A 288358-nucleotide genomic window follows, 5' to 3' on the forward strand; every position below is an offset into this window, starting at 1 on the left:
TTACAAATAAAAAATATGTGCACAGTCCCCTGAACTGTGAACGTTTGAACCATGTCCCTCTGAACATTTCTGTACCAAAATCAGGACAATCAATAGAACAATGAACATGGTGGACAATATTAAAAATCCAAAATATTTGTTAAATAATAGCACAGGTCCTGAGGAAAAATGGCAAACTTCTTAAGTGACCTGCAGTGTAATTAAATATCTTGCTAAATTACAGGCTGACCTCCAGGCATTTAATTTCAGCAGCTCGGTTTTGTTTAGTCCTGATTTAACCTGAGAGTTGAAAGGGAGGTTTGTATTGGAGAATTGATGTCTGTGATCCTGCAATCAGATCTGGATGTGAGGAAAATTGATTTATTCCCCTGCCAGCATGGATATTAGTGCAGGACTGGAGCCTAAATCGCTGGAATGTAACAGCCCAGAAGGTGCAAATTTATTCTCAATTAAATCTCTTGGTAAAGCCCTGCAAGACCAAATTTATTACAGAATTATTGAAAATATAACTTTGGTGAAGAAGCTGCAATGTTGAGCAAATACAATCACTTGTAGGAAAAATGTGAATATTACATTTTAGTACTAATCAAGCAAAGCACACAACTTTAATTGGCATTTTTGTGGAAATCTTTAACTGAAGTCAGGCTTCTTTTTGCAGTAATTTTAATGTAAGATGCTTAATTTTGATATTTGGTGAAGAACACAGAATCAGAAAAGTTTTCCAAGAAGTCAGGGAAATTATTCAGATCTCTGACATTACCTGGGAATAACTTTGACACATTCAACTTCATCAGAAAGGTGAGCCCTGTGCTGATCATTTTGTGTTAATTAAAAGAGAGTTTGATCTTTGGGAGAAATGGGTTTTATGCAGTTTTCTCATGAAGGCAGTTGTGCATTTCCAAGAATAAAAGGCAATTAATAAATGATTACCAACATAAATTGGTGTATTTGGGGAATCTGGACACCTCATTTATAGTTCTGAATAATACCTGATATTAAACCAAAAAACCACAGACACTGATAGCAGGCAGAGCTTCTCCAGAGAAATCCCTGGAAAAGCTTTTAAGGAGCAGAAGGAGAAGGAAGCAGCTGGTCACAAAGCTCAGCAAAGCCTCAAAATATTCCTGTGAAGTCCAAAAGAGGAGCTCAGCTACTCCAGGGTTACACAGTGGAGCAGGGAGCTTTGAGGACTGATATTACTCCCTGTTTTCTCCAAGGTTTCCTTCCACCCTCTGGAAGAGGAGCTGACTGACTTGGTTACTTATTTTAGTTTAGAAAACCTAATTTAGGAAATTCCCTGGTGCATGCAAGGCCTTGGGTTAATAATAAAAATAATAACAACAGAATGTTTTCCCAGTCTAAAGTTCTGAGGTTTTGAGTCAAACCTTGTAATAAAAATCTGAACTTTTTAGTCAAAGCTTGTAATAAAATTCTGAGCTTTTTGGTCAAAGCTTGTGATAAAATTCTGAACTTTTTGGTCAAATCTTGTGATAAAATTCTGAACTTTTTATTCAAAGCTTATCATAAAATTCTGAACTTTTAAATCAAATCTTGTCTAAAATTCTGAACTTTTCAGTCAAAGCTTGTCTAAAATTCTGACCTTTTTGGTCAAAGCTTGTCTAAAATTCTGACCTTTTTGGTCAAAGCTTGCAATAAAATTCAGAAATTTTTGTCAAAGCTTGTCATAAAATTCTGACCTTTTTGGTCAAAGCTTGTCTAAAATTCTGTACTTTTTAGTTAAAGCTTGTAATAAAATTCTGAAAATTCTAGAGCTTGTAAAAAATTCTGAACTTTTTAATAAAAGCTTGCCTAAAATTATGAACTTTTTGGTCAAAGCTTGTCTAAGATTCTGAACTTTTTAGTTAAGGCTTGTAATAAAATACTGAACTTTTTAGTCAAAGCTTGTAATAAAATTCTGAAACTTTTAGTCAAAGCTTGTAATAAAATTCTGAAACTTTTAGTCAAAGATTGTAATAAAATTCTGAAACTTTTAGTCAAAGCTTGTAATTAAAGGCTGAACTTGTTGGTCAAATCTTGACATGATTAAGTTCAAGTTACAATATTACAGAAAACCTCCAGCAGCTCCACAGCTCTAAATTAATTCTGTGCCAACATGGGCAGGAGCTGGTCTTGAATCAGGGACTGGTTTTGCCTGTTCTGCTTTAGATTCCCTTGCATGGTGAGGCTTTGATTCACTTTTCTCATTTCCTCATGAACTTTTCCAGGGCAGGGGAACCTCAGAAATCAAGAAAAGCTGGCTGTGGAGCTGAGTGCACTCACGGCAGAGCAGGATTTGAAGCACAAATCCTCCCTTCCTGCCTGAGCAAAGGTTTCAGCGAGCTCTGAGCAAGCTGGGGGCTCAGCAGGGCACCTGGGCTAACCCAGGAAAGTGAATTCCAGAGCTGAGAGCTCCCCTGGGGATTGTTTTCTCTCTTTGATGTGCCCAGGCAGGTATTGGCACTTCTGCACAAGATAAATCCCCCAGAGGAGCAGTGTGAGGGGTCAGGTGAGAGCACTGGAGATTTGTTCCTCTCTGTGCAGGGCAGGATGTGGCAGCAGCACGAGGTGGGTGTGAAAAATGTGTATTTTTTGATTGGCTTTTTGCAAATATTACAATGAATATTTTATGTGTTCTGTTACAAAGTTATGCTGTTTTCATTTTCTTAAGTGGTGTGTTAAATCTAGTTTTAGGGTGTAACATAAGGTTAAAATAGAAACTAGGCTATGTAGGATACTTTTATTCAGAGCGAGGAATGAGGAACTCCCACTGAGATAGCAGCCAGAGCACACCTGAATCTTTCAGAGAAAGAGAATTTATTGCTCCATTATCAGAAGAAACGAACTTCTTTGTGCCTTGCTGAGCCGTCAGGATTGAGAGGGAGAAGCTGACCCTGCCCAGACAGAATCCTGTGTGTGAATGGAATTGATGCACCATGGATGAGGTGTGTGAATGTGCAACAGGCTGTTGCTTTTAAGGGTTAATCCTCTGTTAACGTGGGTCCTTTTTGGGCTGATTTTGCCCAGAAAGAGGTACCCAGACTGTCCATAACTCTTTGTTAATATTGTCTCATATTGTTCTAATCCCAATTGTCCAAATTTTCATCACTCTCATTATATTACTATTTTTATAACCATTTTATTCCTATTAAACTTTTAAAATTCTACCAACAAGTGATTGGCGTTTTTCACAGAAATCAAGAAAAGCTGGCTGTGGAGCTGAGTGCACTCGTGGCAGAGCAGGATTTGTAGCACAAATCCTCCCTTCCTGCCTGAGCAAAGGTTTCACAGAGCTCTGAGCAAGCTGGGGGCTCAGCAGGGCACCTGGGCTAACCCAGGAAAGGGAATTCCAGAGCTGAGAGCTCCCCTGGGGATTGTTTTCTCTCTTTGATGTGCCCAGGCAGGTGTTGGCCCTTCTGCACAAGATAAATCCCCCAGAGGAGCAGTGTGAGGGGTCAGGTGAGAGCACTGGAGATTTGTTCCTCTCTGTGCAGGGCAGGATGTGGCAGCAGCACGAGGTGGGTGTTGCTGAGGCTTGAGATGAAGAATTGTTTAAAATATTTGGCCTCACAACTGAAAATGCAATCTGTTTGTGCCGTGAGTTGTGGAAATATTGTGTCCCATCCCTGGAGGAGTTCAAGGCCAGAATCACAGAATCCTCAGGGCTGGAAGAGCCCTTTAGGGTCATCCAGCCCCAGCAGCATCACCCCAAACCCTGTCCCCAAGGCCACATCCAGACTGCTCTGGGACATTTCCAGGGACTCCAAACCTCCCTGGGCAGCCCAGCCCAAGGCCTGACCCCTCTGCCAGGGAAAAAACATTTCTTAAATGCGAAAAACGCCAGTCACTGGTTTTTAAAATTTTAAAAGTTTAGTAATAATAAAATGGTTATAAAAAGAGCAATATAATTAGAGTAATAATAATTTGAACAATTGGGATTGGGACAATATGAGATAATAATAAAAAAAAAGAGTTACAGACAGTCTGGGTACCTCTTTCTGGGTAGCATAAGCCCAAAAAGGACCCACGTTAAAAGAGGATTAACCCTTAAAAGCAACAGCCTGTTGCATATTCACACACCTCATCCATGATGCATCAATTCCATTCACACACAGGATTCTGTCTGGGCAGGGTCAGCTTCTCCCTCTCAATCCTGATGGCATCTTCAGGGCTGAGCAAGGCAGGAAGAAGTTCGTTTCATCTGATAATGGGGCAATAAATTCTCTTTCTCTGAAAGATTCAGGTGTCCTGTGGCTGCTATCTTGGTGTGAGTGCTTTCTTTTAAAAAGTATCCTACATGGCACAGTTTCTATTTTAACAATTTTTATAACCTAAAACTAGATTTAACACACTACTTAAGAGAATTAATACAGCATCACTTTCTAACACAACACATGTAATATTCATTTCAATATTTGTGAAAAGCCAATCATAAACCAGGCATTTTTCACACTGAACATCCCCTGGCACAACTGAAAACCATTTCCTCTCCTCCTTTCCCTGGAAATGTGAGAGCAGAGCCACTTTGTTCCTTGTTTATCTACAGAGCCAGCATGCTACTGCTGGAGATACACTTAGGGATACAATTGTTATTTTAAAATACCCAGTGCACTGAATTTCCAAGTGCAGGACAAGACCTTGAGTCCAGAATAATAAAACAAAAGGTTGTGGCTTCCTGCCCAACTCGTTCAGGAAACAAGTGTCACATATCTGTCCATGTAGGTGTTGGCTTCTTTCTTGTAGCCTTGCATTTTGCATCTTTTTTAAATCTTCTCTTTTCCCTCACACACCAAGTATCTGCTAGGATCAGACTGATCCACACCTTCCTTTCCCAGAGCTGTTGTTCTGATTCCTTTCCCTGGAAAATACAGAAAATATTTGATAACTTTAGTGCATAGATATATTGGAGGAGTTAAGGATAACTCATGTGAAAAACACCAATCACTTTTTTAAAAATTGTAAAGGTTTAATAGTAATAAAATGGTTTTAAAAATAGTAATACAATTAGAGTAATATTAATTTGGACAATTTGAATTAGGACAATATGAGACAATAGAAACAAAGAGTTATGGACAGTCCAGGTACCTCTTCTGGGCAAAATAAGCCCAAAAAAGGACCCAAGTTAACAGAGGATTAACCCTTAAAAACAATAACTTGTTGCATATGGATGCATCTCATCCATGATGCATAAATTCCATCCAAACACAGGATTCTGTCTGGGCAGGGTCAGCTTCTTCCTCTGAAACCTAGCAGCACCTTTGAGGGGGGAAGAAGTTCGTTTCTCCTGATAAGAGGGCAATAAACTCTTTTTCTCTGAAAGGTTCAGGTCCCTGTGGCTGCTGTCTCACTGCAAGTATTTTCTTTAAAAGAGGTATCCTACATAGCATCGTTTCTATTTTAACCTTTTTTATAACCAAAAACTATATTGAACACACTACTGAAGAGAATTAATACAGCATTACTTCCTAACACAAAACATACAATATTCACTTTAATATTTGTGAAAAGCCAATCATAAAACACCCAATTTTCACACTTGCTGTCTGTTGTGTATTCTGGAGGAGCAATTTGTGTCTGCAGCACCCAGGGCAGGTGCAAATCCTGCAGCTGGATTCCCTGCCAGGCTGTTCCTCACTCTGATGTCAGTGTTCAGCCCTTTCTCATTTGAACTGGATTTAAGTGCACTCCTGGCTGCAGTGAAATGCAGCCACTCGTGGCTTTGGGGGCGACAGGAATGGGAACTGCAGACAGGTGTCTTCTCCTGGTCCTGGGTGGGACACAAAAGGGAACACTGTGCCTTAGGGTACCATCAGTCTGGGAATAAGGTCAGGTAGAAGTGCCATGTCATTTCTGAGGAAGATGAGATCCTTTTGTGAAAAATGGGTCTTTTATGCTTGGCTTTTGGCAAATATTCAAATGAGTATTCTATGTGTCATGTTAGAAAGTTATGCTGTATTAATTCTTTTGAGTAGTGTGTTAAACATAGTTTTAGGGTATAACATAAGGTTGGAGTGGAGGCTATGCACTGTGGGATAATTTATTTCTAAAGGACTCACAGTGAGATAGCAGCCACAGGACACCGGAATCTTTCAGAGAAAGAGAATTTATTGCCCTCTGATCAGAAGAAATGAACTTCTTCCTGCCTCGCTCATCCCTGGAGACGCCGTCAGGATTAAGAGGAAGGAGCTGACCCTGCCCAGACATAATCCTGTGTGTGAATGGAATTTATGCATCATGGATGAGGTGTGTGAATGTACAACAGGCTGTTGCTTTTAAGGGTTAATCCTCTGTTAACGTGGATCCTTTTTCAGGCTTATTTTGCCCAGAAGAGGTACCTGGACTGTCCATAACTCTGATTCTATTGTCTCATATTTTCCAAATTATTGTTACTCATTATATTACTATTTTTAAAACCATTTTATTACTATTCAATTTTTAAAATTTAAAACAAAACCAAGTGATTGGCGTTTTTCACACTTTCCTCTTGTCCATCAGGATAGTTTGAGCTTTGGAGAAGCAGAAAATTTACCCTGGACTCCATCACAACTGGTGGGAGAAGCAGGTGAGGGGGGGAATTCTGCCCCTGTGCCCCCTCAGGTGATTTCCCACCTGCAGAGCTGCCCCAGCCCTGGCCCAGCCCTGGAGGAGCTGGAGCTGCTGCAGAGAGCCCAGAGGAGGCTCCAGGATGGGCAGAGGGCTGGAGCAGCTCTGCTGGGAGGCAAGGCTGGCACAGCTGGCATTGCTCACCTGCACAGGAGAAGCTTTGGGCTGAGCTCAGGGTGGCCTTGCAGGGCCTGGAGGAGCCCCAGGAAAGCTGGAGAGAGACAATTCCCAGGGGATGCAGGGACAGCACCCAGGGAATGGCTTCCAACTGAAAATTTATAAGTTTAGGCGGGATATTAGGAAAAAATCCTTCCCTGGCAGGGTGGTCAGGCCCTGGCCCAGGTGAAGCTGTGGCTGCCCCTGGATCCCTGGCAGTGCCCAAGGCCAGGTTGGACACTGGTGCTTGGAGCAGCCTGGCACAGTGGGAGGTGTCCCTGCCATGGCAGGGGGTGGAGCTGGATGAGCTTTAAGTCCCTTTCCACCGAAATCATTCTGCCATTCCCGGAGAAGTCGAGTCGTGGCGCCGGCGACTAGAACACCTCGCCTGCTCCTCCTCCTCTTCCTCCTCGAGAGCACGCCTACATCTAACCCACGCCCCGAGCTGCTCTGAACAATTTTGAGCGTTCTTTATTGCTTTTCACACCTCCTTCCACCGCAGCACTGCGCGTTCCCCTCAGCCTGAGGGACAGGCAGCGCTGAGGGGAGGAGGGGAGAGACGCGGCGCTGCGAAGGGGGCGGGGCGCCGCGCGCGCCAGCCCCCGCCAGCCAATCAGCGCCGTGACCGCCACTCCCCCCCTCCCCTGACGCACGGCGCTGCCATTGGCCGGGGCGGGCGGTGGTGGGCGTGGCCGCGCGCCCGCCATGCTGATCACGCTGTGCTACCTGTACCTGTGGGCGCGCTGGGGGCCGCGCTCGGCCGCGCTCGTCCGCAGCACCGTGCGGAGGCTGCACCGCTCCCGCTGCTCCTTCACCTTCTGCGCCCGCCAGCCGCACCCCGAGGAGCGCGTCTGCCTCCGCATCGGTGGCAAGGTGTTCTGCACCGGCGAGGCGCAGGTAGAGCCGCGGGGATGCGCGGGGCTGCGCGGCGGTTGCCGCGGTAACGGCGATGCGGCGGGGGGCGCGGTTGCCGCGGTAACGGGGATGAGCATCCCGACCCCGCGGAGCGCCGGGGATGCGGTTGTGGTTTGGTTGGTTCTGGGGATTGGTGGCTGGGCAGGGGTTTGGGATCGGGAAAAACAACGCGCGGAGGGAATTCCCACGTGGTGTCAGAGCCGGGGGAAGGAGGAGGGGACAGCCAGGTGGTCGCTTTGGTGGGAAATGTTAGCTCAGATGTGGTTTCCTCTCCTCGCTGCTTGCCGGAGCTTGTTGGAGTAGGAAACGGGCTGAGAGACGCTCTGTATGCTATAAATGTGTATTTGTGTGTGTGTGTGTGTGTAAATATATATCGGAAATAGGAAATATAAATAGGAAATACATATATAAAGGAGTGTGTATATATATATATATATATATATATATATATATATATATATAGGAAGTGTATATATATAGGAATGGGAAATGGGCTGAGGGATGCTCTGTATGCTACAAATGTGTATTGGTATGTATATATATAAGAAATAGGAAATATATATAGAGGAATTTATATATATAGGAAATAGGAAAAATATAGGAATGTCTCTCTCTATATATATATATATAGGAATGTCTATATATATATAAGAAATAGGCTGAGGGATGCTGTGTGTGCTGCAAATGTGTATTTGTATGTATGTGTATATATATACATGTATGAAATACAAAAAATATATATATAGGAATTTAGATAGGAAATAGGAAAATATATATATAGAGGACTGTGTGTATCTATATATAGGAAATGTATATATATAGGAATAGGAAATGGGCTGAGGGATGATCTGTGTGCTACAAATGTGTATTTATATGTATATATATAAGAAATAGGAAATATATATAGAGGAATTTATATATATATATAGGAAATAGGAAATATATATATATGAATTTATATATATAGGAATATATATATATATGAATGTATAGAGAGAGAGAGAGAGAGGAAATATATATATGGGAATAGGAAATGGGCTGAGGATGCTCTGTGTGCTACAAATGTGTATTTGTATGTCTATATATATGTGTATATATATAGGAAATGGGAAATATATATATATAGGAAATACGAAAAATATACATATAGGAATGTATATATATATATATATGTATGTGTGTGTGTGTGTGTATATATATATATATATATATATATATATACACACACACATATATATATAGGTTCTAGGAAAGCCTGGCTGGGAAAGCTTGAAAGAATTTCACAAAATCACAGAACGGTTTGGGTTGGAAGGGACCTTAAAGATCATCCTGTTCCAGCCCCCTGCCATGGGCTCCGTGCTCTGTCCAAGCTGACCTTGGACACTTCCAGCAGCCCCAGCTTGTCTGGGCACCCTGTGCCAGGACCTGCCCTCCCTCCCAGGGAAGATTTCCCTCTCAGTATCCCATCCAAACCTGCTCACTTTCAGTTTAAGGACATTCCCTCTTGTCCTGTCCCTAGGAAAAGCTTCTTTCCATTTTAGCAACATACTTGGAGAACATGTAAGGCTTTAGTCTAAAAATATGTGCCGTGTTTGTGCCTTCAGGATTCGTGTCAGGGCTTTAAAACATTGCTGGATCTGCCCTGGAGTGTGAACTGCAGAGAGCTGGCTGCTCCTCCCCATACAAAGTGTTGTTCTTAGTGAGGAAAATGAGGTGGAAAATGAAAATCACCAGTGAGCAGGGCTGGGGGAGGCTGTGGCAGCCCATGAGGGTGGAAAATCCCTGTGCCTGAACCAGCTCCACTTGGCACTGCTGGAAGCAAAACTGAAAGCGAGTTTGCTGGACTCTCAGGATTAGCAGTGGGACTGGCACTGCCCCCAGCTAGTCTGAATTATTTAAATGAATGGAGGATTTCTCTGAATTTGGCACTAAATGCCAGAATTGGGCTGGGTGAGGGTCTTCTTGATGAGTGCTTTTTGCTGCTGGTGATGTGTGAGAGGTTGGGGGCTGTTTCAGTTGTTGCAGGCATTGCTGGGAAGGGATTTATGGAGCCTGTCAGTGCCTGAGTGCTCTTCAGGAAGCAGAGAAGCTTTTTGTAAGTTCACTGGGTGAAAAGAACATTTGCAGTGAGGGAGAGCAAGATTAGAAATGCTGATGGGGTTGGTTCTATTTAAAACTAGGGTTTTTTGCTATTTAGTGAACAGATTATTTCACACTCAAGAGCCATGGTGGCAGTCTCAGAATCTTTCACAGCCGAGTGAAATACCTAATTCACATTCCAATAAAGCCCTCAAAACCAAAACAAAGCTGTGTTTAGAGGGGTTCTGCCTCTCTTGCCCTGGATTATTGTTCTGTGAAGAGGATTTCAGCTGATTTCTGCTCTTTGCTCCACTCCTGCTCATTTCTGAAACAGCTTCTCCTCAGCCCTTGCACAGCCAGCACATTTTTTTCTGTCTGCAGTGCTGTTCATGCAGACTGATTTTCTAATCTGCTCGGTTTATTGGTGTTTATTGGGAGCTGGGAAGCCCTCTGGGGAACTGCAGCTTGGCATGAAGTTTGGCACGGACTCAGGGCTGTTATTCAGTGTATTTTTGTCTCTTTAAAATATGTGGTGACAGCATTTGCCTCTGAGAATCCCTGGGGTAGGTCTCACACTTCAGTGTGAGAGCTCTGGCTCTGCATCACTGGGGAGCTCTTTTACATCCTCTCTGAAGAGATAAAAGGTTAATTCAGATTTTTTTTTTGGCTTCTGGGCAGCCAGCAGAGCTCCTTTGCTCTCTCAGTAGCTTGGACTGTGATCAGTAGCTTGCTTAAGACACTACAAGTCATAAATTATAACCTGTAAAGGGATTTTTTTGGTTTGATCTTTAGCCAGGTGGGATGTTTAAGGTGCTTTAAAGCTTCCTGAGCTCAGTTCACTTTCCTGTGGGAGAAATCAGTGTTTGTTTGTGCACCTCCTGTGCTCACCAGGGTGGCTGGGTCACTGAGCTGTCCCCTCAGTGTTGTCATTTGAGGGGAGCAGGGATGGACACATTTACTGCTGGAATTCAGAGCCACAGGGGAATTGTCTCCTGCTGCCAACGGAGTTGCTGTAGGTGTGTGCTCCTGGTGTGGCAGGAGGGAAATGGGGGAAATAGTGAAGGTAAGAGGATTTTTAGGAGCTTGACAAACAAGACAAGACTGCCAAGATGTGTTCTTTGAGCTTTATGGCATCAATCTATTACATAATTAAGACAATTAAAAGATAACAACTCGCTTCTTACTGACAGCAACCAAAAAATTTCTGTTATAGAACATTTTCAGAACTTCTTAACCAATAACATATTGCTAAAGCTCACAGGTAATTATTCTAGCTAATCACTAAAACCACACCTACTTCAAACAATACTTATTTATATACTTCCTATTAACAATACACAATTATTAAACTTAAAAGCTTCTGCCTTACTAAACATGTTTTTCTACAGTCCTAAAATCCATCTTAACCAAACCTGAAACTCAAACTGAGTTGAGTTGTCTCAATTGTTTCATGTTTTGAGTTCTCTCATTGTTTCATGTCCTTGCTTACTGTACTATTGTAACTTTTCTGCTTTCAGACTTTACAACCACAGCTAGCTCTGAGTTCTCTGCTCTTTCTGTTTCTAAAGCCTCCTTTCACAACTTTCTAAAAATCTTCTTACCTTTACTGTTTCCCACAGAAAAACAGTTGTTTCTAATGTTTGCCATTTTTAAATTTATCAGACAAATGAAGTTCAATGCAAAATCCATGTAAAAATTCGAAATTGATGGAATATTTTCCTGAGAAGCTGTGAGGTGTCTCAAATGTGTTTTTTGATCTGCTGATTCCAGGTTTTGAGCTTTATTTGATCTTGCTGAGGGCAAGAGAGGGAAACTTTTGTGATTTAATGAAGAAAACTTTGGTGCAGTGATCTGCTGAGTGGTGGACAGAACAACTGATGGAAAAACTGATTCTGAATGAATGATTTCTTTCTATTTTATGAGTTTCATAGTGAATGAGGAATTTTGATGCAGAGGCACGAGGATTCAAAGTTCAGTGTGGAGGGGAGAGGAGGATCAGGGGAATGAGGGATGCTGCCAGGGGCAAATGTCCCCCAAGGGTCACAGTGCCAGGGGCTCAGGGGTTTTGTGTTCCACCCTCTCTTCCTGTAAAGCTGAGAGCTGGAGTTTGGGTTGGCTTAAAAACGTGGCTTGTCACTTTCAGTTTTACTTTTAGTGTTCCTTTGTAAAGTTCCTGAGAACTTTATCCCTTCCTTTGTCTCCTGGGGAAAGTGAAATAATCATCACCCCTCCTGTAAGGCTGGAGGGTCAGATTTGAATTTAAGCTGGGCATAATTTAAAAAGGAACTCTTAAATCAGCTGCTTCCTGCACAGACTTATTCTCCTTTCCTATTTCTTTCAGTTCCTTGATGATTTAAACAGGTGGAGTGGGCTTCTGGTTTCTCCCTTTCCTCCCCCTGAGGAGCTGCTGCCAGCAGAGCACATTGCTTTTGTGACAGAGAGCATTGCTGCTCACACAGAGGAGCTGCAGAAAGCACCTGACTCTGCCAAGGAGGTGAGAAAATCTCCTTGTTTCTTGCACAGAAAGGGGTACAAATGTGCAATATTCTTGCTCAGAAAGAGGTACAGATATCTAATATTCTTGCTCAGAAAGGGGGACAGATATCCAGTATTCTTGCATAGAAAGGGGTACAGATATCCAATATTCTTGCATGGAAAGGGGGACAGATATCCAATATTCTTGCATAGAAAGGGGTACAGATATTCAATATTCTTGCACAAAAAGGGGTACAGATATTCAATATTCTTGAATAGAAAGGGGGACAGATATTCAATATTCTTGCATAGAAAGGGGGACAGATATCCAGTATTCTTGGTACAGATATTCAATATTCTTGGTACAGATACTCAGTATTCTTGGTACAGATATTCCATATTCTTGCACAGAAAGGGGGACAGATATCCAATATTCTTGCATAGAAAGGAGTACAGATGTTCAATATTCTTGTACAGAAAGGGGTACAGATGTTTAATATTCTTGCATAGAAAGGGGTACAGATATTCAATATTCTTGGTACAGATACTCAATATTCTTGGTACAGGTATTCAATATTCTTGCACAGAAAGGGGGACAGATATTCAATATTTTTGCATAGAAAGGAGGTATATATATTCAATATTCTTGCACAGAAGGGGGTACAGATATATTAAATATTATTGGTAGAGAAAGGAGCACAGATATTCAATATTCTTGGTACAGATATTCCATATTCTTGCACAGAAAAAGGTACAGATGTTCAATATTCCTGCATAGAAAGGGGTACAGATACTCAATATTTTTGCATAGAAGGGAGTTACACATATTCAATATTCTTGCATAGAAAAGAGGTACAGATATTCAATATTCTTGCATAGAAAGGAGGTACAGATGTTTAATATTCTTGCATAGAAAGGGGTACAAATATTCAATATTCTTGGTCCAGATATTCAATATTCTTACATAGAAAGGGGAACAGATGTTCAATATTCTTACATAGAAAGGGGGACAGGTATTCAATATTCTTGCATAGGAAGGGGGACAAATGTGCAATATTTTTGCATAGAAAGGGGTACAGATACTCAATATTTTTGCATAGAAAGGAGTTACACATATTCAATATTCTTGCATAGAAAAGAGGTACAGATATTCAATATTCTTTCATAGAAAGGAGGTACAGATGTTTAATATTCTTGCATAGAAAGGGGGTACAGATATTCAATATTCTTGCACAGAAAGGGGTACAGATATTCAATATTCTTGCATAGAAAGGGGTACAGATATTCAATATTCTTGGTACAGATGTTCAATATTCTTGCACAGAAAGGAGTACAGATATCCAATATTCTTGGTACAGATATCCAATGTTCTTGGTACAGAAAGGGGTACAGATATTCAATATTTTTGCATAGAAAGGGGTACAGATATTCTATATTCTTGGTCCAGATATTCAATATTCTTGCATAGAAAAGAGTACAGATATCCAATATTCTTGCACAGAAAGGGGTACAGATATCCAATATTCTTGGTTCAGATATTCAATATTCTTGCATAGAAAAGAGTACAGATATTCAATATTCTTCCACAGAAAGGGGTACAGATATCCAATATTCTTGGTACAGTTGTTCAATATTCTTGCATAGAAAGGGGTACAGATGGGTTGTGATGTTAAGGGGAATAAAAAGGGAATTGCTTCATTCAGATCAGTGTGAATAATTTTGTGTTTCTAACAGACCCAGAAACTTTTTGTTGAGATTTTCAGTAGCGTTTTTCTCTGGCTGTGGGTGGGAATTGCCCCCCTGCTCTGGAGCCAGGCTGGGAGAAGTTGGGATTGTTCAGCCTGGAGAAGAAAAGGCTCCAGGGAGAGCTCAGAGCCTAAAGGGGCTCCAGGAGAGCAGCTCTGGGCAAGGAATGGAGTGACAGGAGACAGGGAGTTATTGTATTTGTGGGGTGCCCCGTGGCAGGGAGGGATGATGAATCTGACTCCATGTTCTCAGCAGGCTAATTTATTATTTTATTACTCTATATTATATTAAAGAATGCTGTACTAAACTATACTAAAGAATACAGAAAGGACACTTAACAGAAGGCTAAAAAGACAATAATGGAAACTGGTGACTCTCTCCAGAGCCCTGACACAGCCTGGCCCTGATTGGCCAAAGAGTGAAAACAGCTCCCAGCAGAATGCAGTGGAACAATCACCTGTGGGTGAACAATCTCCAAACACATTCCACATCAGCACAGCACAGGAGAAGCAAATGAGATCAGGATTGTTTTCCTTTTTCTCTGAGGCTTCTCAGCTTCCCAGGAGAAAAATCCTGGGCATAGGGATTGTTCAGAGAATGTGAATGTGACAGGGAATGGTTTCCCACTGGGAAAGGGGAGATTTGGGTGGGATATTGGGAAGGAATTCCTGGCTGGGAGGGTGGGCAGGGGCTGGGATGGAATTCCCAGAGCAGCTGTGGAGCCCCTGGATCCCTGGCAGTGCCCAAGGCCAGGCTGGACACTGGGGCTGGGAGCAGCCTGGGACAGTGGGAAATCCTTCTCCTGCTCTTGTTCAGCTCCCTTTAGGCCCTGGAAGGCTCTGGGAGAGGAGGGATGGATCTCAATGCCCCCAGGGAAGAGGAGGAAATGGAAGATGTCCATGTTAGGATGTGTCTGGAGGCTGTAATAAAACATCTGGGCTGCTGCTGAAATCCCAGAACTCTCCATGATCCCAGGCTGGGATCACCCCTGGGGCCAGGGATAAGTGTGGGAAATGGATTTGTAGGGAATTTTGAAAGCAGCATTAAAAGGGCTTAATTTCATTTGAAACCTTAATTTTAATTTAAACCCTCAAGTCAACATTTCTTCTCTCAGAGTTGACATGCAGGTGTGTCCTGTGGGAACCTTCTGTCCAACTTCCAAGGATTCTCTACAAATCCACTTCCCACAGAGAAGGGGCTGTCCTGGCTGTCCCCAAAGGGCCACCTGTCACCCTGATTTCCTGGAATCAGGAAATTTCAGGCTCCTCCCTGGGGTTCCAGGAGATCCCATCCACAGGTGCTCATGGCCTGGCTGCTCCCTGTGTGAGAATCTAAGAGAATCTTTTAGTCTTCAAGTTGTTGTTTGTTTTTTGTCTTATCAGAAGTTCTACACACTGTCGACACTAGACTTAGCACACAAAGAGAAGGCAGAAAAAAGTCACAAAGTGTACAGTTTCAAGGTCTTTTAAAGCTATTTCATCTACTTAACTCTTAAAATGTACTTTATTTCTACTTTTCTACCCATGACTAATTATTTGTCTGCCACACAACATCTGTGTTACAGCTCTCCCTGACTAATCACTCTATTCCAACACAGTAGAAAGTAAAGCAGATAAAGAAGAAAAAGATCAAACAACACCCAAAATCCTCTATTTTGTCTTCTATCTACCTCCATACTAAACCCCCAAAACTCTAAATTTTCACCCTGTGATAAACTGTACAACTGTCTATTTCACACACTCATAAATTCTAATTCATCCCAAAGGCTTCAAAACCCTCTCCATGAGCAAAAGCCAAAACCAGTGCTCTCCTAAGAATCAAGAGTTGTTAAACAAAGAAATATTCCCCATATCCACAATTCCAGCAAGGATCCAGTGTCCTCCAGGTCACCTCTTCCAGGAGCTGATCCTGCTGGAGGGACCAGGGGGAGCAGAGGAGAAGTGGATTTCTCTGGGAATGGGCTCAGCTCCAGCTTTGGGGCTGCAGTCAGAATTTGGGAGCCTTCATCCCCTGCCCGTTCTAGAGCTCAGGGGGGATGTCCACAAGTGCTGCCTCAGGAATCCTGAGCTCCATGAAGCTTGGTGGGACCTTTGCTGCTGAAATCTCCTGGTTCTGGTTGCACTGGGCCCAGGTTTCCTTGGGGAAAACCTGCAGCAGCTGCTTTGGGAATGGTTTTATTGCCTTTGGCAGGGGGAATCCATCCAGGTGGGCTCTGCTTCTGCAGCTAAATGAGCTGTGCCCTCCTTCTTGTACACCTGGGCCAGCTCAGGTGGAAGATTTTTATTTTATTTTTAATTTTTGTAGCAGAAAGATCCACAAAAACACCTGCACTGAAGCTCTAGTTATCTATTCTTTTGGGTTTATTGGGGTGTTTTAATCTTCTTGGGTTTCCTTTCATTTTCCTTAGGATGGAAAATTTTGCATTCTTTTGTGGACACTACTAATTAATTTGATTTAGAAAGCTCAGAAGTGATAGACCAGGCAAAAAATCAAAACTAAAGAGGAAAAGGACTGCTTTTTTAAAAATTTTTATTTTGTTTATTGTTCTTCTGTGTGAACACAGTAAAGTGCTCCTAATTTTGGTACCTCTGGCTGTCACCCTAGCCAGGGGCTGTGGATGGAACACGTTGCTCTTGGGGGAATTCCTGGCCAAAAAAGCCATTTTTTTTGTAGGACTATCAGTGATCTGTGACTGGTGAGAATGAGGGGGACTCAGAAAAGAGGAGTTTGAATAATGTCTCATCTCTTGCTGAGAGCTGCCCTTTCATCCTTTATTCTGAGAGAATTCTGATTTGGAATTGCCATCCAGATTTAGATTTGGATAGCAGGAAAGCTGGAGAATATTCCCTGAGGGGTTTTGCTCTGCTCTGAGCCAATGTCTGATTTCAGGGTCAGGGGTTTTGGCAAGAGCTTTGCTTTCTGAGCTGCTTCTTTGGGTTCCCTTTGTTTGCACTGTGCAGCAGTAATTAAATTTTACATCTGAGATTTCCCTTGGTGCCACAGAAGAAGGATCAAGAGCATGAACAGATCTTCCTGGCAGCCTCCAGGTGTGGGTGTTACCTGTGCCTGTCCCTTGGGTAGGAAAGGATATTTAAATCCTCTGGAAATCCTTCACCCTCCACCATGGGCAGTCCCATTGAGGCTGGGACACCTCTGGTGTCACAGAGCTGGGGTTTCAGCCCCAGGGTGGTAAAACCCCACACACTCTGCTCCCCTTTTCCTCTGGGAAAGGGATTTTTTTTTCACTCAGGACTAGCAGAAATCATGGATCAGAAGATACCCAGCCAGGTTTCTTCTTAGATATCCAAATACCAGAAATACAAATATGGATTGAGAGCCCACCTGCAGAGCTGCCCCAGCCCTGGAGGAGCTGGAGCTGCTGCAGAGAGCCCAGAGGAGGCTCCAGGATGGGCAGAGGGCTGGAGCAGCTCTGCTGGGAGGAAAGGCTGGCACAGCTGGCATTGCTCACCTGCACAGGAGAAGCTTTGGGCTGAGCTCAGGGTGGCCTTGCAGGGCCTGAAGGAGCCCCAGGAAAGCTGGAGAGAGACAATTCCCAGGGGATGCAGGGACAGCACCCAGGGAATGGCTCCCAGTGCCAGAGGGCAGGGCTGGGTGGGATCTTGGCAATGAGGAATTGTTCCCTGGCAGGGTGGGCAGGGCTGGGATGGAATTCCATCCCTGGATCCCTGGCAGTGCCCAAGGCCAGGTTGGACACTGGGGCTGGAGCAGCCTGGCACAGTGGGAGGTGTCCCTGCCTGTGGCATTTCAGAGTTGCAGCCTTGAAACTCTTCATCCAACCCCTCTGAGGATCTGCTTTAATCCCACCTGCCCTTTCCATATTTTTCCATTCCTACTGACAATCCCTCCTGGTGAAAAATTCAACTCACCTTCCAGCTTACCTAGAAACCCTAGGATTCAGTTTCTAATTTGTATTTTTGTTTCTACTTCTGAGCAGATTTGCTGATGTAACTCCCAGAAAAATAATTTATTGCTGATTCCTTCCCAGGAAACCTGGAGAGAAACAATTTCCAGGGGATGCAGGGACAGCACACAGGGAATGGCTTCCAACTGAAAAATTACAGGTTTAGATCAGATATTAATAAAAATTTTCTCCCTGGCAGGGTGGGCAGGGGCTGGGATGGAATTCCCAGAGCAGCTGGGGCTGCCCCTGGATCCCTGGCAGTGCCCAAGGCCAGGTTGGAGCAGCCTGGCCCAGTGGGAGGTGTCCCTGCCATGGCAGAGTTTGGGACTGGGATGATTTTTAAGGTTCCTCCAACCCAAACCACTCTGAGACTGGATGGTCTCGCTTGGGTTTGCTGATTTCTCACCAGAAACTGTCTCTGAGAGTGACTTAGACAAGAGACAGAACCATTGGGGTGGTTTGTTCTGTCCTCTTGTTCCCTTAGGAAACACCACAAGATCAAAAGCTGCAGCTGGATTCCCTTGGGTGCTGTGTAAAGCATTTAATTGCAGTGAATAAAAAGGTAAATTTAGCTGATGGTCTGATTATGAACAAGTGGAATAACTGACAGCTCTCCTCCAGTTTGTGCATCCAAAATAAGGTTTTTTTTCTTCCTTCAGTCAGTGTTTTGCATCTGCTGTGTGGGGGTGCAAAGCTGAACCTCATGGAAGTGTCCCCGTGCTGCAGCTGCTCTGAGGGAGTTGCACTTTGTCCCCCCATGTTTTGGAACATGGCAAAGGCTGATTTTTTTTTTTTTTTTAGGTCATGAAGGCAGGTTTCTAAAAATTCTTTCATGGGAGAACAAGTGGTTTGTGAATCCAGTTGTGTCTCCTGCTTGTGCAATGTTTCTTTCCTGGAAAAAGGAATTGTTGGTGTCGATAAACATTTTGTACCCTGGGGTTTAGTTAATGTTCTGATAATTTTTATTAAAATTAGGAGTTTAAGATTTGCAACCTATGAGATTTCAGGCCTGTGAGATTTCCCCACATTTGGTTTCCCACTGAGCTTCTCAAGTGGCTGAAGAGTTTTTGAGTTTCTCGTACCAAATTGCACCATCACACCTGTTGAAAGCAGAATGCTAACTGTGGTCATTAATTAACTTATTAATTTATGATACAATTAATTTTTAAAATAGATCTGCCCACTTTTACCACTGCTGCATGTAAATGTCCCTTCTGCAGAGCTTAACTTTAATTTTTCACCCAGTCTCCCTGCAGCCTTGGTTCCAAATGCACTCAGAACTGACTTGGGGAGAAGAATTCCCTGGGAATGGCAAAGGAAGAATTTCATTTCTTTAATTTTTCACCCAGTCTCCCTGCAGCTTTGGTTCCAAATGCACTCAGAACTGACTTGGGGATGAAGAATTCCCTGGGAATGGCAAAGGAAGAATTTCATTTCATTGCCTGCACGAGCCTGTGGATGCACCTTGGAGCTGAACCCTTGTAGTTTAATTTTGTTCTTTTTCTCAGCATTCTTGCCTGGAGTTTCTGCTGAAAGAAACAAACCCAAACAGAATTTTTCTTACAGCTCTGCTTGCCATTTTGTTGCTTGGAACTTTTAGAGCCTTGTTCTTTGGGAATGATTCCTCTGTGCTCCCAGTTTGCTCCCAACACTTGCTGTGGATGTTTTTCTCTTTTTCTCTTCCTCAATCTTTGCTGCCTAAAGCCACCCCCCTCAGTAAATTCAATTCCCCTGCAGTTCCTCTTGCAGATTGTTGCTCCTTGAGGATTTCCCCACCACTTTCCCAACTGAAAGCCATCCATATGCTCTGTTCTAGATTGTCAAGTGGTCAGACTTTTGTTCACCCTTGGCCTATAAACCTGGTGAACCTTTTCAGTTAATTGCTGAAGCCAGTGTAGATAATTTCAGTAGCCTTGGAATAGCCTTCCTGGAAGACAGGCTGCAGATGGAGAACGGGATGGTGCCCCACAGGATTGTTTGTAAGTACCCTCCTGATCCTTTTTCATACCACAGCATTCCTGAGTTATGCTTATTTTAGGATTTTGGGCATAGTTCTTTATACCTACCTGAAAAATTTGCCTTTTTTTTTTTTTTTTTTTTGGCAGTGTTTTCTTCCTGTTGGGATTCCAGGTTGATCCCTCTGTAGCTCTGCCTTAATTTTGGAATGGTTTGGGGTGGAAGGAGCCTTAAAAATCATCCATTCCCAGCCCCTGTTGTGAGCTGGGACCCTTCCACTATCCCAGGGTGCTCCAAAGTTAGAAAATACTTTCTTTAAATCTTGTCAGATTATCAAATCTATTTTTAAAAATCCAAGGCTGAAAGTTTTTAGGAAATATTCTCTTTTTTTTCGTATTTGAAATTGAAGTGTATTCAAAGCTGAACATGGATTGAGGACAATTTGGGCTGGGATTTTTTAGTTTTTTTTAATGGGGTTTGTGTTTGCTTTGCTGTTTTTTTAATGTAGCTCACAGTGCACAGGCAGAAATAAAGGAATGACAAAATCAACAACATTTAGCTGAAGTGCAAGAGGACAGGAATATTTTCCCAGCAGAATCTGATGGGAAATTCTGTCTCTCTTGGGGCTTTTCTGCATAAATATTGCCCCAAGGAAGGATGGAAGCTGAGACTGTCCCAGTCAGTCCCTTTTTAAAATGTTTTCTGCCTCCTTTTCCTTCCAGTGCTCCAGAACAGGCTGGGGGATGCTCTGGATGGAATAACAGAGGTTGGAAGCTCTGAAATTCCCTTGGGATATCAAAAAAAAAAAGAAATCTTGCTTCATGTTTCTGCTCCACAGGGGATGTAGTTTCATAATAAGGAAAGGGATTGAAGTTGGATCAACAAAATTTTGTTCATCGAGTTTCTCCCTGGATTAAAAGGATAATAAATTGATTTGGTTGTGTGTGAGTGGGGAAAGATTCAGTGAAATGTTCAGGTTTTGCCTTGAAACCCTCCCTTGTGATGAGTGTTTTTCCTCTCCTCTTTGCTCTGCACATTTCTTGCTGGCAATAATCATCTGGGCTCTTCTCTTCTCGCTTGGTTTGCTCTGAATTTCTGTCATTTCAGGGGAAAAGGGGAATTTTTAACAGTTCTTCTAATTTTCTTGTTTTCCCTTGGATTCTTAGCTCCCAGATCTTGCTGTGGGTGTGTCTCTCTGCTTTTCTGCACACTGAAATCTGTTCAAATGTCTTTTTACTCCCTTTTCTCATGCCAAACCTTTATCTGCAGCCTTCAGCAGTGCATGGGACGTGGTTCAATATCTGTCTTACCCAATACCATCACTTTATTAGCTTATTTCAAAACAGTTTATTTCAAAACAGCAGCAATTTTAAACCCTGCCCTCCTTAGAAGAGCAGTATTTTTCCAGAGGTATTTTCTTTTCTTCATTTTGTCTTTAGATTTATGGTATGAGTGCAAATCTCTGTTGTCCTGGGGGGGAAATAAGATTTGTTGTGTCAAATAAGTGAAATTCTTGCTGTTACAGGGCATTTGTACTGAAATTGAATTCTGCTGTTAATGATATTTATCCCAACCCTTTTAATCTCATCATTTGAACCCTTTTTTGGTATCTTTGCCTTTTGCAGCTGTCCATTTAGAGGAATCTGCTCTGAAGGAGTTGGCAAAGGAGGCGCCGGCGGGAGAGAGAAGCGCAGACATGGATGCAGTAACTCCTGCTGGGAAATCAGGATTAGAACGAGCTGAGGAGGACAAATCCAAGCATGAGGGAACAGGAGGTGGGGAGCACCACCACTTGCACCTTTCCAGCTGCCACGAGTGCCTGCAGCTGGAGAACAGCACCATCGAGTCGGTGAAATTCGCCTCCGCAGAAAACATCCCCGAGCTGCCCGAGGACTGCAGCAGCAGCAGCAGGGAGGAGAAGGAGCAGCAAGGTCTGCAAAAAGGAGTCCAAAGGATAAACCTGGCTGGGAAACCCCCGAATATCTTGATTTACCTGGGCTCTGAGGCTGCCCAAGGGAGGTTGGAGCTGGTGAAGTCCGTGCTCAGGGAGTGCATCGATGCCGAGAGCTACACCTTGTACCAGCTGCACCAGGAGCGGGTGCTCAGAGAGCCCTGGGTGGAAAACTCCCTGCTGCTGCTCATTGCCACAGAGGAGCCCATCCCCGAGGGCATCCACAGGCAGTTCATGAAATTCCTCTCCAAAGGGGGGAAGATTCTTGGCCTTTCTTCGTCCTTCACCTTTGGGGGAGTGCAGATAAAGCACAGAAACAAACTGAGGAGGGCGGTGCACGAGCTGGTGGTGTGGAAAAAGGACAGCACCGAGGTGAAGCTGAACCTGCTGGTCAGTGGCTGTGTTTTTGAGGAAGGGCTGAAGGGAGATGGCAGCAGAGTGAAGGTGTTGAGTCGACTGAACAACGCTGCCAAGGATGCAGTGATGGTGCACCTGACTCACGGCAGCAGTGGAGGAGAAGCCATCCTTGTCCAGGTACTGTCAGCAGGGGGATTCATTTCCTCGTGGCTGCTCGGTGTGCAATCCTAAAAAAATTGTTCCCATTGTGTGTTTTTGGGGGTTCCTGTCAAGGGGAGGTGTGCAGTCATGGAATGCTTTGGGTTGGGAGGGAATTGAAACATCGTTTTATTCCACCCCTGCCATGGCAGGGACACCTCCCACTGTGCCAGGCTGCTCCAGCCCCAGTGTCCAACCTGGCCTTGGGCACTGCCAGGGATCCAGGGATGGAATTCCATCCCAGCCCTGCCCACCCTGCCAGGGAACAATTCCTCATTGCCAAGATCCCACCCAGCCCTGCCCTCTGGCACTGGGAGCCATTCCCTGGGTGCTGTCCCTGCATCCCCTGGGAATTGTCTCTCTCCAGCTTTCCTGGGGCTCCTCCAGGCCCTGCAAGGCCACCCTGAGCTCAGCCCAAAGCTTCTCCTGTGCAGGTGAGCAATGCCAGCTGTGCCAGCCTTTCCTCCCAGCAGAGGAATATCCTAAAACTCACCCAGTGCCACCCCTGCCATGGCAGGGACACCTCCCACTGTCCCAGAGAGCTCCAACCTGGCCTTGGGCACTGCCAGGGATCCAGGGGCAGCCCCAGCTGCTCTGGGAATTCCATCCCACCCAAATCTGCCCTTTCCCAGAGGGGGCCATTCCCAGGATGTCCTGGGAGTGCAGGGTGGGTTTCTCTTGGTGCTAAAGAAGGGCAATGTCACTGCTGGAAGCAGGAATGTCTCTCATTGCTCCATGGGGATCTCTCCAAGGGGTGCCAGAGGGTGGTGCCAGACCTCCCAGGGGTGCCCAGTGACAGCACAGGGAGCTCTGGCCCCAAACCAAAGCCCAGAAAGTTCCACCTCCATTCCAGGAGGAATTTCCTGCCCTGGAGCAGCTGCCCAGGGAGGTGATGGAGTCTCCCTTTCTGGGGACATTCCCAAGCCACCTGGACACTTCTCTGTGTCACCTGCTCCAGGTGACCCTGCCTTGGCAGGGGGTTGGACTGCATCACCTGCAGAGGTCCCTTCCAACCCCAGTTATTCTGGGATTTTGTCACATTCCTTTTTTGTCTGTTCCCTTTCTGCCTGCTGGAGGTGGTGCAGGAATACAGCTTGAGCAGATTTTGGGGGGTTGGGAAATAAATCCCACAAAATCCTTACAAAAGGAGGAATTGTGGCAAAGTAAGAAGTGCAGAATAAACTTTGCTGGAAACTTTTTATTTCCTGAATCATTATTCAGGCTTTAAAGGTTTAAATGTTTAATATTCTGCACCTATCAAATAGCTCAGAGAATCTGGGGAGTGGAATTGGGGTAGTCTAGGGTGAGCCAAAATCATTAATTCCACTTAAAAATAATATCCCAGGAAGTAGGTGCTTCTCCAGTGTCATGGTGTTGTGATCTCTGGTTAAAAAACCACCAAAACAGCCAAAGAAAACCCTCAAAAAAAACCAACCAAACAAGCAAAAAAAAAACCCCAAGAAATGAAACAGATGAGTTCAAGTGTTCATAATATTTTTTTCTTCATTTTACCTTCTGGATAATGGGTGAGGAAGCTTCCATGGGAAGGCAAATGTTGGTCACTGATGATTGAAATATTCCCTGCTAAAGTTTTGAGTTTTGATAAGTTTGGAGAATAAATCATTGAGAAAAGCAGAGCAAGATTTGTTTTCCAAGATGAAATTAAGGAATATAAAACTGAATCAACTTTATGAAAGGTTCTATTTTTTACCAATATTTTAGGTCTGGAGCTTTCTCAGGAGCCCAGAGCACTGAAATTGAGCTGCTCAGGGATCAGGTAGCAAGAGTCTTGTGGAAGTTACAGAGCTCAGAAATATTCAGGGGGTTCTTAGAAGTGTTTTTGTCTTTTATCAGCTTAAATCTGCTGGATTTTTGGGAACTCTGTTAGACATTGGAGGATATTTATTGTTTTTTTTTTTTTTTTTGGAGGCACCCAGAAAATGGATTTGATTCTGTCCCTGCCAGTTCTGCTTTGCTGCACCCTTTAAATTGATCCTCCTGCTGTAGTAAAACTTAATACTCCAGAGGTTTTCCCCAGGAAAAAGAGAAGGGCATCAGAGCACAACTTCAAAAATCAGATTAAAAGGATCAGTGTGACATTTTATAATTCCAAATGACTTCCAGTCTGGATTTGAAAAGCCTTTATTGTTTGCAGGCAGTGACATCAGCCAGGAAATATTCTGGTACCTTTGTTTCCCTTTTTTCTGCACTCCTCTGGTGGGTGGGTGTGTCCTGCCCCCTATTTAATGTGTTTTTTTTTTTACAATTATGGAGTGGTTTGGGTTGGAAAGGATCTTAAAATTATCTCATCCCAGCCCTGCCATGGCAGGGACACCTCCCACTGTCTCAAGTGCTCCAGCCCCAGTGTCCAGCCTGGCCTTGGGCACTGCCAGGGATCCAGGGGCAGCCCCACTCATTAATTTCCCTGAATTTCAATGAAAATATGTAAAACACAAAGAACATCATGAATTTTTTGCAAAATGGAAGAAATGAACAAAAATAAGATCTTTATTTCACAGTAGGAAATGAATCTGCAGAGAGTACAAGTGTGAATTCTTTGGGGTTTTTTTGCCATGGTCAGGATGAAATGTGTGAGAGGGAATTTCTTGTTGGACTCAGCTGTTTATCAGTTCTTGTCTCTGTCAGTCTCACAAACCCTGAGCTCTGCAGCACTTCACTCCAACACACTAAAAATGGAGCCCCATCTCTCTCTCCAAGGCCTTTGAAGGATAAACTGTCCAGTTAAGAAATGACACCTCAATTATTTTCCCTTTTAACCCAACGCCCAACCACCCGTGCCACAATGGGGACTTTTTTATCCAATGGCACAAAACCACCCAAACCCATGGAGAAGGAGGAGAAGGAGAAGGAAAATAAAGAGAAGGAGAAGGAGAAGGAGGAGGAGAAGGAGAAGAAGAAGGAGCAGCCTCCACCCTAAACCTCCACCTTGCTTTCTATCTCTGACTGCATTCTAAACCCTTCAGCTCTGAGTTTCCCACCCTGGGATATCACACACTTCTATCCAAACCCCACCCCCACAATCCCAGTTCTGTCATTCCATTCTGGAAGCTTCTCCAGGCCCTCAGGTCACTGCAGTGTTCTCTGGGGGTCAGTGCCTGGCTGCACAGAAAGTCTGGAATTCTCAATAACCAAGGTTCCAACATCCCAGGGCTTTGAAATATCTTGGAAAAATCAGAAAAAAAGAGCAAAAAAAGAGTCCATGAAGGATTTTTTTTCCTCTTGCATTTAATTTCAGCTTCTAAGCATCTGCTCCAGCCATGAGGAGTGATTTTCTAGCAGGTGACAAAGTAACTTTTTTAGACAGAAGAGTTTCTTTATCTGCACTGATTTCCACTACATTCATGTGACTCGCTTGAGTTCCCCGTGCCTTGTACAAGTTCTAGAAAGCTCTTTCAATTTTAATATCATTTTGATGGAATTTCAGTTTTAATGGAATTTCAGTTGTAATTGAATTACAATTTTGATGGAATTTCAGTTGTAATTGAATTTCAGTTTTTATGGAATTTCAGTTTTTATGCCATTTTAATTGCAATGGAATTCTGTCCATGTCCAAAGCAGAAAATGACCAACCTTGCTGTTGGTTCTGGCAGACCTGGAAAGCAGAAAGTTAAATATCAGTGGGTAAATACAAGTTGGATCAACTCCAGAAGAAGTTTATGAAGAAGGGAAATTTTAGGTAGGTTTTAGAGGAAATTGTGGTGTATTGATGATTGTGATCCCTGAGTTGGAAACTGATTTTCTTTTTTTTATCCATCCTGCCAGGCCCATTTGGAGCTGGACAGCAATTCCATGGATGTGCAGACTGAAGAGGATTTTAATTTGCTCAAGATGAGCAATTGCAAGAGATATGAAGTTCTCAGGGAGATCCTGACCTGCCTTGGGCTGAGCTGTGAGCAGAGTGCCATTCCTGAGTTAACTCCCATCTATCTGCTCTCTCCAGATGAGGTAAGCTGGGATTCACCCTGCCAGGGAAATTCAGTGTTCTCTTAAAGCCTGGTGGTTTTCTTTGGACAATTTTCAACAGCTGTTTCAGGTAAACAAAAAGTTTAATCTTTAATCCATCACTGTGTTGTTTCCTGCTAAAAGGAGTTCTGAATTTACCCACAGGGAAATTGTGCAGGGTTAATTTTATTATATTTCTCTTAAGAACTTTTTCATGCTGTCCCTTTTGAAGGCTGTAGTGAGCTACAGACAGAACTGCTCTGAAAGACGGGATTGAATTTTGTTTTTTAAATAGAAAATCAAGATAAAAAATTAACCTCTTGATGTTAAGATAAAAAAATAGAAGATTAAGATAAATCAAGATAAAAAATTAATCTCTTGATGTTAAGATAAAAAATTAAAAGATTAAGATAAATCAAGATAAAAAATTAACCTCTTGATGTTAAGATAAAAATTTAAAAGATTAAGATAAATCAAGATAAAAAATTCTGCACAGGCTGGCAGCAGAAGAGGAGCTGGGAATGGTGAGGAGCAGAGTGAGGGGATGGGGAGGGGCTGATGGCCCAGGAGATCCATCCCTGATTGCTGAGGATGTTGTGATATTTCTGGGCATGTTTGTAATTCAGATGTCAGCTCTCAGAGCTGCTCTCCTCCCTGTGAGACACTGCTCTGAACAGTTGTCAGGAATGTAGAAAACAGGGATTTCCACTTGGTTTTCTTTAAAATACAATTTCAAACCCCTGTGTGGATGGATTCTCCATTTGTGTGGCAGTGTGGAAACAAAACTAAAACCCATTCCACCTTTTTGGCTCGTATTTAATGTGCTCCAGACTCAAGACTTGTTTATTGAACTCTTCCTATTTTTGTTCTCCTCTTCCTCTGTTTTTTTTTTTCATTATTGTTTCTATCCAATACCTTTGGACTCCTCAAACATGTAATAAATTAAAATTCAGCTAATTTCTATCCAAACTTGCCATCTAGTGGCATAATCCAGGGTTGCAGACCATCATTTTTAACTGTATATTCTGTAGTTAAAGTTTATACCACAATAAGGTTTCAAAATTTAAATCGTAAATTCTATTCATAAATTATTTTATTCCTAAACTTTATTAATTTTTAAGTGGTTTCATGTGATTTTAATTGGTTTATTTGCATATTTTAATGGCAGCTTTGCTGTGTGCAGTCATTGTTTTAATGTCTTTCCCTTTAGCCTTGATATAACTCCAGAATCTTGTGTAAAATGAAATTGCAGCTTGTGACAACAGCAGTTCCTGATGAAGAGAGAGCACATTAAAATAAGTAATGAATGTCTTAGAGTTCAGCTTTCTCACAAATTACTTATTTTCCCCCATCCATCCTATTCTCTATAGGCCCCTTGCTTTCCCAGAGAGCCAGGAGGTACCAAAAATGTGAATTATTGGAGGAAATCCTTCATTTTATTGCCAGCAAATGATTTTGGGCTGATTTCTTGGACTTCCCTGTAATAAAAATGCCACAATTAGTTAATTAATGATCAAGGTTCTATTAACAGATCTAAAAATAATGAGAAATAATTTTATATAGCTGAGACTTGGCAGCTCAGGAATGATTCCTCATCCCCAAAGTGGAGTTTCTGTTAAAAACCTGCTGGTTCCCCTCCCCTGCTCACATTTTCTAATTTGTTTTGGGAACCCCAAGTTCCTTTTGCTTCTGAGGAAAAAATAACAATTGGGTTTGCTCTGCATTTTTTACTCCATTAAGAAAAAATCAAACTGAGGGGTTTTTTTTGGGTAATTTTAAAATTTTTTCAGCTCTAAGTGCTGCTTTGGGGAGCTCTTCAATTTCCAGCAGAGCTGGAAATTCTGTGAGATTCCCTTGGTGCCTCTTCCATTTTTGATCAGAACTTTACCTGACCTGTTTCCTGCTACCTTTTGGGCATCAGATAACATTCTAAACTTTATGCTGTGAACAGACAGCCTCTCCTGACTTTGCCTTTGCTGAAAATTCCTGGAAAATCTGTTTTTTTCTGCATCACGGTTGAGATGCTGTTAATAATCCCATCAAACCCATGCTGCTGATTGACAGAAATGGGATTATTAAGAATTTCAGATCTTCCTCTCCACTCTGTGGGTCTTTGTGCCTTTTGCAGTGGAATTTGAAGCTGTTCCTGAAGGATGGATTTGAAACTTTTTTACTTTTCCTCCTCAGAATTCCCATTTTGAAGTTTTAATTTCCAATGCACAGACCTTAAAACCACAGTCCTGCTGCATGGATTAAAAAAAGCCAACAAAACACGAGCAGAACTGGAATTGTAATATATGTAAAATATAAAATTGTAATATATATATAAATATAAAATTATAATATTTTAAATTCAGCTGCAAGCTCTGCTGTCTGAATGGATGGTCATGTCCATTTTTAAGGATTTTAGATCTCAGCAGGGAGGATTCTGCTACAGCAACAACAACTGAAGAACAATTAAAGGAAGAACCATTAAAATGCTGGTTAAAAGCTTAATTAAATCTACTCAACTTGATGCTGAGTGTAATTTTAGAGGTCAGTATTGACAGCAAAACCCAGCATCTTCCTTTTTTCTGCTTTTCTTGCTGGGCTGCAGAGCAAATGGAGAGGGAAATTCAGTGTCCTGTGGGGAGGGGGACTCCAGTGTCTGGCACCCACATGTTCAGTGGCAGCTCCAACCACAGAAATCTGATTTTTTCTGCAGCTTTGCCCTTAAACTCTGAAATATTTGCTCTTTCAGCCATCTCCAAGGATAATTTTTCAGACATAAATGGCAGGATTGTGTTTTATTGCAGGGGGTTTCAGAGTGGGTTTCAAACCAAGGATTTACTCCTTGAAGAATGAGATTTGTCCCAGTGGTGATTATTCCCTTTAGGAATTGTTTCACCCACACATTTGCTCATCTGAAAACTTGAGTAAGAACCCCTCAGGCTGAAATTTATTTTTTTTTCTGTGTATTTGAGTAATTCAGTAGCTGGGGCAGAGTCAGCTCAGAGCAGATTTCCCTGTCCTGGTTCTGGGGTGGCACAGTCTGCTTTTAAATTCCAGGTCCATTATGTCAGCCAAGAAAATGTGGAGTTACTTTATCCTGAATAAATCTTCCTTTGAGGATGGGAAACTCGAACTCTCAGCTAACTCTGTAATGAACCCTGATTTCAGGCTACATTTGGAGACAATTGTTTCTGAAATATCTCCATGCATATTCATGGGTGTTGGAGGACTTGAGATTCAACTTCAGGGTTTTTTTTTTTAAATTTCCAGTGCTAAAATCAGGGGTGGTTACACTGAAACTCCAGAGTTTTTATTACTATCCATTTTTTTTGTTTATAAGTGAACCAAAAATGTGTAATCTCCAAAATGGGAGATTTGCTTGTTTTCTCTTCTCAAAGCAAGAGCATCATCCCTGCCTTACAGACAGTAGAACAAAAACCAAGAGCTCTTTGGAATGATTTATTCCAGAAAGGAAACTTGCTCATTTCTCTGGCTCAGAAGTCAAATAAGAGCTGAGAAAAATACTAAATGACCAACAGACAGTGAGAGACTTGAATAAATCACTGATAAATCACTTTTTTTTCATGTATTATGTGTATTATTTGAAATGAGCAAAAACCTTTGTACTTGAAGGCTTTTCCCAGTTTATTTCTTGGCTAGAAATGAAAAGATCTTTCAAGGCAAAGTAGCAGAAAAAATTACATAAAGCAGTGTAAAAGCATCTGTACAAATAAAAATGGGTTTTTGCTGAAGCACATTACTGGGTTTGGGGAATGGATTTAATGGATCTGTAAAAGTTCCCCCAAGGACTGATAGCTGTGCTGTCAATTAAAAATATTTGGAATTTGACTCCATGGATTTAGGGCTTCTTTCCATATTAAATGCAGAGGAACTGGTTGGGCTGCAAGGCTCTGAGTTGCCTGTGTGTGCAGGGAGGGTGGCTTTGCACTTGCTGGTTTTGTGTTCTTCCCTCTCCCCTCCTCAAATTCACTTCTGTTTCTTCACAACAAAAACCTGCAAACCCAGAAGGGCCACACAAATCATAAAGCAAACTTTTTTCAGTGTTGGCATTCATGGGAAGTGTCAGTGTCTGGATTCTAATCCCAATTCCTGCTGTGTGCTGGGGTTGGAGTTTGGTTCTGAAGGGAATTGTTCTCCAGGAATGTGGTTTGGTCAGTCTGTGTGCCTCATTGGTTTCCTCTTTTTGCTTCATTAGGACTCAGAATGATGAAATAGTGCAGGGACTGTGTCCAAATCCAACAGTTCAGAGCTGCTCTGCTCTGGTTTGTGTATCTCAGTGACCTCTCCTCTTGTACCCAAGTGAACGTGTGTAACACTTGTCACACAGTCCCATGGTGGAAGAAATCCTGTGTGTTTTAGCATCTTTTAATTCTTTCTCCCCAGTCTTCCATTACTCTGCACACTTTTATTGCTGTGGTTTCCTCACAGACCTGCTGGTTCTTGGCTGAGATGTGGAAACTTTGGGGTTGCAGTTATTTGGTAGAGGGAAAAACTTAAATTAGGCTGAGTTTGTGGAGCAGGTTTTGCAGCAGTCCTGATGCCTCAGGTTTGAGTTTTTCTATTTTTCATGTTCTGTGCTGCTTTAGTGTGTGGGTCTGGGCTTCATATTATGGGATGGAGAGCTCTGTGCACAGAGCAGGGAGACAAAACAATTCCTGCTCCAGCTGGGCACCAAGGACAAATGAGCCAAATCTCAGCCCAGGAGCACAAACCCCGTGGGCTGGAGAGAGAAAAACAAGCAGGGTGGGAGTGCCTGGGCTAAAGCTGGGCTGGGACAATGAACTGCAAGGTGCAAATGGAGCAGAGCTGATCCCAGGGAGAGACCCCGTGCCCGGCCGTGCATTTTGGGGCCATTTTGGGTCATCTTGGGGGCAGCCCTGGCTGGGCTCTGGTGCTGCCCAGGGTGGGTCCATGGAGGAGATCCTTGGAATCAATCCCTGCTTTATTCTTTAGCTCTGCCCAGCCTCTGCTCTGGCTCAGCCTGCACAAGGCATCAGGGCAGGATGCTTTTCACAGGTACTTCTGTGCCAAGGCAGCCCTGACAGAGGCACAGAATCCCAGAATCATCAAGGTGGGAAGGGCCCCCCAGGATCACCCAGTGCCACCCCAGCCCCACCAGCAGCACCCCAAACCCTGTCCCCAAGGGCCACATCCAGACTGCTCTGGGACAATTCCAGTGACTCCAAACCTCCCTGGGCAGCTCAGCCCAAGGCCTGACCACTCTGCCAGGGACATTTTCTGTCCCAGTCTCCAACCTGAGCCTGCCCTGGTGCCATCTGAGGCCATTTCCTCTCCTCCTTTCCCTGCCCCTCCTGGCAGGAGCTGTGCAGAGCAGTGAGGTCCACCCTGCTCCTCCTTTGCTCCAGGCTCAGCCCCTTCCCTGCTCCCTCAGCCTCTCCTGATCAGACTGATGTTCCAGCCCCTTCCCAGCTCTGTTCCCTGCCCTGGACACGCTCCAGCCCCTCCAGGCTCTGTTTGAGGTTTCCTTGTCTTGGGCACTGAGGGACATAAAATTAACACCTTGCCTTGAAAAATTGTTTTGTTCTCAGACAAAAACAATCCTTTTGCCTGTGCCCAGGGGAGAGAATAGAGCTGGGAAGGGCCTGGAAAACCTGTCCTGTGAGGAGGGGCTGAGGGAGCAGGGAAGGGGCTGAGCCTGGAGAAAAGGGGGCTCAGGGGGGACCTCATTGCTCTGCACAGCTCCTGCCAGGAGGGGCAGGGAAAGGAGGAGAGGAAATGGCCTCAGATGGCACCAGGGGAGGCTCAGGTTGGAGACTGGGAAAGAAAATGTCCCTGGCAGAGTGGTCAGGCCTTGGGCTGAGCTGCCCAGGGAGGTTTGGAGTCCCTGGAATTGTCCCAGAGCAGTCTGGATGTGGCCTTGGGGACAAGGTTTGGGATGATGCTGGTGGGGCTGGGGTGGCACTGGGTGGTCCTGATGTTCTCTTCCCACCTTGATAATTCCATGAAATCAGGAGTAGTAACAGGCACTGCGGGTGGAAGGCATGGAGAAGAAGATGATGAGGACCAATGGCACAGTCACAGGAAAAATTTTCAAGAAAATTTTCTTGGCTCTTTGTTCAGAGGCAGCTTTTTCAAGCACCCCTATAGTGCAACGTGGCTGTGAAACTGTAAAAGGCTTTTTAGTGATTTGTGAAACAAAAATTCAACTGGTCAACTGAGAGATTGTTTATCCTGGTGAGAAAGAGGATTTGAGTGGCAAATGAGCTTTGTTTGTGCTGCCTCCTGTAAATGTGGCTTTGAGGTGAAGGAGGATAGGTCAGATGGGATCTTGGCAATGAGGAATTGTTCCCTGGCAGGGTGGGCAGGGCTGGGATGGAATTCCCAGAGCAGCTGGGGCTGCCCCTGGATCCCTGGCAGTGCCCAAGGCCAGGTTGGACACTGGGGCTGGGAGCACCTGGGACAGTGGGAGGTGTCCCTGCCATGGCAGGGGTGGGATGAGATGATCTTTGAGGTCCCTTCCAACCCAAACCCCTCAGTGATTCCATGATTCCATGAGTGATCCAGGTCCAAGACTGGCTGATGTCATTTATCAGCCCAAGAACCTGAACACTTCAAGTTATTGGGTGTCAAACTCTCCTCACCAAAATACCAATCCAGGCTTTGGGGTGAGGGATAATGAGCAGGGGCCACGAGTAGAGGGAAGTTCTGGATTCCACATCCCTGGAAGCATCTGAGGCCAGGCTGGACACTGGGGCTGGAGCAGCCTGGGACAGTGGGAGGTGTCCCTGCCATGGCAGGGGTGGCACTGGATGGGCTTTGAGGTCCCTCCCAGCCCAATCCATTCTGGAATTCTCTAATTATTTGAAGGCTGGATTACCCCCTAATTTGTTCACTCCCTAAACTTTCCTCAGCCTTTTCCCTGGAGCTGTTTCCAAGGGAGCCCAGTTGTGCTGCAGTGTTCCCAGGGCACTCCCCAGTCCTGAGCAGGGTCCCTGCCCAGCTGAGCCACCTTGGGGTTGTCACTCTGTCCAAATCACAGGAATTTCTGCTGCTCCCCAAGCTGGGTGCAGCTGAGCCCTTCCCTCCATCTCCTGCAGCCAGGGGAATGTGTTTGCCAGCAGGGGACACTTCTGAGCTGGATTTCAAGGGGAAAACCAGGGGAGGGATGGAAAGCATTTTCTGCCCAGTGTGTTGTATATAGATTTACATGAAAATATCTTTGCATGTTTGCAGCAAATGCCCTGTGTAATATTTCCTCAGTGTGAAAGCAGCCTTTGAAATTCCACAGGAGTCGATGGCATCTAGTGTCAGAATACAGTAAAACATTTCCAATAAAGAAATGTCAGAATACAGTAAAACATTTCCAATTAAGAAATGTCAGAATACAGTAAAACATTTCCAATTAAGAAATCTTGATGGGAGGTGAAGGGAATTCCAAATGTGGAGCCAAGTAATTCCAGGTGGTGCTTGAAGACACCTTTTCCTTTTCTGCTGTTTATCTGCAGGGAATATTGGCCATGTATTTAGGGGAGAGGGAAAGGAAAATCTGGCAAGCATTGCCTTTATTTTACACTTGTCTACTTCAGATTTTGTTTTCCTTCTTGCAGGATGGCAGCAAACATGCTGTTCCTGTTAAACAAGCACGAAGCACTTTTGTAGGCACATAATAATGAGCAGCATTCTTCCTCTGCATTATGGTTTGTAAACAACTTTTGGGCCGTGTATTGGTTCAATAAATGTTTTTGAGGATCATTTGGAAAATGCAGGAAGCTTTGAGGAGTGAAAGCAAGTCTGCTGTTTATAGCACTCTCCATAAAAAGGGGCTTTATGCTGCTGTGAGAACTAAAAGTTAATGCCTTTTGTACCGAGTAGCATTTAATCTTCCTGTGCAGCTAACTCTGATGTGAAATTATGATGTGCTGGCCTCTGACCAAAGTGCCACTCATGGAATTGGATTCTCTCATGTTTCAAGGCTGGCTTCCAGTCAGTGTGCATGATACTTCACAACCACTTTCTTCAGCAGGCATGTTCCTTCTGTACTGGAGAGAATGGAAAATTTCATTATCCCCCCAGAATGGCTTATGTAATATATATTTGAAACATTTGTGATCTCAGTCTGCTGCTGACTTCTCACTCTTGGGATGGCAGAGAGCAGCAGCAGGCCTGAGCATTTCTAGAGTGCTGAGGCTGACTTTTCTTAGTTTCAGTTTTATCTCAGGGTTTGGGATGGGGTTCTAAATTTAAAAAGCCAACCCCTCAGCGGCAGATGGATCCAAATTCGGGTGTCCCATTCTGCCTTGCTGGGAGGGCTGCAGTTCAAGTGGCTGGCTGTGGGTTTTGTTTCAGCCCTCCCCAGGAAGCCTTGGCTGCCCTGGAGCAGATGGGGGATTTTGGAGGGCAGGAATCCCTGCCCTGTGACAAACACCCCGCGCTTGGCACCGCTCTGACCTCACTGCCGAGGAGCTGACAAAAGTGGAGGATTTCCAAACATAAAAAAAAAAACCCCTCAAGATTCCCTGATGTCCATGGGGCCTGCAGCTAATTTATGGAAGTGAGACTGGGAGAATGAGAGCAGGCTTGGCATCAGCTGGAGCCTGGCAAGGCCTCTCGAGTTAGCATTGCTCAGAAATGACGCCTCCTTCCCACAATGGGAAATTGTTGTAGGGCTTCTCTGACAGTCCCACTAGGGCTCCTTTTGTGGCTTCACTTCTAAGCACCTTATGGCCAGAATGTATATTTAATTAACATGCAATTTAATTAAAGGGGCAAGTTGGACAAATAGAGGGATAAATAAATGTACAGAACCAGGAGGAAATAGAAGCGTCCTGTTAAATCTCTGTTCAAAACAGAAAGAACTGCAAACTTCAGCTGCTTTGGGAGCACTGCACTGGCAGCATCCAGGTCTTCTGAATTTGTATTTTATTCCTTTAAGCAAAAACCTGCAATATTCAGGTTTTCTGAATTTGTATTTTATTCCTTTGAAATGCTGCATTGGCAGCATTCAGGTCTTCCGAATTTGTATTTTATTCCTTTAAATAAAAGCCTGCAATGTTCAGGTCTTCTGAATTTGTATTTTATTCCTTTAAAACACTGCACTGGCAGCATTCAGGTCTTCTGAATTTGTATTTTATTCCTTTCAAACACTGCATTTGAATCATTCAAGTCTTCTGAATTTGTATTTTATTCCTTTGAATAAAAACCTGCAATATTCAGGTCTTCTGAATTTGTATTTTATTCCTTTCAAACACTGCACTGGCAGCATTCAGGTCTTCTGACTTTGTATTTTACTCCTTTAAATAAAAACCTGCAATATTCAGGTCTTCTGAATTTGTATTTTATTCCTTTCAAACACTTCATTGGCAGCATTCAGGTCTTCTGAATTTGTATTTTATTCCTTTAAAACACTGCACTGGCAGCATTCAGGTCTTCTGAATTTGTATTTTATTCCTTTCAAACACTGCATTTGAATCATTCAAGTCTTCTGAATTTGTATTTTATTCCTTTAAATAAAATCTTGCAACATTCAGGTTTTCTGAATTTGTTTTTTATTCCTTTGAATAAAAACCTGCAATATTCAGGCCTTCTGAATTTGTATTTTACTCCTTTGAGACATTGCATTGGCAGCATTCAGGTCTTCTGAATTTGTGTTTTATTCCTTTAAGCAAAAACCTGCAATATTCAGGTCTTCTGAATTTGTATTTTATTCCTTTCAAACACTGCATTGGCAGCATTCAGGTCTTCTGAATTTGTATTTTATTCCTTTGAATAAAAACCTGCAATATTCAGGTTTTCTGAATTTGTATTTGATTTCTTTCAAATACTGCACTTGCAGCATTCAGGTCTTCTGAATTTGTATTTTATTCCTTTCAAACACTGCATTTGTAACATTCAGGTCTTCTGAATTTGTATTTTTCTCCTTTGACAATGCAGTTGTCCAGTAATGTGCAGAAGAAAACCCTTGTTCTACAACACAGAGTTTATTATTGAATTTTATCAAGCTGGATTTATTCTGGAGAATTAAGATGGGAGTTTGGTTGGAGTTTCTGGTTTAAAACACCGTGCTGTTCTCAGAATTGGTCACTGGGCAAGGACTCCAAAACAATCCCTTGTCAGCTGTGACTTGTGCCAGCAGTTGGTGGGGAAGGGGCTGCCTCAGAGGTTGCTGTGTTCATCCTCTGGCAGTTCCTCTCCAGCCAGGATTTCTGACATGTTGGGGAAATCTGGAAATTCCAGGTGCAGGGCCAGTGGAATTTGCCATGTGCCTGTCTGCCTGACACGATGCAGTTCTTCGGGTGAAGAGCTGATTAAAGAGCAGCTGTTAGCTGAAATCACAGAGTTTGCTGTAGTTCCTCCTCTGTTTTTTTGGGGTTGCAGTGGGTGTTCCCAGCCAGAGAACGTTTCACTCTAATAAACTCACTTGCACTGGTGACCTGGATGACAAAGGATTTACAGGAAAATCGAGGCAAGGCTTTCTCAGAAGGAGAAGAAAAACAATCAGAATCCATCTTGTGCTGGCTGTTTTCATGGTACTTGTATTTTAGTTCTGCCAGGAAAAGTATCCTGGGTAAAAGTCCATCACTGTGTTTTCCAGGGAGGGCATGCAGAGCTGTTCTTCACAGGATGAGGTGATTTAATTACAGGAATTGCAGCTGGTCACTGTTTTATCTCTGCCAGCATTTCCTAGAGGATCCACAGCAGGGGTGGAGTTTGGTCCTGCACCTGTATAATTCCATAATTCTATATACAGTCTTGTGTGTGTGTGTGCTAATATGTTTAAAATTAGGAAATTATTTGAATCTGTGTATAATTTTATTGTATTTGTCACATTGGCCACCTCAAGTTTCAGAAATTATCTCCTTTCTTTACCCATTTCTTACTAAACACACAAAATAATAAAAGTGAGTCAAGTGCCAGAGGAGACCTGAGAGCTCCAGCCCTGAGAAAAGTTGGGATCAGAGCTCTCCATGGAGTGTGTAAATCAGAGCATGCTCCTTGACTGATGAGGATCAGAACTTTTTTTTTTTTTTTTTTTTTTGGAGAGAAAAAATGCAGGAGGAAGAGCTGGTGGATCTGGTTTGATAGCAGATGAAAAAGCAGAGGCTGTGTGGGAGGAGGAGAGAGGGGAATGGGGCAACAGCTGAAGAGCAGAGGTAAGGAGTAAGGCTTGAACAGGGAGAAAATAACTTTATTGCTGCATTTTCTAGCATTCCCTGCAGCTGCTGGTTGTTCTGTTCATGTCCCATCATTTTAGCTGTAAAAGTGGTGCTGCTTTGGGCTGATGGTCTCACTAAAATGTGGGATGAGGTTGGATTTTTACAGCTTGTTTTGTTGGGAATCACTGTCCTGCTCTAGTGGGGGTTGTTTCTCAAGCCTGTACTAAATTGTACTGCTGGATTTCTCTAAGAAATGTGTCAAGAACTGCTTCAGAAAACGTTTCAAAATATACTTCTACATTTGTAAAAGAAGCCAATAAATGTAGAATGAAAATAACAGTAAAAGCCAGGCAATAGCAGGGTCAGCATCAAGGAGATTTTAACGAGGAAAGGAATATTTTCTTCAGTTTGAGGGTGTTAATTGCAATAAATGTGTGATTTTTGCATGTGATGAGAACTTAAATTTGGAGTTTGGATCATTTAGAAACAAATCTTTTGAAGTGGGGTCACAGATTGCTGAGTCTCAAAACATTTGCTGGACAAACAACCCACTTGTAAATTTTTAGTCAGTTTTTTTTTTTTCCTTTGAATACAGATTTAGTTACAGAATTCCAGGCCTTAACAACTTCAGACAGAGAAACAAAATAAAACTAAACCCATTTCCATTGCTGAGAGCAAGAAAGAGAGATTGTGGATATATGTGGATATTAATTTGGATTATTGAACCATTCACTTATGGCTCTTTTTTTAGGGATTGTTTTTTGATGTTACACTTGGAACAAAGAAATTAATCCCAATTTCTTTTGTAATTTAGCATTCAGCTGATGAACAGGTCGTAACAGAAGTACAAACAGTTACATTGGTCTCATTATGAAAATAATTTCAAGGAAGAGCAGCATTCAGCTGGAGAGAGTGTCTCATGTTGAGCTGTGCCTGGATGTTCCCTGCTTGTGGAATAAAGTCAAGTTTTAGGAATTAAAAACCATCTTAAGATCCTCAGGAGTTTTAAAAACTTCTTTTGTGGGAGCATGTCTCAGCATTTCCATGGAGCCAGAATTGGTGCAAATCAGTTCCAGGAGGTATTTCTGAAACTCTTCTGCAAGATAAGGAACAATAATTTCTGTTTTGATGCACGACTGTCAAGATCTAAATAAAAAATTGCATCTGGCATGTTTTGACTTTAGAACTTATTACATGGAGTGAGCAATTACCCCTGCATTTTTCTGGTCTGGAAGACATTTCTTCTTTCCAGGCTGGAATTATTTGGTTTAGGACTAGTGAGTGTACCACAGCTCCCTGTCAGGAGCTGTTGTCTGCTTTTTTTCCATTTTTAAACTGTGTTTTAGGTGTTGGGATCTCAGTACAAAATTATTTGCTGATGGAAAAGAAAATACAAGAGCTGAAAACAAATGGTAATTCTTATTTTTTTGCTTCCTTGGAGAGAGGGGCACTTTCCCAAAGTTACCATGAGCAGTATGAGCTGCAAATTAAAACCAAGATTTGAATTTCCAAGGTTTTTGTTAGAAACACCAGGAAACATTTTTAACTGTCCTTCTGCCTTTAGAATATTTCTGTCATTATTTTAAATGAATGAACTTGGGAGCTTTTTGCAATTGTGGGAGGTTTTTCCTTCTTTTCCTGTTTTAGCCTCTTTTTTCCTCTTGGTTTAGCATCTTTTCCATTTTCTTCCATATTGATATTGATAACACATATTGGTATTAACAGATATTGACAATAAATCATTTTGATGCTAAAAGATCTGTGAGAGGGTGTTGGATTTGGTGTTTCAGTCCAGTGGTATTTCTGAATATCCAGAAAAGTTGAGTTTGCTTTTGCTATCTCTGCAGCACTTCTGGAGGTGGAAGTGATCTTTCCTCCAAATATTTCCAAGGCTTTTTCTGCCCTCCACAATCCACTCTGTTTAATTAACAGCCCAGGATAAGCAGATTGGACATTTTGGAACTGCATTTACTTTATTAGAATTATTGCTGCCCTTATTGCTCCAGAGAGAAAAAATTCTCCATCTGTTCAAGGACATTTTTTCCTCTCAGAAGCATTTGATGATTTGCTGGTATTGGATCATTTTGCTGGTAGAATTTCACTTTTCACAGCCACTGTCCCAATCCTCATTTTTTCTTTTTTCACTGGTTTGGCAAACTGAAAGCACATATCAGGCTTTAAACTCAAAATTAAATAATCATTGTTTTGCTCACAGTTGCCTGTTTCCCCAGCAGTTATGTTCAAAAACTAAAAAACTGTCCTTATTAAACCAAGGATAAATTAATTAATCACTAAATATCTGTATTGATGTGGATTTTGTCTGGTTTGAGTGCATTAGTTTGTGTGCAGCTATGCTGGCAGTGCATTTTAAACTCCTTTTTTTTTGCGTTTTAGTGCTGATTAAAGTTATCTCTGAAACTTCTTCCTTGAGGACAATTCTTTTTTAGAAGTTACCCCTTCAATTTGGGACTATTTATTAGAGTGATTTCCTACAAAGTTGTATTTAATCAGTTAAAAGTTTATTTTTGGAGTGGATTTGTGGTAGAATTAAAATTTTTAGATCCTTTTGTGACACAAAAAAGAAAAACAGCCAAGATCAGGACTGGAACAAAAACCTTTCTGAAGTGGAGAGCCTGGGCAGAATGAAGTGAAGCAAATCCTTGCCTGGATTAATACAAAATTTTAGGGTGAAAAATCATCTTTTTCAGGTGTGCAAGTCAGATGAGTGCTAAAAAACAGAAGTGAGAGACGTTTGCAGGCTCTGTGGTTTGGTTTTGGTCAGTTTTGAGTTCTCTGTGGGCTGGGTTGCACTTTGGATTAATTCCTCTTTGCAGAGTGGAGCGCAGATACCTGGGGACTTCTGCTCGGAAAATAACCCAGGAAAACCCCAAATCCTGCAGAACAGAGACTGTGCCATGCTCAGAAAGGCTCCTCCCTGCCTCTCTCTGGGTCTGCAGGACAATTCTCAGCCCTGCCTCAGCTTGCCTCTGGCTCTGTCTGATTCTTTGAGTGAATTTCCCCAAAATCCTGAATTTCGGCGCTGAGCTTTCCCGTGGGACCTGGAGATCCAAAAGTGACCTTGTGCAGTAGGAGCTCGTGGTGGGTTGGACTTGAGGCAAACCTTGCTTTGTTCCATTAAATTGGACCTTCATTTGTAAGATTTAAATGAGTTTTATGTCCAGCTTTAAAGGAGGAATTAAACTTGGGGCGTTTCTCTCCCCGTGTCTCCCTGAAATGCTTTCAGCTCCCTGTGGAGGTTCTGGAGCTCCTTCTTGGATCCTTAAATCCAAGGTGCAGCCCAGGATTGGTTCTCCCTGAGTTTCCTCTGGGGGAAGGATTTTACTCCTTTTGCTCTGAACAAGGTTCAGCCCCAGCAGGAGAAAGTGTTACACCTGAAAAAGGAGAAAAAAATGAAAAACCACGTGGCTGGGAGAGCTGTAAATGGAATTTGTGTCATCCTTTCTCACAGCTGAGCATTGTGTGAACACTGTGTTTAAATATTGCCTTTTCAACCATGTTTTGTAAGAAAAAAAAAATAAATTTCTGATAAACTGGGCATTAGTGAGGCTTCTTTCCAGGATTAAATATTTGCTGTGTATGTATACAGTGTAGTTTTGAAGCATGAAGCTTCAATGATACTCTGCTAAATGAAAAGCAGATTTACTTTCTAAATTATTTTTATTTTCATTTTGCTTTACTTTAAAAAAAAAATCCCATGCTGTCATGGTAATTTTTTAAAAATATCTTTGATTAGCAAAGAGATCTTAAATGAAAATTAATTAGTGGTGGCTTGATACTGGGTTTTGGAGCAGGAAAACAGACCAAGCATATTCCTGTCATTTTAGTGTAAAATTCCCAAGAATTTCTTCCTTTCCATGAGGTTCTTTTTGGAATTTGGAGATCACTTTGGGAACCTGACTGTGTTTTAGGAGGGAATATAAATTCCACAGTCCATGCTGAACATCAGCCCTGCAGTGTTGGGGCTGTGCTGGAATCCCCGAGTTGTGGTACTTGAAAAAAATTTTTTTTTACTTTCTTTTTTTATTTTACTTAAAAAAAAAAAATCCCATGCTGTCATGTTTATCTTTAAAAAATATCTTTGATTAGCAAAGAGATCTTAAATGAAAATTAGTTAATGGTAGCTGAATAGTGGGTTTTGTCTTTGGAGCTTGAAAACAGACCAAACGTATTCTTGCCACTTTAGTGTAACATTCCCAAGAAATACTTCCTTTCCAAGATGTTCCTTTTGGAATTTGGAGACCACTCTGAGAACCTGACTGTGTTTTAGGAGGGAATATAAAGTCCATGGTCCCTGCTGACATCAGCCCTGCAGTGTTGGGGCTGTGCTGGAATCCCCGAGCTGTAGTATCTTTATTAATTTTTTATTTTACTTTCTTTTTTTTTTTTTTTTACTTTAAAAAGAATAATCCCATGCTGTCATGTTAATTTTTAAAAAATATCTTTGATTAGCAAAGAGATCTTAAATGAAAATTAGTTAATGATATCTTAATTCTGGGTTTTGTCTTTGGAGCTTGAAAACAGACCAAGCGTATTCTTGCCACTTTAGTGTAACATTCCCAAGAAATTCTTCCTTTCCAAGAAGTTCTTTTTGGAATTTGGAGACCTCTCTGGGAACCTGACTGTGTTTTAGAAAGGATTATAAATTCCACAGACCATGCTGAACATCAGCCCTGCAGTGTTGGGCCGTGCTGGAATCCCTGAGCTGTGGTATTTTTATTAATTATTTTTTGTACTTCCTTTTTTTTCTACTTTAAAAAAATAACCCTACACTGCCATGTTTATTTTTAAAAAATATCTTTGATTAGCAAAGAGATTTAAAATGAAAATTAGTGGTAGCTTAATACTGGGTTTTGTGTTTGGAGCAGGATAGCAGACCAAGCGTATTCTTGCCATTAAAGTGAAATTCTCAATAAATTCTTCATTTCCAAGAAGTTCCTTTTGGAATTTGGAGACCACTCTGCCAAGCTGGCTGATTTCGGAGGGAATATAAAATCCATGGTCCATTTCTGCACGTGGTGAGAACTTTAATTTGGAGTTTAGATCATTTAGAAGCTGAACTGTTTTGAAGTGGGGTCACGGATTGCTGGGTCTGAAAACATTTCCCGTGCAGTTTTGGGGCTCTGATGGAATCCCCGAGTTATGGTGCTTTTTAAAAATTGTTTTTTGCTTTCCTCTACGTAAAAAAAAAATAATCTCATGCTGTCATGTCAATTTTTTAATACCTTTGATTAGCAAAGAGATTTAAAATGAAAGTTAGTGGTAGCTTAATTCTGGGTTTTGTCTTTAGAGCAGGATAAGAGACCAAGCGTATTCTTGCCATTAAAGTGAAATTCTCAATAAATTCTTCATTTCCAAGAAGTTCCTTTTGGAATTTGGAGACGACTCTGCCAAGCTGGCTGTTTTAGGAGGGAATATAAAATCCATGGTCCATTTCTGTACCTGGTGAGAACTTAAATTTGGAGTTTAGATCATTTAGAAGCTGAACTCTTTTGAAGTGGAGTCATGGATTGCTGGGTCTGAAAACATTTCCCCTGCAGTTTTGGGGCTGTGCTGGAATCCCCGAGTTGTGGTACTTGAAAAAAATTTTTTTTACTTTCTTTTTTTATTTTACTTAAAAAAAAAAAAAAATCCCATGCTGTCATGTTTATCTTTAAAAAATATCTTTGATTAGCAAAGAGATCTTAAATGAAAATTAGTTAATGATAGCTTAATTCTGGGTTTTGTCTTTGGAGCTTGAAAACAGACCAAGCGTATTCTTGCCACTTTAGTGTAACATTCCCAAGAAATTCTTCCTTTCCAAGATGTTCCTTTTGGAATTTGGAGACCACTCTGGGAACCTGACTGTGTTTTAGAAAGGAATATAAATTCCACAGTCCATGCTGAACATCAGCCCTGCAGTGTTGGGGCCGTGCTGGAATCCCCGAGCTGTGGTATTTTTATTAATTTTTTTTTTTGCTTCCTTTTTTTTCTAATTTTAAAAATTAACCCTACACTCTCATGTTTATTTTTAAAAAATATCATTGATTAGCAAAGAGATTGAAAATTAGTGGTAGATTAATACTGGGTTTTGTGTTTGGAGCAGGATAAAAGACCAAGCGTATTCTTGCCATTAAAGTGAAATTCTCAATAAATTCTTCATTTCTTAGATGTTTTTTTTGGAATTTGGAGACCACTCTGCCAAGCTGGCTGTTTTAGGAGGGAATATAAAATCCATGGTCCGTTTCTGCTCGTGGTGAGAACTTAAATTTGGAGTTTAGATCATTTAGAAGCTGAACTGTTTTGAAGTGGGAGTCATGGATTGCTGGGTCTGAAAACATTTCCCCTGCAGTTTTGGGGCTCTGCTGGAATCCCCGAGTTATGGTGCTTTTTAAAAATTGTTTTTTGCTTTCCTCTACGTAAAAAAAAATAATCTCATGCTGTCATGTCAATTTTTTAATACCTTTGATTAGCAAAGAGATTTAAAATGAAAGTTAGTGGTAGCTTAATTCTGGGTTTTGTCTTTAGAGCAGGATAAGAGACCAAGCGTATTCTTGCCATTAAAGTGAAATTCTCAATAAATTCTTCATTTCCAAGAAGTTCCTTTTGGAATTTGGAGACGACTCTGCCAAGCTGGCTGTTTTAGGAGGGAATATAAAATCCATGGTCCATTTCTGCACCTGGTGAGAACTTAAATTTGGAGTTTAGATCATTTAGAAGCTGAACTGTTTTGAAGTGGGAGTCATGGATTGCTGGGTCTGAAAACATTTCCCCTGCAGTTTTGGGGCTGTGCTGGAATCCCCGAGTTATGATATTTTTTAAAAATTGTTTTTTACTTTCTTATACTTTAAAAAAATAATCCCATGCTGTCATGTTAATTTTTGTAAAATATCTTTGATTAGCAAAGAGATCTTAAATGAAACTTAGTGGTAGATTAAGAGTGGGTTTTGTCTTTGGAGCTTGAAAACAAACCAAGGGTATTCTTGCCATTTTAGTGTAAAATTCCCAAGAAATTGTTCCTTTCCAAGATGTTTTTGGGAAACCACTCTGCCAACCTGACTGTTGTATAAAGGAATATAAAACCCACGGTCCATGCTGAACATCAGCCCTGCAGTTTTGGGGCTGTGCTGGGCTCCTTGAGCTGTGATACTTTTATTAATGTTTTTTTTTTTACTTTCTTTATTTTCTGCTTTAAGAAAATAATCCCATGCTGTCATGTTAATTTTTTTAAATAACTTTGGTTAGCAAAGAGATTTTAAATTCAGGGTAGCTTAATACTGGGTTTTGTCTTTGAGCAGAACACACCAAGTGTATTCTTGCTGTTGTAGCATAAAATTCCCAAGAAATTCTTCCTTTCCAAGAAGTTTCTTTTTGGAATTTGGAGACCACTCTGGGAACCTGACTGTGTTTTAGGAGGGAATATAAAATCCACAGTCCATGCTGAACATCAGCCCTGCAGTGTTGGGGCCGTGCTGGAATCCCCGAGTTGTGGTACTTGAAAAATTTTTTTTTTACTTTCTTTTTTAATTTTACTTAAAAAAAAAAATCCCATGCTGTCATATTGATTTTTGTAAAATATCTTTGATTTCCAGAGAGATCTTAAATGAAAATTAGTGGTAGATTAAGAGTGGGTTTTGTCTTTGGAGCTTGATAACAGACCAAGCCATTAAAGTGTATCCTTGCCATTAAAGTGTATCATTCCCAAGAAATTCTTCCTTTCCAAGAAGTTTCTTTTTGGAATTTGGAGACCACTCTGGGAACCTGACTGTGTTTTAGGAGGGAATATAAAATCCACAGTCCATGCTGAACATCAGCCCTGCAGTGTTGGGGCCGTGCTGGAATCCCTGAGTTGTGGTACTTTAAAAAAATTTTTTTTACTTTCTTTTTTATTTTACTTAAAAAAAAAAAAAATCCCATGTTGTCGTGTTGTTTTTTTATAAAATATCTTTGATTAGCAAAGAGATCTTAAATGAAAATTAGTGGTAGCTTAATACTGGGTTTTGGAGCAGTATGACACACCAAGCGTATTCTTGCCGTTGTAGCGTAAAATTCCCAAGAAATTCTTCCTTTCCAAGAAGTTCCTTTTGGAATTTGGAGACCACTCTGGGAACCTGCCTGTTTTAGAAAGGAATATAAAATCCACAGTCCATGCTGACATCAGCCCTGCAGTTTTGGGGCCATGCTGGAATCCCCGAGTTGTGGTACTTTAAAAATTTTTTTTTTACTTTCTTTTTTTATTTTACTTTAAAAAAAAAAATAATCCCATGCTGTCATGTTGTTTTTTGTAAAATATCTTTGATTTCCAGAGAGATCTTAAATGAAAATTAGTGGTAGCTTAATACTGGGTTTTGGAGCAGTATGACACACCAAGCGTATTCTTGCCGTTGTAGCGTAAAATTCCCAAGAAATTCTTCCTTTCCAAGAAATTCCTTTTGGAATTTGGAGACCACTCTGGGAACCTGACTGTTTCAGAAAGGAATATAAAACCCACAGTCCATGCTGAACATCAGCCCTGCAGTTTTGGGGCTGTGCTGGAATCCCTGAACCATGGTACTTTTATCAATGTTTTTTTAACTTTATTTATTTTCTACTTCAAGAAAATAATCCCATGCTGTCATGTTAGTTTTTTTTAAATATCTTTGATTAGCAAAGAGATTTTAAATGACAATTAGTGGTAGCTTAATAGTGGGTTTGGTCTTTGGAGCAGAGCACACCAAGCGTATTCATGTCATTTTAGTATAAAATTCCCAAGAAATTCCTCCTTTCCAAGATCTTTTTGGGAAACCACTCTGCCAACCTGACTGTTTCAGGAGGGAGTATAAAACCCACGGTCCATGCTGACATCAGCCCTGCAGTGTTGGGGCTGTGCTGGAATCCCTGAGCCGTGGTCCATGTGAAAATGCCTCGTGGTTTCACCTTAACATTTCCCAGACATTTCTGCAGCTCCCAAACCCCTCCCGTGTGACTCAGTGGGGAGGGTTTTTTTCCCTGAAAAAAGGCAAAAATGAGGTCCAGCTGAAAGCTTGTGGGAGTTTCAAGCATGTTTACAGTGCTAAGAGGAGAATCTTTGGCTGCTGTGCTGCTGTTTCATATTCATGAACACTAAATTCATTCACATTTGATGTGTGTAACCCTGCTGAAAGGCAAAATAAACCTGCTGGAAAACCCTCAGCTAAGAATTGGGTATTATCAGGGAGAAGAAAAAATATTTGCTTAGGTTTTATTTACTTTAATCATTCTACTGCTAATTCCAAATTTTGTTGTTAGTTCAAAAAAAAATAAAAAAAGGTTTGGTACCAAATAAAAATAGTATTATATGCTGGCTGTTGAAGAGAGCCAGTTTTAGCTGCTGAATATATTGCTTCTAATTTATTGCCCTATTAGCTGAGAACAAAATTCTTCTGTATTTTTTTTCCCCTTAGTCCATACAGAATACTTTTGAGGGTAATTTAATATATATGTGTACAGCATTTGGGGTTAGATTTATATCTTAATTTATGCTTCCAAACATGACTTGGATTATATCATTTAAAAAAGAAAAATCAACCCACTTTAATATGCATCATGCTCAGAATTTTGTGCAAAATTGGAATGTCTTTTCCTTTCTGCCTGGGCTTATTTTTAGCCCAGTTGCACATAGGTTTAATTTACTGTAGACTTTTCCTTCAGCAAAATAACAATTTTATTCCAAAGTAGGTGTCACGAGGAATTAAACGCCCGACCCGTAACTTCTCACAGCTTTTTTCTGGGAGGATAAATCATCACCTGGCAGAAATGTGATTGATCAGCCTGTTGGTGAAGTGTTTGGTGGTGATGTTGTGTCAAAGGTGGACCTTGTTCCTCTGCTCCTTTCCCCTCCAGCACAGATTTATGGGCTGGGGCACCAGCGTGTCCCAGTTCCTGCTGTGGGAGCAGTTCCCTTCTCAGAGCTGCTCGTGCACTCTGCAATCTCTGAGACACAAAGCTGCTGCTAAATGAGGTTTTGCCCTGTGATTTTTAGTGTCCTGTGCTTTAAAATAAGATTTGATCATTTACTGACACTAAGCCTGAACTTGGATTTTGGGGTGATGCATCAATGGTGCATTTGTGATAGATTAGAGAAGTCCTTCTTTTATTGTTGTATGGGCATGTGGGGCTGACTTAGCACTAATAAAACATTTTAGAGTATTTTAACACAACTCCCTTTTGCTCTTTTTTCGCCATGAGGAGACACAGCCTGAGCTGTAAATTCTGCTTTTAGCAGAAACCTCGAGCAGGCCTCGAAAGCAGCCACGAGAAACAAGCTCAGTGTCCTGAACCCCAGCTCCATCAAATTGAGGAATTTTTGTTTCAGTGGACTCTTGGCCTTTCAGATGGAGTATGGTTCCCTTCCCAATGTCATGGGCTTTTTTTTCCACAAGCATGGACAGCCCCAGGATTTTTTTTAGGTTTTTTTTGGTTTTTTTTACAGCTTTGCTTTCAGTTCTGGATGACGTTTAGCCTTTGACCCAGGCACTTTCTCACAATAAACAGTTTGTTGATGAGAGCAGCTGCTGGGAAGATTGTTTCCAGACTGTTCTGCTGCAGCTGAGGAAGGAGAGGAAGCAAAATCTGGGATGCACCTTACAGCCTCCTCCTCGTTCCTCCTCTCAGAGCTGCTTTGTGCTGAGCCAACCTCCAGCACCTCTTCCCATCCTTCTCCTGGCACCCCAGTTCCCAGCTGGAACTCTCTCCTAGAGCCAGGGCAGATGCAGACAAATCAAACTTGCTGTGAGGACCACAATTAATTTCCTTATGTATTATTTTTAACCCATTTACCTATTTCCATACTTCTGGCATCCCAGTTCCCAAGTGGAACTCTCTGCTTAAGCCAGGGCAGATGCAGATAAATCAAACTTGCTGTGAGGACCACAATTAATTTCCTTATGTATTATTTTTAATTTATTTACCTATTCCCATCCTTCTCCTGGCACCCCAGTTCCCAGCTGGAACTCTCTCCTAAAGCCAGGGCAGATGCAGACAAATCAAACTTGCTGTAAAGACCACAATTAATTTCCTTATGTATTATTTTTAATTTATTTACCTATTTCCATCCTTTTGGCACCCCAGTTCCCAAGTGGAACTCTCTGCTAAAGCCAGGAGAGGTCCAGATAAAACAAACTTGGTGTGAAGACCTAAATAATTTCCTTATGTATTATTTTTAACCCATTTAGCTCTTCCCATCCTTCTCCTGGCACCCCAGTTCCCAGCTGGAGCACTCTCCTAAAGCCAGGGCAGATGCAGACAAATCAAACTTGCTGTGAGGACCACAATTAATTTCCTTATGTATTATTTTTAACCCATTTACCTATTTCCATACTTCTGGCATCCCAGTTCCCAAGTGGAACTCTCTGCTTAAGCCAGGGGAGATGCAGATAAATCAAACTTGCTGTGAAGACCTAAATAATTTCCTTATGTATTATTTTTAACCCATTTAGCTCTTCCCATCCTTCTCCTGGCACCCCAGTTCCCAGCTGGAGCACTCTCCTAAAGCCAGGGCAGATGCAGATAAACTTGCTGTGAGGACCACAATTAATTTCCTTATGTATTATTTTTAATTTATTTACCTATTCCCATCCTTCTGGCATCCCAGTTCCCAACTGAAACTGTTTTCTAAAGCCAGGAGAAGTCCAGATAAAACAAACTTGCTGTGAAGACCATAATTAATTTATTTATGTATTGATTTTAACCTCTTTACCTCTTCCCATCCTTCTCCTGGCACCCCAGTTCCCAGCTGGAACTCTCCTAAAGCCAGGGCAGATGCAGATAAATCAAACTTACTGTAAAGACCATAACTAATTTATTTATGTATTATTTTTAACCTACTTACCTATTCCCATCCTTCCTTATGGATAATTTTTAACCTATTGTATGGATTATTTTTAACCTTGTGTATTATTTCCTTATGTACTGTTTTTAATGTAATGTATTATTTTAAATGTATTATTTATGTATTATTTTTAACCCATTTACCTCTTCCCATCCTTCTCCTGGCATCCCAATTCCCAGGTGGAACTCTGCTAAAGCCAGGGCAGATGCAGAGAAAACAAACTTACTGTGAAGACCATAATTAATTTATTTATGTATTATTTTTAACCTCTTTACCTATTCCCATCCTTCTGGCACCCCAGTTCCCAAGTGGAGCACTCTCCTAAAGCCAGGAGAGGTGCAGACAAAACAAACTTGATGTGAAAACCATAAACAATTTCCTTATGTATTATTTTTAACCCATTTACCTATTCCCATCCTTCTCCTGGCATCCCAATTCCCAAGTGAAATTCTCTGCTAGAGCCAGAGGAGATGCAGACAAAACAAACTTGATGTGAAAACCATAAACAATTTCCTTATGTATTATTTTTAACCCATTTACCTATTCCCATCCTTCTCCTGGCATCCCAATTCCCAAGTGAAATTCTCTGCTAGAGCCAGAGGAGATGCAGACAAAACAACCTTGCTGTGAAAACCATAATTAATTTCCTTATGACTTTTAATCTGTTTACTCTCATTTTTCACTATTTTTCTCTACCCAAAGTACCATCCTGACCTATTTTTCACCAGCCAGTGAATCCTGCCCTGGGCCCTGCTGCCTGTTTCCCAGGATGGGCTGCTGGATAAATGGATTTTCTGCCTACACACAGTGCTTTTTAAAGCTACATTTAATTTTGGATTGAGCTTTAGGCAGGGATTTATGAGCAGTTGCTGGATGTGTAGTCCAGGAATGAAATCTAAGATGTTTGGTGTTCCAAGAGATGGGGCTGCAGTGAGGAGGACAAGGATACCTTGCAGCACTTTGTTCAAAACCTTTCCCTTTTTTGGATGAAGTATTCCACATATCACTTGGGAAAATGGATCCACTGTGTTTATGTAATGCAATACTTGTTTTTAAAAACGCTCTGAAGAGTGGAGACAAAAATAAGGCACTTGGGTGAGTGTCTGGAGTGATCTTTCAGAAATGATGAGCTTTTTCTGCCTCTCTTCAGCTCCATATCCCCCCAAACCCAAAATAACCTAAAATTCAGCTTGGTTGGGAATTCCACAGGTGCCCAAGGCTGCCATCTCTCAGAATGTTCTTCTGTGCTTTGTACAGTCCACATCTCCTGCTTTAGGAAGTAGAAAAATATCAGGAAGAAACTGGAAGAGATTTCCAGGCTGTGCAGAACGCTGGGAATGCACAGCAGGTCCAGGACAAGGAGCTGCAGTCCACGAGGACATGAAATGGAAATGTGCCTCACTTGGAGGACCATAAAATCTTTATGAAGTTCTTCAGGCCCTGGGGAAGGGAGGGAGTGGAGAAATGGGGATTTAAAAGGTTTTCACCCCCTGAACTAAAACACCACTGGTGAGAATAATGGCCTGGAATTCATTGTAAGCAGTAAATATTAAAGGAGTTCTCTAAAACCTCCTAAAAATTGGATTGATTTGAGTGCTTTGTGTATTTCCAGGTTCTGAATGTGGTGTAAAAGAGGTTTTTGTGTTTAAAGTTCTGTTTGTTCCCTTTGTTCCAGTTGTTAGAAAATCCATCTCCAAGCTGGCACTTCCTGAAGTCTGGCTGTGAATGTGCAGTTTGGGAATGTTATTCAATGTTAATGACATCAGCATTGGAAACATTTTTATTTTTATTTTCATTTTTATTTTCATTTTTATTTTCATTATTTTCATTATTATTATCTAATGGTATCTAATCCCCATTCTTCATCCTCTCCACTTTCTCTGTGACCACCAAGAGATTATTTTCCTCATTTCTCTGTCTCAAATTTTTGCATCTGGCTTTTTTTTTTTTCCTCTCATTTCTTCAAACTTTTCCAACAGGAAAAGTCATTGTACTTTGCTTTCAAGAGAAAACAAAGCATTTTAATGAAAGACTGAGGTAGTAAACTTAATAGATGGCATTTTACAAAACCTCATTAAAAGGTGGGGTTTGAAATGAATAAGGACAGTAGATAACATCATTTTTCCTGCTTATTATCTGTATTTACAGTAAGTAAATATATTTATATATTGAGATGTATATAAATATATAAAATATATACATATATAAACATATATAATATAGATATATACATTTATACAAAATATTTTTTTTATATATATAGATAGATGGATAGATAGATATATTGATATATATAGATATATTTTTGGTCATGTTAAATACTGTTTCTGTTGTACCCAGGAGATGCTGTGGGAGCTCTCCAGGGATTAATTTAAATTTAACCCCTTCAAGGCTGTTGAGCAGAGCTGTGTAAGACAAGGAGCACAAGGAGATATTTTTAATTTTTATGTTTCAAGTTGAACTCAAAGGACAACCCTCCATTAAAATATTTCCTTTCCTATCAGTGCTAACAGAGAATCCATAGGGATGAAATATATACATTTGAGATGCTATTTGAATTGTATAATGCTCCTGTGGGAGCAGGCAGTTCTGGGGAAAAAAAGCAGATTTTAGTCCTATTGGAGGTGTGATGTCTGGTTTTGCTTCTGCCAGGCTCCTCTAAAAATTGGGTGCTTTGTGCCTCTGTAATCCTCACTTGCTTGTAGTTAAAACCCCCCCCATAAATATAAATATAAATATAAATATAAATATAATAAATATATAAATACATAAACATAAACCCATATATATATATATATATATATATATATATATATATATATATATATATATATATAGTTTTGTGTCTGTGTGTATATATACATATACATATATACATATATATTTTTTAAAAAGAGATTTAATCACTCCATCAGCTGTTAAAACATGAATCAGTGCATCAACTGGAAACTTCTCAAAAATAAAGATTGTTAATTGGAAATCATAAGATTTTATACAAAGGAGGGCAAAAAAAAAAGGTTTTAAATCATGTTCTCTGTCTCCACAAAGTGAATATTTGGCCTTGCTTCACATGCACAGCTAAAGTACAATATTTTAATCCCAATATTGAGTGTACAGTACAATATTTTAATCCCAGCATTGAGTGTTCAGGTGCAGTATTTTAATCCCAATATTGAGTGTTCATTTACAATATTTTAACCCAAATATTGAGTGTCCAGGTACAATATTTTAATCCCAATATTGAGTGTACAGTACAATATTTTAATCCCAATATTGAGTGTTCAAGTACAATATTTTATTCCCATTATTGAATGTACAGGTACAATATTTTAACCCCAATATTGAGTGCTCAGGTACAATATTTTAATCCCAATATTGAGTGTTCAGTACAGTATTTTAATCCAAATATTAAATGTTCAGTTACAATATTTTAATCCTGGCATTGAGTGCTCATTTACAATATTTTAACCCCAATATTGAGTATACAGTATTTTAATCCCAATATTGAGTGTTCAGTTACAATATTTTAATCCCAATATTGAGTGTACAATATTTTAACCCAAATATTGAGTGTTCAAGTACAATATTTTATTCCCAATATTGAATGTACAGGTACAGTATTTTAATCCCAATATTGAGTGTTCAGGTACAATACTTTAATCCCCATATTGAGTGTTCAGGTACAATATTTCAATCCCAATATTGAGTATGCAATATTTCAATCCCAATATTGAGTGTACAGGTACAATATTTTAATCCCAATATTGAGTGTTCAGTTAAAATATTTTAATCCCAATATTGAGTGTACAGGTACAATATTTTAACCCCAATATTGAGTGTACAGGTACAGTATTTTAATCCCAATATTAAATGTTCACTTACAATATTTTAATCTCAGCATTGAGTGTACAGGTACAGTATTTTAATCCCAGTACTGAGTGCTCAGGTACAGTATTTTATTCCCAATATTGAGTGTTCCAGTACAATATTTTAACCCCAATATTGAGTGTTCCAGTACAATATTTTAACCCCAATATTGAGTGTTCATTTACAATATTTTAATCCCAGCATTGAGTGCTCATTTACAATATTTTAACCCCAATATTGAGTATACAGTATTTTAATCCCAATATTGAGTGTTCAGTTACAATATTTTAATCCCAATATTGAGTGTTCAGTTACAATATTTTAATCCCAATATTGAATGTACAATATTTTAACCCAAATATTGAGTGTTCAAGTACAATATTTTATTCCCAATATTGAATGTACAGGTACAGTATTTTAATCCCAATATTGAGTGTTCAGGTACAATACTTTAATCCCCATATTGAGTGTTCAGGTACAATATTTCAATCCCAATATTGAGTATGCAATATTTTATTCCCAATATTGAGTGTACAGTACAATATTTTAATCCCAGCATTGAGCGCTCAGTTAAAATATTTTAATCCCAGTATTGAGTGTACAGGTACAGTATTTTAATCCCAATATTAAATGTTCACTTACAATATTTTAATCTCAGCATTGAGTGTACAGGTACAGTATTTTAATCCCAGTACTGAGTGTACAGGTACAGTATTTTAATCCCAGCATTGAGTGTAGAGTACAATATTTTATTCCCAATATTGAGTGTTCCAGTACAATATTTTAACCCCAATATTGAGTGTTCATTTACAATATTTTAATCCCAGCACTGAGTGTTCAGTTCCAATATTTTATTCCCAATATTGAGTGTTCAGGTGGAGCATCATGGTTCACATCCTCTCCTTTTCCCTCACAGGACAGGAGGGAGCTGATGGAAATTTTTTTTTTTTATGGCATTGTGTTTTTAGCTTTCGTTTGGTTTTGCCTCCATGCGTTTAACAGGAACCAAATTAAAATGGAATTTAATAGGAACCAAATGAATTTAGGCTGTGAGGGAATTTTGCCTTAACAAAGAATTCCATTGATGGGGAGTTTCAGGCCCGTGGTAGGAGAGAGCAGCTTCCAAATCTGCCCAGTTAAATTGCATTTATCTGTGTACATGAGCATGCAGATAAAAAATAAAAAACCACATCCGAATCCTATCTATATAAACAGATTGTAAGAATAAAATCCTGGATTTGGGTTTGTTTTTAACCATTATAACTGGGTGTGCTGGGTGCAGAACTCTCATTGTTTGACAGAGCCCAGGTGCAAATAAAATCTTCTCCATCAGGAGCTGTAATTTTGTGTTATTTTATACTGCAGCAGAGGAGGCTCCAGAGGCAGCTGGGTTTTGTCTCCCTCTTCCCTCCTTGTTCAGTCTCAACCTCTAAGTGAGCACTGGGGAAAAGTGAAACTTAATGATTATGAAATTAAAAAGGATTTCAAACAGCAACAGGAGCATTTCTGCACACACCTGAGCAAACTCTTAAAATTACAGAAAGCAGATGTGGAAATCAACAAAATGCAGCTTTTGCTCTTCCTTCTTTGTGTTACAATTAGCAGAGTTTGTGCTGATGAGGGGAGGGGCTGAGGGTCTGGAGTGTGCCGTGGCTGAACTTTGCATTTCTGGGAATTTTGGGAATGACTGTCCTCTGCATCTCCCTGAGAAATTCCCATTCTCTCCTTGGTTCTCCTTAAAATATTTCAGTTGAGCTTTGGAGTGTGGAGAATTTATTAGTGAGAGGTGTTGGGTGGTTTCTGTTGGTGCAGTGCTTTTCTGCTTTTGGTGACTTTTCTTTTAGAATGCATTGAAATTACATTTTTTACCATTTAAAATACAGGTAAAACATTTTCTTCCTATGAATATTAAACTTGTAGATGAGTTTGATATGTATGTTAATAAATAATTATTAATATTATAATAATAAAACAGCAGAGTTTGTGCTGATGAGGGGAGGGCTGAGGGTCTGGAGTGTGCCGTGGCTGAACTTTGCATTTCTGGGAATTTTGGGAATGACTGTCCTCTGCATCTCCCTGGGAAACTCCCAACCTCTCCTTGGTTCTCCTTAAAATATTTCAGTTGAGCTTTGGAGTGGGGAGAATTTATTAATGAGAGATGTTGGGTGGTTTCTGTTGGTGCAGTGCTTTTCTGCTTTTGGTGACTTTTAGAATGCATTGAAATTACTTTTTTTTTTTGCCATTTAAAATACAGGTGGAAACATTTTCTTCCTATAAATATTAAACTTGTAGATGAGTTTGATATGTGTGTTAATAAATAATTATTAATATAATAATAATAATAATAAAACAATTAGCAGAGTTTGTGCTGATGAGGGGAGGGGCTGAGGGTCTGGAGTGTGCCATGGCTGAACTTTGCATTTCTGGGAATTTTGGGAATTATTCTGCATCTCCCTGAGAAACTCCCAACCTCTCCTTGGTTCTCCTTAAAATATTTCAGTTGAGCTTTGGAGTGAGGAGAATTTATTAGTGAGAGATGTTGGATGGTTTCTGTTGGTGCAGTGCTTTTCTGCTTTTGGTGACTTTTGGAATGCATTGAAATTACATTTTTTACTATTTAAAATACAGGTAGAAACATTTTCTTCCTATAAATATTAAACTTGTAGATGAGTTTGATATGTGCATTAATAAATAATTATTAATATTATAATAATGTTACAATTAGCAGAGTTTGTGCTGATGAGGGGAGGGGCAGAGGGTCTGGAGTGTGCCGTGGCTGAACTTTGAATTTCTGGGAATTTTGGGAATTATTCTGCATCTCCCTGAGAAATTCTCATTCTCTCCTTGGTTCTCCTTAAAATATTTCAGTTGAGTTTTGGAGTGAGGAGAATTTATTAGTGAGAGGTGTTGGGTGGTTTCTGTTGGTGCAGTGCTTTTCTGCTTTTGGTGACTTTTAGAATGCATTGAAAATACATTTTTTTGCCATTTAAAATACAGGTAAAACATTTTCTTCCTATAAATATTAAACTTGTAGATGAGTTTGATATGTGTGTTAATAAATAATTATTAATATTATAATAATGTTACAATTAGCAGAGTTTGTGCTGATGAGGGGAGGGGCTGAGGGTCTGGAGTGTGCTGAGGCTGAACTTTGCATTTCTGGGAATTTTGGGAATTACTCTTCATCTCCCTGAGAAACTCCCAATCTCTCCTTGGTTCTCCTTAAAAGATTTCAGCTGAGCTTTGGAGTGGGGAGAATTTATTAATGAGAGATGTTGGGTGGTTTCTGTTGGTGCAGTGCTTTTCTGCTTTTGGTGACTTTTCTTTTAGAATGCATTGAAATTACATTTTTTACTATTTAAAATACAGGTAGAAACATTTTCTTCCTATAAATATTAAACTTGTAGATGAGTTTGATATGTGCATTAATAAATAATTATTAATATTATAATAATAAAACAATTAGCAGAGTTTGTGCTGATGAGGGGAGGGGCTGAGGGTCTGGAGTGTGCTGAGGCTGAACTTTGAATTTCTGGGAATTTTGGGAATTATTCTGCATCTCCCTGAGAAATTCTCTCCTTGGTTCTCCTTAAAAGATTTCAGTTGAGCTTTGGAGTGAGGAGAATTTATTAGTGAGAGATGTTGGGTGGTTTCTGTTGGTGCAGTGCTTTTCGGCTTTTGGTGACTTTTAGATTGCATTAAAAATACATTTTTTGCCATGTGAAATACAGGTAGAAACGTTTTCTTCCTATAAATATTAAACTTGTAGATGAATATTTGAACTGTGAAAAGCTGAGTAGCTCTCTTGTCCCCAAGCTGTTTGGTTGGGATGTGAAATTTAATTCTTACTTGGAGAAAGAAGGGAATATCTTTGCCTTAGGGAATGTGCTCTTGAAAAGTGTGATTGGAAGGAAAACCTCACAGTTTTATAGGAGATAATGGCTTCAGGATGAAGGAGAATAGGATTAAATTAGATATTAGGGTGAAATTGTTCCCTGGGAGGGTGGGACCCAGCACAGGGTGCCCAGGAAGGTTCCCTGGATCCCTGGCAGTGCCCAAGGCCAGGCTGGACACTGGGGCTGGAGCACCTGGCACAGTGGGAGGTGTCCCTGCCACGGCAGGGGTGGCACTGGGTGATCCTTAAAATTCCTTCCAAACCCTTCTGGGATTTTTTACTTCATGGAGAATTTAATTTAGCTTGGTTGCAGTTCTGCCCAAAGCTGAAGAGCAGCTCCAGAACCTCTTTGTGCCACCCCAGGAGCAGTTTGGCTGTTCAGTGCACCAAGGATGTCACCGGTGGCTTGTGAAATGCAGATTTTTCTGTGAGTCCCTGCAGATCCTGTCAGAGCCTGAACACAGGACAGCTGCAGCTTCTGGCATTCCAGAATCCTTTAAACCTTGGAGCAGCATCTTCCAGGGTTCCCAGGAAAGCAGTTTGGCTGGTCCCTGCCCTGTGCTGGGTGCTTGGGCTGCTCCCAGAGGTGTCCAGGAAATTGAAAATTCCCAATCTCTCCTTGGTTCTCTTGAAAAGATTTCAGTTGAGCTTTGGAGTGTGGAGAATTTATTAATGAGATGTGTTGTGTAATTTCTGTGGGTGCAGTGCTTTTCTGCTTTTGGTGACTTTTCTTTTAGCATTGAAATTCCATTTTTTACCAGCACCTCTCGTGGCAGTGGCCACCAGAGGCTGCTGCAGAACGGCAGATGCTGCTGGAGCAGGAGAGGCTGGGAATTCCAGCTGGACCCTGGGCTGAAACCCCACAGTTCTGACAGGACTGGGTTCCTGTGCAGTGGACTTGGAGCAGAAATTAACCCTGACTTTGCACAGAAGTTCATTTCATGATACAATAATGTCATTTTTTCTGTGCCACTTGTGGGATGTTCAGCATCCCTCTTCCTGGAATTTTGTGTGAAGGAAGTTCTTACAGGAAAAATCAATTTTTCTACTGTGACCAGTACTTGAAACTTTGTTAAACACCTAAAGCCATATTTTCTTGGGAATTTGTTTGGAATTTTCTTAGGAATTTGTTTCCATATTTTCTTGGGAATTTGTAAAAATCCCCCATCCTTGATTATGTGTTTATATTTGTGATCAGCTCAGCAAGCACATGGACATTATGGGGGAAATTAACTTGGGAATTACACACACATAACAATCCTTAAATGCTTCAGGATGTGGGAGAAGGAGTGAAAACAAGAAGTTTGCCTAAAATCTGTGGGGAAAAATCACTTGAAATAACACACTCAGGAGAGTAAATGGTTGGAATTGTCTGACATACTTGTAATAATGTAATAACATATTAGTAATAACAGAAATAGGTGCTGTTTTGTTCTTTCCAAAAAATATTCTGTGCCAAAACCACATCATAATTTCTGACATAGCCTCAAGCACTTTCATTATTTATTTACAGTGTCATCAGGCTTTAATCAGCTTTATTTTGTAACCTCATTTCTGTCAGACTGTAAACCCAGCCTTAGGTGAGTTAATTCTTGGGGAGTTAAACCCAATTTTTACATTGGGGAGTTGAAATTCTGTTTCAGTAAAATTCTGTCATTTTTAGAGAGGTTAAATTAATTTTTAGGAGATTAAATGACTTAATTTCTGTCAGACTGCAAACCCAGCCTTAGGTGAGTTAATTCTTGGGGAGTTAAACCCAATTTTTACTCTGGGGGAGTTGAAGTTCTGTTTCAGTAAAATTCTGTCATTTTTAGAGAGGTTAAATTAATTTTTAGGAGATTAAATTACTTAATTTCTGTCAGACTGCAAACTCAGCCTTAGGTGAGTTAATTCTTGGGGAGTTAAACCCAGTTTTTACATTGGGGGCGTTGAAATTCTGTTTCTGTGTGTAGGACTTGCACATGCAGTGCTGCTGAGTGAATTTCTGTGTTTGGGAGGCAATAGGAAAACACTCTCTGATTAAGCAGAGTTTTTCCATGTTCTCCCTGACAGAAATGAAAGCTGTAATTTTTCTAAATATCAGTTACAGCCAATCAGTTACTGTGGGTCTGTAAAACAAGGAGGATAATGTGTAAGGAATTTATTTATTCTGTCAAAGCTCTGAGTGAAGGTGCAAGTCAAAGAAATGCTCACAAAACCTTTAATCATCAGCACATCATCATTTATGATACAAAAAAAAAGGGGGGGGAAGGGTAGGAGATATTTAAAGATATTTTATCCAAGAGTTTAGACAGAAAATATTCAGAGGGAGCTTTAGGAAAGCAAGATATGAGGAGTAATTTCTCTGTAACTAAAATTTAGCTGCTGAGACTCTCTTAGTCTTGGGGCTTGGGACCAAGTGCTTGACAGAATTTGGGGGAAATTATTGTTTTCTTTGCGTCCTGCTGTGCCACTGGTGCTGCAGGGCTGACAGCACAGGCAGCACAGGCTGTGAAATTTGAGGACAGGTTGGTTTTGGGGGTGGAAATCCAGAGGAAGGTGTTGGGAACAGGAGCACTTCTCTCATTCCTTCTGCAGGCAGAACAGTGGGATGTGGAAAGGAGGAGTAATTCTTGCACAGATAACTGTTTATGGGGAGTTTGCTCTCAGTTTGTGGTTTGTGGGTTTTGAGGAGCTGGGCTGGAGCTCAGACACTTCTTGTTCCAGGGCAGGAGAGCTCAGCCCTGCCTTCAGCACCCACACAGGAAATGTATTCCAGTTCTCAGATACAGCAGTAGTGGGAATCAGGGGTGTGGGTTTGGTTTGGACCTTTTTGCTTAAAAATCAGATCTCTTCTTCTTGGAAATTTGAGGGCAAGTATCACTAGTGCCTTATTTCCAGTCAAACTGAAGCCACAACTTTTTGTGGTTTCATTTATCACATAAAAGACAACTTCAACTGTCTGAAATTTCAGCTGCACACTGAGCAGAAAGTCCCAGAATCTGTGTTTGTGGCTTGTCCTAAAGTTGTGGCAAACATGTCCTACCAAAGCTCTCAAAGCAGAGTTTGTTACCTCCAGAAGGAGTGAATGTGGAGCAGTTGGTGCAGGGAGTCACCACAGGGCTACTGACAGGAGTAAATCATCCCTTAGCTGGAGGTGGGACCTGCTTTGCAGAAACTCCACTGAGAAATCAGTAAATGGTTTTTGTAACTGCTGGTTTAGCCTCCAGATTGAGTCTTAGTTGTGGGAAATGGATTTGTAGGGAATTCTGAGAGCCTGACAGCAGGCTCACCCAGTGTGCACCTGTGTGCAAACCTTGGGACAAGAAATGCTGCCTTAGGAATGCCCTGGAATAGGACAGACATTGCTGGGAGAGAAATGGAGCTAGAAACAAGTTTCCAAGGATGGCCTTGCAAACCAGACTGGATGGTTTGGAGAAACAGAACTGTGAAAGATGCATTGCAGTGGGACCCACCAGGGGTGATTTTAGATGATTGGCCTTGAGGCATTTACAGCATGGTGTGGCTAAAGCTGACAGGCCAAGAAACACTTACAGTGCATTGTAATTAGGGAATAATTAGCTCCTAATTGTGAATTATAACATCTGTATTGTCTCACCCTTCTCAGGAGACTGAAAATGGAATAAAAGTTTTTAAACCACCTCTCAGCTGCCCATCTCTGGGTAAGAAAAAGGCTCAATCCAACACTTAGTTGTCACCGACTTGTTTTATGAAAAAACCTTTCTTTAGGATTTTTTCTCTCTTGAGAAGCTGAGAGGCCTCAAGAACAAAGTGTAAACAATTCTTTGCTGCTGTGGGATGCAGCAGGTGGATCTGGGATTGGTCTCATGAGGTTGTTTCTAATCAATGGCCAATCCCAGTCCAGCTGTCCAGACTGTCTGGGTCAGAGACAAACCTTTGTTATTGATTCCTTTTCTATTCTTAGCCAGCCTTCTGCTGAAATCCTTTCTTCTATCCTTTTGATAAAGTTTTAATATAATATATATCATAAAATAATAAATTAGCCTTCTGAACATGGAGTCAAGATTCTTGTCTCTTCCCTCACCCTGGGAGCCCTGTGAGCACCACACTTGGTGCTGGACTAAAGGGTTTCCTCCAGCAGAGGATCTCAGCACGCTGAGAAACCTGCCAGATGCAGGTGAATGTGTGCCCTCCATGCTCCAGGGTGTGGGAAGAGCACTACAAACCCAGCTACAGAGAGAAATTAACTTAATTAATCTTCAAAGGAGCATGGGCTCAACTCTAGGACAGTGTCAAGCATGAGCAACAGAACTTTGTATTTGAAGAGGAATAATTTCCCTGTTTTGAAGTAGAAGATTGCTTGGATAAAAATGTTTTGGGGAGAATGTTGGTGTGTTCTCACACGTGGCAATCTGCCTTTCTCTTCTTGTTGCCCTTGCCCACAGGAAATCCACCTTGCTTTCCTGAAGTGGCTGGAGGGGAACGTGGATGCCGAGGGACTGAGGGCATCCAGCAAGGTGTCCCTGAAGTTCCTTTCATCCTGGGAGTCCAAGGTGGAGGTGACTCCATCCCTGGTGCCCGTGATCACGGAGACGGGGAGCTTCTCCTCAGAGCATTTCAGCCTCCAGACCTACCAGCAGCACCTCCAGACCAAGAAGCTGGGAAAGATCCTGCTCTTCACTGAGGTGACCACGACAACCATGAATCTTCTGGATGGGTAAGATGGGGATCCAGGGCATGCTGAGTTCACTTCCTCTTTGGGAATTCATGATTGGGGTAGCACACAATGCTCAGGGAGAAGCTGGACACAAAGTAAAGAACTTTATATTCACAGGATATTAATTGATAATATATAAAATACTGAGCTATAAAGGGTGGGGAAAGCTGGAAACTGGACATGAAGTAAAGAACTTTATGTTCACAGGATATTAATTGATAATATATAAAATACTGAGCTATAAAGGGTGGGGAAAGCTGGAAACTGGACCTGAAGTAAAGAACTTTATGTTCACAGGATATTAATTGATAATATGTAAAATATTGAGCCACAAAGGGTGGAGAAAGCTGAGTGGGACAACTTATTGCTTGGTAGTGGAGTTTAATCTTCATTCCTCTGAACATCACCATAAGAAAAACCTGATTTAATAAATATTCATGTTTAGGAGATTAAAGACATTCTCTAGTGAAAGTTATCTTCTCAGCCTTTTACTTGAGAGTGATACCAAGCAGGTTGTACCCCTAATTTTAACCTTCCTGTTTTCTCTCATTTCTTTTGCTGAACATTTCCCTAAAATGCTCTTTAGTACTTGGTTTGGTTTTTTAAAACCTGGATTAGGGCTCTGCCAGAGGTCCTTTCATCATCACACAGATGAGCCTTGTGAGTGAGCTGTGGGATACCTTAGAGGAGGTTCTCCCTTAGAGTTTAAATGGGATTAAGTGATAGGAAAATCACAGTTACTAAATCTCAGCCTGCAGTCTGTGTACAAAGGCAGCACTCTTGTGTTCAGTGGAAATTTGGTGGAAAAAAGGGTCTTGGGGAAGTTGTTGCTCTTCAGGGCATAAACACCAAGCCTGCAGCTGTAATTCTGGTGGCAGCTAGTTTTGGATATCAGGGTTAATTTATCTGCAGAAACTGAGATGAATTTTACAGGTGAAGAACGATCTCAGGAATTTTGTTTGGGATTTTTTAGTTTTGAATATCGGTGTTAATTTATCTGCAGAAATTGAGATGAATTTTACAGGTGAAGAACAATCTCAGGAATTTTGTTTGGGTTTTTTTAGTTTTGATTATCAGGGTTAATTTATCTGCAGAAACTGAGATGAATTTTACAGGTGAAGAACGATCTCAGGAATTTCGTTTGGGATTTTTTTTCTTTAATCTAAATTAAATTGTCTTGAGTGTTGTTGTCACTGGTGAGTTAACCAACAATAATGGGTTCAGTCCTCAGCCTGAGAGCCTAAATTGCAATTTATGGACAAATACAAATTAAAATTCCAAACCATTCCCTGTGTGTTCAAACATCCACACATTGAACAAAAAGTTGCTGTCTGATTTTGCCAATCCTCTCCTCCAGATTTAATCCTGCAGCTGATTTTGCAGTGGCTTTTGCAGAGATAGAGACTTACCAGTTTGATAAGAGGCCATGGAGAGTTATTTCATAGAAATTCAGCTATTTGTAGCATTTGCTGCTTCATTTTTAGTGCTCACAGCATGGTCAGCCCACAGGGGTGAAAAGAGGATTGTGAAGAAATTGGTGATAATTGAATAAATCAAGAGGTTCTTCCCTCAGTTTGTTTTGGTTCTCAGTAACTTTGTTCCAGCATCTCAGAGTTTAATTCAGAGTTTTGGATTGGATTTGGATCAAGCTAAATAGAATCTGACCAATTTATGAATGATTAATTATCAAGGCAAGGGAGGAAAGAGAAGTGGTCTTGATTCTTCAGATATGTTTAAAGGTTGGGTTTTTATATTAAGTAATCCAAATACAATGAAGTGCTCACAGATATAGGTCTTCAAGATTTCCCCCATCATGATGAGGCTTAAATAGTGAATTTTCAGGTAAGTTGTGAACTGCAAGTCCTGACACTACATATCTGAGGCTTAAATAGTGAATTTTCAGGTAAGTTGTGAACTGCAAGTCCTGACTCCACATACCTTATGCTAGGAAGATGGTCCTAGGCAGATCATAATTTGAATTATTAATTTATTAATAATCTGTCTTAAATTTCTCTTACAAAAAGACTTTTATTAAGTTAAAATAATTGTCTTAAGTATTATGGTTGGTGCTGTAAATACTCTGTTGTCATGGGTGATGGAATAGTGTAATCCTTGTGATTTGCAGTTCAGTGAAGAACCCTGAGATGTAAACAGTAGCATTTCATAATCTAGAAATTAATGCCAGTTTTGCATCTAGAAATTGATGCAAAAATCAGGTAATTTTTATTGAGGGAAAAAGTTGTCAGGTTTTTAAGGTGCTTCCAAAGGAACCAGTATGAATTTGTTAGCATAAGTGTGTGGTGCTTGTGTCTAATTGCCAGTTCTGAATGAAAAGAAAACACATTTCAGGGAAAATAATTCTCTTTGCTTGAAGAAAAAAATAGTTACTTATTGATCCTTCAGGATTCCCAGAAAAACATTGCAACCCTTTCTTTATGTAATCAGGCATTGCATGAGGGACTCTGTTAGAATCTCCCAAATTTGACTCTCAAATTTTACCAAGTTTGGATGGTTAAAAATATACAGACACCTCAAGAACTCAAAATATACAGACACCTCAAGAACTCAATGACTGGGATTTGTTATAAATTGTTTAATTAGTAAATTATCCCAAAAATTCAGCTTTTAACTTCTGTCACTTTGGATTTTCTCACACCTCTCCCACCAACGGGATGCCAAACTTTTATTTCCCTTTTCCAAATAAATTTGTCTCAAATGTTACCAAATTTTGATGGTTAAAAGTATACAGACACCTTAAGAACTTAATGAATGGGATTTGTTGTAGTAGATTATTCAAAAAATTCAGCATTTAACTTCTGTCACTTTGCATTTTCTCACACCTCTCCCACCAACTGGATGCCAAACTTTTATTTCTCTTTTCCAAATTAGGGTCTCCCAAATTTGTCTCAAATGTTACCAAATTTTGATGGTTAAAAGTATACAGACACCTCAAGAACTCAATGAATGGGATTTCTTGTAAATTGTTTAATTAGTAGATTATCCAAAAAATTCAGCATTTAACTTCTGTGACTTTGGATTTTCTCTTACCTCTCCCATCAGCTGTATGCCAAACTTTTATCTCCCTTTTCCAAATTAGGGTCTCCCAAATTTATCAGGTTTTGATGGTTAAAAATGTACAGACACCTCAAGAACTTAATGAATGGGATTTGTTATAAATTGTTTAATTAGTCAATTATCCAGAAAATTCAGCATTTAACTTGTGTCGATTTGGATTTTCTCACACGTCTCCCACCAGCTGGATACCAAACTTTTATTTCCCTTTTCCAAATTTTACTCTCTCAAATTTATCAAGTTTTGATGGTTAAAAATGTGCAGACACCTCAAGAACTCAATGAATGGGATTTGTTGTAGTAGATTATCCAAAAATGCAGCATTTAACTCCTGCCACTTTGGATTTTCTCACACCTCTCCCACCAACTGGATGCCAAACTTTTATCTCCCTTTTCCACCTCCCCAAATTTCCACAACCCCCCAAAAAAATGAAGAGATGGAAGGGGGAAAAGGGAGCTGGAATTAATTTAATGGCTGAGCAACCTCACAGTGGAGAAACAGCCGGAGCCTAATAGGGGCCTTTGTCTGCATTTCCACCCTGGCTGGGAACGTGCCAGTCAAAAGTCAGGCAGGAGGAACAGGTGGGAGCTATTAGACCTGTCATAAAGTTTGAAAAATTGATTCTGGAGGCTGAGGGAATAGATTGGACTTGACAGTGTTGTCCTAAAGATTCTAAGGGAAAGTTGTGTTGTTTAATTTGGGATCCCTTGATTGTTCATTAGCTCTCCAGATGGTGCCTGGGGAGTTTGGTGCTCACTGTACTGTCCCTGGCCTGCATTTGTGTGTCCTGAGGTCACAGCACAGTGGGAATTCACCTGTAGGTACCCACAATTTAATGGCATTGGCCTAGTTGTCAAATAAAAGTTCCTAAAAATGTCATATGTTGTTTTACATGATCAATATTCCTCCTCTGGTTTCATGTTCAAAGTCCTTTCAGGCTGTTTTTTTAATCAGTGCAACTTTTATTTCTCAAACTGAAATTTCAAATCCTCCCCAAACATTGCTTTTTTCTCTAGATGGAAATTCTTTCTCTGAGTTTTCAGGAACCTTTTCTTCCCAGATGTTTACCCTAATGCCACCTGAGCAGGTGAACCCTGCCAGAAACAGTTCCACCTTCTGTGGCTCCTCAGAGCATCCCTGGGAGGGCAGGTTTTAAAATGAAACCATTGTTCCTGAGGCTGCATCTGGTGCACTGATACAAGTGTTACTTTATAGACCTATAATGTGTATATATATAGTCTGTGTATACATTATACACTTACTACACTTATAAGGGTTGAGATTAACAAAGAAATATTTCTATTTCTAATATTCCTGCACACCCTAATTGGCTGGAATGGTTTCACGAGCATTTCACTAAAATTAAATTATTGAGATAGAAATTTCAGTTTTGTTCTTTATCTTAGATCCTGTTTCAATATTTCAGTTGGCAGAAAATTTGATTTACATGTGACTAAGCCAGCATGGGATATGTTCTGTAAGAAATGCCATCATGGATCCCTTTCCCCCAATATTTAAGAAGCACAAAGTGCCATTGTTAGGGAAAGTTTGACACAAAAGTGGTGAATTTTAGTGGAAGTGAAGTGTGGGCTGAGGCTGCTTTCATAACTGCTGAATGGGATATTTAAATAAAATGTCAGTTGAGAATAAACAATTTCCAAACAGCTACAAGCTTTGCAGAGGAAAGTCTTTTCCATCATTGGCGTCCTTTTACTTTTCTAGATTCACACTGCTGAATTCTGAAAAGCTGGACTGCAGCTCTGATTTTGGGAAGGGGGCATGAAGACTCATTTTATTTGAAACCTCTTGGTTTAGTTGAATTGCAATATGGATGCTGCTGATGCAGGTGTGGGTTAAGGAAAACCAGTGTGTAATTGAAGGAGATGGGAAGGGCACTTCAGGGGCAAACAAGCTGAGACTGACAAACTGTGTAAGGGACTGGGGGGTTTAATTTGGTTTTTGAGTCCTTGTGATGTTTTACTCCGTGTTTAGTTATTCCTTGCACTTTGGTGATGCCCCTTACTCTCCACTGAAACTGTTGGTAAAAAACTGAGTGATTGGGATGAGCTTTAAGACCCATTCCCACCCAAACCATTCCATGGTTCCATGATAATCTTTGTGTTTTGGCATGGTGAGACTCTCCCAGTACATTTTTGGACTGCTAAAAATGAGTATTTTGTCACAAACATTAACAGTTTTATAAATTAACCCCCTCCACCCTCATCCCTCAGGAATTTTGGCTGGGGAGTTGGAGAATACCGTGGTGTGCAGGAAGGATTCTTCCTTGCAGGAAAGGTGCCTTTCTCTCAGGAAATAGGAAATTTAAATAGGAAATTATAAAACCATGTGCTGTAGATGCATTTTAACACTGTACATCTTCTATACTCAACCTTTTCTGCAGCCACATAACCCAAAAATATTTTGTCACTTTGGGTATCGAGGTCACAATAGTTCAAATATTGCCTTTAACAACTCAGCTCCCTTGATTTTGTGAAACTGTAGGATGGGATAGGAATGCTTTGCTTGAATAATGTCTTGCTTAAAATCCAAAGTTTGGTACTAAGGGCAGTAGATCTGCTCTTTACATTCCTAAATATAGGAGTATATTTATATTTATGTATATCATATTGCTTCATTATTTACATCACTTTTATTACTAACTTTTAAGCTTCCATTTCTTAATTTATTTACATGGTCGAAGGACTTTTTATCCTCAAAACAAAAAAATTTGTTTTGGTGCATTAAATTTGGTGCATTAAATAGCTGCTGCTGTGCTTTCCTTCCTTAAGGGTGTTTATTTTATAGGCACTATTTTGTGCCTTCCTTTGGTGCTAAAGACCATCTCAAATAGCAGAGTAAAGTTTGTTTCCCTTAAATCAAATCAAATTAAGTTCAACAGTAGGGTTTTTGTGCTAATTTAGTTTTAAATGTATAATATTTCATACTTTATTGTGCCATTCATTTATGGGCAGTGCTGGAGGAAGCTCAGCCTGAGCACAAAAGATCACGCAGGAATTTTGGAATTTTTGTGACGCAGCCAAGTGTCTGTTCCTTCCCTGGAAGAATTCGGAAGTTTTGGGCACTGGTTTGGTCCTGTGCCATTCCCAGACTCTTCCCTGCCATACCATTTTCCACGTCATGCTTGCTGACAGATTTCTCTGTTGGGATTTGGCGTCTCCTTTGCGTGGCTTTCCCCTGATTTTCTCTCCACCTGTCGTGCCCCATTCCCGAGGGCACCGAACAATCAGGTCCCTCTTTTCCTGTCACGCACCTTGTGTGCCTGATTTTCCATGGAACCGAAGGCAAAATGTGCCCTTCTTCCTTTTTTTTATTGTGGAAAATCAGTGGATTTTCTTCCTGATGAAGGAAGGGCCCCCTGCTTGCAGTGCAGAGGGAGGTTTGGCATTCCCAGTGGGAATTGAGTCATAAAAGAAAGATACCCGTTTGGCAGAGCAATTAACCCGTGCTGAACTCCATGGGAGATTGGGTTTCCCTGCTGCTGGAAGTTCCTGAACAATGCCCATTATCACAGGGACACCAACACAGCCCCCAGCAGCCGGGAATCCGAGGGGAAATGTTCTTTAAATCTGGGGGAATTGTTCCTTAAATCTGGGGGAAATGTTCTTTAAATCTGGGGGAATTGTTCCTTAAATCTGGGGGAATTGTTCTTTAAATCTGGGGGAATTGTTCCTTAAATCTGGGGGGAAATGTTCTTTAAATCTGGGGGAATTGTTCCTTAAATCTGGGGGAATTGTTCCTTAAATCTGGGGGGAATTCTTCTTTAAATCTGGGGGAATTGTTCTTTAAATCTGGAGGGAAATGTTCTTAAAATCTGGGGGAATTGTTCCTTAAATCTGGGGGGAATTCTTCTTTAAATCTGGGGGAATTGTTCTTTAAATCTGGGGGGAGTTGTTCTTTAAATCTGAGGGGAATTGTTCCTTAAATCTGGGGGAATTATTCCTTAAATCTGGGGGAATTGTTCTTTAAATCAGAGGGGAAGCATTCCTTAAATCTGAGGGGAATTTTTATTTAAATCTTGGAGGAATTTCTCTTAAAATCTGGGGGAAATGGTTCTTTGAATCTGGGGGGAATTATTCTTTAAATCTGAGGGGAAATGTTCTTTAAATAGGAGGGGAATTGTTCTTTAAATCAGGGGAATCATTCCTTAAATCTGGGGGGGAATTGGTCTTTAAATCTGGGAGGAATTGCTGTTTAAATCTGGGCGAGATGGTTCTTTAAATCTGGGGGAAATTTTCTTTAAATCTGAGGGAAAATGTTCTTTAAATCTGGGGAGAATTGTTATTTCAATCTGTGGGATTTGTTCCTTAAATCCGAGGGGAATTATTCTTTAAGTCTGAGGGGAATTATTCTTTAAATCTAAAGGGAATAGTTCCTTAAATCTGAGCGGAATTGTTCTTTAAATCTGGAGGGAATTATTTTTTAAATCTGAGGGGAATCATTCCTTAAATCTGAGGGAAATTTTTCTTTAAATCTGGAGGGAATGGTTCTTTGAATCTGAGGGGAATTGTTCTTTAAATCTGGGGAATTGCTCTTTAAATCTGAGGGGAATTATTTTTTAAGTCTGAGAGGAATTGTTCCTTAAATCTGGAGGGAATTATTCTTTAAATCTGACGGGAATTGTTCTTTAAATCTGGGGAGAATTGTTCCTTAAATCTGAAGGGAATTATTCTTTAAATCTGAGGGGATTGTTCTTTAAATCTGAGGGGAATTGCTCTTTAAATCTGGGGGGACTAGTTCTTTAAATCTGAGAGAAATTGATCTTTACATATGGGGGGAATTGCTCCTTAAATTTAAGGGGAATCATTCCTTGGAATCTGAGGGGGATTGTTCTTTAAATCCGAGGGGAATTGTTCTTTAAATCTAAAGGGAATAGTTCCTTAAATCTGAGTAGAATCATTCCTTAAATTTGAGTGGAATCATTCCTTAAATGTGAGGGGAATTGTTCCTTAAATTTGAGGGGAATCATTCCTAAATCTGAGGGGAATTGTTCTTTAAATTCGAGGAGAATCATTCCTTGAATCTGAGGGGAATCCTTCCTTAAATCTGAGGGGAATCCTTCCTTTAATCTGAGCAGAATTGTTCCTTAAATCTGAGGGGAATTGCTCTTTAAATCTGAGGGGAATCATTTATTAAATCTGAGAGGAATAATTCCTTAAATCTGAGGGGAATTGTTCCTTAAATCTGAGGGAACCCCTGGCAGGCTGCACAGTTCAAACAAGAGGGAAGGAATGGTCATGGCAGGGTTTCAGTCACATTTTGCTGGTTTGTTTTACACAGTGCTGTTTTCATGCCCGCATTTGAAACCAGGAATTTGGTAATAAAGTGAAAAAATTGAATGCTGAAGTTTCGAATCATTGCAGCTTTTTGAAGAGGAGGATTAGCTTGAGGCATATGATCCATGTAGCAGAATACAATATGCCATGATGCATATGATATCTTGTTATAAGTAACATTAAATGCAACATATTATTATTAGTAATTAGTATATTATTGCTGTTGGTTTGCTAATTCCATGGCTGTCAATTTTGCTATATGGAATTGTAACTTTTATTTTGGAAAAGGAAATGCTGCCAAAGTTGAAACTGCCCAGAAGTACTCAGGGATTAATATCTGTATTTCATTGAGAAAGATATCATTGTGTCCATCAGATAGCCAACTTTGCCTTTTCACATGAGCTCAGATCAGAATATAGTCTTGAATAAAGTCATGTGCTTCTAAAAATAACTTTAAAACCTCAAACCCAGTCATAAATCAGTCCAGGGCAGTGTGTATGGACTTAAAAAGAGGAGGAGAGTATGGCATAGAAAAACTAGGTATGTTATTAATCACAGAATCCTAGAATGGTTTGGGTTGGAAAGGGACCTCAAAGCCACCCAGTGCCACCCCTGCCATGGCAGGGACACCTCCCACTGTGCCAGGCTGCTCCAGCCCCAGTGTCCAACCTGGCCTTGGGCACTGCCAGGGATCCAGGGGCAGCCCCAGCTGCTCTGAGCACCCTGGGCCAGCCCCTGCCCACTAATAATGTGATCAGAAGAATCAACTTCCCCACTCCCTAATTAACCTCATGGAGTAGCCTGAACCTTGGAGAAATCCTGGATTTGCATTTTCCCCCCAAACTTCTTCATTAGAATTCTAATCATCAGACTGATAAAGGAATGGATTGCCAATGTTGCATTCAGATAAAACAGAATAATGGTTGGGCAGGCAAGTGCTTTGATTTGGGTTTGGTGAACAGATTGCTGCCCACATGATGGACTGGGACCTTTCAAGAGGGATGGAGTGACAGGACAAGGGGGAATGGCCTTCAACTGAAGGAGGGCAGGGCTGGATGGGATCTTGGCAATGAGGAATTGTTCCCTGGCAGGGTGGGCAGGGGCTGGGATGGAATTCCCAGAGCAGCTGGGGCTGCCCCTGGATCCCTGGCAGTGCCCAAGGCCAGGCTGGGCACTGGGGTTGGAGCAGCCTGGGACAGTGGGAGGTGTCCCTGCCATGGCAGGGATGGCACTGGGTGGGCTTTGAGGTCCCTTCTACCCCAAACCATTCTGGGATTCCATGAAAAATCCAAAGGCTGAGCTACAACCAAATGCAGTTGCACAAAGTCAGAATGATTCCCTGGAGATTTCAGTGAAAAGAGCAGGAGTAGATTTGTTAGAAACTCAAAGTTAGGTCACAGTTTTCCATTTTGCACATCTCCATCTCTTTCCTTTTGTAAGGATAAAAAAGAAAAAGGAAGAAAAAGAAACTGGATTTCCTATGGAAGCAAAGTAGGAGCTGGGAAACAAAGCGTGGCTGCTTGAGGAGGTTCACACAGCACCTGTTCTGGTGTGGTTAACAATAAATACTCTGATTTTTGTTTATTCTTATGCTGCCACTCAGAAGAGAATGATTTAATTTCAGAATTCATTTCAAGTGCTTGTTTCTAGAGCTAAAAGGTTCAAAAGCTTGTATAATTTCTAACTTAAGCAGTAAACATAGAAAATCCCACAGAATCTGAATTCTTGCCCTAAATCCCACTGGCCTAATTTATTTTCACTTATAGTCCTAGTTAAAATATTTTAAGAATCTGTTTGTATTCAAACGAGGGTCTGCATTTATCACACCTCATATCATGGAGCCTGAAATGTCACAGCCTGGAGAATGGTGTGGTAAAAAAAAAAAGTGAGGTTCCCCCACTGCAGCTTTGTGATCCCCAGGATTGCTATAAAATCCTGTACCTCATGTTGCTCTCCAGAAATTTACTGGCATTGTTCTTTTTGCTGAGCTCTTAAACGTAGATGAACGTCCAGAGTTTTTTTTGTAAACTTGAACTGACAATATTTTTACACTTGTTTTTTTTTCTTCACTGATGATATTATCTTACATCCAAAAAAGAAAAAAAACCCTAAGTGTTTTACAGGATTTTTTGCAAACACGAAGCTCTTGTGGCTCGTTGCAGTGAGGAGTTGTGGGATGCAGCTGTGAAGTGTCCCATGGACATTTTTAATTGGATTTTTATTCAGATGGATCATCAGGCTGAAGAAGATGAAGAGGGAAAAGTGGATAAGGAAGAAAAGGAGGGAGATGGAGCTGAGACACAGGAAGAAGGAAATAAAAATTCAAGGGAAACAAATTTTTATTGATTATTCTTAGGCAAATACTCCAAGTTAATGTAAAACAAATGGGATGTAGGGAGATTGCAGCATTAATTGAGGAAGAATCATTGTAAAGCACTTATCAAACAATTAATGACCACAAGCCCAAGACCCCCCTGATCCATTGGCAGGTTGTCAACTGAAATATAATTAGCTCATGGTGAGGTTGGGTTTTTCTAATTTTTCTGAAGTTAAAGTCTGGTAAGAATTCCAGTTAAGCACGTGGTGGTCCCAGTCCTAATTGTTTTCTTTTAATTGGGAATTGGGGAGTGTGAGGGAAGGGGAGCACCTTTATTTTGTTGACAATAAATAATAGTTTTGCTTGTGGTCATAACTGAATCTGCAAATGCTGATGCCCTGCTCTGCTGGTTTATTTTTAATCATCCTTTCAGTCTTTCCTACAGTTATAATAATATTTAAATACCTAATCTGAATCCCAAAGATTGCTTCTATTTCCTGCTTTTCAAAATGCAGTTTGCAACATGTTACCTTGCACTTTTTGGATAAAAAATATTCACTATATTGCATCTGTTAAGTGTCAATAGAAAAACTTCAGATGATCTTGAAGGCCCCTTCCAACCCAAACCATTCCATAATTCCATGATTTTATGATTTATTAGCAACAGATCATGTATAAACTCTGTGTGTAGAGCGGTGCCAGATGTGGGAGATAAAAGGAATTGCTGGTGGCCACCTGCTGGAATGCAGATTTCAGCTCTGCTGTGCTGGTGGATGGCATGAGGAGTCCGTGGGATCCAGAGCATTCAGAGTCAGCAGAGCATGGCAGGGTAGCCAGGAGTGATGCTTGTGGAATGCTGGAGAATCCATCTGCTGGAAAAACAGAACCACCACCTCCTGCCAGGGTTTGAGGAGCAGCTGTGAGTGGATAGTTGGGTTTACCAGAGAGCTTTGAGGGTGAAGGTGTTGGAAATCCAGGGCAGTGCTGGGACTGCTGCTGGTTTGCTTCTTTTTATCTTAATATTTCTGTCTTTATATCAGCATCGTGCTGCCACTCAGTTTAGACTTAGAATCATAAAATTACAGAATTATTAAATTACAGAATGGTTTGGGTTGGATGGGACCTTAAAACCCATCCAGTGCCACCCCTGCCGTGGGCAGGGACACCTCCCACTGTCCCAGGCTGCTCCAGCCTGCCCTGGAACACTTCCAGGGATGGGGCAAATTTGGTTTTTAATTTCTATTCTAGAAAAGTTTGCAAATTAAAGTTTGAAAAGTTTGCAAATTAGCCTTTTGGGGACAATAAAAAAGAAGTTTCCTGTTTGTATTATATTTAGTTCTATTCCCAGTATTTTCCTCACACATTTCCAATTTTTCCTGCTATCAGCAACCTTTATTGTTGTTTTTAGTTATTTGGGGTTTCTATTTGTTTGGTTTCATGTTTGAGATGGATAAACTATAATTTCTTGTTGCTACAGCTTACTTAATTAGTACGAATTATTAAAACTAGAAATTGCAGAACTTAACTCTTTCCATTAAAAAAAATTCTTGTTGAAATAATCCTGATAGGTGAAAACCAATAAATTAGAAGACATCAATCTTATTTCAATTAGAAACTCAATTCTTGGCTTTCTTTAACTAGGAAAAAACCTGTTTCTAGCTATGGGTTGCAGAAATAGCAATTTCTGGGGTTTTTCCCCTTGTGTTTTATACAGAAATGGGAGTAGCCAAGGTACAGAAAAGCCTTTTTGGGGTGTCTGCAAGAGGAGCTGTAAAACATTGCACACTTAGTGCTGATTGACTCACCAGAAACCAGAGAGTAAAAGGAGCAGAGAAGCCACTGACTCTGCAGAGTTTTAGTCCAATTTTGGGGAGGAGGATGGGACGAAAAGGGAAGAATATGGGAGAAAAATTGGCATTTTCTTATTTTAAAGAGTCCAGGTCAGTCACTAATGTTGGAATCCAAAATGCAGGGAACTCTCAGAACTTTGGGCCTGGAAGCCAAAGTTCAGAATTAAACCCAGGATTTGATCTGGGACTTTGGAAAAGGCTCCCAAACTGAGGGGCTGGAAGGGAGAATGTGGGTTTGTGGTTTAAAGCAGAGACAGGTTAAGCTAAGTAAAGGAAAGTTTAGAGTTTTAGAGTTTAAGATACAAAAATAAAAGTAGTTCCAGAGGTTGATGCCCTGTGCAGGCTGACCCAGAGCAGAGGCTGGGCAGAGCTCCAGAATAAAGCAGGGATTGATTCCAAGGATCTCCTGCATGGACCCACCCTGGGCAGCACCAGAGCCCAGCCAGGGCTGCCCCCAAGATGACCCAAAATGGCCCCAAAATGCACGGCCGGGCACGGGGTCTCTCCCTGGGATCAGCTCTGCTCCATTTGCACCTTGCAGTTCATTGTCCCAGCCCAGCTTTAGCCCAGGCACTCCCACCCTGCTTGTTTTTCTCTCTCCAGCCCACGGGGTTTGTGCTCCTGGCCTGAGATTTGGCTCATTTGTCCTTGGCGCCCAGCTGGAGCAGGAATTGTTTTGTCTCCCTGCTCTGTGCACAGAGCTCTCCATCCCATAATATGAACCCAGACCCACTCACACTAAAGCAGCACAGAATGTGAAACATAGAAAAGCTCAAACCTGAGGCATCAGGGTAAACAAGGAGTTCAGAAAGCAGCACTGCAGGTTTGTGTGTCATGGCATGATTGGCTAAGAAAACTCACACTGTACCAGGGGTCCATAAGATGAAATATTTAAGAATTGGGTCAAAAACATAAATATCCTTGTTGGCAGTGTTTTATTGGTTCATAACTCCTTAAAAGGTCTGGTAACTGAGGGTCTTGGGACCTTCTGAACCATGCTGTAACAATGGGAATTGCTGAACTCACCCTTCCTGTGTATATAGAAGAGAACAAAAATTAACCACATATTCAAAAATAAATCAAAAATCCCATCTCCAATTCCTTCCAAAACTCCCCACGAGTGAATTATCACACACTAAGCAGATCCTGTTCCATTCAGGATATTTTCAGGTTCTTCCTCAGACTCCTCTGGTTTTTATTCCAATGTGGCATGGACAGGGAATGTTCAGCAGCAGTGTCTGGGAGCGCAGATAATTGGAATATTGGGATCCTCCCAAATGTCCTGTTATTTCTCTAATGCACTGTTTGGAGAGTGCAGCACTCAGTGGTCATCAGAACAGATCAAATTATTCATTGATGAGTTATCTTTCACTAGGAATTGGGGAATAACTGGATAGAAACTGGAGCCCTTTCCCTGGGAGGAAAAAGGGAATATTCTCCAGTTGGCTGGGGCTGTAGCAGGGGGTGCTGATGGCAACAGAATTATATTGGCTTGGAGGGAAAACGGGAATTTGCTGTGAGGCCTGAGCTTAATAAACTGGTGTGTGCCAACAGCAGAGGTTAAGAGGGGTGAAAAGGTTCTGTTCTGATGCTTTGCCAAGCTAAGCAGTGAAACATTGTGAGCATGAACCAAGTGAGATGGAATGTGTGGGATTTGGAACCCAAAATCCCAGAGACAGTTCCTAAGGGCTGGAGTGTACATGGCTTCCTTCCTTCCTGGAATCCTTCCTGGAATCCTTCCTTTCTGGATTCCTTCCTTTCTGGAATCCTTCCTTCTTTCCTGGGTTCCTTCCTTTCTGGAATCCTTCCTTCCTTCCTTCCTTCCTGGAATCCTTCCTGGAATCCTTCCTTCCTGGAATCCTTCCTTCTTTCCTGGAATCCTTCCTTTCTGGAATCCATCCTTCCTTCCTTCCTTCCTGGAATCCTTCCTGGAATCCTTCCTGGAATCCTTCCTTCCTTCCTGGAATCCTTCCTTCCTGGAATCCATCCTTCCTTCCTTCCTTCCTTCCTTCCTTCCTTCCTTCCTTCCTTCCTTCCTTCCTTCCTTCCTTCCTTCCTTCCTTCCTTCCTTCCTTCCTTCCTGGAATCCTTCCTGGAATCCTTCCTGGAATCCTTCTTTCCTGGAATCCTTCCTTCCTTCCTGGAATCCTTCCTGGAATCCTTCCTTCCTTCCTTCCTCTCCTCCCTTTCCTCCCTTTCCTTCCTCTCTTTCCCTGTTTTATCTCACATCTCTCCAGCCAGATGTGCCACATGCACATCTCCATGGCTCATAAACTGTGGTAACCCAAGATTTCCCAACATTTTGGATGTAAATTTTATTTATTTCTCCTATTTTATTTCCTTTATATGTTCTCTACCTCACATCAGGAAGGATTTCTACAAAGAGTTCTTATAGCTTTTTTTAAATTAAAATTCTCCTTCTTCCATCATTCTTCCAGTGTTGTAAGCACACACTTTATCCAGTTCTTTACAAAAACACCTGCAAATGGTGTTTAAAACAGAAATGTGGAAGTGGGGGTTGCGTTCACTGGATCCAAAACCAAGTTCTCTTCGTTACTTGGCTCCATCTGCATTTATCTAATATCCAGCAAAACCTTCTTGGAAATAGGGACTATTTTTTTTACAGGGATGGTTACTATACAAGGAAAGCCACAGCTAAATTTAGATGACAAAGGATTAGCTCAGAGATGAGTAAAATATATTAAAAAAAAATAACACCAAGAGTCCAACTGTGCTCTAATTCCTTTTGCATTTTTCTTGTGCTGTGAGATGATTCAGATGAGTTTTTTATTCCTGTGTTTATCTGATGGATGCTGGCATGGGGGACTTTGGTTGGAGATAAAATGGGGATGTTTTTGTGTCCCACAGTGCTCCAGGCTCCCTGCTGGGGGTGCACAGAGGAGCTGCCAGGCAGTTTGGTGGAGCAGCCTGCTGGGAATGCTCATCCATCCTGGCTGGCTGTCACCTCCAGCACAGGGCTGGGGGGCACAGCTGAGCTGCTCTCCAGCAAACCAGGGTGCTTTCTTCCTCTAGTTAACAAAATTAAACACCAAATTTAAAGAAAAAAATCAAGTTTTGGCTGTCTGTACAAGCTGTGACCGCATAGTTATTGTAAAAGCTTCATTAAGGTTGGGTATTATGGAATATACTTATTTTTTTCTTTTAAATCACAGACAAATTGTTTTGTTTTCAACCTGTCATGTACTCCAGTCTTTCTGAAGGTCTTTTTTTGCTGGTGATACTGAGGTCACCCAGGGAAGGTGCTGTGAGGCTGGAGGGTTTGCCTTTTCTGCCTTTGCAGTTTGATGTGTTCTGGTAGAGCTGAGGTGCCTCATTCTGCTTTTCAGGTTTCCAAGCACATTCACCATCCCTGCATCTCCATCCAGTGCCTCGTGCCCACCTCATTCCAAGGGCAGTCTGATCCCTAGGTGGGGTTTTCCCTCACTGGGTGATTTTTGGGGTGTGTGCATGTCTGGGTGTGAAAAGCCAGGTGTCTGCTAAGGAAGGCAGGAGCCTCCCTTGAACTGGAGAATACAGACCACCCCTCCCTCCAAATTATTGTAATTTTGAAATTAAGGGGCTCTCAGGCAAAGAGATGGGAATAGGAGTAACAGTTCTTTATTAGGGAAGAAATAAAATTAAAATGAAAATGCAGTGATACAAAGCACCACTGCCAGAGTGAGAGCAGGAGCTGACACCTGTGGGTCAGGCTGTTGGTGGCACAGCTTCAAGGCTGCAGATAGAAAGAACTTCCTCCAAGTTTGACACTTTTGTCTCTGTTATACTGAATTTATTTTTAATAATTTCAGCTGGGAACCCCTGCTGATAGTAGAAGGTGCTGTTTAGTGTTTATTTCCTAAGAAATAATGTGTTTTCTTAAAAAAATTTTTCTTTTAACCCATTGATTCCATGGTGGCTCAGCTCTCCTGCAGTGCCAGCTGTGGTTCTGCTGGAGCAGGGATCCTGCACAAGGGGGGAGTTTTCCTCTGCAGCTCCAGGGCTGCTGGAGATGGGCCTGCTCTCCCTCTGGGAATGCAGGGCAGGAGAAAGCTGCTCTTCTGGGAATGCAGTGGGCAAAGGCTGCTGGGCTGTTCCCAGCTCAGATTGGATCCAGGTAGGAATGCTTGGCTCCTCCCCTGGGCGGAGCATCTCCCCATGGGATGGTGGAATTTGATCAGCCCTGCAGGGACACTCAGTGGCCATGGACAGCAGAGATCTCCTGGAGGGAGGATGGGCTGTGGGAGAGATAAAGAACAAACTGCCCCATGGACAGCAGAGAACTGCCCCAGCTCTGACAGAGGGTGACAGAGCACACAGCCCCAGGCACATCCTGTAACCCAGGACACCTCCCTGGGCTTTGGGGCTGCCTGGCTCTAGCCCTGTTCAAGTGCTGCTCCCTGAGGGAGCTTCCTTGGCTGGTGTTGGCAGGTGTGAGAAAGCAGCTTCACTCTTTAAAGCTTTTAAATATTTGCTAAAAAGAGCTAAAAGGGAGAATAGACAGCGCTGGGTGTGTGGCATTAGCTGGAGGCACACAGTTAACTATAGCAATTTTTTAAATAGACTTTTTTATTTCAAAGGTCAAATACATATTTATGAGGATTATACATATTCAGGCATTCTTTTCCAATTTATTTACGTGTTCCAGGAATTCTTTAGCTTGGTTCATTCTTGACTCATGCAGAAATTGTGAATTTGTTTTTTTTTTGAGGCTCATGTGTCATTTCTTTACAACATCTTTTGGTTTTGTGGTTTTACTAGTTGATAGTTATTGATCACATCTTTATTTAAAATGTTATTTATTTACAGATTGCATTAGGTATTTTATAAATATGTTAGAGTTGGTTTTACTGTCAGTTAGTTACAAAACCAAAAGCATTAGTTATTAGTTGACAGTTGCAGCTACTTCTGCAAAAGTTCAATGTACAAAACATATTTCAATATTAGCCAAAGCTATAATAGATTTATCACATGGTCTACAAACTAAAATATCATTTATAAATGATGTTCTGAAAATGCAGGTTACACAGTGGCCAGAGCACTGGCCACAAAAGTGGACAAACTCTACTGTATGAAAAGCTGTTAAAAGTGATTTCAAACTGTACAGTATCAAAATTATTGTGATTAATCGTTTGTAAAAGTTAATTTATAATAGCTAATCAGTCACTCAGTCATTTATAAGAGTAGGGAGATGCAACATTTCCTTCCCAAGCTCTGCTGCTCCTGGCAGACAATTTAAAGGTTGTGACAGCTCTTGTTTATTTAATATGGCTTGAACAGTGTCCTTTTTTAGGAGTCAATGTCACATGTCAGGGTCACCATTTTGAAGCATTTCCCAGTAAAAAAATTTCCAAGGGAATCACCAGTGTGATTCTCTGGGGACAGCAATTAACTGAACAGAAAATCTTTTTAGTGTCAGGTACAGCCAGTGTGCCTTTTTGTGGGTAAAATCACAGAACTGATGGAGCTGAGTTCTGGCTGAGCAAAATCTGAGAATTTCAGCTGCCCTGCTGTAGGAGAAGGTCAGACCTTTCAAATGAAAACTGTCTTTATCCTCTTGAATGAAGTGTATTGCTCAGGAAAAGCTGATTTCTGTTTGGAAGATGTTCCAGATTCTTCCCCAGTGGAGAATCTGGGCTGTATTTTCCCCTCAGTTGTTTGAGCAGTCACAGGTAGGATGTGATGACCCTGGGGAGGTTTTTTCCAGCCCTAATGACCCCGAGATTCTGTCTTTGCACCAGCTTCTGAATCTGGGAGGCACCTGATGGTTCAGAGAATTTCAGTGCCTTGATTTTAGGCAGCTTCAGCAAGAGTGAAACTTTCAGCTGAGGTGAGCTCAGTGTTCTTGTTCTGCCATGAGTTTGTCCAGGGAAATTTGAACTTGATTGGAACACAAATGAAGCTGAGAGTGGAGGACTCTGTGCCCTACAGGGACAGGAGAATGAGGGGGAAAGAGCCTGATCTTTTTTTTTCCTTTTCTTCCATCATCCTCAGATGTCTGAGATTTTTCAGGCACTACAATTGTAGCTGCTGTTTGTCTCTCCCATGTCTGTGAGATGGTGCAGGGGTTTGAAGACAAGAGCACACAGCCTGGAGCTGCACCAAGGGAAATACAGGTTGGAGAGCAGGGAAAAGGTTTTTCCAGCAAGGGGGAGAAAGTTCTGGCCTGGCTGCCCAGGGAGGTGGTGGAGTCCCCATCCCTGGGTGTGTTTGACAAAGCCTGGAGGTGGCACTGGGTGCCAGGGCTCAGTTGGGCTGTTGGGGCTGGGCTGCACTCAATGGGCTTGGAGGGCTCTTCCAACCCAGGAATTCTGGGAATTCTGTGATATTGGAGAAGAAGAGGTGAGGACACCTCAGAGCAGCTTTCCAGGGTCTGAAGGGGCTCCAGGGCAGCTGGAGAGGGACAATTCATCAGGAAATGGAGGGACAGGAGCCAGGGAATGGCTCCCAGTGCCAGAGGGCAGGGCTGGGTGGGATCTTGGCAATGAGGAATTGTTCCCTGGCAGGGTGGGCGGGGCTGGGATGGAATTCCATCCCTGGATCCCTGGCAGTGCCCAAGGCCAGGTTGGACCCTGGGGCTGGAGCAGCCTGGGGCAGTGGGAGGTGTCCCTGCCATGGCAGGGGTGGCTCTGGGTGAGCTTTAAGTCCTTTCCAAGCCAAACCATCCTGTGCTTCTAAATCCCAGTAGGAATTTGCCTTGCTTGCATTAGTTCCAGATAACTCCTCGTTGTGAAGTTTTATTCAAGGAGCTGCCACTCTTACAACCATGTAATTACCAGAGGAGCAGAGCTGTCCAGATGATTTCTTTGACTTGGATTGGAGCCATGCTCCTTTCAAATGGTAACAATAATAAAAGTCAGAAGCATTTTCACTCCACGTCTCAGTAAGCTGCATGAAACCTGGTGGCTGTGTGGGTGACAGCACTGGACAACTTCATTTACAAATTCAGGCATTTGTTTCATGATTTTGAGGCAGAGCAAATCTGTGTTATGGCTTCATGATGAGCCCTCTGATTTAAAATCTGTTGATTTAGTTCCTATTAGATGTGTGCTGATGCAAATGGTGCCTTGCTGAGAGGAGAGCAGGGGGGAAAACATCCACGTGTAGAACAGCAAGAGAAGAGCAAACAAAAAGATTCCTCCTCAAAAATGCCAACATGAGGAAATACTTGATCTGCCTGGTCAGTTCTGCCAAGGATATATTTCTGTCTCATCTTTAAGTAAAGTTTTCCTCCAGTGGAACCTAACAGTACATTAATTATAACATTTAATGGCCAATCACCCTTCCCCATAACCGGGGGGTGATTGTGTGTGTGATGGAGAGGGGGAAATAATCCCTCAGTGTCACTGGGTTAGGTCCTGGTTTAACTTTGTAAATCCCACTCAGGAATGCAGTTCCAAACTGCAGAAGATAAGAGTGGAGCAGCAGAGTCCAGAAGATGGAAGGTTTGGACTGCACAGAGCAGTGGTTTGCCCACGGTGCTGTTTATACAACACTTGTGAAAACAAGAGGTTACACAAATATTTGAGTTTTCAGAGATCTGCTGCAGGCTCTCTTAGAACCTAATGTTTTATGATCCAAATTGGTGTGTGATATCTGGTTTCAGGAGTGGTACAGAGTATGGAAATGGCAGAAATGTGGATTTGTCACATAAGCAGTCATGGCTCTCTCTTGTTTCTTCCTTGGTAAACCCAGCCTTGCCAGATGATTTTTGGGCTGTGGAAATGGTTCCAAAACAAACCCTCTCTGCAGTTACATTATCCTTCAGTGCAAGGAACATGTTTGGCTTCCTTATTGCTGACATCTGCCAAGTATTTCTTCACCAAGTGCTTAGTGTAATTTGCAGTGAGCTGGTGAATGCTTAATGGTCTTTGTAGAGCTTCATCTTTTATGTCCTCCTAGGCTGAAACAAATCCTTTCATCCTCAGAGTTACCTCTGTGCTGGGGTTTTTTTGTTTTTATTTTTTTCTGGGGAGATCCTTGCATTTCCCTCACCCAGTTTCTCTGGGATTTCTGGGATTTGATTTGGAAGTAAATGCTTTTTTTTTAAATTTTTTTAAATTAGCTGGTACTGACTAATATCCAAGAAATATAAGTGGTGTAAGGAAGGGACACGTTTTTCATTTAACTCCTAATAAAATGTAAGGACTTTTCCTCCTCTGGCATCCTCATTTAAGCTGCATAAGTGAAGTGGAATCAGGATTTAAGTGGGAAATTTTAAAGGCTGGTGGAAGTGGTAATGATAGTTTTACTTCTCTCCTAAATCCTTATGTGGAGGTGCTCCTAGTTCTGTTTTCATGATGAAATATTACTCCTTTCCCTCTCTCCTCACTTCCTCAGGCAAGAAAAATACCCAGATCAGTGCAGTAAGAGCAGGTTTGACCAATAAAAACTCAGTTTTGTGCCATAAAGGGTCTGAATTCTGAGGGGAAGGTTGGAGATGGGGTAATTTATGTCACCAGTCTTTTTCTGGGCCTGAATGGACCTGGACTCTCTGGAATTGTCACAATGGAGCTTTTTAAAAACAAAGAACAATATTAATTCTACTGCCTGTTCAATCTCAATTAATGATGTTCTGCTCAGTTGAGTTTCACTTGAAGATAAAACCCCCATAAATCAGGAAGTTTCATTTACAGATTATCCCTGATAATCTCCAGACTCCTCAGCCCTACAAAATGAAACCACCAGCTTCCTTTACAAGAAATAAAGAAATCCACAGTCCAGTCAGACTCTTCCAGTTGCTGGCTGAAGGAGAAATGGCTTGAAGAAAATGTCATAAAGTCATTGAAAATATCCTTTTTGGTGAGGGAGAAGATGGAGAGGGTGATAAGTTTTTAATGCAGGCAATCTTGGGTGAGGACAGGCCTTTATTGATGGATGTTTTCTGCAAGCTCTGGTGTTTGCTTTCAGATTCAGCTGTTGTTTGGCCAGGGAGGACTCAAATTCCTTCTTCAGGTCTGTGTGAACACAGCTTCAAGGTAGCAGGTAGAAAGAACTTACAACTTCTACACTTTCCTCTCTGCTATACCCAATCTATTTTTAATAATTTCACCTGGGAATCACTACTGATAGTAGAAGGTGTTTAGTGCTGTTCAGTGTTGGTTTCCCAAGATGTGTTTTTTCTTTAAAATGTGCAGCAAATTGCTTAAAGTAGAATTTTTCCACATTTGGTGCAAGCCACAATATTCTGAAGCTTTTAATTGCTGTAGAATCATTAATTTCTTGTGGTGAATTTTAACAAGTAGTGATAGATTCATAAATTAGTGATTCTTAAATTGCTGGTAAATATTTTTCCCACAATCAATTATTTTGATTTTTAATAGATCAGCATTTGCCATCCCATTTATGAACTTCATTGCAGAGATGAAGGCTGGGATTTTAATCCCGAGATTTTCTCCACGTCAGAGCATTTCTCCTTCTGCTTTTCCTAAACAGGTTCTGTGTGTTAAAACCTCTCAGGCTTGTGTTACAGAGAGTTTTTTCCATGAATAACTGATCCAGTTCCAGGTGGGACAGGGGTTCTTGGCAGTGTGAAGGTTGCTCATGGCTGGGTCCTTGCACAGAGGGTCAGGTCTGGTTTGATGCAGAGCCATAAAATCAGGGAATGCTTCGGGCTGGAAGGGACCTCAGAGGACTCATCTGCATCATTACATGAATCCCACACTGGTTTGGGGTGGAAGGAACTTCAAGATCATCCCATTCCAATGGGATGCACCTCCCAGTGTCCCAGGGTGCTCCAAGCCCTGTCCAGCCTGGCCTTGGGCACTGCAGGGATGGAGAATCCACCCTGCTTTGCTCAGGCTGTAACTCAAGACTGCAGCTTCACTGCATCACTTCCAGAAGGAGCAGTGCTGAAAGCTCCAGCTCAGGTTGGTTTTCCTGATTTTTGGAGCACTAATAAAATCTGCAGCAGAATCTTGGCAGGTCCTGAGAGCTCTTGCTGGGTCCAGCATCAAGGGATATTCTCTGGAGAATTTAATCAGAAAATTGTTCCTGGGTGGTTCCAGTTTGAGGAAGGCTGATGGAGAGGGATTTAAACTGAGAAAGGCAGGGCTGGGTGAGACCTTGGCAAGGAGGAATTGTTCCCTGGCAGGGTGGGCAGGGCTGGGATGGAATTCCATCCCTGGATCCCTGGCAGTGCCCAAGGCCAGGTTGGACACTGGGGCTGGAGCAGCCTGGGACAGTGGGAGGTGTCCCTGCCATGGGAGGGCTGGCACTGGGTGATCCTTAAAATCCCTCCCAACCCAAACCAGTCTGGGATTCTCTGGCTGCTTTCCTGTTTGAACCTGTCATTTCTTCTCCCCTCAAAGCCCTTTTCTCATCCTGTGCCCAGTCCTCACACCAGGCAAACCTCTGCCATGGCTGTTGTGGTTTTGGCACCTCCCATTGATGGCCTGGTGCATTGTCCTGTGAACTTGGAAAAATCCCCTGGAGACCTGGATTTTGCCTCAGTCCCTCTTATTTTTGCAGTGCCAGGACCCAGGGAATGGCTCCCAGTGCCAGAGGGCAGGGCTGGGTGGGATCTTGGCAATGAGGAATTGTTCCCTGGCAGGGTGGGCAGGGCTGGGATGGAATTCCATCCCTGGATCCCTGGCAGTGCCCAAGGCCAGCTTGGACACTGGGGCTGGAGCAGCCTGGCACAGTGGGAGGTGTCCCTGCCATGGCACTGGATGGGCTTTGAGGTCCCTTCCAACCCAAACCATTCCATGATTTCCAGTGTTTCAGCCCTGCTCTGAACATCTGTGTTTTGTTCTGACACTTGAAAGAATAATTTTCCTCTCATAACCATGCGTTGTAATCAAAACTCATTTTTCTTTGGTTCAACAACTGAAGATTTCCTATCAGGATCCATAATTGGTGTTTAAAAGTAAAATCAATCATTTCTGTGTAATTGCCCAATTTCTAACCCTTCCTTTCCCTCACAGAGCCGTGGCAGTGTGCTGTAGGTAGAGAGGAAAAAGAGGAAGGAAAATGGGTTATTTGGTGAAGCACAAGGCATGCGATTGTTGTTTGTTGTTGTATGAAATCACAATCAAAATTGACACAAGTTGCTATTAAACTCTATTTCCTGTGTTAAAAAAAGTCAGTATTAGCTAAAAAAGAAACCTGCAGCAGTAGATTTGCACATAGACCTTAATGAGCCCAATTGACCTTCTGTGCTGTATTTACAATTGCCTTCAAATTGTAAGCAGATGTTTGAAAAACTTTTGTTAATAGGTCCCTAACATCTGTTTCACCAGGGATCCTGCCCACCAAAGCAGCTGTAATTAGGAGAGCACCTCGTGCAGGCATCTTTTTTCTTACTGCTGCAGATGATCATGTTTCTCCCCGGGGTATTAAAGCAAAATCTTATTGGCACTTTTGTTTTCATAAATTCTACAACATCTCTTTTGTGAGGGGGAAAGTTTTTCCAGCGAAGGTAAGAGGTTTTTTTTTCCCCTGTGAAGTCTTTAAAAAAAAAGGCTTTGCAGGACTGATACATCACCAAATAATGTGAAATACTGAGTGCAGCTGAAGCTTGTGATGGGGTTTGTCAGTTTGTGCTGCTCAGGTTCATGATAAAATGTGTGTTCCGAGTGGAAAAAAAGGCAAAAAGGAGGAAAATCTCAAACCCTGCTGCTGCTGCTGCTGCAGGGGAAAAAAAAAAAAAAAAGAAAATCCAGTGTCATTTGCCCATTAAAGTTCTTTTATAGGACATAGTTTCCATTTGTTGGGAACACAAAAAGCTGTCTGCTCGCTGAGTTTCACAGCCCTGCTTGCAGGGGATTGCTCTGACAGGGGCTCAGGAGGGCTGCCAGCCTCCAGAGCTTTTCCTTTTAAACAGGCTGCACTTTGGGAGCTCTGCTTTGCCTCCTGCTTTCCAAAGTGGGCTATGGAAAATGCAGCTGGAGCAGGGGGGCTTGGGCAGGGCCCCCAGGGAAGTTTCCACTGGGTTTCCGAGCGGATTTCTCTGGAGATAAGTGAGTGACAGAGGAGCAGCCCCTTTTCCAGAGGGAGGAATCCTCTTGGGAATGTTGTGCCTGATCCCAGAGCAGCCTCTGCAAAGCCCAGCAGCTTTCCAGCATCTCCCTTTTGTGTCCTTTCAAACTGGGAGGTGACCACTGCCTTGTGCATCACTCAGAGTTTGTGCAAATCAATGGATTTTAGCTCCATCCTTTGGAGAGAGCCACAGGAATTGCTTCCAGAGGGAGGGATTTTGGGAGAGAGGCTCCTGCTGGTGCTGCAGTGAGATAAAACTGTGTTATTCAGACATTTGCTCTCTGAAATGTTAAATGGATGCTTGGATTGATGTTATCAAACTGCAGAGCACGAGCCTGACTCACATTTCAGGGAATCATGGAATGCTTGGGGTTGGAAGGGATCTTCAAAATCATCTGATCCCACCCCTGCCGTGGCAGGGACACCTCCCACTGTCCCAGGCTGCTCCCAGGGACACTTCCAGGGATCCAGGGGCAGCCCCAGCTGCTCTGGGAATCCCTGCCAGGTTAGAACAGTCTGGGATTGCCTTTTCCACCCAAGGGCCACCAATTATCAGAGCCCTTCACTTCCCCACTTGGGTTTGGGGCTTGAAAAAGGGAATTAAAGGAATTTCTTGCATCTTCCCTTCCCTGAAGTCTTTCTCTTTGTAGCAAATCGGGATGAAATTGAATAATTTGAATAATTTGGTATTTATTCTCAAGAATGTTCTGCTGTGTGCTGTTTTTTACAGAAGTTCTTCTTTGACAAAACCATTCCCCAAGTTCAGTTGCTGCAGTGACTGTGCAGATGAACCACGACTTCTGTAAAAATCTTGAATCATCTCTCAAGCCCCTTTTCCTTCCAAGCCCCAAATACAAACCAGCTCATTTCCTATTCTTTAAAATCACCTGGGTAGCAATGGAGCAGGTTTTCTCTAAAGATGCCAAAAAGAAATAGATTTGATTTATTGCAGGAGAGGCATTTTTCATTACTTCTATAGACAAATGTGAAAACCCAGAATATCATTATGGAAAGCAGCTGATACAAAAGCTCATTTTTTATTCTTTAAGTCATTTCCAGTGTCTCTCCTTCCTAATTAAAATATCTTTTCAAAGGAGGCACTCAGGGTAGTACTGTCTAGGAAAATATGTGCAGTTCAGCTTTTAAACCAATTTTTTTTTCATTGTTTCATTGGAAAAAGCCACATTTTTTAACTTGCTGGGTTTTTCAGCCTTCTGGTTTGCACTGGGCAAATCTAAATTTCATCCAAATTGTCAAGTAAATCATGCTTATACCTCAAATAGGACTGGAAATATTTCTGTTGTGAAAACTCCAAAGATTTTTTTTGTTTTTTGGAAGTCTGAGTTCAGTGTGGTTTTGCAAAGTGCAGCTTCACTTTTAGCTGTGGCTTTTTCTGGGGGACAAATCCTCAGGAAATTCAGACTCACTCCCAGGAATTAGTGGGTTGATATTTTGAATGGGTTGATATTTTGGGTTGATATTTTGAATGGGTTGATATTTTGGGGACAAATCCTCAGGAAATTCAGACTCACTCCCAGGAATTACTGGGTTGATATTTTGAATTTAAGTGAATTTGACGCCTGTGAATTCATCATGAAATTGGTTTGAAATGTCAGTTTTCTGTGAAGATGATCAGGTTTTAGAGCAGGGGACAGCACACAGAGGAATCCTTCAGAATTCCACAAAGATTCATCCAATGTTTCCTTGCTGGGGTTGCATAAAGCTGTGGAGAAATGGAAACCTGGGCTGTGCTAATGCCAAAGGGAAACATTCACAGAGGCAGTTCCTGTTTTTTTTGAGGGTTTTCTTTATTTTTCCCCCTTTAAAGGAATTTATTTCTGATTACTGAGCTCCTTTGATAAACACCATCAACAGGTGAGCACACCCTGAGGATGAGCCAAATTCTAATTCAGCAATTTCATATTTTTTTTAAATATAAAACACCATAAATGTCCTTTAGATCAACTATTCATCCATTCACCTTCTCCTCTGTTAATAATGAAGGAGAACCAGATTTTTTTGTATTTAAGCTTTAAATTTTTTAGATTTCTCATAAATAATGTAGAATTATTGGTGCTCTCAGGCACCTCTCTGTACAGGTGAGAAACAGTGAGAACATCACTGTGAGCATCGTGCAGGTCACTGAAATTCCTGCTAGGATCATTTCATATTCTATATTCATATTTTATATCTTTATTCTATATTTTATATTATATTATACTTTATATTTTATATTAATTTCATACTTTATATTTTATATATTTATTATATAATATATATAAATATATATTTATAGTAAAATATCTTTTTAACTATACAATATTTATGTTGTATATTTAAATATATTTATATATTTAAATATTTACATTTATATATTTTATTTATTGTTAAAGATATAAATATAGCAATTTATATAAATATTCATGTATTTATTACTTATATATTTATTTATAAAATATATAATATATTAAAGAAGCTACATTTTTATATAATATTTTATATAGGTATCTAGATTGTTTTATGCAAAATACATATATTTGTATATTTTAATTTATATATATATATATATATATATATATATATATATAATGTACATATTTAAATATACTTTTTTTCCTTCACCTCTGGCTTATCTGAGCACTGAAGAGGAACTGAACCTGTTTCATACTTTAAGGAAAAAAATGATTGAATGAATATTTTTCAATAATTTTTCAATAATTGAATGCATTCAAATTATTGAATGTTTAAAAGTTCTAAAATTATTTAGGTGTAAGAACTGGTTTAATGTTCAAAAATAAAGTTGTTGCCAGAAAAATCTCTGAAGCTGGAACCTGCTAAATCTGAAATCATGTGGCAAGGACAGGTTTTTCTTTTTTAGATGAGCTTGTTTACAGGTTTCCTTTACAGCAGCAGTGTTATTGATGATTCATTTTTCCAGTACCAAGTGGTACAAAAAAATCACAGAAATCTTGAATTATACACAAAAAACTCTTGGATTATACACATGAAATACTTTTACCTGGGAATTTTGGCAGCAAGGAGCAGCCCAATAAGGTTAGGCCACATTCAAAGCTATTCCTGTTCTTATTTGTCTGACATGAAAAATGTGGGTTGTGCAAATTGTTGATAATGACACAGATTTATTGAATTCCCACTGAAACCAAGTTGCCTTTATGGATTTACAAATCCATCACAGCAGCTGACATCAGCTAATAGCTGAACTTGCTTTTCCTCCAGAGTCAAACTGGAGCTGAAATATCATTTTTAAATGCTGGGAGATGGTGAAGGACATCAAAAAGAGATTTATTTATATGATGGCTTCAGACAGGTTTGCTTTTTTAGGAGGTAATTAACTTTTTTTTTTAATTTCTATACTGCTTTTTTAGAGGAAAAAAAAAAGAAAATGCTGTAGAGGGAATAAGCAGCAATTTTGAGTGTGGAGAGCAGAAATTCTCCCTGACTGTCTGGAATTTCATGGATGGAAAACAGTAGCATTCATTATATCCCTGGACAAAACTCCCCTGATTGCAGCTGACTTGCAAATTTCCCCAAAATTACACTTGGGTGAGCAAAGAGCCCTTGAAATGTGCCAAAATCCCCATCCCTGCTGCAGCTCTGACCTCTGCTGATCTCCTCCTCCTTGGCTCTTCTCACCTGGAAAGGGGCACAGAAAAATGTTCTCAGTTCTCTCACAGATTTGGGGAGGTTTTGGGGCAGGGCAAGAGTCAAGGTGAAAGATTCCATCCCAGTTTTTAGCAGAAATCTTGGTGGAAGTTTGAAAATTTCCAGCTCCTTGAATTGCACTGAAAGTTGAAGGTGCCATAAAGATTTTCTGCACATCTTTAAAAATTAAATTTGGGGTTTTTTTTTTTAAGCCAAAAATTAATTTTTTTTTTTAAGCCAAAAATTAAATTTTGGGGTTTTTCTTAAGCCAAAAATTGAATTTGGGTTTTTTTTTTAAAAGCAAAAAATTAAATTTTGGGGGTTTTTTTAAGGCAAAAATTAAATTTTGGGGTTTTTTTTTAAGCCAAAAATTAAATTTTGGTTTGTTTTTTTTAAGCCAAAAATTAAATTTTGGTTTTTTTTTTTTTAAAGCCAAAAATTAAATTTTGGGGTTTTTTTTAAGCCAAAAATTAAATTTTGGGTTGTTTTTTTTAAGCCAAAAATTAAATTTTGGGTTGTTTTTTTTTTTAAAGCCAAAAATTAAATTTTGGGGTTTTTTTAAGCCAAAAATTAATTTTTTTTTTTTTTTAAGCCAAAAATTAAACTTTGGGGGTTTTTTTAAGCCAAAAATTGAATTTGGTTTTTTTTTTTTTCAAAAGCCAAAAATTGAATTTGGTGTTTTTTTTTTTTTTTTTAAGCCAAAAATTAAATTTGGGGTGTTTTTTTTAAAAGCCAAAATTTAAATTTGAGATTTTTTTTTTTAAAGCCAAAAATTGGTTAAATATTGTGAAAAGTTGCTTGGAAGAAGAATCCACTTCCAAAACCAGATGGGATTGACTCTGTGGCTTCCCTGAGTGCAGGTGGCTGCTGGAATATCCCAAAATTTTGGAAAACTTCAGCTGTGAATGGAATCAGAGCTGAATATTTGTCAGTTCCTATTAAGCTTTGCTGTCAAACAGGTCTTTTTTTAATGAGAAGAATGACAAAGGATCATTTTTCCATTTATTCCTGATTTGGAGGATCTCAAATGTCATGACAGGGGTTTTTTAACTGGATTTTCAGAGTGTGGGATCTGTTCTGTTCCAAGGCCTGTCAGAAATGATTGCATAGAAAACTCAAAATTTTCTCCCAAAACAAAAGAATTTCAATATTTCTGCATTTCTGTGTGAAGTACACTGAGATATTTTAATTTTCCTTACATTAGTGCCATTCTTTTCACTGCCTTCATTGAGACCATAATTTTATTATTTTTGAAGTGAAACCACGTCAGTTTTCATCAGAAAACTTACAATTGCAGGTAAAAATGAAAATTTGCATCCTTTTAACTTAGCACCATTTTGTTACCCACACCTAGAAAAAAAAAAATTAAATTATTCTTCATTAAGTCTCCTTTTTTTTTAAAAAAAAATTCAATTTAATATTTCACTCCCTGGCAGTTTCAGGCCTCACCTTCAACACCAAGGTTTGAGCTGAAGTTTTGCCCTATTTAAAGCTGTCACTCAGGGGGAGGATTTATTTTTTTTTAACCAATGGAGTTGTCTTGATACAATTCCCAGAATAAACAGACTGAAATAGGTGTGAGGATCTGTTTCCAGCAATTTTCCCTATTTCCCTTTCCTGTCTGGCAGTACAGCTTGCATGGACAAGCTCTCAGGGGAAAAAAAACACCCCAAAATTCAAAATATTAAGAGGCTGTTGCTGTGTCCTGTGTTTTTTATTTCCCTCAGTTTCAGGCCCATTTCTGTGGCATCCAGAGAATTTTTTGGATTTTTTTTTTTTTTGAGGGTTGAGAATTTTTATTGATTTAAAAAGAAATGTTTATTGGGAAACTTGTGAAGTTTTGGTCTCCCTGTGACAGCACAATTTGGGAATGAGAGAATTTCCCGTTGACCTGACAGCTCTGAAATTTGTTTTTTGCTACAAGCAGGGTTTTCACCTCCTTCTATTTGTAGCTGATGGGATACTTTAGTAAACAGGATTGACTCAATTAATCAAATTTACAGATTAGCTTATTGATCACAACTGTGTCGTGCTGGGGATCAATGCTAATGGACTTCAAATCTGGAATTTTAATCCATTTCTGAATTAACATCGATGCTTGTTGCTATAATCCCTGCTCATCTGATTTCTTCTTCTTTTTTTTTTTGTGGAGTGCTGAAAAATACTTTCTTATCCATTAAGGCATTTAGGGGAAGAAAAGGACAAACCCAAACAATTCATTCTCTGGGTAGAACTGAGGATGCTCTTAGCTGAGCAATGTTTGACATCACAGTTTTTAAATTCAGATGAAGGTGTCTTGTGTTCCATTTTATACAGAGAGATATAAAAGATCTGGGAAAAGTAGTAAAATATTTCCTATTTAGGGCTGAATTTATTCTTATTTTAGTCAAGGAGATCATCTGGTCCTGAGCACTGCAAGCCATCGCTGCAGTTGTAGAATGGGAATTATTCTCTCTGTCTGGATTTATTCAATGTACAAAATGAATCATTTCTGCAAAGCTAAGGGCAGAGACACAGGAAAGGTGAGTTAGGAGCACTGCTGAGCTGCCTTGTCCCTGCAAACAGAAATAGATGGGGCAGGAGCTGGGAGCATCTGACAACCCAAGGCACAGGCTCACACTCCCAGCAGTTTTTCTGAGGGTAGGAAAATGGAATTTGAGGGGATCAAAACCTCAATGCTGGAAGATCTATTTTAATTTCTCCTTTTTAAACTAAACTCCCTGAGCAATCATTTGCATACAGACTTTTCAAACTGGGGCTCTAAGAGGGGATTATTGAGATGGCAGAGTCCAGCCCTGGGGTTAATAGATCCCACATATGCCATTTATTGCATAGCTGTGTTTATTGCTCAAGGCACTAATTCCCTTAAGTGAAACACAGGATTTTTTAGAATTAAATAAAATAAATGATTTCTTTACCCACTTTTAATGTGTTAAGCAGAAAATCTCTGGAGCAGATGAACATTCAAGATGCAGCAAACGTTGCCATTGGTTTTGTTATTGCTAAAAGCTGAGCCATAATTTAACTAACAGAGAGCAAACAGCAGAGCAAAGGCAATTCCTGCTGCACTTCCACAGCATTTCAGCATGGAAATGGAATTTCTCTGGGCTCAGGGAAACAAACTGCATCTCAGGTGGAGCTGGGGGTTCAGCCTGGAGAAGAGAGGGGTCCAGGGAGGGCTCAGAGCCCTTCCAGGGCCTGCAGGGGCTCCAGGAGGGCTGGAGAGGGAATTTCCCATGGGACAGTGATGCCTCGAGAGGGGACCTGGCACAGAGGCTCGTGGGGCTGTTTGTGGGGCTTAGGATGAGGGAAGAGGTGAGAACCTTGACTCCACGTGTCAGAAGGTGGAATTCTTATTTTATGATATGTATTATAGTAAAAGAAAATTATATGCTAAAACTATGCTAAAGAAAGAAAAAGGATTTCATCAGAGAACTTAAAAAAAATAAAAAATAATGATAATAAAATCTTGTAACTAACTAGAGAGTTTAAAACAGTTAAACTATAATTAACTACTAATTTAAAACAACTACACGAAACTAATCAAAAATGCACCTGTTGCATATCACAGCAGCAGATAATTATTGTTTGCATTTTGTTTTTGAAACTTCTCAGTTTCTCAAGAGAAAAATCTTAATTAAAATATTTTTCAAAAATTATGTCCCGTGACAGAGGCCAGGCAGAGTTAAAGGAATAAAGCAGGGATTTATTAAAAAGGCCTTTAAAGGATCCACCCTGGGCAGCACAAGAGCCCAGCTGGGGCTACACCCAGGATGAACCAAGATGGACCCAGATGGACCCTGGGTCAGGAGTTTTCTCACTTCTATAGGTTTTGGTCCATTTCCATACTGGGGTTAATTGTGCAATTACAGCTCCAGGTTTTGCAGCCCCATCCTCCCAGTCTGCTCTCCTCAGTTTGCTGCTGTTTGTACCCTTTGGGCCTGGAAAAGGATTGTTTGGTGTGACTGAACTCTGAGGAGAGCTTGCTAACACTTGACATGAAGTTCAGAGTTACCCACTAGTGCAGTAGAGAATCTGGAAAACATAAAAGCTAAAACTTAAGGCATCAGCAGGATGAGGGGGAATGGCCTTAAGCTGAAGGAGGGCAGGGATGGGATCTTGGGAATTGGGAATTGTTCCCTGGCAGGGTGGGCAGGGCTGGGATGGAATTCCATCCCTGGATCCCTGGCAGTGCCAGGTTGGACACTGGGGCTGGAGCACCTGGCACAGTGGGAGGTGTCCCTGCCATGGCAGGGGTGGCACTGGGTGGGCTCTGAGGTCCTTTCCAGCCCAACCCATTCCATGATTCCATCAGTGTAACCCACTGTGGGTGTGTTGGAATGCTCAGAGTCTCTCCCTGCCCCTCAGTGTGTGAATTCCACGAGATCCCAAGCACTGGAGCCACTCACAACTAAAATAATGCTCCTGCTTGGGTATTTCAGGGCACAGGAACAGCTCCAACGTGGTTTATTCTTATATAACCAAGTGAATATCATCATTCTTCCTGTCTGGTGTTCTTCAGCTCGAATCTAATATCAGAGCATTACATCTCAATTCTCCTTTTAAGGGCCACAGCAAACACAGCGTGGGTGGACCTGCTTAGACTTTTATTCCAAGTAATTCCAGGACAGATGTTCAACAAGATCCAGAAAACGCTGCTTGATGGATTGAAAAGCATTTCTCTAAGTGGATTAAAAGACTACAAGAGTCAAGATGTTTCTATTTGTGCTTCACACAATTATTCTCTTTAAAGAGACTGTGTTAAAACTGTTACCATGGTGTCTGCGTTCTCAGGTTACTTGTTGACAAGTATGTCATTAAAAACCAGCAGACACCAGTGAGAATCTGCTCCTGATCACCCCAGTTAAGCTGGTTTGGAGGGATTGTTCTGCCCATGTGTTTAGCACATTCAATTCCTTATCTGCTTTAAACAACACTCATAAAAGGCTTTTTCCATGCAGCAGCAGAAACCATATCAAAATGCTGTCAGGTTTTTACTGCTCGGCCATGTTGCTGTTGAATAAAACTGAAAATAAAACAAGCAGCTTTATCTGGTAACATTTATCCAATTCATCAGGAGGCTGACACTTCCCTGAATTAAATCCATCCTACAACTCCAGCTCTTCCACCCTGCGTGGTTCAGCAGCCAATCCTTCAAAAAAGCAAAATCTAAAGCAGGATGATAAGGAATTTCTGGGGTGGGGGCTGGACCTGCCTGGGCAGGTTTGGGGCAGGAGAGGAGAAGATCCCTCTGTGTGGCAGCTGTGGGTTGGGGGATGTTCTGCACAGATCCTGTGTCTCTGTTCAGTGTCAAAATCCCACAGCCACGTGGGGATCCTTGGGAAGGTGCATTCCATTGGCTGGGGTTGCTTTCATTTCTCTTGGGAGGGTGGTTGGGTTTCTGTGGGAACAGGCTCTCGTGTGCAGCTGGGAAAGGCAGCAGAGATCTGAGAAGTGGCCCTGGAGAACCTCGTGGAGTTCCACAGTTCCCAGTGCCAGGGGCTGCTCCTGGGTCAGGGCAATCCCAGCCAGGAAGGAGAATTCACTGGAAGCAGAAATGAGGGGAAGAACTTGGGGGTCTCCTGGGTGAAAAGCTGGACAGGAGCCAGTGAGTGCTGGGAGCCCCAAAATCCATCAAAATCCTGGGCTGCATCCAGGGAGGAGAGAGCAGCAGGAAAGGGATTGGGATTGGGATTGGGATTTGGGTTCTGTCCCTGTGCCCCTCAGGTGATTTCCCACCTGCAGAGCTGTCCCAGCCCTGGCCCAGCCCTGGAGGAGCTGGAGCTGCTGCAGAGAGCCCAGAGGAGGCTCCAGGATGGGCAGAGGGCTGGAGCAGCTCTGCTGGGAGGAAAGGCTGGCACAGCTGGCATTGCTCACCTGCACAGGAGAAGCTTTGGGCTGACCTTAGAGCCCCTTCCAGTGTCCAAAAGAGGTTTTAAAAAGGAGGAAGAGGGACTTTTTATATGGACAGAGAGTGACAGGACAAGGGGGGAATGGTTTTAAACTGCCAGAGGACAGGGCTGGGTGGGATCTTGGGAATGAGGAATTGTTCCCTGGCAGGGTGGGCAGGGGTGGGATGGAATTCCCAGAGCAGCTGGGGCTGCCCCTGGATCCCTGGCAGTGCCCAAGGCCAGGTTGGACCCTGGGGCTGGAGCAGCCTGGCACAGTGGGAGGTGTCCCTGCCATGGCAGGAGTGACACTGGATGGGCTTTAAGGCCTTTTCCAACCCAAGCCATCCCGGGATTTATGAAATCAGGGCCATTTTAGCCAGGCATGGCACCAGCCAAGTGCCAGCTGCTGTAATTGGGACCTTGCTTTGACCAAATGCAGCTCAGTAACCCTCCCTGGCACGGGCTGTCCCCCTCCTCCCCAGTGACAGTGGCACTTGATTTCCTGTAAGTGGCTTATCTTCCTAACCTGATAATAATTGATATTCCAGCATGGGGAACTAAGTGCAAAATGACAGGCAATGCCAACAGATGAGTCGTGAAAATCACGTGACCATTATCATCTAGAGACTTTGTAAAATACAAATTTGAATATCCCTGAAAGAGCAGAAGGGTGAAAAAATGAAATAATGTTTGCTCTCTATATCTATGTATATAAATATATTTTTGTTTGTGTATAACACTGCCTGAAAATCCTTTTCCATAAAAGATCAGTCTTTTGTACAGCTGTGATTTTTCTGGGGTGGGTTATTGAGGGCAGTACCTCCCAGACCTGCTTGATCTTCTCAGTCAGTGGAGTTTTTACCTCCTCAGTAGCAGCAGAACCTATTCATTCCTAATTCCATCCAGCCCTGAGAGTTAGCACTTAAAGATACCTTGTCAGTTTAGCACTGCAGCAGGAACATCCCCTTCCAAATCTGATTTTTCAGTCCAGTTGTACAAAATCACTGATTTTTCTGCAGCACAACCTTATTCTGTAAATCCAGGAAAGAAGTCACATTTTGTGTGTGGCTTTTGGGCTATGAGAGAAAAAGGCATTTTCCATGAGCTCCCTTTTATCTCTAGTGCACAATGTCATTTCCATCTTATTAATACAAATTATTCAAAATACTGTTCCTCTTTTTGCTTCTTTGCCTCTCCCTTGAAAATCAAGTTCAGAATAAACAGTATTTTATTTCAAGACATAATTTCTATTACTTTTTCTTTCTCTTTACTTCAGACTTTAGACTAAAAGGCTCCTAATTTTCAGTTATTATTTCTCACCTAATCTTTATTTCATTTTAGGCGTCCTGTTGTGCAGCTTCAGCACTGCCTGAAGAAAACTTTTCCATATTTTCTTCTCCCAGGTTTTTTCAGCTTTTCTCACTGTACTCTTTCCCAATCACATCTCATAAAAGTTGTAGTTTCCAGGTGTCTTTTATGGAAAAAAATTGATGTCAAAGATTTTGCAGAGCCAAATTCTTACCAACTTCCTTTTTTTAGGGGTATTTTAAGGAAAGCTGGTGTACAAATTAATTACATTTATTGTTCTACTTTTGGTCAAGAAAACCTTTTCAGAATTCTTCTGACAAAATATTAGGGATAGGATCTGGAAATTCTGGAAGACTGAGACATTAAGATTTTATATCAATATGAATAAATCTATAAGAGCAGAAGAACTTTCACAAAAACACCTACAGCACAAGGAGTGACGAGCTGGAGCTACAGGATTTTGTTTTATTGCCCTCACTGAGAATTGTTAAAGGTTCTGTAATAAAATTGTTTAGAACTACCAGAATTTTTACTTTTATAACTTTTTAAAGTTATAAAATACATCAATAATGAATATATGAATGATGTGAGAAAGCCATGGCCTCGTTTTCTGGGTGGAAGGGAGTGTTGAGAGCTGTTCCACTGTGGGATTTTCAGAAAGCCAATCCTTAGTCTTTAATTGCAACACTGAATCCTAAATCAACTCTTTTTTAAAATTTTCACTTTTTATTTAGTTTTTTTTTAATGTGTTTGGGTTTTTTTTTTTTTGGTAGCTGTTTCTCTTGATTCAGTTATTTCAGTGAGCAGAAACTTTATCCCATTAAGCTCAGGCCAGCTTGGGCCAGGCCGTTGCGTTGTGGAAACCGTGCTTGGTTCATTTCCTGGGATTTCAGAGCAGGAGACATTTTAATGTCAACACTGCCATCTTCCTCCAGCTCCCTTTTTGAAAGGACTAAATGGCCATCACTTTTGTTGAGGGGGGAAAAAATGCATTAAAACCCTTTTTTTTCCCTTTCATCTCTAAGTAGGTCAGTTTGTGGCGGAAAGCAGAAAATAGCGGAAAGTATTAGTTTGGATTTTCCATCTTCTCCTAAAGTATCTCCAGGATGGTGCTTGTGTGCTGATTGCAGGATTATATCACAAAAGCAGACCTGAGTGCAAGTGAGTTGTGTGAGGGCTCAGCAAAACGTGGTGCCACAAATCCCTCCCTGCCTCCAGAGGGAATCGCCCGCCCGGAATCGCTGCCGGGATTCGCTTGCGCGGAGATGCCAAGGAGGCATTTTAATGAGCAGTGTTCCCAAAAAACCAGCGAGGTGAGGGATGATCTCAGTCGTAAAATCTGTTTTGCCAGAGTTTTTTGGCCTAAGGAGGTGAATTCTGTTCCCTTCCCGAGTTTAGGGTGGTGGAGCTCCAGCGAAATTCCGGCGGGTCGGAATCGCCGCACGCGAGGCACCGGGCGCGGGCAGTGAGGAGCTTGTGGGAATGGCCCTCAGCTCCCCTGGTTTTCCTCAGTTTATCCCCTGCCAGATCTTGGAATGACCCTCAGCTCACCTGGTTTTCCTCAATGTATCCCCTGCCAGATCCTGGAATGCCCCTCAGCTCACCTGGTTTTCCTCAATTTATCCCCTGCCCGATCCTGGAATGACCCTCAGCTCACCTGGTTTTCCTCAGTTTATCCCCTGCCAGATCCTGGAATGACCCTCAGCTCACCTGGTTTTCCTCAGTTTATCCCCTGCCAGATCCTGGAATGACCCTCATCTCACCTGGTTTTCCTGAATTTATCCCCTCCCAGATCCTGGAATGGCACTCAGCTCACCTGGTTTTCCTGAATTTATCCCCTCCCAGATCCTGGAATGGCACTCAGCTCACCTGGTTTTCCTGAATTTATCCCTTGCCAAATCTTGGCAGGGTACAAATGAAACAGGGACCTTCCATCCCTCAGATGCACTCCAGGATCTGATAATCCAGGAATATTCTGCTTTTAGCGATGAGTTTTGTGATGTGGATTCTTTATTGAGGAGTGAGGGGCATGAATTTCCAAACTTTGAGGAGTAGAAAAAATAATAGAAAATAAGTTTTTAATACAGGGCCCTGAAGTGTTTTGTGCTTTTTTTGTCACGATTCCTGAATCCTTGTGTTTGGGTGACAGCACTGCACACTTTTTAACCTGCTTCTCTCGTGTTTTACAAGCTGAAAACAGCAAAAAATTCTCAGCCTACAGAAATTCTCAACTGCACACCTTTTAACCTGCTTCTGTCATATTTTACAAGCTGAAAACAGCAAAAAATTCTCAACTTTCAGAAGGTGAAGGGTTTGCTTTTGGTTCTCCCAGTCACATATCTACTTCAAAGACAGGAAACAAGCTTGTCTTTTATTTTGGTATCCTTTTCATCTTGAAATGGATGATTTTGTTTCATAAAGCTAAACACCATCTCTTTTCAGATATCGTGGTGCCACTGCCTTCTCATAGTTACTGAGAGAATTTGTGTGCAGTGAACAATTTCTTCTCTTGGTCCCCATTTTCTTTTATTCTCTGTCTTCACTGATGGGTCAAGACTCTGCTTTTGACTTTTGAGACTTTGGATGTTGCTGCCTGCAGAACAGAAGATACCCAGATGATATTTTGCCTCTTCAGAGGTTTCTTTGCTTAATTTTTGCTGCTTTATCTAAAAGAATCAATTAAAAATTCTGAAAATTGAATGTCTGGATGACGGCACAGAGACTGAACGTGCATTTGACATCACTGGCGTTTGTGAAACTCAGCATGGGTGTGTGAGCAGTGCCACATTCCCAGGTGCTAACTCGATCATTAATTTCTTTTTGGGGAGTACAAGCAAACATAATTGAATTTTGTGCCACTCTAACAGGTCCTGAGTAAGTTTTGTGTGCAAATATTTGCTCAAAGGAGGCTCCACTGTCCTCCTTCTGCAGCGCCACGGAAACGGATAATTTCTATTTCCATTAATACAACTTTAATTTTATTTTTTGGGGGATTTTTAAGAGGCAAAGCTGAGTGCAGGTGCCTCCAAAAAGATGCGCAAGGGCTCCCTGATCCCTTGCACTTTTAATGAACCATCTCATTGTCAGCCCTCAGCATCTCCCCGTGCGCCTTTTGGTGACGTGGCTGAGAATTTTAATGCAGCCGGGTTCTCATTCGGCACGGCCTCCGTGCCCCTCGCGGGAGGGCCTTTAGAAATGGGATTAGCTTCCAGAGGAATGCATTAGCCATGGCCCAGAAGTGGGCAAAGCTCTAACCAGCCTGATAGATTGCTCCACGCTCCAAATCCTCCTAAGCATCCCCTCCCGTATTGACAGGTCCCCATTGAGCGCCGGGCGGCTTTGGCGTGTCCCGGGGCCGGGCTGTTGGGTGGGAGCCCCGGGCTGATCTCATATTCGCTCTCTGAAATTAATTCCACACTGCTTTACATGTTAATCCGCAGAGGATTGATTCGGGGAAGGTCAGAGCGGTGCAGCCTCAGAAAAAGGGGAGAAAAGCTCCACTTAAAGCAGCTCATTTCAGTTCCCAGCCGTGGGCAGAGCTGCCTTTTCTTTGTGGCGCTGGGCCAGCTGGAGGGGACGCGGCGCTCCGACAGAATTCATCAAACGCTGGCGTTTGATGGGATCTGCAAGGAAGTTCAGCTAATTAAATTTACCTTCATTAACCAATGGCGGCTTGCAAGTGGCACAGCTCTGCTTTGGGAACCTGCAGGGTGGCAAAAAAAAAGAAAAAAAAAAAAATTCCTGCCTCTCTTTATAGCACCGACGGAGCAGTGAGAGCAGTCAGGAACACGGAGAAATTTGATTTATTTTTTTCTTCTTTCCTTACTTGTAGAGTTTTCAGCGTTGCTAAAACAAAATAAATAGCCGTGGAAAAAACCTGCCAGCGTGGGATGTGCTGGTGTTGGACCATTATGGATAAATCATATGTTTTATTTGGATCTCCACAAAAGGGCAGGAGACTTCAGTGGGAAAATGTTATAGCGAGAGCAGGATAAGGACATCTCATAAAAAAAAGTATTGCAGATATTGAGAAAGTGTCACTGAGTTGCAGCTGCACCTTGCTGAAATGGTTCTTTTAATTTGAAAACAAACCTCTGATGGTTTGGTAATAGCTTTTGGTGTTTAACAGCACGGTGTGTTTGTAGGGTTTCAAAAAGTCAAGCACAAAAATGGCATTTTTTTAGTGTGTGGATTAACTTAAAAAGTAAACTGTGTGCTTTATATTAAAATGCAAAAGAAAGTTTAATTATAATCCACTTTTTACTTGTAGATTCATTAAACCATCACAATTAAAAATATCAGGAAATTAAACATTTTACAGCTATTCACCTTTCCTACTTTAACTTTCATGGGTACAATATGCATGTAACGATTTTACAACAATAAAAAATTTGGATTCACGTTTGCTTTGCGAGAGTTCAAACTCTTTCAGGTAGAATTTGTCCCCCAAAGCCTATAAATGTCTAAATTTGACTGCACTGCTCCCTGAAAGAGTAGTGAAGTCTTTTATGGAGTTCAGATGTGCTCTAATTTTGGAGGTTTTCCTTTCAGGAAGCTTGCCTTATGTAGATAGAACCTTATGAATCCCACTGTATATATCTATAATTTGAATATTTAATTTAAATGTAGGTGTTGAAGCTGTCAGGAATGAATGTAATGTCCATATTCACCTGCTAATTTTCAGTCTGAATCTAATAATAGCTTTGTATAAAGAGAAAAAAAAAAGAAATTCACATCTAAAATTATTTCAATTCATGATCTTTTATGGCTCTGCTCCCAGGGCACAGGGACAGGAGCAGAGGGAACGGCCTCAGGCTGGGCCAGGGCAGGCTCAGCTTGGCCAGCAGCAGGAATTTGCCCATGGAAAGGGTGCTCAGGCCTTGGCAGGGGCTGCCCAGGGAGCTCTGCAGTGCCCATCCCTGCAGGTGTCCCCTGGAGGTGGCACTGAGTGCTCTGGGCTGGGCACAAGGTGGCCATGGGGCACAGCTGGCACTCCCTGGGCTGGGAGGGCTCTGCCAGCCTTGATGGTTTTGTGACTGAGCCTTAAGAAAACCAAAATGTCATGCTGAGAAATTAGAAATGGTTCAGAGAAGTAATTTAGAGCGTTGTGGCAGTTCTGAGCTGTCCTGGTCCGTGTGTTTAAGCCAGTCACAGCAGACAGGAAAAGGCAGAATCTCCTGTTAGACATCAATTCTTGAACTTCTCAGCCCCCTGAACTTCTTCTTGATCCCGTTTCCCTTCCTGCTTCTGGGTCATGGCTCCTGGCCCTCTGCAGTTTTAGGGTTCTAAATGTTCTTTTGTCTTGGCTGTTGAGCAGCTTTTTCTCACCTCTCGATTCGTTGTTTTCACCTCTTTTTGTTTTACAACTTAAAGTCTCTTTAGGTGTGTATATAATTGAATAAAGCAATTATATTTTTTATAATAATGGTGAGTTACCATCAGAAGAAGTGCTTTTATTTGGAGAGTGGAAAGTGTCCCTGCCCATGGAACTGGATGAAATTTAATGTCCCTTCCAACCCAATCTATTCTGGGATTTTGGTGACAAAACCAACCCCTTGATTCGTTGTCTTCACCTGTTTTTGTTTTGCAACTTTAACTCACTTTAGCTGTGTACATAATTGAAAAAAACAATTATATTTTTTAGAATAATGGTGAGTTACCATCAGAAGTGCTTTTATTTGGAGAGTGGAAAGTGTCCCTGCCCATGGAACTGGATGAGATTTAATGTCCCTTCCAACCCAACCCATGTTGGGATGTTGGTGACAAAACCAACCCCTTGATTCGTTGTCTTCATTCCTTTTTGCATTGCAACTTAAAGCCCCTTTAGGATTGTACATAATTGAAAAAAACAATTATATTTTTTATAATAATGGCAAGTTACCATCAGAAGAAGTGCTTTTATTTGGAGAGTGGAAAGTGTCCCTGCCCATGGAACTGGATGAGATTAAATGTCCCTTCCAGCCCAATCCATGTTGGGATTTTAGTGACAAAACCAACCCCTCGATTCATTGTCTTCACCTCTTTATTTTGCAACTTAAAGTCTTTTAAGTATGTACAGAATTGAATAAAACAATTGTAATTTTTATAATAATGGCAAGTTACCATCAGAAGAAGTGCTTTTATTTGGAGATTGGAAAGTGTCCCTGCCCGTGTAACTGGATGAGCTTTAATGTCCCTTCCAGCCCAACCCATGTTGGGATTTTAGTGACAAAACCAACCCCTTGATTCGTTGTCTTCACCTCTTTTTGTTTTACAACTTAAACTCACTTTAGCTGTGTACATAATTGAATAAAGCAATAATACTTTTTATAATAATGGTGAGTTACCATCAGAAGAAGTGCTTTTATTTGGAGATTGGAAAGTGTCCCTGCCCATGGAACTGGATGAGCTTTAATGTCCCTTCCAGCCCAACCCATGTTGGGATTTTGGGACTGTCAGTGTGAGAGGAACCAGCTTCAGAGGGGACGTGAGGGATTTCTAATGAGCATTGTGTGCATATAAAGTTTACCTTTTCCGATGACAGAGTATATAAAGATGTGAAAGCTGCTCCTTATATGCAATAAAATCACAGCACAGATGAGTTCATGGGAAAGAAATCCAGCGAGGGTTGTTGGATGGAAAGACACAGCCTTTGATGTAGGGAGGAATTAGAATTTCTGCCTTCAGAAGAAATGAACCTTTCACCAGGCAGAGCAGAACCTGAGCCTTTAACCACGGCCTTGCCACTGGGCACCAAGATTTAGTAGGGGAGTTTTCCCTCAGAGTTTTTTTTAATTGGTTTTTTGGTTTTTTTCACAATGGATTATTGAAGAAAAAAAAATCTCCCTGAATTTCAGAGAGAGGATTTTGACACCCAGGGATCCACACTGACTTTGGTCACTGGCTATGGAGAGCCGCTGGTTTTGTGTTGGTTTTGTGTTGGTTTTGTCACCATCCATCCTGGTAGACATTAACTGATGAGCTGAGGTTGTAATTATTATTTCAATGTCATTCTGACTGTGAAAATGGTGGATGAGCCAAGTGCAGCAGGATGCTGCAGCGCAGGCCGTGGTGTGGAGCACCCCAGTTTCACCTGGAACCCTTTTTTGGAATAAAAAGTCTCTTTTCAATCCTCTCTGTGAGCTCTGGCTGTATTTTTGATGTCTGCCACTCTAGCCAGGGTCTGAATTTTTCCTTTCTCCAGTCCCTGCCTCTTATGTTTGTGCAGAAATCTTGTTTTAAGTCTGTTCTTTCTTTTAACACTTCCAGGTTGTGGAATATCCCTTTTTTTCAGCCTGGACCCAGCTGTTTCCCATCGGAGAGGGAAGGACTGGTTGTGTGGGGAGACTGGAATCTCCTCCTTCCCAAAACCAACAGATGGCTTAAAGATACCTTGAAGTGAGCCTTTGAGCACTCAGCAGTTGGTGATTTTGGAAAAAAGGGTGGGTTTGAGGAAATTTGAAGCCTACTGTGCCACATAATTATGCTCCAAACTGAAGTCTTGGGATTCAGGGTGCAGCTTTTCCTTCCCTCTTTTCTCCCATCCAGAAAAGGTGGGGGAGTCATAACAAATACAATTTCCTAAAACTGGTGGGAAATGGAAAGGGTTTGAATGGAAGTTCCTTGTTAAAAGGTGGTTTATGTGCAATCTTAAACTGCAGTTACTCAGGGTTCAGGTATAATTCCTTTATTCCATAAGCTGAGAAGGTTTATGGATGAACCAAGGTAAAAATATTCCATGCTGTGGAGTCTTGTTTGGGATAGGAACGGGAGAGAGAGCAGCTTCTTAATCCAGAGGAAAACCTTGTACTGAAAGGTGAATATTGTGATTAATTTGGGTGCTCTCTAAATGTGCTGACCCCTGAGGGAGGCATCCTTCATCTTAGTTCAGGATGAATGTTGGGTTACTTTCCTGAATTAAAAATCATCTTGGAATGAGAAAATTAAATAACAGTGAAGCGAGGATGCATAATATGGACTCCTCAGTCCCAGAAAACATCTGCAGTTTACATTTCTTGTCCACGTGCCCCAGGATTTGTTTCTGGTGGTTTTCACCATGTAGTGAAACACGTGTAAAGATGTCCTTCCTCGGGCACTTCATGAAAAATTTCTTTTATGTTCTGATTTTCACTTCTTTTGAAAGCCAGCAAATACCTTTTGCCCTCTCTCAGATTTTTCTAACGGAGCTACCTTGAAGTTCAGGCTTCACACAAGATGTAACCAAAGGCAGAAGGTGGGAGGGGGGAGAAATACAAGGGCTGAATTGTTTTAAAAATGCATTTTTTAACTGAGGGAAATGATTGTTTCCATTCATCACAGCCTTTTCACATTTTTTTGTCATATCTGATTGATAGTGTCTAGAACAGAAGGGTGCACTCCAGCACTTTGCATTGGTAATTATTTCTGTATGTGGTTATTTCTGCTGGCTGCTTAATTAGAAATGGAGGAGTAGGGAAGTGATTATCAGGAGCAGGGCAGGGATTGTCCCTCTGTGCTGGGGTCCCTCCAGGGCTGGGTCCAGTTCTGTTCCTGCAGGAGAGCCCTGGAGGGGCTGGAGCGTGTCCAGGGCAGGGAAGGGAGCTGGGAAGGGGCTGGAGAATTCCTGAGGGAGCTGGGAAGGGGCTGGAGAATTCCTGAGGGAGCTGGGAAGGGGCTGAGCCTGGAGCAGAGGAGGCTCAGGGGGGCCCTTGTGGCTCTGCACAAGTCCCTGCCAGGAGGGGACAGCCGGGGGGGTCGGGCTCTGCTGCCAGGGCACAGGGACAGGAGCAGAGGGAACGGCCTCAGGCTGGGCCAGGGCAGGCTCAGCTTGGCCAGCAGCAGGAATTTGCCCATGGAAAGGGTGCTCAGGCCTTGGCAGGGGCTGCCCAGGGAGCTCTGCAGTGCCCATCCCTGCAGGTGTGCCCTGGAGGTGGCACTGAGTGCTCTGGGCTGGGCACAAGGTGGCCATGGGGCACAGCTGGCACTCCGTGGTCTTGAAACTCTTTTCCAACTTCAGAGATCCTGGGATAAGAGCCAACACAGATATGAATATTTTAAAATATTAGTAATTTTTTTGTGATCTCCATGTGCTTCAGCTCTTACCAAGCAAGGTGAGGCAGGAGCTGCCACTGCTCTTCCAGCGTGCTTGTGCCAGGTCCTCAGGGAGCCCTCTCCAGCTGGACAGTCATGGTCACCTGCAGGGCTGGCAGCAGAGGGGGCAGGAATTTGTCACCAGTGCTGGACACTGCAGTGCTGACACTGATGGGGAGTGGGTTGTATTTTATTTGTGTTTTATAGGGCAAGCAATGCTGTTTGTACACGTGGGATGTTCCTTTTGAATATTGCAAAGCTGCACTGCTGAACACATCCCGAAAATTTAGAAACAAAAATATCAAATCAGTTCTGATAACCTGCTTTGTTTCTTCTTTTTTTTTTTATCACAAACCCTCCTCCAACTTTAGCTTTTGTTGTGAAATTTTCTTCCAGGAGCCTGATAGCTGAATAATATTTATTGATTTTCGAAAGCCCTGAGAACAGAATTATATTTCAACCCGCCTAATAAGATAATTCTTACCAAATTGCTCCCTAATAATTTTGATTCTCGGTCCTCCCCCGCGATTCTCAGCCCTGCTCACCCAGTCCCCAGCTGCGTTATCTCCCCCCAGTGCAGAAAATTAAGTCAATGTAAGAGTATACTCTGGTTTTTAAGGAGAGGTCACGAATCGCCTCCCTCCCCTCGGCAGCCGCCAGCGCTCTCATTACGCTTCATTTGTGCACTGGGGGGACCCAGCTGGGCCCCCCGGCTGCTCTCATCAAGAGTTAATTTCTGCAGGAGGTGCTGCTGGCATGAACAAGTGCAGGAGGTTCTCTGGTGGTCCTGCCAAACAACGAGAGCTCTTAATTAGCAGCGATGTTCAATCAGGCTCCTTAACGCGCCGCGGCGCCGAGCGGGTCATGTTCCTTCAAAGGAGCCCCAGCACCCCGCCCAAATATTGGGGGTGGGTTTTTTTTTTCAAACACAGCCTTGCTTTTCCAGCAAGGTGTGAGCTGTGCTGGAGAGCTGTCAGCAGCGGGGTGAAAATCTGAATTTTTAGGAAGGACGTGGTGGTTTCTGCTCGGCGGGTTTCGAAGGGAAGGCGTTGCTCGTCGCGGCACTCAATATGGAAATTCGTCGACTCTGTATGGGCTGTCCTGGACTCCAGTTGGTTTGTGGAATAATTTTTTGGCTCGAAAAGCAAAAGCAGAGGCTCTCCTTTGCTCTCCTTGGATTGTTCTCTGTTAATGATGTACCAGGCGCAGTTCTGGGTCTTTGGAGAGAGGTTTTTGGGAGCTGCCGTGGAGGCCTCGAGTTGTAACACAGAGCTCAGGATGGCAAGTGCAAGCTGAGGAATCTCCTTAAAAGTGACTAATTATTGTACAGAAATTACATATGAGTTACTGCAGATAATTACAGGTGCTAGGAGTATTTTGCAGGTTGAGGATAAACGGCACGTGCACAAAAACCCCAAAATGAACAGTTTGGTGCTGCATGGGCAACTCTCAGAGGGCCATTCAATAGGCCCAAGACTTGAAAAGAAGGGACAGCAAATGCCAGAATATCAGGAATGACAATTTCAAGCGAAATGGACCATTTGATGCAGTGAAATTGCTGATTTGCACTTCTCAGTGGCAATCAGGAGTTGAAATAAGAATAAATAAAACAAGCGGACAAAGTTAGGCCTGAGCCAAATCCCAAACATTCCCAATTTTTTATGTTCAATATTAACATTTTTATTGATTATTCCAGTTCATGGCCCTTCCTCTATAAGGATTCTGATTCATTACTGGGGGTGGCATTTTCGTTTTTTTTATTCACTCATTTATTTTCCACCTTAGTGTTTAAAAACTGAAAACTGGCACGTGTTGATGAGTGCTCATTACCAATAAAAAATGAAAAATAAAAAGCTGAGGCCACATCTTAAGGTGCCAGTTTTACATTGAAAAGTATCTCATTTCTACCATCTAAAAATTTCATTTTTATTTGAAATATATTGGGAATTATGAGTATGGGAAGAAAGTTTTGGTTGTTTTTTTTGTCTTTCTGGGAAGTCTCTTTGAGAAGATTCTTTGATTTGAAGGTATAAATGGTTGCTGTTTCCTGTAGAGGTGTTTTTTAAGTTTTGTTTTATTTTTTATCTTAAAGCCTTGGGGGTTTAGGAAACCTGTCTAAATAATTGACCATCCAACTATTTTAAATTAAGAGAATTAATTTTTCATGTATTTCCAGTGCAGACAGTTCCATATGCACAATCTAAATCTTCACTGGGTCTGAAACAACTGTTTTAAAAATGGGTTCCTTCAAAATGAAGTGAAATTGTAATATGAAGAGAAGAGTTCATATTAAAAAGAAAAAAGAAAAGAGTTGATTGCCACAAGCCCATTTGATAAGATGTTTTCCTTGGTGGGAAAAACCTGGCCCAAAGTGATTTCTTCTACTGGAGATGAAGAAGAGTTTATTTTATACACCATTTTTACAGGTGCTTTTTAAATCGAATTACATCTGTTTAAAACAGGACCTTTAATTAATCACTAAAAGCAAGAATGAGTTCTATAAATAAATTATTATTTGAACATAAAAAGCGTGACTTTTGATTTTTAATTTTGTAGGTAGGATTGAATCCACAGCATTTTTCTATTTATTTCACCACAAGATTTAAGAAAATCACAGGATTTCTCTTTTCACTTTTTTTATGATTTGTGTGAATAAGTAGATTTAAAGCAGACACGTTATTAAGGATTTCTTCTTCAACAAAATTTGTAGATCCTTGTGCCCTTAAAATGATCATCCTGTCTAAGAGTACATCTTGATAAATTCAGAAAGACAAGGATTGGGAGGTGTAGGTGGAACTACAAATAAATAATTCTGCTGCTGAACTTAAAAACTTTGTAAATCTTTAAATTTAAGCCCCATGTGTTCATTTTGTTCACTTCTTTTCCTAATTGTCACTGTAGGCCAGGACATTTGGGACAGTTGGAATAGGACAATAATTCCTTGTAAAATACAGGATTTCAGGTGCCAAGCCTAAAATCTGAAATTAGATTTAGTGGGAGGCAGCAGGAAGAAGATGGTAAATGTTGTGTTGGTCAACTTCTTACCAAAAAAAGGGAAGGAGAAGGACAAGAATCATCTGTAAAGTGCCTCTTATAAGATAAAAAATAAATTCAATTTGCATGTAATATTTTGTGACTGGACCCGTGTTGAGGTTTTGACCACTTTTGGTCTCGAGGTCTTGGAATGTTTTTGAAGTTTTCAGAAAAAATTGCTCCTTGTTGGATTAACCTTTAAAAATTCAGGTGCACATTTCTCGATTTATTCTCTGAAACAAAGCGAGATTCTACATTTTTTAAATGAATATTCCTTAAATGAAAGTGTGTCCAGGCAGAAGTTCAGGATGGGAGGTGCCCATTGCCATCACTAAATGTGCAATTCCAGAGAGGCAGGAAGGAGCTGCACATTGGCACTTAGCCAGGAACGTGGCATCACTGTCCTGTAACACCAGCCACCAATTATTGCATCCAATAAAAACAGAATAATCTGTGTATTGCAATGCTCTCACCAGGCTTCAGAGGATATTTGCACCGGATCATGCCCACGAGTCAAAAATAATTAAAATTCAAGGCCTAAATGGATCTTAGAGCTCTGCACGGAGATAAATTCTCTGTTAAATTCTCACTGTGATTTCCCAGACTGGAGGGGGATTGGAGCATTTTTTTGCAGTGGCTGCACATGTTTTTTTCATCAGCACTTTGGGGCTGGGTTGTGTGTCTTGGAATGCACTTGAAATATCCTGGGTGGCTGCAGATGGCCTCGGTCTCGTTTGCGTCACCACGAGCAGAAAAATCAAAATAATTCTTTGAAACTTGATTTGATCAGCGTTGCACTGTAAAAAGGAGGAAGTGCCCTGGAAGTTCCCCTGCTTGAATTTTTCAGCTTGAAAATTCTTCAGTATTTAATTACCAGCTCCCATTGAAGGCTGGGAAGGCACAACAAAGCCAATCATTTATTTTGTGCCTCTGTTTCATTAAATGTGGATAATTTAGCTTCAGCTGTTTTGCTGGAATCAGTCTTGGACCTGAGGTCTGGCTGTTGTGTGGGCATCAGCTCCAGGAGACCAAGATCCCTCAGAAAGATCCCAAGATTCCCTTGGATCCTGGGCAGAACAAATGCTGCCATTTTATGCCAGTGCTGGTGAGCAGTGAAATAACAGATGGCCGTGGGTGAAGAATGAAATCCTGGGTGACAGAGGCTGAGATTTCTGATTTTATTCCAACAGCCCTTCCCATGGGGAGCAGGAGATGAGTTTGTGGATAGGCACTTGATGCCTGTGGTTGTGGGAGAGTGAGAGGTTTGCCATAAAACCTCTTCCTATAATAATGGTGCAGTCATTGGCACATCCAGTGCTCCTTTTGTTCCTCTGGAAGTGCCCAGGGCTCAACCTCACATCCTCCTGCTGCTCTCCCTGATTTTTAAAAATATTTGTTGTTGATCCTGATGCCTCAGGTTTGAGCTTTTCTATTTTTCATGTTCTGTGCTGCTTTAGTGTGTGGGTCTGGGTTCATATGATGGGATGGTGAGCTCTGTGCACAGAGCAGGGAGACAAAACAATTCCTGCTCCAGCTGGGCACCAAGGACAAATGAGCCAAATCTCAGGCCAGGAGCACAAACCCCGTGGGCTGGAGAGAGAAAAACAAGCAGGGTGGGAGTGCCTGGGCTAAAGCTGGGCTGGGACAATGAACTGCAAGGTGCAAATGGAGCAGAGCTGATCCCAGGGAGAGACCCCGTGCCCGGCCGTGCATTTTGGGGCCATTTTGGGGCATCTTGGGTGCAGCCCTGGCTGGGCTCTGCTGCTGCCCAGGGTGGAGCCATGGAGGAGATCCTTGGAATCAATCCCTGCTTTATTCTGGAGCTCTGCCCAGCCTCTGCTCTGGGTCAGAGAGGCAGAGCAGAGACATTAATCCGTGTCATTTGTAGGATTAGAAATAATAATTATAATAATTCCAGGACCTAAAGGAGCTCCAAGAAACCTGGAGAGACACAGTTTAAAAGGAGTGGAGGGGCAGGACACAGGGAATGGCTTTGAACAGATGGAGAGCAGGGTTAGTTGGGATGGTGGGCAGGAATTGTTCCCTGACAGGGTGGGCAGGGGCTGGGATGGAATTGCCAGAGCAGCTGGGGCTGCCCCTGGATCCCTGGCAGTGCCCAAGGCCAGGCTGGGACACTGGGGCTGGAGCAGCCTGGCACAGTGGGAGGTGTCCCTGCCATGGCAGGGGTGGCACTGGGGGGGCTTTGAGGTCCCTCCCAACCCAACCCATTCCATAAATCCATGATTTTTCCTGCTTTTGTGGCATTGTCCCTGTGTGGATTTCGAAGTGCTTTGCCAATAGTTATCATTCAGCCTTCCAAGATCCCTTAGGAACCCCATAAATAAATAGTAATGAAATTTTTCCTCACACACACAGGGGTGAGGAAAACCTCCAAACTGGTGATTTTTGCTTTGGATCCTCCAAAGGCACACAAGGAAAATGATGTATGGGAAGATCTCACTCAGTCAAAGGCTCAACAGCAAAAAGTGACTTTTTAAATCAAATAAATTTGATCTCAGAGCAGCAGATTGAAACCAGAGGTCGAACCATTCCTTGTATGCAGGCATGAATCATGGAATCCCAGAATCCCAGAATGGTTTGGCTTGGAAGGGACCTCAGAGCCCACCCAGTGCCACCCCTGCCATGGCAGGGACACCTCCCACTGTCCCAGGCTGCTCCAACCCCAGTGTCCAACCTGGCCTTGGGCACTGCCAGGGATCCAGGGGCAGATCAAAAACTATTAAAAAAGGGATCCAAATTTTTTGTTTTGTTCTCCTCTACTTTGAGCCACAGTTTTCTAATCAAGTGCAAACTCATACTGATATCCTATTCTGCTTCCTGGTTTTTTTCTGTGATTAAAAGATCAACTATATATGTGTATTAGATAATAACAATATATCAATTTTAAACAATAACAACAGTAATAACAATATATAATAGCAACAATTATACATAAGCATAGTAACTATATATAATATATGAATAACAATATATAACAATAAATTATATATAAATATACAAAATTTATTGTCATTATATATTGTTATATATAATATATTATTATAAGTATAATATATATTATTATAAATATTATATATATGATAAATATAATATATTATTATAAGTATAATATATATTATTATAAATACATATTATAAGAAAATATATATTTATTATATATAAATATATAATAACAATAAATTATATATAAATTATTGTATATTATTATTAATAATAAATAAATATATTAATATTTATACATTAATATCAATACATTTTATCATAGACACATCAGTTATAAAATGTATTTATTTATTTATTTATTTATTTATTTATTTATTTATTTAATTGTTTTCTCTGCTCATAAAAGCGATGCCCAGCTCTGCCATGGCCCTGCCATCCTGATGGGATAATCCCATCCCCAGCCCCATTTCTGGGATTCAGGAATGCTCTGCCAGGAGTGCAGGGCTCGTGCAGCAGCAGAAACTCAACCCCAGTATTTCTGGGGAAGGGGCAGCCCTGGAGCAGCTGCATTCCATGAGGCCTCAAAGAGCCTTCAGAGAATGTTTTCACTGGGCTGCAGGGCACCAGATCGTTCAAATAAAGTCCAGGGGTGTTGGTCAGCCATGCAGGATCTTCATAATTTTATAATTTTATAATATTATACTAATGTAACTTCTTTCAAGTCCTGCAGTTTGCAGTGTTAAACTGAATTTTCAAATTTTTTTCACTAGGAAAAGCTTGTGGGATTCTGTTGGTGTGGGAGTGGCTTAGTTCTGACTATTTTTAATTTTGCAATTATTTATTTGTGGCCAGAGTGATTGAATTTTTGTGTGTTCAGTATTACAAGCACCACTTGGACTTGGATCCTCTTCTTAGTGTCTGTTCTACCTGGAAAGAAAACGTATTTGCTTAATGAGCAGGGAAATAAAGCATTTTTCTGCTGTCACATCCTATATTTTATGATCTCATTTCTCAAACTCAGTCATGTTTTCTTTCTGGAACTATCCTAAAAGCTAATGAATAGAAGGAAATTCAATTAGAGGAACTCTTCAATAACAAAAATAAATGTTCACGTCCACGGGAGAGATAGAGTGGGATAAATAATCCAAGATGGATTTTATGCTAACTTCCAGGAAATTTTTTTGACAGTAGAGTTTAAAAATAGCATTTGAAATTGAGAACTTGACAGTGCATTTCATGATTTTGGAAGCCACCTTGCCTTATGTGATACTGGAATCTAATAACTTAAATTGGAGTATTACATACAGGTTGGAACAACAATAAATTGAAATAATAATATTTTATATAAGTTGGAATGTTATATTGGAACATAAGTTTTACCCCTTGGAATATGGAATTTGAGGGAAGACTTTTTTTTATTTTTTACTACTAAAAAGATTCTACACCAGCTTTTAAAAATGGACAGTGCAATACATAATTTATTTAAAAATATAAATACACTCACAGGCAGTAAGCAAAGGTAATCTGACAATACCCAGCCATTCCATGGCTGCATTAAATGTGAAGGTGTTGGTTGATTAAAATAAATTGAAAAATTAAAAAATGTAGAGGTTTTTGTTGATTTTTAAAAAAAATTTAAATGTGAAGGTTTTGGTTGATTAAAAAAATAAAAAATTATAAAATGTGAATGTTTTGGTAGATGAAAAAGTTAAATTTGGTTGATTAAAAAAATTAGATTTTTGTCTTTTGCTGTTGCTAAAGCCCTGAGGATCTCCAGGCAGGATTTCCATGAGCAGCCTGTGAATGTGTGGATTTCCAGGGTGAGAGTTCCACTCCTTTTGTTGCACTTGGCTTGTGCCACTTGGTGTCTCAGCTTTCAGCACCTGCAGAAGGAAAAGCCCCTGGGTTGTGTTTGGGTTTCCCCAGACAGAGGAAGGAGTGATGAATCTGACTCCATGTTCTCAGCAGGCTAATTCATTATTTTATGATACTATATTATATTAAAGAATGTTATACTAAACTATACTAAAGAATACAGAAAGGATCCTTACAGAAGGCTAAAATGATAATAATAGATAATAAGATAATAAAAGATAATAGATAATAGATAAGATAATAAGATAATAAAACTGGTGACTCTCTCCAGAGCCCTGACCCATCTTGGCCCTGATCGGCCAAAGAGTGAAAACAGCTCCCAGCAGAATGCAATGGAACAATCACCTGGGGGTGAACAATCTCCAAACACATTCCACATCAGCACAGCACAGGAGAAGCAAGTGAGATAATTATTGGTTTCCTTTTCTCTGAGGCTTCTCAGCTTCCCAGGAGAAAAATCCTGGGCAAAGGGATTGTTCAGAGAATGTGAATGTGACACCTGAGGCTCCAGTGCAGGTACTCAGGATGGTGCTGAGGTGTTGAAAACTGGGTTGGTTTGTGAGTGCTGCAAAACCCAAGGAAAACTCTGATGCCAGGGCAGAGCTGAGAGTTGGATCAGACCCATCCCCAGCACCAGGGTGGGATTTATGGGATATTTGGTGTGTGTTGTATTTGCAAGGTGCCCTGTGGCAGGGAGGAATGATGAATCTGACTCCATGTTCTCAGCAGGCTAATTCATTATTTTATGATACTATATTATATTAAAGAATGCTATACTAAACTATACTGAAGAATACAGAAAGGACACTTAGAGAATGCTAAAAAGATAATAATGAAAACTGGTGACTCTCTCCAGAGCCCTGACACAGCCTGGCCCTGATTGGCCAAAGAGTGAAAACAGCTCCCAGCAGAATGCAATGGAACAATCACCTGTGGGTGAACAATCTCCAAACACATTCCACATCAGCACAGCACAGGAGAAGCAAATGAGATCAGATTGTTTTCCTTTTCTCTGAGGCTTCTCAGCTTCCCAGGAGAAAAATTTATCTCTGGCTGGGGACTCTGTACAAATCACAAACAGGACAGGACTGCAGGGAACGTGCCTTGAGCTGGTTTATTTTCCAGCATCACTCTCATTCCATGGTTATGAAATGGGAAGATGCCATCAGCTCACATCTCAGGCAGCAGACTCAGAGCTCAATGTTCCAACTCACTTTATCAGTTTTCTGACCAATCACACAAAGCCAAAGCTCACTGACAGTGGTTCCATCCAACCACTATAAGCACAGGTACCTTTGGTTAAACAATGCTGGCTTATTTCAAACACAACACCTGCTGGTGAGCCTTCAACACAATGCTCAGAGCTCCAGTATTCAGCTTAAAACTTCCAATATCTTGCTAGATAAACTTTTCTGTAGTTAGGGAGTTATTCTGGCCAAGCCTTAATACACAGACCATTGTTCTAGTTGTTCTCACTTTTCTGCTTTTTACATCCTTTTCCTCCTGACCAATCTCATGGCTCCTGCTGAGCTCTGATCACAGTTCTGTCTCTGAGCCTGCCTTTTGCAGCTTTCCCAAACCCCTCTGGTTTTATGGATTCCCACAAAATCCCGGGTGATGGGATTTCCCAGAAAATGTGAATGCCACACCCCTGGAGAACGAGGTTCCCACATTGGCAGGGCTTTCACTGCTCCTGGCTGTGTTTGGTTTGGGGCTGGATGTGCCAGTTCCTGCTGCCTGGAGCAGCTGCTGTGGGGAGAACTCGGGGTTGTGTCTCCCTTGTGTGATCTGAACTTGTTCTTGACATGAACCCGTGGGCTGGGTGGTGATAAATTCATTTATTGGTCTGAAAAGTCAGTTCTGGGTGTCTGTTCTGGGTGCAGAGAAGGGAACGGAGCTGGGAAGGGGCTGGAAAATAAATCCTGGGAGGAGCAGCTGAGGGAGCTGGGAAGGGGCTGAGCCTGGAGCAGAGGAGGCTCAGGGGGCCCTTGTGGCTCTGCACAAGTCCCTGCCAGGAGGGGACATCCAGGGTGGGTCAGACTCTGCTGCCAGGGTGTCACCCTGATTTTTGAAGTTTTTCTAAGCCTTCTGATGTTTACATCCTTGTAAGGAACTTCCTCACACACAGTTTCTGCAAATAATTATTGTTTTGCATTTTTTTATGGAGGAGGAGAAGTTTGATGGGCTGTTGGTTTGTCCAGTGTCATTGGAGAGGTGGCACTGTCACCCTCCAATCCACTGTCACTTTTGGAAATCTGTAAATGTTGGAGTCAGAAATTCAAAGTGCTTTTTTTACCTTGGGAGAGCTGAGTGTTATTTTGTATCCTATGGTGACAGCCAGGGGAGAGGGACAGAGGTGACACAGGATGGGGACAGGAACACACAGCATGTTGGGGACACACAGACACAGTCCCCACATGGCCACGTGCACAGGTGGGGACAGGGTCCCACAGGAGGAGGAGCAGCTTAGGTGTCAGCACCCAGGACATCCCTGTGGCTGTCCTGAGCAGCCAGGACCCTGCCAGGGGTCTCAGGGACCCTGGCACAGAGCCCAAGCTGCCTGTGGTTTGGTTATGACCCGTGGAGCAAGTTCCCAACCTTAGATGAAGATCTGCAAGCCACGACAAATTAAGTAGAATGAGAGTGAATTTATCATGGGGTGAAAAAGTAGATTTTGGGAGTTCTAAAATGGAAGTTCAAGGGGTAAGATGGAGGAATCTGGGCATGTCCTGCCTTTTTTCCTTCTTCTTCTTCTTGGCCTCCATCTTGTGCTGTGATGGTGGCACTTTTGGATTGGTTTAGAGCAGAAGCTCACTGTCCAACATAGGTGGTATTGGGAAGTGATGGTAAATATTGTGCATGTAGTTTTCAGTATAAAGACAACACGGCCCTGGGGGCAGGCAGAGTGCCCTGGGCTGTCCTGCTGAACAGACCTCAGCTGGACAGGAGAAAGAATTTTAGAGATAAAGAACAACAAACAACCTTGAGAGTGAGCACTGACGAGCTCTGACTCCTTCCTCGAGCTCCAAGCTCAGCAAAGAGACTTTCCAGCTTTTCTCGAGGTCACTCAGATCAGCAAGAAGCCCCAAGACACTTAGGGACTCATGGATGGGGACAGAGCCCCACAGGTGGTGACAGGGGACACAGGGACAGGACAGAGGGGTGCCACCAGGCAGGGCAGGGTGGCAGAGGGTGCTGTGAGCCCCGGTGGCACCTGGGGGTGGCCTGGGCAGCGAGGTCAGGCTTTGGGGACACAGAGGCCGTGGTGCCACCCCCGAGCAGGAGCAGGAGCCTGTGCCCACACCACAGGGCTTGTGTCACCAGCTGGTGTCACCTGCTCATGGCAGAGCCCCAGAGGAGCCCTTGAGGGGACACTCTGGGGGTCCTTGTGGGGCTGTGGGACACCCAAATGGCACCAGGGCAGGCTCAGGTTGGAAACTGGGACAGAAAATGTCCCTGGCAGAGGGGTCAGGCCTTGGGCTGAGCTGCCCAGGGAGGTCTGGAGTCCCTGGGATTGTCCCAGAGCAGTCTGGATGTGGCCTTGGGGACAGGGTTTGGGGTGGTGGCACTGGCTGATCCTGGAGGGCTCTTCCAGCCCTGATGATTCTGGGATTCAGTGGGAATGTTGTGTGAGGAGAGAACAGTTCCCCTGCAGGATGGAGGGCAGGGATAAAGGATCTGCTGTGGGATTGTTGGATTTCACCTCTGCTTGGCCTTTGGGTTCCTTTGTGGAATGATTTGAGCCACCCCAGAGATGCCCCCAGGAGTGACACAGACACAAAACGAAGGTCCCTGACCCAGAGTTTGCAAATTGTGAATGAGGAAAAGACCTCCAGGGGCAGGATGGCTCTGTCTGTTAGACTGAATGGTAAAAAGGGAACACAGGGAGTTTTTATTTGCTGCAGTGGAGAGGTTATCCCATAAAACAGGGGTGATAGGAAAATGGGTTTTACAGGTTTATTCTGGATAAATAGGAGTGCAGTGTTCTCTCAGCTTAGTCTGATGTTCCTGGTTGAAAAGTCGAAATTATTTATGGAGTACTTGTAGAAAAAGACATTAAAAAAAAAATATGTGAAGGGAAAAGTATTTCCTCCCCTTTTTCCTTCTCAGTTATATTCAATGTTAAATATATTGTGCAAGGTGGAGGAGACAGACAGCTGCAAACAGTTGACATTTACAGCTGCAACTTTATTAATTCTGTGAAGAGTTGCTTGTTAAAATTCTCTTAGTGGAGAAAAGGAAAGATGATCATTTTTTTTCTCCCGTGATCTTTCCCCTTTTAGCTGCTTAACTCCTCCACGTCACAGCTGAAGGGTTTCAATGCCATTTTTAAATCTAAAACCTTAAATCCAAGATCTCTTCCTAGGCCAGACTGCTGAGGCTTCAGATCTCCCACAGCCTCAGTCCTTTCCATGAATCATTTGGGTGACAGAATTGAAAGTTTCCTTACCAAAAAATGCTCTTTGCTGGGAGAATCCATAAGGTTGTAAAAAGGTGAATTTAAAAACTCAAAGCTTGATAAATCAAAGTGTGGCCTCAAATAATCAGATGCAAATCATGAAATGGAGAGAGAGTGATTGAATATCAATTTCCACCAGAGGTTCTTTAAGTCTGAGTGAGCAATTCGATGTGAGTTAAAAACAAATCCCTGTTGTAACAAAGGAGGTGAGGACTGGCACTGAAATTCACAGAAAAGTGCTTAAAAATGTGCTAAAAGTGTCAGGGTAATCCTTGCAGTGCCACTCAACACTGGGAGGGTTTAACTGGAGTTACTGGCCCAGTTTTCAGCAGGAGGCTCCAAAAAGTGTGGATTTGCTGGGCATGGTTCAAAGCAGGGAGAGGGAATTGTTCAGGGTGGAGGAAACTTGAGTCCTGAGGTGGGAGAGTGGGAGAGCAGAGAATTGTGTTGCTGTCCTCAGAGGAACACAGGAGCAGTGGAAGGAAACTTTCACTCGTGTCCCTGATGCAGGAAAAAAGTGAATGAGCATTTCCCCGTGTGCAGTGGGTGTGGGACAACATTTCAAACACAGATGCAGGAGTTTTGCCTTTAAAAATTGCTAAAAATAGGGATTTTTAAAATGAGCTGTTGTTTGTCCATAGTTGTGAGATTTTGTGAGTAGGGCTGAGAGTGGGATGGCAGAGAATTGTGTTTCTGTCCTCAAAAGAACACAACAATGTAAAGAAATTTTAACTCAATTGCCTGGTACAGGAAGAAAATGAATGAGCATTTCCCCATGTTCAGTGGGACAACATTTCAAATGCAGATGCAGGAATTTTGCATTTAAAAATTGCTAAAAAAATGGAATTTTGCTTAGGTGAGCTGTTGTTTCTCCATGGATGTGAGATGTCATGAGGAGGGCTGAGAGTGGGAAAGGAAAGAATTTTGTTTCTGTCCTCAAAGGAGCACAAGAGCAGTGCAAAGGAACTTTCACTCAAGTGCCTCAATGCAGGAATTTTGCCTTTAAAAATTGCTAAAAAAAGGATTTTTGCTGAAGTGAGCTGTTGTTTGTCCATTATTTTGAGATGTCGTGAGTAGGGCTGAGAGTGAGATAGTGAAGAATTGTGTTTCTGTCCTCAAAAGAACACAAAAATGTAAAGCAATTTTAACTCAAGTGCCTGGTACAGGAAGAAAATGAATGAGCATTTCCCCGTGTTCAGTGGGGCAACATTTCAAACGCAGATGCAGGAGTTTTGCCTTTAAAAATTGCTAAAAATGAGAATTTTGCTTAGGTGAGCTGTTGTTTCTTCATGGATGTGAGTTTTTATGAGTAGGGCTGAGAGTGGGAAAGCAAAGAATTGTGTTTCCTTCCTCAAAGGAGCACAAGAGCAGTGCAAAGGAACTTTCACTCAAGTGCCTCAATGCAGGAATTTTGCCTTTAAAAATTGCTAAAAAAATGGATTTTTGCTGAAGTGAGCTGTTGTTTGTCCATGGTTGTGAGGTTTTATGAGTAGGGCAGAGGCTCCTTCCAGCACTCTGGGCTGTGCTGTGAATTTGGGTCAGGTTTATGCTGCCCCTGTCAGAACCAGTTTGATTCTGGAGTGGGATTTCCAGCTGGGGCTCATTTTGCCATGGATTTTTGTACTTCACACAAATGTGACCAACCACTGATTTTTCTTTTATTGCACATATTTATTCCTTTTATTAATCTGTTTCCCAGCAGTTTTACATATCTGTGTCTGTAACTTCCCATTAAATCATTCCTCCACATTTTTCTCCTGCTCCAGCCAGAGGAATTCTTTGCTACATAATGCCCTAACCCTTGGTAGAACCTCACTTTTATTTTAAATAAAATTCTACTTCACAACACCTGTTTTTAAAGAAATGGAGAGAAATAAGAAATAAGCTGAATAAGAGAGTTTCTTGTATTTTCCTCTACAGCTGAGTAATGCACAAAAAAATAGGTGAAGGAGGACCCAGGGGGTTCAGAAATTAATTTCTGATTTCAGTTCTTACTCCATGAGTATTGATCCCCCTTTTTCCTGTCCCTGCATCCCCTGGGAATTGTCTCTCTCCAGGTTTCTTGTTGGATCCTTCAGGCCCTGCAAGGCCACTCTGAGCTCACCCCAAAGCTTCTCCTCTCCAGGGGAGCAATCCCAATTTTTTCCACCTTTCCTAAAGCTAAAAATGGTTTCTAGTGGTGCAGAATTAGGGTTTGACTTGATTTTAGTCAGGGCTTGGAGGCAATTCCTGGGTTTGGTGAGGAAATGCAGGAATCAAAGACATTTCTTTCTTTTCTGCTCTTTGGGATATCCAGATTTCATCCTCTGCTGTGTGCAGATGTCAGGATGCCAAAATCCAAGATAAATTTACTTTCCAACTCATTGATTTGTACATTTTTTATTTGTACAACATTTTGTTCTTTCTGGGCATATTTTAACCTCTCAGAAATAGGAACTTCCAGCTTTTCAATGTGAAGAATTTGAATTAACAACATTACCTGGGGACTTTTGGTTTTTTTTTTCCCCCCTGGCTTGACAAAGGAATCCCTTTCTTGGGGCTTTGAGCAGCAACATTTTTATCTTTTCTGCTCTTTGGGACATCCAGATTTCATCCTCTATGACATGCAGAGTGTCAAGATGCCAAAATTCAAAATAAATTTACTTTACAATCCAAATCTTCTGTGATTCTGTGGTGACCCATCCACCAACTCTCAGGATGGTTTGTACATATTTTATTTGTACAACATTTTATTCTTTCTGGCCATATTTTAACCTCTCAGAAGTAGAACTTCCAGCTTTTCTTGCATGTGAAGAAACCTGGGGACTTTTGGGATTTTTTTCTGCCCACCTTGACAAAGGAAATCCCTTTCTTGGGGCTTTGAGCAACAACATTTTTATCTTTTCTGCTCTTTGGGATATCCAGATTTCATCCTCTATGACATGCAGAGTGTCAAGATGGCAAAATTCAAAATAAATTTACTTTCCAACCCAAACCTTCTCTGGTGACCCATCCACCACCTCTCAGGAGGATTTGTGCATATTTTATTTGTACAACATTTTAATAATTCTGGGAATATTTTAACCTCTCAGAAATAGGAACTTCCAGCTTTCCAAGGTGAAGAATTTAAATTAATAACTTTTGGGATTTTTTTTTGCCCACCTTGACAAAGGAAATCCCTTTTTTGGGGCTTTGAGCAGCAGCTGTGTTTTGTGTGAGTCTGTGGTTAAAATCCACATTATTTGGATGGCTGTTGATGATGCTGTGGCCAGCAGAAAGCAACTCCCTTGTTTTGAAATCCATTTTTAATCAGCCATGAAATGAATTATTGGGAGTCTGCCTTGGAGCTGGCACAGCCCAAAAACGAGGGGTTTTAAAATATTCACCAGCTTATTTGGAAACAGAGCTTTGCTGTCCTTGATTCAGCTGCTTTGGAGAGTTGGAAAAGCTCTGGGCTTTAATTCTGAGTTTAGAAATCTCTGGTTTCCCTTGGCACTGGCAGGGATGAAACTCTGCTGCTTGATGAGAGCATTTTTGTGTTTTAATTATCATTTCTATGGCTGCAGAGCCAGCTGAGCTCAGCCATTGTGTTGAATTCACCCTGAGAAAAGCAATAGATTTCTCTGGAATTCACCCTGAGAAAAGCAATAGATTTTTCTAGAATTCACCCTGAGAAAAGCAATAGATTTCTCTGGAATTCACATTGAGAAAAGGAAAATAACTTTTCTGGAATTCACCCTGAGAAAAGCAATAGATTTTTCTAGAATTCACCCTGATAAAAGCAATAGATTTCTCTGGAATTCACATTGAGAAAAGCAATGGAATTTTCTGGAATTCACATTGAGAAAAGCAATGGAATTTTCTGGAATTCATCCTGAGAAAAGCAACAGATTTCTCTGGAATTCACATTGAGAAAAGCAAAATACTTTTCTGGAATTCACCCTGAGAAAAGCAATAGATTTTTCTAGAATTCACCATGAGAAAAGCAATAAATTTTTCTGGAATTCACATTGAGAAAAGCAAAATATTTTTCTGGAATTCACCATGAGAAAAGCAATAGATTTCTCTGGAATTCACATTGAGAAAAGCAATAAATTTCTCTGGAATTCACATTGAAAAAAGCAATAGATTTCTCTGGAATTCACAATGAGAAAAGCAATGGATTTCTCTGGAATTCACCCTGACAAAAGCAATAGACTTCTCTGGAATTCACATTGAGAAAAACAATAGATTTTTCTGGAATTCACATTGAGAAAAGCAATAGATTTCTCTGGAATTCACCCTGAGAAAAACAATAGATTTCTCTGGAATTCACCCTGAGAAAAGCAATAGATTTTTCTGGAATTCACATTGAGAAAAGCAATGGATTTTTCTAGAATTCACCATGAGAAAAGCAATAGATTTTTCTGGAATTCACCCTGAGAAAAGCAATGGATTTTTCTAGAATTCACCATGAGAAAAATAAAATATTTTTCTGGATTGTTATCTCTTCACATGAACTGTGATTTGAAATCAGGAAAAAAAAATCTGTTCTTGTCTCAGGAGGAAATTCTGTGTAGGGATGTTGGATAAAATGTCCATTTGTGTGTTTGAAAGGAAAAATGGCACTGGTAAAATTTATTCCTCCTTGAGAAATCAATTCCTCCTCTTGGAGAGCAGCAGCTTTTCTGGATCTCTGTTTGCTCTGAAAAATTATGAATATGGTAAAATCCCATCAGGTCTAATAACACTTTAAAATTATTTGTATAATATTTTATAGTAATTTTATAAATATTATTTTATTTACTATAATAAAATATTTTAAATTTATTTATTAAAAATATTCTTTCAATAATATTATAAACTTTATTATCAAACAAAATATTTCAAATTTTATCTACAACCTAAAAGCTCAGCTGCCATTTCTTAATTATTTCATTTTAAAATCAGCTCTGACTGAAACACTTTGAGACAAAAAAATTCCCTTTTTCCCCCCAAAGTTTGCATTAAACTTCTCCCTAATCTCTTAGATTTTAATTTATATTTACATTATTTTTATATTAGGTTTATTTACGTGGTTCTATATTTGTGTATATTTATGTGATATTATATTATATTATATTATATTATATTATATTATATTATATTATATTATATTATATTATATTATATTATATTATATTATATTATATTATTAATATATTAATTTTTTTAGTGTTACACCTCTGATTTTTATTAGAGAAGGATTAAAACCCTGGTATTTTGTCTGTGGGAGTTTTTTGATTCAGTTCTGGGTTTACTGACATGGGGTGTTTTGATTATTTTCACACAGCAAAATGTTAATAATCCCTTTTTTCCCCCCAAAGATTTCATGCATCACCATTCCTAATGGAAAAAAAGGGAAATAATTGTGCTTTACCTGCCAATTTATGAAACCACAATGGGGAAAAATTCAGGAAGATTGGATGGAAGGCCAAGGAATGTGTCCAGGAACCCCTAAGTGCTGATGTTTGTACCATACACGTCCCAAAAATCAGAATATCCACCAGGCTCTTGGAGCTTTTAACACCTTCTGCGTGTATTTTTCAATTAAATTTTCCAAATTTCAATTAATTAATTAATTTTTTCATAAAATTAATGAAGTTTTTCAATGAAATGGTGAGGGATGAGAATTTGGAAATTGAGGCTCAGGTGCTTTTGACCAAGGAAAATTGAGGTAATGGAGAAATTTGCCTGAAATTTATTTTATTGTCTTTCAATATAATTTTTAGAAAAGGGATGAAAGTATTGACAAGAAATGGCAGTGTGAAATTGTGCTGCCTTTTGTTTCAGGGTAGGAAAACTTGTGTGTGTGCCTTCAGAAAGAGGAGAATAATTAGAATTATTTTCCAGCTAGCACTGGATGGAGAAAATTTGGGAATTTGCTGCATCCAGAACCCAAATGTTGAGCACAGTGGATGTTGCAGGCAGAAAAGAAAAGAAATTTAAAGCAAATCATGGGGGAAAAATCAAAGGTTTTAGAGGGTTCTCCTGAGTGTAAATTAATTCTGTGATTTTAGGTATTGATGAAATTTTTAATAAGATAAAAGAAAAAATTGATTTAAATAAGGGAAAGAATTATTTCTAATTTTTTAGGTCTTTCACAGTTCCTTCTGTGATTTCAAGTATTGATGAAACATTAAATAATAAGAAGAAAGGAAAAATATTAATTTAAATAAGGAAAAAAATTATTTCTAATTTTTTAGGTCTTTCACAGTTCCTTCTGTGACTAAGTATTGATGAAACTTTTAATATTAATAAGATGAAGGAAAAAATATTAATTTAAATAAGGAAAAGAATTAGTTCTAATTTTTGAGGTCTTTCACAGTTCCTTCTGTGATTTTAAGTATTGATGAAACTTTTAATAATAATAATAATAAGATAAAGGAAAAATATTAATTTAAATAAGGAAAATAATTGTTATTACTAATTTTTCAGGTCTTTCACAATTCCTTCTGTGATTTTAAGTACTGATGAAACTTTTAATATTAATAAAAGAAAAATAATAATTTAAATAAGGGAAATAATTATTCCTAATTTTTGAGGTCTTTCACAGTTCCTTCTGTGATTTCAAGTATTGATGAAACTTTAATAATAATAATATAAAGGAAAAAAAATTAATTTAAATTAGGAAAATAATTGTTATTACTAGTTTTTAGGTCTTTCACAGTTCCTTCTGTGGTTTTAAATATTGATGAAACTTTTAATAATAATACAATAAAGGAAAAAATATTTATTTAAAGAAAGGAAAATAATTGTTATTACTAATTTTTAAGGTCTTTCACAGTTCCTTCTGTGATTTTAGGTATTGCAACTTTTAATAATAATACAATGAAGGAAAAAAACAATTTAAATAAGGGAAATAATTATTACTAATTTTTTGAGGTCTTTCACAGTTCCCTCTGTGATTTTAAGTATTTATGAAACTTTTAATATTAATTATAATAAGATAAAGGAAAAAATATTAATTTAAATGAGGAAAATAATTGTAATTATTGATTTTTTAGGTCTTTCACAATTCCTTGTGTGAGCAGACAGAGAAATATTTTCCACAGGGCAATTCTCTCCTGTGCTGGGTTTGACCTCACACAAGAAGGGCTGGATCTGGCTTTGATCAGTGTGTTTATAAATTTCATTTTAGCCTGATGATTCTACTCTTACCATGTTATGATAAATACATTTCACTGCATGCTGGTAAATCTTCTGTTCCTTAAAGCTTGGCACTGGAATTCTGTTTCCTAACAAAATCTGTTTCATTCCCATTTGTCCCATGTTCACTTTTGGCTTCAGGTGGCTTTTTCAAGACAGGGTATGAATAGAAAATATTACTTATTAGATGGGGAAAAAATGAAATAAATAGTTCAAAACAGGACAGGTTTTTGCTTTTCAAATTAAAAATGGAAAGAAACTCCCAAACTCTCCTCACATCTCCCCTGGAAACGCCCTCCTTTGCTGTAACTTTGTGGTCTTGATGATATTCACAGAGAAACTGATTTACTGAATAAAGAAGTTCTTTAAGTTTGCAGTTTTGGAACATGACCAGTGTGTCTGATCCCAGGTTTCAAATTTTACTGGCATTTTGTTGGCAAACTAATTTTTTGGAGTCCTTTCTTATTTGGGTATGTTTCCTGACACCTCTGCCTGTATGGTGCTGTGTTTTCAAATTCTCTTTTTCTTTTTCAAGAGGAAAAGCTTATGAACATAGACAAAGGGCTAATTATAAAACGTCAGGTATAAAAATAGAGAGACAAGAAAATTACCAGCTGAAAAACGCAGTGGGCAGAGGAAAAAAAAAAGAGGATTTCATGGTAGAGTTCTGTGCAGCAGGCCCTGATTCTCAAAGCAATTCCACCAGCAAAGCAGGAACCATTCCCAGTTCATAACAACATCATTGCAACCAAGCATGAGCACGTGGGTGGTAAAAAAGAGGTGATTTAATCTTCCCTTCTCTCCCCTGGCATCTTTTGCTGTTGCTTCCCCTTTGCCAACAGCAGCTTTCATTCCTGGAGAGCCGAAAAACATCTCAGGTGGCTTTGCCCTGCTCCCAGCCCTCCTCCACCCTGCCTTTTCCCTGGACCTGAATTGTTATTATTGCCCTGCTGAAGGATTTAGAGGCCAGCCAGAGGCTCTGGGAGCTCCTCACCCACGTCATTCATTCAGGGGAATATTCCTTGCTGGAAATGCCCTGTCTGCTTCAGGACAATCTTCTTTTTGTAGCATTTCTTGAGGTAACAAGGAGCCAGCTGTGCAAGGTTGCAGTGCTTTTTTAGCTTTCCCCTTTGGTTGGGATATTGTAATCCCTTTAATGCTTTTCCTCACTGGTGCAGGACTTTGGTGGATCCAAGGAGTTCAAGGAGAATTTGACATTAAATGGCCCTTTCTGTGCTGACTTTGCTGTGGGGGAACCCAGCAGAAAGTGAAAGGAGCAATGAATTTTTGCTTTAGAACAGAAGAGTGCATTCATGTCAGGGGTATTCTGGTAAATGGGTTTTTTGCTGGATTTAGGCACAGTTTTAAGTGAGATTTCTGTCGTTTGAATCAGCCTGAGCTGGATTAACAGCTGAGGTGTTCGTGTCTCAGCTGGGGGAGTCAATCTTCTGGAGCACCTGGCTGTGTGTAAAATGCCTCATGGAAAGTGGAGGATGGAGAAATGTAAATATTTCAGCTTGTAAGAGAGTGTGCAAATGGCTTTAGGGTCCTGCCTGGGAGATGGGATTCCAGTGCCCAGCACTGGGGCTGAATCACTGATTGAACAGTTCCAATTTCTGACTGATTTCAGCCCAACCCAAATGTCTGCTGGAAACACCAGAGATGCCAAGTTCCTGTGCATTTTCTGGAGTCAAGAATCCCTGAAGGTCTCTAATCCAAACCCTTTCTTTTAAGCAGAGTCAACAGTGAATTCTGACCAGCTTGATAAAGGCTTTTTCCAGTCAGGTCTGGAAAAACTCCACATCCCATTCCAGGGTTTAGTTATCCCCACAGCTCAGTGTCACTCACAAGCTGGCAGGGTGTGTGTGCCATTTCCTCCTGAATCCCCTGCTTTCCTTCACCTCCTATTAAACTTATGCAGACATTCAATAGGACAAGTCTTGGAGAACCCCCTGAGGGTCTGCAGTTGTATCCAGCCCACAGCTGCAGTACAAACCAGGATTTTCAATCCCAGCACCCAGACCCTTCCTGCTCAAGGCTTGCCTTGGATCCAGGGATGTTTGGAACAACAGCTTGGAGAGGTTTTCCCTTTCGATCTGGCAGCACCCTGCTGTCCCTGACCATGAGGACAGGAGAGCTGGATGTGCCCTCAGCACTCTCAGATCCATCCCCTCTGCTCTCACCAACCTGATTGATCCAAGATTTCCCAAGAGATTTATGAGATCAATTCTTTCCTACTGCTGGTGCTTCCTCTTCTCCCTGAACCCTGTGTGAAGTCCTGGAAGGCTTTGTTGGGGAAGACCTGGGGCTGAGACTCCACATTTTCCTTTTTTTTTAAATCACATTCCAGTAGAAGCTGTGGAATGTGATTAAGTTGAGTTAAGTAGAAGTTCTTGTTGCCTTTTATTTCTTTTTCCCCCCCAGTCTCTAACATAATTGAGCTTTCCATTCTCTGGACCATATTTCTGCCTTTCTCCTTTGTAGCATTCCTCCTTGCTTCCATCTTTTTTGGACATTCTTTTACCCCCTTGGATTCCCCTTTTAGCCAAAGCAGCCTCTGTTCACATCCTTATTTTCCTCAGGATTGTGACAGGGTTATTTTAGGGGGATGGAATTTGTAAAGATCAGATCTTTTGAACTCCTTTGCCACTCAGAGATGTCACCCATGAGATCCCATCTACCCAAATAAACTGAATCCAGGGTTTGTTCATCCTCAAAAGTTCCCCACACTTCCTGATTTGGTGGCTTTTAGCAGATTCCCAGCATGGGGTCACTCACAGGAACTGCTGCTTTGGGGTCAATAACAACATTGATTTTATATTTGATGGAATCACAGAATGGTTTGTGTTGGAAGGGACATCAAAGATTGTCCAGTTTCATCCATGGCATGGGGCAGGGACACCCTGCACTGTCCCAGGCTGCTCCAACCTGGCCATGGGCACTTCCAGGGATGCAGGGGCAGCCCCGGCTGCTCTGGGAATTCTTTCCAGGGCCTCCCCACCTTCCCAGAGAAGAATTTTTTCCCAATATCTAATCCAAACTTACTCCTCTCATTCATGGTGTCTTCTCTAACTGTTGCCCACCAATCTAAATAATTCTGGAATTCATTGATTTGGCTAAAATTGAGAGGGTTTGGGGTTTTGGTTTTGGTTGGTTTATTTTTTTCTGGTTTTTTTTTTTTTTTGGTTTGGTTTTTTTGGGTTTTTTTTTTTTTGTGTGTTGCTTTTACAACACCCTCTCAACAACCCCTTTGAGAGTGAGATTTTCAGGCAAGGAGCTTGAAGGGAAGGGCCAAACCTGCCCCCAACTCTTGTGCCCAGGTATTTGAACATCTGGAATGCACTGCTGGCCGTGCTAATGCCTCTGCAATACTGTAACACAGCAGGATGCCTTCATGGGAGTTTCAACCTTAAACCCACAACATCAATGAAATTTATCCTTGTTAACATGAGTCAAACGTGGTTTTGGGGGTTTCAGTTCCCATTTTATGTTCATGTAGGATGAAAAGTCGTTGTGTTGGCAGGGGAGTCCTCCTGACACTTGGAATTTCTGTAAAATAATTAAATATTGTTTATTACTCTTGTCAGCACTCTTAGGATGCACTGCAGGGTGGGGAGGAGGGTATTTGTATAAAAAACTGTGCTAGAACCTCTCACTGTTTCAGCTGTATGCCAAAAGTGTCTTGCTCACATTTTGGAAAATACCACAAAAATGTTAAAAAAAAATTGAAAAGTTTACATAAAATTCCAGTATCATCTTCTATGATCATATAGATGTCATCTGATATTCTTCCTGATGGGTAAATTTATTTTCATGTTGCCATAATCTTATATCTCATTTTGGTTTTTGGAATTAATACCCAGAGCATGATGGTTAAAGAGCAGAGAAAGGAAAAAAAAAAAAAAAAAAAAGATAATTTCTTGAAGGAGAAGATTTCAGGGAGGGGGGAAATGTGGTGAGCACTGTGATTAAGCCACTCTGCAGAAAAATGAAATTGTTAAATCTGCAACTGATTAAGTTGAAAGAGAAGAAGGGAAGTCAATATGTAAAAAAGTGCACGTACAGTTAATCTTTCTGGTTAGGAAAATCCAAGTTGTTTCTCCCAGAGAAGAAAAGAAACCCCACCAAACTAACAAGCACACACCATGCTCAGAGCTCTGAAGCTGGGGGAAGGCAGGCAGGAGGCTGAGTGCAGAATTTTATTGTCATTGCCTTCATGTTAATTCCAGCACAATCTCAGGAAGTTGTAAAAAATCAATCTGTGTGTCTCTTGCTCTATCAGGCTGGGAATTAACAACTTCCCCGTGTTGTGTCCTTTAAGGAATTTCTTTGTGACCCTTGAAAGTCCAGCCTCAGCCTCTCCATGTAATGAGTTGTTACCTGCTGCCAAGTCTCCAAGAGCTGCATCATCTGTTCTCCTAATTGTATCTCTTTGGTGCAGAAGCCTGTGTTTTGCATTCCTAATTAGCTTTTTTCCTGCTCTGTTTATTTTCCTCCCCTCATGGCAGCACAGGATTTTTTTTTTTTTTTCATTATTTAAAAACAGACACATGAATGGAGAAGCAGCAGAACTCCATGTGTTTCAACAAAGCCTGTAATTTCCTCCTAACTGTGTGTCCAAGTTTAAATTGGATTTTTGTGTTGCAAAAGCAGGGACTTGGTGTTGTAATCAGGCTGCTCCCAGGAGACAGGGATGAAACCTCCTGAGCTTTGGGGGGTTTTCCTCCTGAGGGGCTGGAGTGTGTCCAGGGAAGAGAAGGATCTGGAAAACACATCCTGGGAGGAGCAGCTGAGGGAGCTGGGGGGGCTCAGCCTGGAGAAAAGGGGATCAGGGGCAGCGAGGGAGGGCTGGGGAAAGTGGAAGGAGGAGAGGAAATGGCCCCAGATGGCACCAGGGCAGGCTCAGGTTGGAGATTGGGAAAGAAAATGTCCCTGGCAGAGAGGTCAGGCCTTGGGCTGAGCTGCCCAGGGAGGTTTGGAGTCCCTGGAATTGTCCCAGAGCAGTCTGGATGTGGCCTTGGGGACAGGGTTTGGGATGGTGGCCCTGGCTGATCCTGAGGGGCTCCTCCAGCCTTGATGATTCTGGGATTCTGTGTCAAGAGGTAAAATTTACTGCTAAAGGTGGTGGATAGGTGGGCCTGGTGTCAGCATGTGATCCACAGTGTCCAGAGGAGACAATTCCCAAGGTGTGTTTCATGGAAGGTGACTGGTAAAGAGATTTTCTGGCTGTTGGCCTTTGATGGCATCTCCATGACTCAGGAATAACGTGGGAAAACATCGTGGGGCCTGCTCCAGCTCCTGCTGGTTTGTGTGGCCCTGCCCACGGCAGGGGGTGGAACTGGATCATCTTTAAGGTCCCTTCCAAGCCAAACCATTCCAGGATTCTGTGATTTGTACTTAGCAAAGGCATTTTTGATCCAGACTTTGCTTGGGCTTTCCAATAACCTCATCACCATGAAAGTAGAATCACTGAATTCCCAGAATCCCTGGGTTGGAAGAGCTCTCCAAGCCCATCGAGTCCAGCCCAGGCCCAACAGCCCAGCTGAGCCCTGGCACCCAGTGCCACCTCCAGGCTTTGTCAAACACACCCAGGGATGGGGACTCCACCACCTCCCCGGGCAGCCAGGCCAGAACTTTCTCCCCCTTGCTGGAAAAACCTTTTTCCTAATATCCAACCTAAAATGAGTCAGGAGTTTGAAATCTTGGGCTTTCTTGCCTTTTGGTGCTGCCACAGCCCCAGGAGTTGCTGAGGTCCCATTTATCAGGCTGTGCAGCAGGAGCCATGGATGGTTCCTCATCTCAGCTCCTTGTGTGTCTGTGGGACACCCACAGCTCCTCCTTGCTGCTCCTGCACCTCCTCGATTGCAGAGCTTGAACCAGCTCCCAAACCCATCTGAATTTCAGGGGAAATTGGTTTTCTCAGCTCTTACAGGGATGGGGCAACTGAGGGGAGTTTTAAAAGATTTTATTATGAGTCTCAAATAGTGACATACAAGAGATGTAACACTCAATGCCCTTCCATCAGAAGCCAACCTGCTTCTTAATTACAATACTTCATTAATTTTTTATTTAAACTTATGAACTATGATGCATTTAAACTTATTAACTTTTACCACACAATACTGCTATTACTTCTAACACCAATTATCCATATTTTTTCCTTACATAGCCTTACTACAATACATCTTTCACAGTTCCAATTCTCTAAAATACCTAATCATTTTACAAAACCATATTTTAAAACCTATTTACCCCTCATCTCAGTATTTACATACAAATACACAGCACTACTTGAATTTTCTGTCAAATTTTAGAAGTTCTTTACAAATCCATCTCTCACAGGAGATCATTGAGAATGGAGCTTTTTTCTCTGATTTGGGCTGCCCTTACCCCTGAGACAAGATTGCTTTGATAGGAATGACAACATCGTGCTTGTGCCTGTGGGAGAAGCAGATTTGTGGGCTGGACATCCCTGTTTGGGCTTCCCTCACAGGCAACATCTTGAATGTGTTTTATCTCTGAAATAACTCTCCCTGAAAATGTGAAATGGAGGAGGATCATGGTACAGTTCAAAAGTGGCTTGAACAAAGTTCTCACAGTAGGGTTTTTTCTTTTCTTTTTTTTTTATTTTAAGTGTAGCATTGACTCATTTGGTGGTGTTAAAGTGCACTTTCTACTTATCCCCAGAGGAAAGTTAGTATTCTTTTAAGTGAAACTATTTTAAAAGCAGAACACAAGCCTAAAATAAGCCAGTGTTCTCTAGAGCTCTCAGAAGGTGTAGATTTATTTACTGTAGTTAAATCATAATTAGTTCTCAGGGGATAGTGTATCTTTTAAACTGCTTTATTGCCACCATATTGGTTTTCTAAATAATCAGAAACTGCTGCTCTTGTATTTTGTAGCATGAACAAAAATTCTCTGTAAGTAGAAACAAATGTTGAGAATTGCTGGTTGTCACTTGCTGAAGATAGGGACACCCAAAAAATGAGCACTTGAGGAAGAAGTGAAGAAACACAAAACCTGGGTTATCAGAACTCAAATGAACTATGGCTCTGATTTATTTCAGCCTAAGAGATAAAAGAATATTTTACATTCTCGTTTTTCAGCCAATCCTTTTTTAATATTCTAATGGGTTTGGGTCGGGACTAAATGTGAACTGGAAAAAACGGTGGTGCAACGTTAACATAAAATATTACCTGATATTTAAGCCTTGATTTTCATGAATGTAGCTTAGTGTTGCAGCTGATAAGCATGTGGGGTTTTTGGTTTTTCCCCTAATTGGCAGGTTAATGTTCGAGTTGCCTGAGGAGATGGGTTTAATAGCAGTGGCTGTTCGACAAACACAAGGGAAAGGTGAGTAAATCTCCTGGTTTTGCTCATAAATGTGTGTTAAATACACAAAATAGGACATTTGAGGCTGGATTATGAGCGTTTTTGATAATATAATCCATAGAACGAGCCTGTCCTCTTCTCCTCCTGCTCAAACTGTGGATTCAAACTGAAAACCCAAAAGTTAATAAGAGACCAAAGTAAACGTTTTCAGGATGTTTGGTGGCTTTTGCAGAAATGATTTAATGGTCTCCTGGTTCCTGCCAAAACAGTTCTGCCAGTCACAAGAGCTGCCATCACTACACTCAGTGTAACACAAGTCAGAGCTCCAGATGAAAACTGAAACTGGGTGAACTGGAGCAGGACTGGGGCTTGACGTGCTCTGAGATTGAGTCTGAAGGACCTGCCTGAGCAGATAAATGTGAGCAAGTCGTGTTTCCTGCCCAGAAAAATGCTGGCACTTCTTTAAAAGCCACACTCATTCTGCTGGAAGAGCAGAGTGTGTGGCCCCAGAAGCTTTTCTGAGCACAAATCCATGGGAAGACGATTCCCTGGTTTCAGTGCAGGGTGGTTCAGAGTTTGGGTGCTTTTCTGGGTGCACCCAGAGCATTTTCAGAAATGCTTCTCCACCTGAACAAAGCAAGATCTTTGAAATGTGTCTGCCAGCAGAGACCAGGAAAATCCTGGAAGCAGGGGGTTTATTTAGGACTTGCTGGGAAACTGAGCAGCAACTTGTCCTTCAGAACCTCAGAGCAGAATTATAGAATGGCCTGAGCTGGAAGGGACCTTAAAGATCATCTTGTTCCACCCCCTGCCATGCCTTCCACAAAACCAGGTGCTCAGAGCCCCACCCAGCCTGGCCTGGAACACTTACAGGGATGAGAATATTTTTAAAATTCCAATATTTTTTTGAAGAAAAAGCTTTGCACTTTAACCCTTTTTCTTTCAAAATTGGTTTGGGAACCAATTGGTTTGGAAAATTGGTTTGGTTCCATTAAAGGAACTTTTGGTACATTCTTGGGATGGATAGGATGGATACCTTTGACTCTTTCTCCTATGTTGTTATCTTCAAAGTGATCTTTTTCATAAATATTCTGTTCTTGAGTTAAGTTCCCCTTTTTCCTGTCCCTGCCAGGTCGTGGTGGGAACGTTTGGCTCAGCCCCACGGGCTGTGCCCTGTCCACCCTGCACATCTCCATCCCTCTACATTCCAACCTGGGCCAGAGAATTCCTTTTATCCAGCACCTGGTGTCCCTGGCAGTGGTAGAGGCGGTCAGGTCCATCCCAGGATATGAGGTATGTCCTTCTAACTCATCTCACCATTCCTGCTTCCATTTCCATTAAATTCAGATTTTAGCTGTGTCTTTTCTGTGTGTAATGGCTGAAAGCATGATTCAGTTTTTAAAAAGAACCTAAACTTAACCTTCCTAATGTTTGATTATTGATGTGTTTGGAGAAATCCAATATCCAGAGGATGAATATTCTTTTACTGAGCTGATCAAATGCACTGTACTCATTTCACTCTTAATCTTGTGAAACTGAAGCCTCAATCCTCAGCAGTAAAGAAAAGTCAATTTTGTTTGCCCAACAATGGAGCTGATTAGTTTTGATTTGGAAGGAGAATAAGGAGGAGGGAAAAATGAATAAAACTGACAAATCCTTTTCTGCTTTTCTGTTGGTGCTGTTTCAGTGGTCACTTTATCCCTTTTAAAGAATTTTTCCAACCCTTGTTTAAGGTTGAAAACTGATTTCTAAAGCAAGAACTGAGGAGAATTGCTCTCGAGAGGGAATCAAGTGTCCTGTCATCAGTATTAAAATGAAGAACCAGTCTTCTTTATCACCTCATATATCTCCTTTTTAATGTTACCATTTCCTAATATTTGCTAACTATAAAACTTTGGTATTTTACAGAAGTAGTTAACTCAAGCATATGTTTCCTATATTACAGAAAATCAATGACTTATACACATTTACACATGAACTTTATTATAGTGGCACCCAGTAGCTTTGCTGGAGTTTAGGGTCTGTCAGCCTTTCTATTAAAACCTTCTAAATTCAGTGCTTCATAACCTGACTGGAAAAACAAAATGCTGCAGGCTAAAATTTGCAATATAAAATATTTGGCTGGAGTGGATAATTTGACCACTTGAAAAGGAAGGGACAAGAGTTAGTTTTATAAAATTTGGGGATGACTGGGGAAGGAGCTGATTTATGAATGGAGGTGGCTTTGCTCCTGTGTGCCTGCCCTGATGTGCTGTGGCATTTTTAAATTTTATTCCATTCAAGAGGAAAAAAGGTGACTGAAGTGCCAAATATTGGTGTAAAAAATGTGGATCAATAATGTGTGTGCTCTACTGAGAATTTGGACAGTAAAGAGTTTTCTCTGCCCAGGGCAGATCTGCTGAACCTGAGGGGACATCAGCCCTTGGCAGGGGGGCAAAACAGAGTTAAAGGTTTAGAATCAATTCTGTTACAGCAAGAAAATTTTAAAAATTATCAAAAACTCACTGCTTGAATTTCCCCCTTGGACTCAAGTCCTGCAAGGTGTTTCCTTATGTCCATGTCACACCAACTGCAGCAGCCACCAACAATGGGATGATCTACAGAGGGATGGGATCATGGGATGGGTTGGGTTGGAAGGGATCTGAAAGATCATCCCACCCCTGCCATGGCAGGGACACCTCCCACTGTGCCAGGCTGCCCCAGCCCCAGTGTCCAAGCTGGCCTTGGGCACTGCCAGGGATCCAGGGATGGAATTCCATCCCAGCCCCTGCCCACCCTGCCAGGGAACAATTCCTCATTGCCAAGATCCCACCCAGCCCTGCCCTCTGGCACTGGGAGCCATTCCCTGGGTGCTGTCCCTGCATCCCCTGGGAATTGTCTCTCTCCAGCTTTCCTGGGGCTCCTTCAGGCCCTGCAAGGCCACCCTGAGCTCAGCCCAAAGCTTCTCCTGTGCAGGTGAGCAATGCCAGCTGTGCCAGCCTTTCCTCCCAGCAGAGCTGCTCCAGCCCTCTGCCCATCCTGGAGCCTCTTCTGGGCTGGTTCAAGAGGTCCATGTCTCACTTTATCAGCCACTCATGGCTTTTAGGATGGCCACAATTATTGACTCTGCTGAGCCTTTGGTGTGGGTCCTCCCAGAGCAGATCTGAGGGCTGGGTTGGAAGTTCCCTTGTCAGATGTTAATGCCAAGGATGCAAATGGGCTTTAAATCAAGAGGATGCTTTGCTCTCCCATTGTGAGAACAGCAGAGTGTCTCATTAGTGAGGGAAGACAAGAATTGCTCCGTTTTGTGTGGTACCTGGTGAATCCACTCCGTGGCAAAGTCATGTGTGGCATTCACATTCTCTGAACAATCCCTTCACCCAGGATTTTTCTCCTGGGAAGCTGAGAAGCCTCAGAGAAAAGGAAAACAATTCCTCTCTCATTTGCTTCTCCTGTGCTGTGCCCATATGGAATGTGTTTGGAGATTGTTCACCCCCAGGTGATTGTTCCATTGCATTCTGCTGGGAGCTGTTTTCACTCTTTGGCCAATCAGGGCCAAGCTGTGTCAGGGCTCTGGAGAGAGTCACCAGTTTTCATTATTGTCTTTTTAGCATTTAATAAGCATCCTTTCTTTAGTATAGTTTGGTATAGCATTCTTCAATATAATATAGTATCCTAAAATAATGAATTAGCCTGCTGAGAACATGGAGTCAGATTCATTCTTCCTTCCTCCATCGGGGCACCCACAAATACAACAGTCATGGGAACACCCAGTTGTTCTTGCTGCCTGTTGTCACTTCAGTCACAGAGCTACTGTCTGGTGTCTTACAGGTGTGTGTTTCCCCCTTTCATCCCTGAGAGCACCATTTCACTGTGTCATTCCTCCCACGTCTCCAGAGTCCCCTAAAAACCTTCCCCCAGTGCCAGGAGCCAAGTTCTTTTCCATAACGAATCGGAGCTGGTGATACTTTCCCTCAGAATGCTTTGATAGCAAAATCAGGTAGTATTTCCTGTCAGTGGATGTGTCATGGACTCCTCCCTGGCCTTTAAATCTGTCAGGAAAGTAGACACGGACCCAGGTGCAGCTTTCACACATCCTGTAAAGGGATTTCACCCCCTGCAATAGGAGGGAATGCGACTCCTGTAGGCCTGGAGCACCTCCCCTAATTTGGCCCCGGGGATGCAGCAGCCATGGGCAGTGTTTCAAGCTGCAGGAAGCACATTTGCTTTGTTTTTGTGTTCAAGTAGCCAGTGCAAAGTTCAGCTCAGCCCTGTGGTTTCAACAAAAGCTGCTCTGTGGGGCTGGGACGTTGTCACAGCTCAGTTTGTGCTGCTGAGAGCCTGGACAGCTTTGGGACACTTCTGAACCACTTATGTGGTTGGGAACTGGGATTGCTCCTGTCTGCTGAATTTCCTTTCTGAAATTCAGGATGTCACTGTCTCTTTGGCTGCTGCTGCTGCCTTGTGCAGGCTGACCCAGAGCAGAGGCTGGGCAGAGTTCCAGAATAAAGCAGGGATTGATTCCAAGGATCTCCTGCATGGACCCACCTTGGGCAGCACCAGAGCCCAGCCATGGCTGCCCCCAAGATGCCCCAAAATGGCCCCAAAATGCACGGCCGGGCACGGGGTCTCTCCCTGGGATCAGCTCTGCTCCATTTGCACCTTGCAGTTCATTGTCCCAGCCCAGCTTTAGCCCAGGCACTCCCACCCTGCTTGTTTTTCTCTCTCCAGCCCACGGGGTTTGTGCTCCTGGCCTGAGATTTGGCTCATTTGTCCTTGGTGCCCAGCTGGAGCAGGAATTGTTTTGTCTCCCTGCTCTGTGCACAGAGCTCACCATCCCATAATATGAAGCCCAGACCCACACACTAAAGCAGCACAGAATGTGAAAAATAGAAAAACTCAAACCTGAGGTATCAATTCCTGCAGGGCTCCTCAGGCAGGGTTCCATTTTCTGTAGCATTTGTGGAGCACTTCAGTAGATTCTCACTGAGAGAATCCACTTTGGGTGTGGCAAAAAGAGAAAATTCTCCTTTGCACTGCTCAGGTGATTTCCCACCTGCAGAGCTGCCCCAGCCCTGGCCCAGCCCTGGAGGAGCTGGAGCTGCTGCAGAGAGCCCAGAGGAGGCTCCAGGATGAGCAGAGGGCTGGAGCAGCTCTGCTGGGAGGAAAGGCTGGCACAGCTGGCATTGCTCACCTGCACAGGAGAAGCTTTGGACTGAGCTCAGGGTGGCCTTGCAGGGCCTGGAGGAGCCCCAGGAAAGCTGGAGAGAGACAATTCCCAGGGGATGCAGGGACAGCACCCAGGGAATGGCTCCCAGTGCCAGAGGGCAGGGCTGGGTGGGATCTTGGCAATGAGGAATTGTTCCCTGGGATGGAATTCCCAGAGCAGCTGGGGCTGCCCCTGGATCCCTGGCAGTGCCCAAGGCCAGGTTGGACCCTGGGGCTGGAGCAGCCTGGCACAGTGGGAGGTGTCCCTGCCATGGCAGGGGTGGGATGATCTTTCAGATCCCTTCCAACCCATCCCATGATCCCATCCCTCTGTAGATCATCCCATTGTTGGTGGCTGCTGCAGTTGGTGTGACATGGACATAGGGAAAAGCCTTGCAGGACTTGAGCCCAAAGGGGAAATTCAAGCAGTGAGTTTTTGATAATTTTAAAAATTTTCTTGCTGTAACAGAATTGATTCTAAACCTTTAACTCTGTTTTGCCCCCCTGCCAAGGGCTGATGTCCCCTCAGGTTCAGCAGATCTGCCCTGGTCAGCCTGGCACAGTGGGAGGTGTCCCTGCCATGGCAGGGGTGGCACTGGGTGGCCTTTGAGGTCCCTTCCAACCCAAAGCATTCCATGATCCTCTACAGACTGTGGAGTGGTGAGTGAGCCATCAGTGTCTGTAAATGTCTGCTTTTGTTTCTTCAGGACATTGAGCTGCGAGTTAAGTGGCCAAACGATATTTACTACAGTGATCTGATGAAGATTGGTGGAGTTCTGGTAAACTCAACACTCCTTGAAACAACATTTCATATTCTCATTGGTAAATGTCTATTTTGAAGCTTTTTTGGCTGTGCTTTTCTTTTTTCTGGAGGATTTTGTTATCAGTGTCTGTATCAGTAAAAATGGCAACGACGAGAACAAATAATGACAGCAGGCAAAAGGAAATAAAGCACAACATGAAATCCAGAGGAAGCACAAAAAGTAAATGTTTTCATTCCTCTTAATAATTCCATATGCTTGACAAGTAAAACAGAAATGCAAGCATCTGGATTGGTGCAGGAGAGTTCAAAGGAAGAGCATTACATGGAGAGGGAAATTGTCCTCCTTGATTTATTGCAAAACCAGTGGAATACACTGAAAACTCCATCCTTTTTTCCCAATTTGTGGAATTTTTGGAACATGACAAATAGTTAAATGAAGAACATGCCTTTTAAATCAAAAGAAGAGCTATGTACGCAGAGTAATGCTTTTTAATTTTTTAATTATTGAGATGTTTTTATCATCTCTAGTCTGATAATCATCCTGCCCTGTGATAAGGAAGTTTTTCCCCTGAGCATCCCAGATCTGCTCAGAAACCTGCCAGATTCTGGTTCCAAAAGTAATTGTCTCTGCTGTGTCTAAGAAATTGAAAGAAAGTTCCTTAGCAAGTCTAAAATGGTAAAGAAAAATATGATATTTGCTATTTGAATATAGCACAAGAAAATATCCTGCAAAGGTGGGCTGGTCATGATGTTGTTTCTGTCAAATTTCTGTGATTTAGAGGGGCAAGGTAGAAAAGAGTTGAAGAAGTCACCTCCTTCTGTGAAACATGCCCAGACAAGACATTTTCTCTTCAATTTTATGCCTTCATTTTGTTAATAATCGACTCGAACAGAATGGAAATTGCACAGAAACTTAAGAAATCTCTCTGTGCCCCTTCAGCCATTTACAACTTCCATGTTTTCCTACAGCCTGGTTAACACAAGAAAAGCAGGAATACATCCAAAAATAGTTCATTGTATCAAGTATCTCTTAAGCACTTCGCCTATTTGGTTTGGACCTTTCCATTCCTATCCTAAACATCAAAATATTCCCATTCAAATGGAGACTTTGTATCCATTCTCTCTGATTCCCATCTGGAAGGTCTGAGGTACAGATAAATGCCCATTTTCATCAGTCTGTTTTCACCTGGGAGCTTTTCAGGTTGAGACTTCCTTCCTCCATATGAATCCAAGGATCTTTTCCATCATTCCACTGGGAGTCCTAGAGGGGCCTCATGACACTGAAGTTTTTGGATTGGTGGGAGTGATGGGATTCAGCTCCCCCAACAGGAAAGGTGTGTCAGATCCATCACCCCATTTCCAAAGGATCCTTTCCTAGCCAGAATCCCAGGATCCCTGAGGCTGGAAAAGCCCTCCCAGCCCATGGAGTCCCAGCTGTGCCCACCTTGTCCCCAGCCAGAGCACTCAGTGCCACCTCCAGGCACTGATCTCACTCTTTCCATGGCATTCCTAAGAATCTGCCAAAAATGAGGATAATGATGGAAATCAAGGATCATCTCTGTGGCTTCACTACTCCAAGGAGGAGCTCAGGAGAATAAGATCAAAGCCAAACCTGCATTTCCACTGCCCAGACCCTGCAGGTGACAACGCTTCACACCGAGACTTTTAAACACAGGTTGGGGAAAAAAAAAACCCAACCAAAAAAACCTTATTTTTCCAATCTGAAATTTAAAATGGAAGAACTTTACGGTGTTGGGACTACTGGAGGAGGAGTTCTGAGAAGAATACTCCCCATTAATGTGAGGGCCAGACTCGGAGCAGGCAGAGGAGCCAAGCACCAGTGGAATGCAGGGGGCAGCCAGCGAGCGTGACCAGCAGACACTGCTCTGCCTCTGCTCAGGCACGTCCAGGTCCTCATGGATCCACCACTGGAACATCCATCAGCCACATCAGCACTGCAGGGGCACTGCTGAGTCCTCTCCTCTCCCGTGGACCCTGCACAGGTGCCCCCAGAGCCCTGAGCACCTCGTGGTGTTTCAATTTCCTGGCTGCCTTTTCCCATTTGCCGTGTTCGTTCCCAGGGGTTGGGGCTTCAGCTGAGCTCCTTGTTCCAGGGTGGCGGCTGTGTCCCACCTTTTGGATTGCTGAGCAGTGATCCTGATGGGCCCCAAGGCCCTATGACCCCCTCAGTGTGTCTCTGTTCCCTCCCACTGGAGTGCAGATGGCTGAGTTGGGATTTGCTGGCACAGCTCATTGCATTTTCCAGTTTGTTTTCCTTTATCTCTTTCCAGTAACCCATTTCAGCTCATTTCCACAGGACTGGTGTGTTGGGACCACTGTGCCTTGTTTGTGTGCATTCCCTGACTGGTTAAAAATCCAAAACTCCTTTCCACTGAAGGGATCCTTCTCAGAGTTAACACAAATGATGAATTATTAACAGCAAATTTACAAATCAAGACATCTGCACCTCCTTACAGATGGAGCTGCATCGTGCCCAAACCTGACTGACAGACAGGGAGTTTTATCCCAAATGTCTGAGGAAAGAAAAAAAAAATCAAATTATTAGGAGAAAAAAATAAACAGGTAATACAATATAGTTCTTTACATCCCTGTTAGCCTGTTTCAGCAGGCTGCAGAAAAGGCCCCAAGAGCCATATTTAAACAAGGGAGGCATTCTGCCAACTCAGAATTTGGGAATTCCAGCTGGAGAAATCTCAGCGAGAGGCTTGAGGCTTCTAAAGGATATGCTGTGGTGAGATAGATCAGGCAAACTGGAGTCTTACAAAGTTAAAATCAAATCTGCTGGGCTTTCCTGAGCAAGCCAAACGAGGCTTATCAGCTGAGTGAGAAGTCTGGGGTTTGGAAAGGGCACTCAGCTCACTGCAGGAAGCAGAAAGGTCTCTGAGCTGGGTTTTGGACTGGGAGATAAAACTCCATCTTAGGCTGGGATCAGTTGTTCTCTGAGTGGGCTGAGCACCTTCCAGGGAGTCCAGGAATGGCTCACATGGATGGCTTTGGAACCAAGGTGCAGTTTATCCTCTCCCAGCCCTCACTGCTGGGATGGGGTGTGTTGGATTTGCCTCTCTAACTCTGAGGAGGCATTCTGGGGGCAAGGAGCAAAATCTGAGCTGAGAATTGTAATTTCAGGAGAAAGAAGATCCAAAGGTGTGAGAGGCTGGATGAAGCCAGCTCTGGGAGCCATCCTGAGGGATGATGGTAGGGAGCAGGGAATTCAGTGCTGGCTGTGGTGGTGACAAAGAGTTTGCCCCTTTGATTGTGTCCTTCTCTTTGTCTTCTGCAGGCTTTGGGTTTAATGTGAATAACAGCAACCCCACCATCTGCATCAATGACCTCATTGCAAAGTTTAACAGGGAAGAGGGGACAGAGCTGGAGCCTCTGAGTGCAGACTGTCTCATTGCAAGGACTGTGACTGTGCTGGAGAGGCTCATCGAGGTCTTCCAGGAGAAGGGGCCCAATGGAGTTCTTCCCCAGTACTACAAGTATTGGATACACAGGTAAGAATTCTCAAACTTTCTTTTCATAAATTTGGTGGAAGAACTCATGGGTGTTCTGTCTTTTTCCACAAAATTCCCTTTAATATGAGTGAATAATTTAAAATACACTCCCAAGCAGGATGCACATATTTAAGGGAGAATTAAAGCAGCAGATAATAAATCAGGGACTAGCTCGAGTTAGAGAATGCTTCCAGGTATTTTTCAGGTATCATCTCCAAACAAAGGCAATTTGGAATGATTTGGGTTGAGATGGATGAAGCTGCTGTACTTTTGGGAGGAAAAAAACAAGAGATTGTTTGGATTAACTCCAACTCTGTCCATTCCACAAAAGGAAATTAAAACGGGTAGAAAATGCTGCTGAAAGTCATTCTGTGTGAAGGACCAGTGAGGTGGGAAATGAAATATCCTGTTGTAGGGTGAAGCCTTTCCTGGGAGGGTGCTGCAGCCCTGGCACAGAGGAGCCCTGGCTGCCCCTGGATCCCTGGCAGTGCCCAAGGCCAGGTTGGACACTGGGGCTGGGAGCAGCCTGGCACAGTGGGAGGTGTCAGGGCTGGAGCAGGATGATCTTCAAAGTCCTTTCCAACCTAACCCATTCCATGATCCTTTTAATGATTCTGATGAGTCCTCTGAGGGGATTTTGATGCCTTGGAGAGGCTCCCTAGAACAGAGGCTAGACAAGACTAAGACAGTAAGAGCAGGTATTTATGAAAGGCCTCCACAGACACACCTTGGGCACTCAGCAGCCTCCCAGAGGCCTCGCCCAAGCTGGACAATGCTCACCAGTGTTTCACACAATTATCACCTTGGTCCATTCACATATCAGGGGTTAATCCTCCACTGACAGCCTCAGGTAATGAAGTCATTTACCCCCAGTTTGCTCAATCCCAATTCACTTTTGTTTGCATTTTCAGGGCCTGAGGCTGTAGGATGTGCTTGGATCTCAGGCCCAGAGCGATTGTTTTGTCTCACCAAAATGTGGAGACAATAAGTGACACTTTATAAGGAGTTTAGAGTTATGCACTAAGGCAGTACAGGATTGGAAAATCAGAAAAGCTGAAATCCTAAGGCATCAGTTTTAGTTGCTCAGTGTCCATGAGTTGCTGTCTTGGTTTGAAAAGCCAGGTATCTGCTAAGGAAGGCAGGAGCCTCCCTTGAAATGGAAAATGCAGACCCCCTCCCTCTGAATTATTAGAATTTTGAAATTAAGGGGCTCTCAGGTAAAGATATGGGAGTAGGAATAACAGCTCTTTATTACGGAAAAAATAAAAGTAAAGAGAAATGCAGTGATACAAACCAGCACTGCCAGAGTCAGACCAGGCCCTGCCCCCTGTGTGTCAGGGTGGTGGCACAGTCCCATCCCAGGGGGCTCAGGGTGGTGGCACAGTCCCATCCCAGGGGGACTCAGGGTGGTGGCACAGTCCCATCCCAGGGGGACTCAGGGTGGTGGCACAGTCCCATCCCAGGGGGGCTCAGGGTGGTGGCACAGTCCCATCCCAGGGGGGCTCAGTCCTCCTGCAGTGCCAGCTGTGGCTCTGCTGGAGCAGGGATCCTGCCCAAGGGGGGAGTTTTCCTCTGCAGCTCCAGGGCTGCTGGAGATGGGCCTGCTCTCCCTCTGGGAATGCAGGGCAGCAGAAAGCTGCTCCTCTGGGAATGCAGTGGGCAAAGGCTGCTGGGCTGTTCCCAGCTCAGATTGGATCCAGGTAGGAATGCTTGGCTCCTCCCCTGGGCGGGGCATCTCCCATGGGATGGTGGAATTTGATCAGCCCTGCAGGGTCACTCAGTGGCCATGGACAGCAGAGATCTCCTGGAGGGAGGATGGGCTGTGGGAGAGATAAAGAACAAACTGCCCCATGAGCAGCAGAGAACTGCCCCAGCTCTGACTGATGGAGATAGAATATCTCTGGCTGTACAAATCACAAACAGGACAGGACTGCTGGGAACGTGCCTTGAGCTGGGTTATTTTCCAGCATCAGCCTCATTCCATGGTTATGAAATGGGAAGATGCCATCAGCTCACATCTCAGGCAGCAGAGCCAGAGCTCAGTGTTCCAACTCACTTTATCAGTTTTCTGACCAATCACACCAAGCCAAAGCTCACTGACAGTGGTTCCATCCAAGCACTGTCAGCACACGCCCTTTGGTTAAACAATGCTGGCTTATTTCAAACACAACACCTGCTGGTGAGCCTTCAACACAATGCACAGAGCTCCAGTATTCAGCTAAAACTTCAGATATCTCGCTAGATAAACTTTTCTATATCTTAGGGAGTTATTCTGGCCAAGCCTTAATACACAGACCATTGTTCTAGTTGTCCTTGCTTTTCTACTTTTTACATCATTTTCCTCCTGACCAATCTCATGGCTACTGTGTCACAGACATATTTTCTGAAAAATCCTTTCCTTAGGATTTCTCTCCTGAGAAGCTGAGAGGCCTCAGAAATGAAATGTAACCTATAATTATCTGCTGCTGTGGAATGCAACAGGTGCATCTGTGATTGGTGGCTTGGGGTTGTTTTTAATTAATGGCCAATCACAGTCCAGCTGTCTCAGACTCTCTGGTCAGTCACAAGATTTTATTATCATTCCTTTCCTTTCAAGCCTTCTGATGAAATCCTTTCTTCTATTCTTTTAGTATAGTTTTATTATATAATTTTCTTTTAATATAATATATATCATAAAATAATAAATCAGCCTTCTGAAACATGGAGTCAAGGCTCTCATCTCCTCCCTCGTCCTGGGACCCCTGTGAACACCACCACACTACTGCTTAGCTCTAACCTCAGCTCTGCTGTCTCTGAGGCTGCCTTTTGCAGCTTTCCCCAACCCTCTGATTTTATGGATTCCTGTGGTGGTGTTCACAGGGGTCCCAGGATGAGGGAAGAGATGAGAGCCTTGACTCCATGTTTCAGAAGGCTGATTTATTATTTTATGATATATATTATATTAAAAGAAAATTAAATATTAAAACTATACTAAAGAATAGAAGAAAGGATTTCATCAGAAGGCTAGCAAGGAATAGAAAAGAAAGGAATGATAACAAAAGCTCGTGACTCTCAGAGAGTCCGAGACAGCTGGACTGTGATTGGCCACTAATTAAAAACAACCACATGAGACCAATCACAGATGCACCTGTTGCATTGCACAGCAGCAGATAATTATTGGTTACATTTCATTTCTGAGGCCTCTAGTGGTATTCACATGCCCTCTGAACAGAGAGGAGCTGTGAGACAAGCAGAGAAGAAAGAAAACACAGTTCTTATCTCGCTGTGCCTGTGTTGTGCTAAAGCAGAATGCAATTTGGAGATTGTTTACCCAGAGTGAAGTTGTTTTGTTCCCTTGGCCTGTCAGGGCCAAGAAGGGTGTGTGTGAAACTGTCACGGGACAGTCCCGAGAGAATCAGAGATGAGTGCAGTGCTGTGCCCCTGTGAGCAAGAGTGAGTGCCTGGCAGATTCAGTTAGATGGAATGTACATAGTACAGTGTAATAAAGGAATTCATGAACCTTCTGATGATGGAGTCAGGTGCATCGTTCTCTCTCCCCTTCATCAGAGTCGCCGTTGATTTACAATCCCCTCTCAGCTTCTCAGGAGAAAAATCCTAGCCAAAGGATCTTCCATAAAACACGTCTGTGACAGATTCCCAGGACAGAACCCCCCAGCCCCACCCTGCACCCCCGGGCGGGCCAGGTGCTGACAGGTTCTGTGTTCCAGCAGGCAGCAGGTGCGGCTGCGCAGCGAGGACGGCCCCGTGGCCTGGATCGTGGGCATCGATGACTACGGATACCTCCAGGTGCACCAGGAGGGCGAGGGCGTGGAGTCCGTGCACCCTGATGGCAACTCCTTCGACATGCTGAGGAACCTCATCGTCCCCAAGCACTGACAGGAGCTCCCTGGGACTGGTGCCTCAGCCTCAGCCTGTGAAGGGTAAAGGAAAGTTTGATTTTCCCTTCTGATTTTCTGCTTTGTGTTTGCCGTGGGTAACGCCAGCAGCTGAGAAGAGGTGGTGGTCTCACAGCTGGAGGCCTTTGTTCTTTTCATTAACTCTAAAATACACCTCTGTTGCCATTCTTTGTAAGGATCTGCTCTTTGCAAGGAGTATTTGTGGTGAGCAGAACTTTCTCCTCTTTTACACCCCGTACTGGAGAGACTGAAGTGGCTCAGCATTTCCTTTTTTTTTAGTTTCTGTGTGATTTAGCACAGTGCAGGACAATATTTACTTTTTTACTTTTTTTTTTTTTAACTAAATCCTGTTTTTCTATGTTGTCTGCACTAAAACCAGCTGGAACACATCACATATTCCTGAATTGCTGGGATCACCACTGTGCTTAATTCCAGGTCTGAGTGAAGATCCTGATTTGGTTCTTCTCTGTGTAGACCTCTACAATAATTTACCAACCTGTGCTTTGATCTCAGGTCTGCAACTCCTAATGGCTGCCTTGAGTTTTTGGGAGAGTATTCCATCAGCCCTTAGGAGCTGTGCTTGGTTATCCAAGTGGTTTGCACTCTGCTCTCCTCAGTCACTTGGATCTGAGTAAATCATCTCACCTGTCCTTTAAATCGTGGTTTTCCAAGGGGTTTCAGGAAGAAAAACCCACTGGAGCAGTGTCACACCCAGGTTTTTGTAGAATCCCATCTCAGGGGATGGAACCTGTAATTAATTTAGAATTTAGTGGTAATTTTATCATTATCTCAATGAAGTGAATAAATAAAGGAAATAAATCAAATTCCCTTCTGCAAACAACTGTTCCGGTGAGAAAGAGAAATCACACCATTCCCCCATGCCCAAAATCTCTTCCACAGCCCTTTTGTCACCCCTTTCCCCAGGCCAGTGCCTGGTTTTGCTGCTAAGCACTAAAACCAAGAGCTTTAGCACCTGCTGACCTGGAAGCAGCTCATTTTTGGGGCTGCCTGCACATTTCCAGGTGGGGGGAGCAGCCCGGGAATTCTCCTGGAGCAGCCACGTGGGAGCTTGGTGGGGTTTCCTCCCAAGGAGACTTGGCCAGCACAGCTCCCCAAGCAATTCTGGGCCAGCCAGGCTTGTCCCAGGTGTGATGTGGCCACCTTCATTTCCTTTTCTCGTGGTGGATCAGCCAGATTGGTTTCCAGAAAGGAAACTACTGTCTTCTAGCCAGAACTGGGTTTTTAGGGTAAAGTTCACCTCATAAACAATCCAAACATTTTAGATCATTTCAGCTCCAAAGCCAAGAAGTCTTAAAACAAGGAAACTCGTCTCTAATGGTAATTTTGACCAATCCTCACATATTAGGGTTTAGGTGGCTTGGCAGCAAGAGTAGAAATTAAATTGTCCCTGGTAAATTTAGGATTTTATGCTTCATCTCACAGAAGATTTGTCCTGATTGTCCAAACCCTGCTGGGTTTTTTTTATTTCCCCCTTGATCCAAATCACATGAGGCTGCACACCAGCATCTCCTAGAACTGCACACACACAGCTCTTAATTGCCATAATTAAAACGAGGCACCAAGTTTGGCTTTTCCCCAGCAGATGCTTTCAAAACTGCTTTGGGCTGAGAAGGTTTGGCAGCTGCCTTTGATATCAGAATTCAATATTAATGCATGTTGTAATCAACTGAGGCTCCAGTCTGGCTTAATAAAGCTTCAATAAAAAGAAGAAACCGTGTATTTATATATAGATTATAAAAAATGGGTGTGCACATGCACACTCACATCTTCCTGCTGCATCCTCAGTTATTTTCTGCCTTTTCCTTCACGAGCAAACTGCAGCAAAGCAGAGCTCTGGTGCTGCTTTTCCAACCACAGAGTTTTACAAAACTTCACCTTAAGCCAGAATTTGTAGCTCAGACTGTCTCAGCTTTAGGATTTGCCTGTAGGGATTGCCTTTAGGATTTGCCTTTGGGGTTTGTTCATGTTCCACACAGACTGGGAAGTGCCTCAGGCTGGAGCTTGAGTGGCTTCCTTGAAAAACTTCCTTCTCCCTTCACTGGGGACAAAAAAAGATGGGGAAAAGGATAAACCATGGAATTTTGGAAGGGCAGAATGAGTTTGTGAAGCTTCAGTGGCTGAGCAGCAGCAGAGGGATTTTTTTTAGCATTTTTGAAGAGCTGCAACATTTCCTGGTTGCTGTCTGTCCTTCTGTAGCTGCTTTAGTGATGAGCTGGTTCTGTTCTCACTGGGAGTTGTCAGGTTATTCCCAAAATTTCTGCATTGGGAAGAAACTTGGAGTGGAATTTCCTTGCCACAGGGGAGAGCTGCCCAGCCCTGGGTGTGCCAGAGCACAGGGGCTGCTGTGGGAGCCCCTTGGCCTTTCCAGTGGCCTCTCCTGGTGTCTCCTGGATTATTTGAGTGAGGGATTTGCTGCTTTCCCTCGGGAAGAACCAAGGACAAGGACAATTCTCACGGGGCAGAGAGCAGCTGGATGAAGTCCTGGTGGATGAGTCCCTGGAGGAGTCCCTGACTCTCAGGTAGAGTCTGACTCTTCCTCTGCCCAAAAAGCCCCAAGATTTTTGCAGGAAAGCCCTTGTTCTCCCTGTTCTCCGGGTGTGACAGACAAATGTGGTGTGGGCTGTCCCTGGGTGTGGGGCTGGGGAGACCCAGCCAGCTCCAGGCCCAGGAATAATGCTCTGAAAATGTTTCATTTCGTTCAGCTGTCTGGATTAGTAAAACACCTCTTCCATTGTGAGGCTGAGGTCATATCTTAAACTATTTTCTTGATGAAGTGCTTTCAAAAACCCCATTTATTACCATGTCCCTATTTCTATTTTTTTTTTAATTTTTTTTTTCCCTGCTGGGCTCTGGTAGAACATTTCTCATCGTGAAAACGTTTGTGGGGGTTGTTTATTGATAGGAAAACTTCTGGGTGTGTTGGCACGTGTGTGAGTCCAGGGTGGGTCGTGCCCAGTCAGCAACAAAGCTGCTTCCAAAGGTTTGAAAAAGTAATAATGTACTTCACATTTCAGAGTCCAGGCAGCACATCCTGCTTCTAGTAAAGCTTTTATAAGACTTCAGAGCTTTTTTTTTTATTTTAATACATCCAACAAATCAAGGGCTATTACCTGGAAATAATATTAAAGCATTTAATTCTGTATGCTGCTGCTGCTTCACCGTGCAAAAATTCATTTCTTTGCTTTCTCTGATTCAGCTGCATCAGCAGCCTGAAAAAAAAAATTACTTTTTGCAGCTACAATCGAAATATCTGTCATGGGAAAGATTTGTGCTGGTTCCTGGGGGTAACTGGTTGGATAAAAAACATTTGCATGGCTAAGTGGTGGTGGGGATGCACTGCCTTGATCAGACACCAAAGAAATTAAATCTGGGCCCAGCAAAGGGCAGAGGTCAAAAAATGATGGAGAAAAAAAGAACTGCAGGGAAGAATTGTCAAGTGTTGAGTTTCTCATTAGTGATTCTGTGTTATTTGCATTTTCCAAGTGTCTTCATTTAAAATGCAACGTGGCAAAAACACAATGAATTTTAAAAACTCTCTGTGTGTTTTATAGTGCATTGATTGTCAATTATAGAAAGTGTCACAGTTGAAATAAATTTTCAAATATGCACCATTGTCCTTTGTGAAATACTTTGTTTTGTATTTTAAAAAAAAAAGAGAAATTCAACTCAGTTTTCCTTTGGCTACAGGATTTTATTAACATTTTAACAGTTTTGTTTTACATAATAAATAAGCAAAAATGCTTTACATTTTTAGGGAATACATATATAATTCTGAGCTTGAATAGGTTGGTTGGGTTGCGTGCTTCTTCACCTACACTTGCCAAATAGCTTTTATCTGCATCATATTAAAAAAAAAAAAAGCAAAATCTAACCTCAGGAAAGAACTGGAATAACAACATTTCCTCTGTGGCATTTCTGAAGTGTGACTGGAAAAAAAAAAAAAAAGAATTTATGTCCTGTCTTGAGATGTCTGGAGAAATTCTGGCAGATTTCCCATTCATTGGCACCTCCAGTGATGAATTCCCCAATTTTGCACCTGTTGTGCTGAATTTCCTGAAATTACCTTTTTCAAATCCCAGGGCACAGAGAGCTGGGGACAGACCTGGGCCTTTTTCACCTTGTTTTGTTTCCATTGCACTGCTTCCAAACCTTGGAGACCTCACTGTGGGATTGACTTTTCCAGCTTCACCTGGGCCTGGTGGAAGATTCCCTGACTGGCAGGGGGCTGGAATGAGATCTTTAAAGTCCCTCCCAACCCAAATTTTCTATGATTTTGGTAAAATATTCCCTCTTTCACTCTCTTTCTCCCATTTTCCATGGTTTTCTTGCCAGGTCTGAACCCTCCCAAGAGTTCAAATCTTGTGAAGTCTCACAACAAAGGTGTGGCTGAAATACTAAAGAGAATGAGGTTATTTTTCATAATATATTTCAATTCACATTCCCCTTCAGTGCCATCATTTTTTTTTCATTATTAAAAACATTTTTCATTATTAAAACCACTTTTCATTATTCAAACATTGCCACTGTGATGGCAGAGCACTACGATTTTGCTGAGAACATCTGTAATTTAACTGACCAAAAAATCCTGTTTTTCTCCCAGTGTAATTTACTCCCAGATGGGAACATGGAATTGCTGTTTAAATCTTGGAGAGTGGCAGGAAAGAAAAAAAAAATCCTTCCCACATTTGCTTTTGCCATCTTTTCTGCACCTTCCCCTGCATTATCAGCTGTGAGTTCTTAATTGGTTCATTATTGCCTCGCAGGGAAATTTCCTGTGCCTGGGCATCACCTCCCCTAAAACACCTGGGGGAGAGTGATGGAACACCTCCTCTGCTCAGGCTGCTGGAATAAAGCCTGGAAGTGGGAATAACAAGGTGGAAAAACATCGAGCTGAAAAATATCAGCGGTGTTTTTCTCGAGCAAAAGCCCAATTTTTGTGTTTTTATAGCGAGCAGGATTTGCAGGAACACCCAAATTCAGCAGTGCCTCTAATGAGGGAGAACGTGCAGTAGGAGAGGTTGGGCATCAGGTTTCTTTTTAATGATGCCAGCCATGCCAGTGGCTCCTCTGTGGGGCGTGGGTTTAATTTAATTGAACCCAATGAACCCATAATTATCTTTTCAGGAGTTGGGGTCGTTTGTGGGGAGCAGGGGCTGGGAGGGCTCTGAACCAACTGGGAAAGCAACTGGTGTCTCCTGCCTTGGATTTATGGGGTCAGCATGATCATAATCCACATTTCCTGATTTATGGGGTCAGCATGATCATAATCCACATTTACAGCTCCTCTGGAGCCTTGCCAGCTTCTCCAGCGTTGAACAGACTGAGGTTACACAGGGAGTGACTGTGCTGGTTTGGTTCTGTTTGGGGTTTTTTTTTGGAATCACTGATTTGGCCTTTTTTGTTCTGTTTAGCACAAAATGTATTTTTTGTGCAAATGAAAACAACAACTGAGAGTGTTCAGTTCAAGTTCATTTTCGAGTGAATATTAATTTGATAATAAAGGTTTCTCTGTGAACCTTTAATGGGAAGCAATGAAAAAAATACTGAAAACTGTTGTCCAGCCTTTGCTCTTAAACTATTTTTTGTACTCATGCCAATAAATATTCATGTACAGAAGGAAATAACTTTATTTGTGTATTTTAATGGAAAATTCCCTGCCCCTTTCGGGGGCTTGGATCTGCTGGATGAGCTTTAAGGTCCCTCCCAACCCAGACCATTCTGGGATGAATTATTGCTGCATAGAAATCATGGAGAACATGGAATTTTAAGGGCTGAGTATTGCATTAGGATTTTTCTGACAAGGTGCAATCCATGAGCAAGTGATTTTTCCATCTGACACAAACCAGGGAAGAATTTTCTTCAAAGAATTATGGGATGGTTTGGGTTGGAAGGAAGCTCAAAGCTCATCCAGGGAACCTTCCACCATCCCAGGGTGCTCAAGGTTTTTCAGCGAAGTTCTCTTTGGAGTCTGATGAGAGAAAGTTTGAAAAATTCTGAATTAAGCTTGAACTGGGGTAAGAAATGGAGCTGAGTGAGATCTAGAGCCACATTTATTGTTTAGGGAGCCTCTTGATGTTTTATCCACTCCCAATGTTTGGGGAAATGGCTGAAAACCACCGTGGGCTGAGTGCTGTCAGTGAAACTCACACAGATCCATCCTCTGCAAAGAATTAAAAATAAAGGGGTGAAAATCTCTTCCTGGCTGGCTGGGCCAAATGTGAGTGTTTCAAATGTGCTGTTTGGGATTTGTGAAGTGCTCCAGGCAGGGAATTCCAGCCCTACCTTTGTGCTGACAACGGGATTTATGCTGGAGGAAGTTCAGCGTGTTAAGAGCTGGAATTTTCAAAGCTCACAATTCTACTGGTAAGTTCAAAATAAGGCAGAAATGTTCATTATTCTCTTGACTATAAAGAAAACATTTCTGGTGCTGTTATTAAGATGTATTTGTGACTGGCTGGGTTGAAAATCTGCACAGGCTTCCCCCAGAATACTCAGGGCAACACAGGATTTAGGAGTTTCCTTTTCTTGTTTGTGGGGAATTAGTTCCTGCCCCATAATTTGTCCCAATTTGCCATGACAAGACCTGTAACCCTGTAATTCCTATCTTTGTACCTATTAATTTGTCATATTGTCCCTTGTCAAGATAAATGGTGGTGGCAACAATCTCAGAGCACTGAAATCTGTGTTAAATAAATCAAATGTGGGGTTGATTTATTTCGTTTTAAAACTTTTTGGTAATTAATAAATAAGCTTTTTTTCCCCTGTTTGGGTAGGACAGCTGTGTTGTGGTTGTTCAAAATCACCACTCTCTCAACAAAGTCCATGTGTCAGGGGGTTGGGTGGAGAGTTGGTGCGAGGTTTCACACAATTTGTCAAAAAAACCCTAAACTAGAATGCATATTTTATGATAATGATTAAAAAAAAAAAATCTTGAGTTTATTTTAAGGAGGGGTCAAGGAAAAAAAAAAAAGTTCTTCATATAAACCTCTGCATATAACAGCTCTCGTTTCCTTCTGCTGCACACTATAAAATAACAAAAATAAGATCTGGAACTTGGCTTCTCCCTGGCACCAGAGCTGTGTCTGGGACACGGAAGCACGGCAGGGGATGGAGGGGATTTTCCTGGGACTCCTGGAACTCACTGCTTTGTCCCTCACTGCCCTCCAGCTTTGCTCAGGAAATGTCACTGTGTTTCCTCATGCTTTTTTTTTTTTTCTTTTCTTTTTTTTTCAGCAAACCATTACAGTTTGGCTTCTTAATGAAACACAGAACCCTCCCGTGCTGCCGTCACCTGCCGTTGGCAATGATGACAGAGGTCCCAATGTAGTGGGGGAGTGCAGATTCCTTGTGGGTTTCTGGAGAAGAAGCCGAGGAGGGGCTTTGGTTTTTGTAGAGGAACGCGTTGACTTCCTCAGAGCTGTAGGAATAATTTTCCCCCGCGTGTCCCGTGGCCGTGCAGGGGGAGGTCTGGAAGGCTCCATGCTTGGCCAGCACGTGGTGGTAGTTGAGGAGCACGAAGGGGACCTGGCCCGAGGGCCTCACCTCCATCAGCCGCTCGCCCTCGGCCTCGTGGTCCAGCTTGGTGCTCATCCTCTCGTCCAGCTCCTCCAGGCTGCCTGGGTGGTGGCTGATGTGCCCAAATTTGGGCTCTTTGACACAAATCCTCCTGCTCTGCTCGTAGACCGAGGGCACGGGCAGCAGGTGGCTCAGCTGTCCCACGGGCTTGGCCTGGCAGCACTCGGATTTGGGCAGCAGGGAGCTGGGGAAGGAGCCCTCGTTGATGGCTGTTTTTTCTGGCAGGTCTCTGGTGAAAGCCAGCTTGTTCTCCTCTTTGATGAGGTGGGCGTGGGGCTGGATCCTGGGCTCTGCTTTGTTGTGTTTCATGAGGGAAGAGTCGTAGAGCTCCTCTTTGTAGCGGCCTGGCACGGGCGCCGTGCAGCTCGGGAAGGGCTCGGGCAGAGCGTCCTGGTTGTACCTCCTGTTGGACAGTGGCACTGCCAGGGGAAGGAAAACGCCTTCATTACTGACAACGAGCCTTTGCAGTAATTACACCTCACTGGCATGAGCTTATCTGAACTTATCACAGTTCAATTAAACCAAAGAAATGTTGGGAGCTACAACCTGGAACCAAAAACTTTCCCCCGAAGCGAGCTCCTCTCAGAGATTTATCTAAAAGCTGGATAACGTAGGTACCTATCAGTGATTCCATGATTAAAACAGTGGAATTGTTTTAATCATGGAATAATAACCAGAAATAAACAGAATTTATTCTCCCTGTCATTGTGGGAATGCGTTGGACACTCCTTGCAAGAAGAACATCCAGCTCAGAGGGTGGACTCAGTGATCTCAAGGGTCTTCTCATTCTGCAGAATTCTGTTGATTCTGGTTATTTTGTTAATTCATGATATTTATTTGGGGTACACTTAATATCTGGATCAGATATTAGAAGGTGACATGTCATTATCTAATTAATAAAATCTCCTTGTGATACCCAGAGTGGGTCACATTAAAGGCTTTGCTTTTCCTCTTTGGAAAGCTGACATCAGATATTAAAAACACCTCTGGAAAAGCAACACAAACACCTCTGCAGCCATGCTGGATCTCTGCTTTTAAGACATTCCCATGTAATAAAGGTAGATAATGATAAAAATGAGGGTGATAACATTGAATGGGGGAGAAAAAATTGGGTATTTTTAGAGAATTAGAAGCCAGATACTTCGTTTTTTCAACAGTGTGAGTCTAGGATGTCTAATCCAGCTTTTCCTCTAAAATATATTGAGCAGTCTTTTTTCTCCTCAGTTTCTGCATGGCAACTGACCTCTTGAAGCAATTTGAGTTATTTTTACCATTTTCTGCTTGCCTTATGAAGCTTTTCCTTTCTGTACACCCTTATCTACAAGCAGTGAGAGAAAAGGCCCCTGGTTTTCTCCTGTACCATATGAGTAATAATTTCTTTTTTTTGCACTCTCCTATGAACAGTTTGTGAGTTAAACAGCTCCTCCAAGGCACATTTGAAAGTTTTATGTGAAAGGAAAAATGACACACTGAGCAAATTTCTCATGTTAGACCCAAACTCTTGTTTTGTGTGAGGTTCACTGGAAGCCCTGGACACTTAAGTGCCTTTTTTAAAACGGATTTTCTGTTTTTCTAACAATTTTATTCAACATCTTAAAACTTTTGGAGTTCCCCTCTATTGGTTGCTGATGTAACTGTGCCCATTAATAATTAAATATTCCCTGGGCTGTAATAGACTGGCAAAGCCTTCATGGATAACAGAGGAAGCAGAAATAGCTCAATTGTACCTTTTTTTTTTTTTTTTTATATGCAGAGCTCCATTAATTTCAGAGGGAGTTGCACTATGTAATTAACACCAGAATTTAAACAGGAATCTGGTTCCAATTTCTTCTTCACCCTCCTAGAAACAATAACCTTTCAAGTTATTCTTTCCCTTTTCCGTGTATACATTTTGTCACAAGAAGGAGAAGCTGAAGGAAGCTGAGTTCTCACCAGCTGGTGAAAAATGGCCCTTTCAGATCACAAATCCAACCAGGGTTCAGCCACGTGCACTGCTCTGACCTGAACTCCACATTTGGTGTTTTCATTGTGAAATAAATAAAGATGCTGAGAGCTATTGACAATAATATGGTTTAATGGTCAAGTGTTCTGGGTTTAAGGTGTCCACAAGAGGGATGGATTTGTCCTCCTGCAGTTTGGAATATTTTCACTTTGTGGCTCTTCTTTAATCTCTGAACAAAATATTGTCCTTCTCCATTTCTAGAGCCCAAGAGAACTTGGAATAAGCTGAGGCATCACAGCCACCAGCTGGCCTCTGCCTTGTCACCTTTAATTTTGTCATCTCCAATCCTGCTGGGTTCAGGATGAACCATCAGGTTGTAAATCCCAGAATCCCAGAAGGTTTGGGCTGGAAGGGACCTCAAAGCCCATCCAGGGCCACCCCTGCCATGGCAGGGACACCTCCCACTGTCCCAGTGTCCAGCCTGGCCTTGGGCACTGCCAGGGCTCCAGGGGCAGCCACAGCTTCACCTGTGCCAGGGTCTCACCACCCTCTGAGCAAAACATTTCCCAGTCTCTGATCTGACCCTGCCCTGGGGCAGTTTAAAACCATTTTCCTTTGTCCTGTCACTTTCTGCCCCTAAAAAAGTCCCTCCCCCTCCTTTTTATCAAACAAGGCAGAGATAGAGCAGGTCTTAATACAACCCCTGGCCATGAAATGATATTTTTTTTAGATTGTCTCACTCTGTGCTTGTCCTGGTCTGAACCCTAATTTCAAGCCACCCAAGGCATGGGCTGATTGTTCTCCATCATTCTCCCTCCAAAAACAAAGGTGAGACAAAATGTCTCTTTGTCTCACGGGGAAATCCCTTTGTAAAAGGTCATTTCTTCCTTCCAGTAGGCACTGGCTAAACCTGGGCAGTTTTTTCACAGATTTTCTGTCTTTTTTCCCCTCATTTCCTGAGTTTTTGGCATGGCTGGTGGCTTCACACAGGTGGCTCAGAAGGCCCAACAGCACCACTGAGTGACCAGCAGGTCCTGTGGTGCCCACACCAGCAATTTCAAGGGAAAAAAGGAAATTCTGACTAAAAACACAGTTGCCTTCACTGAAATGATTTTTTTTATGATGACTGGGCCAGCTGGGAAAAAGTGGAAGAAGCTTCAAAACCAGATCCTGAAGCAGAAACATCTGATTTGCAGGCAGTCGTATCTGCTACGTGCTTCTTCAGAGCTTTGATGGCTTGGCACCATCATCCTCCAACCTCTGATCTCTCCAAAAGGAGCTATTTTCCGTGGAGAAAAATGTCTTTGGCCCATGGGGTTTTTGGCAGCTGCTGCCCTGGATGTGATGTGGAATGGCCCTCGCATCCAAGCCGGCTGCCAGATGTCAGGTTTGGCTTTGCCTTTGGATCGAAGATGATGATGCTAAGCAGATCCTCCCTGCTTTGAAGCTCCCTGGCTGTCAGTTCTCCAGTGAGCCACTGGAAAAAAGCAGCACTCAACAACCTAAGGGAGATCAGATGTAAAAAAAAACCCCAAAAAACAACAACAAAAAAAAAAGTGATTTCCAAAGGTTCTGAATTCAGCAAAAGTGCAACAGCACCTTTGAAACAAGGCTGGAAAATTTGGGTGGAAATCCTGCCTGTAGGGGAAGCTCTGTTTTCTTTTTTCCTTTTGCCCAGGCCTGAGTTTGACCATATTGTTTTCCTCAACACAAAGGAAACACGTAGGTATTTCCTTTAAAAATTAAAAAAAAAGTATATTTTTTAATACAACTCAAAGTGCTTTTGCAGAGAATTCATTGCAGCAAGCCAATTTTCATCCAAGCCCCAATAAATATCCATAATAAATATCCATCAAAATGCATCAAATTCTCAAAAAAGAACCCAAATCTCCCAACTCCAGCAGCAAAACCTTCAGTGGAAGCAGAACCAGAAATAAGAGCTGCTGGTACTGCAGCTCCATTTTCCTCCTGGTGGGGAAATGGTGATGTGGGATGAGATTGAAAAATAGCAGCAGTTCCTTGCAGTAAAAAATCCCTTTTTAATTGGGATTTGGGGGTTTTTTTACCCTATTCCTGCAGATTTACTGGGGATACACAGGATTTACTTAAGTTTTTATCCTTATCCTCAAAATATGTAGGTTTTTGGGGGGGTTCTGGGGTTTTTTGGGGTTTTGGGTTTTTTTTGTTTGTTTGTTTGGGAGTTTTTGTCCTTTTTTGCGTTATTTTTTTGTTTGTTTTTTTGTGGTTTTTTGTTTTGTTTTGTGTGGTTTGGGGGGGGGGTTGTTTTTTTGGGGGGGGGGTGGGGTTTTTGTGTTTATTTTGGATTTCTTTTTTTTCTTTTTTCCCCACAGCCTCTTCAAGAAGGACAAAACCATTTCCTATTTTTGGTCTAAAACTCCTCCTTTTCCCCCACAGTCCACAGGAGCAACCAAAGGAAGCAGCAAATTAGAGGAGCACAACCTAAGGAAAAGGATTTAACCTGCTCTGGGCTGTGGGAAGAGCTTCCCTCTTGCTCACTTTCAGCCTAACCACAGAAAAGTGAAATAAAATGCTGCTGGCAGTGAGGTGAGGTCAAACCATCCTGTGAAGGACTAAACCCCAGGCAGAAATTATTTGTTCTTCTGTGGGGAGCACATTTGTGGTCTGATTCCATCTTCTGTCTGATGCAACAAGCTCAGCTTTGAACATCTTTGTATTTTAATATATTTATATTTTAATATTCCCTTTGGATCTTGGATATCTACACCCATAAGTGAATAAATTCTTGATTCTGGTACCCAAGAGCCTACCTGAAATGGTACCCTGAAGACTACCTAATTTTTTTATTTTAAATTTATTTACATTTAAAAAAAAAAATATTTAAAATATTTTTTATTTATTTGTTTATTTTAAATTTCCACTTCTGCTTCCTCCATTCCAAGAAAGGAGGGTTTCCATCAGAGTGCACAGCAGTACCTCAGTCCTCATCAGTGATTTTTAATTAATGAAAATTATGAATGCAGAGAAATTTGGATGGGATCCAAGGATTGGCTCTGGATTGGAAAGTGATAAAGTGGAATTCTGCTGAAAGGAGTTTAATGAAGGATTTCCTGGGAGTTCTGCAGCAGCTGAGCTGAATTCTGCACTTGTTGATGTTCTCTGACACTTTCAGATGCACCTTAAATCTCAAAAGAACTCCTATTTTTAATAAGATTGTATAAACTCAGATGTGGTGGGGGTTTTTTTGGTTTTTTGGTTTTTTTTGCATATTTTTGTGACAGGTTTTTGTCTAATTCTCACAGTTACTGAAAGGAAAGCAGGGAACAGGGAGGAAATCCAGGCCAGCCAAGGCTGTTCTTGCTAAAATCAGCAGCAACCTGAAATCTCAGCAGAATTTCCAAGGCTTGCTCATGAAAACAGTTAAATTCAGAGTCATGTTTGGCTCGAAGGGGAAGCTGGGTCAGGGGAGTAATTAATGCTATTAATTGAGTTAAAGATACTTGACACCTTCCCAAAATAGCCCGAATTGCCAGAGTCTGGTTTGTCCAAATATTTTTGTTGCTTTAGCAGATTAACATTGTTCCTTGCCCCTCACACCTTGATTCAGTTTCACTTTGGAGCTGGGGCAGCTGAGATCAGGAGTGTTTGAAATGAGAGAGAAATCTCTGCCAAAACCACCTCAAGAAACCCTGTTCTGGTTGAACACAGTGCAAATAAACAAGTTGGACAAGGTGATCCCAAGAAATCCCTTCCAACCCTAATGATTCCATGTTTCTGTGCTTAGAGGGCATTTTGAGCATCTTTCCATTTGGTTGTGTTATAATTTTTCAAGGTTATTTCTTACAGAGAAGTCTTATAGAGTTCAGTTATTTCTTACAGAGAAGTCAATGCCTTTCCTCAAAGAATCTCTATCCCTGACCATCTGCACAGTGAAATAATGCAGGTGGTGGGAGACATTTTCAAATTCAGAATTATTATAAAAAGTAAAGCAGAATTATCACTCTGTAAGGTAATTCAGAGTGGCTTTGTGCTGAGAAAGGAAAATCTTCAATTTTTATGGGAATAGATGGTGTTTATTTTAATTTCTGTGTTAAAATTATCAAAAATTACTTGGAGGTCAAGTTTCAACCTGACTTCAGCCGTGATTTACCTGAGAAATTCCACTTTAATAACTCTGAGAGTGCAAAACATGAGGGTAAACTGTGCCAGAACTGAAGGAAGAGGTATCACTGAGCTGCTCTAAAAGTGAATTTTGTGAGAGCATTTTGTCAACTGAAGCTTTGATAATATTCCCAGGCCAGTGCTGATGGAAATGGGAAGAAGGAACATGGGAATACCATAAATGGTTGTTCCACTTCACTGCCTCTGATCTTCTGTGTTTCCTAAACTGATGCTTTAGGATTTCAGCTTTTCTATTTTTCCAATCCTGTACTGCCTTAGTGCATAACTCTAAACTCCTTATAAAGTGTTACTTATTGTCTCCACATTTTGGTGAGACAAAACAATGCCCCTGGGCCTGAGATCCAAGGACACCCTACAGCCTCAGGCCCTGAAAATGCAAACAAAAGTGAATTGGGAGGGAGCAAACTGGGGATAAATGACTTCATTACCTGAGGCTGTCAGTGGAGGATTAACCCCTGATATGTGAATGGACCAAGGTGATAATTGTGTGAAACACTGGTGAGCATTGTCCAGCTTGGGTGAGGCCTCTGGGAGGCTGCTGAGTGCCCAAGGTGTGTCTGTGGAGGCCTTTCATAAATACCTGCTCTTATTCCCTTAGTCTTGTCTAGCCTCTGTTCTAGGGAGCCACTCAGAGAATCCCAGAACCCCTGGGTTGGAAGAGACCTCCAAGCCCATCGGGTCCAGCCCAGCCCCAACAGCCCAACTGAGCCCTGGCACCCAGTGCCACCTCCAGGCTTTGTCAAACACACCCAGGGATGGGGACTCCACCACCTCCCCGGGCAGCCAGGCCAGAACTTTCTCCCCCTTGCTGGAAAAACCTTTTCCCTGCTCTCCAACCTGTATTTCCCTGGGTGCAGCTCCAGGCTGTGTGCTCTGGCTGTGTCAGTGCTGCTGGAGACAGAGCCCAGCCCCAGGTGAGCACAGGCACCTTTCAGGAGCTGTGAGAGTGATGGGGGCACCCCTGGGTCTCCTTTTCTCCAGGCTGAGCACCCCCAGCTCCCTCAGGGCTCCCTCTCAGGGTTTGTGTTCCCAGCCCCTCTCCAGCCTCGTTGCCTCCTCTGGATGCATTCAAGTATCTCAAGGTCCTTCCCAAACTGAGGGAGGCATCCAAGGCATCAAAACCATTTTTCAAACCGCGAACACAAATCCTCCCCGTCCACCGCGCGGCCGAGGTTTCTCTCCTGGCTCAGAGCAACACCCACCTTCATAGCTCTGTGCAAGGTTGTGCCTGATGATGTTCACTGGCTGCTCAGGAAGGCTTTTGGAGGGTGACTGGCCGCTGGGAACCAGGGAGTTGGCATAGTGCCACTGGCACTCGCCGTTGGTCTGCAGCGCGCCCAGGAAGAACCGTGCCACCTCGCAGGGCGCCCCTTGGGCCTGCCCGAATTTTGCAGGCAGCATTTGCTTCTTGCCACTGAAGACGTGGGAATCCACAGGGAAGTGTCCATAGTGGTAGGAGAAGGGCAGGCTGTAGGGAGGGGCGTACAGGAGCTCGCTGCTCTCTGAATGGAAGTTCTGTTCCTGGAGGGCGGCGGCGCTGGCGGCGGGGCTGGAGCGCCAGCTCCCCACCTGGCTGCATTCCAGTTTGTCTGCTTGGAACGAGCTGTATTGCTGGGGGAAAGAGGGGGAAAAGAGCAGGGGAAGAGAGTTAAAGGAGGAGCTTTTGTAGGAAAGTACAGGACATGTCAGACAGGCACCCAGAGCTGGGCCTCGCTGGCTCAAGGGACGGACTGAGCGGTGCGTTTGAAGTTCCTCTCTTTGCAACTTCACCTGCACATGGATACAAAAAGCCTGCTTTGATTTGATAATGTTGGCCCTTCAGTTTTCCAGAATCACAGGATTAAGACTGGAAAAGCCCTTCCAGCTCATGGAGTCCCAGCTGTACCTGATGCCCTACTTGTCCCCAGCCCAGGGCACTCAGTGTCACCTCTAGGTGACACCTGCAGGGATGGGCACTGCAAACCTCCCTGGGCAGCTCCTCCCGAGGCCTGAGCACCCTTTCCATGCAGAAATTCCTCCTGACATCAAGAACTCCACTGTACACCAACTGTAAATGACAGATTCTACACCAGCACCAATTTTCACAGCTCAATTCCAAGTAGAGGATTTTCTTTTTGCCAAGAAAGGACATCGTGGTTGAAGTGCTTCACACACTCCATATCCACAAAGATTTTACATCATTGCCAGAGCTGCTTTGTGCTACCTGTACTTTCCACCCCAGGGGAAAAAAGTGTCTAGTTTTATCCCACTCTATGAGGAAATTCCTGGGGTGGACAGTCCTATAATCTGTTTTATAGTAAATTTAGTCCTGGATTATCTCTACACTGTCCCAAGCACTCTGTGAGAACAACTGGGAATTAAATATTGCTGGAAATTTTACCTGTGGCGGGTAAGGTGTTGTTCTGAGTTTTGCCTTCATTTTATTACTTTTGGGTTTTACTATTTTCCTTGTTTCCTGCGAGGTAGGTACTGAGTTTCTGCATGAAAACTGTGACTTGGAAATGGTAACCTGGTCCAGTGACAACTGAAGTTCCTTGTACTCAATATCTCTGCAAAAGAATGGCCCAGTAAATTAAAAACACGGGAAAATCCAAACTAACTCCTGTAAAAATGCATGTTAGTGTTCACAAGGCTTGAATTTTCACTCTTTCAAGATTTTCACAGAGTCTGGGGATGTCAGGAAGCAGGGAATCTTATGGGGTGACCTCATTCCCCTGCAAATCAATCAAAAAATTCCACTGGGAGCCACATAAACACCTTTGGATGAAGTGTCCCCTCTCTCTGAGCCTGAGCTGTGTCATCTTCCCTCATCCATCCCTGGCTCCCTGTGGTTTGGAACCATGGAAAGGCAGAGATCAATTAATCTGTCTCCTGCTCAGCCAGGAATTGGTCTCTGCCCTGAGGAAAAGAAAAGGAGTGATGTTCCTCCCCTGTCAGCAGTGTGTGCTGGTAACTGAACCACACAAGCTGCAAGGTTGGTTTCGACCAAAAAATCACAGAATACACAACTTTGGAAGAGATCTTCCAGCTCATTCAGTCCCACCATCACCCAGCACCACCAGCATCATCCCACGGGTCCCATCCAAACTCCTCCTGAATAATTCCAGAGAGAGTGACTCCAAACCTCCCCGAGCAGCTAATCCCAAGGCCTGACCACTCTTTCACAGGAAAAAACCCTTCTAATCTCCAATCTGAACCTGTCCTGACAAAATTAAGGCCATTTCCTCTCCTCCTTTCCCTTGAGACACGGCAGCAGAACCTGACCCCCCCCTCTCTGCCCCTCCTGTCAGGAGCTGTGCAGAGCAATGAGGCACCCCCTGAGCCTCCTTTGCTCCAGGCTCAGCCCCTTCCCAGCTCCTTCATGAGCTATTTCCCAGCCCCTTCACCATCCCCCCTGCCCTTCCCTGGACAAGATGAAGATCTAGATAATAATGATAATAATTAACACAACGTTTTCTCTCTGCTAAAGAGATGGGATCGTACAGACAGAGAAAGCCGCAACACGCGAGCACCGAACGACACCAGAAGACACAAGCCAAGAAACCCTGGCAGGTTTAATCATTAACGAGTCAATTAGTGAGAGCAGGTAATGGTACAAAGTGTTTGGACTTACGTAAGGACATAATTGACACTCACTATGCAGTGAGGCCGTGACGAACGGCTGTTGTGCACGATGGTGGCGTAGCTCTGCACCCACACCCAGCCTCCCTGCTTGGACAGCAGCCGGTAGTACTTGGTGGTCACTTGGCCTTTCACCAGCACTGTGAACAAAAGCAAAAGAAAAATTTTTTAAAATTCACGTTTTTTGGAGTCACGACCACTTCCTGGAGAGGTTTATTTGCGAGGCAAGCGCTTTTCTCCCTCACGGAATCACAGAATTAATGATGTTGGAAAAAACCTTTCAGATTTCTGAGTCCAAACACCCTCCTTCCTCTTCCTCCCAATTAACTTTAAATAACCCTCTACAAAATTACCTATCCTGCCCCTTTCTATAGATTCATAACACCACCTTATTATTTATATAAAATTTGAAGAGTCCTAAGTTTTGTTTTCCTTCTTCTCTGGGTCACCTACGGTCGCGTTCTTCCCAAACACTGCTTTAAAATTTCTAACTGCAAAAGAAAAGGTCAAGGCAGAAAAAGTATTTTGAAATGGACAAAATTCTTTTGAAAGAAGGAGAGGAAATGGTCTCAAATTGCACCAGAGGAGGTTCAGGTTGGAGATTGGAAAAGAAAATTTCCATGGAAGAATGGTCAGGTCTTGGGATGAGCTGCCCAGATTGGTGTTGGAGTCTCTGGGAGTGTTCAGGAAGAGTCTGGATGTGGCCCTTGGGGACAGGGTTTGGGGTGAGGACTGCTTGATCCTGAAGGTCTCTTCTAACCCTGAGGATTCTGTGATTTTGAGATTTTTTCCAGATTATTTGGAAGCACTTCTCTCATAGCTTGACAGATTATCAGGTATTTTGCCTTGTATTTTATTCCGTGATGGTGATTTTTCCTCTGTAATCATGAAGGTTGATTGTAAAGGGCAAAATTAAAAAACTCTTTGATTGTGAAGCACCCAAACAAAGACAAGGACAGAGAGGGGAATCAGATATCTGATAAATTTGCCAGGCATGTAATCCTCCCTGAGCTATTCTGGATCCTCTGTGAACAAGGATATTTTGGCAGAAGGCTGTGCTGTAACAGGAGTCGTGCAGCATCTCTAAATATTTAATCCAACCACAAATATTTCTGGTCCAGTGCCAGGCCTTTATCTCAGGATTCCCTAGAAGATAATGCCCAGCCTTTGAAGCTGGTTCTTCTCTTGTGTGGCCTTGGATCATTCCTCTGGAAACTGCATCTTCTTACTCTCCTATACAGTCATTTATTGTAACTTAGGGAATCATGGACTGAGCTCGCTGCACAAATTGTGTTCAAAAGAAGTGGGCAATGGCAGAAATTCCTTTATATAAATATGATTAAGAAATGGAATCTAAACTTGCCCTCTGACATTTTAAAACCATTCCCTTTGTCCTGTCACTTTTTTCTGTCACTGACACAACCAGTGCACACAGCCTCCAGCTGCACCAGGGAAATACAGGTTGGAGAGCAGGGAAAAGGTTTTTCCAGCAAGGGGGAGAAAGTTCTGGCCTGGCTGCCCGGGGAGGTGGTGGAGTCCCCATCCCTGGGTGTGTTTGACAAAGCCTGGAGGTGGCACTGGGTGCCAGGGCTCAGTTGGGCTGTTGGGGCTGGGCTGGACCCGATGGGCTTGAAGGTCTCTTCCAACCCTGGGATTCTGGGATTCTGGGAATTCTGTGAATTTTGCCCATATGAAAAGTCCCTCTCCTTCATTTTCATCCATTTCCTTGTGGTACTGGAAGACTCAGGGAGGTCTCCCACAGTCTGGAGCACATGGGCCACCTCTCTGGGCTGCTTCCTCTCCTACCCATTGTACATCCCAACACATTTAAACTTTCCTTCAATTCCAGTTTATCTCCCAAAGAAAATCAGGCTCCTACAAAATTGACAGGTCTTTCTGGAAGTGTCAATTCCTCCATTTTAGGATGAGGTGTCTGTGTGTTCAGAAGGCAACAAAATGAACACCTAAAACTGTCTGCAGCTCTGATCTCTGCTCTGGGACAGGGACAGCACCAGGGAGCAGCTGGGGCTGGGCCAGGAGGGGTTTGGGTTGGATTTCAGGGCAAGGTTCTTCCCCAGAGGGTGCTGGCACTGCCCAGGCTGCCCAGGGAATGGGCACGGCCCCGAGGCTGCCAGAGCTCCAGGAGCCTTTGGCCAGCGCTGCCAGGGATGCCCAGGCTGGGCTTGGGGGGGTCTGGGCAGGGCAGGGCTGGCACTGGGGGATCCCTGGGGGTTTATTCCCACTCAGGATATTCCATCATTCCATGATTCTGCAGGACATTCAAAAACCCACCCTCTGTGGTGGTCACCAAGCCACCACTGTTTGGGGTTTCAAATCTCTCTGAGGTATCAGCTTTTTCCTCATTCTTCTTGGTGTTCCTTTCACTCCTATATTTTTACATGGAATTCTTTATGGGAGAAGGGTGTGCATGGTTTTAAAAAATCATGAGGAGTGTGTGTGTGAGCATGTAAACACACCAAGAATATATAAAAACATTTGTATTTTTGAAGTGCAATTCATCACTGCAAGTTGAAAGTCATGGAGTGGCTACTCAAAGATTCTGTTCTAAAAATATTAATAATTGTCTCTTAGTGTTCTGTAATTGTGGATGGTGCACTATAGCTGTGCTGCCCCATCCCTGGAAGTGTCCAAGGCCAGGTTGGACAGGGCTTGGAGCAAACTGGGACAGTGGAAGGTGTCCCTGCCATGGCAGGGGGAGTGGAATGAGGTGATCTTCAAGATCCCTTCCAAGCCAAACCATTCTGTGCTTTTATGATTTGGTGATTTATTTAAAAATCCAAATGGTCCTGCTCCAGGAAATGATCTTTACATTTCAGCACAGGCCATGTAACAGGTAATGTTTGGAATTGGTCTGGGCTTTCCAGAACTAGGTCTTTGTGCTGGTTTAATGAGCACATTTTCCTTGAGTTCAAAATGCTTTGCTACACTCAGTCTTCCTAAAGAGAAATTAATGCTGTCATGGATCACTAACTATAACAAAGTTCTTCCGTGTGCTTTGGGACTTGTTTTGGCTTTTCTCCTCTCTCACTGATTTTTTTTTTTAAATCCCTCTTTTAGCTCTGCAGTTAAGACAGTGTTTGAAAAGATGTGAAAACCACTGAGGGCTATAGTGTTCAGCTTTCCTTCCTAATTATGTGGATTAACCAGTATTTCTCTGGGGATGTGGGAGGATTTTGTGTCTCCTGATTTTTTAGCAATCTGGGGGAAGTCTGACCTTGGCTGAGGGACAGTAAGTGAGACAGTGAGTGAGCTCAGCTTCCATCTGGCTCTGTGCTCAGCTGCCCTGTTTGATGCTGAAAAGGAAACCTCAGGAATGGGAGTGAGGCAAATCCACCACCCAGGCAATCTGTGCAGGCTCAGACTTCTTGGTGGCCTCTGCTGCAGCCCAAGGGGGAGGATCCTGTGGGGAGGATCCTGTGGCTTTTTCCTCTGGATGTGCCCTCTGTGACTGGGTGTTCCGGGGCTCTGGCTCGCTCCTGGTTTCACAGGGAAGCTGGGAAGGGCTCTGGGCTGTCAGACAGGACTATTTTAAAAGGCTCCAGCAGGCTCCCGGGCGTGTGGCTGGGAGTTCCCAGGCTGCACTGAAGGATACCACTGCAAGAAATGGATTTCTTGGTTCCACACTGGCAGCAGATCCTGGTTTAGCTGCCCTGGCATGTCATGGGCACGGCCCCTGGGCAAGGCAGGGTGCCCAGCAAACTCCTCTTTTCTTTTTAGACCTCTTAAAACCTGGTGCTGCTCTGCCAGGAGGTTTGAGTGCTGGCAAAGCAGAGGCAGACCCAACACCAGAGAAGGTGGAACTGAGCTTTTCTGTGAAATAACCCTACAAAAACACAGGGTGACTTCCAGGGAGCAGGAGAAGGGTTTGGTGGGCACACCAGCTGGGCTGGGCCAAGGCACAGAGGAGACCTGAACCCTGTTCAGGTTCCTGTGGGAAGAGCAGGGATGTTGCAACACATGGGATGCCCAAAATCCCCCTTCAAACGGTACAAATGAAAGGATTTCTCTGAGACCACAAAGGTATTTTGTCTCTACTGGAACTCTGTGCTGTGTTTTAGAGTGCAGGATCCTCGGGCAGGGTCTCCTTATTTGTGTGGCCACATTTCAGGGCAAACACTGTGAGTATGAAAGGGGCTCTGGAAATAAATAACACAGCTTCAAACACCACAAGTGTTTTCCTGGAGCTGGAAGCCAATCAAATGTTTCAAGCAGGAAACTCTCTTTGCTGCCAGCACACCTTAGGCAAATATTCACATCTACATTTCCCTCCTAGCTTGATGTTCTTGTTCTATCCCTCCTAACTTGTTCCCCTCACTGTTTCCTTTGTTTTATTCCTTGTGCTGCCTCACTCTGAGTTCAGCTGCTTCAGGGCTTCAGTTTGGGATTTTTTTTCCTCTTAAAAAAAGCAAATGGTTATCCTAGCTTAGGGTTGATTATATATTTTTTTCTTCCCTTAATACCCTTATTAGGTGTAAGATGTTTCTCTTTGGATTTCTGCATCAGGTGACACTTCATCATCAGATTGCTTTATAGAATGGTACAACAAACCTGCCAGCCTTTCACTGCTCATGTTCCTGAGACATTTGCTGATGGATGCTGGGGGAGCTCTCACACTGCTCCCCAGAGGGACTTTGTGCACTTTACATCTGGTTTAATAATTCCCATTACTTGGTATTCCAACCATGACCCTGCACTGTTCCCACTGCTGCCCAAGCATTACTCATTATTTTCTGCTTCTTGGGATTTATCTGCTTTCATAAATTCCTATGCATGGCTCACATTTTTCTTCTGTTTTTAAAGTTTACAGTAATTTATCTTTAATCTACAGAACTGCTCTCAGTATCCTATTTGGCTGAGGGTTTTTTTTTCCTTGTGGAAGGATGTGGTGGGTAATTCAGTGAACATGATTTGTCTCTTCATTTCAAACTCCAGTCGTACATGGGTCAAACTGGCAGCCACAGAATTATCCATCCTGCTACTCTAAAGTGGAAAACTGTTTTCCAGAGGTGATTGTGGCTGTGGTGGCATCATCTCCGTGCTGGCTGATGAAAGTGTTTCAAAGAGTCTGGTGGAAATACTGAGTTTATTCTGAACAGGTCAACAAGCACATCCTCATGCAGATGTCACCAGCACAGAGAGGGCGTCCCTGACAGGATTTTCCATGTGCCCTGGTCATTCTTTTTACCAGTTCTCAGTGGTCCAGATTGTTCAGTAATGTTTTGGTAAATCTGAACTCGCTGTAAAGATCAGATTTTGCTTTCCCAGGTGTAGCACACCCTGCCCCCGGCAGAATTCAGCGCTTGCAATTTCACCTTGGACTTGCCAAACACAGCTACAACCCCCTTGGAATTCCAGATCCTCATCAGGAGCACACTCTAAGAGAAGAAGGAAGCCTAAAAGAGGGATTTGACTCTGGCTGCTTCCAGCCTACAGGAGCAATCTGGAAAAAAAATTCCCTGACATCGGTTTTTGGATGTCATCTTTGCCTCGTATGGGTTGCAGCAAACGGAGCCAAATCCAGAGTTCAGCCATTCCCTCAATTTGCTTTTCAAATTAATGTGCTACTGAATGAACTCCTTCCCAGATCCAGATGTTTGAAGATATGATTAGTGACTCTGTTGGAAGATGGGAAATTATTAAATGTGTCATTTTTTTCCTGACAATCCATTCTCCGAACCTCATCCACATGCTACTAATGAATGTCCCTCCAAGGAGTTTTTGGGATTGCATTCCCTTCAAACACAGGATGATTATTACTAACATATTTCAGAGGAATGCAGAGCTGCTGCATAGTTCTTGTTTTAACAGCAGAGGCTAGTGAAGTTCAGATTTTCCCCTCTCATTTACTTGCTCTTTTTGGTTTACTTTTCCTTCAAGCGATCACCATCCAGAATCAATTCCAAATTTTCAAATTAGCCTGGATCCCCTAAGTACAAAAACTGGCCAGATAAGTTGGTTTGGGTGTTGTTTTTTTTCTTTTCAGAAGCCCAGCATATCGAGCTGTATTTACACAATTAATGGTTTCCTTAAGTGATAGCCAAGAACTTCTGAAAATCTGTCTCCAGTCAAGATTTGGAAAGGATTTTTTTCTGCTTTCCAGCATGCTGCTTGTTGTCTGCAAAACTTCTCACTGTACTCAACGTATTCCATAGAATCCCAGCATGGTTTGGGTTGGAAAGGACCTTAAAGATGATCCCATTCCCACCCCTGCCATGGCAGGGACACCTCCCACTGCCCCAGGCTGCTCCAGCCCCAGTGTCCTACCTGGCCTTGGGCACTGCCAGGGATCCAGGGGCAGCCCCAGCTGCTCTGGGCACCCTGTGCCAGGGCCTCCCCACCCTCACAGGGAGGAAATTTTTCCTAATATCTGATCTGAACCTGTAATTTTTCAGTGTGAAGCCATTCCCTGGGTGCTGTCCCTGCATCCCCTGGGAATTGTCTCTCTCCGGTTTTCCTGGGGCTCCTTCAGGCCCTGCAAGGCCACCCTGAGCTCAGCCCAAAGCTTCTCCTGTGCAGGTGAGCAATGCCAGCTGTGCCAGCCTTTCCTCCCAGCAGAGCTGCTCCAGCCCTCTGCCCATCCTGGTGCTCTCCAGCAGCTCCAGGTCCCTGCTGTGCCCCAGCCCAGGTGCTTACAGAGGTGGTGAGCGTATCGCAGGTGGAAAACGTCGCAGCCGTGCACGTGGTGGTAGAGGGTTTTCTCTATCAGATCCTGGGGTTCATATCCAGTTAATTCCGTGACCCTGGAAAAGGAAAAATCTGCAATAAACAAAATCTCCAGGAATATTCAGTTTCATTGACCCAGCATGTGATTGTGCCAACAAATCAGTGCCTGAAAGGTGCAGGATGAAATGTTAGTTTTGGAAACAGAAACCTCACCTTTACAAGAAAAGAAACCCTTTCAGCCCAGCCAAAGCAAGGTGCAGCTTTTCCCTGGTACACCCAGGCAGGAAAAAGAGCTCTTTTACTGATTTCCACCTTGGGCTTTTGCCACTGCCATACAGGATCCTTTGCACAAAGCTCCACTCGAGAAGCTGTTCATGAAACAATAAAACCTCTCTTGTGGGCTGCTGCCACATTTTCATTTGCTTTTGCAAAGCTACGAGTGTAGAAGGTGTGTTGGGCCACGTGTGTCGTGGCCTGTGAATAAATCCAGGCTGGTGCCTAACAGGAGAAAAAAGCAGGAGTTTATTCCAGCTGAGAATGTGGAAAGACAAGGAGGTGTGAAGACCACAGGGTGAGGAAAGGAAAGCTGAGGCAAGACTTCAAAATAAAAAAAATAAAATCCCAGAAGCAGAAGAATGGAACAAATTCAAAACAACAGCATCTCTGCAGATGTTAAAGAATCAAATGCAGAGGTCAGGCTTGCACTGGGGCAGACATGAAGATCAAACTTCACGTTTCAGATGGACTTTTTTTTTATTTAGTTGAGGAAAAAATAGTCCTTAAAGTGCAATGTGTCACTCAGCCAAACTGTGGCTTGTTCACCCAGGGTTGTGGGGGGTTGTGATGTCCTGGGCTTTCTTTGCCTAAAAAAGGCAGAACAGTAAGGAATGTCCACATTAACAAGTGGCACAGTCCCTTACCAGGTGACAGTAAAATTGTCCCTGCTGAGGATCTTCTCCTGCAGCAGCAGAGGCATCTGCACATTTTAATTGCAGGAGTTTTACCTGGGACCAACTCTAGCCTAGGCCTGTGGACTGAAATATTTATTAAAGTTGGGGTGTCCAAGGGTGCTCTTGAAGGTTGTCCTCCTTAGATCAAAGGAAATCCAGTTTAAATGCCCCAAGCTTCTTCATGCCATGAACTGAGCAGGGATGGGCAGGACATGGACTTCCAAAGGATGTTCCTGGTCTAAACTTTACTACTGGTAAGGCTGCACAGCACAGAGACAACACAGGAGTGTCCACAGAAATGAGCAGGGGGTCCCAGCAATTCCTGTCATTGTAGCATCGATGATAATGCACATTTTGATTAGTTTTTAAAAAAATTAATGACTATTGTGCATCTTCTGTTCTCATGCCCTGATTCTAACCAGCCCAGAGGACCCCACAGAGACTGAGGATGTTCTGCTTGAGAGGGTTGAGGGCTTGGATTCTTCTGAAGGACAACAACATCAAAATGCCTTTGAATAGATGCTTGTGTTCCTCCTCTGCAGTGCATGCTCATCCCAAATCCTCACTGAAGCCAATCAGGAGCACGAAATAATGGTGGAAGATCCTGCTCAGGTTTCAATTCTCCTGACTTCAGTGCACTTAAAAGCAGGGTGGGTGGCAGCTCCATCCTGCCCCTTTGGTGAGTACGGACACAGCTCATCCCAAAATGAGCCAGGGGTTCATTTTCCCAGTGGTGCAGTCTCACTTTGAAGCTGGTGACACAAAAACCATCACTGACAGTTCCCAGGACACCCAAATTTTGGAAAAGCTTGAATCTGGAAATAAACTCAGCTGTTTTACTTCCTTAACATCAAATCAGTCCCTCAGGCAGCCTGGGCTCTCCAGGTTGTGCTGTGCCCGTGACAGGACACACAGAGCTCACCCCACTGATCAGTTCTGCTCTCCTCAGTTCTTCCAAGTCTTTTTAAACCCCTGCCAATGAATGCACCACAAAAATCAGAGTGAGCAGCTCACTTTGGAGGGAAGTGACTGTCTTCTCCTTCCAGTGCCCTCAGTGGATGAACTCCTGTGTGGTTCATGTTGTGTCAGGTGTCCAGAAAGGGATTTTGAGCTGCTCCTTCCCATGGTTTCCTGTTGTCTGCTGCGACTGTTACATCTCAAGATCCATCCCCTTGTATAGAAACCAGAACCAAGCCTGAAACCAGTTTTTTCTAACTCCTAACATGCCCCTGTTTTCAGCAAATCCAGTTTGGTTTGCTCAGCTGGGAGAGCAAAAGACTTTGGTGAAGCTCAATTCCCCTGCTTGTCCCGTGTGTGGATGACACCCATCTGCTCCTTGGTAAACACAGCTCTGCAACAGCTCTGGGTCTATCCCTGCTCCTGTCAACACCTCTGCTTGTTCTGTGGCCTTTGAAGACACTTCTGTCTCCAGGCAGTTCCTCCCAAGCACATCATTTCCTTTCCCCCACATGCAAGGACGTGTTGCTGAACCCCTCGCGCTCCTTTGTAGCCGCGGCACGAAGCGACGCGTGCCAAAAAAATGAGGAAGGGTTCCAGAAACAAGGAGTTCTTTGTGTCCCAGCAGCTGATGGAGCCACTGTCTCCTGGGCTGAGCACGCAGAAAAGCCTCTTCTTGCATGGTTGACCTGCACTCTCCTGGGTACAGAGGTTTTCTCCCACATTCACTACACAAATGTATTCCCTGCAAATCCAGCCCACCCGGGAAATGGGGAATGTGGGACCCACAGGAAAGGATTTTTGAAGAATGACCATCTTGTCAATATTTTGTGTATTTGGGATTTTCCCTTCAAGGTCTCCTGGACTGCACTGGACAAAGTATTGTGTCCTTCAAGGTACCTGCTCCGAAACCAGAGAAATGAATTTCAGTTCTGGTTCTGTGCTCATCTGAGCTCCAGCAGCTGAAGTGGAGGCAGGGCTTTCCTTCTTCAGCTGTGTTTCCCAAGATTTTGTTTAAGAAGGTCCTGTTTTCATGTGTAGTAGCCAATGGACTTCATTTCCATTTTAACAACCCCATTATTAGTGTTGGTTTCATGGTTAAAGCATCACACTAAAAGACAGAGCTATCTTTCCTTAATGCTCTCTCAAAAGCTTTCCGGATGATGCCAGCCAGTTGTTTGATCTCAGTATTCCACTTTTGGGGTTGATTTTTTTGGTACATCCTCGTTCCTTTTGCTGGCTTTGTGTGATAAAATTTGTGTTTTTTCAGATAAAAAAACGTTTCACTGCTCCTGTGACCAATCCTCACAACAAGAAACTTTCAGCTGACCCCAAAAGTGCAGGTAACTCCAGGTTAAATTGGACAGGCTCTCATTTCTTGGCATTCCAGACAAAGTTTGGTCTATCCAGCTGCCTGAAAAGTTTTGAAGGCTCTGAGTTCCAGGTCTAGCTTGGACTGCTGGATTTTTTTTCACGGATGTTTTGATCCGTTTGGAAACCGCGGCACGTAAACACACAAACGCTGGGCGCTGGAGAGGAAAGAGCTGCTTACCTGGAATCGAGGAAAATCAGTTTTAAATCCAAGCTGGCTCTGAACATAAACATGTTGCTGTGGAGCTTGATCTCAGTGATTGCACTGGGAGGCAAAGATTGCCCCACGGCCACCAGCCCCACGATTTGGTAGCAGGAGTCGTACAGGGACATATCCAGCATGTACTGGCGGATCTTCAAGTAGCCACTGCAGTGGATCACCTGGAAAAAGAGGAAAACACCCTCAGGATCTGATGGAAAAGGCCCAAATCTGCTGCCCACCCAGTCTCAATGAGGTTATACAGACACATATTGTGTTTTTATCTTCTTTTCTGCCTGGGTCAGGGTGGGGATTGAAAGCCCTGGAGACATTATTTTGTGTACAGACTCAGATGTTTATTAGTTTTTATTGCTATTACTGTCTTGAAAGTCATGAGTTCTGCAGCATTTCACTACAAAGCTACAAAATGGCCCTGTATCTGTCTCTCCAAGGCCTTTGAAGAATAAACTGTCCAATTAAGAAATGACACCTCAATTATTTTCCCTTTTAACCCAACGCCCAACCACCCGTGCCACAATGGGGACTTTTTTATCCAGTGGCACAAAACCACCCAAACCCATGGAGAAGGAGGGGAAGAAGAAGGAGCAGCCTCCACCCTGACACCTCCACCTTGCTTTCTATCTCTGACTGCATTCTAAACCCTTCAGCTCTGAGTTTCCTACCCTGGGGTATCACACACTTCTATCCAAACCCCACCCCCACAATCCCAGTTCTGTCATTCCATTCTGGAAGCTTCTCCAGGCCCTCAGGTCACTGCAGTGTTCTCTGGGGGTCAGTGCCTGGCAGCACAGAAAGTCTGGAATTCTCAGCAGCCAGGGCTCCAACAGACACACTCCCCCATAAAATTAAATTCTGGGTCATCTGTTGATTGCAGTTAATTTGTAAATAGAGATTAAGACTCAGTAAATGCAGTTTTGTGTTTGCTGACAGCATGATTAATCCAGTGTTGAAGCACCTCCTCTCTGGGGACTGCCTAATTGCTTTCTAATTAATACTTTAAGCTCCTTGATACAGATTTCCTGTAGATACAGACAGAATTCTTATTCATTGATAAAAAAAATCTGGAAATTGCTTTTTTTTTTTAATGTCCATCTCTCCCACACACACTCAAATATGAATAAAAACATTTACATTTTAATGAGTTATTATTTTGATGTAAATAAAGACACACCAAAAAAGACACTTAAAAACCCAGTGGGTATTGATGTATCCCAACAGCAATAAAAATTAACTGTTGTTTATGCAAATGCACAAGAAATGAGTTTTAAGTTCTCTGCTCAAGTTCAGAGGGGTTGTTTTTTTTGACACTTGACCAAGCCCAAGGTCCTGAGCTCAGATTTCGGGATCCCTGTGTACAATTGCTGCTCACAGAGGTGATAATGACAGTGTTAGACTGTAAAAATTCAGTGTCAGCTAAAGGGGAGGGGGAAATGTAACCTGGGGACTATTCCAGGCCAGAAGATTTATTTAGTGTGGTGCTGGTGTTCAGAAATCATCAGTGCCCCTGCCAACTTTCTGGCCTAAGCAACAGGAATATCACATCCCTTTGCTGAATTTCTCTGTTTGTTTGGCTTTTAACTGTGTCCTGTGGACAGGAATTAATTTTCAGTGTATTTAGTGCTCTAAACAACTACCAAACATCACCTGGGAATTGGCTCCTCCTGCTTAACCCTCTTCCTCTCCAGTGATTGAAATGTCCAGCAAAAGTACAGTCAGAAGATCTCCCTGCAGATCTCAATTCCCCCATCACTTGGTCCATGAGTTTTTTCTGTGCTTCAGCTAATGAGGTGATTTCTTAAAAATTAAGTCCTGACTTTAAGCACAGTCCAATGGAATAAATTTAGGCCAATGTCTCTCCAGACGAGAGAATCCTTCGATTTTCACTGTGCAAACTCTTAATAGTGAGCCAAAGAAAGTGATGCCTCTGATTAACAGTGATAACTGGGAATTCAAAAACCCAAAACCCCCAAAGCCACGTGGAGATCTCAGGACTGAAGCTCTATTCTTTTTCCTGATTTCAGATTCTGCTTTGGGACAGAACCATTTTTGTGGGGAGCAGCTGAGCCAACAGGGCTCAGTGAAATGAGGAATTATCAGTGCAGCCAGGTAGGGAAGAGTGCAAACAGACAGACAGATCCATGTCTGCACCTTGAGCACATTCCTGCAGAGAGCTCTGCTCCTCTTCCAGGCTCGGCTTTTTGGGTTTTGAACAACCCAAAATGAATCCCCAGCAGAGTGAGTGGGAACCACCCTCCCTGCTGGAGCAGAGTGAACCTCAAAGAGCAGAAATGCACAGCTGAAAAGAAAAACTGCTTGTAAAGATGAAAATAAAAACTACTGTACAGCTGAAAATAAAAACTGCCTGTAAAGATGAAAATAAAAAGTATTGCAAATCTGAAAATAAAGACTACTGCACAGCTGAAATTAAAAACTGCCTGCACATCTGAAAATAAAAAGTACTGCACAACTGAAAAGAAAACCTGCCTGAAAATAAAAACTGTCTGTAAAGCTGAAAATAAAAACTACCTCCAAGCTGAACATCAAAACTACTGCAAATCTGAAAATAAAAACTGTGTGTCAAGATGAAAATAAAAAGTATTGCAAATCTGAAAATAAAAAGTACCTGCACATCTGAAGTGAAAACTACTGCACATCTGAAAAAAACTGCCTGTAAAGATGAAAATAAACACTATTGCACATCTGAAAATAAAAACTGCTGCAAATCTGAAAATAAAATCTGCCTGCACATATGAAATAAAATCTACTCAAATGACAGCTGTTATTCCACGACTTCAGTGATTGCCATGGCTTCTGATTTCATGTCATAAATAAAAACCATCACACAAACTGTAAGATTTATAAACAGACTTGGTGGTTTAGTACAATTCCACCCCGAGGTGATGGCAATGGTTGAGTTTTTTTAGAGTTCAGGTCAAGGAGGTGCTTTGTGCAACTGGGTGGGATGTGGAAAATGTCCAAATTCCTGGGTCTGGGTTCCTGCCTCACCTGCCTCCTGTTCCATGGGGGAATAAAACCAAACTGTGCTCTCCTGGCAGCTCCAGGGCTGGCCTCCAGGGAACCCCCAGGGACCAAGGGGAGGGAATGTGCCACCAAGTATAAATTTGAATTATTGAGGGCGTTTTGGGGCTCTTTTCTGCTTCTTCTCATCACAAACTTTGCTCTCAGCTACCCAGAAATAAAAATAAAACCCAAACCAAACACCTAAATAAATAAACTGGTCAATTGTCAAACATTTCATGGGGGGAGAAGTAATTTGTAGACATTACCTTGTAGCCACTGCAGGTCAGGCCTGCATTCCTCTTGGCGAGGACACACTTCATCCTCAGGAAAAAGGATCTCTCGATTTCATATTCTGAAAGCACAAAGCACATTTGGCTACTGATTTATTCCTGCAGCTCCCAAACCTGCCCAGAACATTGCCCTTCCCTTGGGGATGTTTCAGCTTTAGGCAGAAGCAGAAATCAGCTGATGCTTCAGGTTTGAGCTTTTCTATGTTTCCCATTCTGTGCTGCTTTGGTCTGTGGGTCTGGGCTTCTTATTATGGGATGGTGAGCTCTGTGCACAGAGCAGGGAGACAAAACAATTCCTGCTCCAGCTGGGCACCAAGGACAAATGAGCCAAATCTCAGGCCAGGAGCACAAACCCCGTGGGCTGGAGAGAGAAAAACAAGCAGGGTGGGAGTGCCTGGGCTAAAGCTGGGCTGGGACAATGAACTGCAAGGTGCAAATGGAGCAGTATTGTATTTGTGGGGTGCCCCGTGGCAGGGAGGAAGGATGAATCTGACTCCATGTTCTCAGCAGGCTAATTTATTATTTTATGACACTGTATTATATTAAAGAATACTAAACTATACTGAAGAATACAGAAAGGACACTTACAGAAGGCTAAAAAGATAATAATGAAAACTCCTGACTCTCTCCAGAGCCCTGACACAGCCTGGCCCTGATTGCTCAATAAGTCAAAACAATTCACATGAAACAAATGAAACAATCACCTGTGGGTGAACAATCTCCAACCACATTCCACATGTGAGCTCAACACAGGAGAAGCAAATGACATAAGAATTTGTTTTCCTTTTTCTCTGAGGCTTCTCAGCTTCCCAGGAGAAATCCTGGGTGAGGGGATTTTTTCCAGAAAACATGACTGCCCCAGAGCAGAACTTCTAAAAGTGAGAGACCTTGTGACTGTTTGTCCATTTTGGGACCTTTTTGGTTCATCTTGGGTGCAGCCCTGGCTGGGCTCTGGTGCTGCCCAAGGTGGGTCCATGCAGGAGATCCTTGGAAGAAATCCCTGCTTTATTCTTCAGCTCTGTCCAGCCTCTGCTCTAGGTCAAGCCATTCTCCTTTCCCACTCCATCCCTGCCCTCAGGATTTATTTCACCTTCCTGTCAGGATTCCCTGTGAAATTTGGCCAACTTAGCACAATTAGGTCTCCAAAATTCTGTTTTTACCACCACGGATGTTCAGTTTTATTTATTTTTTTTTTTTTTTTTTTAGGGTTGGGATTCAATGTGTGAGATGGTATTTTTTGTTTGGATTTAGATGTTTGTTATTGTGATATTTTATGAAAAATCCCTTTGCCAGATTTTTTCTCCTGAGAAGCTGAAAAGCCTCAGAAACAAAATGTAAACAAGAATTCTCTGATTGCTTAAAATGTGGTTTGGAGGTTGCTGACCAACCGGTGCAGTTTTGATTGGCTCCATGTAAATTGTTTTTAATTAATGGCCAATCCCAATCCAGCTGTGCCAGGACTCTGAGTCTGCCCCAGGTTTTTATTATCTTTCTGGTCTAACCTTCTGATGTCTCCTTCTCTTTCTTTAGTATAGTTTTAATATAATATACTTTTAATAGAATAAATATCCTAATATAATAAATCAACCTCCTAAAAACTTGGAGTCAATTCTCATCTCTCACCTTGTCCTGGGACCCACAACAACACCACAACAATTAGTAACCACAGATGTTTATTTGTTCCTATTTATATTACAGTTTTATAAATTATGAGATTTATAGTACTTTATTAATAAACTAAAAAAGGGAGTTGTATTTTTTAATAAGGTCTTTTAAGGATTAAATGTTTAATTGAGAAATGGTATTTAAATTATTTTTATTTCTATTTTAATAACCAATTATTTGTGGTTTGCAATGTGGACATTTTTATTTGATTACATAATAATATTTAAACTCATGAGGAAGGAGGTGAAGAAGAAGGACTAGCTTTTATTTTAAAACTTTTATTTTGTTTTATATATAATATTATCTTTTAAAACTTTAAACTATGTTTTTTACTATGTGATATCACACACGTCCATTTAAACTATACACTTATAATTTTAGTTTTATTATTTAATTTTGGATGCTTCCTCTACAGCTTTAGGTTAAATGTAGTGGTTTTTGGGGGGCGTCAGTGCCTGCCAGCACAGAAAATCTAAAATTCTGAGTGACAAGGGCTCCAACACTTCCCAAGGAATTCCTTTGTTTCCAAACAAACCCCAGTCCTTATTGGTAAAGGGAAGGGAAATGTTCTTTGGAGTGTGGGGAAATGAAGGGAATCTCCAAAATAAAAACAGAATGGGGAGCAAGGAAACTCAGTGGGTTTGTATTAATTGTAATACTTGGGAAACAAGGAAATGCAGTGGGTTTGTATTAATTGTAATAACTGGGAAACTTAGTGGGTTTGTATTAATTGTAATAATTGAGAAACTCAGTGGGTTTGTATTAATTGTAATAATTGGGAAGCTCAGTGGGTTTGTAATAACTGGAGTGCACGTGGCTGGGCATGCCCAGACCTCCTGGGCTCCATGTGCAGTGTCTGACTTCCAAAACTCCCCTGGGAGGTTGTTTTTGAACAAATATCTTCAATTATAACCTCCAAAAAGGTTTAAAGTTCATGGTGGTCATTGGTCAGGTACACACAGACTTTCTGCTAAGGATATGAGGCAGGAATATTCTGATAGAAGATCAATAATATAGATAATATTTATTCTATTTATTTATTATATTAGTAATATAGAATATTGTTATCTGTAATGGTAATTGCTCTCAATAATGGTTCAGACACCATGAATAATTCAGATTTTTTACTGAAGGTTGCAGTTTGGCAGAACTATTTTAGGACAGGAAAACCCATTTTGTACAACTGTGAACAGGAAAATCAGGGAAGCAGGAGGGTCCTCAGCTTTGTCCTAACTCCCCACAGGGTTTTAACCAAAACCCACTTGGGATCTTTCTTTAATTTGATTTAACTGCTGAGTTTTACTCCTGATTTTTGTGCCTCCATCACCCAATTCACCCCACCTGGCCACCACACCTCACAACCAACATGTTCTCTGTTCTATTTAAATTCTGGGTTAATTTGGGGGGTAAAGGTCTGAAGACACAACCACATTAAAAAGATTCAGCAGGGAGGGGAAAGAAATGTTTCCTGAGCATTTAAATTTCCCATTTATCTCTCTAATTAAAATTAGGTCCCCATGGGGAAAAGCTGGCCCTGTGAAGGAGCTGGCACACCCACTGTGGAGTTTGAAATACAAATTTACACTTTGGGTGGGGGGAAGCCACACAGCAGAGATTTGCTGTGGCTGAAGCTTCATCCCATGAGTCAGGAATGGCTCTGGAATGTGTAAGACTGTGAATTAACATTAAAAAAAAAATTAATTAGTTTTTGTGTTAACTTTGCCAGTGGGACCCCCCCAGTACCCTCGAAAAGAGCAGAAATGGGCAGCAAAGCAAAAAAGACCTGAATTAAATTTGCAATTGTAAAGGAGGTTGAAAGGAAAATAAAATCCTGGGATCCTCCTGGATGCTGCCACATCCATCAGAATAAAGCAAAACTCAAAATATCACAGTTGGGTGATCCTTTTGGGTCACTTCCAGCTATTCTATTCTAGTCTAGTCTAGTCTAGTCTAGTTATTTTATCTATCTTGAATCCAAATTCTTGTGGATTTCCCATCCCTGGAAGTGTCCAAGGCCAGGTTGGACACTGGGGCTTGGAGCACCCAATGGGTGCTGGATGAGCTTTAAGAGAAAGATTCTCCCCTTTGATGAGGATGATGTAGAAAATGGGGTTCTTAGAGGTTTAACAAACAAAGAGGGAGACACTGAATATTCAAACAGGAGAAACCACAGTTAAGTTTGGAAAAAATTGAAAAAAACCCAACTTGCAGCATCTAGACTTAGTGGTGAAATTATTGGTATTACTGGGGTTCTTTCAAGCAAAAGTGTGAGCCCAGAGAGAGTTTGGGCTGTCAAGGAGAGGTAAAAACAACAAACCCAATAAATTTCTTAAGGGTCAAGAGATCCCTGGGTTAAGCACATAGATATGAAAGTAAGAGAGAAAATAATGAATAATAAAATGTAATGGCTGAAGCGCAGTGTAAGAAACACTAAAGGAAAATAAGCTTCTTAATTATTAGAGAATATTCATCTAATAACTGAAGCTGGGCCACTGTATTTAATTATTCAGGAATGTTAATTATCTAAATGCATCATTGGAGGTGATGTGAACTCCTTTCCTCTGAGAGTTAAAAAATGTTCACAATTCTATGTAAAAACTATTCAATTCATTCTAGAGAAAAGGTGAAACCAACAGGTTGCAGACATCAGCTGATGAAGGATGAGAACCAAAATAATCCTGGAGAGAGCAGAAAGTCCTTCAGAGATATTCCAGCTGGACCTGGGTGATTCTTGTGGGTAATTTCCAGCTTGGCTATTCTGTTCTGTTCTGCTCTGTTCTGTTCTATTCTATTCTTTTTATCTATTCATTTTATCTATTTATTATTCCAAATTCTTGTGGATTTCCCATCCCTGGAAGTGTCCAAGGCCAGGTTGGACACTGGGGCTTGGAGCACCCAATGGGGTGGCACTGGATGAGCTTTAAGGTCCCTTCCAACCCAAACCATTCCATGATTTTGTGATTCCATGAAATCAGGGCCCATATCCATGTCCAGGATGTCCATTTCAAATGCACCATTGTTTATTTTTTACCCAAATCTTTGTTTCCCTTCTCAGACTCATCAAAGTTTTTCTGTCCCAACAATTATTTCTATTTCAATCATTATTTCCCTATTGCCTGATCAGCCTTCATCTCTCCCTGCCTGAACAGATGGAGCTGAGTAGGTTCAGTTAAATCTATAAATGAGGCAGAAATTAAATGGTTTCATTCAAATCCCAGCCCAGATTTGCCCAAACACCCTCCTAGAGCTGAAACACAGTGGCCTGGGGACAAGAGCACAGAAAATCCATGGTGTGGACATGGAGAAGTTGTGTTTCTTTCCCAGAGCACCATTTCTACAAAGGGTCTCCTCTCCATGAATCCCTTTTCCTTTATTAGCATATCCTGCAATACAGTTTGACTTTAAGGCAAGAATAAACCAGCTTTTTTCTGTTTCACAGATTTGTATTCTCATATTCTCATAAACAGAAGAAATGCCATGGTAAAGAAAAGGAGTCTTGATATTTTGGATAAAGAATTTGTACATTTGTTAACTCCCATTGCACGAGTGCCAAGCAGGATTCTCCAAGCATTTCTGTGGAATTATGGTTTTGTTTATGGAAGCCAGAATTGTCCATCCCTAGAGGAGCAACTCTGAAATCCATCCTTGCTTTCCAATCCATCTTTAATCTCTTTTGACAGAAAACAGTCACAGAATCCTGTGGTTGCTCACGGGAGTGAGGGAAAAAAGATCACCATGAACTTTTCCCCCCACAGCTTCACCTCTCATGCCTTTGCTTTTTTTCTGAGGTAAAAGCTCCTCTTTTATCTCCCTTTGCCAGATTTTGACATTACCAAAACATGACAGGGCTCTGTTGCAGAACCACTTTGTAAAGGAATATTCCTTAAACTGCCCATGTGTTGCTTTAGGAATGAAGCGCCTCATCTGTCCCCGCACAAAAAAATCTGGAAAGAAGAATTCAAACTGGGAGCTCTTGCCCAGCCAGTGATTTGTGTCTGCTCCTCAGAGCAGCTGGGGTGCAAACCCAAACTCCAGCTCTGGTGGAAGAGATGGAAAATGGAAAAGACAAGAATTTTTAGAGCACCTAAAAACGGCCACTTGATCCCACCTTCCCTCCTGTCCACGCTGTGCCTGCCTGGAGCTCCTGCCTCCCACAGGTCCCCATGGCCCTGCTGGACTGTTCCACCCTGGGAATACAGAGAACAGAAATCCCCTTCCCTGCCCATCCCCCAGAATCTCTGCATGGCTTTGTCCCTTCCAGCTGACATTTTTTTGGATCTGCTCTGCTCTGTGAAGCCGCACGTGCTCTGCTGTCACTGTGGTGGGATCTGCAGAGCATCTGGGGCCCACAGGGCCCAGGGCCTGCTGAGAGAGCTGGGGAGGGTCTGGGCCTGCCTCTGGTGAGCACGGGGCCATGGACTAGTGAGGGACAGAAAGGTTTGGCTTGGAAGGACCTTAAAAATCACCCAGTGCCACCCCTGCCATGGCAGGGACACCTCCCACTGTGCCAGGCTGCTCCAGCCCCAGTGTCCAACCTGGCCTTGGGCACTGCCAGGGATCCAGGGGCAGCCCCAGCTGCTCTGGGAATTCCATCCCAGCCCCTGCCCACCCTGTCAAGGAAGGGTTTTCTCCCACCATCCCATTTAAACCTGTAGTTTTTCAGTGTGGAGCCATTCCCTGGGTGCTGTCCCTGCATCCCCTGGGAATTGTCTCTCTCCAGCTTTCCTGGGGCTCCTCCAGGCCCTGCAAGGCCACCCTGAGCTCAGCCCAAAGCTTCTCCTGTGCAGGTGAGCAATGCCAGCTGTGCCAGCCTTTCCTCCCAGCAGAGGAATATCCTAAAACTCACCCAGTGCCACCCCTGCCAGGGCAGGGACACCTCCCACTGTCCCAGAGTGCTCCAACCTGGCCTTGGGCACTGCCAGGGATCCAGGGGCAGCCCCAGCTGCTCTGGGAATTCCATCCCAGCCCTGCCCACCCTGCCAGGGAACAATTCCTCATTCCCAAGATCCCACCTAACCCTGTCCTTCATCAGTTTAAAACCTTCCCCCCTTGTCCTGTCACTCCATGCCCCCATGGGAAGTTCCTCTCCAGCTCTCCTGGAGCCCCTCGGGCTCTGGAAAGGGCTCTGAGGTTTCCTGGAGCCTCCTGCTCTCCTGACTGAACAGGATACAGGACACCACAACTTCCACCCCTTCCTTCTGAACAAGGGTGGCACCAAATTCCAAACCACAAGAGAGGTGCAGGGCTCACACAGAAGAGGTGCCTGCAAAAAAGACCAGTTTCAGGATAATCCTAGAAGGTGGAAATCCAGGACGGGCAAAAGGGACTTGCAAACATTTTGATTTTCCCTGGTATTGATTTGTTGGGGTACAAAAGCAAAACCAGTTTTATTTGCAGCCCATCCTGGAGTTCCAAACTTGCACAAACTGCCCAGATTTCCCCCAGTTCTGTTTCCTGCCTGTGCTCAGAATGCTGGCAGTGCTGCAGAGGGGAAATTCTCCATTATCATTCCTGTCATATCCAAACTCAGCCATTCACTGACATTCCTCTAAATTCTCCTTTGCTCCTCCAAGTGAAGCTCCCAAAGTTTTCTTGGGGAAGGAACTAAGCAGAAAAGGAAAAGAACAGATTTTTACACTTTGTTTTGGTAGCTTTTACTGTTAATTACCAATGAAAAGAGATGTCTTAAGGAGTTGTCAGCAATTTGCCCTCTTTTTCCACTTTTGTACATCAAAATTTATGATTTGTAAGTTATAATTTATAAAATGACAATTTCTGTGTTTCTCAGATTTAGAGTAACCCTTACAAACAGTGGCAATGGGATCACATTAAGCCATCACCTCTCAGTAATGTTTCTCCTGTAAAATATTTTTAAATTAATGAAAATTAAAATACTTTTCCATGTTGGTATTTGCCCACGTACTGCTAGGAAAAAACCTTCATAAGTTCATGCAAAAAACATCTTGCCAGATGCAAAATTTTTCTGCTCCCTTCTTTAAATATGAAGTTTCTGCATGTAGGGAAGGTGGAGGAAAATCCTGCCCGGGGATTTGCTGCTTGGCTGAGGGAAACAGAGTCCTTCAAGCATCAAGTGGAGTGGAGAAAGGCTGACATCATGTATTCCACATTCTCCTGCAGCTTCCATCAGGTTGTAACTCATCATTTCTCAATTATCCACTTAGCAGAAAACTGGAAGGACTGCAGGAACTTCCACATTTCTTCCCCAGCCCTGGGGAATGCTCATAAGCTGCTGTTAGCACGCCACGCCTTGCCCTGTGAGTCAGCAAAATTTGGGAAGCTAAGGATGTGTTTTAAAGCTTTCAAATCCCAGGAAAAGCATCTGAAAGCAATCAGAGACACACAATGTCTGCCTGCAAACACACATGGAAGGGCAGCATTGATTAATTCCTTCTCCTGGTTAACCTGCACTGCAAATATTTTTGATTTTCTTGTTTTCTTGCTCGCAGCAGCTGCCAGGACAAGAGATGGATGGGCTGGGAAGTGTTGCTGCCCTGCTGCAAGCCCTGAACTCAGTGTTGTGAGCTGGGAAACAAAGATTTCTGAATAAATAAGGAGACAGAGCAGCAAAATAGATGTTTTGGTTGTAACATTTGAGGCCCTAAGGACCTGGTTGCTCATGTTCATCTCACCCTGGGATGGCATTCCATGGTTTTCCCTTCAAAGGCCCTGCTGGTGGGAGCTGGATGTGATCAAAATTCCTGGAGCAACCTTCAGCAACCTGTCCCTGAAATCCAGCCCCAGTTTCAGCCTCCTCCAAAGTGCTCATCACCCCTGGAGAGGGCACTTGGTGGCATCACAATGATACCTCAGGTTTGAGCTTTTCTATTTTTAAGGTTCTGTGCTGCTTTGGTGTGTGGGTCTGGGCTTCTTATTATGGGATGGTGAGCTCTGTGCACAGAGCAGGGAGACAAAACAATTCCTGCTCCAGCTGGGCACCAAGGACAAATGAGCCAAATCTCAGGCCAGTAGCACAAACCCCGTGGGCTGGAGAGAGAAAAACAAGCAGGGTGGGAGCTGGGCTGGGACAATGAACTGCAAGGTGCAAATGGAGCAGAGCTGATCCCAGGGAGAGACCCCGTGCCCGGCCGTGCATTTTGGGGCCATTTTGGGTCATCTTGGGTGCAGCCCTGGCTGGGCTCTGGTGCTGCCCAAGGTGGGTCCATGCAGGAGATCCTCTGAATAAATCCCTGCTTTATTCTTTAGCTCTGCCCAGCCTCTGCTCTGGGTCAGCCTGCACAAGGCATCAGGGTCACAAATCTGTGCCAGCCTTGTCCCCTCACCATGCCAGAGCCAAAACTCTTTGCTGCTGAGCTCTGGCAGCTTGGACTGGCCTGGAAGTTTGGATTTAAGCTCTGTGTGAGGAGAGGAAAGGTTTAAACTCCCCAAGGCCTGCAGGAAGTTCTGGAGCTGCTGTTGATAGACCTGGGGGTGTTCTGGGTGCCACCAGAGAAGGAAGATCTAAAAGCTTTCAGAGAGTGCCCAAATGAGGGAGGTGAGGATGGTGAAGGGTCTGGAGGGGCCATACAAGGAGAGGACGCTTGGAATGTCCAGCTGGAGCAGAGGAAGCTGAGGGGAAACTCCTCAGGGGCTGCAGCTCCTCCCAAGGGGCAGCTCTGATCTGGGACCTGACAGGACCCAGGGAGCGGCTGGAGCTGGGCCAGGGCAGGGTTAGGTTGGATTTTAGGACAAGGTTCTTCCCCCAGAGGCTGCTGGCCCTGCCCAGGTGCAGACAGCTGGTCTGCAGAGCAAACAACTAAATTAGCAGGAAAATAAACTAATAAAATAAGAGTTTATCCATGGCAAAGAAAAAACCAAGGCCATTAACATAGGAACTGATTAAATAAATGTATAAGGGATATTTGCAGTACCTTACTGAGCAGCATCCATACCTTAATAATTTGCCTGTAACTCTTACCAATTAATTATTAACATTAATTACTTTATACCAGTAAAATACAATAAGCTGTTACTTTGTCCAATAACTATAATGACCTGCTTTAATATAACTAACAACTTTAGATCATGCTTTGTTAAGAGTATAAAACTTGAAAACACCTTGTAATAAAGTAATGCTGAGTTGTTTTGGTTTTTTTCCTAGGGTCAGGGTTGGGATTAAATGTGTGAGATGGCATTTTTTGTTTGGATTTAGATGTTTATTAATTTTTATCTATATTACAATTTTAAAAGTTGTGAGTTTACAGTACTTCTCACTAACAACCTGCAAAACGGAGACTTCTTTTTCTATAAGGCTTTTTAAGGATAAATTGTTTAATTAAGAAATTACACTAAAATTATTTTTACTTTTAACTTAATTAACTGCTTGTGGTCAGCAATGCAGATTTTTTAATGCACTTACACAAAACCACCCAAACCCACAGAGAAGAAGGTGAAGGAGAAGGCCCAGGTGAAGGTGGTGAAGGAGAAGAAGGTGAAGGAGAAGGTGGTGAAGGAGAAGAAGGAGAAGGAGAAGGAGAAGGAGAAGGAGAAGGAGAAGGAGAAGGAGAAGGAGAAGGAGAAGGAGAAGGAGAAGGAGAAGGAGAAGGAGAAGGAGAAGGAGAAGGAGAAGGAGAAGGAGAAGGAGAAGGAGAAGGAGGAGGAGGAGGAGGAGGAGCAGCCTCCACCCTGACACCTCCACCTTGCTTTCTATCTCTGACTGCATTCTAAACCCTTCAACTCTGAGTTTTCCACCCTGGGATATCACACACTTCTATCCAAACCCCACCCCCACAATCCCAGCTCTGTCATTCCATTCTGGAAGCTTCTCCAGGCCCTCAGGTCACTGCAGTGTTCTCTGGGGGTCAGTGCCTGGCAGCACAGAAAGTCTGGAATTCTCAGCAGCCAGGGTTCCAACAGAAACCATTGTTATCTCTACACACCAACATCTCATCATCATTGTTAACTCTGAACAACAACACCAGAGGGTGCTGGCACTGCCCAGGCTCCCCAGGGAATGCCAGAGCTCCTGGAGCCTTTGGCAGCACTGCCAGGGATGCCCGGGGTGGGTCTGTGCAGGGACAGAATTCCATGGTCCTTGTGGGTCCCTCCCCACTCAGGATATTCCAGGATGAGCCAGAATTTGGCAGGGCAGCACAAGCAGCACCTGGCAGGTCCTGCACTAAGGAGGAGGCCCCGAGGCTCTGGTCAGTCACAAATTTAACTTTGCAGGTTTGCAGGGTCAGGAAGTGCCTTTATCTGATCCTGGGCTAGGAATCCTGATGCCAGCCTGTGCAGGGGGAACTCCGAGGGTGAAATTCAGGTTTGAGGCTCCACAGCCACCAAACCAACCCAAAACACCTCAAAGTGCTGCAGAGCAGAAACACTTGAAGGATATTTGGCATCATCTGAGATCAGAGCCCAGCCAGCACTCACAGCTTGGAGCAGATCTCAAAATATTCTCCTCTTTTCTTTACCTCTTTCTCATTTTTCCTGCTAACCCTCTCCAGAAGAACAGAATGGATTTGTTTTGTCACAAATGAGGCAAAGTTTGCCTGAAGACTCACAAGAGGTGATTTGCTGAGCCATTCCCAAATTTTAATGTTTATTCCTTCTCCACACCCAAAATACCCTCAGCTCTTAGCTTCTCTCACAACAAGGGATCTGCACCTACTGCTTTGCATTTTCCATGCTGCTCATGCAAGTAAAAAACAGATTAAAAACTTTGCAAATTCGAGCTGAGATTCTCCAAAGCCTCCACAGCTCATGGGGTTTTTGATTTTCATTGAGTCGTGGCCTAGAGACTTAAAATCTGAAGGAGAATTAAATCAGAGGAGTGACCTGGTCAGGTCAGGTCATTAAATATAATTATTAACATGTTAAAATATTAAAATATTAATTTATACAAATATTACTAGATAAAATATATCTAAATATAAATATAAACCTGTAGCTACAGCTATAAATATAAATATATAGATAGATATATAGATATAGATATGGATATGGATATAGATATAAATATGGATATAGATATAGATATAAATAAAAAATATAAATATCTTCTTTAAGTCCAAGAATCCAAAGGTGATTTTGTTGCTTTGAGGTTTTCAGCAGGTAATTTTCTCTGCCACACAAAATTCCATACAAAGCACACATAAATGGATCAAAATTTGAAATAATTTTCCTTATTCCTGTCCTAAATTTCGTTATCAAAGGCTTTTATTCCTGTGCTGAGCTCAATATTTTCTCTTTGCTGAAAATCTGTCTTCTGCAAAGACACCCAGCCACAATCTGGAGTCATCAAAACTGGAAAAAATCTCTGCTTCCCTCAGAATCTTTTTCCTGTGGCTGCTCAAACTCCCAGTTAAAAATGTGTGCATTATTCTGATTTGAGGTTTTGTGGTTTCAATGCACAGATGTTGGTCCTTGAAATTTTGGGGTTTTTTAAAATTCTAGATCCATACTTTAGTTCCCAATATTTTGTTTCTTTGGAAATTTGTGCCCACAGTAATTAAGTCACTTCTTAATTCCAGAATCCTGGAAGGGATTGGAACTTCGGTGCTGACAATTAGAACACTGCATTTGACCTAAAGCCATAGAAAAAGCTGCTAAAATTAAGTAATAGAACTAAATCTTAAATAAGATTATTAAAAAATATAAGATTATTAACTAATATAAGATTATGAGTGTGTAGTTTGAATAGAAGTGTGTAATACCACCTAGGATAAAACTTGGAGTTTAAAGTTTTAAAATATAGTTAGAAATAGAAAACAAAATAGAGGTTTTAGAGCAGAGACAAATCCTTCTTCATAAGTTCAAGTAGTATTGTGCAATTCAATTTAAAAGTCCACATTGCAGGCCACAAGTAATTAGTTATTGTGTTAAAAGGAAAAATATTTTGTCTAATTTCTTAATTAGACAGTTTATCCTTAAAAGACCTTGTAGAGATAAAAACACAGCTCCATTTTTAGCTTATTAAAGTACTGTAAAACTCACAGTTTGTAAGATTGTAGTGTAAATAAAAACTGATAAACATCAAAGTCCAAACAAGAAATAGCATCTCACATATTTAATCCCAATCATAACAAAAAAAAAAAAAAAAAAACAAAAAACCACCCAAAAAACCAAACAAAAAACCCAAACAAACAAAAAACCCAAAACAGCAACAACAAAAAATCACACACACACAAAAAAAACCCCAAAAAAAAAAAAAAAAAAAACCCAAAAAAACCAACCAAAAACCACCAAAAATTCCAGAGGAAGGGTCCTTAAAAATCTCCTCATCCCAGGGATCCTGGGACAGCCCCAGCTGCTCTGGGCACTTCCCTCATCACATTCCCAAATTTTATGACATTTATTATTGCTATGGAATCCAAACTCCTGGAATCATGGATTATTCAACTATTTCCCCTCTCTAAAAAACCAAATTAGCTGCACTCTGTGTTTGAAGCTGTGCCTTGTTCCACGTGAAAGTTCTGTGCAAACTTTAAGAATTTAAATAGAATTATTTAAGAATTTTATACTTTATAAATAGTCTATATTATATTATTATATATGTAATCTTTATGAATGGTATTTATAAATAATATTTTTTATACCAGGGTGATTTCTCTGAAGAAAAACAACTTGACAGTGAGGATTGTGTAAAGAAATGCACACACTGTCTGATTTTATGCAAAGCAATAAAATTTGCATTTCCCTGAGAAATAAACAGAGGTGGCACCCAAATTTACAAAAACTCTAAAACCCAAAAATAACCTGTGCTCTGGGTTGTTTGATCCAAATAACTGAATATCACACAGCACAGGTATTGTTGATATTGTGATTTTATTCCTCCCAAACCAGATCTTATCCAGCTGCCCCTGCTGGACTGAGAATGGAGGTGAAAATCTGAGCTTTAGCTGAAGAAAACATCTTGAGCAAGGCAAGTTCTGTGACCCAAGCTGGAAATTTGGGATATAAAAGTCTGGGTCTGCAGTGCAATATTGATTTTATGCCCAAGCAATGCCCCAGATGGCAGAAATCTATAAGATAACAAAATTATAAAAGGAGATTTTTGATTCCACCCAGGGACTTGATGATTCAGGTGTGTTTTAAAAGATTAAAAGAGAGAAAATCAAACTGAAATGACAAAAATTGCCATTAAAATTATCTGGTTTCCTCTTGTTTTTTTTTTTAACCAAGCCACTTTCACTTCACTGCCCTTTAAGTTATTTGTAGAACTCCATGTTTTAATTAAATATTGGAAATATCTCCTCAGACCCAGGCAGAAGTTGCTTCATTCCTGTCATTTATTCAATGGTTTTTAAATCTTCACTGGGTTAAATAAAAAACCTGGGTGGATTATTGCAGGCCAGGTAATTTCAGGTTATACCTCAGGATTTTCATGGATAAAAGAGAATTACTGGCACAGGGAAGGCAACAGGAAAGAAATATTTGTTCATTCTGTGCATTTCAAAAAGATTTAGCTGTAGATTCTGGGAATTTTTATATACCCACTCCATGCATTTTATAGGGAAGAGAGACACAGAACTGAAATAAAATAAAATAATCCCCAAACAGAACAGAATTCTGTTCAGTAGGTAATTTATTTATCTCCTCCTGATCTGGGAACCCAAAGGAGATGCTGTTGCTTTGAGGTTTTAATTGATTAATTTCCACAAAATTTGATACAAAACACACCTAAATGGGTCAAAATTGAAAATAATTTTCCTTATTTGGACCCTAAATTTCCTCATCCATGCAGGATGAGGCAAAGAAAGCTGCAGAGCATGAGGAATTATCTGGAAACAGAGCTGAATTCCTTCTTTATCTTCTCTAATTCTGGAAATCTAAAGGGGATGTTGTTGCTTTGAGGTTTTTATTGATTAATTTCCACAAAATTTGATAAAAAACACGCATAAACTGACCAAAACTGAAAATAATTTTCCTTATTTGGACCCTAAATTTCCTTATCAATGTAGGATGAGGCAAAGAAAGCTGCAGAGAATGGGGAATTATCTGGAAACAGAACTGAATTCCTTTCTTTATCTTCTCTAAGCCTGGGAATCCAAAGGAGATGCTGTTGCTTTGAGGTTTTAATCGATTAATTTCCACAAAATTTGATACAAAACGCACATAAATGGATCAAAACTTCAAATAATTTTCCTTATTCTTTTCCTGAACATCCTCATCAATGCAGGATGAGGCAAAGAAAGCTGCAGAGAATGGGGAATTGGTCTGGGAAGAGCAGGAAGAATTGTGGGATTATTTCTTTTTGACACAGAAATTATTCCCAATTCGTTGCTCCTGGCTTTAAATTCATAAAAATCTCTAAAAATGAATTGAAAAATATTGAAATTTCAAGCCAAACAGTAGGCTGTTGCCATTGCCAAGGCAGTAGATGTAAAATATCTCACTACTAATTCTGGATGTCAGCAAACCTGCATGAAAACTCCTGGATTCCACAGAATTATTGAGGCTGGAAGAGACATTAAAGATTATCCAGTCCCACCACGAAAATCACCCTCAAATCATTTCCATCAGAGGTGGAAATGATTTTATTACTCCTCTCTTTATCAGTAAGTTGGGAAAAGGGAGAAGAAAATTTTTAAAATGTCAATATGATTTTTTAAAAATCAATATTCTTTAAAATTCTGACAGAGGAATGAACCAAGGATGAAACAATCACAGAGAGGAGGCTGAGAAAAATAAGAATTTTCTTTCCAAGACACCAAGGGTGGGTTTTGTTCCTGACAGCCTGTTTGGGGAGGAAGAAGAGGGAAGAGGGCTGAGATAATTCTTGCATTTCCAGCATTTGGAGCAGTCCAGGTGCTCCCAGGCACATCAACATTCCTTGAATTCAGTTCTGCCCTGATGGAATCACAGAGGCCAGAACCAAGCACAGGCACCAAAACTGAAAAAAACCCCAAACCAATCCTGAACAAAATTGTAGCAAGAACCCAAAATTCCTCCTGTTTTTTAGGAGCTGGGCTTGGGAAAGGCTGACAAACACTGGCAGCTGAAATCAGGAAATCCAGAGAAATCAGTTGTGAAATGCAAGTGGGAGCTCCTTTGTGCTGGAGCCAGGCTGGTTCTGATCTTTGGAGGTTCAAAGGATTGCCCCCGAGGAAGCACAAACTAAAAAAAATGAGAATATTTTTGTTTCTGACCCAGGAATTGCAACCCTGAGGTGACAACTTCACCCCCAAAGGGTGGGGTCAGCATTTCTGTGGGTGACAGCAGAAGAGGACAAGATTTTCCACAAAAAGTCACTTTTGGAATGAGATTTTTGCTTTGCCAAACCCATTTCTGCTCTGCCTACAGTGGAGAATATTAAGTCTGGGTTTTGATGTCCCAGATTTGAATTCACCAGTTGTTTTAAAATATTCAGAATATCCTTCCATTTCCCAGTTAGCTGATGTTTTCTTAGCTCTTTTCCCACCCTGACCTTGCAGCTGAGCTGTGGCCACCACAAAACTTCTGCAGCCTCAGCAGTGATGATAAAACAAAAGAGATGAAACAAGCACTGGGATAAAATAAAAACCTGTTTGCAGCTCCATGGCAGAAAAGGAATTGTTTAATTGAGGAGAACCTGATTCCCTGTAAGAACATTAAATTCTGGGTCAGTTTTGAGTTCCTGCTGCTCCCCCATTCGAGCTTTGAATAGGAATAATAAGAATAAGAATAAAAATAATAATAAAAATAAAAAAGAAAAAGAAAGTTAAATTAAAACTACAACTAAAAATAAAAAATAAATATCTCCATGGCACAAAAGGAGTTAATTAATTAATTGAGGGCACCTTATTCCCTGTAAGAACATTAAGTCCTGGATCACAGTTTTGAGTTCCTGCTGCTCCCCCATTTGAGCTTGGAACAGGATAAATAAAAATAAAAATAAAAGAAAAATTATAAATATAAATATAAATATCTCCATGGCACAAAAGGCATTAATTAATTAATTGAGGGCACCTTTTTCCCTGTAAGAACATTAAGTCCTGGATCACAGAGTTGACTTTCTGCTGCTCCCCCATTTGAGCTTGAACAGGATAAATAAAAATAAAAATAAAAATAAAAATAAAAATAAACCAATAATAATAATAATAAAAATCTCCATGGCACAAAAGGCATTAATTAATTGAGGGCACCTTATTCCCTGCAAGAACATTAAATCATGTGTCAGTTTTGAGTTCCTGCTGCTACCCCATTTGAGCTTCGAACAGGATAAATAAAAATAAAAATAAAACATAAACATAAAAGTAAAATAACAATAAACTTAATATAAATATAAATACAAATGTAAATACAAATAACTATAATTATAACTATATCTATATAACTATAACTATTAATATAAATATGGATTCATGGAATGCTTTGGGTTGCAATTTGTCCCATTTCAGCCTGGAATTGGTTTTTTTAAATTATTTTCCACAGTGTTTTAGTGGCAGCTGTCAGAAATACCTTGCAGGAGGTGAGGATGCAGAGGCTGGTGGGCAGTGAGGACAGCAGTCATCTCATCGTGGTCTGAGGGGTGGATGTACTCATAAATGCTGTTTCCAGTGAGCTCCACCTGGAAAAAACCATGGAATAAAAGCAGCTGGGTCATTTTCTGCCCTCAAACACTCCAGAGTTAAAGCAGGAGCTGGGTGGATCAAAAGCATCTTCCAAATGCCAGCCATTAATCCCAATTAATTCTTTCCTCAGCAGTGATTGATGTCAGAGAGGTTTTGGTGGGAATTTCAGGTGTTGCATCAGGGACAGAAGAGCTCCTGTTGGGGCTGGGAATGAGGTGATAAATTAGAGCAGCTGTAGAAAAGTTAAATTGCCACAAATGGAGGAGAACTGGGAGCTGTGGAAATGCCTCTCAGGAAGGTAAATATGAAAATAAAAATTATCTTCCTGCAGGTCCCCAGAAAGTCTCACCTGCCCTCACAGAACCCCTTTGTGTTCTCCCACCAGCAGCAGGGCCAAAATGACTTTTCTGAAGATATTGGAGGAACAGGGGTTTGGGAGTGGTTTTTATGGGTTTATATCCCTGTTTTCTCTGCCTCCTGAGCTCTATTTTCTCTCATAGCCACTAATTCCAATATCACTGTTATGAACACATGGTGAGTCTTTGCTTCTTTTTTCCACCAGGGTCAGGATGAAATGTGTGAGAGGGAATTTCTTGTTGGAACTCAGATGTTTATCAGTTCTTGTCTCTGTCAAAGTCTCACAAACCCTGAGCTCTGCAGCACTTCACTGCAACACACTAAAAATGGAGCCCCATCTCTCTCTCCAAGGCCTTGGAAGGATAAACTGCCCAATTAAGAAATGACACTTAATTATTTTCACTTTTAACCCAACACCCAACCACCCGTGCCACAATGGGGACTTTTTTATCCAATGGCACAAAACCACCCAAACCCATGAAGGAGAAGGAGAAGGAGAAGGAGAAGGAGAAGGAGAAGGAGAAGGAGAAGGAGAAGAAGGAGAAGGAGGAGGAGGAGGAGGAGGAGGAGGAGGAGGAGGAGGAGGAGGAGGAGGAAAAGGAGGAGAAAAAGAAGAAGGAGAAGAAGTAGAAAAAGGTGGAGAAGAAGAAGAAGAAGAAGAAGAAGAAGAGGAAGAGGAAGAAGAGGAAGGAAGAGGAGGAGAAAGAGAAGAAGAAGTAGAAGGAAGAGAAGAAGGAGAAGGAGCAGCCTCCACCCCAAAACCTCCACCTTGCTTTCTATCTCTGACTGCATTCTAAACCCTTCAGCTCTGAGTTTCCCACCCTGGGATATCACACACTTCTATCCAAACCCCACCCCCACAATCCCAGTTCTGTCATTCCATTCTGGAAGCTTCTCCAGGCCCTCAGGTCACTGCAGTGTTCTCTGGGGGTCAGTGCCTGGCAGCACAGAAAGTCTGGAATTCTCAGCAGCCAGGGCTCCAACAGACACACATCCAAAGAACTCCACTGTTTCCACTGTTGTTTTTTTTTATTTTCAATTAAAAATGCTACAAAAATTACTACAAAAACGAAGGTACACCAATGGGCTCTGAGAGAACCCCAAAAATCAGATTTCCATGGATTTTCACAGCTCTGAACAAACACTCACAGTGAAGATCTGCCTTAAATGTTTGTGTATTCCCTGTCCTGCCCTGAACTTTGCCTGCCCAGGATGTGCTCCTGCCTTTCCCACTGCTCACAGTGGCACAAAAAACCAAAAAGAGCCTTGTGGCCCCCGTGTCCCCTCTGCCAGCTCCGCCTGTCACCCCCTAAACCCCTGAGAAAAGTCCCCAGAGAGCTGCAGGAATGGATTTAAGGGGGAAACAGAACAGGACTCCTTTATTTGTCTTCTCTAATTCTGGGAATCCAAAGGAGATGCTGATGCTGTGGGGTTTTTATTGATTAATTTCCACAAAATTTGATACAAAACATACATAAATGGATCAAAATTGAAAATAATTTTCTTTTATCCCATCCTAAATTTCCTTGTCTATGTAGGATGAGGCAAAGAAAGCTGCAGAAAATGAGGAATTGATCTGGAAATAGAGCTGAATTCCTTTATTTATCTTCTCTAATTCTGGGAGTATAAAGGAGATGTTGTTGCTTTGGGGTTTTTATTGATTATTTTCACAAAATTTGATACAAAACACACATAAATGGATCAAAATTGAAAATAATTTTCTTTTATCCCATCCTAAATTTCCTTGTCTATGTAGGATGAGGCAAAGAAAGCTGCAGAAAATGAGGAATTGATCTGGAAATAGAGCTGAATTCCTTTATTTATCTTCTCTAATTCTGGGAATCCAAAGGGGATGGTGTTGCTTTGAGGTTTTTAGCAATTAATTTTCCCAAAATTTGATACAAAACACACATAAACAAACCAAAACTGAAAATCATTTTCCTTTATCCTATCCTGAATTTCCTCATCAATGTAGGATGAGGCAAAGAAAGCTGCAGAGAATGAGGAACTGATCTGGAAATAGAGCTGAATTCCTTTATTTATCTTCTCTAATTCTGGGAATCCAAAGGGGATGGTGTTGCTTTGAGGTTTTTAGCAATTAATTTTCCCAAAATTTGATACAAAACACACATAAACAAACCAAAACTGAAAATCATTTTCCTTTATCCTATCCTGAATTTCCTCATCAATGTAGGATGAGGCAAAGAAAGCTGCAGAGAATGGGGAATTGATCTGGAAAGAACAGGAAGAATTGTGAGATTATTTGCTTTGGGCACAGAAATTCATCCCAGACGGTTGCTCCTGGCTTTAAATTCATAAAAATCTCCAAAAAAAGAATTGAAAAATATTGAAATTTTCAGGGAAGCAGGAGGCTGCTGCCAGTGCTGGGTTTGAATGAGTGTCAATAGCTCTGAGCTGCCCCGTGTGCCTCGGGCCCCCAGACCAGAGAGGTGCAGAATTGGAGCCATCCCTCTGAGCCCGCCCTGCTCCTCCCTCAGATCCTGGCAGCTGCCTTTTCTTTGGGATAAATGACGTTGTCTGCCCCCACAAAGCAGAAAATGGGAAAATTTTTTCCCTGAAAATGTTCCTCATCCTTCCATTTTCTGCATTATTCATGGAATGTCCCTTCCCAGGGCTGTGCAAACTCGATTTTTTTTTCCCTCCCCAAGCATCTCTTCCTCCACTGCTCCTTTCCAACAGCCCCTCCCTGCAAACACAACATCGACAGGGAGCTGACCTGCTGAGCAGGCTGAAAATGCACTGAGCTAGGGAAAACTAGGGAAAAGGGGGAAAATAAGGAAAGGGGAGATGGAGAAGAGAAAGAAAGAGAGAGAGAAAGAGAAAAAAAGAGAGAGGGGGGAAGGGAAGGGAAGGGAAGGGAAGGGAAGGGAAGGGAAGGGAAGGGAAGGGAAGGGAAGGGAAGGGAAGGGAAGGGAAGGGAAGGGAAGGGAAGGGAAGGGAAGGGAAGGGAAGGGAAGGGAAGGGAAGGGAAGGGAAGGGAAGGGAAGGGAAGGGAAGGGAAGGTTTGGGAAGGGAAGGTTTGGGAAGGGAAGGTTTGGGAAGGGAAGGTTTGGGAAGGGAAGGTTTGGGAAGGTTTGGGAAGGTTTGGGAAGGGAAGGGAAGGGAAGGGAAGGGAAGGGAAGGGAAGGGAAGGGAAGGGAAGGGAAGGGAAGGGAAGGGAAGGGAAGGGAAGGGAAGGGAAGGGAAGGGAAGGGAAGGGAAGGGAAGGGAAGGGAAGGGAAGGGAAGGGAAGGGAAGGGAAGGGAAGGGAAGGGAAAGGGAAAGATAAAAAGGAAAAGGAAAAGGAAAAGATAAAAAGGAAAAGGAAAAGATAAAAAGGAAAATGAAAAGGAAAGGAAAGGAGAAAAAGGAAAAGGAAAAGGAAAAAGAAAAGGAAAAGGAAAAGGAAAAAGAAAAGGAAAAGGAAAAGGAAAAGATAAAAAGAAAAAGGAAAAGGAAAAGGAAACTATGGAATGGGGACGGGGATATCTGCATTGCTGCATTTGTGTAATTTTCTCTAAAAGCTGCCCTAAAAGGGCCCTGGCTGCTCCTGTTCAGCCACAGACAGGTGGGGGCTCGCTGCAGGAACACCCCACACCCAATTTCTTGTCAGGGAGGAAGGAAAACACGAAATCTCCCTGTGAGTCCTGCCTGGAAACTCTTCTGGTTTTTTTGAATTACCAGGGGACAAACATCCTGCAAATGTCCAGAGGTGTCTTCATAAATATCCTGATCACCTACATTCAAAAAAAAAAAAAAAAAAAATCTAAAAATTCTTCTGGTGGTGGACATTTCATTTTCAGAACATGACAAAATTGCCAAGGGGCATCACTCACAAACCTCTTCTCCTTATTTTATCTTTGGTTAAGAGTGATTTTTTTCCCCAGTGAATGTTTTGCCCTTGGAATGAAAGCATTTTTAGCAGAGAATTTACATTCAAAAAAAAAAAAAAAAAAAAAAAAGAGAGAATTCATGGGTGGCTGTGTATAAATTCCCTAAAAATAAATAAATAAGTAAATAAGTGTGTGTATATATATCTCTATAAATATCTCTTCAATTTAGGGACTTTCTGACATTAAAAACCCCAGTCAAGCTGACCAACCTCACCAGCTGTAGTCGATGTTTTCTTTTAAAAAACTGTAACTCATGGATGGCTCTTGCTTTTCCCAAACTCATCACCTATTTTAAAATGATTCCTCATGAAAATGCACATTTTTCCACAGGATTCAAAGGGTTAAAAGCCACATTTTTTTTTTTTTTAATCCAAAATTTCTTTTTTTTTTTTTTTTTTGTCCCAGGGTTTATGTCTAAAATTCAAGCCTAAACTCCTTTGTGCAATAACGACTGGTTTTCCTTATTATAAACACTAAAAGGATTTTTATTCTCATGGGTTTATTTGCAAGGCCAGGAAAATCAGCAGGAGGCAAAGGAGCAGCCCTGGCTGTGGGGGTTTGGGATGAATTTTGAGTGAGTTAGGGATGGAACCTGGGAGGTTTTAGGTGATGGGGTTTATTTTTCTTATCTTCTACCCAGGCAGCAAGGGTGAGCTCAGCTCACATCTTCACAGCACGGTTCAGAAGGTCACAAAAACCTTAATGACAAGATTTTTTTAATGATTTATTGACCAATAAAACAAAGGATATTTATGGTTTTGACCCAATCTTTAAATATTTCATTTTATGGACCCCTGGTACAGTGTGAGCTTTCTTAGCCACTCCTGTTCTGACACACAAACCTGCAGTGCTGCTTTCTGAGCTCCTTGTTTACCTCTGGAACTGCTTTTCACAGAATCCCAGAATCCCAGAATCACCAGGTTGGAAGAGACCTTCAAGGTCATCGAGTCCAACCCAGCCTCAACACCTCAACTAAACCCTGGCACCCAGTGCCACATCTTATATTTTTGATACTTTCACATTTTCTAGATCTTAAACTCTAAAACTCTGAATTTTCCTCCACTTAACCTGTCCCTGCTTTAAACCACAAACCCACCTTCTCCCTTCCAGCCCCTCAGTCTGGGAGCCTTTCCCAAGGTCTCAGATCAAATCCTGGGTTTAATTCTGAGCTCTGGCTTCCATGCCCAGAGTTCTGAGAGTTCCCTGCACTTCAGATTCCAACAACTGACCCCAAAATTCACTTTCCAAATTGACTTTCAGCCATAAAACCACCAGCAAAGGGATGGGGGCTAAGGCAGAGTCAAATAACCAAAATATGGGTCCATAATTTGGGGTCTCAGCCCCTGCTGGGCAGATTCAGCTCTCTCCAAGCCTGCAATGAAACCCTGAGAACTTTAAAAACACAGAAATTCTCCAGTTCAATTCATAGAGCTAAAGCCCCGTGCCTCAGGTTATTGAAGCAGCCTCCTTGATGCAGTTTTTAATAGCTGTAAATACCAAATCTCAGCATTTCCTACTAACAGGGGGTTTATGAGAAACTCAGATTTATTTATTTTTTTTTTTCCCAGCCAAGGAATGATTCATAATAAACACACAGGACTAAGTGGATGGATTCTAGAGCAAATAATTACATATTTTACCTCTCATGGTCTCATTGGATAAAAGCAAAATAAAATCCTGGAAAAAGTTCAGATATTTGTGGTGAAATATTTCAAGATTTATCAGAAGTCAAAGATAAGCCTGGCTCCCTCATGGATCCAGAAAAGTGCTGGAATAAGCTCCAGACCTTCAAATTAAATTAAAATTTGTCTTTCCACATCATTGCCCGAGAGGATTTTCCTTTCTTTTTTGTGCCTTTGAGGGGAAAAAAAAACAATGTTTGGGGAATTTGAAGCTGTTTTTTATCCATGGAAAAAAAAAAAAGGCAAAAAAAGAAATTGGCTGTGCCAAGCAGTCCAAGGCAGCTCATCCCTGGGCTGGGGCCAGCTGGGATGGGCTGGGGGAAGGGTCCTCCAGCAAAATTCACAATTTTCCTGCTCCAGCTGGGAGCAAATCAAACTCCAAAGCCACAAATGAAGTGGCAGGGCCGCAAATGAAGATGTAGATTTTTCAGAAACTCTGTTTCTGAGGCAAAGCCGTGCTTCAAAACAATCCCTAATGCTGGGTTTGAATTTATGACTGGTTTAGCCAGCCTGGCTTTTTCTCAAGCTTTAATTTCTTCCTGCTGAAGTTCAATTCGACCAGAAGATAAAGGCCACTGTAGCAGGCCTCCAAAAATAGTCTGCAAAATTCTCTTTAAATGGCTTTTTCATTTAGCTGAACTATATATTTTTAAACAAATGGCACTCGAGCAGGAACTGGATGTGTGGGCGAGTTAATTGTCAAATTATTTCATAAAAAGCCTCTCTGTGCCCACTCTCAAGGATTTTTTTCCAATCACCACCACTCTGCTCCCTGCTTGCTTTGGCTCTGTGAGGGCACTTGTTGGAAATGTAATGTGGAATTTATTTTTTATTATATTGGGGCTGAATTTCCTTCTCCTGCCCAAGCCCATTCTGGTTAATGGCAGGGGCAGAAATCCCAGGATTTCCAGAGGAGTGGGAACAAGGACTCCTTTGGAGGCCCTGGGAGCTGACAGGAATATCCCAGGATAAATGGATTTGGATTTTGGGGAGTGGGAGCAGCCCAAAATTAGTGCTGGTGCTGCTTAAAGCCAAATTATCTCTTCAAAAAGAGAATATTGAGGCAGAGCAAGAACATATTGGTGGTAAATCAGGATGAAATTTTATAAAGAAATTTAAAATAAATTAAAAATTGAAGATTTTATTTATAAATAAATTTTATAATAAAGGCCCTTGCACTGTGAATTTTTGTGTTTTGAGAATCCCTTAAATTTCAAATCCCACAACTTCCAAGCTCGGTTGTTCCAAACCTCTGCTGAAGGGAAAAGTTTGGGATTTTGCTGATTAAAAATCCTTCAAAAAACAACTTGGCCAAACTTTCTGATTTTCCTCAGCACCTCTTGCCCTAAGGATTTATAGATATTTCCAGGCACATGGAATTCAGTCAGTGCAGCTGACCAGGAGGGATAAATGGGATTAAAACTTGTGTGACACTGCCAGTCCCCTCTTCCTGCACGTGCCAAAGTCTGTTCAGTGTCCCATTGATCCCATAATTCTTTAACTCTCCCATATCAATGGGTTAATAATAAAATAAAATAAAATAAAATAAAATAAAATAAAATAAAATAAAATAAAATAAAATAAAATAAATATAAAATAAATATAAAATAAAATAAAAATAAAAAATAAAAATAAATAAAATAATAATAATACCAAGACCTATAAGATCTGGTGCCATGAAATTCCTCCAAAAGAACAATTTCTGGGCAAAAATTTGAACATTTTGGGAGTAAAAAAATATACAGGGCAGGGGATTTCTGCTCCAGGATGGGTGGATGGGAGTGCTCAGTGCTTTGGGATAATGGCACTGATGACATGGAGGGATTTTAGCAGGTAAAATCCTGACTCCTTCAGGATTGAAAATTCAGGGTGAGAGAAAGCCAGGCTGAAAAATGAGCAGAAAATAAGGCCCTGGTGGAGGGAGGTTTATTTTCAAGCAAAGCAAGATTTGAAGGAATTTGAACAGGAGTTAAATGGTGTGAAACAGCTAAAACTGCCCCATAACAGAGGGAACAGAACTGAGAATGTTTCCTGCTCATATTTTTAAAATTAGCAGGTAAAAAAAAGTATTTATGGTGGCTGTTTATTCCCAAAATGACTTTTTCTATGAGGAGCAGGGGTTTGGGAGTTGTTTTTGTGGGTTTCTATCCTTGTTTTCTCTACCTCTTGAGTTCTAATTTCTCTCATAGCCACTAATTCCAATATCACTGTTGCAAGCACACGTCCAAAGAATTCCACTTTTTTTTTTTTTTCAATTAAAAACATTGATTACAACAAAAAAATTAAATTATACAAATAATCCCCACCATTACAGCCCTCCCCTGTTTATGGAAACAGCCACAGGACAAATTAACCAGAAATTTTCAGAATATTCTCCTCTCTCTCCCCTTCATCTCCTCTGCTGTTCAGGCTTCATTTCAACTCATTTATTTATTTAGAAATCTTTGATACCCATCTGAGCACTTCAGTTCCTTGCCACTCCCATCCAGGGCCTGCTGAAATTAATGAGGAATTTTTTTATGGGACTATGGCAAACTCTAGGTCAGGTGCTACCAGTGAATTCCAGTTACAAACAAAGGCATGGAAAGCCAAGTCCTACTTTAATTTCAGCTTCTACAATAAATTTGCCCCTGTGCCTATCCCAAGAAGGCAAAAAAAAAAAATTAGAAATGTCCATCTAAGAGGAAAAAAAACCCCATAAAACCCCTCATGGTTCTGGTGCAGAACAGTAGTAAACTGAGTTTTATGAGTTCTATCACAACCATATAAAATGCTTTACTGAAAAGAGCGCTGAGCTGGAAAAACTCAGGGAAAACTGCCCTGAATTCCTTGTGAACACTCATAAATCTGCCCCCCTTCTCCTTTTTTATTTTATTTTTATTTTTATTTTTTTCCTCCTCCTCCAGCACATTTACCATAAACCCCTTTTCTCTGCCATTCAGGGGCAGCCTCAGTATCTGACACAATCTCAGGCTGCCACATCCAAATCCTGAGTTTTACTTCACTAAATTGTCAAATTATTTGTTAAAAGCCCTTTCTGTGCCCACTCCAAAGAATTTTTCCCCCTTTTTTTTATTTTTCCCTCTTCCTCCAGCCCATTTACCATAACCCCCAGTTCCACACCAGATTTCTCTCCCTTTCACAGGCAGCCTCAGTATCTGACACAATCTCAGGCTCCCAGAGTCAAATCTGAGTTTTATTTCAGTTACTTGTCAAATTATTTAATAAAAAGCCCTTTCTGTGCCCACTCTGAAGGATTTTTTCCCCTTTTATTTTTATTTTTCTCCCTCCTCCAGCTCATTTACCATAAACACAGGAGATTTCTGAGTTCCACACCAGATTTCTCTCCCTTTCACAGGCAGCCTCAGTATCTGACACAATCTCAGGCTTCCCGAGTCAAATCTGAGTTTTATTTCAGTTAATTATCCAATTATTTATTTAAAAGCCCTTTCTCTGCCCACTCTGAAGGATTTTTCCCTTTTTTAAAAATTTTTTTCCTCCTCCTCCAGCACATTTACCATAAACACAGGAGATTTATCAGTTCCACATCAGATTTCTCTCCCTTTCACAGGCAGCCTCAGTACCTGACACAATCTCAGGCTCCCAGAGCCAAATCTGAGTTTTATTTCAGTTAATTGTCAAATTATTTAATAATAAGCCCTTTCTGTGCCCACTCTAAAGGATTTTTCCCTTTTTTTAAAATTTTTCCCCCTCCTCCAGCCCATTTACCATAAACACAGGAGATTTCTGAGTTCCACACCAGATTTCTCTCCCTTTCACAGGCACTCTCAGTACCTGACACAATCTCAGGCTCCCAGAGCCAAATCTGAGTTTTATTTCAATTAATTGTCAAATTATTTATTTAAAAGCCCTTTCTGTGCCCACTCTGAAGGATTTTTCTCCCTTTTTTTTAAATTTTTTCCTCCTCCTTCAGCCCATTTACCATAAACACAGGAGATTTATCAGTTCCACACCAGATTTCTCTCCCTTTCACAGGCAGCCTCAGTATCTGACACAATCTCAGGCTCCCAGAGCCAAATCTGAGTTTTATTTCAATTAATTGTCAAATTATTTAATAATAAGCCCTTTCTGTGCCCACTCTAAAGGATTTTCCCCTTTTATTTTAATTTTTCCCTCCTCCTTCAGCCCATTTACCATAACCCCCAGTTCCACATCAGATTTCTCTCCCATCCATGGGCACCCTCAGTATCTGACACAATCTCAGGCTGCCAGAGTCAAATCTGAGTTTTATTTCAGTTAATTATCAAATTATTTATTTAAAAGCCCTTTCTATGCCCACTCTGAAGGATTTTTCCCCTTTTTTTAAAATTTTTTCCTCCTCCTCCAGCACATTTACCATAAACACAGGAGATTTATCAGTTCCACATCAGATTTCTCTCCCTGTCACAGGCAGCCTCAGTACCTGACACAATCTCAGGCTCCCAGAGCCAAATCTGAGTTTTATTTCAATTAATTGTCAGATTATTTAATAATTAGGCCTTTCTGTGCCCACTCTAAAGGATTTTCCCTTTTATTTTTATTTTTCCCTCCTCCTTCAGCACATTTACCATAACCCCCAGTTCCACACCAGATTTCTCTCCCATCCATGGGCAGCCTCAGTATCTGACACAATCTCAGGCTCCCAGAGCCAAATCTGAGTTTTATTTCAGTTAATTATCAAATTATTTATTTAAAAGCCCTTTCTGTGCCCACTCTGAAGGATTTTTCTCCGTTTTTTTTTTTATTTTTTCCCCCTCCTCCAGCCCATTTACCATAAACACAGGAGATTTCTGAGTTCCACATCAGATTTCTCTCCCTGTCACAGGCAGCCTCAGTACCTGACACAATCTCAGGCTCCCAGAGCCAAATCTGAGTTTTATTTCAATTAATTGTCAAATTATTTAATAAAAAGCCCTTTCTGTGCCCACTCTGAAGGATTTTTTCCCCTTTTATTTTAATTTTTCCCCCTCCTCCAGCCCATTTACCATAAACACAGGAGATTTCTGAGTTCCACACCAGATTTCTCTCCCTTTCACAGGCAGCCTCAGTATCTGACACAATCTCAGGCTTCCCGAGTCAAATCTGAGTTTTATTTCAATTAATTATCCAATTATTTATTTAAAAGCCCTTTTTGTGCCCACTCTGAAGGATTTTTCTCCCTTTTTTTTAAATTTTTTCCTCCTCCTCCAGCACATTTACCATAAACACAGGAGATTTATCAGTTCCACACCAGATTTCTCTCCCTGTCATGGGCAGCCTCAGTATCTGACACAATCTCAGGCTCCCAGAGCCAAATCTGAGTTTTATTTCAATTAATTGTCAGATTATTTAATAATAAGGCCTTTCTGTGCCCACTCTAAAGGATTTTCCCTTTTATTTTTATTTTTCCCTCCTCCTTCAGCCCATTTACCATAACCCCCAGTTCCACACCAGATTTCTCTCCCATCCATGGGAAGCCTCAGTATCTGACACAATCTCAGGCTGCCAGAGCCAAATCTGACTTTTATTTCAGTTAATTATCAAATTATTTATTTAAAAGCCCTTTCTGTGCCCACTCTAAAGGATTTTTCTCCGTTTTTTTTTTTATTTTTTCCCCCTCCTCCAGCCCATTTACCATAAACACAGGAGATTTCTGAGTTCCACATCAGATTTCTCTCCCTGTCACAGGCAGCCTCAGTACCTGACACAATCTCAGGCTCCCAGAGCCAAATCTGAGTTTTATTTCAATTAATTGTCAAATTATTTAATAAAAAGCCCTTTCTGTGCCCACTCTAAAGGATTTTCCCCTTTTATTTTAATTTTTCCCTCCTCCTTCAGCCCATTTACCATAATCCCCAGTTCCACACCAGATTTCTCTCCCTGTCACAGGCAGCCTCAGTATCTGACACAATCTCAGGCTCCCAGAGTCAAATTTGAGTTTTATTTCAGTTAATTATAAAATTATTTATTAAAAAGCCCTTTCTGTGCCCACTCTGAAGGATTTTTCCCTTTTTTTAAAATTTTTTTCCTCCTCCTTCAGCCCATTTACCATAAACACAGGAGATTTATCAGTTCCACATCAGATTTCTCTCCCTTTCACAGGCAGCCTCAGTATCTGACACAAAATCAGGCTGCCAGAGTCAAATCTGAGTTTTATTTCAATAATTGTCAGATTATTTAATAATAAGGCCTTTCTGTGCCCACTCTAAAGGATTTTTCCCTTTTATTTTAATTTTTCCCTCCTCCTTCAGCCCATTTACCATAACCCCCAGTTCCACACCAGATTTCTCTGCCATCCATGGGCAGCCTCAGTATCTGACACAACCTCAGGCTCCCAGAGCCAAATCCTGAGTTTTATTCCAGCCCTCTCTCCTGCCCACACTTGGCTTTCAGGCCCTGCCTCCACCTGCAATTTGCAATATCATTTTATTTATGGCCCTCCTGCAAGGAAATGAGGAGTAAAATACAAGGAACAAGAACAGGGATAAAGCCAGGGGGACGTGGTGGCAAGGAAAGGAAATTTGAGTCTTTTCCCAAAGCCCTTTTCAGGCAGAAAAAAGCTTCAAACAGCCCTGAAAAAACAAAATACTGGATATAAAAGCAAGACACCGCTGGGAGGGTCCAAATTTGTATTTAGCAGTTTTGGGTTTTTATGCTTTGGGTGTCAGAGCACATACCTGGGACAGGCCAAGGTGCACAGATGCTGTTTCAGAAATGTACATTATTTTGCCATCGGATGCCACGACGAAAACAAAACCATCCAGAGTCTGGAATAAAGAGAAATGCACAGGGTAAGAAGCAAGAAATCTGTTTAAAGCATTTACAGTGGGGGGAAAAAATGGATTTTGGAGGGTGATTTCTGACTCCAACAGCAGCAAACAGGAAAATTTAAGGAATGAAAATGAAAATGAAAATGAAAATGAAAATGAAAATGAAAATAAAATGAAAATAAAATAAAAATGAAAATAAAAATAAAAATAAAAATAAAATTGAAAATGAAAATAAAAATAAAAAGACATATACATATACATATATGCATATATACATAAATAAATATAAATATAAATATAAATATAAATATAAATATAAATATAAATATAAATATAAATATAAATATAAATATAAATATAAATATAAATATAAATATAATATAAATATAAATATAAATATAAATATAAATATAAATATAATAAAATTAACAATAACATATTAATGATAATAATGATAATAATGATAATGATAATGATAATAAGAATAAGAGTAAGAATAAGAATAAGAATAATGATAAGAATAAATTAATAATAATAATAATAATAATAATAATAATAATAATAATAATAATAATAATAATAATACCAAGACCTACAAGGTCTGGTGCCTGGATATTCCTCCAAAAGAACAATTTCTGGGCAAAAGTGGAAAATTTGGGGAGTAAAAAAATATACAGGGCAGGGGATTTCTGCTCCAGGGTGGGTGGATGGGAATGCTCAGAGCTTTGGGATAATGGCACTGATGACATGGAGGGATTTTAGCAGGTAAAATCCTGACTCCTTCAGGATTAAAAATTCAGGGTGAGAGAAAGCCAGGCGGAAAAATGAGCAGAAAATAAGGCCCTGGTGGAGGGAAGTTTATTTTCAAGCAAAGCAAGATTTGAAGGAATTTGAACAGGAGTTAAATGGTGTGAAACAGCTAAAACTGCCCCATAACAGAGGGAACAGAACTGATATTTTAAAATTAGCAGGTTAAATAAAGTATTTATGGTGGCTGTTTATTCCCAAAATGACTTTTTCTATGAGTGACAGGGGTTTGGGAGTGGTTTTTGTGGGTTTATATCTCTTTATCTGATTTTGTTCCCTTAATCTCAGGGTCATTGTGAAATCCACCTCATTCCCTGCAGCTGCAGCTTTGCTGCTGCAATTCCAGGGAATATTTTGCTGTTGATTCAGGATTTTTTTTTAGTGCTTAGCCCAAATCCTGAGCTCTGTGGTGCTCAGGGGGAGTCAGGCCCTACCTGAGCCATTTTTAAGGCATGGTTGGCAGACCCAGCTCGCTGCTGTGTGCAATTTATTTCACCACCAGCAGTGTTGAAATTTGGCTGTGTTTTCAAGAAGGTGTTTCTGGACAGAGAGCTCTCTGCTCTGCAATGTGAACTCCCAAAAAAAAAGCAGAAAAAGTCAAATTAATAAGCACAAATATCTCTCTTTGAGTCTCAAAGGGAATTCACCTTCCAAAAAAAAAAAAAAAAAAGAAAGAGAATTCAAGTCTGGCTGTGTATAAATGATCTCTCCCTTCAATTTAGAGATTTTCTGACATAAAAAACCCCAATCAAGCTGAGCAGCCTCATCCTCTGCCAGCATCCCAAAGGAACAAGCCCAAATCTTCCTCTCTATGTGTGATAAAGTTTTATCCTCTCAGCCTGCAAACCTCAAGCAGCACAAACCTGAGATCCAGTCCTACAAATTCTCCTTGACAGATTGGCTGGGAGGCAAATGTTGCCTGTGTGAGGAAAAACTGAAGTTGGGGTCAGTCAGATTTTATTTAGAGGAGAAAAAATAAATAATGTGGCCAAGCTCAGACAAAACTGGCCACGATTTGGATACAAAACCTCTCAGTTTGGTCCTTGATTTTTCAGTGCCCAATTTCAGGCATTTTTTCAAAAAATCTGCATTGTCCCCACCCAGCACAGAAAGCTTTGATCAACATGTGACCAACTATCAGTGAATATTCCCTCCTGTGAATATCACTGGAAAATATACTTGGAAGAGGAAAATAATTTTTACAGGACATAAGTAAAACAACAACCTGTTTAAATCCATTTAAAGTCACTGAACTGGAAGAGAAGCAAAGAAAATCCTGTCTACTTCATACACCTCTAGTGCCACCCCAATAAGAAAATACTCCAAATTATTCTCTGGCCTACTAATGACTCTACAGCAGAAAATTGAAACCAGATCACTCTTTGCTAATTATTTTTTTAAGCATAAATTAAATTTTGTAGAAATATTATAATGGGAAATAATTTATTGCAGTTTTAGCCACAATTTTGCTTTAAACCTTGTTGCCTTGCAATTGCTTTACCTTTGAACAATTAATAATTGTTTATTAATTTATCATTAATAAACTTGGCTCAGTGCTGCTGTTACTGCAGCACATGCCAAAATTCCATGTTCAGGGAAGCACGCTGAAGCTGAAAATTCACATGGAAAATTTCAGTCTAAGAACCTTAAAAAAAAAAAAAAAAAAGGTTTGCAGTAAATGTGGGTTTATTAAAACCTTCAGCATTCGTCATTCAGAAATAGCTGAACTGAAAAATGAGAGTTGCAGGTGGTCAGAATTTAATTGTTATAAATTCAATTAATGCCAGACAAAACAGGGAACAGCCAGGAGGAGGAGCAACAACAGTGATTTCTACAACTGGGTCTGTATTTTAATATATACATTAAATTATCCTACAGATTATTATACACAACTAGATCAGCATTTCCAGGTGGACTCGTGACCCTGCAACAGCTGAGAGGGCAGCAGCTACTTGAAATGAAATAAAATGAAATGAAATAAAATGAAATGAAATAAAATGAAATAAAATAAAATGAAATGAAATGAAATGAAATGAAATGAAATGAAATAAAATAAAATAAAATAAAATGAAATAAAATAAAATAAAATAAAATAAAATAAAATAAAATAAAATAAAATAAAATAAAATAAAATAAAATAAAATAAAATAAAATAAAATAAAATTCCAAGGCTGGAAACGGCTCCCCAGGAGATCACTCTGAGCTCTGCCATTGCCTGGATGTTGTCAGTGCCTCCCAAAAATCTCATTTTCCCCGCAGGGGAGCGGCCAATGCTCTGTGATCCCAAATAAAGAAGGGCGCTCGTCATTCCAAAGGTCGGAGCGGCGGCACCGCGGCCGGGGCAGAGATTTTCTCCTTTTCTGTCGGGGTTTTATCCCCGGCCGAGCGAAAGAGTGAAAACAGCCCCAGCTCTGTGAGCAGAATTCACCGCCCACAAGAAACCCGCCAGCTCAACCATTCCGGTTTAATGGCTCTTTAAAATCGGGGGAGAGAACCCGCGCTGAGTTTGGTTCATGTGATAGAATTATTATTATTATTACTATTATTATTACTACTATTATTACTATTATCATTATTATTATTATTATTAACAAATATATATTAATAAAATATGTATTATATAAATATATAAATAGAAATAGAATAGAGATAAAAATAAAACTTATAAATATTTATATATATTTATAAATAAATAAATAAATAAATAAATAAATAAATAAATAAATAAATAAATATATATATATATATATATATATATATATAGGGTTACACGCAATTTTGAAATTTTTTTTTTTTAATCCCTCCTGCTGGCACTCTCGCCCCGGTTGCAACTTCCTAAACTCAGAATTCAGTGGAATTCCAGAGCAGAGCAGCGGGATTGTGAACAGCGGGGTTTTCAGGCGCTAAAGTCCCGGGAGATCCAACCCAGGTGTTGTCCCCTTCCAGGTGTCACCACCGGGGAACACCGGTCCCCTCCCCCGGGGGCTCCCTGGGGACATCCCCGGCGCTTTTGGGGCGGCTGCTGGAAGATTTTAGGGCTGGGAGAGCACAGAGGGGATGAGCGCCTCTTGCTTCGGCCGATACCAAAGGCGAAAATTAATGAAATAATTGGAATATAAGCGGTTTTCTGCTCTGCCAGCAGATGAAGGCTTCAGCCAGGCTGCTGTGGTGGTGCGGGAGGAGGAGGAGGAGGAGGAGGAGGAGGAGGAGGAGGAGGAGGAGGAGGAGGAGGAGGAGGAGAAGGAAAAGGAGGAGGAAAAGGAGGAGGAAAAGGAGGAGGAGCGGCAGCCCCTCAAGCCCGGGTTTTCCATGCGCACTACCTGAAGCAAGTGGGATCCGAGCTCCATGGCCACGTTATCCAAAGGGCCGATCCTGCTCGGCTGCCCCCAGGCGTCGCCCAGACCTACAAAAAACCCCAAGGATTTGGTCAGAGCAGGAGCCCGAGCTGTCCCCCCTGCCCGTGCTCCCCTCTCCTCCCGCGGTGGCAAAGGCTGAGTCCCTTCTCCACACAGGCTTTGGGGGGGAATTCTTCTTTTGCTGGAGCGGAGCATCCCCGCGGACGCGCTTTCCCCGAATTCCCCGGAGGGAATTCCTCCAGGGACGGGGCCACAGCCGCTGCCATCGCCCGCCGGGCCAGTCCCGTCCTTGCACTGTCCCTGTCCCTGTCCCTGTGAGCGGCCACCCCCGAGGTGGCCAAGGAGGAGGAGGATGAGGAGGTTAAAGAAGGCCGGAGCTCGATTGGAGATAAACTGCCCCGATTTCAGCTGGGCACGGACAGGGCCGACAGAGCTTCGCATTCCGGCCTCATCGAGCCCTGACCCCACGGCCCGAGCCCGAACCCGAGCCCAAACCCGACTACACAGCCTGAGCCCAAACCCTAGCCCACAGACTGACCCCAAACCCGAGCCCAAACCCGATCCCACAGCCCGAGCCCACAGCCTGAGCCCCAACCCGAGCCCAACCAGAGCCCGAACCTGACCCCAAACCGAGCCCAAACCCGACTCCACAGCCTTACCCCAAACCCGAGCCCAAACCCGACTCCACAGCCTGACCCCAAACCCGAGCCCACAGCCTGACCCCACAGCCCGAGCCCAAACCCGACTCCACAGCCCGAGCCCAAACCCGAGCCCAAACCCGAGCCCACAGCCGAGCCCAGCCCGGGGCAGTGGAAGGTTCCTGCCGGAGCTGCCTTGGGGCGAGGAGGGACGGCGGGGCTGGGGCTGGTGCTCTGGTTGGGTTGGTTGATTTTCGCTTCCAGGGTAAAAAGGAGCCTTTCAGCAGCTCCCGGAGGAGCCTTTCAGCAGCTCCCGGAGGAGCCGAGGCCACCACGGTGCCACGCCGAGGGCTGGGCACTGCTGTGGCACTCGGTGGCAGAGGGGTCACTGCCACCGAGGGATGGAGGGGAAGGAAAGGATGTCACCGCATCAGTTTGGTGCCTCGTTTTTGGAGAGAAACAACAACCCTCGGCTTCGGGGAGGCCTCAAAACCCAAAAAGGGTTTTTTTGGCCGCTAGCCCTGGGTGATTCGGTGCTGCCAGCCTGGAATTCCGGCCCGTTTCGCGGATGCCCCGCTATGAAACCGAGCCCCGCGTTTCCCCCCGGTGCCCTCTGGCTGCCCAGGGTCTTCCAAAGAAATCTCCTTTCTCCCGGCTGTGCCTCCGGAACGGGAGGGAAAACTGGCCGAAATTCCTGCCCTGAGCTCCAGCTCCGTGATTCCGGATCCGTTTGTCTTTTGGCCACTTAGACCCGGTCTGGGAATGACGGGTGGATTTCTCTCCACTCTTGGGGCATCCCTTGGCATGGGCAGGATCTCCCACTGGAGGAACGCGGTGCTTCCCCCGAGTTTTGATTCCCTTCCCGGTGCTTGGCTCCGTGTCCCGCTCCCTACGGGAAAGCGCTGAGGATCTTCCCATTCCAGGCAGGGGACACCGGGGACCTCGCCCGGCCTTGACCCCTCCTTTTCGCCGTCCCAAGGCAGCAGCAGCACCCAAAAGGAGGCGTTTACATCCCCACCCCGTGTCCGTCCTCCCAAATCCCGGGAATGGCCCGCGTTTTCCCGTGGGAAAGGGACGCACACCTTCCCTGCTCTGAAAGAAGCGCTGGGAAATTTGTTCGGGAGAGCCAAACGAAAATTCGCGCTTTTCTCCGCCTTTTCCCAATTCTCCGTTTGGAAAAGGTTTCTAAACTTCCATAGACACGGCAGAAATGTCCTTTTTGCTGAAAGGCTTTTTTGTTTCTCGGGAGAAAAAGCTTGGGAATCGCGGAGTTATCCCGCGGTTTCTTTCCCGAGACGGCAATAAATGCAAACTCCAGAGTCTCTCCCTGTGCCGCGGGGTTTGCCTTTATTTTGATTTACTAATTACAAATTTCGAAATATGAGATGGCAAACCTACAAAGAGAGTCACACACAGCGGCGTAAAAACTGCCCGAGCTCTTCCATTCCCCAAGACGGAGCAGATTCATTCCTTGAGCTCTCACGAAACTCTTCAAGCACAACCAGGGTCTCTGCCCCACCCGTGCGAGACAATTCGCTCCGTCCTGTCCTTTCTCAGCATCCCAAAATCTGCACGAGTTTTGAGGTTCTTTCCTAGCCCGGAATAAAAAATGCCACTTGCTCAGATTTGTTCCCTTCGGAATTTTAAATCGAAGTCGCAATCGCGAACGCGCATCAAACGTAAACACGTTCGGTGGATCAGCCTGGCATTCGTCTGAGCTTATTTTAAAGCCGGCGATTTTATCATTTAATCCGCCAGCAGATCGCTTTAAAGGTGAAAACGAAACGAATAAAACCTTACATTCCAAAAAGGGACTAACGCCCATTAACTTCTCCTCCGAGAGATTTGCGAAGGCGCGTTCCTGTAAATGTATGGATGCCATAGGCTGGGCCTGGCTGCTCCTGTCCGGCCGGGAAATAACGCCCAAATTCGCTCCCTGGCCTGGAGCGAGGCCAAAATCCCTGCGGATCCACAGCGAGCCTTTCTGCATCGCTCCTGCGGGACGGGACTTGGCTGGGATGGGAGGCGATCCCTGTCTGGGGATGCTGCCGGGTGTCCCACGCGGGGTGGTTTGGAAGGGGACATTTCCAGATGTCCCCTCGCAGCAGGAATTACCCGGCCCCGAGAGAGAATTCCCAGCCAGCGGGCAGCGGCAGCATCCTCCCCGCAAACGCTGGGAACACCCGTGGGGGTGGCCCGGCCCCAGCGCGGCTCCTTTGCCGTGCCAGAGGCTCCGGGATCACCCAGATCCAGCGACCCGGGGAGATTCCGGCAGCGGGGAGCCCGGAGAGCCGGGGCTGGGCTCAGCGTCAGAGTCCGCACGGCCCAGGGCCCCTGCGGGACGGTGACTCGCCAGTCCCAGCCTCAACCTCCGCTTTTCAGGCACCCCGCCGCAGCAGACACGGGCGAGATGAGCCTTTCTCCTGCTTTTCCTGGTGTTCGGACCGGTGTCTGTCCCCCCCGGGCTCGGGGAGGGCAGGGCAGGGCAGGACCGGGATGCCTGGCAGGGCGAACCGCCGGCCCCAAGCGCGGCTGTGCCCGCCGGACCCCTCCGGGCACCGGGAGGCAGCTCCGGCTCCGACAGCTTCGGCCCGGAGTTTGAGGGGGTTTTAAACAAGCACCCCAAAATTCCTGCTGCTTTTGCCGTTGAAAAACTGGGGGATTTTCGTACAAACGCGTCCCCCTCCCTGTGGCAAACACGGACAAAATCCTCCTCCGTCCCTTTTGACATCTCTGGCTGTTTTTCAAAGTACCTCAGCACTCACTTTGTACCATTTGTACATTTCCCGGTTTCCAGGGAGCCAGCGGGGTGAGTGGAACTGTAATAAGATCTAGAAATATTTGGGAACAACTCCCACCTTTGCTCTCTGCGTACAGAAGTTCGTCCGCGCACACATTTGAAAGCCCGGTAGCTTTTCAGCTTGGGATTCTGCTAAAAGAATTACTCGGCCATGTATTACGTTCAGTATCGGGTTGCCCTGTAACTTGGACTATTTCCTTTGTGTCTGCTGGGCTGTTCCTCGGAGCGCAAGGTCCCGCAGCCTTCACAAGGAACAAGGACAAACCCTGAGGGTTCGCCGCCAATTTTGCTTTTTGGGCTTTCCCCAGCGCGGTTGTGCCTCCCTCGGCCGGGAGAGCCCCGGGGACATTCCCGAGGGGCGGCCCCGGAGCTCCACCGAGCTTTGTGCCCCTCGTTGAGCTCCGAGGCTCCGCTGTCACCCCGTGGGGAGAGGGCGAGGGCAGCGCTGACGCCGAGCCCCGTCTGCAGCGGGGGCCGGGGGATCTCAGCCCCGACGGCTCCGATGGGTCCGGAGCCAGCGGGGAACACCCGGGCCTGGCCAGGGGAACCCCTGAGAGGGGGGAAACCCCCCGGTCAGGGGCGGTCTGGGAAGGACCAAGGCCGGGCAGGGACGGGCTGGGCCGCCCGCTCCCCTCTGCGGGCTCAGCGCCGGGAAGGCGGCCGAGGGCTGGGCCGTGGGAAGGACAGGGGGAAAAATCAAGGCTTTAATTTTATAAAAATAAATTTAAAAAAAATTTAAAAGGGTGAACTCCCAGAAAAAAAAAATTGAAAAGAAAAAGAGTGGGGAAAAAATAGTCTAACAAATTGCCCCCCAGGACACCCGCACTAACCCGGCTCTCCCCGCCGAGCCCAACCCACCAGGTCGTGTTAAGAGGCCCCAAAGCGGGCGTCCAACAGACAGGGAGGTCACGGGCAGACCCACGGCAGTGACCCCCGCCCTTCCTTTCCCTTCCTCCCTCCCCTCCGGCCGGGAGAGACCGGAGCGACCCCGCCGCTCGTCCCCGCCCCGACCCCGCCGCCCGTCCCCGCACGGCGGGCCACCGGCTCCGCCGCCTGGAAAAGCCTAAAAAAAGCACTTTTGTTTTAGTAAGACCTTTAATGTCACTATTAGTGGTTAGTACAATAGGGGCTGGCTTTCCGAAAAGGGATTACCCACGCCTCGCGCTTTATTTATTTGTTTAATTCATTAACGAACCTTTTCGAGCGCGTGCGACCATCGGATGAAATGGCTGCGATTCGCCTTGATTTTCTTAAAATATACATTCGTGGCCAGGTTTAAATGGGGACTGAAGACTCTGAATATTCCTAGTAATTTCTATTGTCTGCCTCTCGGAATAAGGGAGGTCTGAGATCTACCGCTCGGTCACTTTATTCAGATTATTTTGTATTGCGCACGTTGTATTTTGGGTCACATATTAATTAGCTGGCTCCCATCCGGTTGAAACAACCATAAATGTCCAATTTCATAATCGGTTTTGGACACTGCGTCGGGGATGGGGGAGGGAGAGGGTGACGATTTCACCAGTCTGCCGTAACCGAGGGGCAGAGAATCGCAGTTTTTAAACGCGGTTCATTCTCGCCTCTCTTTCCTTCACGAGCTCCTTTTCAAAATAAAAATAATAATAATAATAAAAAAATACTGACAGCGGAGGCAGAAGACGACTCGTGGTGTATTTTTGTTCTACAGCAACAAAGCCGTGGCAACAACAACAACCACAACAACAACAAAAAATCCCCGAAAACACGAGAGAAGACGGTGTTAGAGAGCGGGAGGCTGGAGGCTGCTGTGTCCTGACTTTAACTCCTGAATCTCAAGGTCGCCGCGGTACCGCAGGGCACAATCTGGGATTTCGGAGCCCGAACTTGTCCCTTGCAGGGCTTGCGCTGCTGGGGCGAAAGGAGCCGGGGTAAAAATCCCCTTTGGCTCTCGCTCCTTGGGGTCTGAGCGGGTTCGGTCCGTCTTCAGGAAAAGCCCGGCCGGGCTAAACAGGAAACTTGTCCCAAGCCCTGTAGGGCTCAGCCACCTCGCTGAGGGGCTCAAACTTGTCCCAAACTACGTGTGGAAATCAGGGGGTGAGCCCTCCGCCGAGGGGTTTAAAAACACAACTCTGTCTCTCTCTTTCTCTCTCTCTCTCCCTCCAGTCTAGACGGAGCTGGAAGCCAGGTCTGCCGCTGAACAGCGTTTGTGGCCGTGCTGGCCGCAGTTAGTCCGGGCCTAGCACGCGTCTGGTGGCGTCTCAGACCCGTCCCCCCCACCCTGTCACCCCTTTGAGCCTCAGAGGGTGACGGCTGGGGCAGCCCGGGTGCTGCTAGGCGCCCACCTTCATTTCACGGCCCGGGACCCTTCGGGTCCAGCCCTCGCCGTGGGGCTCTTCCCCCGGGTCTGGCTGGCCCAGGATTTAAGCTGGGACACCTTTCCCGGACTCTTTCCCCTTCCAGTAAAGCCAACTGGAAACCAGTAGCCGAGTGTGAGGAGGGGGGAGGGAGGACGGACAGAAGGACGGACGGATGGGGACTCCCCCTTCCCCTCCTTCCACAGGCAAATCCCGAGGGAGAGGGAAGTTCGGGTGATGCGGGACTGTGTGGAAGAAACCCCCCCTAAAAAAAATCCCTCTGCAGCCGCTTCTGCCCCTCTCCCCCCTTTCCTCTGCACCCTCCCAGGCACTAAACGCAGGGCTCGGGGACCGGAGGAGGTAATTCCCCCGGCCTGTCATCCCTGGATGCAAAGCTTTGGTTTTAAATGTATTTCCAGCCGTACTTAAGACGATGAAAGATCAGGAATTCGCTGTATGCATTTAAACGTTGCCCTTAATAAGCAGAGTGTGCGGAAGCGCACGCCCGGCCTGTTTAGGGAAGACAGACACATAAAACACACCCGAGCTGTGGGTATAAACCTGCTCTCGGGGTCGTCTCGTTGCTCTTGAGGATCTGCAGGGCTGGAAAAGCCCGGGACGTATCCAGCAGCATCTCGAAACGTGCCGCTTTTCCTCCCTCCTAAATCAAAGGCGTTCGGGGGCATGTTGGCCAGGCACGGCCGGCGAGTGACCCCCCTCCCCACCACCACCGCCCCCCTCGAAATTACGACGCTCTATTTCTCATGGGGAAATTTCCCGGTGGGGAATAATGGCTGGAAAATACGGCGGAGCAGCGCCTCGCTCCCCTCGCTCTGCTGGCTCCACTAAAGGAGCCCTGGCTTCCCATAATAGCACGGCTGCTCCGTGCTCCCGAAATTTCTGAATTAAATGGCCACGACGGTAAGCTTTGCTCGGGTTGGGAGGGGGGTTTTTTCCCCACCCTCCCTCTATTTTATTTTTGGTTGTGTTTTTCTTTTTAGCCTTTTAATAAAGCTCCTTAGAAACAGCGCCGGAGAGCAGACCTTCCCCTGCGGAATTTGCTAATTCCTTCACCCTGCTCCCAGTCCGGAGAGGCACAAACAAATGACAAAGCGGGGCTGCTGGGCTTTATTTAGCCACCCGCAGGCACTGCCCAGCGCTTCATTCCGCCGCTCGCAGCAGCCCCGCGGCCGCACCGACAGCACGGGCGGCTCCCCACGGCCCCCGGCCCGCAGCCTCCCCTCGCCCCGGGCGGCCCCAAGGGCGCTCGGGGGAAGGCAGGAGCCTCCCGAGGGGATGATTTCCCCCAAACCCTGCTGGATTGGTGCCGGGCCTCGCTGCTGGGTGGCCCCGAGAAGAGCCACGGGAGCCGCAGCCCCGGCCGGGGAGCAGCGGGTCCGGGCCGGGCTGGGCTCGGGTTCTCCTTCCCCGCTCTCCCCGGCCCCGGGAGAAGCCGCAGGGCCTCGCTGCGAAGCGGCCGCGCCTTCATTCCCAGCCTGCTTCCCTGGCTCCAGAGAACTCCAACCAAAACAAAATAATAATAACAACCACACAGGTTTTTTTTTTCCCCCCGAGGCCGTGCCCGGACGGGAAGCGCCGTACCCAGGGGCCATCCCCGGGAGCCGGGCGGGCTCCTCCGGGGCTGCACACACGAACCGAGCCCGCTCTCATCGGGACGGGACCCCCGAGCCAACGGAGCTGAAGCGGCAGCCGAGGAGGAGGAGGAGAAAGGAGGGATGAAGCGGCCGGCTCTGCCTCCCACCGCCGCCGGGCTTGGGGCAGACAGGCTCATTCCCAGCTCGCTTTTCCCTCAATCCCCCCTGGCTCGCTCACCCCGTTCTGAGACCCCTGCGGCCATCCCCTCTCTCCTGCCAGGGCGCTGATGGGGTCGTGCCCACCCCAGCACCCCCTGCCCCTCTCTCCCCGTCCCTCCCGTGCGGGCTCCCGGAGCCCCGGGGCTGCTTTTACCTTCGGGGAAGACGGCTCGCATTTTCAGGTAGCTGGTGGTGAGGCGGATGATGGACGCCTTGTCCAGCTGCGAGGTGATGGCCGAGGGCAGGGGCAGGAGTTTGGCCAGTTCGTAGAATTCTCCATTTTCTTTTTCCCGTCTAGTCTTTGCCGCGTTCTTGGATTTTTCCTTCATCGCGACTGCTGCAAGGCGGAGATGTCACTGGCATATTAGACCCGGTTCTTCCGAATGGCAGGGGGCATGGATTTCGACTGCTGAGTTAGTATTTTCGTTTTAGGAAGGCAATTTACCCAAATCGAATAATTAATAATAATAATAATAAACGAAAGGGCGGGAAAAAAAAAAGACAAAAAGGGGAGGGAAAAATAAAGCTAAACCAACACGAACAGAAATGGTGCGAGGAGGGGGGAGGCGATCTTTGAGCTACAAGCAGGACAGGAAAGCCGCTCGGAGAAGGCAGTTCTGCTCTGACCCTGCAGCAGCGAGGGCTACGAAAGCCAGGCTGAAAGACCCACGACAACCCCCGTCCTCTGCGTGCAGCTGGGAATCGGATCTTGATCTTCTCCTTAATGGGGAGCAAACCGCCGGGTCCCCTTCACCGAACGACTTCTTCTACTCAATCCTGTCCCATCCAAAAATAATAATTAAAAAAAAAAAAAAAAAAAAAAAAAAGGAAAATAGAGCGTCCGTGCAAGAAATCATTGGGCTAAGCAGGCTGAACCATTTTTGGACATTTTGTCTCTCAAGAGAAGAAGAAAAAAAAGAAAAAGGAAACCGAACGACGGCGCTGCTCGTAGAACGAAGTGCAAAGTGAGCTGGTCCCGGAGATGCCGAGGACACGACGAGCTCCCCGCTGAACCAAAGTCAAAGCCGGCGACTGCGGCGGCAGCTGATGGCTGGAGTGCTCCGGGATCAGCGGCTCTCCTTCCCCTCCGCCTCTCCCCTCCGGGCTGGCTCCCGCGGCCGAAGGGCGCTGCTGCTCCGCCCGTGCCCGAGGGGCTCCGGCAGCGCCGGGGCTGCGGGGCCGCCGAGCCCCGCGGGGGCTGCGGGGGCTGCGGGGCTGCTCCTGCCGCTGCGGCCGCTGCGCCCGGCTCCAAATGTGCTTCTCATGCGGAGTCAAATTAAAGGATCCGTTTTCCTCGGGACCAGTGCCACTTCAGCGTTGTCTCTTTCCAAACAAGTCCGAGCGCTGGCAGAGGCGCGGCATTGATTTCATTGATTTTGTTGCTTTTATTTATTGGTTTGGTTGGGGTTTTTTGTTGGGGTATTTTTTCCCCCTTTTAAAGAAAAAGAATTTCAAAGATAGGAATCTTTCCTCTCTCTTTTTTTTTTGTTTTGTTTGTTTCTTGTTTATTTGTCACGTATTTCAGGAGCGAAGCGGTAGCTCTTTGGCAGAGACAAGCCTTTCAAAGGCAAGGGGAGGATTTGCTACATTCACCTCCCGCAATTCGGCAAGGATCGAAGGTAAAATTCCCCTCCTCTCGGAAATCACAGCCGCCACGCTCCTCGTCTGAAAGCACCGATATGTCCGCTCTTTTTTTTTTTTTTTTTCCTTTTCTTTCCTCGCCTTTTTTATTTATTTATTTTTTTCCCAGGGGCAGAAGGAGCTCTGAAGTGGACCTCTCGGTTAATTCTTTAGCAAAGGCTGCAGAAAGCCAGGAGAGCCTCAAGAGGGGAGGGGATAATGTATCCGTGACGTGTCCTCCCGCGCAGCGCCCTCCGAGGGACCCAAATCCAGCGGAGCCAGCGCAGAGCCGCAATTAGCACTTGCGGGGGGACGGGAGGCCGGCCCGGGGGGAGCCGGGGGCGGGGGCCGCCGCCTGGGGCAACCCCAGCCCGCTCCCGGCCGAGCCCCTTGGCCCTCGCTGCCCTTCTCGGTGACCCCGAGGGGGCCTTGTCGCCCCAGCCGGGGCTCAGCTGCCTGCGGGAGGGGACACGGGGGGTGTGGGGCCGTGACACGCGTGGGGCCCTTCCCCAACCCCGGGAAATCACCCGAGAGCTTCCCGCGTTCTTGTGGGTCTGGGTAAAGCGTACCTGGACACACGCACAGGTACGCGTGGCTGGGATAGACGCGGCGCTCATTTATAGCGCGTGTGTAATACCCGTTTTACACATTTATACACAAATCTATTCACACGTTCCCCTCGCACACGCCGAGGAGGGGGCCGAGCTCCGGCGGAGCCGCCCCGCCGGCAGCCGCCGCTCATCAGCCCCCGCCGGGCTCCGCTGACCGGGGTTTAACCCCGGAGCTGCCGGAGCAGCGCTCGGGACAAGACGAAGCGAATGAAGAAGATGCCGAGACCCCCGGGCCCCCTCCCTCGGAGAGCTCGGGGCCACCTCTGCCGAGCTTGTCACTAAACCCCTGCCTGCGTCCCTCGTCATGTCCCGAGTGAGGGAATTAAGCCCAGCCCGGGCAGGATTGAGCCGTGCCCGGCCGGGTTTAACCCGACGGGAGCCCTTGAGCAGCATTTGGGGACACCAACACCCGCACGGGGACACAGCCCCAGTCCCCTGAGCCACCCCGGGCACGCGTGGGGGTTAAAGCAGCGAGGAGAGGAGAGGAAGGAGGGACAAGGAGGGACAAGGAGGGACAAGGAGGGACAAGGAGGGACAAGGAGGGACGCGGCTCCGGATCCCGAGGGGGATGGGAGACACAATGCCCGGGTCCTTCAGGTTAATCCCCGCGGGAGGCCTGGCCGGCGGGCGAGCGCGTTTACTGGAGCTCGCCCGGGCCTCGGAATTATCCCACGAGAGCAGCGAGAGCCCGGCCCGGCCACACCGAGGGAGAGACCGAGCCCTTCAACCTGCCCGGGCCACCGGGATGGCGAGCGGGGACCCTGCGGCACCTCCGGCCGGAGATGTGGGGCGAGCAGCAGGCGAGCGGAGCCCTGAAGGGTTCCAGGACTGCCCCAAATGGCCCCAAATGGCTCCAAATCCATCTCCTCCTGGGCAGGTACCGGCACCGCGCCCGGACCTTGGCTGACGCGCCCGGGGACAGCGGCTTCTGCAGGGAATGGGTGGGAATTAGGTTGGATTTAGGCTCGCAGGTCAAGGAAAGCTGAGCGAAAGCCGAAATGTGCCATGTGCCCCGTTTATCCCTCCCGCGCTGCCCTTTTTACCCGCAAGATAGGGGAAAACAGCAGCCCCGTGCCCCCCTTTATGGGGACACCTCTCCTGGGCACAGTGGAGATGCCAGATTTAACCCACCGCTGAATTTTTATTTTCATTTTAACTGAAACGTGTTCCGGCTGGGACTTTTTGCAGAGCAAAACAAACGAAAATTAATTTAGGGGGAAAAAAATAAAACCCAACAACAACAAAAACACCAAAACCGAAAAACCAAAACCAGCCGTCGAAAAGAAACTTCAGCTTTTCGGGGAAATTCTCAAAATTCAATGCAACCTCCGCCCGCCGCCGAAACTGGACGTATGAGCAGAGGTAAAAAAAATAAAAAATATATATATATATCTCGGGGAAAATAATTTATTTATATATGGATATATTTGGTTTTTTGCGGAATATTAGCTGTTTATCAAGGCAGGTCCTAACGGGTCCGATTCAATGAGCTCCGTGATCGCTAATCCTGAAAAGGAATTTTTGTGGGACATTTCCGTGTCCTGTGAACAAAATATAGAGACAAACGTCGGTGTGGCAAAGGAAAGAGTGAGGGGAGCGTGTTGTACTTCCAAAAAATTGCGGTACTTTGGAGAAAGGGCAGATTTGCGATGTTTTCAACAGAATCCCGACAGAAGAAGAGAAAATCACGGTGCTGCAAGGGTGGCCCAAATCTATCGAGGTGGATTCGCTGCTTGCAGCTCGGTGAGCCCGAGGTGGCTGCAGGGACTTCCCTGCCACCCTCTTCCTAAAAACTCCTCGTCGGGAGGAAAATAAATCAGGAGAATAAATAAAACAATTTATTACTGAAATATTCCGATCATGTTTTCCAGGATACCTTGTTGTGGAATCCTACTCCGGGAGCGCACAAGCCCCACTCTTATTCAACAACAATTTCCCTTTGCTTGGAGGGGAAAACCCTCCACAAGGGAGAGAATTTCTTTCCCAGGTGAGCTGTGTGACAAAGGAACATTTCCAACGTTTTCCTTTTTTTTAATTTTTTTTTTTTCCTTGTCAGGTTTTCAACTGGAGATGGAACATAGAGAGGAAAACGAGAGGTGAGAACTACCCCATGCACCCCAAACCAAACTCTTTTCCCCCATCCACCCCAAACCAAACTCTTTTGGCAGCTCCCTTGAGCGGGTGGCTGCCCCGTGTCTGGGTGGCCACGGGGACAAGCCCGAGCCTCCAAGAGAGGGGGTCCAACACCTTTTTTTTGGGGCAATTCCGCATCTTTCAGGCGTGGGGGCGGCACCCCCGGCACCGCTCCCTTCCCATCCCTGCCCCTCCCGGGATCCCAAGGAATTCCCAGGGCAGCTCCAGCCGAGGTTTCCAGGGAAAGGCAGCAAGACGGAGGTTGCCATCCCTTGAAATTGTCCCTGAAAGTGCCACTCTTGCCCCAAAAAACTTGACAGCACCGCGATTTTGGTGTTGGTGGAGTTTTCCTTTTTTTTTTTTTTTTTTTTCCTTTTCCCCCTCGGTGGAGGCTGGGGAGGAAATTGGGGCTGCGGAGCTGAGCACAGAGCGGGGCTTAACTTTAGTCTGATGTGCTTAGCTGAAGTATTAACTGTGAGAAATCCCACCAAGTTCCACAGGAAAGAAAATACCGTCAGATATTTGAACATTTCCAGTCTGCACCATCAGCACCGCTCCCAGCCCGAGGAGCAGCAGCGCTGATCGTCCCCGGAGGAATCCCCCGGATTTTTTTCCCTGTAACTACCGCTCCCAAGTGTGGCTGTACACACACAGCCGCTCACACACGCAAATCCTATAAATGCTAATAAAACAGATTCCTCAGGATTTGTTTAACTTGCCCCGGCACCGCCGTCCCATATTGATATTCAGCGGGGTTACTGGTGTGCCTGAGGATTACCGGTGAAGTGGAAGATTTTGGGATCAACCTTCTAGGGTGCCATGTCCCTCCAGACAAGGTGGGAGCCATAAACACTGGCAATAGGATGGACTCGAAGGGAATACTTGAAAGGGAAAAAAGGAAGTGGAATCTCGGGGCTGGAATGATGAAACTATGCAGAATGGAGGCCTCCGGTTGCAGGGGATCGTTTTCAGCTCCTTTCTGGAAGCTGTATTGCTGCTATTGTCCAACCTTTGCCGGCCACATGGGACACGTTTGGCAATAGGACAGAAAATTATTTCTACTGGGCATGAACTGGAAATATCCAGCTGGGGCATGGATCCCATTTCTAATCAGGGTGGAGGGAAGGAAATCTCAAGGCTCTTTCTTGCTGCTCAGACAGCATTTGGGGGGGGTTTGTGAAGAGCTCCTACCCGGAAAAAATAAGGCTGTTTAAAAATGAAATAAGGGTTGTGGGTCTTTTTTTCATCCTTCAAACTTGTAAAAGTGGGGTTTTATTTGCTGTCCTTGCTGCAGAGGGGGGTGCAGGCTGTGTGTGCTGTGCAGTGACAACACCGGCGTGCAGCTCTGCGGGAGCTGTCAGACTTGATGGACTGATCCAAATGGATGATATTTGCAAAAAATATGCCCAAGTTGAAAACTCTCAGTGCTCATGTTCGGGTCAGGTTTTCAATTTCAGTTTTCTAAGGAGAATAAAGTTGTTTTGTTAAGGTCAACTCAATTTTTTTTTTTTCCCTCCACAACCGGAGCTGGAATTTGATGAATTTTCCAAAAGTATTTTCATAGGGCTCTGATAATTGGTATTAATTATGACACCCAAAGTTTCGTGACCAAACATTTGCTGCTGCTAATACAAGCTGCAAACCACATTTCTTTAAAGCATGGGAGATAGTTTAAAAGGCAAAAGCTGGGAATAGGAGAGGGAGTGTATCAATCAGGGAGAGGAAGCTTCTTGGCTGGAGAAACTGGAAAAAACCTAGTGGGAAAAGCACACACTGGATCATTTTTACTCTATCTGTCTGAAATCCTTTGAACATTCTAAAAAGTCAATGTGAGTATTTTTATTTACTTTTTCGAAGTTCTGCTCAGAGATTTGTTTTCTCAGTGGTCCTTGGCTTATATGAGCAGTGTGACTAATCTAGTGGAGATGAATAATGGATCTGTGAGGAATAGAGGAATTCTGATTCAAAAACATTTCCCTTTTTTTTTTTTGGTGGTATTTTATGCTGCTTGGCATTCAGTACATTATATAATGACTGTCAGGAGGACTTTGGTAAAACTTGATGGTAAAGTTTATAAATACTTTAGTCATGATTTAGAAATGATGGATGGAAAATGTTATTTATGCATAATGCTATTTATGCCTAATTATGTGATGTTTTACTCTGTTCTGAGCACAGTCATGAGCAAATGAATGTGCTGTCATTAACAACTGCACCTTTGATTTCTAAAGAGGTTTTTTACCATGGACAGACAGAGAAATTTAAGTAAAGAAAGAGCTTTTCACAAGGGACTGGAGCAGAGGGGCAGGGAGGGGATGGAGAGGGAAAGCAGAAAATTCTGGCCAAGGTCGTTTTTGGGAACTCAAGACCTCAGCCCTGCAAATGGACCTGGATCAGACAAATCTCCAAGGCAGGAGCTGGAAACAGTGTGGAATTCCCAGAGAGCAGTGTCAACAGGGCAGGAGAAACACTGGGAATAGAGGGAAGGGAAAGGGAAAGGGGAAAGGGAAAGGGGAAAGGAAAAAAAGGGGAAAGGGGAAAGGAAAGGGGAAAGGAAAGGAAAAGTTTCCTTCTTGGTGCCATCAGGCTGATTGGGAAGTTCTGGTATGGGAAAAGTGAAAATTCACCCCTAGAGGAACTTGCTGCTTTTCCTCCTCGTTGTTTCCAGCTTTTCTTGCCTTCTTTCTTTAATCAGGGTTCATATCATCAAGGTTTCCACGTTCTATTATGGGAGTTTGGGATGGGTTCAGCCTTACCTCAACAAAGATGACCCAAGTTCAGTCTCTGTCACCCTTGGAGAGGCACCCAGAGGATGCTGCCCCCAAAAATGATCTGTTTGGCCTCTGGGTGCTGATCCTGAAATTTGAACCTCAAACCCCAAGGAATTAGTGAGGAAAACACAGTCCAAGTGCTGAAAGCTTCTCTCTCTCCACTTCCAACTTGTTTTACCCACAAAACCAGTCGGAAAATGAATATCCAGGCTCAGCTCCCTCCTTTGTCCCAGGAGGTTCAACCACGGCCTCTCGTGGTGGCTGGGCCCTGCCTGGGTGCTGGACAGCCACCAAAGCCACTCTGCCACCCCCTCCTCGGCTGGACACGGGAGAGGAAATGTCATGGAAGGCTCCTGGGTTGAGGTAAGGACAGGGAGAACGCGCAGGAATTGCTGTCACAGGCAAAGCAGGCTTGACTTGGGAAAAAATTCATGTATTTCCAGTCCAGCCAGGGTAGGATAATGAGAAATAAAAAGATAGTCTTGAAAAACACCTTTCCCCCACCCCTCTCTCCTTCCTGGTCTCAAAATGCTCTTCATTTCCTCCAGTGGCTCAGGGGGAGCTCCTGATGGAGCTTTTTCCACGGGGTCAGTCCCTCAGGAACTGCTCCAGGTGGATCCCTTTGCCCATAGGGTCATTCCTTCAGGAACTGATCCCATTTCCATGGGGTCAGTCCTGCAGGACTTTCTCCCTTTTCCATGGGGTCAGTCCTGCAGGAATTGCTCCTTTTTCCCATGGGGTCATTCCTGTAGGAACTGATCCCTTTCCCATGGGGTCATTCCTTCAGGAATTTCTCCCTTTCCCATAGGGTCAGTCCTGTAGGAACTGCTCCCTTTTCCATAGGGTTATTCCTTCTGGAACTGCTCCAACTTCCATGGGATCAGTCCTGCAGGAATTGCTCCAGGTGGATCCTTTTTCCATGGGGTCATTCCTTTAGGAATTGATCCCTTTCCCATGGGGTCAGTGCTTCAGGGACTGCTCCCTTTATCCATGGGATCATTCCTTCAGGAATTTCTCCTTTTCCCATGGGGTCAGTCCTGCAGGAATTGCTCCCTTTCCCATTGAGTCTGTCCTGTAGGAACTGATCCCTTTTCCATGGGGTCAGTCCTGCAGGAATTTCTCCCTTTTCCCATGGGGTCATTCCTGTAGGAACTCCTCCAATGTGGGTCCTTTCCACGGGGTCAGTCCCTCAGGAACTGCTCCAGGTGGATCCCTTTTCCCATAGGGTCATTCCTTCAGGAACTTCTCCCTTTCCCATGGGGTCATTCCTGCAGGAATTTCTCCCTTTCCCATAGGGTCATTCCTTCGGGAATTTCTCCCTTTCCCATGGGGTCATTCCTTCAGGAACTTCTCCCTTTCCCATAAGGTCATTCCTGCAGGAATTTCTCCCTTTCCCATGGGGTCATTCCTTCAGGAATTTCTCCCTTTCCCATGGGGTCATTCCTGCAGGAGCTGCTCCAGCCTGGGGCTCCTGTGGGGTCACAGGTCCTACCAGCAAACCTGCTCCAGTGTGGGCTCCTCTCTCCACATTTTTTGTGGAAAAGATGGAGACTAATGTCTGAAATCCCTCAAAGACAATGGAACTTTCCCCTCAGTTCATCAATTCCAGGTCACTCACAGGAAAATGAGGGAAAACGGTGTTCTGAACCAGACTTGGAGCTTGAACTCTTCTTTCTTTTTGCTTTTTCTCTTAAAATCCCAAACCTAAAACAGGAAAAAAAAAAATCCCAAAACCCAACAAAAATGAAAATTCCATCTGGGGAATGTCAGGGTGAGGAATATTTTATGTCTGAGGTAGGAAAAAGGCTCTAAGAACCAGCTCAGTACCTTTAAAATCTCCCTGTGACTTCCTCCTGCTAAGTTATTTTACACATTCTCCTTGGAAAAGCCCAATTCCAGAGCAATTTATAACTTTGGAAATGATGCTGTGATGTGGATTGTTTGCAAGGAAGTAGAAAAGCTAGGTTTATGTCTTCAAAGTAATTTTTTTGATATTTTCTTATCTATAAAAAAACCCTAAACCCCAAAAAAACCCCAAAAATCCAAAATAAACAAGCAAAAAACCAAATAGGAGAAAATTTCATGTTGCTATACACAAAAATAGGGAATTGTCTCTCTGTTTTCTTGTGCTACTTATTAGGAATTTCCAAAAATTCCTGGGATCATCTGTTCTCATGCTGAGCTCTCCATAAAATCAACCTCAGCTGAACAAGATCCTTGGCTTTAAGTCTCCCAATACATTCATTTTCTGAGGGGAGAAATCAGTAGATTCCCCACACCAACACAAACTTGTTGTCTCCAAACCCTCCTTTTGTCACTTGAGTGGCTCCAGAAATTATTTTATTTCTCCTCCTGCCAAAAAACCAAATTCTGAATGTGCTTTTCTCCTCTTTCCTCCCTTTTGAACCCAGAGCCTTCTCTGTATTTATTTTTTTCCCCCCATCTTTCCCTGCTGTGGGGTTTTTCCAGCACTGGAGAGGTGTCATTAGCATATCTTGGGAAATCTTCCTGCAGTGGGGATTGGCAGAGAAATGTTTACCCTGAATAGATTGGGAGTCTTGGGCAGTGCAAATACAGTGGGATTGATTCCACTGATGCCTCTGACCCTCAAAAAAGGCAGCATGGACTGGAGAGTTCTAACAAAACACCAGAGAGGGTCTCAGAATTAGCTAAATTGGTATAATTAATATGAAGGAATATTCTCCCAGCTGCTTTGCCCACCATCACTGGGGAGATTTGGGCTCTAAACCCATAAATGTGGGATTTCAGGCCACTGGAGCAGGCTTGAAACTGAGATTTACAAAAGCAGAGCGAGGGGAAATAGGAGCATGAAAAACACAGGGAATACAATTCATCATGAATTCCTGGGAGAATCAGCTGCAGAGCTGAACTGAATTTAGGAGCAGATAAAGCTGACAGATAAATCTCAGGCAAATCTGAGATGAGAGCCCGGCGTGGCTGGAGGAATAAAATAGATGTGGTGATGAGAGGTGCTGGGGGAGGAGGGCAGCTCTGCACAAATTCAACCCCACTTTCAATAGGAACTGGGATCTTTGGGGATTACCCAGCCAGGAAAACAACTCCCCTGAGGTTTGCATGGACACCAATAAAAACTCACAGGTCTGATGCTGCAAACAGGGGTTCTGTGAAGAGGCCAAGCTCCTCATGAATCACCCCCGTGGTCTTCAGTGTTTTCACTCTTTTCCAAGTGATGTCATGTTTGAAACTCGATATTCTCCTCCATAATCCCAGCCAGGACGGGGAAACTGTGGATTCAGGAGCAATCCTAGAATGCTTTGGGTTGGAGTCTGCTGGATTGAGCCTTTTTCTGACCCAGAGATGGGCAGCTGAGAGGTGTTTTAAAAACTTTTATTCCATTTTCAGTCTCCTGAGAAGGGTGAGACAGTACAGATGTTATAATTCACAATCAGGAGCTAATTATTTCCTAATTACAATGCACTGTGTCTCTTGGCCTGTCAGCTCTAGCCACACCATGCTGTAAATGCCTCAAAGCCAATCACCTAAAATCACCCCTGGTGGGTCCCACTGCAATGCATCTTTCACAGTTCTGTTTCTCCAAACCATCCAGTCTGGTTTGCAAGGCCATCCTTGGAAACTTGTTTCTAGCTCCATTTCTCTCTCAGCAATGTCTGTCCTATTCCAAGGCATTTCTAAGGCAGCATTTCTTGTCCCAAGGTTTGCACACAGGTGCACACTGGGTGGGCCTGCTGTCAGGCTCTCAGAATTCCCTACAAATCCATTTCCCACAGGAGTGGACCTTAAAGATATCCAGTTCCACCTTCCACCTGCCCAGGCTGCTCAGAGCTCCATCAATTTTGATTCCTTAATGGGGAATGTTGGAGCCCTGGCTGCTGAGAATTCCAGACTTTCTGTGCTGCCAGGCACAGAGAACACTGCAGTGACCTGAGGGTCTGGAGAAGCTTCCAGAATGGAATGACAGAGCTGGGATTGTGGGTGTGGGGTTTGGATAGAAGTGTGTGATATCCCAGGGTGGGAAACTCAGAGTTGAAGGGTTTAGAATGCAGTCAGAGATAGAAAGCAAGGTGGAGGTTTTGGGGTGGAGGCTGCTCCTGCTTCTTCTTCTCCTTCTTCTTCTCCTTCTACTCCTTCTACTCTTTCTACTCCTTCTTCTTCTACTCCTTCTTCTCCTTCTCCTCCTCCTTCTCCACCTTCTCCTTCTCCTCCTCCTCCTTCTCCATGGGTTTGGGTGGTTTTGTGCCATTGGATAAAAAAGTCCCCATTGTGGCATGGGTGGTTGGGTGTTGGGTTAAAAGGGAAAATAATTGAGGTGTCATTTCTTAACTGGGCAGTTTATCCTTCAAAGGCCTTGGAGAGAGAGATGGTCAGCCCTTTTTGTACCTTGTTAGTAGAATGCTGTAGGACTCACCACTTGTAATATAGATCAGAATTAATAAACATTTGAGTCTGAACATGAAATGCTTTCTTGAGTGCTTCAATCCCAACCTTGACAGAGGCAGAGATAGAAAAAGAAGCTGAAAGCCTGCAGGTAAGTGGTTAAATAATTTCTCAGCTTCAGCCCCTGGGACACACAGGTTGTCTCCAGAGCCACAACTGAGTGAAAATTGAGTGTCACACAAGAGTGAAATTGTGGATTCAGGAGCAATCCTAGAATGCTTTGGGTTGGAGTGGACCTTAAAGGTCATCTAGATCCACCTTTCCCCAGCCCAGGTTGCTCAGAGCTCCATCAGTTTTGATTCCCTGCCGTAAAAGTAGTTTAATGATTTCCCAGGTTCAGCCCCTGGGACACACAGGTTGTCTCCAGAGCCACAACTGAGGGAAATCATCTGACCTGATGCTGAAATAAATAAAAAAGAGAATTTCAACCCTTTCCTCCCATGGAGAGGGAGTAGTTCCTGAATTTCAACCTCAGTTTACTGCTGAACCAGTAAATGAATGAAGGGAATATCCAGGCTCCTGGTGTGTGCACATCCATTTCCTCAGCGTAGGACCTTTGATATCTTCATTTTAACAGCAAGCCAAGCAAAAGAAGGACTCTCAACTCTTCACTCTAAATTTCCTGGGTTTTGACAGACTAAATCAAATCCTTAAGGCCATTTTATCACAGTTTTTTTCTCTCTGTGCAAGGGTGTGATTTATGCTCCCTTTTTATTGCACGAGCCTTTGTCTCGGCGCTGTTTGATTCACTCCACTAATGGCCCTCAGCTGATTTTATTTTAGGAGCTGCAAATTTTTGCACACCAAGCCAGACAAATACAGCACAGGGGTGAATTAAATGCTGGAATTCAGTGGGGGAAAAAAAAAAAAAAAAAGCAAATTACAGAGAGAGCAAGATTTTAAGTGCTGATCCAAAGCAGCACTGCATGTAAACAATGGCTCCTTGGTGTTTACTGTACATTATCTGCCCAAATCCAAGGATTACTGTTTCCCCTGGAGCAGCCCCTGGCTGGAGGTTCTCAGCAGTAGCTGTTATTAGTAGCAATGACATATTAATTGAACTTCACTGCTTCCAGGTGTGTGGCACACTCCGGGGTCACCCAGAGCACTCCAGTTTCACGTGGATTCAATTACGGCGGCGTTATGAAGGAATGCGACATGTCATGCATTAAAATGTCAATTACCACTTTTTATGGGATGCAGGGGGGGAAAAATCAGCCCATCAGACTTTTCCCAGCATCATTTCTGTCTGCCTGGGGGCTCTAAGCAGCCAGGGGAGTTTGTGTTTGTCTCCCAGCTCATCTGTGCAACCTGAAGGGACAGAGAAATGTCTTTGAAAATGTCTTGTTAAATTCCTCTGGTGGCTTGGGTGGATCATGTGGTGGGATGAGTGCCACAGAACCAAGGGACACTTAAAGGTCATCAGGTCCCCACTGCAGTGAGCAGGGACACCTTCAGCTCCATCAGTGTGTGAGTGCCACAGAACCATGGGTGGCATTGGAAGGGACATTTAAAGGTCACCAGGTCCCCATTGCAATGAGCAGGGACACCTTCAACTCCATCAGGTGCTCAGAGCTCCCTCCAACCTGACCTTAAATCATTCCAGGGAATTATTTAGGATCCCTGCTGGAGCCCAGGGCACAGGGAATGTTTCTCTGCCTGTCCTGAGAAGTTCTGACCCCCAGGAGAACTCTGCTTTTAACCTTCATCCATGGAGAAAGCTTCCAAGCCTTTGGGATGAATTGGAATCTATGTGTGTGAAATAGACAGTGGCAGAGTTTATCACAGGGTGAAAAACTCAGAGTTTTGGGGTTTTAGTATGGAGGTGGGCAGGAGACAGGATGGAGGATTTGGGGCACTGTCTGATCTCCTCCTTGTTCTTCATCTGCTCCATTTCCTGCAGTGTTGGGGGCACAGAGTGATTGGTGAGAAAGAGCCACAACGCAGATACACGGACAGACAAATAATTAGTTAGTGGTGGAAAGGTAGAAATAAAATACATTTTAAAAATTAATTGGACAAAACAGCTTTAAAAGACTTTAAACCTGTGTGTCTGGTGACTTTTGGTGCCTCCTCTTTGCACTCTGAGGTGCAGACGGTGTGCTGAGCTTTTGATAAGAGAAAAATAAACAACAACCTGAAGACCAAAAAACCCAAAGTCCCACTCCTCTCTCAGTCCTGGCACAGAACTTTTGAGGGGTCTCCCCATCAGGGGAACCTCAGGGGGCTTCCCACAGATCCCTTTAGGATCTCTTTGCTCTGAGGGACTCCAGGTCATGGGCACAGAATCCCCAAGTGTTTTCAGGACACAAAGCACCCAGCTCTGCCCTCTGGCCAGAGCACACCCAGTTGTGTTTCGCAGGCTTCCCCAGCAATTTTTCCAGCAAATTTTGCAGGAATTGAAATTCTGCTGTGTAATTGTTCATCCCACACATTGCCAGGGAAATGTTCACCTCCAAAGAGAAATTCCCTCTGCTGTCCAGGTGTTTGGTTTATCCCTGCTGCCCCTTTAGACCTGTTAATTTTTCTCACTTTAAATCACTTAAAATCCAACCTTTTGGATCAGATGGAAAGTGGAAAACTTCTGAAGCAAATTTTAGCTAAAGGAGATGAAATTAAAAAAAATTTTAAAAAAAATTGCAATATTTTTATCACGGAGCATTTTCACATCTCTAATTGTGTTCCACGAAATCTCAATCCTCACCCTCTTTGCTGGCAAACTGTTCTTAAGTTCTCTTGGAAAATTCTTTGTTGGCTGTGAAGCTGGGTTTGGGGAGTGAATGATTGCCAAGCCACGTGGGCCAGCTGAATATTTATCAGCAGCATTTTTTTGGTGTGGTTGCTCAAGGCTCTTGTGGGGCAGATTCATACAGAGACCAAGATGAGTAAATTACTGCATGAAGGCAAAGATTTATTTTAGAATTTAAACTGAGGAGACTTGAATTTTTAAAATTTATTATTTATTTTTAATTTATTATTTAATTCGTTATTTAATTTTAATTTTAATTTTAATTTTATTTATTTATTTATATTATTTTTATTTATTCCATTTTTTTATTTCCATGGCCATTGGGAGCTGACAAGAATAGGAACTTGTGCACTGCTGGTGAGGACACTGGACCAAACTCTTCCATCAATAACATCCCAAAGAAACACTTTACCTGCTCCTATCCAGACATTCCAAACTGGATTTTCCATGCAAGCCTGGAAAAGAACAGGTCTAAAGTGTTCCTGCATTCGTTCATGGTGGGCTTTGTACCCCATCAAATTCCAACTAAATATATTTGCCTGTGATTTCTAAAGTTCTTACTGCGAGATCCACCAAGGAATAAACCAACTTTTACCACAGAATGTGATAAATTTCCTGTAATTTGAGGCCTTGAAAATCGAATTTTGTCCCAATCCCACAAAGTTAAACACAAGCAAGTCACAGGGGTGTGGCATTCCAAGGTCTGGAGATCCAGGGATATTTTTAAGAAAGAGAAAATTGTGATGATCCTTTCCAATCCTAAAATCTACAAAATTGCCCTGGATCATGCAGGAAGATATTTATACCATTTTTCAGTCCCCTCTTTTAGCCATAATCACATCCAATCCCTACTTCCCATTAGGAAAATATATAAATACAGATCTATCTATCTATCTATCTATCTATCTATCTATCTATCTATCTATCTATCATCTATCTATTAAATAATATAAATATAAATATAGATGTAAAAGTAGAAACGATAAAATATAAATAAATGCATAAACATAAAATAAATGTAAATATAAATACATATCTACATATATATCTGTATCTCTATATATCTACATATCTATCTATCATCTATCTATTAAATAATACAAATATAAATATGGATGTAAAAATAGAAATGATAAAATAAAAATAAATACATAAACATAAAATAAATATAAATATAAATACATTTCTACTTATATATCTATATATCTATATATCTATATATATATCTATAGCTATCTATCTATTAAATAATACAAATATAAATATAGATGTAAAAATAGAAATGATAAAATATAAATAAATACATAAGCATAAAATAAATGTAAATATAAATACATATCTACATATATATCTATATCTCTATATCTCTATATCTATCTATCATCTATCTATTAAATAATACAAATATAAATATGATGTAAAAATAGAAATGATAAGATATAAATAAATACATAAACATAAAATAAATATAAATATAAATACATATCTACTTATATATCTATATATCTATATATCTATATCTATATCTATCTATCTATCTATCTACCTATTAAATAATACAAATATAAATATAGATGTAAAAATAGAAATGATAAAATATAAATAAATACATAAGCATAAAATAAATTTAAATATAAACACATAAATCTACATATATATCTATATATCTATATATATCTATAGCTATCTATCTATCTCTCTATTAAATAATACAAATATAAATATAGATGTATATATAAATATATATAAAAATATAATATATCTATATAAATATAGATGTATATTTTATACATAAAATAAATATAAATATAAACACATAAATCTACATATATATCTATATATCTATATCTATATCTATAGCTATCTATCTATCTCTCTATTAAATAATACAAATATAAATGTATATATAAATATATATAAAAATATAATATATTCATATAAATATAGATGTATATTTTATACATAAAATAAATATAAATATAAACACATAAATCTACATATATATCTATATATCTATATCTATATCTGTAGCTATCTCTCTCTCTATTAAATAATACAAATATAAATATAGATGTAAAAATATAAATTATAAAATATAAATAAATACATAAACATAAATAAATGTAAATATAAACACATAATCTACATATATATCTATATATCTATATATATCTATCTATATCTATATATCTATATCTATATCTATATATATATCTATATATATCTATATATATCTATACCTATCTATCTATCTATATCTATATATATAAACAAGCTAACTAAATAGATCTTGCCAATTTTAAGGGGAAAAAGAGCTTCCAAGAGCCCCCAAAACACACAGCATCTTTTCAAGTCCCCGAGTGTCAGAAGCAAATTTTATTTTAATGATTTCTTCAAAAGAGTGCAGATGTCTGAAGGATTGTGTAAATATTTCCTGTTGTGAGCAGCCTTTCAAAGCTTGAAGGACAAACTCATATTCACAAAACATAAAAATATCTCTGCTGGTGCAGAACTCTAAGTTGCACATCATTACTTTAGAAACAGCACCAAATGGCTCTTTCTGATCTTTGTGTTTGGGAAAAAACCCAAAGCCCATCAAACTGGAGATCACACAGCACTTAAAAACTGAAAGTGCAAAATATGGGCTGTGAGAGTGTCTTGTTTATAAACACATGCTCTGAAATTCAGAATGGTGCTTTCTGTTTAAACCCCAGGCACAAGGGGACATTGTTTTTCAGCAGACACTCCGAGCAGCTCTGGAAGATTAATCCTGAAAATGACCAATAATGCAGATAATTTGAATGGCACCATTGAGAGGGAGGCAGTGCTGAGGGAGCCTCTGCTTGTGGGGAGGTCTTTGATGAAATGATTTATTGCTGGCACAGAGGATGATCCTGGTGGGTCCCTTCCAGCTCAGCTTGTTCTGGGATTCTGTGGAAGATACGACACATTCCCTGGGGGTAGGAGAAGGCAGAGAAACCCCTGGAAGAAATCCTTTCCCTCTTATTTTAGGTGATCCCCCAGGTTAAGGAAGGAGTGTGGGCGTCTTGTTCTGATGCCTTGTGAACCTGACCCAGAGCAGAGGCTGGGCAGAGCTCCAGAATAAAGCAGGGATTGATTCCAAGGATCTCCTGCATGGACCCACCTTGGGCAGCACCAGAGCCCAGCCAGGGCTGCACCCAAGATGACCCAAAATGGCCCCAAAATGCACGGCCGGGCACGGGGTCTCTCCCTGGGATCAGCTCTGCTCCATTTGCACCTTGCAGTTCATTGTCCCAGCCCAGCTTTAGCCCAGGCACTCCCACCCTGCTTGTTTTTCTCTCTCCAGCCCACGGGGTTTGTGCTCCTGGGCTGAGATTTGGCTCATTTGTCCTTGGTGCCCAGCTGGAGCAGGAATTGTTTTGTCTCCCTGCTCTGTGCACAGAGCTCACCATCCCATAATATGAAGCCCAGACCCACACACTAAAGCAGCACAGAGTGAGAAAAATAAAAAGTCTCAAACCTGAGGTATCACTCAGAGCACCTCACCTGGGATTTTCCTTGAGATTCCCTCTTCCTTTCCAGGGATGAGCCTCCCCCTCCCCATCTCCTTCCACCAGGGAAGTTTTTCTGCTCCATTAAATATCTATTCCGTGCCCGTGTTTTGGGAGAAGACCATCCATCCATTAAGTTGGGATGAGAAATGCTAATGTATTTTGGACTCTGTTGACTGAGGCCTCTGTGCAGGCAGAAAAAATCCTAATTTTAAGTGGTCTCCCCACTGCTGGGACTGCTGAGATGATTAAAATGAAGCGCAGGTCCCAGGCCCTGCCTGAATCAAAGTTTAAACGAGATTGGAAATGGTTGCTTGACTTTACATCACATTAACATTAGCAATTTCCTGGCTATTGTTTTTCTTTCCCCACAGTGGTGACTTTTCCAAAATAGATCCCTCCTCTGACTGTAAAGGTAAATGAAAATCAGGCCCATTAAATTTACTGTCTGTAAAGCACTAATGCCTAACAAACAGTATCTTTACATTTAGATGGCATTTTTATCCTGAGGAATCTCAAATCACTCCATAAAAACCCTGACCTTGATCCTAAAGTCATTTCCATAAACGAGCAACTTTTATATTGAATTTTGAACAGGACTGCACAAAAATGTATAATTACTTATAGGCATATTGAATTTCCTAATATAGAAGTGCCCCTCTGAGAAATTATTATTATTAATTACACACTTTATACATAAAAATTAAGATGTTAAATAAAGGATTCAACCAGATTTCATGCTCTTTACCACACACCAAATAATATTTCTGGTCTGCATCCCCCCAGCTGTTGCCTCCCTCCTTTTTTAAAGGAATGCAAGCAATTCCAGGATTTATTGGCAAGTGTCACAGGAAAAGTGTTAATGAAAATCAGAGCTGCAAGTCACATCATTTTGGGGTTTTTCCATGTCTGAGTCTCAGATTCTGGAATTTGAGATTAAAATGCCCTAAGCACGTGATGACATCTGGCTGCTGACCAAATTTCATCGTCCTCTGATGTTGGCTAATCTGATGAAAAGGTAAAGTTGAATAAATCCAAAACAATATCACTCACAGCTATAACTCCTAGAAATTCTCCCTGACTGCAGACTCTACTCAAAATACCCAGAGAAAGCATTCTGATTTAGGAACCAGCTTCTCTCAGGATGTTCTAAAAAAAAAATTATTATTATTATTATTATTATTATTATTATTATTATTATTATTATTATTATTATTATTATTATATTCTTCTCCTTCTTCTTCTTCTTCTTCTTCTTCTTCTTCTTCTTCTTCTTCTTCTTCTTCTTATTATTATTATTATTATTATTATTATTATTATTATTATTATTATATTTCTGCAGCATTTTTTAAAGCTCACCCTCTTGGTTGTAACTCTTACCCTTAGACATAAATTACAAAAAAACCCGCTTTTTTCCCCCCTCTAATTCTATATTTTTTTCTAATCCTGATTTTAATTTCTGTGTCAGAAGGCTGAGTCTTTTTTCTTGCAGACATTCACATTTTTAGGCTTTTCACTGCAGCACAAACGCAGCCAGGTAAGGTTTTAGCCCATTTTCAATGCCCCAATCCTACAGCCAGGAAGTGCCTCTCACCTTCCAGGTGTTTAGGGAAAGTCCCTGCATGCCAGGCTCAGAGGGAATTGCCTTGTAGGCAGCTATTTAAATCCATTTTTAAGGGAATAATTGAAGAAAAACCGATTTTTTTCTATATCAGGGTCCGTTTGAATTAGCAAATCTCCCACCACGAGCTAAAATCCTGCTTAGGCTGTGCCACACTCGATGTTCTCACAGGGAAAGTCCTGAGTTCATCATTTTTAAAGCAAGATATAAAAGACAGATTCTTCTCTCTTATTTCTTTCATTCATCTTGACCCTTGACAAGCCTCTGCTGGGCTCAGTGTGGGATTTGCTGTTTTCCTCTTGTTGCTCCTGCTGGGAAAGATCCTGAGATGAGCAGTTTGGAAAACAAAACCTCCTTTGGAAAACAAATCCCTTTCCCTCCCTCTCCTTCCCTGGATCAGTCAGGATTTCACCCACTGCCACACATTCCCCAAAAAATGTTGACAACACCAAATTCTTTTTTCTTCTAGAAATTCCATGGAATAGAAACTGAACAACAAGGGAACTCAGAATTTTATTTTACTAAGCTGGGAAAAAAAAAATCTGGTTTTATTCAGCAGGAACATTGGATGCTATTGCATCCTCTCTCTTTGCTTCAGCAGCAAAATCATTTGGCAGAATGTTCCAGATAAAATGCCCTCTTCATTTTCCCTCTGTCCCCCACAGAAAATCCACTTGTGTATCTGGAGGGCTCTGTCTGTATTCACAAGTGCTGGATAAATGCTGATTATTCTCCTCAAGCCCTTCTCATTATTCTATTTAAGTCCTGATCACTCAGCGTGGTGTGAAGATGAGATAAAAATCAGCTTTATTTCTTATTCTGAGAAAAGCTGACATCAGGATCAATACATCCTGACAGAAGCTATTAACATTTTAATGAGTTACTCAATAATATTCTAAAGATGTGCTGGCAAGTCAAGCCTCCTTTGATTAAGGACAAATTTCTTAGACTACTGTAAATATATATTTCAAGGCCCAGAATGCAAAGCTGTCACTTATCAATCAAGAAAAAAGGGCAAAAGTCAGGGCTAAAGGAGCTGGGGCTGCCCACATGGGTATGATGGTTACTGTACATGATGAAACTTTTTAAGATCTGAACCAAACACAGCCAAATATTCATTTTGAGGTGGTGGGGTTGCCATAAAACTGAAGGTGCATCCATGGATTCCTTCTACAACGTCCAGGAATCCCACAAAGTTGGACGTGGCTGAGTGGAAATATAAATAAAGGGAGAAAATCAGGTGAACAGGGGGAAAAAAAAGGATCTGTGCAAACCCTGCTGAGCCTCAGGGTGAAATGTTCTTGCCCAAGGGTGAGTTTTGCCCTTCAGTTCCACAAAAAAGTCAGGATTTGGCAGGGTGTTCTAAGGTGCAATAAATTTGCTGTCAGGATCATGCTATTGAGCATAATGCCAATAACTCCCAGGAAAATCCAGCCTGGGATTCCATGCTTGCAGAATATTGACCTGAGAGCATTTCACCAAACAAATATGAGCCTTTGGACACCCAGCCAGGGGTGACTTTTGTGAGGGAGTCAATCCAAGGGAATCCAGAGCTGGGGTGCAGCAATCAGGAATTGGGGACAGCTGGGTAGGGCAAAAAAAAATAAAACCAAAAAATCCCATTAGCAACTCTTCCCTGTGGGTCTGAGCAGATGGAAACATGGATCTGCTCCTCCTGGCTCACAAGGGGAGCATTCACTGATTTCAGGAGGGTTACTCCAAGCTGGAGATGAAATTCTCCTCAAATATAAAGGGAAAGCACAGAAATGGCAGCAAAATTTTGTCTCATCAACAATAAAGTCTTTGGGGTTGGCTCATGATGTTCTGACACCTGAGTTTACAGCTTGCATTGAAAGAAATACATGCAAGAGCTGCAGAAAAAAAAAAAAAATCCTCTTTCTGCACCAGAAAAAACCAGGGAATTGAAGGTCTGGAGTTTGATCACCACAATTCTTACAGTTTCTAAAATATAAATTTAAGTAGAGACTCGGAATTGTCTCATCCAGCAATTATGCTTGATAATGAAGAAAATATATTGTTAAAGACAACTAAGAGTAGAAAGAAAATATTTAAAGGGGAGAAAAAAATGGGATAATTTGAGAAATGTTCACAAGACTCTCTGTTGCAATTGGCCAGGTTTGAGTTGCTGCCGTGTGAAAATGCTCTCATCAATCCCCTCTTGGTAACCCCTCACAGACATCCTGCTCTGAAATGAGGAGTGAGAGCACTTCCCAAGCCAGGAGGTCCTGAGGCTCTGAACTCCCTCCAGTGCAGAGGGAAATATTCCAGATTTCTCCTCTTGGTGCTGTCTCTATAAATTACATCTCTAAAGTGTGTGCATAAACAGCACAGAGGAGACCCCAGCACCAAGTGAATAACGTTGGCATTCATAAATAATTCAACAACTGAGGCTTTGTTGCCCCCAAGTTGCTGCTGGCACTCAGGAACAGACAGGATATTTATTTACCTCATGACATAAACCAGAATTTCTGGGGCTGAGCCCCCCAAAAAAACCTCTGGGAGAGCCCTGAGAGCCCCTTCAGTACCTTGGGCAGGTGGCAAAGGGGTGGATTCACCCAAAGCCACTGACGCACTCTGATTTTTAATTTATTCATTATTGTTAACTTATTTAATTTTTAAAATTTTGGTCAGGGATCACTCATGAGTACAGTCAGCAATAATTAAATATACAGATGTGGTTTTTTAATCAATATTTTGACTGATTGTGCAGACATTTTCAAGTATTTTGAAGGGATTGTCTTGCAGGCTGTGCTGAAGATTTGCTTAGGGAAGCAGAATGTTCTGGGGAGATTTATTCTCTTTTCCTGTTGAAGTTCTTGCACTGCACAGACCATCCACATCCTCCACGGGTGGGAAATCTGCTCATGCAGAGCCTGAAAAGGATCAAATTTGTCCCCATAGCAGCTGAAGGGTTTTGAGAGCCCTAAAATCCCTCCTGGTGCAAGTGGCCAGTGGCTGCCAGCCCCAAAGAACTCTCCAGGCTGGGTTCAGACCCGTCCCAGGAGCTGCTGAATTCAGGAAATAAACAAAAAAAAGCATGTCAATAAGCAGTGATAAAGAAAGCAGGGTTTGCAAAGAAAAATTTGAACGAATGGGAGAAGAAAACATGGAAATAAGATCTGGGGGAAAAATAGGAATGAGCAAAATAATATAATAAATAAAGATAATAAATAAAATATAATCCTATGTTTAATAGATGCTGAATATAAAATTAAATATACAATTAAAATATATTAAATATTGATTAAATATAAGGAAATTATATATTTAATTGTATATTTTACATAATATAATAATAAATTCAAAATTATAATAGATAATATAATATAAGATAATACAATACAATATAATCTTACATTACATTACATTGCATATATTATATTATATTACATTACATTACATTATATTATATTATATTATATTATATTATATTATATTATATTATATTATATTATATTATATTTTTTACATAATATAATAATAAATTCAAAAATATAATAGGTATAATATAATATAATATAATATAATATAATATAATATATAATTAATGCAATGTAATGTAATCTAATGTAATGTAATGAAATATTATATTATATTATATTATATTATATTATATTATATTATATTATATTATATTATATTATATTATATTATATTATATTATATTATATTATATTATATTATATTATATTATTATATTATATTATATTAGTATAGTGATATATTATAATATTCTAATAATATTATAATATTTTCTACTCTAATATTGCATTATTATAGACTCATTGTAATATTATACATACAATGAAATAATATAGTTATCATAAATATAATAATAATAATAAGGATAATAAGCAAAATAATTTAAATATTTCAGAGCTTTTAATGAATGTACTTGTGCACCTCCTTCAATTTCCTCCCCTGCAGCACCTGACTGGAACATCCCAGTCCTTCTTAAGCCACCCCTGAAGGGTTTTTTGTGTGTGTGACCCAGCAAACAGTGGCTCTGTCACTGTCACAGTGGTTTTGGTTTGCTAATTAGAGATTTTACCAATTTTCAGATTGTTCTAGCTAACTCACTGACTAGCATGGTGGGTTCAGTGCTGGTTAATTACCAAGGTGTTTAATTCTGGTGGTGAGCCAGGATCAGCAGAAAGGCAGAGCAGGTTTAGGAGTTCCAAAGGGGATAAAGAGAAATTATATCTTTATTTTATCTGGGCAGTGCCTGGCACAACCTGGGGGCTCAGAAGTGCTTCAGCTGCTGGGCTGGGGCACAAAGGGGCTTTGTGGGCACTGCAACCCCTTGCTCTTTTCCAGCCAGGGTGACAAAAGGGCTGGGTGACCTCTGGCTGTGTCACTGAAAGGAACAACAGCCCGGGTTAAGAGCCTAAAGCCCCCAAGAGGAGCCCAAAGCTGCTCTTTAAAGCTTTTTTCACTCCAAACTTCGCAGGCCAGAGAAGCAGGGCTGGACCTGAGCCACGAGGGAACACAGAAAAAAACATCTCAAACATCTAAAAACCATCCAAAGGGACACCAGGTTAGACTCAGCTTTGATGTTGTGACTTCACCCTGGAAGCAGAGATAGGAACAAAATCTCCTGTGCCCTCACAGATTTGGAAGCTCCCATTAAAGTTGTGTTTTGCAAAAACAACTCATTCTCTTCTGCAGAACTCCCAAAAGATTTGACTCAAAATCTTCCTCTCAAAATTCTGAGGTTCTCTCAGTCACATAGCTCTGATTTAGCTGGTTTTTTTAAAAAATAATTGGAAATAACCCAAAAATTCCTGTTAATGTTAACAGGCCTGAAATATTTAACAGATTATTTTGCTTATTCCTATTTCCCCCTGGATAATATTTCCATGTTTTCTTCTCCCATTCATTCAAATTTTTCTCTGCAAGCCCTGCTTCCTTTATCTCTGTTTATTGACATGATTTTTATTTTTTTTCTGAATTCCCTCTATTTGACTCCTTCTGTGTGGATCACATCCAGGCTCTGCTCCCACCCAACCCCTGACAATATTTTCCTGCTGGGATATTTTCCTGCTGCCCCATCCCTGATTTTGGGAAGGAATTGTCCCTGGTAGTGCCCAAGGCCAGGTTGGACACTGGGGCTTGGAGCAGCCTGGCACAGTTGGAGCTGTCCCTGCCATGGCAGGGGTGGAACACAATGATCTTTGAGTTCCCTCCCAACCCAAACCATTCCATGATTCCATAATTCTGTGACTTCTGCCTTTCCACAGCCCAGTTCTCCAACAGATTGTCCTGGATTGTAAGGTAAGTGTGTGTTCTGTCTCCATCTGTCAGAGCTGGGGCAGTTCTCTGCTGTTCCTGGGGCAGTTTGTTCTTTATCCCTCCCACAGCCCATCCTCCCTCCAGGAGATCTCTGCTGTCCCTGGCCACTGAGTGTCCCTGCAGGGCTGATCAAATTCCACCATCCCATGGGGAGATGCTCCGCCCAGGGGAGGAGCCAAGCATTCCTACCTGGATCCAATCTGCCCTGGGAACAGCCCAGCAGCCTTTGCCCACTGCATTCCCAGAGGAGCAGCTTTCTGCTGCCCTGCATTCCCAGAGGGAGAGCAGGCCCATCTCCAGCAGCCCTGGAGCTGCAGAGGAAAACTCCCCCCTTGTGCAGGATCCCTGCTCCAGCAGAACCACAGCTGGCACTGCAGGAGGGCTGAGCCCCCCTGGGATGGGACTGTGCCACCACCCTGAGCCCCCCTGGGATGGGACTGTGCCACCACCCTGAGCCCCCCTGGGATGGGACTGTGCCACCACCCTGAGCCCCCCTGGGATGGGACTGTGCCACCACCCTGGGATGGGACTGTGCCACCACCCTGAGCCCCCCTGGGATGGGACTGTGCCACCACCCTGACACACAGGGGGACAGGGCATGGTCTGACTCTGGCAGTGTTGGTTTGTTTTCTTTTTTTTTTTTTTTTTGTACTGTTGCATTTCGTATCTTTAATTTCCCTAATAAAGAACTGTCATTCCTGCTCCCATATCTTTGCCTGAGAGGCCTTTAATTTCAGAATTATAACAATTCAGAGAGTGGGTTTGCATTTTCCATTTCAGAGGAGGCTCCTGCCTTCCTTGGCAGACACCTGGCTGTTCACACCCAGACACCGACCCATCTGCTACTGGAACCTCCAGAATCATCTCCACTCTGCTCCCAACAACATGAAGCATTTTTGTGCCCTGTTCTGGGAATTATGAGACATTTTGTGCCCTGGCAGGGTCCTGGTCAGTGTTCAATCCTTTTCTGCCCTTTTCCTGTGGCACAGAAATGTCTGAGAGGTTTTGGCGAGAGGACATGGATTTTGTACAGAGTTCCAGGTGTAATTTGATGTCCTCAGGCTGGTGAAGCAAATTGATTCTCTGTTCAATCATTGGGGCTGGACATTGCCTCAGGACAGGGATCCAAGTGAGCATCTCCCGTGTTTTTCTGCATGCAATATTTTTGGTTTCCCAAAACTTCATTTATTCTGTGCCTTGGCCTCTCTGACTTCATCACTGAGTTTTTGTGCTCATCTGGAAGATCCAGTTTCTAATTTGTGTTTCAGACCCATGAGAAGAACACACAATTTACCCATCTGGGCCTTCTCTACTCCATTTCCCATTCCTTTGGTTTATAACAAAATTCCCAGAAGATTCCTTCACACTACCTTGAACCAATTTCCTGGGAGATTGGTCCTACAAAGTTTCTGATCACAGAAATCAGAGAATTATAGAATAATAGAATGCTTTGGGTTGGAAGGGACCTTGAAAATCACCCAGTGCCACCCCTGCCATGGCAGGGACACCTCCCACTGTGCCAGGCTGCTCCAGCCCCAGTGTCCAACCTGGTCTTGGGCACTGCCAGGGATCCAGGGGCAGCCCCAGCTGCTCTGGGAATTCCATCCCAGCCCCTGCCCACCCTCCCATTGTTTCTATTTTGCTGCTTTTCCTTCCCCTGGATTGAGAGTTCTGCCATTCCACTCCTCTTTCCCCAAGTTTCCTCCGGTGTGAACCAGTTCTTCCCCAGCCCCCAGAATTGCCCCAGGGAAAGTTTCCTCCCTTACAGCTTTCTTTGACCTTAAAATAAACTCATTCAAAAGAAAACGGACAAAACTGTGTCCCTCGAGTTTTCTGGACAGCTGATTTGCCTCTCTCCCCCAGAGGATGTTTGGTGTCCATCTCTGCTTTCTCCAGGGCAGTACCTGCTGTCACCCTGGGCTCCTGTTGGAGACTGGCAGGGATGAGTTCCAGCCACTTTTTGAGTTCAAACTGAAAGAAGGGAAATATAGGTTGGATCTTGGCAATGAGGAATTGTTCCCTGGCAGGGTGGGCAGGAGCTGGAGTGGAATTCCCAGAGCAGCTGGGGCTGCCCCTGGATCCCTGGCAGTGCCCAAGGCCAGGCTGGAGCAGCCTGGCACAGTGGGAGGTGTCCCTGCCCAGGGAATTTGAAAAATCCCAATCCTCCACCTGGGTCCCAGCTCTGGCTTTCAGTAGCACAGGAGAACAAAACTTCCAAAGCCTCTCTGCTGAGACTGAAGTGATTCAAAACACCCTTTGTAAAGTAGCCAAACCAGATGTGAGCACTGGGACAATGTCTGTTGGACACCAGGAGCAATTTCCCCGTGGAAAGGGTGCTCAGGCCTTGGCAGGGGCTGCCCAGGGAGCTCTGCAGTGCCCATCCCTGCAGGTGTCCCCTGGAGGTGGCACTGAGTGCTCTGGGCTGGGCACAAGGTGGCCATGGGGCACAGCTGGCACTCCCTGGGCTGGGAGGGCTTTGCCAGCCCCAGGGATTTGGGGATTCTGAGATTTTTAAGTTCCTGGAAGCCAGCAGCACTTCAGCTGCTTTGGCTGATGAGATGATTCTCCTCTCAGAAGCCCATTTGAGTACAGAACAAATAAATAAATAAATGGTCTCAGGCCCCAGGGAATGGCTGTCACAGCTTTAGGGTTAGCAGCAGCTCACAAAATCCCTGTAACTTTCGCTGTCTCCACTTTGAGGAAAGGCTTCAGTGCCCTGGAATTGCATTTCCCCTTCTCTGGCTGCTGCTTTCCCTCCTTGCCCCTCTCCAGAAGGGCTTTTTGCTGGTTTTTAATGAAATAGCTGAACAAACACCCAGCTCGAAGCTTGGAGCCAAGGGCTGGGGGTTTCTAAGCAGCCTTTGTCAAGAGTGGCACTGCTCAAACCCCCTCCTCCTTTTAGCTCCTGGCTGCTGTCTCCCAACAGCCCCTGACACTAAAACACCAGCAAACTTCACATTTCTGCCCCCACATTATTTGTTTTTTATCACAGCATTTCTTTTATCGCCCCACAGAATCACGGTGATGACTCTAAAATGAAAAGACCCCGGTGTGCACTATCCCCCCAAAAATCTAACAAAAACATTAAATACATCCCAGGAAATAAAATTTATAGTGCAGGAAAGCTTGAGTGACTTCATTGCTCAGATTACCAGCTGGATATCAGTTTCATCAGCAGCAACCTCCAATTTCCTGTTGTGCTTATCACAGAATTACTGTTTTCTTTTTTTAATGTTTGCACAGCCCATAAGGCAACAGCTACATTAAAAATAACATTAAATACAGGGGGTTTGGGGTTTTTTTATGATGGATTAAATGCCATGGTTGTTTTATGAGATTTTAGGACATAATGATGCAAGAAAAATCAGGAACTGAATGTATATAAAGCACAAACAGTGCTTGTATGTTTTCTTTTTTGGCTTTGGAAAAAGGATAATTCATGGCACTGGGTGCTTTAGGATTCCTGATTTAGATGCTGCTTCATGCCCTGGAAATGGCACAAATTTTGTGCCATTTGGAACAAAAACTTGGACATTTGTTCCTTCTCACTGACTAATAAGTGCCACCAGTTCATAACAACAGGATATATTCCTACAGAAACTTTTTTGCCCCTCGGTCCTTACCTGTAGGAATCAGAAATTGCCAGCTCTTTGTGCTTAAAAACTTCCCTGTTCACCTTAAAAAAATCACCCACTTCCATCCCTTGCCATGGGCAGGGTCCTTCCTTATCCAAGGTTTCTCCAAGCAAAAAGGAATTTTTCATTTGGAAAAAACCCTCCACTGCACAGATATGCTGAGCTGCAAAGCCAAAATTAATGAACAAAATAAATTCAGCTTCATGACTATATTAAGGAGCCATAAAAATGCTGTAGATTTTATAAATAGAGGAGCCTACAGCAAATTTCTCCTGTCCCCCTGCAAGCATCAGAATCTGCTGGTTGAAAGTAAATATTAGCTGACATTCAAACTAAAACAATAATTACCTGTGCAAGTAATTGTTTCCTATTTGCAAGACCTGACTCGCTGGCTGCTGAAGCAGTTAAAATGCAGTTGTGAGGTTATTTTTTTTCTTTTTTTTTTTTTTTTTTCCATGGAGAACAATGCAGCAGCAATCAAAGAAATTTCCTCTTTTTAGGTGAAATTTAGTTCACATAAATCTTCCACATTCTGCAGTTTGGGAACTCAGACTCCTCTTTTTGGCATTTAAACTCAGCCAGCCAGGATCAAGAATTTTTGAGCAGAAGTCCAATTAACATTTTCCTTCCCCTTCCCCTTCCCCTTCCCTTCCCTTTCCCTTTCCCTTTCCGTTTCCCTTTCCCTTTCCCTTTCCCTTTCCCTTTCCCTTTCCCTTTCCCTTTCCCTTTCCCTTTCCCTTTCCCTTTCCCATCAGGTGTTTGACACCAGTTCCTGTATTTCCAATATCACTGTGACCCTATAAACATTTTTTTTTATCTCACTGAAACAATGTTTAATTTTTGGAATAAAGCCCTCTAAACACAGTGTGAAATTGTGTATTGTCAATATGGATCTAAATATGTGGATATGAACGGGTAATAAATTGTTTGGAGTAACAAAAGCTGACTAGGAGTTCTTAAAAGCTTTTCCCATGAAGAAAATTGAAAAAATCCAGGGACAACAGGCTGCTCTCAGCTTTTCTGGGTGTTTCTCTTGTTTTAGCAATTAAGATAATAATAAACCAACAATAACAATAACAATTACAATAACAATAATTCAGATGGCATGGTAACCTTGCATTTCTGACACTCTCAACAAAAAATATTGCTAAAAATCACAGTTTGGAATGGTTTTTCCTCTTCTCTCTGCCTGCTGAGCAAGCTCCTGAGGCTGTGCAGGTTTTCAGCCTCATTAAGAGGAAGATTAACACTAAGGAGTAAAAAACTTGCAATCCCAGCTTGAGCCTCTCTGCTTTTTTCTTCTGCTTCACTCTTTGCCAAATGGCACCTGTTTAATTCCAGATAATTCTGTTTATCTGAAACTTTTGGTGAGGTTGGAATATCCAGTGTTAACGTTCAACCAGGGGGAACAAAATCCAGAACCCACAACGATTCCAGGGCCATGGAACTCGTGTTCAGTGCAGGGCACAATGGGAGAATTTTCTTTTCAAGCAGAAATTTACCCTCTACCTATGAGGCAAAGAAGAATAAAATTCTTTTCCCCTCTGGTGTTTCAGTGCCCAGATTTTCCTGTGAATTTCCCAGCTCTGAGTGGAGGAGGAGATGCCAAAGTGACCAGGAAATACCAAATACCTCTCAAAAACTTTCCTGCCTGTTGAAATAACTTGAAACTAGATCAAGGCATCAAAATGCTGCTTGTGGTACCCAAAAGTCCCCACATTTATCCAGTAGCACTTGGATAATTGAGATTCTGCCCCAGAAACCTGGGATTAAGGCTGGAAAAGACCTCCAGGATCTCTGAGTTCAGCTGTGCCCCACCTTGTCCCCAGCCCAGAGTGCCACCTCCAGGTGACACCTGCAGGGATGGGCACTCCAAAGCTCCCTGGGCAGCTCTTCCCAAGGCCTGCTTGGGAAACACCGGAAATCTGGAATACACAGGAGAACTTGCCAGGGAGGCTCAGGATGGACACCAGCAGGAGTTTCCCCATGGAAAGGGTTGGGAAACATTGGAAAGAGCTGCTCAGGGAGGTTTGGAGTGTCCATCCCTGCAGGTGTCCTGGAGGTGGCACCTTTCCATGAGGAAATTCCTCCTGGCGTCCAACCCTTACCTGGCACATTTGGAGGATTTTTCCTCTTGTTTTGAAGAGCATCCATGCCTTGCCTTGGTTCCTCTCCTCCTCCAGCCCCAGGCTCTTGGTGGGAACCCAACAGCACCTTCTTATTACCTGGAAAAAAACCCAATTCCCAGGATTTTGGTGCTCAGACACTCACGTGCTGCCATGAGGAAATGCCTCCTGGTGTCCAGCCTGAGCGTCCCCTGGCACATCTGGAGGATTTTTCCTCTCCTTTTGAAGAGGATCCATGCCTTGCCTTGGTTCCTCTCCTCCTCCAACCCTCTTTTGGTGGGAACTCAACAGCACCCTCAGATAACCTGGAAAAAACCCAAATTCCCATGATTTCATGCTCAGACACCCACGTGCTTCCACGAGGAAATGCCTCCTGGTGTCCAATCTGAGCACCCCCTGGCACATCTGGAGGTTTTTTCCTCTTGTTTTGAAGAGCATCCATGCCTTGCCTGGGTTCCTCTCCTCCTCCAGCCCTCTTTTGGTGGGAACTCAACAACTGAACCTTCAGATTACCTGGAAAACACCCCAATTCCCATGACTTTTGTGCTCAGACACCCATGTGCTGCCATGAGGAAACTCATCCTGATGTCCAACCTGAGCCTTCCATTGCAAAACTGGAGGTTTCTTTCCTCTTGTTTTGAAGAGCATCCACGCCTTGCCTTGGATCCTCTCCTCCTCCAGCCCTCTTTTGGTGGAAACTCAACAGCTGAACCTTCAGATTACCTGGAAAACACCCCAATTCCCATGATTTTAGTGCTCCCATGAGGAAATTCCACCTGGTGTCCAACCTGAGCATCCCCTGGCACATCTGGAGGTTTTTTCCTCTCCTTTTGAAGAGGATCCATGCCTTGCCTTGGATCCTTTCCTCCAGCTCCAGGCTCTTGTAGAGAACTTAAAAATATCCACAGATTACCTGCAAAAAAACCCCAATTCTTGTGATTTGGTGCTTAGACATCCATGTACTTCCATGAGGAAATTCCTCCTCGTGTCCAACCTGAGCCTCCCCTGGCACATCTGGAGGTTTTTTCCTCTCCTTTTGAAGAGGATCCATGCCTTGCCTTGGTTCCTCTCCTCCTCCAGCCCCAGGCTCTTGGAGAGAACATAAAAATATCCACAGATTACCTGGGAAAAAACCCCAATTCTTGTGATTTTGCTCAGACACCCACATGTTCCCATGAGGAAATTGCTCCTGGCATCCAACCCTTCCATTGCACATCTGGAGGTTTCTTTCCTCTCGTTTTGAAGAGCACCCACACCTTGCCTTGGTTCCTCTCCTCCTCCAGCCCTCTTTTGGTGGGAACCCAACAGCACCTTCAGATTACCTGGGAAAAAAACCCAATTCTCACAATTTTGTGCGCAGAAACACACGTGCTCCTATGAGGAAATTCCTTCTTATGTCCAACACTTCCCTGGCACATCTGGAGGTTTTTTCCTCTCCTTTTGAAGAGCATCCACACCTTGCCTTGGTTCCTCTCCTCCTCCAGCCCTCTTTTGGTGGGAACCCAACAGCACCTTCAGATTACCTGGAAAACACCCCAATTCCCATGATTTTGTGTGCAGAAACCCATGTGCTCCTGTGAGGAAATGCCTCCTGGTGTCCAACACTTCCCTGGCACATCTAGAGGTTTTTTCCTCTCCTTTTGAAGAGCATCCACACCTTGCCTTGGTTCCTCGCCTCCTCCAGCCCTCTTTTGGTGGGAACCCAACAGCACCTTCAGATTACCTGGAAAACACCCCAATTCCCAGGATTTGGTGCTCAGACCCCCACGAGCTCCTGAGGATCTCCACCTCAGCCCAGCCCTGGTGCTCCTGGGCTGTATTTTATTTCAGCAGGTGCCTCTGGAGCGGAGCAGCAATTCAGGCAGCACTCACCTCCCATCAGGGCACACGTCTGCAGCCCTGCAGCTGCTTATGCCAAGCCACATTTGTCCTGCTCACCACACATCCTGATATATTCGTGCTGCTCTCCGCAGATCCAGTTTCTGGGAGGACTTAGTGCTGCAGGAATTTTGGACAAAGGCTTCTTTAAAGCAGCCCCATCCATCCATTGTGTCCTGGATTTCACTCACACGTCCCGAAATGAGGCTGGGGGAAACGCTCCTGCCTTTGGGAATTCCCCTGGGAGAGGGGAAAAACCTCTGAGTTTCAAGTGTCAGCCCTCCAAAGGAATCCCATGGGATTCCTACTGCCTCCCAGCCCCTCTCAGCTTTAAATCTCTGCTTTAAAAGCGGGAATATTTCTACGCTGAGGCGTAACACGCACACGGAGCGGGGAGTGCTGCTCCTGGAGGGAAAAATTGGCCGTGGTTCAGGGAGTGCTCCATGTTTTGGAGACTGTCATGACAGGCAGGGATTAGGTTTTACATGAGTGGTGATGAGGATTCCTCTGCTGACATGTGGGGGCCGTGTGTTTCCTTGCCAAGAGGGCTGAGCCACGTAATCCATCTTCCTCCCTGAGCAAAGAGCCCAGCGGCCACAGAGACTCCCTGTTCTTACACAGCAGCACAAATGGAGCACAGACAGATCCTGCATCCCACCAATTATTGAGTCTGGCCTTCTCCCCGTCCATTATTTGGGAGTTCTTACCTTGGGGAGATGCATAAACAGGCTGGGTTGAGATATTTTTAATTTATATTTAATTTCAAAAGCCCTCATTGCTTCTTGTTTACTCTGGGTTATAAGCAGGGCATATTTCCTTATAATATATAATAATAATAATATATAAATAATAATAAATGTATAATAAGAAATAATTATAGATTTTCTATAAAAAATCAAAAATTTTTTTAAAAATTCCTACTTTTCATAGCCTACTTTCCCACTTTTTGTGGGGGACAGAGCACCCAGAGAAGTATGGGAGGAGCTGCAACACCAAATTCCCCACCAAAAATTGGTTGGTTATTGATTATCAGCAGTGTTGGTTATCAGCACCTGGTTATCAGGTTAGAAGCACAGGTTTGTGGTGAATATTCTCCTTTTAGGTGTCTCAGTAAAAATACAGAAGTGAAATTTCTCTCTTCTCTGTTCCGCCTGGTGGATCACATTACTGTTGATATTTTAAAAGGATTTCTTTCAAGGAAGCTGCTGGCAGCATTTTGTTTTTGGGGAGTGCAGACTGAGTGGACTCGACATCTTTTTATTTTAAATCAGTGCCAAGTTTTTTAACTGATCAGCCCTTATTATTTTAGCTAATTACACATGGAGCTGGCAGGCAGCTAAAAACCCCTGGTAAGTGTGTTTCCACTTCTGTCAGAGTCACAAGGAGGAATATTTTGGAATATTTTGGAATCTTCCCTCAAGCCATGCAAGCCACGATGGCATTTTCAGTCTGGGCAGCACATAATTATGCTCATTAGCAATTTCTGTGCTCCCCTCTCTTTTTTTTTCTCCTCTCAAATAAAATAAAAACAAACCTAGAAATTCATGCCAAGCAGTAAAACCTTGAGATTAGCAGGCTTTAAAAATGGTATCTGCCATTTCAGCACAGCAAGTTTTGATTTTTTGGGGTTTGAGTAAGATCACAAGTGATAAAACAAGTACAATAAATGGAATATTTTCACGGTATTTCCAGCAAACCTCACCAGGCAAAAAGATTTCCAGCATAACTGTAGTGGTTGGAGGTCTGAATAAACAGAATTAATTTATTAAAATTCACTCTTATCTTGGGCTGAGCATGACCCAGTGCTTGTGCTGCACATGCAGGAGCAGCTTTTAAACAACCTTGTCATGTTCAGATTTGGGTTTGTGGTTCAGATGAAACCAAAACTCAACCCCCAGAAACTCAGCTCTTTTCTTGCTTTGTGGCAGTTTCCACCCTGGGTAATGATTTAACTCAGCCTTCCTTAAACCTTAGGCTGTGCTGGCCTAAAATTTGTTAAACTGAGCTCAAATGTGGGGTTCAGCAGCAGCAAGAGTCAGGAAGCAGCCCCGTGGTGTGAAGCACTATAAATTAAATAATCCCTATTTGAGAGATTTAACACTAATATCTTTATTTAAATATTAATACCAATAGTAATACTAACATAAATACTTATAAATACAAATATAAATATTAATGTTATATATAATATATTTATAGCATAGAACATATATAACATGTAATATATAGTACATAACATATAATAATAATGTAATATATACAATATATAATATACAAAATGCAATATATAATATACAATATTAGTATGTAATATATAATATAGAGTGTGCTATATAATAATATATAATATATTACACAGTTATATTATATTATATATTATTTATTATATAATATACATTATATTATATAATATATTATGATATATATTATATATTATATATTATATGCTATATAATATATATTAAATAGTATATACTATATAATATATATTAAATAGTATATAATATATATTAAATAGTATATAATATATATTATATGATATATAATCTATATTATATATTATGTAATATATGACATATAATATGTAATATATGATATATAATATATTCTCTATTCTAGATATACATTTTATATGTTACAAATATAGGATTTAATATTAATATGAATACTAATATATTTTAAAAATAACTTTTTAAAAATAATAGGCAATAAAGTGACAGAATAAACTTCTGTCATTCCCAAGGACAGAGAGGTGTAACAGGAGGGGGAGTGAATTCTGCTTGGGAAACACAGGAAATCTGGAATACACAGGAGAACTTGCCAGGGAGGCTCAGGCTGGACACCAGGAGGAATTTCCTCATGGAAAGGGTTGCGAAATATTGGAAGGAGTTGCAGTGCCCATCCCTGCAGGTGTCCCCTGGAGGTGGCACTGAGTGCTCTGGGCTGGCGACAAGGTGGCCATGGGGCACAGCTCGGCCTTGATGACCTTGGAGCTCTTTTCCAACCCCAATAATTCTGGGATTTTGTGATATTTCCCAAGACAACAAGGCCATGTTTTGGGAGCACCTGTGGAAGGCTTTCCTCCAGCTCTGTCCACCAGGTTTCTGAGGGAGTCAGATCCATTTCAAGGAAAAGCATCCAAAAGGGGAGATTTGTAACCACGAGGACATGGGGAACGAGGGATTTGGGGCATTGAAGGATCCCCAGCAGCTGCTGAGCAGCCAGGGCAGCCACAGCCACCAATTCACATTATGGACCAGGGATTCCTGCAGGGAACCTTCCAGGTTCTCCACAGGGAAAGGGGAATTTCTCCATCATGCAGCAAACTCTGCTTAATTGTTGGAGCCCTGGCTGCTGAGAATTCCAGACTTTCTGTGCTGCCAGGCACTGACCCCCAGAGAACACTGCAGTGACCTGAGGGCCTGGAGAAGCTTCCAGAATGGAATGACAGAACTGGGATTGTGGGGGTGGAGTTTGGATAGAAGTGTGTGATATCCCAGGGTGGGAAACTGAGAGTTGAAGGGTTTAGAATGCAGTCAGAGATAGAAAGCAAGGTGGGGGTTTTGGGGTGGAGCTGGTCCTTCTTCTTTTCCTCCTTCTTCTTCTTCTCCTTCTTCTTCTCCTTCTTCTTCTCCTTCTCCTTCTCCTTCTTCTTTTCCTCCTTCTTCTCCTTTCTCTTCTCCTCCTCTTTCTTCTCCTTCTCCTCCTTCTCCATGGGTTTGGGTGGTTTTGTGCCATTGGATAAAAAAGTCCCCATTGAGGGCACGGGTGGTTGGGTGTTGGGTTAAAAGTGAAAATAATTGAGGTGTCATTTCTTAATGGGACAGTTTATCCTTCAAAGGCCTTGGAGAGAGAGATGGGGCTCCATTTTTAGTGTGTTGGAGTGAAGTGCTGCAGAGCTCAGGGTTTGTGAGACTGTGACAGAGACAAGAGCTGATAAACATCTGAGTACAACAAGAAATTCCCTCTCACACATTTCATCCTGACCCTGGTGGAAAGAAGATAAAACTGGACAGTTGACCACTGTGGGAAATGGCTCCAGGCAGGGATTTTTGGGGGGATCCCGTGTGCTCAGAGGGCTGAACTGGAGCAGCTCTGCCATCTCCTGCCGTGATGCCCTCAGCAGCATCTTGTGGGACACTGAGGCAGAGGAAGGGAGGGAAAGGTGCCCTGAGGAGCTGCAGGTTTCCCCTGGGATGTGTTTGGGAGCTGAGCTCTGTCTTTGGGCAAGCTGGAGGCCGATAAATCTCTGCCTGATGCAGCAGCTGTGACAAGAGGAGAAAAGATTCTTTTCAGGGGATATTCAGGATATCAATAAAAATAGGGGAGATAACCCTATAGGGTTATAAACCAGGGATATTTTAGAGAAAAAAAGGGACTTTGGGAGGTGAAGTGACAGAGATCAGAAGTATAAAACCTGCTGTCATTGCCTCAGGACATGAGGCACTGCAAAGATTTACCTTGAGCAACCCAAAGTCCGAGTTTCTCCAGGCCAGGGCCAGGAGCTGGGCTGTGCTGGCACTTCCAGCTCAGGATATCCCGTGGTTTTGTGGGATCAGCAGCACCAGACCCAGCTGAGAGCGAGCACTGCCGGCCACAGCCGCGGAGATGAGCAGAAGAGTGTTAATTGAAGAGTGTTAATTGAAGATTGTTCATTGAAGAGTGTTAATTGAAGATGACTGATAGACATTGGTCACTTTTTCTTGAGGGGAACCGACAAAGGAGATGAAATACGTCAGAAAAACCCCAAAAGTTTCTCTCCCCACAATAACAACGGGGAAACTGAGGCACAGAGGGATCAGTTTGCTCCACACCCCCTGCAGCCCTGCCAGCCCTGCCTGCTGTCCAAAATCTGGCTGCAGTTCCTGTGAAATAATCCCATTTTCCTGCTCCACTGGAGCTGCTGCTGGAATTCTGAGGCACCACTGCCAAAGCAGCTGCCTCAGTGTGTATTTTTTTTGTTCATTCATTCATATTTCACTCCTGATTTTCAGCAGGAACCACACTGTTAGAATTTTAAACATTAAAACTTTAATTTTTTTAATAATAATAAAATTTAGTTCATAAAAAACTCACTATATTTAACTTAAAATGATAAAAAACTTCTAAAATTCATTAATAACATTAAGATTACAAATATATAGTTAATTAAAATATATAATATTACAAAATAAAATATTTAAAAGGTAACATTTAAAAAGATAACAATATATATAAAGTAAAATAAAAATTTAAAGATAGTAACTGATCTTTTAATTTATTTTTTATACATTTAAGTAATATTTTATAATTAAACAAAAAAGTCTACATTGTGGACTTTAAATAAATAATTATTATATTAAAAGCATAAATTATTTATTTATAAAATATAATAATAATAATTTAAATATTATTTCTTAGTGAAATAATTTAACATTTTAAATCTTTATTATAAAAAGAAGTTAACTATTTTATAGCTTATTAAAATAAAATTATAAAACAACCTATAATTTAAATAAAAAATAATAGACTCCTAAATCTAAACACAAACTATCATCTCAAAAACTTCAATCCCAACCTTAAAAAAAATAAAAATAAAGTATAAAAAACCCCAAAAACCAACACCACAGCTCCTGAAGCTTCCTTTTGACACTGCAATAACAAATCACATTTTTCTCATAATTTTCTCCCAGTGGGAATATCTGGGGCAGAGCTTGGATAATCCAGGGGCTGCTGGGAATCTTCTGCTGGAGATATAAAAAAACCCCATAAACTTATAAATTATATTTATAATTTTAATATAAATAAATAAATAAATAAATAATGAACACCTAAATTTAAACACAAGGTGTCATCTCAAACACTTCAATCCCAAACTTAACAAAAATAAAAATTCTCCCAGTGGGAATATCTGGTGCAGAGCTTGGATAATACAGGTGCTGCTAGAAATGTTCTGCTGGAGATATAAAGAAAAAGTATAAACTTATAATATAAACTTATAATATAATTTTAATATAAATAATATAAATGAATGAATGAATGAATGAATGAATGAATAATAAACACCTAAATTTAAACACAAGCTGTCATCTCGAAGACTTCAATCCCAAAATTAACAAAAATAAAAGTTCTTCCAGTGGGAATATCTGGTGCAGAGCTTGGATAATCCAGGTATTGCTGGGAATCTTCTGCTGGAGATATAAAGAAAAAATATAAACTTATAAATAATATATAATATTAATAAAAATTATATATTAAACTAACAATCAACTAACCAACCAAGCAACCAACCAAATAAATCTAATAAACACCTAAATTTAAGCACAAGCTATCATCTCAAAGACTTCAATTCCAAAATTAACAAAAATAAAAATTCTCCCAGTGGCAACACCTGGTGCAGGGCTTGGATAATCCAGGTGCTGCTGGGAATCTTCTGCTGGAGCTGCAGCACTCAGAGCCTGCCACTCGCCTCTCATCTCTGCCAGGCTGGGCACACAGCAGCTGATGGGGGAAAAAAGGCAATTTTGAGTTTGATTTCATCCCCTCTGCCTCCAATCCCACCTCGCTGTTCTTACAGCAGGGGAAGAGAGAGAGATTTAGGATGGCTGCTGTGCTGAAAAGGACCTGTCCAGAACAGGAAACCTTTTCCACCTCTATTGGAAATGCTCAGGCACCCCTGATGCAGGCAGGAGATGAGGAGGGCTCCATGTTCTCACAAGGCTAATTTATTCATATACTAATTATATTGTATAATATAATATAATATAATATAATATAATATAATATAATATAATATAATATAATATAATATAATATAATATAATATATATTATATATCTATACAATATAATATATTGTATAAATTATATTAAATATTGCATATATTAAATATATACAATACATATATATAAAAGATATATTATATATAATATATATTATATAATATATTTATATTATATATTATATATATACAATACATATATATACACAATATATTATATTGTATTATATATTATATACAATCTAATATTTATATTATATTTATTATATTATATTTATTATATTATATTATATTATATTATTATATTATATTATTATTATATTATATTATATTATATTATATTATATTATATTATATTATATTATATTATATTATTTTGTATTGTATTGTATTATATTATATTATATTGTATTATATTGTACTGTATTATATTGTATTGTCTTGTATTATATTATATTGTCTTGTATTATTTTGTATTGTCTTGTATTATATTATATTGTCTTGTATTATATTATATTTTGCTATGTTATGTTATATTATTATACTAAACTGTACCACAGAATACAGGAAGGACACACAGCCTGGCCCTGATTGACCAAAGAGTGAAAACAGCTCCCAGCAGAATGCAATGGAACAATCACCTGTGGGTGAACAATCTCACATCAGCACAGCACAGGAGAAGCAAATGAGATCAGATTGTTTTCCTTTTCTCTGAGGCTTCTCAGCTTCCCAGGAGAAATCCTGGGTGAAGGGATTTTTCCAGAGGATGTGAATGCCACACACCTCCAAATATTTGCTGGTTTGTCCACCAAAAGTGAGAAGAAATGCCAGGATGTGCTGGGAGCAGCCCCAAGCTTCAGGGGAAGGTAAATGGGATAAGGATCCCGTGGAGCTCAAGGAGTCTTTTGTGATTTGCAAAGCACTATGAAAGAAATGCCTTAAATTACCCCAGAAGTATGTTAATAGCTGACTAATGCACAAGCTGGCAGGAGTCACTGCTGCCTGAGCACGGCTCATTAATCTTACCATTCATTAAAATAACCCTCCAAACTTTTTAATAAACAATTTTTATTTCAGAAGCAACCAGGAGTGGGGTGTGCTTTCTGCCAGGCAAGCAAGCTGCCTGTGAAAATAAAATAAAATAAAATAAAACACTTGTTTACATTTTTGCTTTGCTTGTCGAGCTGTCTTTATTCCATCACCAGCTTTGCAAATGCACCCAGGACTTTCCACCTCTGTAAACTCTCAGGGCTAATTTTTTACTCTTTCTTTCCACTTTCCTGAGCTGAAAACATCTTGCAGTTAAAAGCCAGAGTGAGGTGGGCAGAGTGGGGGCAGCAGAAAAGAGAGGGAAGAACTCCTTGGTGCCAGCTGGACAAGCTCCTCAGTGCTGCCCCAAATTCAGACCCACCTGTGGTGGTGTTCCCACAGCAGGAAGTTTCTCTACCTCCCAGGAAATACTGAATTTTGGGAAACAGAATCCTGGCACCATGGGGTAATTCCCTTTTGCCTTTTGCTCATGGTTGTAGAATGAGAAATTTTCATGGAATGAGAATTTTCATGGAAGAGACAACTCTGCCAAGCTTTATTTTTTGGGATCCCTTCACTGGTGGATCCCATCCATTTTTGGGATCCCTTATTCAATGAGGGTGAAAATGAGAGATAAATTCCATGATCCCTTGAGAGATAAATTCCGTGATCCCTTGAGAGAGAAATTCTGTGATCCCTTGAGAGATAAATTCCATGATCACTTGAGAGGTAAATTCCATGATCCCTTGAGAGATGAATTCCATGATCCCTTGAGAGATAAATTCCATGATCCCTTGCAGCTCCAGCAGCAGGCCTGGCTTTGGTGCTGCTTTGTCAGTAAACACTGGGACAGAACAACTCAACATCAAATCCTGAAAAATCCATGGCAAAGCCTCTGCTCAGGCTCTCCCTGGCCTTTCACATCCCAGGGCACTCACAGGCTAACTTTTCTAACTAAATGCTCCTCCAGCTTTCCTACAATATTTTTATTTGCCTTTCAAAACAAGGCAGGCCTCAGGATTTATTAATGCAGCAATTAGTATGCTGATCATGCCCAGCATGCTTCAATCTTTATTGGCTGCATGCAGCAGAGAAAGTTTTGGTTTTATTAAAGCTGAGCCTGCTCCTTGCTGCTGTTTAGTGTGTGTTACAAAGCCGAGCTCAGCCCTGGGTGTAATGTAACCCACATGTCGGGCTGCTTGCTCCAGTGACTTACAGAAATATTTCAGGTAGCAAGTATTTTCTTAGTGCTCTGTTGGGAAAAAAAAAAAATTATGGCAGGCACACAATGTTTGCATTATGTGGTGCTTTTCTGGGACAGAAATTCTGCCCCCCTGTGAGCCATCCTGAGCTGTCAGGAGCACCAAATAATGCCTCCAACTGCTGGGGATCCTCCTGCTCCACTGGGTTTGGGGTGAGAAGGACAATGGGGTAAATTAACTTCAAGCACCTCCAATGTGAATAAATCAATAAATAAATAAATAAATAAATTGCTCACATGCTGCTTCCATAAAGCAAAACCCACCCTGGGGTCGTAGGTTTTCCTCTCCTGGAGGAAGGGGCAAGCTCAGCTGGGGTTTTATTTTTCCCCAGCAAGTGCCAGGGGCTGTAGGGGTTCTGGCAGGCACACTGATCTTTGTGGGATGTCTTTCTTTCACGGTGGGGTGGAGAATCCTCCTCAAAACCCTAGGTGTGAGCCCTGCCCACAGCACCCAGCTGCTGTTTGCACCCTCCATGGCAAAGAGAAAAGCCAGGGAGATGGGATTGTGCAAAAATAACTGTGACAAAATGATAAAAATTGTGATAAATGTAATAATAATGAAGATAAAAATAATTGTGCAAAAATAATTGTGACAAAATAATAAAAATGGTGATAAATATAATAATAATGAAGATAAAAATAATTGTGCAAAAATAATTGTGATATGGAGGTGGTTAAAAATGAAAATTCCCAAACACCACTCAGGGAAGAGGTGACTTGCCAGGTTGGTTTCAGGTTCAACCTGCAGCAATTCCTACAATTAATCTGATTTTTAGAGCTGCCCTAAAGGCACTTCTACCAACATGGTTTGCACCTTAGAACATTCAGTTTTAGCTCCAGCTTTCTGAATTTGGATCCAAGTGACATCTCCAGCATGGATTCCCATTTCATCCCAGGTGATCACCTCCTGTAAAAGGGGAAAAGGAAACGCCTGCCACTAAAACCTGATTGACACAACAATTGGGCACCCTGATAAAAACCTTCAATTTCTGAGGCAGGATTTGCCCAAATCTCTCTGTCCCAGCCCCCTGGAGTGCAGGATTTGGGACTGAGGGCAGAACTCTGCATTTGCAAAGCAGGGACAGCACCCCAAACTCCACCAGCAAAACGATCCTGAAACCCCACAGAGAAACCCCACCAGTCACTCTGGAGCCAAAATTCCATCTTGAAAGATATTGTATTCATTCTGTTTTCCCAAAAAACCTGGCAAAGATGTTCTTGGAGGAGGGAAATAAAAAGACAGCCCTGGAAGCCAAGCAGCAAATTTCTGCTCCATCAGCTGAACCCATTTGAAAGTCAACACACTCGGGCTTTGTTGGAGCTAATTCCAGCACTTAGGATTTAAAGTGTGAATCCCCCTCCCTCCCCATAAACACACACATTTAAATGTGCTCGTTTGAGTGTTTCAAGTCCTCTCAAATTCCATGGCATCCACGGAAAAAAAAAAAAAGCCAGTCTAAAGTCAACAAAGCCCACAATGATGTTGTAAAAAGAGGTGCTGCTGGGAATTCATTTCTGTTTTCTGTGCTATATCCAGCAGTGTTTGCACAATTTCCAGCCCTGAAGACAAAGTCTTAAAGTGGAATTGGGTTCATCTTCTTTCTTAATTATCAGAAGCAGAAATGCAGTTTTTTCAGAATTAGTGGAGCTCAAATCAGGCTGCAGAGATCACCAAAAAAGCTCTAGAAGAGCTAAATTGGATGCAAAACAAGCATTTTGGGGATTTAAGCCCACGTTTTTCTCCGAATTCACAATGACTGAGATCCAGAGAGTGGCTGCAGACAGCACAACCCCAGAGCTGCTAAACCAGGGGTGATTTGGCTGCCAAGTGGAGCAGGATTTTACCTGTGTGCTGCATCTGCTCCTGCCTCAACATCTTCCCTCCAACCCACCAGATTTATTTCAGTCTCTATTTCATGTCTGTGCTGAACCCGGGCCAGTTACTCACATTTTTGCCCTCCTAGAAAGCACATGAATAACCTTTGCTACTAAAGAATAAATAATTCATGGGTCAGGGCTACTTTCCCACCCTTTTTCCCACCTTCCCATGGAGCAACGGAGCCCTGAATGGCTCCAAACTTCCCAAAAGCTGCAGAGGGTGACTCGAGATAAACTTGAGCTCCTCCAAAACATATCCCAAAAGTGATCTGAAAGCTCTGCCTGGCTGCTCCAGGTCTCCAGGGTGGCTGCACAGGGAATAAATGCCTCAAATCCTGCTGGGAGGATCCCTGGGCTGGGGGCAGCAGCCAGGGGTGCTGGGGATGTGTGGGAATCTGAAGTGCAGGGAACTCTCAGAACTCTGGGCCTGGAAGCCAGAGCTTAGAATTAAACCCAGGATTTGATCTGAGACCTTGGGAAAGGCTCCCAAACTGAGGGGCTGGAAGGGAGAATGTGGGTTTGTGGTTTAAAGCAGAAACACTTTAAGTGGAGAAAAAATTAGAGTCTTAGAGTTTAAGATCTTAAAAATATAAGATGTGGCAGTGGGTGTCAGGGCTCAGTTGAGGTGTTGAGGCTGGGTTGGACTCGATGGTCTTGAAGGTCTCTTCCAACCCAGGGATTCTGGGATTCTGTGAATTCTGTGAAAAGCAGTTCCAGAGGTAAACAAGGAGTTCAGAAAGCAGCACTGCAGGTTTGTGTGTCAGAACATGACTGGCTAAGAAAGCTCACACTGTACCAGGGGTCCATAAGATGAAATATTTAAGCATTGGGTAAAAAACATAACTATCCTTGTTGGCAGTGTTTTATTGGTCAGTAACTCCCTAAAATGTCTGGTAACTGAGAGTCTTGGGACCTTCTGAACCATGCAGTGAATGAAGATGTGAGCTGAACTCACCCTTCCTGCCTATGTAGAAAATAAAAAAATAAACCACATCATCAAAACCAACTCAGAGGTCCCATCTCTAACTCCTTCCAAAATCCCCTGAGGAATGCTCCTCCCTGAGGGGCTGAGCTGAAGGAAGGGGTCCAGCAGGGGTGGGAGGATCTGGCTGAGTTCAGAAGATGAATCTTCACAATTGTGGAGCTGCTACCTCAAGGATTTGCTGTGGAGGACCAGCTCCTGTGTGAGGAGGGCACCTACCAGGGTCAGGACCTCCCTGAAGAAACAGAGATAGTGGGGGAGTCCCTGGGGAAGAAAGAAACAAGAAAAATGAAGAAAAGGAACTCAGAATTCCCTAGAGGCTGGTGAAATGGTGGAACCAAGACTTGTGACTGTACCACTAAATGGATTCTTTGCTTCTTTTTTGCCAGGGTCAGGATGAAATGTGTGAGAGGGAATTTCTTGTTGGACTCAGATGTTTATCAGCTCTTGTCTCTGTCACAGTCTCACAAACCCTGAGCTCTGCAGCACTTCACTGCAACACACTAAAAATGGAGCCCCATCTCTCTCTCCAAGGCCTTTGGAGGATAAACTGTCCAATTGAGAAATGACACCTCAATTATTTTCCCTTTTAACCCAACACCCAACCACCCGTGCCCACAATGGGGACTTTTTTATCCAATGGCACAAAACCACCCAAACCCATGGAGAAGGAGGAGAAGGAGAAGGAGCAGCCTCCACCCCAAAACCTCCACCTTGCTTTCTATCTCTGACTGCATTCTAAACCCTTCAACTCTGAGTTTCCCACCCTGGGATATCACACACTTCTATCCAAACCCCACACCCACCATCCCAGTTCTGTCATTCCATTCTGGAAACTTCTCCAGGCCCTCAGGTCACTGCAGTGTTCTCTGGGGGTCAGTGCCTGGCAGCACAGAAAGTCTGGAATTCTCAGCAGCCAGGGCTCCTACAGCCTTGGGCACTGCCCCTACAGTGCAGGTTATGGGATTCTTTCTGCTTTCTGATTTCTGGTTCCTTTCTGATTTCTTCTCTGACTCTTTGAGGACTCTGACAAGCACAGGCTTATGTGGAAAACAACCCCCTTGACTTTATCCCCCCCATCACTCCCTCTCTACCTGTCCTTTCCTTCCCTCCTCCCCTTGAATTCCAGGCACTCCAGCCCCACCAGTCCACACTTGTGTCCTTTTTTTCAGGCTAAAATCCCAGAGTTTTCCAGCTCTCCCTGGCATTTCCAGCACTGGCACTGGCAGGGAGAATACTGCCATGGTTAATGATCATTCCCTTGGGTGTTCTATTAGATCCTTTTGAGTTAACACTGAGATACTTCCAGTCCTAATACTCTGCTGCTTTTACTAGCTTGTACTTCAAACAAGTTTACACTAAAATAAATAATATTACTAAAAAGAGGCATGGAATTGTTGCCACAAACCCATCTGTTCAAACACCAGCAAGAGGGGAAATCCTGCACTTAAAATAAAACTTTCTCCAGCCTGGCATTACCTGCCAGTCAGGCTTGCCTGCTGCAGCAGGTAGAGCTATTGTTGGAGAGTTTTCTTTAAATAAATACAGATTTCTTGGCACTTTGTGTGAATGGGCTGAGTCATATTTAGAGGCTTATCCAGGTTCTGCCTGAATTCTTTCAGGACTCAGGTGAAGGCCAAAAGAGAAGCAGAGTTATGCCACACTCTTATTTTGTTCAATGTGGCTTTTGTCTTGGAAAAACAATTCCCCACCCTCCTCAGTGAGCACAGAGATTTTAAAATGTTTTCTTTACGTCTCTCATCAAACTTGCATCATATATTTGTCCAAAAGCTGAGCTGACAGAGAGCTCCTTCAAAGAGATGCTGCTAAGAGCTGAAGGTTGGCTGAAGTTCACATCAAAACCAGAGATTTTTGTTTCATTTGCAGAATCTTGCTCTCCTTTTTTATCAGCAGAGCTGGGGAAGAAAACAGGAGGTGAAAATGTCTTGGCAGCTGTTGGAAACAATTTGGAAACCCCAAATTTTTGCCTGCTCCTGCAGGAGGGGGCAATTCAAGTCCTGCTTAATAACAAGGAGGCAAATTCCTTGTTGGCACCTCCCCACCCCAAAACATTGGCCATATTAGAACCATCGACCCTCTTTGATATTTTTATTAAAGAAAATTAAAGTGGTTTTATCTAATTTTCTTTCTCCTCCTGAGGAGGACGAGAATTTGAAATCACAAAAACATTTCAGTGCTTTCCAAGCATTAAATAGCACAGGGATTGATTCCACACCCAGGCACGTGTTAATGGATGAGTTTAAGCACATTGCTCAGCTGGGGCCTGAACCATCATATTCTCATTTTATTTTTAGGAAATTTCTTCAAATAGCCATGCAAATAACGTGCTGAAATTTGAATTCACTGGAAAAAAAAAAAAAACAACCAAAACAACGTTTTCTGGAAAGTATTTCTTAATTAAAATCTGAAACCATAATTTTTACTCTACAGATGATGTGCAGGATTTTTCCAGTGGGAATTTGGTGTGGTTTGCAGGTACAGAGAAGAAAAGGGGGAAAAGGTGGGATGTGATCCAGGAACTGTAGGGAAAAAAAGACAGAGGCAAAGGAAACAGCAGGTTTTAATCAATCAATATTATAAAAATATCTCCAGGTTTGAATCAACTATTGCTGGGGAGACAATTCCTGAGAGAAAGAATTGTTTTGTTGCTTCATGCAGAAACTTTGGATCACATTCAGGAAGGGAGATTTTAATTTAAACTGTCTGTGGAAATTAGAGTTTCAGAATGGTGAAGTGGATGTGAAGTTAAATTTGATTGCAAGACTACAAGAGAGAGATGAGAGAGGTGTGAGGAGGTGCTGGATGCTCAAAAGGAGACTCACAGCAAAGAATTCCCATCTGTGCTCCAGAAAATCACCCAGCTCCAAGCTCCAATGTCCAGCCTGGCCTTGGGCACTGCCAGGGATCCAGGGGCAGCCCCAGCTGCTCTGGGAATTCCATCCCAACCCCTCATTGACATCACAGAGAACAATTCTTTCCTAATATCCAAGATCAGCCTTCCTTCTATCAGTTGGGTCCTGTCCCTGCATCCCCTGGGAATTGTCTCTCTCCAGCTTTCCTGGGGCTCCTTCAGGCCCTGCAAGGCCACCCTGAGCTCAGCCCAAAGCTTCTCCTGTGCAGGTGAGCAATGCCAGCTGTGCCAGCCTTTCCTCCCAGCAGAGCTGCTCCAGCCCTCTGCCCATCCTGGAGCCTCCTCTGGGCTCTCTGCAGCAGCTCCAGCTCCTCCAGGGCTGGGCCAGGGCTGGGGCAGCTCTGCAGGTGGGAAATCACCTGAGGGGCACAGGGACACAATCCCAACCTAAATCCCCATCCCCATCCCAATCCCCGTCCCAAACCCAAACCTAATTCCCATCCCCATCCCAAACCCAATCCCCATCTCAAACCCAGTGCCCATCCCCATCCCAAACCCAAACCCAAACCCAAACCCAATCCCAAACCCAATCCTCATCCCAATCCCAATCCCCATCCCCATCCTAATCCCAATCCCAATCCCAATCCCAATCCCAATCCCAATCCCCATCCCAATCCCAATCCCTTTCCTGATCCCCAGCTGGGGCAGCTCCAGCTCTCATCCCCCAAATCCTTTTCCCAGGGCTGCTCCCTCTGCTCACCCCCAGCCTGGGTTGTTCCCAGGAGCTGCCCCATCCCAAGGTCAGCTCCAGCACTTGGCCTTGTGAAACCTCATGGGATTCCCATGGATCCACTCCTGGAGCTTGTCCAGGTCCCCCTGGATGTCACCCTGTCCTCCAGGGGTGTCACTGCACCCTCAGCCTGGTGTCACCTCCCCATGTGCTGAGGGTGCCCTCAATCCCTTGCTCTAATTGATTAATTAAGGGATTGATTAACCCTGGCTCCATTACAGACTCCTGGGGGCAGTTTGGGAGCTGGAATTGTCCCCACCAGGACCAAGCAGGATGGATTCTGTCCCTGGGGAGCAGCGGGAGCTCAGTTTCAGGATCAGCACCTCTGAGCTTGGAGATTCCTCTCCCTGAAGGGCACGAGCTGTGCCTGCCCTGCAGGAGGAGCTGTGAGGATGAACTCCCTGGGAAAAGACCATTTTGGATAATTTTGGATTGTGGATCACAGTTTCTATGGTGTGAGAGGCCCTGTGCAAGCAGAGCAGAGACAGATGGGCTGGGACAAAGTTTTGGGACAGGTGATGGAGACAAAGACGTGGTGGGAGAGGGAGGGGAGGAAGGTGATGCTTGGAAACACAAAAGTAGCAGGGTATCTTTGGGCTGAACAGCTGCCAAGGGCTGCCCCAGCTATATCCAGCTGGAATAAAAAGCAGGGGAAATCAGCAGAAATGAAGGCAAAATGGTGTAATTCCAACACAAGAATCTAGAGAGATGTGTCTGTAAAAGAAAATCATATTTAAAGGTACTTTTTTCAAAGAGGCTTTTAAACATTTTAATTTAAAGAGAGATTTTTTTGGGGGGGGGGGGGAAAATGAATAAAATCTATGTACATTTTAGTAATCCCTGGGAACTTCTTATTTATTCAAGAATCATGGAATATCCTGAGTCAGGAGGGACCCACAAGGATGATCCAGTTCCAGGTTCTGCCCAGACCCCCCCAAGCCCAGCCTGGGCATCCCTGGCAGCGCTGGCCAAAGGCTCCTGGAGCTCTGGCAGCCTCGGGGCCGTGCCCATTCCCTGGGCAGCCTGGGCAGTGCCAGCACCCTCTGGGGAAGAACCTTGCCCTGAAATCCAACCCAAACCCCTCCTGGGCCAGCTCCTGCCATTCTCTCAGGTCCTGTCCCTGTCACAAGGAGCAGACTCTTCTTTCTCCTGGTGGGAGAGCAGGAATTTAGTAAGGACAAGGATCAAAGTGTCTGTGAGAGGGCAGCAAACTCCAGGGAGAAACGCCTTCCTCCTTCACTGGGCACGCAGAAATCTCTCCTTCATTTTTCCAGGATGTGTCCTGGTGCCCAAGTGAGGCCAAAGAAGGAACTGGCCACTCCCCACCATCCAGGAAAAGCACAAGACAGGATTTTTCCAGCAGGAAAAAATCAATAGGGTCAGCACAACTCCCCACAGCCTTCAGGGAAGATGTGGACATTTGGATTTTCCAAGGGAGTTTGAACAAGGAGGAAAGCAGGGCTGTGGAAGGTTGTCCTTGCATTGCACACCCTGGAAGGGAACTCGTGTCGAGATGTTGCTGGGTCTTCAAAGAGACAGGAGCAGTTGTTGGTTGTAGTAAAGCTGTTTATTGCTGGAATACATCAGGCTCAAAGGTGAAGAGTTTAAGGTGTTGAAGTCTCTGTTAGAAGTTTTCTGGCATAAAGTCCTGAGCTGCAGCAGCAGCTGCTACCTGGCAAAGAGTCCCTGTGATGCCTTGGGAAGGCTGAGCTGGAGCAGAGGCTGGGCAGAGTTCCAGAATAAAGCAGGGATTGATTCCAAGGATCTCCTGCATGGACCCACCTTGGGCAGCACCAGAGCCCAGCCAGGGCTGCACCCAAGATGACCCAAAATGGCCCCAAAATGCACGGCCGGGCACGGGGTCTCTCCCTGGGATCAGCTCTGCTCCATTTGCACCTTGCAGTTCATTGTCCCAGCCCAGCTTTAGCCCAGGCACTCCCACCCTGCTTGTTTTTCTCTCTCCAGCCCACGGGGTTTGTGCTCCTGGGCTGAGATTTGGCTCATTTGTCCTTGGTGCCCAGCTGGAGCAGGAATTGTTTTGTCTCCCTTCTCTGTGCACAGAGCTCTCCATCCCATAATATGAAGCCCAGACCCACACACTAAAGCAGCACAGAATATGAAAAACAGAAAAGCTCAAACCTGAGGCATTCCTGGTGCAGAATCCAAGGTTCAGAGCAGCAGCAGCTTCTTTCTTCTTGATCTTCTTGGTTTTTTTGTTGTCTCCTTCTGGCTGTCGGGCTGTTGGTGGTTGTGGTGGTTGTTGATGATGACCACACCCTGCCACAGGGCATTTAATTCATAAAACATCCCACCAGCTAGAAACAAAATTCTAAAACATTTTCTTTAAACCACTCCAAACTTAATTCTAATGTGTGAAAATGATGTGAAAGTAGTGTCATTTCTTACCTAAAACCACATATAAAATATTATCTATTTATGCAAATGTACTGTTTTAAATTTCCATATTTAAGTTTATCTATCTACATAAATCATTCTATCTGTTTACTCACGTAGTTTTATCTGTCTTAAGTGAATAATTCTCTCTGTTCTAGTGGCAAAGCTCTGCCATGTTTTTGTTATGCCTGGAGCTAAGTTACTGAATTTAGACTGGGCCTCAGGGCCTTTCCTAGCTAGCACAGTTTATTCAGGCACTTAAAAGGTATTTCTACTTATTTAAAACTATAACTTACACTTCTACTTCCTTAAAACTTAAAACTTAAACTTCCTTACTCTACTACTTAGTTAAAACTACAACTTGCACTTCTGCTTCATCTCTCTGGTTTAATAGATCTTAATTTCTCTAAAGGCTTTAATTCAACCCCTGCATTTCTTTCCCTCTCTGAAGGATTCAGAGGGGCTTCTGACTCCTACACTCCAGCCATCTCTGAGGGGTTTCTGATGGAGTTCCCAGAGAATTCCTGTGCTCCATGAGGGTGGGAGGACAGCTCCAAGCCTGCACCGTCCATTTCCAGTCCAAGCTGTTACCCTGAAATGAGTGTGGAAAAATCTCTCAGAAGGTTTCTTGTGGACCAAGCAGCTGAGGGGTGTCTGCAGCCCAAATAATACAATTATTCCCTTTTTTCTTTCATTCTGCCATTTATTCCTCTTTCTGCAGTCCCACAGACTGCTTCTCCTGTTCTGTAGGAAATGGGAGTTAAGAAGGCTGAATTCAGACATTTGTCTGGAATCCCTGCACTTGATAATTTCCCATTCAATGAATTTCTGGGCAGGAAAAAGTCTTCATCTCTTTCATCTTTTGAAGCAGAACATGAGTTAATAATTCATTTTCGTCTTAATTGGGGTTTTTGAAATCTTTCCAGCAGAGAGCTTGCTTCCAAAAATATTTGTTTTCCTTCTTACCTGTGATCATTCCTTACATCCAAAGCCACAGCTAATCCCCCATGCCTGATAATTTATATTCAGCCAAGTTTAGTCATAAGAAACATTTCTATGGAGTCCAGTGAGGAAAATCATCCCCAGCCAGAAATGTTGCACCAGAAACAAAGAGGAGATGGCCCATTTAAAAATATCTGATACTTAAAACAAATTTAAAAAATCACATGTGCATAAAACTGCTGCTCAAAAGCATTTTTGTTCCCTGAGTGAATCTAACTATGCAGAGCCATTAAAATATTTTCCTTTTTTGCCTTGTGCAAAGAAGAATCTTGGGTGGGATTGCAGTTTAAATCAAAGTGGGATTTTTTTTTTTTTTTTCCACAATTGGGAAATGGGAGGAAGGAAGAAGAGATGCAAGAGAAAGAAAAAAGGGAAATTTAAAAAGCCAGAACCCTTGACCTTGCACCAAACCACTCAAGCCACATTCTCTGAGAATCATTTCAGAGGAGCCCCTGGGTGGTCCTGCTTCCACAGGCACAGAGAGATCCCTGCCTGATGCATCTTGCTGGGTTGAGCTTGGGAAAAGGATTTTATGTGGAAATGGGAATTTGCTCTGCTTGCAGCCAACCCCACTGGACCTTGGGAACACTCGGGAGCAGCACTTGGAGTTGTGAGCTTTAAAATTGATTTGAAATCACTGCTGCTGGGGGTCAGTGCCATGATTTCACACATTATTCCAGCCTCCATAAAAGCAAATTCCCTGGGATGGGCTTGTGGCAGCTCATGAGATGCTTACAGGACAAGGTTGGGCTGCAGATCTTGCAGATAATTCAAGAGGAAAAAATTGAACACTTCAAGAAGAAAAAAATGGAACAATTTCTGCTGAGGTGCAAAACTGGGACCTGGAAACCCCCAGGGAAACTCAGCCCCACTCATATCACAAGTGCTGCTGCTGTTCTTCTCACCAGAGACCTGGTTTTGAAATGAAAACCAGCATGGAAAAAAACCACTTAAAAAAAGGTAAATATCACTCTCTCAGGTGCAGAGCTTTGCATATGGAAACCCCACAGTCTGGGAGCAAACATGAAGTGTTTTGATGGAAAACAAGAGTGTTTAAGCCACTCTTCACTTCACAGAAATGGAGGCAGGACACTCAATTCCAGATATGCAAAAGAGTCACTTTCAAAAGAGCAGGACCAGCCCTGGTGCAGCAGATTTGTCCCAAGGTCAGGGGTGCCTCACCTCCTCTTGCTTTAAATCTTCAGGCACCAAAAATCCTCAGCAGAGCTCTAAAAAGAAAAGAAAATTCACCTCCCTCACATACATTTGTGCAAAGCGCCAAGACTGGCACAATGCAAAGGAGGGTTTTTACTTCCCATGAAAATTCCTTAAAATGGGAGCCAAAAGCTGCTGATCTTCTCTAAAATCACCTTTGGGTTATGTGGTTATAAAAAGATGCTGCCTCATTTTGCAGCATCATTTTCTCACCCCTGTTTTATTGCTTTGACTTTTCTTCTCCTCCCACCTTGGCCATCCCATCCCATTCCTTATCTGGGATTCCAGGGTGGCACCAGCCATGGTGAGAGGGATGAGGGCTGTGCTTCCCTCTGGAAAACATCCTGAACATCTCAAACAGCACCAAACCCTCCCTCCTGCCCACACTGGGAAGTGAAATCCCACCAAGACTGGAAATCCTTGGGAAAGATGTCCCTGAGCCACGTTTGCCCAGCTGACCAAAATAATCCTGGAAAAGCTGGGATTTGTGGAAATATTGCCTGTGGATGTCAGGGGACACTTATTTCTGTCACTTGTTTTCTTGAGAGGATGAAGCAGATGTGGGATTGAGGGTTTGATGGAATTGATGGAGTTGATAGATTTGATGGATTTGATAAATTTGATATATTTGATGGGTTTGATGGAATTGTTGGAATTTATAAATTTGATAAACCAGATAGATTAGATAGATTTGATGGATTTGATAAATTTGATAGATTTGATGGAATTGATGGGCTTGATGGAATTGATAAGTTTGATGGGTTTGATAAATTTGAAAAATCTGATAAATTTGATGGGTTTGATGGAATTGATGGGTTTGATAAATTTGATAAATCAGATAGACTTGATGGATTTGATGGATTTGATAAATTTGATGGATTTGATGGATTTGATGGAATTGATGGAATTGATAGAATTGAAACATTTGATAAATCTGATAGATTTGATAAATCCGATAAATTTGATGGGTTTGATGGAACTGATGGGTTTGATAAATTTGATAAATCTGATTAATCTGATAGATTTGATAAATCTGATTGATTTGATGGATTTAATTGATTTGATGGATTTGTCGGAATTGATGGATTTGATAAATCTGATAAATCTGATAGATTTGATGGCTTTGATGGGATTGATGGAATTGATGAGTTTGATTAGATGAATTTGATAAAAATGATGGATTTAATGTGTTTGATGAGTTTGATAAATTTGATAGAATTGATGAATTTGATGGATTTGATGGGTTTGATGGATGTGATAGATTTGATAGATTTGATAAATTTGATAAATCTGATAAATTTGATGGTTTTGATGGAATTGATGGGTTTGATAACTTTGATAAATCAGATAGACTTGACGGATTTGATGGATTTGATAAATTTGATTGATTTGATGGATTTGATGGAATTGATGGAATTGATGGAATTGATAGAATTGAAACATTTGATAAATCTGATAGATTTGATGGATTTGATGGATTTGATGGAATTGATGGAATTGATAGAATTGATAAATTTGATAAATCTGATCGATTTGATAAATCTGATTGATTTGATGGCTTTGATTGATTTGATGATTTGATAGATTTGATGGAATTGATGGATCTGATAAATCTGATAAATCTGATAGATTTGATGGCTTTGATGGAATTGATGAGTTTGATTTGATGAATTTGATAGAAATAATGGATTTAATGGGTTTGATAGTTTGATAAATTTGATAGAATTGATGAATTTGATGGATTTGATGGGTTTGATGGATGTGATAGATTTGATAAATTTCATAAATCTGATAAATTTGATGGATTTGATGGTATTGATGGGTTTGATAAATTTGATAAATCAGATAGATTTGATGGGTTGGATGGATTTGATAAATTTGATAGATTTGATGGGTTTGATGGGCTCGATGGAATTGATGGATTTGATGGGTTTGATGGAATTGATGGAATTGATGGATTTGATAAATCTGATAGATTTGATGGGTTTGATGGAATTGATGGATTTGATGGAATTGATGGGTTTGATGGATGTGATAAATTTGATAGATTTGATAGATTTGATGGATTTGATAAATTTGATAAATCTGATAAATTTGATGGATTTGATGGTATTGATGGGTTTGATAAATTGGATAGATTTGATAGATTTGATGGATATGATACATTTGATAGATTTGATGGGTTTGATGGAATTGTTGGAATTCATAAATTTGATAAACCAGATAGATTAGATAGATTTTATGGATTTGATAAATTTGATAGATTTTATGGAATTGATGGAACTGATAAATTTGATAAATCTGATAGATTTGATGGGTTTGATGGAATTGATAGATTTGATAAATTTGATTAATTTGACAGAATTGATGGATTTGATAAATCTGATAGATTTGATGGGTTTGGTTGATTTGGTAGATTTGATGGGTTTGATGTCACAGCTCCTGCTCAGAAGGAAAAGGCGAAGAAATTTTTGCCAGTGCCAGGCAGAGAGGCTCCAACAACACCTTAAAATCCCATTTTTTTCCAGACTTTTGGCATTGCACTGCCTCTCCACGGTGAGAACTCTCCCATTCCAACCTTTTATCCCGAGATCTCATTCCTTTTGTTCCCAAGAAGCTTCCCCAGCCCTGCATTTTCACAGGGATTCCCTCCAAGTTCTCCCTTTGCTCTTTAAGCAGATTTCCCCTCCAAGTGCTTTCCTTTTCTGCTGCCTCCAAACGAGGCTGCCCACTTTCCATCAAGATTAATTTTGGGATTCTATTGCTGGGGGCATCCAGGGATTCTCCTGCTTTTCAGAGGGAGGGAAAGCCTGGAAAGAGGCAGCTGTGTTTTCAGGCTCTTTGAACAGTGTCTCTTATCAGAGGAGAATAGATAAGCTGGCAGATAAGCTGTCCTGCAAACACTGTTAGGAGAGCCCAGTAATCAGTGTCCAAAAAGTCTGCCCTGGGGTTGAATGTATCAATTTGCCTCAGGCTGTGTGCTCAAAAAAATTGGGATTTTTTTTTCCCCACCACCCCCTGTTTTTTGCTTGCTCTGTCACTGAAATCAAACCACTTTGTTGTGATGGGTTTGTTTCAAAACTAGGGATTTTTCCCCTTTGTTGGGAAAGGGGGTGATGCTCTAAACCTGCCTCTCTGGGGGTTTTGCACCATGAATAAATAGATATAAATTGCAATATATTCACAAAAGCACCCGTTGCCTGTGTATGTGAGCACAGGGAAATATTTCCATTAATAAACAATAAAAAAATACAATTCCATTTTTCTCTCCCTTTTAATGTGTCCACATTGGGCAATCCATGTCCCTGACTTGCACATGCAAGGGGTACTGGGAGCTGTAAATCACATTTTATTGGCATGACACCAATATTTCCATCTTTTGGGGGGTTTTGCTCCAGTGTTTTAACCTAAAACCTTGACTCTGTGAGACATAAAGATAATACCAAAAGGTTGAAAAGTGCCCTGCACTAATTAACCCTGGGCAGGCTGAGGTGGGATGAGAACTCTGAGAAAATCAGATGAAAGAATGAAATTCTTGTAATTTCTAGAGTTAAAACCATATAGAGTTAAAACAGAGTTAAAGCCAGGAAGAAAACCAAGATGCCTGCAGCTGATTTTCAGGGAAAAAAAAGAATTTTCACACCTTGTAGGGAGAGAAACACATGAGTGAGTGCACTGAGATGGGGGAATAATTCCATGTGCTCCTTGTTGCATAAAAAGAGGGAAAACTGAAATATAGGAGAGAAACCCTCAGGAAAAGAATGGAGATCTTGGCTGCTCAAAAAAGATCAAGAGTTCAAAGTGACCAATCTGAGAATATTCAGCCAAGGAACTTCAGCTGGAGACCTCTGGAACTTCAGTTTCTGTAAGAAAAGGTAAAAAAGCTTTCCTACCAGAAAAAAGGGGGAAAATTCCATAAGGAAGATCTGCAGGCCACATGGATAAATTAAAAATTTGCTTTATGGAATGAGAGTAGATGCAAAGGGCTTCAAGGATGGAGAGGAAAAAAGGTTGGGAACAGTCTCCTAAGCAGGGAATGAAGTAGGCAGTGAGAATTCCCAAGAGCCAAGCGGAGGTAAATATTTTGGTGAAAAAAACCCTCAAACAAATAGCAAAATATTCACCCAGAGTATATCTAGAAGAAAAAAAAAAAAACAAACCACATGCAGTGAGAATAAGTCAAGCATTAAAGATCATTCATTGGAGATTCAGGTGACATTTAATATCTGGCCTCACCTGGTGAGAAATTTGCTGTTGTTGATGATGTGAGGCCACATGGGAGGGTGATTTAAAAGAGAAATAGGCACGGCCTTGAAACTGCAATTTCACTGCAAGAAATTTCATCCAGTTGATCCAAAGAAGGAGTGGGACCACAAAAAAAAAGGAGTTGTTCTGGAGCCAGAGCATTTTTATTTTATGAGAAGTGCCAGAGCAGAGCATCTTTAAATACATTGACCCAATCTCAATAGGAAATAAATGCAACAGGATATAAAAATATTGTTGTAGGGATGATGGCAGGCTTTGACAAACATCCTGTATTTCAGGAGGTGTGAGTGCTAAAGGTTCTTTTATTGAATAATTTAAAAGCATTTTTTATTTTGAAGGCTCTTTTTATTGAATGCTGACAGGTGAAGAGAAAATATTGAGCAACAGAGGGAGGAAATCTTGGATTATCAGCCAAATGACAGAGTTTCATGAGAAAATTGGGTATGTTGGATGTCTAAAGCATTTTCTAAGAAATAATGGACAAGTTTCTGATACAGGCATGGCTGAGGTAATGGGAGAGCCTCTCCTGTGGAATCCATGGAATCATGGACTGGTTGGGGTTGGAACCTTAAAGCAAATTCAGTCCCTGGGACACCTTCCCCTGTGCCAGGTGCTCCAGCCCCAGTGTCCAACCTGGCCTTGGCACTGCCAGGCTGGCAGGGCAAAGAGCAGCCATGGAAAACCGGGAATGAAATCTGAATTTCCAGTCAGACCTTTGGAATAAAACCCAGCAGGGGAGCAGAGAGCACTCACAGCATCCCTGGGTTTGCTTGGCAGAGCAATCTGATTTGAGAGGGAACCTTGTTAATGCAGAACAATGAACAAAACCTGACTCTCAAGGAAATCCTGACAAGCTGGGCTGGATGAGGAAGCTCAGCAAAGCTGGGCTTGGGCTGCAGCTGGACAACACAAAGAGGAGAAATTCAGGGCATCTTTCAGCTGAGGTGCAGCTGGAAATGAGGAGTGCAGGGAGGGAAAGCCAAGGATCACACCTTGGTCAGCCTGCTCTGGGGGAAGGGCTGTGCTTAATGACATGGCCAGGGTCCTGTAAGGGTGAAAAATGGGAATATTGTCATGGATCATGGAATGGGTTGGGCTGGGAGGGACCTTAGGGGTCCTCTTGTTCCAGACAGGGACACCCTGCACTGTGCCAGGCTGCTCCAGCCCCAGTGTCCAACCTGGCCTTGGGCACTGCCAGGGACAATTCCTTCCTAAAATCCCATCTATCCCATCTATTGATTATCATTTGGCTGATAATCCAAGATTTCCTCCCTCTGTTGCTCAATATTTTCTCTTCACCTGTCAGCATTCAATAAAAAGAGCCTTCAAAATAAAAAATGCTTTTAAATTATTCAATAAAAGAACCTTTAGCACTCACACCTCCTGAAATACAGGATGTTTGTCAAAGCCTGCCATCATCCCTACAACAATATTTTTATATTCTGTTGCATTTATTTCCTATTGAGATTTGTTCAATGTATTTAAAGATGCTCTGCTCTGGCACCTCTCATAAAATAAAAATGCTCTGGCTCCAGAACAACTCCTTTTTTTTTTTTTTTTTTTTTTTTCTTTTTTTTTTTGTTTATTTTTTTGTGGTCCCACTCCTTCTTTGGATCAACTGGATGAAATTTTCTTGCAGTGAAATTGCAGTTTCAAGGCCGTGCCTGTTTCTGTTTTGAAGTCACCCTCCCATGTGGCCTCACACTATCAACAAGAGCCCTCTGGCATTTGGAGTCCTGCTCCAGGAGAGAAGAAGGATCTCTGCTCTGAACAATCTCTGCTTTTCAGACATGCAGGTGATGCTTTATTTCCCAACCCAAACACAGTCCAGTGTGCAATCCTTCAGAAATCAAGAATGCACCCCCCAAAGCTGTTCTTAAAAAGTGGAGCAGTTCCCACATGCCAAAGAAATCACAAATTGCAGCCCAAGGTGAGAGCTGTGTGCAAATCTGACAGAGGAACGTGGCAAGGATCCCCAGGCTGCCTCAGGATTGGCTCCTCCCTGCTTCTGCTCAGGTAAAATTCAGATTTCAGGCTACTTCTGAGGAATCCAACCTCTCCTCTGTGTGCTAGCCCCAGTTCTTATTCCAGACTGGGAAATTTCATGGCAGAGAGCCTGAACTTCCCTCACTCTTGGACCATGGAGCCCTAAAAATCCAGCAGGGAGTCCCAGCCATGCCAATTAGTGCATTGATAGCATCCAGCTTGGATCAGTGCCAGAGCAATCACTCTCATGAATCAACTTCCTCCTGATTAAAAGATTCCACATTGATTTTAAAGGATCATTGGAGAGCCCCTCTTTGGAATGGTCAGGCTCAGTCTCAGGATCATTTGGATTCATGCTGCTGAAAATGGTAACTCTGAAAAGAGCTCACTTCATTTAAACACCTCGTTACCACAACAGCAAGAATGAGGCCTCTAAACTGCTCCCTGCCCCTCATTTTCATCCCTCCCACCTCAAAACAAAAGAGAAAAGGAAGATAAATAAGCTGACCTGGAACACAAGGTCTGCAAGAAAATGTTCTATAAATGAGGTTGCAGCAATAACGATGATGCTGCAGCTTTTTCCAGAAATATCTCCCTGCCACTTCTACTTTAAGCCCTCAGCTTTCCCTGCCTGGTCTGGAAAAGTTCAAAAACACACCAAAAAAAAAAAAAAAAAAAAAAAAAAAAGGCAATTTACTGAAACATAACGAAATTGTAAAAGTGAATGATGCGTAGATTTAGGGCCAGACGAGAAACCCTGAAAACATTTGGCCTGGTTTCCAATTCAGCTGAAGAGGGAGGTGTTTCTGATAGACCTGACATTTACCCCTTTCACTTTGCATCCCTCAAGGCACAAAACTGGCTGAAAACATCGATATTTTTTATTTCCAGAAGTCAGGTAAATGAAACAAATGAAAATTCAAGGTACCAGCAACCACAAATAATTTAAAAGCACTTTGGAATGATGCTGATAAGAAAGTTCAGCAGTGAAATGAAGGAGCAGTGGAATGAGAACAGCTTAGACAGAGCTGGTGGAAATATTTGCACCTGAAATTCTACTGATAGAAGTTTGTGGAGGCAGGGGCCATTTTCATCCCACTGAGGATTTCCTCACTTTTTTATACATTCATTTTTTATCCATTCATTCAGCAGGGCAGATTGGGACCTGGACATTCTCCAGATTGGTTTGGAAGTGTGAGCTCCCAGCTCAAGCTGAAATATCCTTTTTTCCCTACCTTTGGTACATTTATAGGAGCAAAACACACACCAAAAATTTCCAATTTATTTATTACAAATGTTATAAGAGCAACTAAAAACTGAAACTGAAGTATATTTCTGATCATTGCTCATTCCTGCCAGAACTGGCTCCATGGATTAAACCTTTGGCCTTTAATGTTGGTTTTTTTGGGCCATCTGGAATTGGTAGAGGAACAGAATGGGATTAAAATCATGGAATGGTTTGGGATGGAAGGGACCTTAAGGATCATCTCATTCCAACCCTTGCCGTGGGCAGGGACACCTTCCACTGCCCCAGGCTGCTCCAAGCCCCATCCAAGCTGTCCTTGGGAACTTCCAGGGATCAGGGGCAGCCCCAACTGCTCTGGGCAATTTAATCCATTTTATTATATTGAGAATTTGAGTGATGCCCTGGTTAAAGTTAAAAATTAAGGCCTAAATCAGACTTGGGATGAGTTACCTTCAGGTAAGGAATTTGTAACGCCTGAAAACACCAGGATTGCCACTTCTAGATTTTGAAGCAACTTTTAAAAATAAAATATCCCTTGATCTGGCCCTGGTGACTGTCAGCAGAGGTCCAGGCTGCCATAAGGGACTCTGTGAATCATAAAACCCATTTTTTTTCCGGAGGAATTATTGTTACAAGGTGATTTAGGAGGACAAATCTTTCCCTCAGAACAAGGATTACAAATCCTGCAGCGCCGTGGCTGCGCGCGGAGGCAAACCCAAACATTTGTGTTCCACACTTAGCACAGAAGCAGAGCAATTCCCTGGGCTCCAGTGGGGAGCAGGTCCTGGGGCTGTCCCACTCACTCCCCTGGTGTTTTCCATGAGATGAGGTTATTTTTTTTTGGAGATGAGGTATTCCATTTGACAGACTCCAGGGCTGTACATCAATCCACCACGGAATCAAGAAATGCTCTGGGAAAATTGTACTTCCTGCATCCTTAACATTCTCCATTTCCTTTTATCCCTGCCCTCCCCACTCCCAGGAGTTTCAGAGCTCTCAGGCAGCTTGGTGCTTCCAGTGCCCCTCTTCTTCCTTCCGGCTCCAGCTGATTTATAATCCTAAATCTTCTGGAAAATGCTGCAGAGGCCAGGCCTTTCCAAAGTAATTCTGAAAACAAAACAATCCCTGCAGCAGGAGGGTAACTCCATCTAGATTTGGGGAGCTTTGGTTACATGAAAGTGAGAATGTAAAAACACTTTTTGCATGTAGCCGAATACTGTTGAACACATTTGGAAAGGATCAAGTCAAGGCTACCTAAATCATTCAATAAAATCTGCTGCATAAAACATCTAATAAATTGTAATGGCAAGGACTTGTGTGCAGAGAGGCTGAAATTCCAGCTATGCACTGAAAATAAAATTTGGTCCCTTTTTTTTCCCCCCCCTTTCCCTGACTTTACTAGCCATTGGGCTGGGAGTGTCCAGTTTCACTGGAACACCACAGAAAATGTTTGGCACCGGTCTCAAAGGAGAAATGATTTGGTATGCTGTGATTTGCTTTATGATTTGGGAGATCCTTTATTAATCCCTGAAGTCTCAAATCTCTTAAGGCCATGATTAAATCAAAAACAAAAGAGTCCCTTCAAACTTCCTTGGTGCAAAGGAGACTCTGGTCATTAAGGGGAAAATGATCATAAAACTCCTGGGACAAAGCAATGAGGATTTCATAGTAAATTACAGAGTTAAATAGTGGTAGGCTCTCACAGGAGAATAAAACTCACTAATTCACTTGAGCACGCTGTAAGGGAATCTGGAATGCTGCTAATACAATAAGATTTTTGTAATCACGTTAAGAAGAATGATAGCCTTGTGTTCCACATCCCTTTCCTCAAATCCAGCACCTATGAGATGCTGTGGAAGGAAAAAAAACCATCCCCACAATCCAGATGAGGAGCTGGAAGCATCTGTTTCTGTGCCCCTTTGTTCTAGCCAATAGGTCTTCAATTAAATTGCATTTCTCTGCATTTTTGCAGCTGAACTGCTTTAAAGACATAACAACCAAGCCCAGGAAGATTTTCAGCATAGGTGACAGCATGGCTGACGTATTGTCTGAAGCAAACTCTCCTAGAAACAGGATTTAAAATCCTTGTGATCCGTTTGGAGTTGTCATGACCCAGGAATTAAGCACAGTTTGGGTGGATTTTAGAAACTGGACATGGTTTCACTTAGTAATAATTTTTTTTTTTTACAAAAAGCAACATCAGCCAGTAATTTCCCCTCATTTGAAACGTGGCTTGTGATGACCTCGTAACTTGAACTTCTGATTTGAACCAGTTTTAATGAGCAGTGCAGAAGTCGTGGAGGGACCTGGAGAAGTCTTTGAAATATCAGGATAACCCAAGCAGGAGCAAAAGTTTCCTCAGGAGCAGCTTCCTCTTCATTACCCTCCAGACTATTTTTGCCTAAAATTTAATTTTAATGTGGACGATTGCCTTGGACCTGATAATGTTTTGCCTGTTAATGGCTAATGAGGCAACAAATCCATGTCAAATGTGGCACAAGTTCTTTCTGCAGGACAGCTCTGCCTGGGTTGGAGGTTCCTGGGTCTGGCTGTGGGGCCAACCCAACCTCTGCTTCTCTCTGCTCTGGTTCAAGGCTGGAAAGTGGCTCGGCTTTAAAACTGGGATGAGAGAATCCCAAAATTAAAGAATCATTGGGGCTGGCAAAGCCCTCCCAGCCCATGGAGTGCCAGCTGTGCCCTGTCCCCACCTTGTCCCCAGCCCAGAGCACTCAGTGCCACCTCCACTCCAGGGATGGGCACTCCAGGCCATTCCAAGGCCTTTCCATGAAGAAATTCCTCCTGGTGTCTAACCCAGCACAACTGGAGCCCATTTCTTCCTGCTGCTGCTCCTACACCCTCCTTTCACGTGGTTGTAGAGACTGAGAAGGTCCCCCCTGAGCCTCCTTTCCTCCAGGAGCAGATCAGAGCTGTCCAGAGGAGAAACTGGTGGAAAAGGACACGCCACATCTCCACCTTACAGCTCCTCCTAAGAAGATGAGAGCGCTGTGGAGCTGCCCCAAATCAGTGACATTTCATGTAAAAACAGCTGCTCAAATTGCCCAAAATGTAAAAAACACCTTGAAACAGCCCCAAACCCAAGCAGGTGGCCTGACTGCCTGAGCACAAAGCACCGAGGAGCTCAAAGCTCCCAACCTGTTCTTTTTTTGGGTCGTTCTTCCAAGATTTCCAGGAGCCAATATTGGACAGGGATCTCAGCTCACCAATGTCTGCTCTGCTCTCAACTGGGGCTCGATTCCAGGCACTCTGATATTACTGAAAATACTTCAGTGGGCTGGAATGGGAATTTGATTGGAACCAGAAGTCACAGACAGCAAGAAGAGCCCCGTAATTTAGCAGGAGGACCTGAGCAGAGGGAAGCAAACAACAAAAAAAGTGATTCTAAATCACCACAGAGTAGGTCAGAATACCAATCTAATGACATCTGTTCCAAGAAAGCAGCAAGAGACAAAACCTTGCCTTGAGTTTTAAAAAATGCATGTGAGGTAGAGGATTTTATACTCCCAAATCTGTATCACAGGTAATTAAAGCTGAGTCATAATCGCTCGGGAACAGCTGCCCAGGAAAGTCCCTCCTATTTCCAAAGTACAGATGATTTTGTGAGCATTTCTCCTGCATATTCCCTGAAATGTTCTTTACAACTGCAATCCTGAAGATGTCCCGAGCTCATTCCCACCCTTTTGGGCTAGAAATGGCAGCACAATCACTTAGGAGCAGCGCAGGGAAGGAAGGGTGCGGCCTGAAAACCGCCAGAAATTCAAAAATTGTCTTTGTTGAAGCAGAGCAGACAGAAAACAGCAACCTCCCAGAGGCCAGTGACCAAGAAATGAGACACCCCAGGAGTTCAGCTTTCTGCACCATCCCTGGTGGCAGGGCTGGGCAAGGAACAAAGACTCCATGGCCCAAAGTCTGCGTGGGAGCCTGACACCCTTGGAAGAGGAATAATGAGGGAAGGAAGGTGTGAGAGAGTGGGAGAGGGGTGAGTGATGTCCAGTGTGTGGGGTAAGGAAGCTTTTTTATAAATCCAGGACATACCAGACATGAGTCAGAGAAAGGAAGGAAAATATTATGAACTTGAAGAGACCACCATTAGTGGAGGCTCTTGGAGCAAACCCCGAGTGACAATTCCCTCTCCCAGGACAAATCCTCAGGTTCTGGCACCTCATTCTCATGATAAATATTGCAGCAAGAGCAGGAAGAGCCCCAACCTGAGCATGGTTTAACAGCAGCTCATAGACAATAAAATAGGAAATGATCCATGCACGAGACATTTTTATTATGGTTAATTTTTGTAACTTTACAGTCCTCTAACTACCAGTCCAAACCTATTCCTGTACTTCTGGCTCATGATAATTATAATTATAATTATTACTTCTATTACTACTGCAGCAGCAGAGAGTCAGGTATTTTTCTCAGCACATGTTTCAGCAGTACCTTCTACTTTTCCTACATTTGGCACAAGTGCAGAAAGTTGCTTACAAGGAACCTCAGGACTCCCAGCCAAGTTTTGAAATCTGTAATGGGTTGCAAATGTTTTGGGGTGGTTGACTGATGAATGCAGTAACTTTACCATTTATCCTATTTTTTACCATTAGCAAATCTTGGATATTTTCTGGGACAGCAGCACTTTCCCTTTTTATGATTAAAAAAACCCAAAAACAACCCAAAAAGCTTTAGAAAATTATCAAGAATAGCTGTTTAACTCCATGACTGGCCTGCTGCTCATAAAAATAAACACAGCAGGGTTGTTAGAGTGATGAACTTTTTAAAGAAGTAACAGGACAATTTCAACTGTAAGAAAACCCAGTGTCAAAATGCAGTTACCTGCCATCCTTTGCACTTTATAAAAGCCACTTTCATCCCTCCATTCTCTCCCCCCATAATGATTCACTTCATTATTTCAGGAAAAAATCAGTGGCTCCCAGAACAGTCCCTGCACTGCCCTGGTTCATTTATTCATCTTCTTTTCAGTTCCAAATTTGTTTATCTTTAAAAGTTGCTCTTTGTGTTGATTTTCTTTTTTCCCCACTCGGCGCATCAGCTGTGATTTACACAAATAATAAAACCAGCCAGAGGTGTTTTGCTGAGGATTTGTGCATTTTGGAAGAGTGCACAAAGACTTTTACATCAAGATAATATGGCAAGGCCCAAGTAATTGCACCAACAGCTTGAGCTGGAATATTTCACAATTTCTTAATTTTGCTGGCCCTGAGCACTCTCAGGATGAGCAGGGACAAGGAGGACCAAAGCTCTGCTGTCCCGTGGGAATTCCAGCAGGGATGACTCAGATAATTACAATTTCTTTAGGGCTGTGATCAAGAACTCTTCATTTCTCGGCTCACCAAAGAGTAGGGAAACCCAAAATGTCTCTGAAGGACCAACACAGCCAGAATTCCTGCAGCATTCATTAATTAAGCACCTACCCCTCATGTTAGAGAACTTATCTCACCTTATTTTGGGGACTGGAAGGCAGAGATTTGACTCTTTCATTCATATTTCAACATGAAATGCATCTTTCTCCTTTTGCAGCATTTAAAATACAGTCTGCCACCAGTCAGGGTCTCCCCATGCTAACAATTTACCTGTATTTTCAGAATTATTATCAGCGACATTTTTATTAAATATAGATATTTATATATAATTTTATATATTTGATATTGTAATTTATAAAATATAAAATAAGAAATACTAAATATAATATATACTATATAATATATATAGTATATATTATATACTATATATTATATACTATATATTATATAATATATAATATATAATAGATAACATATGATATATAATATATAACATATAATATATAATATATAATATGTAATATATAATAGATAATATTTTATATATTATATATTACATAATACATAATATATATTATATATTACATACAATATATTATATATTATATTATATATATTACATTATATATATTATATAATATATAACACAAATCATATACTATATTAAATATTATATATTATATACTATATATTATATAGTATATATTAAATGTTATATATTTATTATTATGTATTAAATATTAAATATTGTGTATTAAATATTAAATATATAATATTTATTATTATATATTATACATTATATTTCATATATTATATATTATATTACAGTATTTAATATATAATATATTATAATACATAATATATAATATTTAGTGTATTGTATATTGTATAATACATTGTATATATTTTATATTGTATAATATATACTATATATACCATATTTTATATTCTATATTATTCTATATATTATATACTTAAATATATATTTTATTAAATATAAATTAATATCAGCAATATTTTTATTATCAGCAATAAAGTTAAAACTGTTCTTCGGGTAAATTATTCTGATTCTCTGTTGCCTCATGGTCCCAGATAATGTCATTTTAATGACATGAGGGATATAAAATACGACTATCTAAACATTTTTTCATTTTTATCCCCATGGGCTTTGAAACAGGCACTGGCAGTGCCCAACCTCAGCCCAGGGAGTGACCAAAGATGTCCCAGCAGTTTGAGGAGAAGGTTCCACCTCTGGAGTTGAGGCTGATCTGCTGAATAAAAAGGGGGAAATCACAGAGTCCGTGCCTTCCCTGTCTTCTGCTGTAGATTTTGGCTCCTTGAGGCAAAGATTGTCTCTATGAGGAGCTACAGATCCAGGGGAGAAACCTGACTGTGTCCATCACAAAATCATGGATTGGGTTGGGAATGGACCTCAGAGCCCACCCAGTGCCACCCCTGCCATGGCAGGGACACCTCCCACTGCCCCAGGCTGCTCCAGCCCCAGTGTCCAACCTGGCCTTGGGCACTGCCAGGGATCCAGGGATGGAATTCCATCCCAGCCCCTGCCCACCCTGCCAGGGAACAATTCCTCATTGCCAAGATCCCACCCAGCCCTGCCCTCTGGCACTGGGAGCCATTCCCTGGGTGCTGTCCCTGCATCCCCTGGGAATTGTCTCTCTCCAGCTTTCCTGGGGCTCCTCCAGGCCCTGCAAGGCCACCCTGAGCTCAGCCCAAAGCTTCTCCTGTGCAGGTGAGCAATGCCAGCTGTGCCAGCCTTTCCTCCCAGCAGAGCTGCTCCAGCCCTCTGCTCATCCTGGAGCCTCCTCTGGGCTCTCTGCAGCAGCTCCAGCTCCTCCAGGGCTGGGCCAGGGCTGGGGCAGCTCTGCAGGTGGGAAATCACCTGTGGGGCACAATCCCAATCCCTTCCCTGCTGGCTGTGGATTTTGGGTGCTTCCCCTTCCACAATTTAAAAGTTCAAACCATCTATTTCTGAGCCCGAATGCATTTTGCCACATGCTGCTGCAAGCACATTCCATCATCTTCCTCACTGCTGCTCGTTGGCATTTCCAAATTTTAGACCTCAAAACAGGAACTCAGCTCATGCTGACTGCCCAAACTTGATTTATTTCACTGGCACCACCACAGTTCAAAAGAGCTGAAAATCTGCTCTGCACATTCGAGCTTCCACCCTGTCGATGATATTCCATGACTTGTAGAGCCAAGATATTCTTATCACACTCTTTCCCCCTGAAACTCCATATTTTGGGGCAACAAATCTTACAGTGACCTCTGTAACTAAATCTCTGAAAGGTGTAGGACAAAATGGTTTGTGCTTTTAATCTTTAAATCTAGATCAGCACGTGCCTGTCTCAGGGGAGGTTTTTTTCTGATTATTCTTTAAAACATTGAAAATTAATTCTTCATTTGTGGAAAACTTTGAGAGGCTTTAAGTTCTTCATTTTCCCCCCAAGTTGAAAAAGCTGCACTTGTTTAGTGATGTAACAGAGAATATGCATTAATACTGGTGTTAAGTCAACTACTATAGATTTCAAATTTGGAGTATGAAGTACTGAAAGTCTACATCAAACTCTTCAAAATAAACCCTCATGACTGCAAAAACCACTAAAAGATCTTTTGAGCAAATTAGGACAAGTGTGTGTTAAGTAATTGCAAATTGCTAATAGGCATTCAGGAGCCAGGAAAGCCAATAAACTGATTTTTTTCCTCAAGTTTTATTCAGTTTGTTTCTAACAAAGAACTAAAACATCAGTCCTCCCCTTGAACAACCACTGCTTTATAAACTTTTCACCAGCCATGCTGCAGGGCAAATATTGAAGTAAAAAAATTAATAATAATAAAAGGGTTTCAGTAGCAAATAAATAAATAAATGCAATTTAGGGGCAGTGGCCATGGAGGAAGAGCTGATGAAAAGCCCATCCCAGAGATTTCCCTGCAAGAAAATGGGAAATGTTCACATCATCCAATCCTATACCAAGGTTCTGTGTGTGTTTTAAACACTGCAGAGAAAATATTTCCAGGTGTGCCTGGAGGATTTTTTATAACAAAGATCTCTCTCCCTGCAGGTGTAAATTGATGTGGATACAGTCAGTGATCCAGGGTGCACCAAGGGGACCAGGATGAGAACAACTTTTGGGGTGAGCACCACAATTCCAGGGCTCCTCTGGCATCCCAGAGAGCACCTGTGGTCTCCTCTGCCCTCCTCCATGATTGCTGCAGGATTTTTCAGATATTCCCTCTTCTTCCCTGGCTCCCTCAGCCTCATCCATCCCTCATTCCACCATTTCTGACACGGGAGCTGCTCCTGGATCTGGGGGTTCTGTGCTTGAGATGACCCCGAGGTATTAAAAAGTCTTTTTTTCCCAGCCCAGCAACCAAAGAAGAAGCTGAGATTCCTCAGCTCTGCTTTTCAAGGTTGTTTATTTTCTCTTGTCTGTTCCATTCTGTCTCTGACCTGCTGAGGTCTGTCCAGCAGCTCGGGCTGAGGCACAGCCACTGCCCTTGGGGTGGTGTTGGCTTTTTATCCTACAAACTCCATGTCATGGAGTGACAGTGCTGGTGCAGTGTGGTGCCTTCATGGAAATGTGTTCTGCTTCATGCTTGCTGTGAGATGGGAGCAGAAACAGAGCAAAGCAGGCTCTACCTCAGGGATACAGGGAAAAAGCTTCATGAACTTACACCATGTCAAAGAAACACCCACACAAAACTCAGAATGAAAACCTTCTAAAAACATTCCTCCTCCCCCCACCAAATTTCTACCATGGCACAGTGAGACAAAACCTTGGATTCTCCATCAATTCACCACTTTTGGAGCTTTCTCCTGGGAGGTCTCTGCCTGTAACCCCCTGTGTCCTCAGTAACCCCACAGGATGCTCATCTTCAAATCTGAGCACTTCTTAGTTTGACCACAAACTCCCAAAAACCTCACTTCCTTTCCAAACCAAGACACCACTGTGCTTTATTTACAATCATTTCCCAATACCTGTCACCCATGTTAGACAGTCTGTCTCTGCTCTAAACCAATCCAGAAGTGTCACCATCCCAGCAGAAGATGGAGGAGAAGGAGAAGGAGAAGGAGAAGAAGGAGAAGGAGAAGGAGAAGGAGAAGGAGAAGGAGAAGGAGAAGGAGAAGGAGAAGGAGAAGGAGAAGGAGAAGGAGAAGGAG

General features: G+C 42.6%; 2 protein-coding genes across 5 annotated transcripts; one reads left to right on the forward strand and one right to left on the reverse strand.

Moving 5' to 3' along the window:
* Positions 1-7106: 7106 nt before the first annotated feature.
* On the forward strand, positions 7107-149947 carry HLCS (holocarboxylase synthetase). 4 transcript variants are annotated; one of them, XM_059840142.1, is made up of 12 exons: positions 7107-7653; positions 12092-12244; positions 18378-18455; positions 19710-19872; positions 21475-22334; positions 26139-26321; positions 61458-61729; positions 132911-132978; positions 134090-134250; positions 138852-138966; positions 142209-142422; positions 146130-149947. In XM_059840142.1, the coding sequence occupies exons 1-12, from the start codon at positions 7462-7464 to the stop codon at positions 146296-146298; spliced, it is 2628 nt and encodes an 875-aa protein (XP_059696125.1). In that variant the 5' UTR covers positions 7107-7461; the 3' UTR covers positions 146299-149947. The 4 variants fall into 4 exon arrangements, with proteins under 4 accessions (XP_059696125.1, XP_059696126.1, XP_059696127.1 ...); XM_059840143.1 differs by lacking the exon at positions 18378-18455; XM_059840144.1 differs by lacking the exon at positions 12092-12244.
* Positions 149948-150009: 62 nt separating this feature from the next.
* On the reverse strand, positions 150010-219508 carry SIM2 (SIM bHLH transcription factor 2). Its single transcript, XM_059840146.1, has 11 exons — positions 218892-219508; positions 211117-211199; positions 206897-206986; positions 194196-194304; positions 177108-177193; positions 173782-173981; positions 170293-170399; positions 163631-163778; positions 162398-162566; positions 161220-161628; positions 150010-154333 (listed from the first exon to the last, which is right to left on the reverse strand). Exons 1-11 carry the CDS (start codon positions 219064-219066, stop codon positions 153627-153629), a joined length of 2283 nt encoding a protein of 760 aa, XP_059696129.1. The 5' UTR covers positions 219067-219508; the 3' UTR covers positions 150010-153626.
* Between the last annotated feature and the right edge of the window lie 68850 nt (positions 219509-288358).

Source organism: Haemorhous mexicanus, chromosome 2 (genome assembly GCF_027477595.1).
Source record: "Haemorhous mexicanus isolate bHaeMex1 chromosome 2, bHaeMex1.pri, whole genome shotgun sequence".
In the NCBI taxonomy this organism is placed as follows: Eukaryota; Metazoa; Chordata; class Aves; order Passeriformes; family Fringillidae; genus Haemorhous; species Haemorhous mexicanus.

What these genes read in the sequence shown, in the direction of transcription:
- HLCS (XM_059840142.1), top strand. Translation starts at nt 7,462, where the DNA reads ATGCTGATCACGCTGTGCTACCTGTACCTGTGGGCGCGCTGGGGGCCG. An exon ending in TAATTGCAGTGAATAAAAAG is followed by an intron (nt 18,456 to 19,709) that starts GTAAATTTAGCT and finishes GCTCTGTTCTAG; the next exon opens with ATTGTCAAGTGGTCAGACTT. An exon ending in ACCATGAATCTTCTGGATGG is followed by an intron (nt 61,730 to 132,910) that starts GTAAGATGGGGA and finishes CCTAATTGGCAG; the next exon opens with GTTAATGTTCGAGTTGCCTG.
- SIM2 (XM_059840146.1), bottom strand. Translation starts at nt 219,066, where the DNA reads ATGAAGGAAAAATCCAAGAACGCGGCAAAGACTAGACGGGAAAAAGAA. An exon ending in GCGATACGCTCACCACCTCT is followed by an intron (nt 163,779 to 170,292) that starts GTAAGCACCTGG and finishes TTTTGTTCACAG; the next exon opens with TGCTGGTGAAAGGCCAAGTG. An exon ending in CCTTGCACAGAGCTATGAAG is followed by an intron (nt 154,334 to 161,219) that starts GTGGGTGTTGCT and finishes TTCCCCTGGCAG; the next exon opens with TGCCACTGTCCAACAGGAGG.